A 288,358-nucleotide genomic window follows, 5' to 3' on the forward strand; every position below is an offset into this window, starting at 1 on the left:
GTTTTCAATTTCAACATATTTAAGCAATGTGCTGCCTTGTCATTTTACCATATCATGATAGTATGATAATTATTGTCTGTTTAGAGTCTTATCAGGTTCAGATAGACAATATTGGGAAAGTTCAGCATTTGGAAGAAGATTCAGCCTAGTATAATTTTAAAAAATTAATCACAATCCTTATTTTGGATTAGAGGATTGAAGTAGAGGAATGAATCTTAAGACAGAAAGTTAATATCCATATCATTGATTTTTCTGAAAAACTACTTATATAATTGAAAATATAAAAATGGAATTTAATTGAATGTGATGAATTATTTACCTTCATAAAAATGCTTTTTTTGTTTTTTCGTTGCAAGGAGAAGTACAGATCTGTATTCAGTCTTCAATTGCCATCTCCTCAGTAGATTTTCTTTTTTGTTTTGATTTATAAAAGTATTCAGAGGTGCTCTGTTAACTTTTTTCTTTTTTTTTCTTCCAGTTTTATTGAGATATAATTGACTACAGCACTAAGTTTAAGGTGTACAGTATATTCATTTAACTGACTTACATTATGAAATGTATGCCACAGTAAGTTTAGTGAACATCCATAATCTCATGTAAATACAAAATAAAAGGAAAAAAATTTCCTTGTGATGAGAACTCTTAAAATTTGCTCTCTTAACTACTTTCATATAAACCGCACAGCGGTGTTAACCACAGACATCATGTTGTACACTACATCCCCCGTACTTACTTGTCTTATCACTGGAAGACCCCCTCCATCCAATTCTTCCCCCCACCCTTCACCTCTGTTAAGCCCAAATATGATCTCTTTTTCTGCGAGTTTGTTTGTTTGATTTGAAGTATAATTGACCTACAACACTGTGTTAGTTCCTGCTGCACGACATAGTAATTTGATGTTTCTGTACATTGCAAAATGATCACCACAATAAGTCTAGTTACCATCTGTCACCATACAGAGATATTACATTATTATTGATTATATTCCTATTAACTTTTTTTCTTAAACTTTACTTGCAAACTCTTATAATTTGCTATTCAACATTATTATTGCCTCTTCACCAAGGGCAAAAACGGAAAACAAAACATACATATTTATGTATATATGTGTGTAGATAGATAAATAACACCTAAATATACATAATACTACCTAAATATATATAAATATACATACTTTACATCTATACAAAAGAGTAACAGTGTTAAGAAATGATCATTGGAGTCAGACTGCTAATATTAGGTTTTTGGTTCCCTTACTTACTAGATTCTTAAGGCCTAGGGCAAATTAGATAACTTGCTTCCTTTAATTTCCTCACATATTAAATGGCAAAATTATTAGCACCAACTTCTCATTATTGTTCTCAGAACTGAATGTTAATATATATGAGATAATAAATAAAGAGCTCAGTAAATGATAGCTGTTATAATTCATAAATAGGTGACTAGAAGTAGACCTTTACTCTTGAATTGCAATTCAATTAATCCAAAAAGCAGCTGTGTAGAAATTCTTGTTTCTTATGTATTTTAATATTGAGGAAAAAATGAGTAGATGTTTCAATATAATATCCTGTTGTCACTATATATTCTTAAATATTAATCCTCCCAGGGAATTCATAATAGTGATTATAAGAAAATAGATAATCATTAATTTTCAGAACTTAGTCATAATATATATCATTATTGCTGAAAACTAACCTCCTGTTTATTATTGTCACTAAACTCGTACATTTAAAGTGTTCATTCTAATTGGGAGCTCCAGATCTCTGAACTTCATCACTCGTAAATGCAGAAAACTGTCTCTTACACTGAGTGAGATCCTTGAAGCCAAGAAGAGCGTATGCATAGTGACCTTCTTACAGATTACCTGACACACAAAAGGTGGTCAGTTAATATTTGCTAAATGAACTAATGAATAGCTAATTAATTAAGGCACTGTATGCATATTGAATTACCAAGATTTTTATATATGTTACAAATGAAGGGATGCTGGGCAAACTTCCAAATATTAGTTGGACCTCTGTTATGAACCTATTTTCTAAGACAAGTGCATTCTGCTTAACCATCTAAATGCATTGATCCAAATGTTTCTTTATGCTTCTTCTCAAGAATCAGATGGCATAATTAGAGTACAGATTTTACCGCATTTGACATTGATTCTCCATGGTAACTATTTCTAGAATCCTATCACCTTCCATAAGGGCAATGTCAAACAGGAGAGTTTCTGATTAACAGTAGCTCTTGGCTATAATTATTCTAGTATAACATATTATAATTACTGGTCTTTAGTGTGCTGTATATGTGTATGTGTGTGTAACAGGTATGGTGAGGTACAAAGGGATCAGATCTGTGATTATATAAACTTGTTAACTAATGGATTAAAAAACATTGCATTACTACCTCTAAGGGGGTTTTTAAGAATAATGATTTCTAATATGCAATATTAATGTCTAATATTGTTTGGAGTATGACATTTTACTAAATTAACATTACCCAATTATGGATTTATTGTAAGTCTATTTTCTAAGCATATCAAGGTGTTTCTGTTGTTGACATTTGTTGGTTTCCTAGGAATCAATAAATTTGCTAAGTCTTTGAAACACAAGGGAGGCAAGTAAAACCAGAAGTTTCTTGTGAATATTAATTTGGGGACATGTATTTGATTTTTATCTTTGCATATAAGTAATACTTATCTGGTCATATAGAAGACAAGATACAGATTTTTTTTTTCCTGAAACTAGCTAACAGTGCAAATAGATTCCACAAATATGTTTTAGAGAGTTTGTTTTGATTTAATAAGAACCTAGTATTTCTATATAAATATAGCCACAACTATTTAATCCTTTTTCCTGGGGTATGTGTCCAAAGGAATTTTAGCAGGAGAGGGGGAAAAAAAAAAAAATATATATATATATATATAACTGGAATCAGTAACCATGGACACTCTTCTGGATCACATTCTTACATAGTACAGTTTCTTCTCGTTCATCAATCAGAGTTACTCTCCTCTTCTTCCCAGTGTCACAAGGGCACCATCAATCAAAAAAGGATACTTTGGGGCTTCCCTGGTGGCTCAGTGGTTGGGAGTCCGCCTGCCGATTCAGGGGACACCGGTTCGTGCCCCAGTCTGGGAAGATCCCCCATGCCGCGGAGCGGCTGGGCCCGTGAGCCATGGCTGCTGGGCCTGTGCGTCCGGAGCCTGTGCTCTGCAACGGGAGAGGCCGCAACAGTGAGAGGCCCACGTACCACAAAAAGAAAAAAAAAAAAAAAAAAAAAGCATACTTTGTTGAACAGGTGAGTGTCATAAATGACTACTCACTTGAGAAAACTGTTTACCCCATTAGAGACACAAAAGTTCCCACTGAATTTTCCACTAACACCAGGGTTAAAAGAGCAAGACTTCTGATATATCTAAGAGGAGTGAAAATGTTTTATGTCACAAGATTTTGAGACTCATTGACTGTTAGGGTTATGACTTTAGGGTCATACTCTGAGGCCCATTGAGGTCAACACCAAAGATGGTAAGCAGAACCAATTTTTGGTAATTTGGATTTATTTCTTTATTTCTCCGGCATCCCTAACTCCTGATAAATTATGAAACTTCTATTGCAATTTAGGTAAGACATACTTTGAAAGAACTCTTGGGAAACAACATTATTTCTGAATATAAATATACTGTTTGGCGTTACACAATGAAAAATGAAGGAATAGCCAGGAACTTCCCTAATGCTGGCTGCTCTTTGTATAAATGTTAAAGTTCTGACCTGACAGTGATTTACTACATGCATGGGCTTCACCTTCTTTGGTTCCACTGGGTCTTTGGATGTTTTCCTGAGGAAAACGTTTAAATCAAACTTTGTCAAAGCTGATTTTGCCCCATATTCCTATGTTGCTGAAGTTCCAGATCATGGTTTTTTCATCCAGTGAAGCTTCACATTAATAGACAATGCTTTGTTTTATTTTATTTGGGGATTGACAGATCTTCTAATTCTGTGATATTTTTGTGATATTCTGTTTCTGTAGGACTTTTATTATCTATCACTTGCTTTCTTCTTTCATTTTATCACTTGTCCTCCAAGAAACCTGTTCTTTTCCAAGGTATTTTCCTCTCTTCATAAAATACCACCTTCCCAGATTCTCTGGTCCCACTCACTTTGAAGTCCTTTTCTTTGGGTTGTTCTGTAGACATTGATCTGGTTTGTCATATCTCAGACTAGTTGTTGGAAGCTGACACACAGCTTGAGACTGTCTCTTTCTGAGAGTGATTATGTGTGTGTGTTGCTTCTGCTAGGATTCCCCTGTCCTATCCTCTTCTCTGCAAAGTTTCTCAGACTGCTTGTTTGTTAGAAACTCTGAACCCACCTCTGCTGATTTCAGGTGTTTCCTTTACGTATGTATACACTGACATTCTCCAGTTATATGTGTAAATTGAACTTTAGTGTTTTCTCTCTCCTAATTATGCTATAAACATAAGTGTTTCCATTCTGTATTATATGTTTTTTTGGAATGGAGGCAGTCAGTATAATCTCATGGGAAAGTGGGAATTGAAAGGGATCTATTTTTTCTTTTTTTTCCAATGGGAGAAAATACTTCCAATCGATGCAACTGACACAGGATTAATTCCCAAAATATACAAACAGCTCATACAACTCAATGTGAAAAAAAAAACAAAAAACAAATAGCACAATCAAAAAGTGGGCAGAAGACCTAGATAGATATAAAGATGGCCAACAGGCACATGAAAAGATGCTCAACGTAGCTAATTATATGAAAGGGATGTATTAAATTATTACCTTTAGGCCCAAGAATGGTAGTCCAGTTAATCAACTTCATAAATTATTCACCTTTTATTCTATAACCCTCATCTCCTTCACTGCCAAAATATACAAGTCTGAGGCTAAAGAATGGATACCTGTGTGGATTCAGACCTCTTGAAACTTGACTTCTTTGTGAAATAAGCTTATTAGTTGTGTTTATTGCATTAACTCTGGCTCCATCTCTCTATCAGTGGTCCTCAAATTTGATGATGTATCAAAATCAACTCAGAAGATATTTTTAAATGATTTCCAGGAACACAGTACTAGAGACCTAATTCCATAGGTCTTGAGGGGAGAACATAATTTACTTATTTAATAATTACTATGAGCTCCTTTTGATGTAAATATTTCATAGACCATATGTTGAGCACTGGAACAAGGAAATCAGTTTTGATACGTTTATCAGAAATGCTGCGAATCATATGGGTGGCTGGGGGAGTGTAACATTCTGGGCATTGGGAAGGGGATTTGAAGTTAGAGTATCTTAGTACTTTAGAGGCTTAGTGATAAGACCAGTGGAGGTGGACTTGAGTGTGTGAGGAAGACAAAACTAGGAGATGAGATCAGAAAGGTAGCCCGGCAGGTAAAAATTAATAGGGCCTTGGAGGCTATGTAAATTACCTCTGATTTTATCATAAATGATTTGGAAAATTACTGGAAAATGTGGAACATAAGGTTGACATGGTATGACTTTAGGGATATCAGTCTGTTGTATGGAAAGAAGACTCTAAACGTATCAGGGTAGAAAGTGCATGAATATTAGAATGCTATTACATTAAACACAATGAAACATTATAGTAGCATTGATAAGCATTTGTGGTGTTGAGAAGTGGTTGGATTCTGGAAATATTTTGAATATATAGGAAAATGTTTTTGTTGATCGATTAGATATGGGTTGTGATGGTAAAAAGAAGAGTTTAGAAATAAATCTAGGAATTTTGATAGAGCAATTAGAACTATGATGTTATTTATTGAAATATGGAAAATCTGAGATGAATCACATTTGGGTATGGATGGTTAAGAGTTTGGTTTGTGATATACTGTCTTGGAGATTCTTAAAGGCAATCAAGTGGAGATGTCATATGAACAGTTGAATATAGAAATCTGTAGAAGTGGGTCAGGGTTAAAGATATAAATTTCAGAATTATCAGTTATCATATTAGTTTAGATAAGCCTTCCTAGAGTATATTTAGAGAACAGAAGACCAACTTCTCTGGCATTTACAGATCACCATATGGAAGAAATGGGCCAAAGAGACTGAGAATGTCTGAATAGAACCAAGAGAGAATCACATACAGCTGAAGACAGAATGTCATATGTATCAATTGCATCAAATTCTGCTTAGATGTCAACTAAAATGAGAACTGAGAATGAACCAATTGATTTTGCAGCATGGACATCATCATTAATATTGACAAGAGCAGTAGTAGAGACAAAAGCCCTTAAATGCAATTGTTTCAAGAGTGGATGTAAAGAAGAAGAAAATGTAAATAGAGAATAAATTAGAAATTTGATTGTTTTAATTAGTTAACACATGTTTTAAGACCTATAGAAGCACATCAATTAGGACATAAATTTTAAAAGACTACATTGAGAAAAGGACATTCTTTCTTTTTTTTTTCCTTGAGATTGATGTTAAAGAAAAAGTTCTTATCTAGGAGAAAGTAGATTAAATTGTGAATAGAAATGAGATATAATAACAAAATCATCATCTCCTATCTCTGCATGTATTGGCTTCTTCAATAGTGAGTCAAATGTGAGGCAAGCAATTTGTGTTTTAAATAGTTACAGGGAATGCCTCTTGCAAGAGAAGTTTTTGATAGACATCTCAGAAATATTCCATGAACCATAGATTTTTACTGATACATACTCCCTCTCTTTTTATGTATTCTATTATTTAAAGACAGAGAAGATAAATCCTCTTATCACAGCAGCATTGCCAGAGTAACAATGATAAAATCCTTCTATTATGTGACCCTTCTCAAAAAGCAATTTGTATTTCTCACACCCTGCCAAGCTGGTTCTTGGGAATTTTTAAGTAGTGTCTTTAAGCACACAATTTTTATTTTTTAGGGTAAAAATAGGAGACTTTACTATAATTTATTGAATGTGAATTGTTCAGCATTTCAAGAGAAAATAATCCTTAATACCAGGTTAAACTGACTTCAAAGTTTCCAGGACACCAAGTTGTTTTAATAGTAGCAGGCATGGTCAGCTCCATGGAACATAATTCTCTTTCTGCTGCTCTTAACCTATCTGTGGCCAGGTATAATGGGAAGATTACTGAAGTGTGTTTCAGGAGGTATTGGCAATAAAATCCTGCTGTGCAGGCATGGTTTGCTTTGATCAGGTAATGGGAACTGTTCCTTAATAAGACCTTGAACAGTTTGAAACGACTATTCTTTCCTTCATTGAATTGTCCTGGGACACTTGTGGCAAATACATTGACCGTAAGTATAAGGGTTTATCGCTGGATCTCAATTCTATTCCATTGATCTATGTCTATTCTTATGGCAGTACAAACCTATTTTCATTACTGTAAGTCTGTAGTAAGTTTTTGAGATTAGAAAACAGGAGCCCTGCAACTTTGTTCTTCTTTTTCAAGATTGTTTCAGCTGTTCTGGGTTCCTTGCATTTTTATATGAAGTTAGGGATAGCTTGCCATATCCTTCAATAAATAAGCAAACAAAAAAAAAAACAAAGAGAAAATTCTGGTATTTTGATAGGAATTGGTTGGATTTGAAGATAAATTGGCAATTATTGCCATTTAAAAATTCTATTTTCTAATCCATGAACACAGGGTGTCTCTTCATTTATATAAATCTTATTTAGTTTATTCCAACAATGCTTGTAATTTTCAGTATGAAAGTCTTGCTCTTTTTTTGTTAAATGTATTCCTAGGTATTTTATTGCTTTAGCTTCTATACAAATGAGATAATTTTCTTAATTCATTTTTGAATTGTTTATTTCTAGTGCATAGAAATATGATTATTTTGTATATTTATCTTGTATCCTACCATGTTGTTACACTCATGTAACAACAATAGTTTGTTTTAGTAGTCCTTATTCTGTACATATATGATCATTTCATCTTCAAATAGAGTGTTATAATTCTTACTTTTCCATATAAATGACACATTTATTTTTATTGCCTAATTGTTTTGGCTAGAACCTCCAATAGAATGTTGAATAGTAAGGGCAAGAATGGACATTCTTGTTTTGTTCCTGACTGTAGGGGAAACCCATTCAGTCTTTTTCCATTAAGTATAATGTTAACTGTAGGTTTTTCACAGGTGCATGTTATCCAGTTGAGAAAATTCCCTTATAGTCTTAGCTTGGTGAGTTTTCTTTTTGTTTTTTTGTTTTTTGGTTTTGTTTTTTTTAATAATCAAAACAAGTATTTGTCCTGGTTTTTATTGAATAGCCTTTTTTTCCAAGTACAGATTGTCCCAATTAACTTTATTTTCTCTTTACAGATTTGTATCCTATTTAGTGTCTACAGAACTTTACCTCATTTGCCTTTAGGTTCCCTCTTCCCTTTGATATTCTTTCACATTCTTATTTCCCAAACTTGACAAATTCTTACTCCTCCTTGTTAACAAATCTGTCCCCTGTGGCGATTGCATTGTAGTTCCTGAGAATGTTACTTAAGCCTCTTAACCCAAACCACCGCTTCCCACTGAAATAGCTTTCCTTTCTCTGTAATGATAAAAGTAAGACATTTTCTTTATAAACATTACAGTATGCTGAACACTTACTAATTACTATGTGCCAAGTGTTGAACTAAGTACCTTATAGTTTTTAGTCTGATTTTAATCCTCACAGTATGAGGTCAGTGCCATGATGAGCTCCACTGCACAAAGAAAGAGAGGTTAAGCAAAATGTCAAGGTCACGACACTAAGAAGGAGCAGAGCCAGGATTTGAATCCAGATCTCTGTTTCCAAACCCTGGCACAAACAAAAAATAATTTAAAAAACAAAATAAAACAAACAACAACAACAAATACAAAGTCTAGCTCAAGCTGCTGTGTCAAACTATAGTATCCTTCCCAGTCTTGCCCCAGTTAGAATCACTGATAACATTGGTTTTTTCCTTCCAAAGTTTTTCCCCAGCTTTATTGTTATATAATTGATATATACATTGTATTAGGTTAAGATGTACAACATAGTGATTTTATAAATGTGTAGATTGAAAGATGATTACCACAATAAGGTTACTTAACACTTCCATCACCTCACAGTTACAAATTTTTTCTTTTTTATGGTGGGAACTTCTTAAATTTACTCTCTTAGCAGCTTTCAGATATGCTATATAGTATTGTTAACTACAGTCAGCATGCTGTACTTTACATCCCCAGAATTTATTTTTATCATGAAACCTGTTTTGTTTTGTCAAATTACTTTCATTGTGTGGATTCAAGTTACTGTCAGTGGCCTGTCATTTCAGCGTGAAGTACTTCTTTTAGGGCAGTTCCATTAGTAATGAATTCTCTCAGTTTTTATCTACGAGTATCTTAATTTATCCACTTCTGGAGGAGAGTTTAGCTGGATATAGAATTCTTGGTTGATAGTCTTTCCCTTTCAATACTATAAAGATGGTTCTCACTGTCTTCTCACCTCCAAATTTCATAATATTCCTATTGAGGATGAGTTCTACATGGGACATTTTTATTCTCTTGCTGCTTTCACATCTTTCTCTTTGTCTTTGACATTTGTCATTTGACTATGATGTGTCTAGATGTGGATAACTAAATTTACCCTTTTTCAAGTTTTTTGAACTTCTTTAATGTGTCAATTGACATTTTTCATCAAATTTGGGAAGTTTTTGACCATTATGTCTTCAAATATTTTCTTTCTGCCTCTTTTTATTTTTCTCTGGGACTCTTACTGTGCATATGTTGGTATGCTTCATGCTGTCCCACAGGCCTATGAGCCTCTGTTCATTTTTTTCTTTATTAATTTTCTTCTGCCTCCGTTGTATAATTTTGAGCTATTTGTATGTTTGCTGATTTTTTCTTCTGTCAGATGAAATCTACTGTTGAACCACTCTAGTGAATATATCATTTGGTTATTGCATTTTTGACCACAGAATTTTATATCGTTAACTTTTATAATTTCTTTCTTTTTAATGGTATTGCCTGTATTGTGAGACATTGTTGGCATACCTTCTTTAGACATGGTTTTCTTTAGTTCTTTGGACATGTTTATAAAATTAAATGAAGTTTGTATCTACTAAGTTAAAAATATGAGCCTCCTCAAGGAAAATTTTATCTTTTTCCACCCTATGTGTATGTGGCATACTTTCCAATTTCTTTTAATGTCTCATAATTTTTTTGTTGAACACTGGACATTTTAGCTAACATATTATAACAACTCTGGCACCAGATTCCTCAAGTGTCCACCCAACCTCTAAAGTTTGTTGTTACTGTGTTTTTTATCTTTTTCTCTCCATTGTTTCAAATGCTTATTTGTTTATCAACTCTCCTAAACTAATTCTATAGGTTCTGTATTTCCTGCAGTGTGTGGACACTGAGTTTTTTATTAGCTAGTTTTTGTTGTTGTTGCTGCTGCTGCTGTTAAGTTCTTGTCTTTATTTTTAAGCCTGGCTTTCTGTGGGGCACCCCTCTGTCGGTATAATTTAGTGTTCAGCCAATGATTAGTCAGAAGATTTCTTTAATTATCTTGCTTATGGTCTCTCTATCCTTTGCAAAGGGATCTGTATGAGAAGAATACCTTCAAACTTCAAAACAGTTTACAAGACAGCCTTAACTTTCACTGACTGCTGGCACAGTGTCTCAAGATCAGACTTCTCCTTTCTCGTGTTTTTCCCGGGCATATACACAGCCTTGCACATATACTGAAACTTTTAGATTCCCACATGTATGTTGCACCTTTCCAAGTTCCCTTATCTAGTTCTTCCATATTTCCTTTTAAATTCCTGACCAAACTACCCCAACTGAATTCACAACTGTAGGCAGCTGAGATGTTGCCAGCAATTTAATTTTGTTTCAGTAATGCTCTGGAAATTGGCTCACCCTACCTTGCTGATCTGAGGTCTGTGTCAAGTGAAATGGATGTCACTCTCAAAGAATATAGATTTTCTAAGAGTCTGAAAGTTTGGACAAAATATTGACTGTACTCTGGGAATGGTGCTTTTAATGGAAACCCAGAAGAGGGCAGTCATCTTCTTAGGCTAAAAGACTGATGGCTTTTCTCTGTTACAACACCATCGAGTGAGAGACGGGGTGGGTGGGAATAACTGAAGTTATAATGTCATAGACCTCACTGTCTCACCAAGACTAAGCATTTTCTCTTGGATAAATTTAGTTTATTTTTAGTTCATTCTGTGGCACTAGTTAGTTTCCAGAGTTCTGAAAAGGTTAATTTTAGATATTTTGTTTACATTTGTGTTAGTTTTGAGGGAGAACAACTTTATAAGTATACTTCCTTTGTAATTCTGGAAGTCAACTGCAGCTCTGCTCCTTTAATGCCACAGACTACTTCAGCCAACTTCCAGCCTCTTATTAACTATCTCCGTACCCTAACAGAGTCTAGATGACACAGGCCAGGCTTTCATTTTGGTACTCTTGAAGCCCTTTTGCCTCAGTTGAAATCAAGGTGATTATCATGCAGTCTCCTGATGGGTAGATCAACAGATTTCCTTAAAGGGATTTATTTTCTCAATCACTTCAATCTCATTTCTTTCATACCAGTATTGATCAGGATGAACATGTTTATGCTGTGGCAACATCTTGAAATTTAATGTAATAGTGATTTTTTTTTTTTTTAATTTACACTGTTAGTTCATTTTAGGTTGATGCAGTGTTCCTTTCTATATAGAGACTCAGGGACCAGTGTAACGGAGACTCCCCCATGATGTAGCTGTGCTATCTGGTACTTGCATCATCCTCATGTGCTAGGAGAAGTACATGGAGTTCTCATCACTGCTTTCCCATGCTTCATCCCAGAAGTGCTTCCTGCCAATTTCTCTCACAGCAAATTGGATAGAATTAGTCACATGGGTTTACCTAGCTCCAAGGGGATTGAGGTTTTTCTTGCCCTCCTTATGACTAGGAAAAAAGAAAAAAAGAAGAAGAAGAACCTACAATCTACTACACTACTCTTTAAGCTGGATGCTGCTTAAGTGTTGCAAAAATCAGGTTCAAGCCATTTCCTCTTAGAGTACTCTGTGGGTAGTCTAGCACTTTACTTTTGAATTGGGGCATACTTGGTATGTATTACTTTATTGTCTACTGGAACCTCAGCTGGAACTAAAGAAGGAAAATGTCATTTTCCATTCTTGCCACACAAAGTAGAATTTTTTATAGTTAGGATATTTTCTTAGATGCCTTTTCACAAATTGTCTCCACAACTGCCAGCAAGAATTGGCACTCTACCCAGTCCTGGTCCAGGAATGAGAGCAGCACTATTTCTTTTCATCTTTTCTTCCAACTGGCTCAGAGAACAAGAAGTTGCACTGATTCTTTCTGACAGTCTGTCTGGCAATATCCACCTAAACAAGAAATGGTTTTCAAACATTATTAACAATAACTTTTGCATTGCTTTTCTAAAATTAATGTCTAGCTTTAGATCAGCTATTCTGTCCAACATAGAAAATTTACGTCATAAAGACTGTCCTAGCTGCACAAGATTGCTTAGTCACACTATACATGGGGCCTGTATCATCTATCACTCAAAAACGTAATAAACAGAGAGGTCTTGTGTTTCTACTACAATCAGCCCTCTCTATTCACGGGTTCTTTATCCACTCATTCAACCAACCACAGTCCTAAGTTGGTTGATTCATGGATGTGGAACCCACAGATACAGACGGCTGACTGTACTACACCACTGAATATAAGGGACTGAATATCAGCAGATTTTGGTATCCATGCAGGTCCTGGAGCCAATCCCACTGGGATAATGAAGGATGACTGTATATTGCTAAGGAGTGAGTTAAGATCTCAGACTTTAACAAGTCTGTGAAACATACATGCTTACTATTCTCATGCAATTTTTAATCTATTAAAAATAAATATTAGAAAATAATTATACAGTCACCACATTCATTCAGTAATGCAATACATATTTATTTAATATATTGAACATTTATTAGATGCTAGGTACTGAAATTCCAAAAGCAAATGGGGCATTATCTCTGTCCTTCAGGTTTAAAGGTTATGAAAATTTAATTGATTTATTCACTTCCCTTCATCATAACAAACAAAAGTATATCAGGATTTAATTGTGCTACCTAAAATTTCTAACGTAAGTCTGTATTGCTTCTGCTGAGGTCTGGTAATTGTGCTTCAATGTTAATTTCCCTTGTATAGTCTAGAGGGGACAGAACTTCTGAAATGGGAGAGTAAAGAACTTGATAGATCTTCTTCCCAACCATACAACCATTTAACTAGAGGAAATTATAAAAATATCATGGAACATTTCTAAAAATATTCCTTAGGGCATATAGAAAATGGAGAAGCATTCGTTCAATAAAGTTTACTGAATCTTGTTAAGAACAGAGAGAGTCTGGCATTTGAGCTCTCACCCACTGTCTTCCTCCCCTCCCAGTTTGGTATTATGGATACTCTAGTTTGGATGAGTTATGGCCAAGAGTATCAAGTTGGACTTAACAAGATGGGTAAACACAGAGTTTATCACTGTGTTCCACAGTGAGTTCTACACCCAGATATATCATAGCCAAAATGTTGAAGGCAAACATAAAGAGAAAATCTTGAAAGTAGCGAGAAAAAACCACTTCACTTCCAAGGAGCCCTAATAAGATCAGCAGCTGAATTACCATCAGGAAAACAAAACCAAAAACAATAACAACAACAACAAAAGTAGCTATAAGGCAGTGGGATGATGTATTCAAAGTATTAAAAGTTAAATAAAAAGACTGTCAGTCAAAACTTTTTTCCCTGAATAGCCTGTATTTTCCAGATTATTTTAATATACACAATAATAAAATCACATATTCTAAGATGCTATCCTAATGCCAAATGAAATCTACATTTCCCAACTAAATGCTCTCCACACTCTAGCAGAGCAAAAGAAGACAATGTGGTAAAATAGTAAGAACACAGTATTTGCACGTAAAGAACACTACATTTAAATCTAATTTCTGCATTTCATAGCTCTCTTGTAATGTGTAAGAATTATAGTCTCAATATGTCTAAAATAGGAATGATGATACATACATAACAAGGCCATGATAAGAATTAATTATTGTGACACATATGTGGTGCTTAGTACAGGGCAGGTACTCAATAAATGTTTGCTCTAGTAAAGAAAATTACTATTCTTAATATATGATGGACATTTCACTAGCAGTGTTGCACTAGTTCACCTTATTTATTTTGCCTAGAAGCACTGGATGGATAGTGATATCACTCTATTTTAAGGTGGATAAATGGTAGCACGAGTATGTAACAGAACTCGTCCAATACCTTATATTTATAGCACATTTTATTTTAAGACTCATACTTCTAAGTTCTGAGTTCGATGCCTTTTGGTTGCTGTTTTCACTGCAGTTTTCCTAATGCCTAAAACCACGACTAGAAGGTGGCTTATAGCAATAAGTATTTCTTGGGCGAATGAAAGCCAATCTTAATCTCATTTCAGACATAACATTGAGTCATGCTGAAATAAGGGAACTGTGAAAAACCTTAATATTCAATAAAACATAGATTTTGTATTATTATTATTTTTTAACATCTTTATTGGAGTATAATTGCTTTACAATGTTGTGTTACTTTCTGCTTTATAAAAAAGTGAATCAGTTATACATATACATATGTCCCCATATCTCTTACTTCTTGCATCTCCCTCCCTCCCACCCTCTCTATCCCACCCCTCTACGTGGTCACAAAGCACCGAGCTGATCTCCCTGTGCTATGCGGCTGATTCCCACTAGCTATCTATTTTACGTTTGGTAGTGTATATATGTTCATGGCACTCTCTCACTTTGTCCCAGCTTACCCTTCCCCCTCCCCGTATCCTCAAGTCCATTCTCTAGTAGGTCTGCATCTTTATTCCCGTCTTGCCCCTAGGTTCTTCATGACCATTTTTTTTAGATTCCATATACATGTGTGAGCATATGGTATTTGTTTTTCTCTTTTTGACTTACTTCACTCTCAATGACAGTCTCTAGGTCCATCCACCTCACTAAAAATAACTCGGTTTTGTTCCTTTTTATGGCTGAGTAATATTCCATTGTATATATGTGCCACATCTTCTTTATCCATTTCATCTGTTGATGGACACTTAGGTTGCTTCCATATCCTGGCTATTGTAAATAGAGTTACATTGAACATTTTGGTACATGACTCTTTTTAAATTATGGTTTTCTCAGGGTATATGCCCAGTAGTGGGATTGCTGGGTCATATGGTAGTTCTATTTTTAGTTTTTTAAGGAACGTCCATACTGTTCTCCATAGTGGCTGTATCAATTTACATTCCCACCAACAGTGCAACAAGGTTCCCTTTTCTCCACACCCTCTCCAGCATTTATCGTTTGTAGATTTTTTGATGATGGCCATTCTGACAGGTGTGAGATGATACCTCATTGTAGTTTTGATTTGCATTTCTCTAATGATTAATGATGTTGAGCATTCTTTCATGTGTTTGTTGGCAATCTGTATATCTTCTTTTGAGAAATGTCTATTTAGGTCTTCTGCACATTTTTGGACTGCGTTGTTTGTATTTTTGATATTGAGCTGCATGAGAGGCTTGTAAATTTTGGAGATTAATCCTTTGTCAGTAGCTTCACTTGCAGATGTTTACCCCCGTTCTGAGGGTTGACTTTTGATCTTGTTTATGGTTTCCTTTGCTGTGCAAAAGCTTTTAAGTTTCATTAGGTCCCACTTGTTTATTTTGTTTTTATTTCCATTTCTCTAGGAGGTGGGTCAAAAAAGGTTTGCTGTGATTTATGTCATAGAGTGTTCTGCCTATGTTTCCTCTAAGAGTTTGATAGTGTCTGGCCTTACATTTAGGTCTTTAATCCATTTTGAGTTTATTTTTGTGTGTGGTGTTAGGGAGTGTTCTAATTTCATTCTTTTACATGTAGCGGTCAAGTTTTCCCATCACCACTTAATGAACAGGCTGTCTTTTCTCCATTGTATATTCTTGCCTCCTTTATCAAAGATAAGCTGACCATATGTGTGTGGGTTTATTTCTGGGCTTTCTATCCTGTTCCATTGATCTATATTTCTGTTTCTGTGCCAGTACCATACTGCCTTGATTACTGTAGCTTTGTGGTAGAGTCTGAAATCAGGGAGCCTGATTCCTCCAGCTCCGTATTTCTTTCTCAAGATTGCTTTGGCTATTTGTTTCCATACAAATTGTGAAATTTTTTGTTCGAGTTATGTGAAAAATGCCACTGGTAGTTTGATGGGGATTTCATTGAATGTGTAGATTGCTTTGGGTAGTAAAGTCATTTTCACTATATTGATTCTTCCACTCGAAGAACGTGGTATATCGCTCCATCTATTTATATCATCTTTAATTTCTTTCATCAGTGTCTTAATTTTCTGCATACAGGTCTTTTGTCTCCTTAGGTAGATTTATTCCTAGATATTTTATTCTTTTTGTTGCAGTGGTAAATGGGAGTGTTTTCTTAATTTCACTTTCAGATTTTTCATCATTATTGTATAGGAATGCAAGAGATTTCTGTGCATTAATTTTGTATCCTATTACTTTACTGAATTCATTGTTTAGCTGTACTTCTTTTCTGGTAGCATCTTTGGATTCTCTATGTGTAGTATCATGTCACCTGCAAACAGTGACAGCTTTACTTCTTCTTTTCCAATTTGGATTCCTTTTATTTCTTTTTCTTCTCTGATTGGTGTGGCTAAAACTTCCAAAACTATGTTGAATAATAGTGGCAAGAGTGGGCAACCTTGTCTTGTTCCTGATCTTAGTGGAAATGGTTTCAGTTTTTCACCGTTGAGGACGATGTTGGCTGTGCTTTTGTCATATATGGCCTTTATTATGTTGATGGATGTTCCCTCTGCCTACTTTCTGGAGGGTTTCTATCATAAATGGGTGTTGAATTTTGTCAAAAGCTTTCTCTGCATCTATTGAGATGATCATATGGTTTTTCACCTCAATTTGTTAATATGGTGTATCACGTTGATTGATTTGCATATATTGAAGAATCCTTGCATTCCTGGGATAGACAACACCTGATCAAAATGTATGATCCTTTTAATGTGCTGTTGGGTTCTCTTCACTAGTATTTTGTTGAGGATTTTTGCATCTATGTTCATCAGTGATATTGGTCTGTAGTTTTCTTTCTTTGTGACATCTCTGTCTGGTTTTTGTATCACGGTGAAGGTGGCCTAGTAGAATGAGTTTGGGAGTGTTCCTCCCTCTGCTATATTTTGGAAGAGTTTGAGAAGGATAGGTGTTAGCTCTTCTCTAAATGTTTGATAGAATTGACCTGTGAAGCCATGTGGTCCTGGGCTTTTGTTTGTTGGAAGATTTTTAATCATAGTTTCAATTTCAGTGCTTGTGATTGGTCTGTTCATATTTTGTATTTCTTCCTGGTTCACTCTCGTAAGGTTGTGCATTTCTAAGAATTTGTCTATTTCTTCCAGGTTGTCCATTTTATTGGCATATAGTTGCTTGTAGTAATCTCTTATGATCCATTGTATTTCTGCAGTGTCAGTTGTTACTTCTCCTTTTTCATTTCTAATTCTATTGATTTGAGTCTCCTCCCTTTTTTTCTTGATAAGTCTGGCTACTGGTTTATCAATTTTATCTCCTCAAAGAACCAGCTTTTAGTTTTATTGATCTTCACTATCATTTCCTTCATTTCTTTTTCATTTATTTCTGATCTGATCTTTATGATTTCTTTCCTTCTGCTAACTTTGGGGTTTCTTTGTTCTTCTTTCTCTAATTGCTTTAGGTGTAAGGTTAGGTTGTTTATTTGAGATGTTTCTTGTTTCTTAACGTAGGATTGTATTGCTATAAACTTCCCTCTTAGAACTGCTTTTGCTGCATCCCATAGGTTTTGGGTCGTCATGTTTTCATTGTCATTTGTTTCTAGGTATTTTTTGATTTCCTCTTTAATTTCTTCAGTGATCTCTTGGTTATTAATTAGTGTGTTGTTTAGCCTCCATGTGTTTGTATTTCTTACAGATTTTTTCCTGTAATTGATATCTAGTCTCATAGCACTGTGGTCGGAAACGATACTTGATATGATTTCAATTTTCTTAAATTTGCCAAGGCTAGATTTGTGACCCAATATATGATCTATCCTGGAGAATGTTCCATGAGCACTTGAGAAAAATGTGTATTCTGTTGTTTTTGGATGGAATGTCCTATAAATATCAATTAAGTCCATCTTGTTTATTGTATCATTTAAAGCTTGTGTTTCCTTATTTATTTTCATTTTGGATGATCTGTCCATTGGTGAAAGTGGGGTGTTGAAGTCCCCTACTATGATTGTGTTACTGTAGATTTCCCCTTTTATGAATGTTAGTATTTGCCTTATATATTGAGGTGCTCCTATGTTGGGTGCATATATATTTACAATTGTTATATCTTCTTCTTGGGTTGATCCCTTGATCATTATGTAGTGTCTTTCTTTGTCTCTTGTAATAGTCTTTGTTTTAAAGTCTATTTTGCCTGATATGAGAATTGCTACTCCAGCTTCCTTTTGATTTCCATTTTCATGGAATATCTTTTTCCATCCCCTCACTTTCAGTCTGTATGTGTCCCTAGGTCTGAAGTGGGTCTCTTGTAGACAGCATATATACGGGTCTTGTTTTTGTATCCATTCAGCCAATCTATATCTTTTGGTTGGAGCATTTAATCCATTTACATTTAAGGTAATTATCCATATGTATGTTCCTATTACCATTTTCTTAATTGTTTTGGGTTTGTTATTGTAGGTCTTTTCCTTCTCTCCTGTTTCCTGCCTAGAGAAATTCCTTTAGCGTATGTTTTAGAGCTGGTTTGGTGGTGATGATTTCTCTTAGCTTTTGTTTGTCTGTAAAGGTTTTAATTTCTCTGTCAAATCTCAATGAGATCCTTGCTGGGTAGAGTAATCTTGGTTCTAGAATTTTCTCCTTCGTCACCTTAAAAATGTCCTGCCACTCCCTTCTGGCTTGGAGAGTTTCTGCCGAAAGATAACCTGTTAACCTTATGGGGATTCCCTTATGTGGTATTCGTTGTTTTTCCTTGCTGCTTTTAATATTTGTTCTTTGTATTTAACTTTTGATAGTTTGATTAATATGTGTCCTGCCGTGTTTCTCCTTGGATTTATCCTGTATGGGACTCTCTGTGCTTCCTGGGCTTGACTGACTATTTCCTTTCCCATATTAGGGAAGTTTTCAACTATAATCTCTTCAAATATTTTCTTAGTCCCTTTCTTTTCCTCTTCTTCTTCTGGGACCCCTATAGTTCGAATGTTGGTGCATTTAATGTTGTCCCAGATGTCTCTGAGACTGTCCTCTATTCTTTTCATTCTTTTTTCTTTATTCTGATCTGCAGTAGTTATTTCCACTATTCTATCTTCCAGGTCACTTATCCGTTCTTCCTCAGTTATTCTGCTATTGATCTCTTCTAGAGAATTTTTAATTTCGTTTATTGTGTTGTTCATCACTGTTCGTTTGCTCTTTAGTTCTTCTAGGTCCTTGTTAAACGTTTCTTGTATTTTCTCCATTCTATTTTCAAGATTTTGGATCATCTTTTTTTTTTTTTTTGCTTTATAACAAATTTAATCAGTTATACATATACATATCCCCTCCCTTTTGCATCTCCCTCCCACCCTCCCTATCCCACCTCTCCAGGCGGTCACAAAGCACCGAGCTGATCTCCCTGTGCTATGCGGCTGCTTCCCACTAGCTATCTACCTTACGTTTGGTTGTGTATATATGTTGATGCCGCTCTTTCGCTTTGTCACAGCTTATCATTCCCCCTCCCCATATCCTCAAGCCCATTCTCTAGTAGGTCTGTGTCTTTATTCCTGTCTTACCCCTAGGTTCTTCATGACATTTTTTTTTAAATTCCATATATATGTGTTAGCATACGGTATTTGTCTTTCTCTTTCTGACTTACTTCACTCTGTATGACAGACTCTAGGTCTATCCACCTCATTACAAATAGCTCAGTTTCATTTCTTTTTATGGCTGAGTAATATTCCATTGTATATATGTGCCACATCTTCTTTATCCATTCATCCGATGATGGACACTTAGGTTGTTTCCAGCTCCGGGCTATTGTAAATAGGGCTGTTATGAACATTTTGGTACATGTCTCTTTTTGAATTATGGTTTTCTCAGGGTATATGCCCAGTAGTGGGATTGCTGGGTCATATGGTAGTTCTATTTGTAGTTTTTTAAGGAACCTCCATACTGTTCTCCATAGTGGCTGTACCAATTCACATTCCCACCAGCAGTGCAAGAGTGTTCCCTTTTCTCCACACCCTCTCCAGCATTTATTGTTTCTAGATTTCTTGATGATGGCCATTCTGACTGGTGTGAGATGATATCTCATTGTAGTTTTGATTTGCATTTCTCTAATGAGTAAAGATGTTGAGCATCCTTTCATGTGTTTCTTGGCAGTCTGTGTATCTTCTGTGGAGAAATGTCTACTTAGGTCTTCTGCCCATTTTTGGATTGGGTTGTTTGTTTTTTTGTTATTGAGCTGCATGAGCTGCTTATAAGTTTTGGAGATTAATCCTTTGTCAGTTGCTTCTTTTGCAAATATTTTCTCCCATTCTGAGGGTTGTCTTTTGGTCTTGTTTATGGTTTCCTTTGCTGTGCAAAAGCTTTGAAGTTTCATTAGGTCCCATGTGTTTATTTATGTCTTTATTTCCATTTCTCTAGGAGGTGGGTCAAAAAGGATCTTGCTGTGAGTTATGTCGTAGAGTGTTCTGCCTATGTTTTCCTCTAGGAGTTTGATAGTGTCTGGCCTTACATTTAGGTCTTTAATCCATTTTGAGCTTATTTTTGTGTATGATGGTAGGGAGTGATCTAATCTCATACTTTTACATGTCCCTGTCCAGTTTTCCCAGCACCACTTATTGAAGAGACTGTCCTTTCTCCACTGTACATTCCTGCCTCCTTTATCAAAGATAAGGTGACCATATGTCCGTGGGTTTATCTCTGGGCTTTCTATCCTGTTCCATTCATCTATCTTTCTGTTTTTGTGCCAGTACCATACTGTCTTGATTACTGTAGCTTTGTAGTATAGTCTGAAGTCAGGGAGCCTGATTCCTCCAGCTCCATTTTTCGTTCTCAAGATTGCTTTGGCTATTCGGGGTCTTTTGTGTTTCCATACAAATTGTGAAATTTTTTGTTCTAGTTCTGTGAAAAATGCCATTGGTAGTTTGACAGGGATTGCATTGAATCTGTAGATTGCTTTGGGTAGTAGAGTCATTTTCACAATGTTGATTCTTCCAATCCAAGAACATGGTACATCTCTCCATCTATTTGTATCATCTTTAATTTCTTTCATCAGTGTCTTATAATTTTCTGCATACAGGTCTTTTGTCTCCTTAGGTAGGTTTATTCCTAGATATTTTATTCTTTTTGTTGCAATGGTAAATGGGAGTGTTTCCTTGATTTCACTTTCAGATTTTTCATCATTAGTATATAGGAATGTCAGAGATTTCTGTGCATTAATTTTGTATCCTGCAACTTTACCAAATTCATTGATTAGCTCTACTAGTTTTCTGGTAGCATCTTTAGGATTCTCTATGTATAGTATCATGTCATCTGCAAACAGTGACAGCTTTACTTCTTCTTTTCCGATTTGGATTCCTTTTATTTCCTTTTCTTCTCTGATTGCTGTGGCTAAAACTTCCAAAACTATGTTGAATAAGAGTGGTGAGAGTGGGCAACCTTGTCTTGTTCCTGATCTTAGTGGAAATGGTTTCAGTTTTTCACCGTTGAGGACGATGCTGGCTGTGGGTTTGTCATATATGGCCTTTATGATGTTGAGGAAAGTTCCCTCTATGCCTACTTTCTGCAGGGTTTTTATCATAAATGGGTGTTGAATTTTGTCGAAAGCTTTCTCTGCATCTATTGAGATGATCATATGGTTTTTCTCCTTCAATTTGTTAATATGGTGTATCACGTTGATTGATTTGCGTATATTGAAGAATCCTTGCATTCCTGGAATAAACTCCACTTGATCATGGTGTATGATCCTTTTAATGTGCTGTTGGATTCTGTTTGCTAGTATTTTGTTGAGGATTTTTGCATCTATGTTCATCAGTGATATTGGTCTGTAGTTTTCTTTCTTTGTGACATCCTTGTCTGGTTTTGGTATCAAGGTGATGGTGGCCTCGTAGAATGAGTTTGGGAGTGTTCCTCCCTCTGCTATATTTTGGAAGAGTTTGAGAAGGATAGGTGTTAGCTCTTCTCTAAATGCTTGATAGAATTCGCCTGTGAAGCCATCTGGTCCTGGGCTTTTGTTTGATGGAAGATTTTTAATCACAGTTTCAATTTCAGTGCTTGTGATTAGTCTGTTCGTATTTTCTGTTTCTTCCTGATTCCGTCTTGGCAGGTTGTGCCTTTCTAAGAATTTGTCCATTTCTTCCAGGTTGTCCATTTTATTGGCATAGAGTTGCTTATAGTAATCTCTCATGATCTTTTGTATTTCTGCAGTGTCAGTTGTTACTTCTCCTTTTTCATTTCTAATTCTATTGATTTGAGTCTTCTCCCTTTTTTTCTTGATGAGTCTGGCTAATGGTTTATCAATTTTGTTTATCTTCTCAAAGAACCAGCTTTTAGTTTTATTGATCTTTGCTATCGTTTCCTTCATTTCTTTTTCATTTATTTCTGATCTAATTTTTATGATTTCTTTCCTTCTGCTAACTTTGGGATGTTTTTGTTCTTCTTTCTCTAATTGCTTTAGGTGCAAGGTTAGGTTGTTTATTCGAGATGTTTCCTGTTTCTTAAGGTGGGATTGTATTGCCATAAACTTCCCTCTTAGAACTGCTTTTGCTGCATCCCATAGGTTTTGGGTCGTCGTGTCTCCATTGTCATTTGTTTCTAGGTATTTTTTAATTTCCTCTTTGATTTCTTCAGTGATCACTTCGTTATTAAGTAGTGTATTGTTTAGCCTCCATGTGTTTGTATTTTTTACAGCTCTTTTCCTGTAATTGATATCTAGTCTCATAGCATTGTGGTCGGAAAAGATACTTGATGCAATTTCAGTTTTCTTAAATTTACCAAGGCTTGATTTGTGACCCAAGATATGGTCTATCCTGGAGAATGTTCCATGAGCACTTGAGAAAAATGTGTATTCTGTTGTTTTTGGATGGAATGTCCTATAAATATCAATTAAGTCCATCTTGTTTAATGTATCATTTAAAGCTTGTGTTTCCTTATTTATTTTCATTTTGGATGATCTGTCCATTGGTGAAAGTGGGTTGTTAAAGTCCCCTACTGTGATTGTGTTACTGTCGATTTCTCCTTTTATGGCTATTAATATTTGCCTTATGTATTGAGGTGCTCCTATGTTGGGTGCATAAATATTTACAATTGTTATATTTTCTTCTTGGATTGATCCCTTGATCATTATGTAGTGTCCTTGGTCTCTTCTAGTAGTCTTTATTTTAAAGTCTATTTTGTCTGATATGAGAATTGCTACTCCAGCTTTCTTTTGGTTTCCATTTGCATGGAATATCTTTTTCCATCCCCTTACTTTCAGTCTGTATGTGTCTCTAGGTCTGAAGTGGGTCTCTTGTAGACAGCATATATATGGGTCTTGTTTTTGTATCCATTCAGCCAATCTGTGTCTTTTGGTGGGAGCATTTAGTCCATTTACATTTAAGGTAATTATCGATATGTATGTTCCTATTCCCATTTTCTTAATTTTTTGGGGTTCGTTATTGTAGGTCTTTTCCTTCTGTTGTGTTTCTTGCCTAGAGAAATTCCTTTAGCATTTGTTGTAAAGCTGGTTTGGTGGTGCTGAACTCTCTCAGCTTTTGCTTGTCTGTAAAGGTTTTAATTTCTCCATCAAATCTGAATGAGATCCTTGCTGGGTAGAGTAATCTTGGTTGCAGGTTTTTCTCCTTCATCACTTTAATTATGTCCTGCCACTCCCTTCTGGCTTGTAGAGTTTCTGCTGAGAGATCAGCTGTTATCCTGATGGGGATTCCCTTGTGTGTTATTTGTTGTTTTTGCCTTGCTGCTTTTAATATGATTTCTTTGTGTTTAATTTTTGACAGTTTGATTAATATGTGTCTTGGCGTATTTCTCCTTGGATTTATTCTGTATGGGACTCTCTGTGCCTCCTGGACTTGGTTAACTATTTCCTTTCCCATATTAGGGAAGTTTTCAACTATAATCTCTTCAAATATTTTCTCAGTCCCTTTCTTTTTGTCTTCTTCTTCTGGAACCCCTATAATTCGAATGTTGGTGCGTTTAATGTTGTCCCAGAGGTCTCTGAGACTGTCCTCTGTTCTTTTCATTCTTTTTTCTTTATTTTGCTGTGCAGCAGTTATTTCCACTATTTTATCTTCCACCTCACTTATCCGTTCTTCTGCCTCAGTTATTCTGCTATTGATCCCATCTAGAGTATTTTTTATTTCATTTATTGTGTTTTTAATCGATCCTTGATTCATCTTTAGTTCTTCTAGGTCCTTGTTAACTGTTTCTTGCATTTTGTCTATTCTATTTCCAAGATTTTGGATCTTGGAAATAGAATCTTGGATCATCTTTACCATCATTATTCTGAATTCTTTTTCAGGTAGACTGCCTATTACCTCTTCATTTGTTAGGTCTGGTGGGTTTTTATCTTGCTCCTTCTCCTGCTGTGTGTTTTTCTGTCTTCTCATTTTGCTTATGTTACTGTGTTTGGGGTCTCCTTTTTGCAGGCTGCAGGTTTGTAGTTCCTGTTGTTTTTGGTGTCTGTCCCCAGTGGCTAAGGTTGGTTTAGTGGGTTGTGTAGGCTTCCTGGTGGAAGGGACTAGTGCCTGTGTTCTGGTGGGTGAGGCTGGATCTTGTCTTTCTGGTGGGCAGGTCCACGTCTGGTGGTGTGTTTTGGGGTGTCTGTGGACTTTTTATGATTTTAGGCCACCTCTCTTCTAATGGGTGGCGTTGTGTCCCTGTCTTGCTAGTTGTTTGGCATAGGGTGTCCAGCACTGTAGCTTGCTGGTCGTTGAGTGAAGCTGGGTGCTGGTGTTGAGATGGAGATCTCTGGGAGATTTTCGCCATTTGATATTATGTGGAGCTGGGAGGCCTCTTGTGGACCAGTGTCCTGAAGTTGGCTCTCCCACCTCAGAGGCACAGCACTGACTCCTGGCTCCTCAATTTGGGATGATTTGTTGTCTATTCATGTATTCCACAGATGCAGGGTACATCAAGTTGATTGTGGAGCTTTAATCCGCTGCTTCTAAGGCTGCTGGGAGAGGTTTCCCTTTCTCTTCTTTGTTCTCACAGCTCCTGGGTCTCAGCTTTGGATTTGGCCCCGCCTCTGCGTGTAGGTCACCGGAGGGCATCTGTTCTTCGCTCAGACAGGACAGGGTTAAAGGAGCAGCCTGTTCAGGGACTCTGGCTCACTCAGGCCGGGCGGGAGGGAGGGGCACGGAGTGCGGGGCGAGCCTGCAGCGGCAGAGGTCGGTGTGACGTTGTACCAGCCCGAGGCGCGCCGTGGATTCTCCCAGGGAAGCCGCCCCTGGATCCCGGGACCCCGGCAGTGGCGGGCTGCACAGGCTCCCGGAAAGGCGGTGTGGACAGTGACCTGCGCTCGCACACAGGCTTCTTGGCGGCGGCAGCAGCAGCCCCAGCGTCCCACACCTGTTTCTGGGCTCCGCGCTTTCAGCCGCGACTCGCGCCCGTCTTTGCAGCCCCCTTTAAGCAGCGCTCTTAATCCCCTCTCCTCGCGCACCAGGAAACCAAGAGGGAAGAAATAGTCTCTTGCCTCTTCGGCAGCTCCAGAGTTTTCCCGGACTCCCTCCTGGCTAGCTGTGGCACATTAGCCCCCTTCAGGCTAAGTTCTCGCCGCCAGCCCCAGTCCTCTCCCTGCGCTCTGACCGAAGCCCGAGCCTCAGCTTCCAGCGCTGCCCGCCCCGGCGGGCGAGCAGACAAGCCTCTCGGGCTGGTGAGTGCCGCTCGGCACCGCTCCTCTGTGCGGGAATCTCTCCGCTTTGCCCTACCCAGGTATGTGGGGAGTTTCTTGCCTTTTGGGAGGTCTGGGGTCTTCTGCCAGCGTTCAGTAGGTGTTCTGTAGGAGTTATTCCACGTGTAGCTGTATTTCTGGTGTATCCGTGGGGAGGAAGGTGATCTCCGCGTCTTACTCTTCCGCCATCTTACCCGGAACTCTGAATCATCTTTACTATCATTATTCTCAATTCTTTTTTAGGTAGACTGTATATTTCCTCTTCATTTGTTAGGTCTGGTGGGTTTTTGCCTTGCTTCTTCATCTGCTGTGTCTTTCTCTATCTTCTCATTTTGCTTAACGTACTGTGTTTGGGGTCTCCTTTTCGTATGCTGCAGGTTCGTAGTTCCCGTGTTTTGGTGTCTGTCCCCAGTGGCTAAGGTTGGTTCAGTGGGTTGTGTAGGCTTCCTGTGGAGGGGACTAGTGCCTGTGTTCTGGTGGATGAGGCTGGATCTTATCTTTCTGTTGGGCAGGTCCACGTCTGATGGTGTGTTTTGGGGTGTGTGTGGCCTTATTATGATTTTAGGCAGCCTCTGTGCTAATGCATGGGGTTGTGTTTCTGTCTTGCTAGTTGTTTGGCATAGGGTGTCCAGCACTGTAGCCTGCTGGTCGTTGAGTGCAGCTGGGTCTTGGTGCTGAGATGCAGATCTCTGTGAGATTTTCACCATTTGATATTACCTGGAGCTGGGAGGTCTCTTGTGGACCAGTGTCCTGAACTTGGCTCTCCTACCTCAGTGGCACAGCCCTGACGCCTGGTTGGAGCACTAAGAGCCTGTCTTCCACACAGAAAAAGAGAAAAAGGGGAAAAAAAAAAAATATATATATATATATATATATCGTTACTCCCAAAGGCCACCTCCTCAAGTTGGGATGATTCGTAATCTATTCAGGTATTCCACAGATGCAGGGTACATCAAGTTGATTGTGGAGATTTAATCTCCCTGCTCCTGAGGCTGCTGGGAGAAATTTCTCTTTCTCGTCTTTGTTTGCTCAGCTCCAGGGGTTCAGCTTTGGATTTGGACCCGCCTCTGTATGTAGGTCGCCTGAGGGCATCTGTTCTTTGCTCAGACAGGATGGGGTTAAAGGAGCAGCTGATTCGGGGGCTCTGGCTCATTCAGTCCAGGAGAGGGAGGGGTACGGATGCAGGGCGAGCCGGCGGTGGCAGAGGCCGTCGTGACGTTGCACCAGCTTGAGGCGTGCCGTTCGTTCTCCCCGGGGAAGTTGTCCCTGGATCACGGGACCCTGGCAGTGGCGGGCTGCACAGGTTCCCGGGAGGGATGGTGTGGATAGTGATTTGTGCTTGCTCACAGGCTTCTTGGTGGCGGCAGCAGCAGCCTTAGCGTCCCATTCCCGTCTCTGGGTTCCGCGCTGATAGCCGCGGCTTGCTCCCGTCTCTGAATCTGCTTTAAGTGGTGCTGTTAATCCCCTCTCCTTGAGCACCAGGAAACAAAGAGGCAAGAAAGTCTCTTGTCCCTTCGACAGCTCCAGACTTTTTCCCGGACTCCCTTCCATATAGCTGTGGTGCACTAGCACCCTTCAGGGTTTGTTCACGCAGCCAACCCCAGTCCTCTCCCTACACTCCGACCGAAGCCCGAGCCTCAGCTCCCAGCCCTGCCTGTCCCGGCGGGTGAGCAGACAAGCCTCTCGGGATGCTGCTGGTGGGCACCAATCCTCTGTGCAGGAATCTCTCCACTTTGCCCTCCGCACCCCTGTTGCTGCGCTCTCCCCCGCGGCTCCGAAGCTCCCCTCCTCCGCCACCCGCAGTCTCCGCCCGCGAAGAGGCTTCTAGTGTGTGGAAACCTTTCCTCCTTCACAGCTGCCTCCCACTGGTGCAGGTCCCATCCCTATCCTTTTGTCTCTGTTTTTTCTTTTTTCTTTTTCCCTACCCAGGTACGTGGGGAGTTTCTTGCCTTTTGGGAGGTCTGAGGTTTTCTGCCAGCGTTCAGTGGGTGTTCTGTAGGAATTGTTGCACATGTAGATGTATTTCTGATGTATTTGTGGGGAGGAAGGTGATCTCCGCATCTTACTCTTCCACCATCTTGAAGCTCCTGTTGACTTTGTGTTATTTAAATTAACAGAAAATCTTAGGAGGCTCATGTATTCTTTTAAAATTTTGTCATAATATTCCAAAGTCAATATTCCAAAAAGTTAGTCTTCCTACAGTCAAGGTGAAAACAAAATCTAGCTATTCTGGATTTTTACCTGGTTTCTCCCAAACAGTAGTTTACTAGATTTCTGACCATCATAAATTTAGCCATATAAACTCCCAAAATAATGTCGCAAAACTCAACATATGGACAATATGTGATACCCACCATATGAAAATGTGAGATGTAGGGTATATTATATGTAAACAATCATTATTTAATTAAAATTGGACATTTCCCAGTGACTCACATCAGTGTCATTCATTTGTCCCTGTTCCTGCTCCCACAGATGATCAGGAAGTTCAGGAGATCACATATTAGTCAATAAAATTCTTCAGATCGTAAATCTAATTTTGTCTGATTCACAAAGTTTCAACAATCGGGATTTTGACAAAGGCTTGATTGCCAGTTCTTGACTACAGTAAAAGGAGATGATGATTTAAAGTATTTCTTTATTCTGTTATCTTAGGTAGGTCTTAAAATCTGGAGATAAAAGCAAATTTGTTTTAAAATTTGACACAAAAAATGGAATCACTGGAATCCTTCTATATCATGACTCGGCAGTAGAATATAAATCAATGTAAGTCATCTAATTAGGCTTAAGTTTTTGCTGTGACTACGAGCTGCTCATAAAATATCCACTTCCTCTTATTACTGGGCACCTGGAAATACATTTCTTTGACTGTGGTACAGTTGGATGAGACCATGTGACTGTGTTTTTGCTAATAAAATAGAATTACATGTGGCATTTCCAGACCAGGACATTATGAAGCAAGTGGCCACTCTGCATTTTCTTCTTCGGCTGGTGGCATGCAGGAAACACGAGAGTCATGGGGATACCAGAGTCGGGAATGTCCTTTTAGCACCTGGTAGCAGCAAGCTGACCCCCAGTCATATATGTTAATATTCATGGATAAATGGTCAAGCATGAAAATTCTAGTATGTTTGAGCCATTACATATTTTGGGATCTATTTATGGCTGACATCCTTTCATCAGAAACCAAGTATATATTAGTAAGTATAGCAATAATTAATGCAAGCCACTTTAATAATTGAAGTTAAAGGGATTTTATTTATCCACAGATTCCTAGAGTTATTAGTTTAGGGTCTACTTTTAAGCTTTGCATCAACACCAGGGATAAAATAATAAATAATGCTTGGTACCACCTGGTAGAAAATCATATTTGACTCCCTGAATACTCCCTGAATAAGTATAACGTCCATGTTTATATTTGGAATGCACAATACATGGTAAGCTTTTATATTTTCAATCAACAGTAGAATATTTATTGTACTACTTATGTTGCAAAACTAAGTGTTACAAGTTATTTTTATTTCTGACTCTTAACTCACCAGTCTAGAAAATAAGTCTGGATTGAAATATACAGAACTGGATGGATGGCAGGAGGAAGAAAATCCAGAGTTCAACTTTGTGCTGTAGGAACAAAGAGTATTCTGTGTAGATATTTTTACTTGAAAACAAAACATAATATAATGTAGTGAAAATACCCTGTATTGAATGAAATAGGAAATACTTAGCAACAGTAGCTTTTAAACATTTCTGGTTTTAGTATAAATGGTGAAACCACTTTGAAAAACTGTTTTTCAATTTCTCATATATTTTAACATACACGTATTCTAACTCTACTTTTCTACTCCTAAATATATATCTAAAAAGAATGCTTAAGTTCATAAAGCATTTTGTACAGAACATTTATAACAGTTTTATTCTTCATACCCAAACCAATAAAAAGTCCACATATTTTTCAGCAGGGAAGTAAATGAATTGTGATATATCGGTATAGTGCAGTACTACATAGCAATCATGGTAAACAAACTTCTGATACAAGTGACAGTGCAAATATGTCCCAAAAATATATTGAGTGGAATAGGTAGAAACAAAGGAATGCAAATTTTGTGGATTCGTTAACATGTAGCCTGAGAACTGAACAAATTAATTTATATTAAATGAGTACGAACAAGATTACCTCTGTGAGGGGGACATTGACTAAGAAAAGGCATGAGGAAACTACCTAGGATGTATGGAAATGCTCATTATCTTGATTTAATTAGAGGTCACCTAAGCTTATGAATATAAACAAAGTAAAAACATTTAATTAAAAACCATAATTAAAATATTTTTGAATACATGGTAACACCTCTTCGATTGAAATACTTAAGTCTCAGATTCATTTTATCACTCATTTATTCTCTCAATAGACATTAAATATTTATTAAGGATTTACTATGTACCAACCAAACTCAATGATGGGAATTAAAAAATTTTTTTTTTATTTTTTTAAAAATTTATTGGAGTATAGTTGATTTATAATGTGTTATTTTCAGGTGTACAGCAAAGTGAATCTGTTGTATAAATACATATATCCACTCTTTTTTAGATTCTTTTCCCATACAAGACATTACAGAGTACTGAGTAGAGTTCCCCGTGCTATACAGTGTATTATCTATTTTATATATATATAGAGAGAGATAACTAATAACTGTATATGTCAGTCCCAATGGTGGGAATTTGAAGGGAGTAAGATATTAACTCTGCCTTTAAGAATCTCCCAGTCTAGTAAAGAAAATGAACACAAGAATCCATAATATATGATTAAATCCTTTCTGTGTCAACAGTTATTTAATTGCATGTTGTTTATGTATATGAAATATATGATTATTGTGGGAATGCAATGGAAAAAGCAAGGAAGCATACCTAAAAGATTGCATCTTCAGTCTTACATTAATGTAATTACCACTATGTAAAATGCCTCCCCACACCCAAAGCACAAATAAGAGAAAGCAATTTGGCTAAGCAATCATGTGCTTATTAGTTCGGTTCCCTTAGTCCTAACTGGTAGACTCAAAATTAACCCCATTTCATTCTAACTCTGGCCACCAGGAAAAGATGTGTTGCTATAGAATGGCAATTAATGAAATCCCTTTTTTAGACATATAATCCCAAATTCTTCATTGGAAAGACTAAAATGACATATAGGAAAAAAATCCCAAACCGAGTTAGAACCTGAAAATTTAAGAGAAACTTGCAAAGAAAGTATCTAAAAATTTGGCCTAACTTGTATACTGTGAGAAGATTTTCCTTCCTGGAAAAAAGAAGGAAGGTTTCTTTCTTGCCAATGTTTTCCTTCCTTCCAGTCTGGAACATAAGGCGCATCTTGAAATTGTCTTCTTCCCTTCCCACTACTAAAAGCACCCAGATAGTCTATTCGCCCCTTGTTAAAGTGTACTTCTCCCATAGATTTTGCTTTCATTTAGTGATTTTCAACTCCAATAGAAGTTCCCTCATACTGAGTTACAGTGAAAGCTGACTGGGTGCAAGCTGGGATCTTTCATGGGTCCTTTCTAGCCTACCTATGATTAATGTGTAATATTTTCAGTTTCTTTTTCAGAGAGTAGTTTTAATGCTATATTCTGAAATAAAATAAGAATATGTTGTTTATGCAAACTATAAGCTCCCTATCCTTAATTACAGCATCAGTAACTTCCATGAAAAGTCATTGAGCTTAGAGTTCCAGCAGAGTAAGGGTTAGGCTTTATTTTGAAATTTCTTACTTAAAAGTCCAAAGCATTAAATTGCATGGTTATAAACTCACAGCTCAAATAAAGTATCAAGTCATGCAAGGCGAATACTATTCCTGTAAAAAAGTCACATAAATAGGGAAGAGCTGAATCGAGTGGAAAGCCTGACAAATACATAAGTATGCTAACAAAAGCTATTTTCTTACCAAAGCCAGATTGGTGCCTCCTGTCCTTATAAAACAAATCATATTACCGCCTAGAAATCTCAAGCTTTGTAAAAACGTGTGGATGAAGAAAGAATGATCTAGGCAAATGCACATGATGTAACATATGCTGAATTTTACCTAGTGATAAAAATTGAAAAATGTAAAATCAAACAACAGTGGATTTGAAGGAGTCTTTAGAAACAGTGCCGAGTAGGTTCTGTTTGTATTACCATCACCAGATGAACCAAGAACACCAGATTCGGCACAAACCGCTGCTCATTCTCCCACCAGAAACATTCAGAGGCATACACATCTACAAATGGCCAGGAAACAGTCCATGTAAAGGAGTGCATGAGTGATGGAGCTTATACACAGCACCAAGAAAGGACTAATCTCTCAAGCTGTCTTTCAGAAGAGGATGTGATTAGCACATTACACTGGGGGTGGGGATGGGGAAGTGGATTACAATTACAACTCTAGTCACTAGATCCTGTCTTTAGGACCTTACTGTGGGAATAAAGCCCTCAGCCTCAGGTGTTTGTTTTACCTCTTTTTTTTTTTAATTGAAGTATAGTTGATTTACAATACTGTGTTAGTTTCTGGTGTACAGCAAAGTGATTCAGCCATATATATGTACCACATCTACTTTAACTGTTCATATGTTGATGGAAACTTAGATTGCTTCCATGTCTTGAATTTTACCTCTTTCTTAAAGAGAAAGCATTCAGTTTTCATCCACCATCCACATATGCAGACTCATCTCCTGGCTTTGGGTGGGAGGGTGGTGTCATTTAAAACTTTTTTTTTAAATAAATTTATTTATTTACTTATTTATTTATGGCTGAGTTGGGTCTTTGTTGCTGCACGTGGGCTTTCTCTAGTTGTGGCGAGCAGGGGCTTCTCTTCGTTGCCGTGCACAGGGTTCTCATTGCAGTGGCTTCTCTTGTTGTGGAGCACAGGCTCTAGGCGAGTGAGCTTCAGTAGTTGTGGCTTGCAGGCTCTAGAGCACAGGCTCAGTAGTTGTGGCGCACAGGCTTAGTTGATCCACGGCATGTGGGATCTTCCCGCACCAGGGCTCGAACCTGTGTTCCCTGCATTGGCAGGCATATTCTTAACCACTGCGCCACCAGGGAAGCCCCAAGGGTGGTGTCATTTTAATAAGTATGGGTGCATTCATGGGAGGATTTGCGCGAGGTATTGCAGGGGGGTTGTTTTTCCATTTGTTGTCTGCTTCTCTGGAACTGAAGAAAGTTGTTCCAATGAGTTTTCAATGTCTTTTTCTGAATACAAAAGAAAAAATAGGTAATATCTCACTGGAGTAGAATTGATTCTAGACATTTGAGGGCTTTCTTTCAAATTAAATACTTTGTTTATCCTGGGAAAGGTTCTATCACTTGGCAGCATGGAATAAAGTGATAGGCCCTGGGATGGAAGTGAGGTCTCCAGGAATTCTCTCAACTTTTCCAATCTTATCTAGACAAAGTGCTTCCTTTTATTTTAGCGGTCTCAGAGAAGGAATAGGTGGAAGTGCCCATTTGGCCTTTTTCAAATAAACATACAACATAATATAACTCATAAATATAGAAACCAAAATTTGTGTCCTTGCCGATAACCTTATCTTTGTTATCAAATGTTACCTTGTCAAATTAACATTAAAGCAAATTCTTTCACTTAGGTATCAAATCTCCTCCATTTATTTTTTTGTCTCAGGAGCCTTTCTATATTCTCTTCATTCAACTCTCCGCCAAAAGATTTAACTTCCAAAGAAAACATAAATTTATATTGCAGCAGTGAAATGCTGCTGTAAGGCAGGCTGTCATTTTGTCATGATAGGCCAAGGTCATTCTTATAATGTGTTAGTAAAACTGAACATCAAATAGTTACTTTTCTTATGTGCAGTCCAGTAGAAATTATAAACTCTTTCACTACAAGGATTACCTGTATTTCTTCAGTATTCCTTATGTGATGTTTAGTCTTTCATTATTTTAATATTTTCTCTTCACAGTTTTAGATGTTTTCGTCTGTGAAAGCAGGAGTTTCCTGATAAGCTACAGATTCATCCCTATTTATCTTCTCTTGTACTTTATAAATAGACAATATTTTAAAATAGTTTAAAATTAAACATGAACAGTAATCACTCTGACTTCTCAGGATGTATGTTCATATTCAAAATCTATTCTTTTTTTAAATCATGTAACTATTTCAAATAGAGAGGTTATTTTAATGGAAGTAGCCAGGTGTTTCATTGGTCCCATATACTGAATTTTGATATAACAGGACAATATAATTGGTGATAGTTCCAAATCAGTGTGCATAACTATCATACATTAAGTAGGGACAGTACCAGACTTATAGACTTGGTTAGATTTTTTTTTTTTAAGAAATTCCCCCATGGGTGAGAGAATCACTATATAACAGCTAATTTCTGATGAAACACCAATAAACACTCAAATCTATAACTTAAATCATTGATCTCATCAAAGCACTCATACCATTCCCAATTTAACTGTTGATTTTTGCACAAATTGATGTGTATATTATTTTGCTTTTTTCCCTGGATGAGTAGAAAATTTATTACTTCTAAATTTTTAAATTATAGCATTATATACTACAGTTCACCCTTAGAATCACTTGTCATTGACCCTGCCAATCTATAAGTAAATTTCTATCCATAAGTAAATTTCTCATTGCCATCCTTTTCCTGTTTATCCAGTACATAGTCAGTAGTCCATAATTATAAGAAGCACTCTTTTCCAAAAACCCATAGCTCTCTTTCCTTTATTCTTTCATTTTCCTAACTTAGCAACACATATCTGTTTTCTCTGTGTCTTTAGCCATGCAGTTGAGCACTGATGTGGATAATTCCACCACTCCAAAAATTGATAATGAGAGTCAAGAGTCACAAATGCACATGAAATCTAACGGGCACACAAAAGTGTCTGCCCATCCTACTAATAGTAATGTGACTCTCCCAGTTTCAAAGAAGATTGTTTTGCATTTTTTAATATCTAAATCTCATAGTCACCTTTACTTTCAGCCAATTCTAGCCTTACGACATAGAAGTCACCAGGTTTAGACTCCCAGATCTTTCTATCAATGATCCCAAGCTTTCCAAGAGCAATTCCATTCTAGTTAAAACATAAGCCCTTTCATTACTTGAGCACCTATTTTTACCATATCTCTCTTTCTACCCTGTGCATTTGGAGGCCAGCAGTTTGCTAGGCACCTTGAATTCAAAGACAAAACACAGTAATTGAGGGGCTGCTAGTTTCAGAATCATACTATAGGCTCTGCAACAGAACCTTACAGATTACTTATTAATCTTTATTCATTTTTAACAAAAACAAGAGACTTTAATCAGTAACATGGTTAGTGGAAAATGTTGACATATTTTTGGCTTAATGAGGAGCTACATAAAGAATATAACCATCAGTAAAACCAAGAGCTATCTTTTTAAAATTTTTACTTTATGTCCATCACTATGCTAAGTGTTTTAGAAGTATTATTAAATCTTTACTCCACTTTGAGTTGGTCACTGTCATTAAAATTAATCATCACACCACCATTTTATAATTGAAATAGTCGATGCTTAGAGGCAGTGTGCAATTTGCCTAGGCTTATTCAGGGCCTTCGAATCAGGAGTCCAAATTATTAACAATCATCCTCTTCCTTCCCTAGTTATAAAATTTGCAAAAACCACTTCAATCACATGGAGAGAGAAGTTTGCATTTTTTGTCATGTAGAAAAGACCTACATTCAGATTAGAAAGTATCTAACAATTACTTTTTTTTAATGTCAACAATTGCTATATTCTTAATACATCAAGTGAAAGTTAGTCTTAAATACTGCTTTACTATAAATAATCTACTGTCCTAAGACAAAAAATCCTAAATACAAATGTCTATGTTCAGTGTTTTCACATTGGATAGGTTTCATTTTAATCTGCTTCGTTTATCTGTTAAATACCTAGGGATCCATGTCTCAGTCAATACCCATATCTGTTCAAAATAAATTAACCTCCTTTAGGTAGATAGCCTGATAAAAATGATTTAAGTAGCTGAAACAATTTGGGTTCATTTCCCTTTCCTAGTTTGAGTCCTTAAAAATAGGTGCATTTTTTATTTTGAAATTGAATTACTGATACCTGTTGAGATGGCTGTAAATGAGCAAGTACTAAAGTCAGGAAAATACACTCTAACTATGTAGGTAGTCACTTTTTTTTTTTTTTTTTTACCTAATATTTGTTCCTTAAAGTATCCTAGTGATTTTTTGTCCTGTCTTTCCTTACTGTTTTACTACAAATAATTCACAATTTGTAAAGCCATGTTTCTAAATGAAATATTGCAAACTAAATCTTATTTAAAGTTGTCCACATTTTGTTTGATGTTTGGACTTGTCTTGAGCTCTCTTCAGAAGTGGAAAATATCTTACAGGTTATAAATTGAGATATCCTGGTTTAGTTAGTTGAAACTATGTTAGATGAACTGTTTCCTGGATTCACCTTCTAAATGAAGAAAATTTAATTGCTTAATGTAATGCAAATTACAAAATATTAATGGATACAGATTATTTTCTCTTTCACAGTAATTCAAAAATTTTTTTAATGGTAAAAATTTAGATGAGTAATATTGAAAGAAAGCTTGTCATGAGTTCAGATATAATTAAAGGGAAATAATTTCTGTCCAGTTATGACTTGCTAATAGATTTGCTCCCATGTGTCTTATTTCTGCTGTTTAACACTGGCTGTCAAGGAAAGAACTGTTAACTTGAAACAAAAGCACAAAAACATGCAGAAATTGTACACATGTACAAATTAAACCTAGGGAATAAATTGTATATTAAAGACTTAATATGTTAAAGATTAAATTAGCTTTGTGCAATGACTCACAAAATCTATTTTTATATAGATATAGATAATTTGTTTTAATTAAAATTTGCATTTAAGTTCATTTACTAATTTTTTTCCCAAGAAAGTAATTCTCCAGTGAACAGTTGAACTTTGAACGTATTGACTCATATGTCCCGAGCCCTTTCTTATTATAAAAAATAACTATAAATGAACATCATTGTGAACTATAATATTTATTTATTTATTTTTTGGCTGTGCTGTGTCTTCCTTGCTGCGCGTGGGCTTTCTCTAGTTGTGGCGAGCCGGGCTACTCTTTGATGAGGTGCGCAGGCTTCTGATTGTGGTGGCTTCTCTTATTGAAGAGCACAGGCTCTAGAGTGTGCGGGCTTCAGTAGTTGTGGCGCATGGGCTTAGTTGCCCCGCAGCCTGTGGGATCTTCCTGGACCAGGGATCGAACCCCTGTCCCCTGTGTTGGCAGGTGGATTCTTAACCACTGGACCACCAAGGAAGTCCCTATAATATTCTTTCCTACTTAAATCTTGAAGGTTATACTTTAGAACAAACACAAATCCCTGTAAAATCACACTAGGATAAATTAAATTAATAACACTAATAGTTTGTGTTTTAAAATTTAGCAATATTTTTGAATCTTTAAGCTATCTAAGGATATGAATGAATATAAACACACATTTATTATAAATAATGATCATAACTACATAAGGTTTAGAATTACATGCTTTCTACTGAATTGACTGCCATCACTCACTTGAATTTTGCAGTTGGTTGAGAAATTTTGTTTGAAATAAACTATTTTTGGAGCAAGAAATTTCATTTTCAAGGTAACTATATTTACCTTCCTTTACATGTTTTATAAGCAAGATGTGGGTTTCAGGTTTTTTTTTTTTTTGGAGGCCACATCTTTGGATGCTCATATCTATATATACATTTTTTTTCTTCTGTGTAGTCTTGTGAATGGGCAACATAGACAATAGTACCTCTGTGTCCATCCTAAAAGAGAGTTGTTGATTTATCAGTCCATTTAGTAGGTGATTGGGTTAATCTAAATCCTTAGGGATTCTTGAATGAGATTGTAAACTGGCTTTTGTAAGAAATGCAAGGTAAATAATTGAGCAAAACCCATTTTAGTTTAGAAATAAGTGTTATTGTGTTTATTAAATAATTATTTTTACCAAAAAATAAACCACATGAATCCCCCATACCCATTCCCTACTTACATGAGTTAGTCCTACTGATTTGCTTTCTAAAATCTATTGAATCTCTCCCTTCCTTTTATTCCCACTGTTATTGTCTTAGTTTATGATGCCATCACAAATGTCGCTGTCCATTGTATTTTGTACTGACTTCTTTCTCTAAATTAAAATCTTCTGTCCTCTATTCCACCTCTGTTTCATTCTCCATATCATCTTTGGAACAATCTTTTTAAAACACCATTCTTCATTCTTCCTGAGAGAAAAAAAAGAACAAAAATTTGCCCTGGCTTAAGTTCTTTCACAATTGACCTCCTGCTCCTCAATTTCCATACCTAACCTACAAAAGACCATACTCAATTATTTGATATTCCCCAAATATACCCCCACATGTTTTAATGATTTTTCATGTCTTTCTCCTTTTCCAGAAAAGCCCTTCCCCTGCATGCATATAACAAACACTATTTTAAACTCTTTTTATCTTACATTTCTCTGGAAACCTGTGACTGTTCCCCTATGGGAGTCTTTTCTGAGCTCCAGCAGCCTTTGAGCATACCTCTGCTGTGTTGACTATGATGTGAAAAGAGGATTTTTTGTCTCGTGTCTTCATCCCTGTATCTGCAACAAAGTACATGGAAGCTGGAGGGTAATAAGTTTTTTTTTTAATTAATTTTTATTTGAGTATAGTTGCTTTACAATGTTGTTTTAGTTTCTTGCTGTACAGCAAAGTGAATCAGTCATACATATACAAATATCCATTCTTTTTTAGAGTTCCTGGTAGGTTATAAGTATTGAAAAATATTTGCAGGATGAAAGATTTTAATGAAACTGTGTGTTTACGTATCTTTCTGCTTTATTAGTATGAGTTCATTGAGGATTGGTGCCAAATCTCATTCACCATTATCAATAATAAATTTAAAAATAAATGCTGTTCTGTTTTCTCCAATTTAAGTAATATATATTTATTTAAATTAGAAGTAAAAATATTCCATTTTCCCTATCCAGTTTTTCTCACCTTCCCTACCTTTCGCTTACTCATCATCAGAAATAATGTCTATTAGCAGTTGACATATCATTCTGATTTCTTTTCTGACTATTCAAATATTTAAATGCATACATAAACAATAAGACATTTGATTTATTTAAAAATGATTTTTATATATGTTTGTGCATATATACAGATGCATATACATGTATGTGTGATTCTGTATCTACACATCTGAAACTTGTCTTTTTATTATTATTATTATTGTATTTAATGATACTGGATACCTTTTTCCACTCTAGTTTATACAGATCTACCTCATATTTTTAGTGACTTCCTAGTATTAGATTATTTGGATATGCCATATTGCACTTGTCCTGATTGACAGTGAGGATCCAATAGCTTTTTCAATCATTTCTTTAAGATTGTTAGTGTTGGAGGTATATTTGAAAGTTATTTTTAAAAACACATTTCAGTGTTAGATAGTATCACTTGGCTTCCAAAATGAAAAATTAAATTATTATTCTTTCATATTTTCTCATATTTTTCTCTCTACCTTCTGTTTATCATGGTGTGTAGTATTTAATTTCATTTGTAGCCATAATCTCTCTGATAATTTAGTTAATTTTTTATTATTTGATATTTAGCCAACACTTCTTTATTCTTTTCTTTTAAAAAATTTACTTATAGGCTTAATTTCATCACTAAGTACATTAGATAAGAACATTCCATGAGTACATTCAAATTTGAAAGGATATCCCTATTATTAACAATCTTCTCCAGGCTTGTTACAATACTTATAGGTCATACTTTCATCCTCCAGAATTTATCAACATGGTTTAATTGTGTTGGACCTTTGAATAATGCTCAAGTCTGAGGTAGGCTGTTAGACAAGCTGGATGACTGAAAAATATGTCTTTATTCAGATGTGGAGTTCAAATTTCCTATTTTAAGATTTGACCTTTCAATATGAAGATACACTATTTCTTTCATTTCAGTGAAATTTATTTTCTTTAAATCTCCCCAACAACTTTTGATTTTAGTTTCATATATTGGATATTTTACTTTGGGAATTACTTTTATGGCCTTTGCCCTTCATTTATTTTATTTTTCCCTTAAATGCCTTAATATGTTTGTTTATATTATGTGAGTTTATTATGATATCTATAGTCTTTTTTCTGTATCAGATATTGAATTTTTAACAATTTCTAATGTGTTCCTGGGCAGTATTGCCAAATCAGCAATTCCAGAAAACTCTAAAAAATGGTAAACTTGGTACCAGATCTCTTGCTTTAGCTCAGGCTTTGTTGTTGTTGTTTTTTCTCTTCCCCGGACTGTAAGCAATATAGCTCCTAATTAAAGTATATCTGTGTAAAATCTCAATTTGATTGTCTTTCTTTTTTAAGAACTGCTTTGTGGTATACAGGAAGAGGGTAGAAACTTGCCATTCCAGAATTTCTGTTTCTTCATATGGCCACCCATATTCCAGTTGTTTAAAATACATTGTTTACGGGTTTTTTTGTGGGCTTTTTTTTAGGTTATGAAGAAATAGAAAGTATTTGATGAAAGCTTATTCCACGAAAATTATTTGGATGTTTTTATATGTTTCTTATCTTATTTTTCACGTGCTTATGTTTAACCATATAGAATATATTTCATGTGTGTGGATTTGTGTATAGGAAAATCCAGAGAATAAAATTTCTAAGATTGCTTAATTAGCCAACGTGTGAACTTCTATGGTGTTTTTTAAATAAATTTTATCTTTCAACTAGAAAAGCATATTAAGCACATATAATTCATTCCGTCCCTATTTTTTCAATAGTTATACATGTACTTTGTTCTCCTTATCTTACTATATAGGTTTAAAGAATGATTTTTAAAAGTACATTCTATGAAGCCCATAGACAAGAAGGTGATGAGGCTTTAGATTCATGCTGTTGTTAAATCCATAGCAGTCTTATGTATTTGTGATTCACCTATTACATTTCTGCAAACAATTTAATTTAACAAAAGTGTTAAGCTACTGATTGTTCTTTTTGTTTGTTTGTTTGTTTGTTTTTGTTTTGTGGTGCGTGGGCCTCTCACTGTTGTGGCCTCTCCTGTTGCGGAGCACAGACTCTGGATGCACAGGCTCAGCGGTCATGGCTCACGGGCCCAGCCGCTCTGCGGCATGTGGGATCCTCCTGGACCGGGGCATGAACCCGTGTCCCCTGCATCGGCAGGCAGACTCTCAAGCACTGTGCCACCAGGGAAGCCCCTGAATTGTTCATTTTTCATAAATAAAAAAGGATCTAAACAGTAGGTTCACAGCAAGCATTCTCTTTTCCATCTGTTTAATTAGCGTAACTGTCAGGTGTTTCTATGTATTTTTAAAAATCTTATTCTTGTTTTCTTACAATAATTTTAATATACAATTATTTTTATTTTGGTTCATGAGCTCTTTTAAATGACCTGAACTCAGTTTAAGAAAAAAAGAGAGTACTAAATATTTTTATTACATGTTTATTTATATTAAGTTTGAATCAAACACATATAAAATAAACAATTAAGGGTATACAACTGTCTTCCATTCTGAACATATCCCCTTCATGTTTTCCAAATTCAAATTCCAGATCCCTCCTGCTGTTCAGTTAAAATTTTTTTCTAATATTTTCTGCTTGGCAAACTATATTTTCTGTACTGATTATTAATGGAAAACTTATATTAGTTATAGTTTAGCTATTTGGCTGTGATTAAGTGAAACTAGTACAATCTCACTCAGTAACTACTTTCATATTATCAGATGTGGCTCTTAAAATATGTGGAAACAACTTAGTACATAGTGTTATACATAGCTTGAGTTGGTCAAACAACCATTATGAGGATAAGTTTAGTGACTTAATTTCAATATTTCAACTCTGAAATGTGTTAGCTTTCAGCAGTAGATACAGTCTGATATTGGTACATTTTTTGACCTAGGTTTTTTGTGGGCTCATTTTGGTGGAATGTTTTCAACATTATGATTTTCTTCACTTATCCTCTGTAATTTTAGAGAAATAAATTGCCTCAGTAGGTTTTACGAGATAGTTTCAGTCTCTGCATTATTTGAAAGACTTAATGGTTCACAGAAAATCTGAGATATGTTTTATGTCTCTGAATTTAAAATATCTACTTCATTGGAAATGAAGCCAGAGAGAAACTGAGATCTTATTATATTAGTGACAACACTAACTGTGATAGTATAATTTAGATTCATTAATGTATTCAGTTATTCAAGACATGTTTATCAAGAGCCTACCATTTTGCCAGGCATTTGAGACAGAGCAGTGAACAAGTGGATGATCACACATATCCTGCTATAATGGAGATTGTATTTTAGAAAGTGAATACAAACTCTGTGTGTGTGTGTGGACACACTGTGTACTTGTACTGGGTAGATGAGAGAATAATAAGTGCTATAGGAAGAAAAATGAAGTAGGGAAGTGAAGAGTGTGTATTTGCAGAGGGGAGATCATTTTTAAAATAGGTTGTTTAGGGAGAGCTCACTGAAAAATCTGTGGTGAAATAGAAATGAACAACAAGAGTGAGTGAACAATGAAGATACATGGTAGAAATTCCAGCCAAAGTGAAGAGTCAGTTCAAAGACAATTATGTTGCAATGCATTGGGGAAATGACTTGGAAGTCACTAAAATGTAACTGAGAAAGTAAAGAAATAAATAATAGGTTAATTCAAAGAGGTAACGAGGGACCACGTTTTGTGAATCTTGAAAAAAGAGCAGTGACATAATATGACTCATGGTTTGAAAGGATAATTTTGTTGCTATGGTATAAATGGACTGATAAAGACAAGAACAGAATTAAGGAGATGAGTTAGAAGATTATCATAATAATCCAGGTAAGAATGATAATGATTAGATCAGCTCTGTTGTGACAGTGTTATTGAGAAGTCCTTGGATTCTATATATGTTAAAGTTAGAGCCAAAAGAATTTTCTGAGAGATTAGATATGAGATTGCTGAGAAAGCAAGGGATCAAAGATGATTACAAGAATATTTTGACAAGAGTAACTGAGATCTGTAAGAACTTCAAGAGAAGAAGGTTTCTAGGTCTCATTTGTTAATTTTTGCTTTTATTTATTTAACTTTAAATTTAAAAGCTTTTGCACAGAAAAGGAAACCATTGATAAAACAGACAATTAATTTAATGGGAGAAAATATTTGTAAATAATATGACTGATAAGGGGTTAATATACAAAATATATAAACAATTCATACAACTCAATATCAAAAAAAAAAGAACCCAATTACAAGGGCAGAAGATCTGAATAGACATTTTTCCAAAGAAGATATACAGATGGCCAACAGGTATATGAAAAATTGCTCAACATTACCAATCATCAGAGAAATGCAAATCAAAACAATAATGAGATATTGCCTCACACCTGTCAAAATGGCTATCATCAAAATGTCTACAAAAACAAATAGCAGCAAGAATATGGAGAAAAGGGAACCCTGGTACACTATTGGTGGGACTGTAAATTGGTGTATTTATTATGGAAAACAGTATGGAGGTTCCTCAAAAAACTAAAAATAGAGCTACCATATGATCCAGCAATTCCACTGCTGGGTATATACCCAAAGAAAGCAAAAACACTAATTCAAAACATACATGCACCCACATTTTCATAGCAACATTATCTATAATAGCCAAGATATGAGAGCAACCTAAGTGCACATCAACAGATGAATGAATAAAGAAGATGTGAGATATATATATGGAATATTACTCAGCCATAAAAAATGAAATTTTGCCATTTGCAACAACATGGATGGACCTGGAGGGTATTATGCTAAGTGAAGTAAGTCAGACAGAGAAAGACACATACTGTGTGTCATCACATAAAAAAAAACTTATTTATACATGCATCATCATGGAAGTGTCAAAAATATTTTAAAAGTGAAAGGAGACAGACACAAAAGATTACATACTACACTTGACCTTTGAACAATGCAGGGGGTTAGGGATGTTGACCCGTTGACCCTCTACATAATTGAAAATCCATGTATAGCTTTACATTTACCCTCTGTATCTACAGTTCTGCATCCACGAATTCAACCAACTGCAGATTTCGTGGTAGTGTAGTACATATTTATTGGAATAAAATCTGTGTATAAGTGGACCTGTTCAATTCCATTCCATGTTGTTCAAAGGTCAAATGAATGTGGCCCCATTTTTTTGAAATTCTAGAAAAGGCAAAACTATTGTAAAAGAAAGCAGGTTAGTGGTTTCATGAAGCAAGGAGGTGGACCAAGGGAGAAGCCTACAAAAAGGCATGAGGTCAGTATTTGGGGCAGTGGAAGTAATCTCTATCTTGATTGTGGTTGTGGCTACATGACGGTATATATTTGAAAAGACACCATCAGTGGATTTTTAATGTTTATAAACTATTTCTCATATGAATTACCCTTGGTCAAAATTGCTTTACACTGTATATTTAAAATGGATGAAATTTATTATATGGAAAGTAATCATCACTATAACTGATTAAAATTAAAATAAAAGGTAGTAAAGGATATAATGAGCAAGCTTATGGCAATTTGCGTAAAATTGATAAAATCCATAAAAAACACAATTTCCAAAATTAACTCAGGAGGAAGTAGAAAAATCTAAATAATCTAATACCTCTTAAGAAAACTGAATCCAACAGAAAGAACTCCAATCTTAGATACTTCACAAGTGGGTTTGCACAAATTACTAAGATAGAAATATCGCTAACCTCACACAAATTCAGAAAGAACAAAGAGGAATATTTGCCAGCTCATTTTATGAGACTGGCATAGTCTTGATACCAAGACTTGACAAAATCTACAGAGAAATAGAAAAATTACAGGATAATTACTAAATAGACAATCCCATGAATTGAATCAAAAGTCACAAACAAGCGATTAGCCATTCAGAATTTGGCTCACTCAACAAACCTTTAAATATGCTCCATTATAAACTGAGTCAGATATTCTGAGAAAGAGTTGATCAATAGAGGATATTAAGCCTCAGGATTCCAGGTTCATATAATTCAACAAGTATTCATTGTGTTCTCATTTGAAGGAATTGTGCTGGGATATGCAGAGAGAATAAGATCCATTTTTTGTCTTCAAAGCGTTTACACTCTAGTGTGGAGAAAATTCACAAATATAATTCCCATAAGATGTGGTTTTTGTAGTTACCACAATTAAAGCATAATCATGGTTCCAGAGGATCGCTAAAAAGGGAGGAGGTGATTACCTCCAGATTTCCCCTCAAGGGGGAATCTCATGAAATAAAGAGGGTTTATAACAGCTGAGAAAGGAAGAGGAGTGTTGAAAGTGTTGCACTTCCCTTGACTTTGCTGACCTAAATCCTTTGCTGTCTATTTCAGTGTCAACATCCCTTCCCTGGTGCATTTTGCCATCATAAGAAAATGTGATTAGTAAGAAAAGCAGCCTGCAATCAAGTGGGGAAAAAAATACTAAAATTAGAGTTGGGATGTAAACCCAAGTCTTTTATTACCATTGGAAAATCGTATTATATTGTACATGACTTAAAATGTCATAGCAATCCAAATCACACAAAATAAACTCTGGACTATTCATTTTACCTAGAAACATTTTTTTCCAATTTAATATTCAGTGGAAAAAGACAAACAAGGAGACAAACACTGAAACCTAATTCGTTGACCTAAAATTCCCCAATTTTTTTCAAGAATAATGCAACATGGGAATAGTTACCTATCTGAATAATTTATTAATATAATACTGAACATATTCAGTGCTGACAAAACTGTTTCCATTTCAAACAATGATTAAAAGTACAGCTCACCTCTCAGCATCTCAGCTGAGTGCACGTGTCAGTTTTTAAAGTCACCAAATTTAGAGCATGATTGCTTGTTTGGGTTAAACAATTCCCCGATATAAAATTATGTTTAGTGTAGTAACATCGTCTGCATTATTATGATATGTCAGGGGCTTGACAAACTAATTTATGGATTTGAAGATTGAAGAGTTTACTGTAGACAATCTTTTATAACCACATCTCATTAGAGGTGAGGAAATTGAGTAACAGGAAAATTAAATTACTTTCTCAGAGATGTAGAAATAGTAATATAACCAGGCTTTTATATTCCAATATGGTGTCTTTTCACCACACCTCAGGTTTAGATGTGTACACAGGCCAGTATTGTTCTCTCTGTTTTATCATAAACCTTTCTGGTTACAGAGCATCTCTAGCAGGTAAACTGACTAGGATGGCCTGGGGGAAGTTCTGTGTTCTATAGTGCTCCCAGAATCTCCAGGCCATGTCTGTCCTGTTCCATCTCTAGACTGGAAGAGAATTATTCCAGAATATTTCTTTATCCCTTTTAAAAGGAAAAAGCAGTCTCAGAGGTCACCAGACCAAGTTGGATTGAAATATTTTATGCCTATTTATTTAAAAGAAACACAATCATAGTTTGTACTTTCTCAAGAATACATGCGTAATTTTATACATGACTCGTTGGTGTAGAGAATGCTAACATGTAATGGTCTTGCTTTTGTGAGGTAAAATAAAATTTTGGACTTTCAAGGAGTAACCAATACTTGGCCTATCAAATGCATGGAAATGTTATTACACTATTCTGTCCCTAGCACTGACGTATATCTTGATCACTGTGGGAACAGATGAAATAATATATGTTACCTGGACTCTTTAGTGTTTTAGGAAACAGGAACTTCTTTCGTTCAGGGGATGAGGATTAATTGCGAGGCTGTGAAAATTCTGTGGCTTAACCGAGATGTGAAATATAACATATTTATATTAGGGATTAAATAATAGATGTGATGGCCTAACAATATCTTTAGTTTCTCTCATCTCTCATCATCTCCTCTGAAATAGTATCAATTCCTTTTTACTCTCTTGACTTCTTTGATGTATGCTTCAGCTTCTGTCAAGGTCTGCTTTTCTACCTGTCCCTATAATTTGCTCTACCTTTGCTGCATTCTCTATGTGAATTTTACACTTAAAACCCTTGGGACACTGAGGCTGGTTAGAGTATCACCACATATTTGGGGAGCTTTACTTTGCTAGAAACCTTAGTAAAACAAAGATATTATTTCCCTAATGTGTCTTTGGCTGTCTTTAGATAGTATGCTGTTTTTTTGTTTCCAATCCCATGTGGCAAAGATAACGACAAAATTATGACAAAATAAAAATAATTATGGTGAAAGTAATGATAATAGCTAAATTTTATTAAATGCTTACTATATGACAGCCACATTTCCAAGCACTTTGCATGTATTTGTCCATACCATCTGATGACAAATCTGTGGATTTGGAACCATTATTATGCCCAGTTTATGAATTAAACTGTATGAGTTTAAGTAATTTATACAAGATGACATAAATACTAAGGAATTACTTTTGATTTATTGTTTTGCTTTTAGACAGGAAGTTTGAACACACTATGTATTTGGTGTTCTCCTAGATTCTCAAGTACATAAGACAAATTAAATCACTGAAAATTAAGTGATATTTAGATGTACTTTATTAGAAGTAGGATGGTACTCTACTGCTTATATTTACTTTCCTAAATTGTTTAGCATCTATGACCACACAGCTGTTGAGAACTTCTAATAGAGAAAAACAGGAATAAAATTTGGAGATATAATGTCTATCCATTGCTTTATTTCCTTGGTATCTCTTCTCTTTTCTATATGCAACAGCACTACTTGTGCAGAATAATCTATCTACCATCCAGTGTGGTCTTGTTACACTGAAAGTTGCATAGCCACAGTAATCACCTTGTGATCCAGTCCTTGACAATCACATCGTTTCACTGTTTTCAATACTACAATACAAAAGGCAAACTTACAGTGTAAAGAATAATTTGTTCATTCATTCAATCATTCACTTAGGCAATGTCTCATGCAGCAATGAAGAACAGCAAAATGCCTACACAGATGTCCTCTAAAAGAGACTGTTATTTAAAAAGACAAATAATATACACCAGTCAGCCAACTAATAATACATGGGAAACCAAGAAAATGCATATACACCTTTATTAGTTCTCCACTTAGTGATTTGTGAAGCATGAGTACAAAATAATGCAAAGTATAATACCCCTTTCTGATCCTCAATGAAGCATTTCAAGTATCTTTTCCCCTCAAGTTATTGTTTTACCACAAGGAATAATCTTATTTAATTAGTGTTCATTTACAGTCTAAAAGTCAGTAACCATCCATAGAACTGGGATTAAAAGAATCCCTAGATTCATTTCCAGAGTACATGATCAAAGAATACTAAGATGGGAATTTGATAATTCCCCTTCCTGGCAAATGAAACTTTATCACGTGTGGCTCATCCACCACAGGCTCGTATCCTTGAGCCCTTGACAGATTAAATGTTTATTGTCTATAATTGATTAGGTCTGCTTTGAAAATTTAAATCATCTTCTAATTTGATTTTAGAAATACTGGGTTTTGTTATATTTTTCTGAATTTCAGGCTATGACATATCTAGTTCCCAGTAGTATTTTTCCATACCATAGAATGGAAGGGAATTTATTAAGCTTGGTCCTTTGAATTAGAATAAATTGTATCTTTCCCATTTTTATTATGTTAACCATTTTATAGCAATAAGGAAATGGATCTTGTTGTAAAATCATACTCACAGATCTATCAGATCAGAAATCAATTAATTCTAATTGATAATCTTGATCTCAAACTTGCTGTAGTGTATGGTATATTTTTTGCAAGTATTCTTCCCTCTCATGAAAATCTAGACATAAACCAATGATTACTAAAATCAGTGGCTTTATTTTTCAAATGAAATGATAAAAAATATGCAGCCTTCATTTACACAGAGCTTTGCATAAATCAAGCACTCACTGATGTGTTTGCTTTGAAATGAGTTTCACATTTACTCCTATGCCAAAGGGTTTGTCATAAACCCATTTTTATTCATGTAGATTTAGGCCACCTCTCTGCTTTCCTGGCATCAATACCAATCAATACTGCCAACTCTTGATTGTCTATGTTAATGAAGTGTAATATTAATGCAAATAATCCAAAACAGTGTCAAAATATCAAGAAGAATGCTTTGGAAACCTGTTCCCACAATATTTCTCTCATGGATACTACTTCATACAGGTGATAATATAAATTAAGCTATTGGGTTGGCCAAAAAAGTTTGTTCCATAACATCTTATGGAGAAACCCGAGCGAACTTTTTGGCCAAAGCAATACATTCCTTTGACATAGATCAATAAGGTGTAATATTAGACTAGAAATATTCTGTATAAATGACATCCACCATGAAATTAAAGTGTTTGCACATATACTTTAAAAAATAAAGCATTAAATTGTGCCATTTCTATATGATAAACCTTGGCATAAAACATAAACTTTTTTGAAACGTGTGCCACAAAAGAAAAAAGAAACTATTTAGAGCCGAACTGCTTGACATTTTCTTTTTTCTCCCAGAAGCACTAAACAGGATTTTTTTCTTTTTTTCCATGTTTTTTTTTTTTAACATCTTTACTGGGGTATAATTGCTTTACAATGGTGTGTTAGTTTCTGCTTTATAACAAAGTGAATCAGTTATACATATACATATGTTCCCATATCTCTTCACTTTTGTGTCTCCCTCCCTCCCACCCACCCTATCCCACCCCTCTAGGTGGTCACAAACCACCTAGCTGATCTCTCTGTGCTATGTAGCTGCTTCCCACTAGCTATCTATTTTACGTTTGGTAGTGTATATATGTCCATGCCACTCTCTCAATTTGTCCCAGCTTACCCTTCCCCCTCCCCATATCCTCAAGTCCATGCTCGAGGAGGTCTGTGTCTTTCTTCCCCTCTTAACCCTAGGTTCTTCATGACCTTTTTTTTTTTCTTAGATTCCATATATATGTGTTAGCATATGGTATTTGTTTTTCTCTTTCTGACTTACTTCACTCTGTATGACAGAGTCTAGGTCCATCCACCTCACTACAAATAACTCAATTTCATTTCTTCTTATGGTTGAGTAAATATTCCATTGTATATATGTGCCACATCTTCTTTATGCATTCATCTGCTGATGGACACTTAGGTTGCTTCCATGTCCTGGCTATTGTAAATACAGCTGCAATGAACATTTTGGTATATGACTCTTTTTGAATTATGGTTTTCTCAGGGTATATGCCCAGTAGTGGGATTGCTGGGACATATGGTAGTTCTATTTTTAGTTTTTTAAGGAACCTCCATACCGTTCTCCATAGTGGCTGTATCAATTTACATTCCTACCAACAGTGCAAGAGTGTTCCCTTTTCTCCACACCCTCTCCAGCATTTATTGTTTCTAGATTTTTCATGATGACCATTCTGACTGGTGTGAGGTGATATCTCATTGTAGTTTTCATTTACATTTCTCTAATGATTAATGATGTTGACCATTCTTTCATGTGTTTGTTGGCAATCTGTAAATCTTCTTTGGAGAAATATCTGTGTAGGTCTTCTGCCCATTTTTGGATGGGGTTGTTTGTTTTTTTGTTATTGAGCTGCATGAGCTGCTTGTAAATTTTGGAAATTAATCCTTTGTCAGCTGCTTCATTTGCAAATATTTTCTCCCATTCTGAGGGTTGTCTTTTGGTCTTGTTTATGGTTTCCTTTGCTGTGCAAAAGCTTTTAAGTTTCATTAGGTCCCATTTGTTTATTTTTGTTTTTATTTCTATTTCTCTAGGAGGTGGGTCAAAAAGGATCTTGCTGTGATTTATGTCATAGAGTGTTCTGCCTATGTTTTCCTCTAAGAGTTTGATAGTGTCTGGCCTTGTATTTAGGTCTTTAATCCATTTTGAGTTTATTTTTGTGTATGGTGTTAGGGAGTGTTCTAATTTCATACTTTTACATGTAGCTGTCCAGTTTTCCCAGCACCACTTATTGAAGAGGCTGTCTTTTCTCCATTGTATATTCTTGCCTCCTTTATCAAAGATAAGGTGACCATTTGTGCCTGGGTTTATCACTGGGCTATCTATCCTGTTCCACTGATCTATATTTCTGCTTTTGTGCCAGTATCATAGTGTCTTGATTGCTGTAGCTTTGTAGTATAGTCTGAAGTCAGGGAGCCTGATTCCTCCAACTCCATTTTTCGTTCTCAAGATTGCTTTGGCTATTTGGGGTCTTTTGTGTTTCCATACAAATTGTGAAATTTTTTGTTCTAGTTCTGTGAAAAATGCCAGTGGTAGTTTGATAGGGATTGCATTGAATCTGTAGATTGCTTTGGGTAGTAGAGTCATTTTCACAGTGTTCGTTCTTCCAATCAAAGAACATGGTATATCTCTCCATCTATTTGTATCAACTTTACTTTCTTTCATCAGTCTCATAATTTTCAGCATACAGGTCTTTTGTCTCCTTAGGTAGGTTTATTCCTAGATATTTCATTCTTTTTGTTGCAGTGGTAAATGGGAGTGGTTCCTTAATATCACTTTCAGATTTTTCATCATTAGTGTATAAGAATGCCAGAGATGTCTGTGCATTAATTTTGTGTCCTGCAACTTTACCAAATTCATTGATTAGCTCTAGTAGTTTTCTGGTAGCATCTTTAGGATTCTCTATGTATAGTATCATGTCATCTGCAAACAGTGACAGCTTTACTTCTGCTTTTCTGATTTGGATTCCATTTATTTCTTTTTCTTCTCTGATTGCTGTGGCTAAAACTTCCAAAACTATGTTGAATATGAGTGGTAGGAGTGGGCAACCTTGTCTTGCTCCTGATCTTAGTGGAAATGGTTTCAGTTTTTCACCATTGAGGACGATGCTGGTTGTGGGTTTGTCTTTTGAGGCCTGTATTATGTTGAGGAAAGTTCTCTCTATGCCTGCTTTCTGGATGGTTTTTATCATAAATGGGTGTTGAATTTTGTCAAAAGCTTTCTCTGCATCTATTGAGATGATCTTATGGTTTTTCTGCTTCAGTTTGTTAATATGGTGTGTCACGTTGATTGATTTGCGTATATTGAAGAATCCTTGCATTCCTTGGATAAACCCCACTTGATCATGGTGTATGGTCCTTTTAATGTGCTGTTGGATTCTGTTTGCTAGTATTTTGTTGAGGATTTTTGCATCTATGTTCACCAGTGATATTGGCCTGTAGTTTTCTTTCTCTGTGACAACTTTGTCTGGTTTTGGTATCATGGTGATGGTTGCCTCGTAGAAGGAGTTTGGGAGTGTTCCTCCCTCTGCTATAATTTGGAGGAGTTTGAGAAGCATAGGTGTTAGCTCTTCTCTAAATGTTTGATAGAATTTGCTGGGGAAGCCATCTGGTTCTGGGCTTTTGTTTGTTGGAAGATTTTTAATCACAGTTTCAATTTCAGTGCTTGTGATTGGTCTGTTCATATCTTCTATTTATTCCTGGTTCAGTCTCGGCAGGTTGTGCATTTCTAAGAATTTGTCCATTTCTTCCAGGTTGTTCATTTTATTGGCATAGGGTTGCTTGTAGTAATCTCTCATGATCCTTTGTATTTCTGCAGTGTCAGTTGTTACTTCTCCTTTTTCATTTCTAATTCTATTGATTTGACTCTTCTTCCTTTTTTTCTTGATGAGTCTCACTAAGGGTTTATCAATTTTGTTTATCTTCTCAAAGAACCAGCTTTTAGTTTTATTGATCTTTGCTATTGTTTTCTTCATTTCTTTTTCATTTATTTCTGATCTGATCTTTATGATTTCTTTCCTTCTGCTAACTTTGGGGTTTTTTTGTTCTTCTTTCTCTAATTGCTTTAGGTGCAAGGTTAGGTTGTTTATATGAGATGTTTCCTGTTTCTTAAGGTAGGATTGTATTGCTATATACTTCCCTCTTAGAAGCGCTTTTGTTGCATCCCATAGGTTTTGGGTCATAGTGTCTCCATTGTCATTTGTTTCTAAGTATTTTTAGATTTCCTCTTTGATTTCTTCAGTGATCACTTTGTTATTAAGTAGTGCATTGTTTAGCCTCCATGTGTTTGTATTTTTTACAGATCTTTTCTTGTAATTGCTATCTAGTCTCATAGCGTTGTGGTTAGAAAAGATACTTGATATGATTTCAATTTTCTTAAATTTACCAAGGCTAGATTTGTGACCCAAGATATAATCTATCCTGGAGAATGTTCCATGAGCACTTGAGAAAAATGTGTATTCTGTTGTTTTTGGATGGAATGTCCTATAAATATCAATTACGTCCATCTTGTTTATCATTTAAAGCTTGTGTTTCCTTATTTATTTTCATTTTGGATGATCTGTCCATTGGTGAAAGTGCGGTGTGGAAGTCCCCTACTATGATTGTGTTACTGTTGATTTCCCCTTTTATGGCTGTTAGTATTTACCTTCTGTATTGAGGTGCTCCTATGTTGGGTGCAAATATATTTACAATTGTTATGTCTTCTTCTTGGCTTGATCCCTTGGTCATTATGTAGTGTCCTTCTTTGTCTCTTGTAATAGTCTTTATTTTAAAGTATTTTGTCTGATATGAGAATTGCTACTCCAGCTCTCTTCTGATTTCCTATTGCATGGAATATCTTTTTCCATCCCCTCACTTTCAGTCTGTATGTGTCCCTAAGTCTGAAGTGGGTGTCTTGTAGACAGCATATATACAGGTCTTCTTTTTGTATCCATTCAGCCAGTCTGTGTTTTTGGGTGGGAGCATTAAATCCATTTACATTTAAGGTAATTATCGATATGTATGTTCCTATTCCCATTTTCTTAATTGTTTTAGGTTTGTTATTGTAGGTCTTTTCCTTCTCTTGTGTTTCTTGCCTAGAGAAGTTCCTTTAGCATTTGTTGTAAAGCTGGTTTGGTGGTGCTGAACTCTCTCAGCTTTTGCTTGTCTGTAAAGGTTTAAATTTCTCCATCAAATCTGAATGAGATCCTTGCTGGGTAGAGTAATCTTGGTTGTAGGTTTTTCTCCTTCATCACTTTAAATATGTCCTGCCACTCCCTTCTGGCTTGCAGAGTTTCTGCTGAAAGATCAGCTGTTAACCTTATGGGGATTCCCTTTTGTGTTATTTGTTGTTTTTCCCTTACTGCTTTTGATATGTTTTCTTTGTATTTAATTTTTGATAGTTTGATTAATATGTGTCTTGGTGTTTTTCTCCTTGGATTTATCCTGTATGGGACTTTCTATGCTTCCTGGACTTGATTAACTCTTTCCTTTCCCCTATTAGGGAAGTTATCAACTATAACCTCTTCAAATATTTTCTCAGTCCCTTTCTTTTTCTCTTCTTCTAGGACCCCTATAATTCGAATGTTGTTGCATTTAATGTTGTCCCAGATGTCTCTGAGACTGTCCTCAGTTCTTTTCATTCTTTTTCTTTATTCTGCTCTGCAGTAGTTATTTCCACTATTTTATCTTCCACCTCACTTATCCATTCTTCTGCCTCAGTTATTCTGCTATTGATCCCTCTAGAATATTTTTAATTTCATTTATTGTGTTTTTCATCACTGCTTGTTTCCTCTTTAATTCTTCTAGGTCCTTGTTAAATGTTTCTTGCATTTTGTCTATTCTATTTCCAAGATTTTGGATCATCTTTACTATCATTATTCTGAATTCTTTTTCAGGTAGACTGCCTATTTCCTCCTCATTTGTTAGGTCTGGTGGGTTTTTACCTTGATCCTTCATCTGCTGTGTTTTTCTGTCTTTCATTTTGCTTATATTACTGTGTTTGGGGTCTCCTTTTTGCAAGCTGCAGGTTCGTAGTTCCTGTTGTTTTTGGTATCTGTCCCCAGTGGCTAAGGTTGGTTCAGTGGGTTGTGTAGGTTTCCTCTTGCAGGGGACTAGTGCCTGTGTTCTGGTGGATGAGGCTGGATCTTATCTTTCTGGTGGGCAGGTCCACGTCTGGTGGTGTGTTTTGGGGTGTATGTGGCCTTTTTATGATTTCAGGTAGCCTCTCTGCTAATGGATGGGGCTGTGTTTATGTCTTGCTAGTTGTTTGGCATATGGTGTCCAGCACTGTAGCCTGCGGGTCGTTGAGTGCTGTTCGGTCTTGGTGTTCAGATGGAGATCTCTGGGAGATTTTTGCTGTTTGATATTACGTGGAACTGGGAGGTCTCTTGTGGACCAGTGTCCTGAAGTTGGCTCTCCCACCTCATTGGCACAGCCCTGACTCCTGTCTGGAGCACCAAGAGCCAGTCCTCCACACGGCTCAGAATAAAAGGGAGAAAAAATAGAAAGAAGGAAAGAAAGAGGATAAAATAAAATAAATTAAGATTAAATAAAATAAAGTTATTAAAATAAAAAATAATTATTAAGAAAAAAAAATTTTTTAAGTAAAAAAAAAAAAGAACAAAAAACCGGACAGACAGAACCCTAGGACAGGTGGTGAAAGCAAAGCTATACAGACAAAATTTCATACAGAAGCATACACATACACACTCACAAAAAGAGGAAAAGGGGAAAAAATAATATATCGTTACTCCCGACGTCCACCTCCTCGATTTGGGATGATTCGTTGTCTATTCAGGTATTCCACGGATACAGGGTACATCAGGTTGATTGTGGAGCTTAATCCACTGCTTCTGAGGCTACTGGGAGAAATTTCCCTTTCTCTTCTTTGTTTGCTCAGCTCCCGGGGTTCATCTTTGGATTTGGCCCCGCCACTGCATGTAGGTCGCCTGAGGGCGTCTTTTCTTCTCTCAGACAGGCCGGGGTTAAAGAGGCAACTGATTCGGGGGCTCTGGCTCACTCAGGCCGGGGGGAGGGAGGGGTACGGATGCGGGGTGAGCCTGTTGTGGTGGAGGCTGGCGTGACATTGCACCATCCTGATGCGCGCCGTGCGTTCTCCCCGGGGAAGTTGTCCTTGGGTAATGAGACCCTGGCAGTGGCGGGCTGCACAGACTCCCCAGAAAGGGGGCGTGGACAGTGACCTGCGCTCTCACACAGGCTTCTTGGTGGCTGCAGCAGTAGCCTTAGCGTCTCATGCCCGTCTCTGGGGTCCACGCTCATATCCGCGGCTCTCGCCCGTCTCTGGAGCTCCTTTAAGCGGCACTCTTAATCCCCTCTCCTCACGCACCAGGAAACAAAGAGGCAGGAAAAAGTCTCTTGTCTCTTCTGCAGCTCCAGACTTTTCCCCGGACTCCTTCCCAGCTAGCTGTGGTGCACTAAACCCTTCAGGCTCTGTTCACGCCGCCAGTTCTCTCATGGCCTCCAAATGAAGCCCGAGCCTCAGCTCCCAGCCCCGCCCTCCCCGGAGGGTGAGCAGACAAGCCTCTCGGGCTGGGGAGTGCTGGTCGGCACCGATCCTTTATGCGGGAATCTCGCCAGTTTGCCCTCTGCACCCCTGTTGCTGCGCTCTCCTCCGTGGCTCAGAAGCTTACCCCCTCCGCCACCCGCAGTGGGCCTTCCTAGTGTGTGGAAAACTTTTCTCCTTCACAGCTCCCTCCCACTGGTGCAGGTCCCGTCCCTATTCTTTTTTCTTTTTTCTTTTGCCCTACCCAGGTACGTGGGGAGTTTCTTGCCTTTTGGGAGGTCTGAGGTCTTCTGCCAGCGTTCAGTAGGTGTTCTGTAGGAGCTGTTCCACATGTAGATGTATTTCTGATGTATTTGTGGGCTGGAAGGTGATCTCCGTGTCTTACTCTTCCACCATCTTCTCAAATCTGAAACAGGATTTTTTTTTTACTTTTTCTTTTTCTTTTTCTTTTTTTGTTTTACGCGGGCCTCTCACTGTTGTGGCCTCTCCTGTTGCGGAGCACAGGCTCTGGACGCGCAGGCCCAGCGGCCATGGCTCACGGGCCCAGCCGCTCCACGGCATGTGGGATCTTCCCGGACCGGGGCACGAACCCGTGTCCCCTGCATCGGCAGGCAGACTCTCAACCACTGCGCCACCATGGAAGCCCCCTAAACAGGGTTTTTTAATGTGATATTAAAAATATGGCCCAAACATTTTAGAATTGACTTTTTAAGTAGGTCTGTTATCTCTGGGATCATCTAGGGCTCAAGAAAAGCCATATTCTAAGCATTTACTCATATGAACTGTCTTCCCCTAACAATCCAGATTTCATTAAATACCAACATAAGACACATAATTCCCTGCTACAAGAGTACTATTTTTATTTTATTAAAACTGACATTCTCAAGAAATGAAACTGAGTTATCTGTAGTGAGGTGGATGGACCTAGAATCTGTCATAGAGAGTGAAGTAAGTTAGAGAAAAACAAATACCGTATGCTAACACATATATATTGAATCTAAAAAAAAGAAAAAAGAAAAAAATGGTCCTGAAAAACCTAGGGGCAAGACGGGAATAAAGACACAGACCTACTAGAGAATGGACTTGAGGACACGGGGAGGGGGAAGGGTAAGCTGTGACAAAGTGAGAGAGTGACATGGACATGTATACACTACCAAACGTAAAATAGATAACTAGTGGAAAGCAGCCACATAGCACAGGGAGATCAGCTCGGTGCTTTGTGACCACCTAGAGGGGTGGGATAGGGAGGGTGGGAGGGAGGGAGATGCAAGAGGGAAGAGATATGGGAACATAAGTATATGTATAATTGATTCACTTTGTTATAAAGCAGAAACTAACACACCATTGTAAAGCAATTTTACTCCAATAAAGATGTCAAAAAAAATACAAATGAATGTATATATCAAAACAGAAACAGACTCACACACACACAAAAAACCTGACATTCTCGACAGGTCTACAAGTAGTGATGAATACAGAAGTGATGGTACATGTGAGTGCCCCTGATTGTATTTCTACCATGTTGATGAAATGGAATGCTCTCTTCACTCATTGGCCACCTACACATAAATAATTGGAATCTACCCCTCAGATATAGGTTGGCTCCTCTGTCCTGTCTCAAATGTTTGAGACTAATGGGCCTGAGAGTTCGTCAAAATTATCAGGTTAATTCAGTACTGAGGGTAGGTGGTGAGCTGGTTATCCTTCCCTAGTTAGCACCTCTCTCTAATGTGATACATACCTGTTGAACTGCAGAGTCTATATCACTCTTTGAAATACTATACAAATTAATCATGCTGTTATGCATTTTATTTTGTACTGAGAAGGGATATAAAATATCAAGCTATTTAAAAATTAATTTTCCTGAAAATGATATTGTATATAATGGAATTAGTCTTTCTTCGCATATAATTAACCTTCTACAGGTAACTCAGAGTCATGAGCTTTTGTGAATTTAGATGATTCAAAATTATACTACAATCCATTTACTAGGGTGTAAATTAGTATCATCATAATGAACAGCTTAAGAATACCTACACTTTTTGACCCAATTAATCTTCAGATAGTGATCCTTAAGGGGAAAAATACATAAAAAATGACCTATCTATAAGAATGTTCAATACATTAATGTTTAAAATCACAAAATTTTAGAGAGAAAAAAACTAATGTTCAACCAAAAAGGTGGGCTAAATAAATTATCGTTCAAGGGAATATGTTTAACAATAAAAAGAATGAAATTAAATTTTGTTATGAATTTGGATATCTGAAATATATTTTGATAATATTTGATAGCGAGTTTTCAAAAGTAATTTTGGAAACAGTATATATATATTGTAGACTGGTTCTATATAAAATATGAATTTGTACAGAAAATGGTCAGGAATGATAAATAATGTAATGTGTGATCATTTCTAGATGACATATTTCCTTTTAGTTATCTAACGTTTGTGTAATTCATATTTATGATTTGTTCACAGTGGAATCACCCCCACAACTGCATTTAACTAAAACACATTTACTATACTTCATTTATCCTCCCGAGATGGGCTGCTTTCCATTTTTGCAATGTGCCTGTCACAGTGCATATCTTACCAATGTTGACTCGCTAAATCTACCACCACTGACAGCCGTTTATCACTGGAGTACTAGTTATATGAAGTAACACATATTCTGAGACTTAAGGAGTGAGATGTAATTGTTCAAGTAAAGGACAATAAAGGTATTGTGAACAAGGGGATACTATGTGTCAGGCCAATCAGGTGGTAAGGAGCATGGCTGTTTCAGTAGTGGAAAGAAAATTATACAAATGTAGCATATAAAATAAGTTGTGGGGGAGTCCTTACAAAGTGGCAGATTGTACAAAACCACAGAGATGAAGTTAATGAATTGTGAATTTACTCCAAAGGGAACCTGAAACCTCTAAAGGGTTTTTTAAAAGGGAGGCCAGGGCTTCCCTGGTGGTGCAGTGGTTGAGAGTCCACCTGCCGATGCAGGCGACACGGGTTTGTGCCCCGGTCTGGGAAGATCCCACATGCCGCGGATCGGCTGGGCCCGTGAACCATGGCCGCTGAGCCTGCGCGTCCGGAGCCTGTGCTCCGCACCGGGAGAGGCCACAACACTGACAGGCCCGCATAACGCAAAAAAATAAATAAATAAATAAAAATAAAAGGGAGGCCAAAAGCAAGATGCATTAATTGAATATATTTTTGCTCCCTTCTCTGTAAAGAATGAATTGGGAAGTCAAGACATTATACACAGTAGGAGACATTTCCTGTGGTATAAACAGGAGATGATGCTGAAGCAGAGAAATTGGTAGTAGGAGTGATTTGGATATATGACTAGATTTTACACACACACACACACACACACACACACACATATGGGGGGGGACGAGGGAGAGAACAGTAAAATTATAGCTATTTTTATTATAATATTTTAATAATATTCAAAAGTTTAACTCATCAAAATCATATATTCAATCAAAAGCTTAGTTCAAATAAATGCCAAAAAACTGTGTTAGGATCCTTGAATTCACAATTTTGAGTTAGGAGTGAAGACAGAGTTTACTGTATAATTCATTCATTAATCATTAATCATTAGAGAAAGACAAATCAAAACTACAATGAGATATTATCTCACACCAGTCGGAATGGCCATCACCAAAAAATCTAGAAACAATAAATGCTGGAGAGGGTGTGGAGGAAAGGGAACACTCTTGCACTGTTGGTGGGAATGTAAATTGATACAGCCACTATGGAAAACAGTATGGAGGTTCCTTAGAAAACTAAAAATAGAACTGTCTTACAACCCAGCAATCCCACTACTGGGCATATACCCTAAGAAAACCTAATTCAAAAAGAGTCATGTACCAAAATGTTCATTGCAGCTCTATTTACAAGAGCCAGGATATGGAAGCAACCTAAGTGTCCATCAACAGATGAATGCATAAAGAAGACATGGCAAATATATACAATGGACTATTAGTCAGCCATAAAAATAAACAAAACTGAGTTATTTGTAGTGAGGTGGATGGACCTAGAGTCTGTCATACAGAGTGAAGGAAGTCAGAAAGAGATAGACAAATACCGTATGCTAACACATATATATATATTGAATCTTCAAAGCAAGGTCAAACTCTGGAGAACTTGAGGTTTTACTGAAATATGTTAGCTTTAACAAATTTAAACATTTGTGTTCATGCAGACCACATTTTCTGAATGAAGGCATTTAAAATAAATTAATTTTAAAAATAACTGAAAAATGCATATTTGAAACAAAAATGCAGCTCTAACCTCAAATGAAAAAACGTAATGGAAATTAAGTATTAAGAATGAATAGTAATTAAAGCATTATCTATCTAAATATCTAAGAAGTAAAGTTGTATTTAGAAGGAAATATGTAGTTTTCCTTTGTGATACAAGAAACTATAAAATATTCAGCTGAGGCCAAAATAAGGTATTAATTAAAGGAAAAATAGAATAAAGTAAAGACAGTCAAAAGAAGGAAGTATCAAAGATGGGATCTCTAGTTAATGAAACTGAGAGCAGAAGTAGTCAACAAAGCCAAAAGTTGGTTCTCTGAAATGCATGATACCGTGACCGTGTATTTCTTTTTCTTTTTTTCTTTCCTCATTTTATTTTATTTTATTTTTTTTTTTTTTACAAATTTAATCAGTTATACATATACATATGTTCCCATATCCCCTTCCTTTTGCGTCTCCCTCCCACCCTCCCTATCCCACCCCTCCAGGCGGTCACAAAGCACCGAGCTGATCTCCCTGTGCTATGCGGCTGCTTCCCACTAGCTATCTACCTTACGTTTGGTAGTGTATATATGTCCATGCCACTCTCTCACTTTGTCACAGCTTACCCTTCCCCCTCCCCATATCCTCAAGTCCATTCTCTAGTAGGTCTGTGTCTTTATTCCTGTCTTACCCCTATGTTCTTCATGACATTTTTTTTTCTTAAATTCCATATATATGTGTCAGCATACAGTATTTGTCTTTCTCTTTCTGACTTACTTCACTCTGTATGACAGACTAGGTCCATCCACCTCATTACAAATAGATCAATTTCATTTCTTTTTATGGCTGAGTAATATTCCATTGTATATATGTGCCACATCTTCTTTACCCATTCATCCGATGATGGACACTTAGGTTGTTTCCAGCTCTGGGCTATTGTAAATAGGGCTGCTATGAACATTTTGGTACATGTCTCTTTTTGAATTATGGTTTTCTCAGGGTATATGCCCAGTAGTGGGATTGCTGGGTCATATGGTAGTTCTATTTGTAGTTTTTTAAGGAACCTCCATACCGTTCTCCATAGTGGCTGTACCAATTCACATTCCCACCAGCAGTGCAAGAGTGTTCCCTTTTCTCCACACCCTCTCCAGCATTTATTGTTTCTAGATTTTTTGATGATGGCCATTCTGACTGGTGTGAGATGATATCTCATTGTAGTTTTGATTTGCATTTCTCTAGTGAGTAAAGATGTTGAGCATCCTTTCATGTGTTTGTTGACAGTCTGTATATCTTCTGTGGAGAAATGTCTATTTAGGTCTTCTGCCCATTTTTGGATTGGGTTGTGTGTTTTTTGGATATTGAGCTGCATGAGCTGCTTATAAATTTTGGAGATTAATCCTTTGTCAGTTGCTTCTTTTGCAAATATTTTCTCCCATTCTGAGGGTTGTCTTTTGGTCTTGTTTATGGTTTCCTTTGCTGTGCAAAAGCTTTGAAGTTTCATTAGGTCCCATGTGTTTATTTTTGTCTTTATTTCCATTTCTCTAGGAGGTGGGTCAAAAAGGATCTTGCTGTGAGTTATGTCATAGAGTGTTCTGCCTATGTTTTCCTCTAGGAGTTTGATAGTGTCTGGCCTTACATTTAGGTCTTTAATCCATTTTGAGTTTATTTTTGTGTATGGTGGTAGGGAGTGATCTAATCTCATACTTTTACATGTCCCTGTCCAGTTTTCCCAGCACCACTTATTGAAGAGACTGTCCTTTCTCCACTGTACATTCCTGCCTCCTTTATCAAAGATAAGTTGACCATATGTCCGTGGGTTTATCTCTGGGCTTTCTATCCTGTTCCATTCATCTATCTTTCTGTTTTTGTGCCAGTACCATACTGTCTTGATTACTGTAGCTTTGTAGTATAGTCTGAAGTCAGGGAGCCTGATTCCTCCAGCTCCATTTTTCGTTCTCAAGATTGCTTTGGCTATTCGGGGTCTTTTGTGTTTCCATACAAATTGTGAAATTTTTTGTTCTAGTTCTGTGAAAAATGCCATTGGTAGTTTGACAGGGATTGCATTGAATCTGTAGATTGCTTTGGGTAGTAGTCATTTTCACAATGTTGATTCTTCCAAGAACATGGTACATCTCTCCATCTATTTGTATCATCTTTAATTTCTTTCATCAGTGTCTTATAATTTTCTGCATACAGGTCTTTTGTCTCCTTAGGTAGGTTTATTCCTAGATATTTTATTCTTTTTGTTGCAATGGTAAATGGGAGTGTTTCCTTGATTTCACTTTCAGATTTTTCATCATTAGTATATAGGAATGCCAGAGATTTCAGTGCATTAATTTTGTATCCTGCAACTTTACCAAATTCATTGATTAGCTCTAGTAGTTTTCTGGTAGCATCTTTAGGATTCTCTATGTATAGTATCATGTCATCTGCAAACAGTGACAGCTTTACTTCTTCTTTTCCGATTTGGATTCCTTTTATTTCCTTTTCTTCTCTGATTGCTGTGGCTAAAACTTCCAAAACTATGTTGAATAAGAGTGGTGAGAGTGGGCAACCTTGTCTTGTTCCTGATCTTAGTGGAAATGGTTTCAGTTTTTCACCATTGAGGACGATGCTGGCTGTGGGTTTGTCATATATGGCCTTTATTATGTTGAGGAAAGTTCCCTCTATGCCTACTTTCTGCAGGGTTTTTATCATAAATGGGTGTTGAATTTTCTCAAAAGCTTTCTCTGCATCTATTGAGATGATCATATGGTTTTTCTCCTTCAGTTTGTTAATATGGTGTATCACGTTGTTTGATTTGCGTATATTGAAGAATCCTTGCATTCCTGGAATAAACCCCACTTGATCATGGTGTATGACCCTTTTAATGTGCTGTTGGATTCTGTTTGCTAGTATTTTGTTGAGGATTTTTGCATCTATGTTCATCAGTGATATTGGCCTGTAGTTTTCTTTCTTTGTGACATCCTTGTCTGGTTTTGGTATCAAGGTGATGGTGGCCTCGTAGAATGAGTTTGGGAGTGTTCCTCCCTCTGCTATATTTTGGAAGAGTTTAAGAAGGATAGGTGTTAGCTCTTCTCTAAATGTTTGATAGAATTCGCCTGTGAAGCCATCTGGTCCTGGGCTTTTGTTTGTTGGAAGATTTTTAATCATAGTTTCAATTTCAGTGCTTGTGATTGGTCTATTCATATTTTCTATTTCTTCCTGATTCCGTCTTGGCAGGTTGTGCCTTTCTAAGAATTTGTCCATTTCATCCAGGTTGTCCATTTTATTGGCATAGAGTTGCTTATAGTAATCTCTCATGATCTTTTGTATTTCTGCAGTGTCAGTTGTTACTTCTCCTTTTTCATTTCTAATTCTATTGATTTGAGTCTTCTCCCTTTTTTTCTTGATGAGTCTGGCTAATGGTTTATCAATTTTGTTTATCTTCTCAAAGAACCAGCTTTTAGTTTTATTGATCTTTGCTATCGTTTCCTTCATTTCTTTTTCAGTTATTTCTGATCTGATTTTTATATTTTCTTTCCTTCTGCTAACTTTGGGATGTTTTTGTTCTTCTTTCTCTAATTGCTTTAGGTGCAAGGTTAGGTTGTTTATTCGAGATGTTTCCTGTTTCTTAAGGTGGGATTGTATTGCCATAAACTTCCCTCTTAGAACTGCTTTTGCTGCATCCCATAGGTTTTGGGTCGTCGTGTCTCCATTGTCATTTGTTTCTAGGTATTTTTTAATTTCCTCTTTGATTTCTTCAGTGATCACTTCGTTATTAAGTAGTGTATTGTTTAGCCTCCATGTGTTTGTATTTTTTACAGCTCTTTTCCTGTAATTGATATCTAGTCTCATAGCATTGTGGTCGGAAAAGATACTTGATGCAATTTCAATTTTCTTAAATTTACCAAGGCTTGATTTGTGACCCAACATATGATCTATCCTGGAGAATGTTCCATGAGCACTTGAGAAAAATGTGTATCCTGTTGTTTTTGGATGGAATGTCCTATAAATATCAATTAAGTCCATCTTGTTTAATGTATCATTTAAAGCTTGTGTTTCCTTATTTATTTTCATTTTGGATGATCTGTCCATTGGTGAAAGTGGGTTGTTAAAGTCCCCTACTGTGATTGTGTTACTGTCGATTTCTCCTTTTATGGCTATTAATATTTGCCTTATGTATTGAGGTGCTCCTATGTTGGGTGCATAAATATTTACAATTGTTATATTTTCTTCTTGGATTGATCCCTTGATCATTATGTAGTGTCCTTGGTCTCTTCTAGTAGTCTTTATTTTAAAGTCTATTTTGTCTGATATGAGAATTGCTACTCCAGCTTTCTTTTGGTTTCCATTTGCATGGAATATCTTTTTCCATCCCCTTACTTTCAGTCTGTATGTGTCTCTAGGTCTGAAGTGGGTCTCTTGTAGACAGCATATATATGGGTCTTGTTTTTGTATCCATTCAGCCAATCTGTGTCTTTTGGTGGGAGCATTTAGTCCATTTACATTTAAGGTAATTATCGATATGTATGTTCCTATTCCCATTTTCTTAATTTTTTGGGGTTCGTTATTGTAGGTCTTTTCCTTCTGTTGTGTTTCTTGCCTAGAGAAATTCCTTTAGCATTTGTTGTAAAGCTGGTTTGGTGGTGCTGAACTCTCTCAGCTTTTGCTTGTCTGTAAAGGTTTTAATTTCTCCATCAAATCTGAATGAGATCCTTGCTGGGTAGAGTAATCTTGGTTGCAGGTTTTTCTCCTTCATCACTTTAATTATGTCCTGCCACTCCCTTCTGGCTTTTAGAGTTTCTGCTGAAACATCAGCTGTTATCCTGATGGGGGTTCCCTTGTGTGTTATTTGTTGTTTTTGCCTTGCTGCTTTTAATATGATTTCTTTGTGTTTAATTTTTGACAGTTTGATTAATATGTGTCTTGGCGTATTTCTCCTTGGATTTATTCTGTATGGGACTCTCTGTGCCTCCTGGACTTGGTTAACTATTTCCTTTCCCATATTAGGGAAGTTTTCAACTATAATCTCTTCAAATATTTTCTCAGTCCCTTTCTTTTTGTCTTCTTCTTCTGGAACCCCTATAATTCGAATGTTGGTGCGTTTAATGTTGTCCCAGAGGTCTCTGAGACTGTCCTCTGTTCTTTTCATTCTTTTTTCTTTATTTTGCTGTGCAGCAGTTATTTCCACTATTTTATCTTCCACCTCACTTATCCGTTCTTCTGCCTCAGTTATTCTGCTATTGATCCCATCTAGAGTATTTTTTATTTCATTTATTGTGTTTTTAATCGATGCTTGATTCATCTTTAGTTCTTCTAGGTCCTTGTTAACTGTTTCTTGCATTTTGTCTATTCTATTTCCAAGATTTTGGATCTTGGAAATAGAATCTTGGATCATCTTTACCATCATTATTCTGAATTCTTTTTCAGGTAGACTGCCTATTACCTCTTCATTTGTTAGGTCTGGTGGGTTTTTATCTTGCTCCTTCTCCTGCTGTGTGTTTTTCTGTCTTCTCATTTTGCTTATGTTACTGTGTTTGGGGTCTCCTTTTTGCAGGCTGCAGGTTCGTAGTTCCCGTTGTTTTTGGTGTCTGTCCCCAGTGGCTAAGGTTGGTTTAGTGGGTTGTGTAGGCTTCCTGGTGGAAGGGACTAGTGCCTGTGTTCTGGTGGGTGAGGCTGGATCTTGTCTTTCTGGTGGGCAGGTCCACGTCTGGTGGTGTGTTTTGGGGTGTCTGTGGACTTTTTATGATTTTAGGCCACCTCTCTTCTAATGGGTGGCGTTGTGTCCCTTTCTTGCTAGTTGTTTGGCATAGGGTGTCCAGCACTGTATCTTGCTGGTTGTTGAGTGAAGCTGGGTGCTGGTGTTGAGATGGAGATCTCTGGGAGATTTTCGCCATTTGATATTATGTGGAGCTGGGAGGCCTCTTGTGGACCAGTGTCCTGAAGTTGGCTCTCCCACCTCAGAGGCACAGCACTGACTCCTGGCTCCTCAATTTGGGATGATTTGTTGTCTATTCATGTATTCCACAGATGCAGGGTACATCAAGTTGATTGTGGAGCTTTAATCCGCTGCTTCTAAGGCTGCTGGGAGAGGTTTCCCTTTCTCTTCTTTGTTCTCACAGCTCCTGGGTCTCAGCTTTGGATTTGGCCCCGCCTCTGCATGTAGGTCACCGGAGGGCGTCTGTTCTTCGCTCAGACAGGACAGGGTTAAAGGAGCAGCCTGTTCAGGGATTCTGGCTCACTCAGGCCGGGCGGGAGGGAGGGGCACGGAGTGCGGGGCGAGCCTGCAGCGGCAGAGGTCGGTGTGACGTTGCACCAGCCCGAGGCGCGCCGTGCATTCTCCCAGGGAAGCCGCCCCTGGATCCCGGGACCCCGGCAGTGGCGGGCTGCACAGGCTCCCGGAAAGGCGGTGTGGACAGTGACCTGCGCTCGCACACAGGCTTCTTGGCGGCGGCAGCAGCAGCCCCAGCGTCCCACACCTGTTTCTGGGCTCCGCGCTTTCAGCCGCGACTCGCGCCCGTCTTTGCAGCCCCCTTTAAGCAGCGCTCTTAATCCCCTCTCCTCGCGCACCAGGAAACCAAGAGGGAAGAAATAGTCTCTTGCCTCTTCGGCAGCTCCAGAGTTTTCCCGGACTCCCTCCCGGCTAGCTGTGGCACATTAGCCCCCTTCAGGCTGAGTTTTCGCCGCCAGCCCCAGTCCTCTCCCTGCGCTCTGACCGAAGCCCGAGCCTCAACTCCAGCGCCGCCCGCCCCGGCGGGGGAGCAGACAAGCCTCTCGGGCTGGTGAGTGCCGCTCGGCACCGCTCCTCTGTGCGGGAATCTCTCCGCTTTGCCCTACCCAGGTATGTGGGGAGTTCCTTGCCTTTTGGGAGGTCTGGGGTCTTCTGCCAGCGTTCAGTAGGTGTTCTGTAGGAGTTGTTCCACGTGTAGCTGTATTTCTGGTGTATCCGTGGGGAGGAAGGTGATCTCCGCGTCTTACTCTTCCGCCATCTTACCCGGAAGTCTGACCGTGTATTTCTTTTTATTTTATTATTTATTTATTTATTTATTTGCGGTATGCGGGCCTCTCACTGTTGTGGCCTCTCCCGTTTCGGAGCACAGGCTCCGGATGCACAGGCTCAGCGGCCATGGCTCACGGGCCCGGCCGCTCTGCGGCATGTGGGATCCTCCCGGACCGGGGCACGAACCCGTGTCCCCTGCATCGGCAGGCGGACTCCCAACCACTCCGCCACCAGGGAAGCCCTGACCGTGTATTTCTTAAGTCTCACTGAAATCAAAAGAGAAAGCAAAGATAAACAATAATATAAAAGAAAAAAGGAGACATACCCACACAGCTGATAAAAAATATATATATTATGAAGAAATTTAGGCCAATAAATTTGAACTTTTCAAAAAAAAATAAGTACTTTGAAAAATAAAACCTCCTGAAAATGACTCAAGGAGATAATAAAAACATGAGTTGCTCTATAGCCATGAAGAAAAATTATGAGTTAAAAGTGTTCCTATAACTAAAATACTACTTTCAACAGTTTCAGAGACAAATTCAATCAAATGCTTGTGGCACAGATATATTTTACACAAAATTTAACCAGTAAAAAAAGAAAAGGCAACAACTTTAAAAAAAGAGAGCATTTATAATAAATCTACACATATGTAACACTTAATGTTGAAATAATAAAGCCTTTTCCTTTCCCTATAGTCAATACTATTTCAAAAATGTCCATGATCCAACATTTCAATGCAGGGTTGTCACTAGAAGAGACATAAAAAAAGGTATAAAGTTTGAAAAGGAAAAACAAATGTGCCATGGTTTTCAAATAATAGGATTATGTATGTAGAAAGTCCAAAACAAATTATCAGTTTATTTTCTCTTTTTCAATTTTCATATATTCTATTGTTTTTCTCGCCAGGACTTCCAGTAAAATGTTGACTAGAAATACCAGTAGTAGCTATTGCTGTCTTGTTAGTCTCATAAGGAAAGCTTTCAACATTCTGTCTTTAAGTACAGTGTTTGTACTTAAGATCTCTTTTATCAAATAATATGGTTTCTTTCTATTTCATTTTTTTTTAAGTACAGTAGTTTTTTTTTTTTTTTTAGTTTATAATGAGTGGGTATTGACTTTCAGCAAATGATTTTTCCTGCACCTATTTAAAAGCTTGTATGATTTTCATCTTTATACTGTTAACATTGTTCATTATTTGTCTTTGTTTTTTATTTTAAAACTGTTTTTCATTACATAGTAAAGTTGAACATATAATTTAGTAATAACACTTGAAATATATCTTGGAAAAATGATTGTATACCTGTCTCTGGAGACATGAACAGAAATGTTTACTGCAGTATTGTTCATAATTGCTCCCCCCAAATTGCGAAACAGTTTATCATCTGTCAAAAGCACAATGGAAAAACACAATTTTATTGTACAATGAAGCACTAAAATGTATGAACTTCAGCTATATATGTAGAAATGGAGATATTGTAAAAACATTAAGCAAAACAAGCAAATCACTGAAGAATACATATACTGTGATTCCATTTTTATAAGTTTTAACAGTAGTGAGGTTAACTAGGTAGTCAAATTATGAAGAGAGTCAATAGAATTAGGAAAATAATTGTGCCATACCTTGGGAGATAGGGTAGGGAATGCTTTGGAGGCAGGACACAGAGGAGTCATCACATGTACTGGTAATGTGCTATTTCTTAAGCTGGGTATATGAGCGTTAATTTTATTATAAATCTTTGAACTGTTCCTATACATTACATAAATACTTTTATAAACTAATGATAAATATCATAATAAAATACTTTAAAATAATAAATATATAGCTGACTAAACCATAGTGAAATTTTACTTCCATTAGAAAAGGTGGGGGGAAACAGATCTTCTCTGAAATAATTCACTCTTTTTCTTTGACATTCTATTACAGATTTTCAGTATATGTTACTTGTTTTTAACTTGCTTTTCCTGGTCTTCCCCACTGATTTTAGGCTCTTTGATAGCAAGATCCCATCTGTTGTTCAATCGAGTATACTATGCCTATTGTATATTGCCTGGCAAACAGTATTTGCTCACTTTATATTTGTAACTCAGTGAATGGGCTAATGCATAAAAAATAGTGAAAAGCAAATGGCGAAGTTACCAGATATCAACTTGCTCTCCTTATATTGAGCCTTACAGTGCATTATTTAGGGGTGCTTAATTTTCCTCTATCTAAGGATGTTTATGATATAAACGAATTGTAAGATTTGTGGCTACTGCATCCTGTAGCCACAAAATGAACAAGAACAAAAATCAAAAATATTATAGGGATAAACTAGAAACTATAGCTTACTTAGTTTGTTGACTTTTGCAGCTGCATTTCATAGTTCTCTTTGAGTTATAGCCTAATTTAAAGGAGACATTAGGAGATCTTCAAGATGGTGAAGGAGTAAGACATGGAGATCACCTTTGTCCCCACAAAAACATAGGAAATACATCTGCACTGCATGTGGAGCGGCTCCTGCGGAATGCCTGCTGAGTGCTGGTGGAGGACCTTGGACTTCCCAGAGGGCAGGAGGCTCCCCACGTGCCTGGGTGCGGTGGGGGAGAAAAGAAAGGGCAGAGACTGGGGAGTAGGGACGGGACCTGCACCTCTAGGAGGGAGCTGTGAAGGAGGAAGTTTCCACACACTAGGAAGCCCCTTCACTGGTAGAGGTGGGGAGTGACGGGGGCAAGCTTCGGAGCCATGTAGGAGAGTGCTGCAATAGGGGTGCAGAGGACAAAGTGGAGAGATTCCCACACAGAGGATCGGTGCCAACTAGGACTCACCAGCCTGGGAGGCTTGTCTGCTAACCCACTGGGGCGGGTGGGGGTGGGAAGCTGAGGCTCTGGCTTCGGAGGTAGGATCCCAGGGGTTGGCTGCATGAACAGAGCCTGAAGCGGGCTAGTGCATCACAGCTAGCCGTGGGGGAGTCCAGGAAAAAGTCTGGACCTGCCTAAGAGGCAACAGACCATTGTTTGGGGGTGCGTGAGGAGAGGGGATTCAGAGCATCGCCTAAACGAGCTCCAGAGACAGGCGCGAGCTGCGGCTATCAGCGCAGACAACAGAGATGGGCATGAAATGCTAAGGCTGCTACTGCAGCCCCCAAGAAGCCTGTGTGAAAGCACAGGTTACTATCCACACCTCCCCTGCAGGGAGCCTGTGCAGCCCGCCACCGCCAGGGTCCCGTGATCCATGGACAGCTTCCCCAGGAGAACATATGGCGTGCCTCAGGCTGTTGCAATGTCATGCTGGTCTCTGTTGCTGCAGGCTTGCCCCACACTACGCCCCCCCCCCCCGGCCAGAGTGAGCCTGAGCCCCCTAATCACCTGCTGCTTTAACCCCGTCCTGTCTGAGCAAAGAACAGACATCCTCAGGCGACCTACACTCAGAGTGTAAGTGTAAGTGTAAGTGTAAGCTGGGATGAAGTGAGAGAGTGGCATTGACATATATACACTACCAAGTATAAAATAGATAGCTAGTGGGAAGCAGCAGCATAGCACAGGGAGATCAGCTCGGTGCTCTGTGACCACCTAGAGGGGCAGGATAGGGAGGGTGGGAGGGAGACACAAGAGGGAGGGGACATGGGGATATTTTATACGTATAGCTGATTCACTTTGTTATACAGCAGAAATTAACACAACATTGTAAAGCAATTATACTCCAATAAAGATGTTTAAAAAAAATAGGTCTGACTCTGTGGGGAAGAGTTTAAATAAAGCCTGAGAGAGCTGTTTTTATAAAAAGCACTTTAAGACTTCAGATACCAACAGAGCTGTTAGAGAGACCAAGAGAAGGATGAAGGGAATTCAGTAACAACCCAGCATCTTGAAGGGTTTTCAATTCCTGGCTCACCTAAGCAAATATTTTCCCCCAGTTGCCTTGGAGGTATCTAACAACAAAAAAAATGATGAAAGACGGTAAGAGGACAAGAGCAAACTTTGCCTGGAGGCTTGTATGGTATCATCATAGAGCCTCCCAGAAGAAATAGCTAATGGGGTAGAGGTCAGATGTATCTGGTTACAACCCCAGATCTTGCATAAGTACAGATGGGAGTTAGTAACTTTGAACATTGACAGTTATATGAGCTCTTTGTATCTCCAGATTGCTGTGGCTTAAGGAAGTTCGTGTTGCACTTTGTTTATAACCATATTCATATTCAAATATTGTAAATTCAGGCTATAGTCATTTAAATTGTGGAATAATGGGTTATGGTTAAACTTTAAGTATATTTTTTCTCTGTAAATGATGCAGCTTGGTAATGCAATTCAAATGTTCTTGGTTGTCAGAATTTAAGGAAATTTTCCTCGTCACTCAGTGTTTTATTTTATACATTTTGAAAATTCTAGAGTATTTCAAGCATACAAAAAAGGACAGAAAATATTTTTTTCTAAAACCTATGCACGCACGGATATAATTTTGCAAATTTTTATGTATTTATATATTTACTTCAGCTCTATTTTTTAAAATAATAACAAATAGGGATCCAGTTAAAACAATCTTTTTCTCCATCATTTCTCCCCATAAGTACCTACTATGTTAAAATTAGTAAACTTCTTTGTGGTCTGTATTTTTTATGCTATCCATATTCCAGTGCTTCCACAAATGATATACGGTTTTGCCAGATACATTTAAATTTTTTACCTAGCAGATACATACATTGATCTTCCTGCTTTTTAATCTGAAGGCAGTTTCTGTCTGTGGAAAAGCACTCAGTTCATCCATAGCAGGCCAGAAATGCTGAAGAGTTAATATCCCTGGACAACCCTAAACAAATGAGAGATTGATGGAAAACAGGAGGTTAATGCATCCAGCTCTGATTTCATGGTCATTATTGTTCCAAAGGAGAGTAATAAGTGAATTGATTTAAAGAAAAATATTAAGTAAATAATGTACTGGAAGATCACACTTACGGCAAAACTCACGAAGGTGGTTTGTGTGCAAAATCTATGAGTCTAAGGAGTGTGAGGTATGGAGGGGAAACATGTCTCAAGGATCCAAAGGTCTGAATTACTCTGCGTTCCATCTTTAATCACTGTCTCTCATTTTCTTATTGATGCATCCATTATACAAACATGTCTTCATTCTGAGTTATACTCCATAGCATCTCTGGGAGGTCCTAGAGGAAATGAGCAAAAGCTGGCTACAGTAGTAATGTATTCATTTAACACACCTTGCATTGGTTTTCTTCCCTTTCTTCTTTTCTCATTTCTCCACTTTCTCTTCTTGTGCTTATCTTACAAACAAAATATTTACCCCAAGATCTTTGTCTGATGGTCTGCCTTTGGGGTACCTCAGACTTAAGACACGTGGTCTAAATTGCTCTGTATATACATATTTCCTTTTCACTTCTAGCCATTCTTTCATCTCAGGCACATAAACAGCAGCCACGGAGTCCACTGATATTCTGAAACAGGTGATGCCAATTTATAACTCTGTGCTTTGCCTAATCTCACTTATAGTCTCTGTAGCCTTCCTATACAACACGCATCTCAGTGCACATGGCTGGCTCTAACCCACATGCCTATTTCCTTGCTGATGTTACTACCTCTTGCCTGAAATGCCCTTTATCACTGCCTTTGAAGTCTGGCTCCTCCTTCAAGATTCTACTCGAAACTTTACCCTTTCCCTTGACACAATAAAGTTGAATTACTAGCTCCTCAAAATATTCAGAACTCTTTGCCAATTTAGGACGTATCACAGTGTTTTGCTCAATATACTGTCATTCTTAGTGACACATCTGTGCTTCTCAGTCAATTGTAAATTCCTTGATAGCATGAGCTTGGTGCTACTGTGTTGTACAGTTTTTTTTTAATACGTTATATCAGCATCAGTTTAATAAAACCATAATACCTAACAAGATTAAATGACTATTATAAAGACTTTAAAAATATTTTATAAGCTAGATTTAACTTACTAAATAGACTTAATAAATACATTGTAATTAAAGTTTTTAATCTAATTTTGTCACTTAATTCTGAAAAAGTGCTAAAATGTAAATCATATTGTCTGCACAGCAGGTATGGTAGATTGAAAAATTGTTTGTAATTATTCATCTTTACCAATATTTACACTGTTGTTTTTGCTTCATGATGTAGAGACCATTCTCTCTCATCCCTAGATTGTAGGTTTAGCTATGTTATGTGCTTTGGACAAAGATATGTCTATGGAAATGACAGTAAAACAATTACACATTAAGGCCATAAGGGGACTGGCATGATTTTGTTTTGTTTGTGTGTATGCCTCTAACATTTCCGTGCAACAGCTTCCCTTGGGTAATGGCTATCCCTTCAACATCAACCCCAGAATGACACAAATGGAGAAGACCAAAGCCATCTAGAAGTGTATTCTGGAGAAGGGAAATCTCAGCTGAGAGCAGAATGTCATACTTTTCCTCCAATAGAAATTCTAATAGTAGGTTCTGTCATGCAAAAAATGTGACCCTAAAAACAAGGCATGATAAAATAATAAGTTCATTGCTAATGTCACTTTTCATAATTTTATTATTTTTACCAACTTTGCTTGGTTAATTAAATTATCTGTGGGTTCAACTAAGTGCCACCCAGGTTGTATTTTCACATAGAAACTCCAAAAAGATGAATGGTTAGTTTTAATGATTCCACCTTATAATTAAAATCAACAACTACAACAATATTAAAAAATCTCAAGATATTAGAAGAGAGAGGTATCAATTATTTTCCACCACCTCACAGTTATAGGTTTATCACATAACCAGCTGTATTCTACTCAAATAATTGAGACATGCCTCTGGCACTGGAAAACTAATTACACTCTCTTTTTACACTTAATAAGTCCCATAAATCATAATGTTTAATTTTGCAGCCCAATATTTCATCTCATACAAGGTAAAAAAATGTAGCTTTCCTTGGCAGGAAAATAACAGAACAATTATTAGTAAATGAAAAGTCACTAGTCTATAAATTCACATTATTAGATTATTTGTTTTGGTCACTTGAAGCTCATGTTTATAAACCTTGCATCTTTCTTCGCAGGTACACTTCTTTATTAAAACTAAAATGTAACCATGATTCAAAAGTGGAGCCATAGCAATGCTTAAGATAGTTACACCCATTTCAAACCAAACAATTCTTCTCAAGTTGGTCTCTGTAGGTTCATTCCTGCATTTCACAATAAGACAACAGAAGGCCTTTGAAATGTGATTATGAGAGAATGACAGCCAAGCTTTTGAAACTCTCTATGAAGGAAGCTGAGTATATAGTTTGCTGCTACTTGGTTTTCATTCAGTTTGAAAGATACACAATCATATCTTTATGATTATTTGGGAGTTTCAGAATATTTCCAGTAGATATCTAGGAATATGTTAATTTCTGTGCCTTCTATTATTATCCACATTCACTCCTTCAGAAAATATTTATAAGTGTCCCAAATAAAAAATGTTATTGCTGAAAGATACACTGTTTAGGATCATAGTGTCTAAGGGTTAGAGAACACACATGGTTTATATTATAAGCCTTTTCTTTTTTCCTCTATTCCAGTGCTTAGCAAACTACACATCCTGAAGACCAAATCTAGGCTGTCACCTTTTGTGGTAAACTTGATGGGAACACAATTTCTGTTGATTTGTGAATGGTCTCTGGCTGCTTTCATGCTACAGTGGCTGAGGTGAGTAGTTTCAAAAGAGACTGAGTGCCTTGAAAGGTCTCAAAGATTTCCTGTCTGGCCCTTCACAGAACACGTGTACTGAATCCTGCTCTGTTCAATACCGTTTAATACGCATGCTTACTGTATAGTGGAATTGTGCACAGTTTAATGTGTAAAATGAGAAAATTGGATTTTTAGAGAACTTAAGTGGTTGCTTAACATCGTGTAGTTAACTAGAGGCAATTCTTATACTCAACTGATATTGCATTGTTCTGAATTCAGTGTGTTTCCTCTACCACAAGAATATGAGACCTGCTAGTTAAGCTGTGAAAACTAGACATCATTTAAAAATAGGGCACTTATTTAAAAATATTCATTAGCCACTTCATAAAATTGAGATTTTCATTTGTATGTAGGCTATTGTATTATTTCATATAATGAAGCATATTTTAGGGATTGGATCACTTTGGCTACATGATCATCCTCATCGTGTTTTTAGCTGAAAGAGGCAGCCAGAGGACATCTCATTCAATAACCTACTGTCCAAGTTTCTTGACTACCATCCTCTCTATCTTGACCACAGTTATTATCAGGAGCCAGACAATCTACTGTTATCATGGATGCTCACTTGTAAAATGACAAAATTATAGATTTCTCTCTGAGCTCTTATATTTTTCAACTACTCTAGCTTTATTCCCCCAAAAAACTGATCTTCATGTATCAAAAATGCATATTTCTTTTGATTTAGAAATTTACTTCAAGGCATTTATACAGTAAGTTATTCTTGCACTTTATACAAACATATTTTATTTCGTAATGGGGAAAAATCTGCCAATTACCTAAATACCAATAGAAAAGATAAATATATCTTGGTATGTCCAGCTATTAAAAATAATGAATTAACTTTTTATAAAGTTATATCTATAGCACATATTATGAATGAAAAGAGCAAGATGCACAAATGGGAGTAGATTTTTCTGCTCAGTCCCCCTCTCTTCAGTGTGATTGTCTGCTTGTCATCCTCTGTTTAGCTTCATTGCATTGCTATGGGCCAGGTGCCTGAGACAGAAACCTAGTCTCCTTTGCACCACCGTATCCCTTGTCTGTTATTGGTCAGTTGTACATATTATCTACAAACTAACGCTCCAGCTCCTCCCTTCTACCTCATTCCAGCTGTCACAGCTGTAGGTCAAACTCTTATTTCTCTTTGCTGAACTTCTGAACTCCTGCAACAAACTCCTGACCCCTGTTTGAGGAAGCAGTATTTCTTCAAGTCTTTGCAATTAGTTCTCCCCATCACCTTCAAGCATTATTTTTAAAGAGACACAGGAGTACATCAATCTTGTTTTTCAGAACTTTGAATGACCCTATTGCTCTTGTGATGAAGCCTAACCTCCAGTCATAGAATATCTTTTCTTTCATGACCTGGCAACAGCTGCCCTCTTCTGTAGGGGTCAGAAATCTCTTATGCATGCAGGAACCAAGAAGGAGATGTCAGTTAACAAAGTCAACCTTGTGGAGTGTGTGTCCAGTTTCATCTGGACAGCTGTTCCTCAGCTTTGGGCAAGCATTCCCATCTGAGGGTGTGTGTCCAGTCTCTGCCTTTATTACTACCACTAACTCCCATTATTAAATATGAAAGACCAGCTCTAATATCACGTTCCATTCATAGTTACTTCTGACCAACCCTTCCTCCATCTCCCACCCAAGTTCAAATTAAATGCTTTCTTATCTGTGTCCAGGACACTCCATCTATATTCTCATGATGGTCTTTATCACCATATATTTTAGTTATCATTTGACATGTCTGTCTTTCTTCCTAAAATGTGATCTCCATGAAGGTAGGGAGTATACCATTTATCTTGTATAATTCTCAAAGCTGAGGTGCTGCATATATGAGAAATGAATTGACATTTGATGCATCAAAAAGTAAGACTACAAATAAAATGCTTCATGGACTGAAAAGCAAAGTATGGTTATATGTCGTAACACCAAGGAGGATGATAAATGCTTCATTGAAGGAATGATTTTTCAAATGAATCTTGAAGAGCAAATAGGAATTTCCAGATAGGAGATGAAGTTGTGAAGGATGAGGGGGAGAGTGAGAGAAGGGATTCTGTACTCAGGAGACAAGCATTTGCAGTCTCTCACAGACTGTGGCCTGGGCTGGGAATGGAAGGCTGTCAACAACTAACAGTGAATCTCATGGGATGAGGAGAGGTGGGAACTAGCTGGGTTCTAGGACTGTTGACTGAGTTCAAAGTGATATACATATTCCAGATGTCATTGTAAAGTTTCGAGATTTCATCTTACTGGTGTGAGATGTCAGAGACATTTTTAAAGTGGAATATTTCCAGGATTTATGTTATATCTGTTACTTAGGAAAATATATAGTTCTTTCAGCTACATAGAGACCAGCTTGGCTGGAGAAACAACTTGAGAAGGTTGCTGAAAATATATAATGTACAAAGGATGAGGTATTGAGTTGAGGCATGAGAGATGGGAGAGCCACAGATGGTGGATATGCAGAACTTGCAGTTTGTGAATTATGCCTTCTTGCCAAAGCAGAACCCTTTGGCTAGAATGCTCACTGTTTACCCAAAATGCTCCCTTCCTATGTATTCTCTAACATACTTTGGGAGGAAGAGCTCTTTGATAAAACCTATGCCTCTGACCCTCAGTCGGTATAAGAGACCCTTAGTCCTCATGTTCTCCTAGCCCTTCTCCCACACTCTAGAAGCACATGCACTCACAGGATGTCTCTCTGTTAATCTTTTGTTTTATACTAACTAGGCTGTGAGCATAAGCATCTTGAGGAAAGTGCCTGTGAGTTGTCTTGTAGTATACCTTTTTAACCAAGCATGGTAGGCTGCAACAGAAGATTGTTGAATTAATAAATAAAAGAAAGACTGATGAATTGTGGAAAATATGAGATACCAGATAGTTAATATAACTGGACTTATTACCTTCTTTTAAATCTTCCTAGCTTTGACTGCGTTTCTACACTTGCCTCAATAATTTGAGATAATGCTTTCCTTAATGACTAAGTGTGCAAAATGGATTGTTAATTTTTATTTAATAAAACACATATTGTGCTTTAAGTGCTACATCATCAAAAACCTGTTATAGATTCAGCTATGAAAATTTAATTAAATTTTCCCTCATAAAAGCTGTCTAAAAATTACTCTATACAATGTAGCTGTGCTATAAGAGAACTTATACTGAAATACTGCTAAAGATTTCAATTAAAGTATAACAGAGAACAAATGAAAATTTAAGAAGATAATTCATTCTTTTATTATTGAATTAAAATTAGGAAGAAATTACATTCTGCAAACAAGTAGATACATCTTATGCCACATATTTCAGCTTATATTATTTAATCCTTTAAAATATAAAACTATCAAATAATATTTATATCATTGTTCTTATCTGAAATTGGTTAACTTTGTGAATTTCATCTATTTAAAGAGAACCAGTTGTGTCAATTTTGTATAAATTCTTGGCTTGCATTAGCATCTATTCTCTGCAGGTCTCTTACAGTAACAGAAGTGAAATGAGCACCATTTCTTATATCTCTGTTTCATATATCCCTCAGTGCTACATAGCTAAAGACCATTAAGGTCAATTTAATAATATCTATGCTCTCCTAATAATTAAAGAAAATTACTAGAGAACATTTAAAACTAGAGTAAAGTGTAGACAATGAAATAAAAAGTCAACCTCTCTTTTGGAGGGAGGATAAATTGTTAGCGCTTTAGAAAACGTGGCAGTATATAACAAAAGATTTAAAGATTCTCCCTGGTGAGGGGTTGAAATGAATAGGCAGAACACAGAGTAATTTTAGGGCAGTGAAAGTACTTTTTATGATATTATACTGCTGGATATGTGTCACTATACATTTGTCCAAGCCCATAGAATGTACAACACCAACGGTGAAACCTAAGGTTAACTATGGACTTTGGGCGATTATGATGTGTCAATGTAGATTTATTCTTGGTAAGAAATGCACCATTCTAGTGAGCAATGTGGATACTGGGGAAGGCCTTACATGTGTGGGAGCAAGGAGTACATGGGAAAACTCTGTTCCTCTCTCAATTTTGTTATAAACATTAAACTGTTCTAAAAAATACTGTCTTAAAAATTATTGATGGAATTACATTTTATCAAGCCAGAGGTTAGAACATGTGTTTGTTTTCCCATCTACCCAGAATAACATTAAAGTAACTGTAACTTAGAGCTGTGTGGCAATAATGAAAAGACAAAAACAAAAAACAAGAAAAGCATTTGTCCCCCGTGGAGGAGGGGTTAAGAGTCTTTGAAAGAGAGGGAGCATATTATACCATTTTAACATGTAAACCAAAACTTTAAGTCAAAGTTTACACAGAAGATGATTTCCAAGAAGATAAGGACTGTTTCACTCAGTCTCTTGATTCCATTAGGACATCTTGTTGGCTTCAAAACAAGAACATTGCAGGATCCAGTCACTTCCACTGCTCCAGTGCAGCAGCCCTGATCTGAATCACCACACTTATCTGGATGAATGCAGAAAGTAGGTCTCCCCACTTTCCTGTTAAACCGTAGAGTCAACTCATCATAGCTTCAGTGTGATCCTTTTAAAACCAGATCATGATTCTTCTGTGTCCATAACCCATGAATCCCTGTTTCTCTCAAACTGGAAGCTATATTCTTTGAGTGACCTCTGAGGTCCTAACTGATCAACACAGACCCATCTTTCTGACCTATTCTCCTACTACTCTCCTCCTTGCTTCAGCCCCCTGGACACCAGCCTTTGGTCACACTTCAAACATTCTAGGGATGCTCTGACTCCTGTTGCTTGTATTGGCTTATAATGCTTTCTCGATAGATGTTCAAAAGTCTGACTCCCTCACTTTCTTCATCTCTACACAAACATTACCTTCCCGATGGGGCCTACTCTGCTGGATTTGATAGAGATATTTTATCTTTCTTTAACCTCCTCAGGCACCATTACTCTGCTTAACTTCTTTTCTTTACTATTTCATTATCTTAATTGTGAATATACTAAATAATGCATTTGTTTTTATTTATTTATTTTTTTGGCCTGTCTCTCCTCAATGTATTGTAACCTCCATAGTGGTAAGAATATTAGTCTGCTTTATTCAATAGTGAGTATCCCAGAATATAGAACATAGTAGGTGTGCTATAAAAAATTGTCAAGTGGACTAGTGGATAAAGGGTAAATTGAGTCTTTAGATTAAAACAAAAAAATGTTGAGCAGAATGGATCAAAGACAAAGGAAAAGAGAGATCCATGGATCCTAGTGAAATTAAATAAATCTAAGGATAAACAGAAAGGTTTAAAAAAGTTCTTAAAGTGAAAAGTTCTACATATAAAATAACATAAATTTTTGGCCCAGATTCCTCTTCAACATGATGGGCTTTGAGGAGGCAATCAATTTATGCTCTCAAAGTTCTGAGTCAAAATGCTTTTTTTTTTTTTTTTGGCGGTACGCAGGCCTCTCCCTGTTGTGGCCTCTCCCGTTGTGGAGCACAGGCTCCGGACGCGCAGGCTCAGCGGCCATGGCTCACAGGCCCAGCCGCTCCGCGGCATGTGGGATCCTCCCAGACCGGGGCACGAACCCGTGTCCCCTGCATCGGCAGGCGGACTCTCAACCACTGCACCACCAGGGAAGCCCCTCAAAATGCTTTTAAATCTAGATTTCTATACTTAGCCAGCTAGCAGTCATGTATGATTGTAGGATAAAGATATTTTTAAGTTTCTTAGGCCTAGCTAAGTTTTTCCCTCACAAAACCTTTCTGAAATGGATATTACACAAATGTATACACTATTAAAATGAAACTGAAATACAAGAATGATCAATAATTGTGATTCAGAAAATAGCAAGTCACAGCTAGAATACAATTAAAAGAAAACCAATGATGAGAGCAGGGCAGCGGACCTACAAAACAATTAGTTCAAGTTAGCATGAAAAAGAGGATAACTCCCAAGATTTTATGACAGAGTCTGAAGAACCTTAATATTATAACAAAAATATATGTAAACTTTGTCAATGAAAAAAATGGAAAGCCTTTGAAAAATCTCTGAGGAAGAAAACATATCATATAGAAAATATTGAAAATATGGAGTGAAATCATGACATGATTTTGAACTATTGCAGGAGTTTGAAAAAAGCATATGCATGTTTCCTCTTCATGCCTTTTAGGTTTCACAGATAGAGTTATATGAAATTCTTAGCTAATTTTATTGATATAATCACATTACTCTGTTCAGTAGAAAGATGTGTTTAAATTATCACAATATTGGGAATTCTATTTATACTGATTTTATGTAATTATCATTTATACAAGCACACTAAATGTACTTACAGATGAGATATAGGACATTTTCTAAATAAGACACTATGAAACTGATATATCTGACTTAAACCTGAGTGGTGGATAGGGAGGTATCATCTTATATAGAGATGATCGTTTCTTCCTCCTTTTTAATAGGGTGGAGTCAATGTATTTGTTTAAAGATAATGATTCAAGATGGGCATGTTTAAATGTATATTTGAAGGGAACTATTAGAACTGAAAAATAAAATAACATAAAATGGGAAATGGAGGAGCAGATTGATTAGGTGATATAAACTCACTGACAGGTCTCTTATAATCTAGGGTTAATAGAATGTATCTAACTTTTATAAATTGAGGACATGGATCACAAATATAAAATGTAAAGTTATGATAATTAGTAGAATAACTAAAAATGTTTAATAGTTAACGTGAAATATATGTATAGCATTTGAAAAATACATTAATATCAAATATGTTCACTTATAGTTTATAGGATTTCAGATGATTTCTTTGATTTTTAAAAATTTATGTATTTCTATGTTTTTGCAATTTATAGCCCCATAAAAATGACAAAATTATTAACTTTAAATGTGTTCATTCTTATAAAAAAAAATGCTTTTAGTTCTCAAAACTATATAGGATTTTCTAAGAAATGATGATAGCAAACTGTATAATCTGCTAACACTTGTCTAGCCTGATCTCTAGTGGTGGTATAAAAAAGAATAAAAAAGTCATGTGCTGGGGAAAAACATTTATCAATAATAATTATAATTTAATGTCTCAAGTATGAAAACAATGTTACATACACATTTTATAGATACTAAAAAGAAGAATAATCTAATGGTGAAAAGCAGTTATAGTGACCAGGGGTAAGCAAGAGAGCCTTCACAAAATATGTGAGAATTCACTTGTGTTTTAAAGGAAGAAAGAATTTCATTATTTGAAGAAGGGAAGAAGAATATTCAAATGGCATACCATATAAATAGATGTTTAAAAGCATAATTCACAGCATGAGGAGATGGGTATCAGTTAATTAGTAGGTTACTAAGCTAATATTTTTATATTGAAAATAAAGTATTATTCATTTGAATTCAGGTTTAATTTCCTGCTGGGGTAGAAATCTAGGTAATATGCCCTAGTCAAAAAAAAAAAAAAAAAGAAACATGAGGACTGCAGTTGGTTACCACTGTATACCTAAATGAGTAGAATGCTTGATAAAATAGTATACACATTAGCCAAATTAAAAAAAAAATCTGTCTTTACCAACTGTTGATGTAGAGGAACTAGGCTCTCATACACTGCTGGTGAAAGTATAAAACAATACAACCACTTTAGAAAATAGACTTTAAAGTTAGACAATGTTCTTAAACATATTTTCCTGAAAATTCATGCAATCACTCTTCCCTAATAATCATGATTATGGAATTGCTGTATGTTCTGTTCTTTATACTGTTATATTTCAATCATACACAAATCGTTTATGCTTCTACATGTTAAATTTTATACATAAATGATTGCACATTCCACAGCATATTTTGTGTAAAGATCTGCTACATACAGCAATGTTCATTTAAAAAGCCTCAATAGGGGGCTTCCTTGGTGGCACAGTAGTTGAGAGTCCTCCTGCTGATGCAGGGGACACGGGTTCCTGCCCCGGTCCGGGAAGATCCCACAAGCCGTGGAGCAGCTAGGCCCAAAGCTTCAATAATCTGAAAATATTAGTTGAATAATGCACTTTGTCAAGGCTCCAAACCATTAAAATATCCCATTCTCTGGCTAAATGTGAATCATGAATAACCTCAAGTTTGAAAATAACAATTATTGAGTGATCTTAACATCAGTTAGCCTTTGCTCTAGTGAGTTAAGGATTACATGGCAGAATGACTTCTTAAGTCTCAAAAGAATGGAAAGGGCTCTGTCCTCAATGTACCAGAAAACCCATTCTAGAGAGACAAATATTAGCATCCAATCTAGCTGTGCCAACATCTGTTTGCCTGTCCTCTGGGGAAGAATAAATGTTAAAGAAAAGATGGCAGTTAATAGAAACACTGCTAAGAAAATTGTGCAAGATAAATAGCAGCATTAAGAGAAATTCTCTTTTGCTGAGAGTTGCAATTGTTTTATAGATGGATATTATTTACTGATTTAAACTTATCTCCACTGTTTAAAAATATTATATAAATTTACCACATTTTCTTCCTGATTTTATGATACATACCAACTTGTGAAATTTTTGCTTAACCCAAACTCTATTTTAGTGACAATGTATATACCATTAGGGTTTTGTTTGTTTGTTTGTTTGTTTTTGCGGTACGCGGACCTCTCACTGTTGTGGCCTCTCCCGTTGCGGAGCACAGGCTCCGGACGCGCAGGCTCAGTGGCCATGGCTCACGGGCCTAGCTGCTCCACGGCATGTGGGATCTTCCCAGACCGGGGCACGAACCCATGTCCCCTGCATCGGCAGGCAGACTCTCAACCACTGTGCCACCAGGCAAGCGCCCATTAGGTATTTTTAAAAGCAACATTATTCACAAGTAAGATAAATTGTGTATTCTAAATAATAGATTTCTTATTGATAAACAAACATTATTTTTAGGAAATATTTAAATAAGCAAAAATAATAGATCACAAATTATATTCATTCCAAATAATGCTGAATCTGAGTTAGTGTTATTAGTTTCAAGTAATCTGAATTTTTTCAATACATATAATCATGTATGAACAATGCACATGATTAACTGTATAAAAGGACTTGGTAAGGAGAAAAAGAGTTTGCTTCTATAGATGAGTGATCATGGATTTTATTCTTGAATTTACCATTAACCCACAGAGTAATTTTTATCTCCTTCCTTTACATCTGCAGGTTTCTGATAATCTTACATTTCTTGTCTTTAAGGTCAGCTGTTATGATTTAGTCTTTATATATACTAAATCTCAATGTAATATTTAATACATATTTAGAAAAAGCTTTAATAAAAACTAGCTTATCACTAAATCAGTTAAATCACATAATCAACCTAAAACTTGTCTTAATGCCAAGGACCGTTGAAGCTTGCTGCCTTAAACTGTATCTTGCAATTTGAAATGCAAGAGATATAAGAACAATTCTTATCAGTTATATAAGCATCATTGTGTCACTGTATCCAGGTTGGCCCATTTATAGTTTTCAATATTTAAGACAATGCACTATCCATGGGCACTCTGTAATGCTAATTCAAGGGCCTGCATTCATTTTGTTGGCTATACCTCTAGTTTACTATTTTTTAGAAGTATGGTTAAGACTAATATAAAGCAAGCTCTGCAAATTTTAATTTTTCTGTGATTTCCTGGGCCATTACTGTGATCTATGTATCGATAGAATCATGGACCAAGTCTCTCTGATCAATGGCAAAGACCATAGCTGTTACATAATAAAATGCAGTTCATAGCTTTCTTACAGCATATTTATTTTAAATTAATATTCAGTAGCTTCTGAATCCTTGGCACCCAGGAAAAGTGAATGCAAAAGTCAGTTGCAAGTAAATGCCATTATGTCCTTATTGGCATATTCACATTCACTACTGCAAAAAAAAGATGATGAGAAATATCCCAGGTTCTAACTATTCACAGCCAGATGTGATGCAGATAAACAGCCTGGATTTTATCCTGAGAAATAAGTTAGTTAGTTTGTGCAAATAAAGTATAGCTTCTAACCATAAGTAGGGAACAAACTGTCCTAAGAAAGAAAATGTGAATGTATAATCATTCTTGTTTAGTCTAGCAATACCTCACTAACTCACACCTCCTGAAGGGAATCCTAATCAATAGTGGTGAAAAAAAATTATAATATGAATTGTAAGTACATTAGTGTGATCCTGATACTCATCTTTTATTGACAGTATCTGAATAAATAAAATAAATTTAATTAACATTAAATGCTATATATGCATATATGTATGTATATATATGTTTTATATATAGCACATATATATTTTCTCAGCAGATTTTCCCACACGTGCACTAAAAAGTCCTACATGAACACAGTTATAAATTATGAGAAATTTTTAATGAATAAGAATTCATGAAATCTCCCCTCTATAAAATGTCAAACTAGAAAGATATTAAGTGGTTGAAATATAGTGTTCTAAAACCTCTATGCATCTCATTTGAGAAAGAGTGGAATTTTACAAAGTAAAATATGTGATTGTTGGTAATTGTTTAGCCTTGAGACTCTTATCCTCCAACTCCCTCACATATGAGAATAATAATATTAACTTTTTGTTAAGATTGTGACATTTGAGGGATAATATGATTTAAGTGTTTAGCATATATCTGGCAAATAGAAGACACTGGACATTGTATAGAAAATATTATTACTTTTGCTAATATAATACTAATCATTACTATAAGTAGTGGTAGCAGCAGTATACTCGTAGTTACATTTTCTTAGATTTGCAACATTATACTAGTCCGACTCGCATTTTGATGTTTGACCACTGACTTCTTTTAAGTCTCTCCTTTCCCTTCCCTTTGGCACCACAGGTAGGGATGCTGATAAGAAAGTCCTTGCACGTGCGTGTCTCCTCCTTTAGCACTGATAGGACATTTCTATCTCCCGTGCACATGAACGTGTTCCCAGTCCAACCTCCTTGACACTGTAAAGGCCCAACTCATTCCCTCTGTTTTGCCCAAATGGGCCCAAACCTGCTTGTACGTGACCAGCTCTCCCCAGGCATTCCTTGTATGAGTTATAAACTTTCAAATTCTTTTGCTGTGTGGAGTGTCACCAACCTTGACAACTGAGAAGTTTCAGGTGTTGGTCCATTCTACTTTGATGAAGTGACCAAAACAATGACTGGCAACTCAGGAGGATGCTCTAAGCTGTGACCACCACTCCTTTGAGATCTTTCTCCTCTGGGTCTTAGCTTACTCTGCACATAGTGCATGGGATGGCCCAGCTGCTTGTTGGTGATCTTGCATTTTGAGGTGTGCTCCTTTTGTCGAGTCCTCTTGAGCTTCTTTTAAAATTGTTCTGACTTAAATCAGAAGTTTTGATATTTGGAGCTTAAGGATGAGCACAGGATTGGGCTGTCCTTCAGGTATCCCTGGGTCACGCATCTCAGCCCAGACCTATCTGTGTGACACTGAGTGGACCGTGTGTCTGTGACTGATGCTAGGCTCAGGGAAAAGACTCTTACTCTGTAATCGTTTGCCTGTGTGTCTCAGCCAGGTATTGGCCTCCATTCTACAGAGTGCTCAGGAAAAAGACTGTTATACCCTGTGCAATATGTGAGCCCATCAGGTTAGTCAAGAAAAAGAAAGTAAAAAAAAAAACCAAGGACAGTGAACAAACTCTTTCCAGGCACCCAGGTATGACACTAAATTAATGACATGCTCCTGCCAGGAGATTCACTGGACACTCTCACGGGAACAAACAAATGCTCACTGTTGCACTTACAGAGAAGGGGTGGGCTATTGCCCTACACATGGTTCAGGCACCTGCCATCTTGGTAAAATTCTTAGGCATCATGTGATCCATTGAAGGTTGCTTCCTCCCTAATGTAGCTAAAAGTCATCTCCTAACATTGTCAGCACAACCTCTGTCAAGTAGGCCCCACACCTGCTAGGTCACTTTGACTTCTGGAGGCAACATATTTACATCTTTACATTTACATATACTTCTAAGGCCTATTTATGAGGTCGCGCAGAAATCGTCCCGCTTTGAACAGGGCCCTTATAATAGAAGGCCCAAGAGTCAATACTGATGGCCATACTGCAGGCCCATCTTTTAGTACCTTCTGGAGATTCTTCTATGGAGAAAGCTGTTGCAACTAACTGTGCTCCTATGCTTCTTAGATTCTCTGGACAACTTTTGGTGGCTGCACATTGCTTCTCATGCGAAAGTCTGCTTGCTTAGGTCCTGGACTCATGATATTAGAGCAACAACTGCTAATTAACACATTGGACCCTCTTAGAAACTGAGGTTCTCACAGGACTTGAACCTGTGGCACTCTTCAGTCTGCTGTTCTCTATGTCGTGGGTTATGGTAGCAGCCCCCCACAAACTCAGCATAGCCACAGAGGCTTCCTTGCTGAAATGGAGATTGCACTTACAGGATAAAGCCAAACCTGGGCTCTCTGGCATATTCTACCAGCAGGATGAAATGATCTCTCCTGTGCTCCATCCCTTAATAAGTATCACAGTGCTCAAGGAGGTCATCTCTCTCCTAGACTACTTGGCCACCTGGGGAGCCTCTTGGGGTCAACTGAGTGAACAGTACATAGGTTCATATACTGCAAGGGCAGAAATAACAATCACACATGACAGAGCTCACTAGAGGACTGCTGCTTTTCATCCCTGAACCAGAACATCCTTGATAAGGAGGGGACCCAAGATTAAGCACAATAAACCAAACTCCAGACAGTCGTACTGGCATTGGAGGATGCACTAGCCAACAACTGACCCAAACTACCCATCTTTAAGACTCCTGGGCCATTGTTAATGGTCTGGTCATTTTGTCTGGCCAGCAGCACGGCAACAAAAATAATTCTGAATTCAAGGCTTCCCCCTTCAGGGTTAAGGGAATTTCTTAATTTGGGGAATTCCTTGACTCTCAGGTTGAGGAGATTCAAGTTAAGATCATACTTGTCTTTGCCCACACCAAGGCTCAATTTAATGCTAAGACTGATACAGCATTATGTAAATTCTTGGTTCAAGGTTTTATACTGCATGGATAATTGGTTTTATTGCCTTTTTGAACTCATTTATTACTTTGCCTCAGATTTCTCCCCTTATTTTGACCTGCACTTTCTGCATCTGCAACTAAATAAATTCTCTTGAGCTCCTGCCCCTAAACAAACCACACTGATCTTGTTCCCACATATACCGTATTCTTGCCAATTACACTGTTCTGCTACTGCCATGTGGGACACTGGTGCTGCCCTTGGAATCCACAATGTTATGCAATATGATTTTTCTGAAAATGGATGCCACTCAAGAACTGTCCAAAAATATATGCAAATATATGATTTACATTGCTACCACCCTCAAAGTCCTAAATAAGGGGCAATACTTTCTGGCAGCTTTGGTTGCTGATAGTAGCCTAGCATTGGTCTATTAGCCAACTAAACCTTGGAATTAAAATACTAAAATTAAGTTTGCTGTTGATTGGGTACATAGAATCTTGATTCACTAACCTTCTTGCTGCTTGTGAATAAACAATGCAGGCAAAGTTACTCAGATGTCCTAACAAATGAGGCAACAGGTTAAAGTCAATAATGTCACTTGGATGTTTGAACAAATGCCCTGAGCACTCGCAGACAACTCCTGGCTCTCCTCAACTATCTCGGATGAGTGAATGCATATGCTCTTCCAGAGCTTCTCATTTCCATTATAGATGGTTGCATATGGTTCCAAAATTTATACTTAAATTCAGCTTCAATTAAGAGATCTCTTTTGATGGCACATTTCAGTTATCAATCAAACATCAGGGGTGAAGACTATGACTCCAGTTTTGATGTTTGACTGCTGACTTCTTTGCATGCCTCACTCTCAGTTTCTCCTTTGGCCCCATATCTGGACAGACATAATAAAGGCCAAGCACAAGCACCTCCTTATTTGGTGCAGACTGGAAATTTAAACCTCCCCCACTTGGGAATTTTCTATAGTCTCACCTCCTCGCCACTATTAAGACCCAATCTATAACCTCTGTTTTGCCTAAGCCATCCAAATCTGATAGCCCCTCCCTAGGTCTGTCCACAAGTCCCTCATGTGAGAAGTAAACTTCATTTCACAGTATCTTGATGTGTGGAGTGTCATCAATCTTTATATCTGAACCAAATTTCAAATGATGTCCATCCTGATTCTTTGAGTGACTATAAAATACAGGTCCATTGAGGCTGAGAAAAACCTTACCAGCTAATGGAAACACCATTCTAGTTCAGTAATTTCCAAAGAGGATGTCATAGAGCATAAAGTTTTAAAATATTTTTCAGGATAGATGAGTTGTCAAGTCAAATATTTTTAGGAAACACAGAGGTAAATGAATTACATATAGTCCATAAATGCAGGTCTTCCAGATCCTTTAATATTCTAATGTTACTTATATATTGGGAAGAAAAGTATATACAATGCAAGATTTCACAAATACATTTGTTCATTAAATTGGGACCAATGTTCAACTAAGACCTTCTACTATCACCATAAGGTATTTATGGTGACATCTATTTTAATTGCTAGTGGCCATGCTATATCAAACATGTTTTATGTATGTATGTGTGTATTTACACATCTATATATGTACTATATACATTCATATCATATATAATGTCATACATATATAATACACATGTATATATGTACAATGCATTTGTTACATATGTATGTAATGTATTTAATATATGGCTATATATATTACTCTTCCATGCAATTATATTTAATAGAGCATGGGTTAAACTAAATTTTCACCAAACATATTTTAAGAAACACTGTTTTGATGATTATCCATCCTATGTATTAGTATTTTCCTCGAACAGCAAAGACACTAGTTTTTAGAAAACTAGTTTTAGAGAATTGTATTTACTTTGAACTGAAATTATCCATTTGACAACTTCTAGACACTTTCACTTTTTATTTAAAGTTGCATAATCAATGTCTTTTTTATAACAGCCTGTTTAATGTCTATAGCTAGGACTTTACACCAGCCTAAGGGACACATAATCCTAGGTAGTTACAGTGTCCCAGATGATGATGAACAGTCTCTTTTTAATGAATTAAAACACTCCACTACATTAAAGATCTTGAGAGATTTCAAAACATACAACTGTCCTCAGAAACTCATATCCTATAAGCTCCTTTTTCCTTCTCTATAAATCCCATATAGTGCCTTGTCCAAAAACACATTAAAATGTAGAAACACTTCAGATTTCTAAATAATGTTTGCTATATATCCTTTCTATGTCACAACTCCATTGTTTTATCTTAATTTTCATCTGAGTGAGTACCAGGGCCCCAGTAGCGATAGGTGTCTCTTGTGCATGTTACTTGGTAATTTGACAATCTGAAAGTTCAGTGCACCAAAATGGTAATTATTCAAACAATACAAAACTTCATTTTTGTATTTTTATTTCAAAAGTACAAAATTTTTATGGCTTAAGATTATATTTTTATTTTTAGAGAGATATATATATATGGTTCACATTGGCACTTAGACATTAGAAAGTTCACAGATGTTAGTACCTTTGTTGTCACACTTTATATTTACATAATTTAATATTTTAGAGGTACAAAAGAGATTGAAGAAAATTATCACCCAATGTAAGTGTCATTCTAATTTAGCACTATCAAGAGATTATCCCAAATAAACTCGTTTTCTATTAACAGGCAAAAAATGGCTTCCTTGTTAGAATTTATCAATTGAAATATCAATTTCTAATTGTGCTTTCATATCTTTTTCATTTACCTTTTACATCAAGCATTAATCTATCAACTGTCCTCATTACATTTTACCCTTTTAATTTTTCTCATCACCCAGATTTTAAAATTCTGTGTACAAGTTTCTCCCCCCTAAAATCAACTAGAAGCTGCAAGGATGATCTTCCCTTCCATCTTCAGTTTGTATGCTTGCCTGACCTCCCTAAAGAGTAGACTTGTATTTTTACAAGCATTCCTTGTTTTAAATTGATTTATTTGTTCCCTGCAATCTTGCTTCTAATTTCAACACTTTCTCAAAATCATTGTACTGAACCTCCTCTGTCAACTCAGCACCACTGCCCCCTTCAGTTTTCTCCTTTGTATTTCAGGGAAAAACCTGAAACTGCACTTCCCAGAAATTTCACCCTTAGATTCAGCCAGTAAGAGATATTTCATCAATACTGGAAAGTGGAAGAGAAATAAATCAAAATTCTGTGATGGCAAATTCAGAGAGATAGTTTAGAACATCAGAAGCAACTTCCCTTGACTTTGGACACTTCCTGAGAAACACCCATTGTAGTCAGGCATTGAAACCACATTTAACCGTAAATAGAGAGCTTGGAACATAAGCAGCAGCTTCTATAGAATTCTGAACGTTTTCCTAATGCCGTATATATACAGCTGGATACATTGACTGCAGAAACTTCAGATATTTACACTTTGATATTTCCTCAAAGCAGTCTTCTGTCCCTTTCTCTTCCTGTCCTTCTATAATTTGTACAAACTCTAATTTTTTATATTAAATCATTCTCTAATTAAAATGATTATCTTTGTTTGTATGTGCTCTAACTGAAAAAGTTATCAGTCATCTCCTAATTGTGAAATAAAATTGACTTCCCAGGCTGATTCTTTTTGTTTCCAAGTCTTCCCAGAATTTAATATCATTGACAAAATCATCGTTAAGAAGCTGCTTTTCCCCCTACCCTTTTCATTCCTCTCCCATATACTACCTACCTCTCTTTTAAGCCTACTTTCTGACATGTTAATTTCTCAAGGCTAAGGTCAGTGAAATATTGTTCTCTGTATTCCATATGTGTAGGGTTCCTCAAAACAATGCTGTGTTTTTTGTTTTCTTTTTTTGATGTTGGGGGTAGGAGTTTATTAATTTAATTTATTTATTTTTGCTGTGTTGTGTCTTCGTTTCTGTGCGAGGGCTTTCTCTAGTTGTGGCAAGCAGGGGCCACTCTTCATCGCGGTGCGCAGGCGCCTCTCACTATGGCGGCCTCTTGTTGCAGAGCACAGGCTCCAGATGCGCAGGCTCAGTAGTTGTGGCTCACGGGCCTAGTTGCTCCGTGGCATGTTGGATCTTCCCAGACCAAGGCTAGAACCCGTGTCCCCTGCATTAGCAGGCAGATTCTCAACCACTGCACCACCAGGGAAGTCCAATGCTGTGTTTTTTACTTCTCTCCATTTTCTTTAACATGAAGTCTGGTTCTACTAGCAATTTATGTTGCCCTATCTTTTTAAATGTCTCTATTGGATGATTTTATACATGGTTTAGTGAAAAAACATGGATTTTAGGCAGAAATTCATGTAGAGTCTGCTGATAACTCTCAGGATTGTATGACCTTAAATAAATTGCCCCATATTTTCATTGAAAAAATACTGAAAATAATGCTACTCACTTTATAATCATGTATGATTAAATAAAAATAATATATGTTACATTACTAGTGAATTGTTTAGCATGGAGAGTTTTTAATGAAATGTGTTTCTTATATTTAACAGCATTAACTTTCTTGTTAGTTTTAATAGATATTTATATTTGAATGAAGAAAGAACAAAATACTTTTCTGACAAATCCCGTTTTATAAATATCTTTCCTTTCTCATAGTTGAATTTTTTAAAGTCTTTCCACACCTATTGATTTACCACCTGTAGAAGGATGTAACACCCATAAGTAGTGATGGCTCTGTTGCTCTACCCTTGAAGTTAAGGTTGAAAAGGCATTTGTAATATACTTTAATTAGCTGGTTATGGCTTGTTGTGAAATTTCCAAAAATATAATACCAATGATTGGGATGTCATATTTTTCACCCCAACAATGTGTAAATTTAGCACAAGTCATAAAAAGCATTTGATGCTTCTTTTCTGGATCTCACAAATCATAGTAAATTTTCTATTAAAATCAGAGAATTTCTACATTGGACTTGGTACTTTGTTAATTAGTAATACTTTTTTGAAATCTACATTATGGATATGAAGCATTATTTTGACCAATATAATTAGATTTATTCTTCATAAAGTTTCAAATCTCAAAAATGATGACAGAGGAGTGAGTACCCATCAATCCAGTTTAGATTAAAGTATATCCCAATTCTAATCATCTATATTGGGCATAACACGGAAAAGTTCTTTTTGAACTTTAAAAGCAATTTTATGATTTTATTGACACATTTACTTTATTATTTTATAGCAAGCTCATTTCAAAAGTTAAAAGCATTCAAATAATGTTATTCTTAAGGTGAACGATGTTGCAACAATAAACTTCCTATAATTAATACCTTTATCACTTATGCAATGGTCTATTAAATTTAAAAGCTAATATTATAATGAACTGAGATAATGACACAGCAGACGCATAAATGAAACCTGAGATGAATAACTGATGAAATTAGGGTAAATTGCTAGTGAGTCAACATTTGTTGGATAATTTTTTTAGTGTACACCTGTGCTAGCAGGATTTCAAAATGAAGATTAATTAAGTCTGTTTGGAAGTCTTATGCCTGTTTGTTAACCAAATATTGTCCAATAAAAGGATTGTTTTATAGGAAAAGGGGGTCCGTAAAAGTCTGACCTAGTCAATGGTATGATGTGGCAGACACTCAGGTCTCAACAAATATTCCATCTTCCCCCCTCTATGCCCCAGCCTCCCTTCCATTTAAAGTGAGACCATGTGACTAGTTTTGTCCGTAGATGGAGAGCAGAAATCATATGCATCTCTTCTGGTTTGAGGCACTTAAAAACATGTAAGCATCCTCCTCCATTCTGTTCTCTTACTACAGTAAACAAGGAATCTTCGAGCTTAGATGACAACATAAAAAGTTGAAGGGAGCCTGGATCTTGAATGACTGGATAGAGGAGTGTCTCTGTGGACTCACATTGGAATCTGAGGACATACGGAATTAATTTTTATTGTTTCAGTTCACTGATGTAGAGATTTGCATTTTGTGGCAATTAGCGTCCATATTTTTTCTGAATACAGATAATTACAATTAAGTAAAAATATATGACTAAAATTCAGGCCATACTCAGGAAAATTAAGGAAACTTTTGTTACTGAGTCTATGCTCTTAAGAAGTTGAAACCAGTTGGAAGCAAAAATAATCATAATATGAACATTTGGTAGCATTTGTTAGTTAGATACAGAGTATGCTGCTTGTTTTACAGCTAACTCTAGTGTGTTTCTTTGTTTGTTAAGAGATAACAAATGGAAAATTCTCTCAACTCAGAGTCCTCATAGAAACAAGGAAATACAGACTCTCAGGAATCCATTGAGCATTAAATGTTGTTTTCAATATTCCTGGAAAACAAAGGAACAGGACAGCATATATGAGGTAGCATCTCACATGATCATAGCAGCAGCATCAACTTTGTTTGAACTGTAGGATTTTTTTTTTAACTGAAAAGTTTTAGGTTTTTGGGGTTTTTTTTAAGCATCTTTATTGGAGTGTAATGCTTTACAATGGTGTGTTAATTTCTGCTTTATAACAAAGTGAATCAGCTATACATATACATATATCTCCATATCTCCTCCTTCTTGCATTTCCCTCCCACCCTCCCTATACCACCCCTCTAGGTGGTCACAAAGCACCGAGCTGATCTCCCTGTGCAGGATTTTAATGACAAAAAAAGTACACAATGTAGTTTGATCTAGGGTAGTACATATTTATTACGTTAGTAGTAAAAAAAATGTAGAGTGTGAATAGATTCCCCTGAAGTTGTGCAATGTGATGGCCCTGACTACTGATCCTCTATTTTTAAATCTAGTAAGTTCCTATGCAGTAGTGCTACTGAAGAAAATCTATCTACTTGGTAAAAAACTAATGACTTAATTGGTCCAATTCTCTCATCAAAACAGTATTAGTGTCCTCTGAGCTTATTAACTTCCTGTCTTTCTTTATTATCTGTGTGAATACATCCTCAGTGATAACTTCAACTTCTGTGCTAATGACTTTGTAGCCTGCATTTCAATCTAGATCTGTCTGTAGAATTCTAGACTCATTTTTCTAACTGCTATCTGAATATTTCCATTAGACTCAACTATTGGACAAAAAACCCAAACTCAATTATATCTACATTGTCAACATACAGTTCTCACAAATGGCGTAGTTTATTAGTTGACATTGATTCATTGTCAATGGAATATTTCCAGTAGAATTCTCATGTACCTCTTAGATATCTAGTCAGAGTTTTCTTTTTTGTCATTCTTTAACATATAGAATTTTGTTCTAGTGTTTCTAGGCTTCTAGCAAGCCTCAGCAAAGGGTTTATATGTGAGATCTAAATTCCAAGGGTGAATTCTCCAAAAACGTATCACTGTAATAGTGATTAAAATTTCCATTTGACTACCAAAAAAAAAAAAAATACAAGACTTTTGGCTTGGAAAGAGAGACAGGATTTAAATTAGCAATCAACTTAAGCAGTATAATCCTTCTAAGTATGGCCACTGTTCCAGTAAATATCTGTTTTTAAATTATAAAATAATAAGTTTATGATGATATATAAAAACCTTATTTATTCTATGAATAAAATGATGCACAGGGGCTTCCCTGGTGGTGCAGTGGTTGAGAGTCCGCCTGCCGATGCAGGGGACACGGGTTCACGCCCCGGTCTGGGAAGATCCCACATGCCGTGGAGCGGCTGGGCCCGTGAGCCATGGCCACTGAGCCTGTGCGTCCGGAGCCTGTGCTCCGCAATGGGAGAGGCCACAACAGTGAGAGGCCCGCGTACCGCAAAAAAAAAAGAAAAAAAAAAAAAAAATGATGCACAATAAAGCTAGTGGTTTTCATGAAATGGAACTAAAGAATGAAAAACAAATCCTTTTGAAGTTTATAACATTAAGAGATTTGTCTTAGATTTTCTTTGAATTTTTATAATATAGATAATTATAGAACATATAAGAACTTTATTAAATTCTAATTTTTTGTGTTAAAATTACAATGCTTGTTTATATTACAGTTATATATATATTCTAGAAAGCTTAATAATAAGCAGTTACATAAATTTAACCCTCTTTAGGAAAGAAATATATAAGTATTTTTTTTCACTGTTACAGTCCCAGCACCAAGAAAAGCATCTGCCATTTAGTTTAAGTGTTTGATAAATAATTTGTAAATGTGTGAATGAAAAATAACTTATCACTGTAATAAGTTTAGCCCTTGTTTTAAATGAAAATTATACTTCAAATAGAAAAATATAAACTCCTATAATAGTGAGGACTTAATGTGCATACCTTTCTGAAATTAAAATAGTCATCTCTTATATTGCTTTCTGTGAAGAAAATGAAAACAAAACCAACACTATTACTTATTTCATTCACCAAGTTAGAAAAATCAAGTACTAAAACACAAGGAGGAGATCATTTGAAGGCTGCCGTTCCATCAGAGGAAAAGGTTCATCTTCCAGCATACTCATTTATTCTTGGCTTACTCAGCTTGCTCTTTGGTGACAGATATTTGTAGGTAGACTCATGCAACATTCATTGCAACCCCTTCACCAGTAACTTCCTTTACCAAAAGCTGGAAAGGGAATACTCCCAACTTCAGTCTCCCTGCATCTGGGTTGGCCATACCACATCGTTGGGGCTAAATAAATGAAAATATTCATGTATCCTTTTTCTTGTTCCTTGGGACATGAAAAAAAAAATATATATATATATATGTATATGGCACAAACTGCACATGCTGAGAGGGATGCAGTGGAAAGGTAGAAGTAGTCTTATTTTTATGACTTTCTTTAACAGCTACATTATCCTTAGGATTCCTGCCTTCAGAATTATTATTATATGACAAAAATAAAATATATACCTATGTAATCACTTTTTGACAGATTTTCTATAACTTGCAACTTAATGCAACTCTAAATTATTCACTTTTATACATGAAATATATCAGTAATCAGTTTTTAATATTTACTTATATCAGAATAAATTTACAATATACTGATATTGCAAAATATGTACTGCATTGTACAAAATATCTTTGTGTCAGTGTGTTATGAAATATCCATTTACTCCTTAATCTGATGGTAGAGACCTAAGTTTAGAAAATATTTGAACAAAGATGGCAGTCTTAACCCACATAGGTGTCTCTCTCTCTCAATTTTCTTTTTTTTTCAGTCTTATTGAGGTATAATTGACAAATAAAATTGTAATATATTTAAACTGTATAAGGTTGATGATTTGATATACATTGTAAAAGTATTTCCAATCAAGTAATTCACCCATCACCTCTCATAATTACCATTTTAAAATTTTTGGTGAGAACACTTAAGTTATATTCTCTTAGTAAATTTCAATTTTACAGTATAATATTATGAACTGTAGTTGCCATGTTATACATAATATCCTCAGACCTTATTCATCTTATAATCAAAAGTTTATGCATTTTTACCAATATCCCCCTACAACTCAGCAAAACTTCACAACCACTACTCAACTCTCTGTTTCTGTAATTTTTAAAAAATATTCTATATATAAATTTACCATACAGAATTTGTCTGTGTCTGGCTTTTTTTTTTTTTTTTCATTTAACATAATACCCTCCAGATTCATCCATGTTCTTGTACATGTCATGCATTCCTTTTTTTAAGGTTGAATAATATTCCAGTGTGTTTTTATATCACATTTTCTTTACACATTTCTATAAATTGATATGTATGTTGCCTCCATACCTTGGCTATTGTGAATAATGCAACAATGTGCATACGAGTACAGTATCTCTTTAAGGCAATAATTTTGTCTTCTTGGGATATATATCCAGAAGCAGGATTGCTAGATCATATGGTAATTCTATTTTTACTTTTTTGAGGAACCTCGATACAGTTTTCCATAATGATTGTATCATATTATATTGCCACCAACGGGGCATAAGAGTTCCCTGTTCCCCAAATCCTTTCTAGAGGTTATCTTTTGTCTTTTTTTTTTCTTTTTACATATTAGTGTATATATGTCAATCCCAATCTCCCAGTTCATCACACCACCACCACCCCCCTCACCACTTTCCCCCCTTGGTGTCCATATGTTTGTTCTCTACATCTGTGTCTCAATTTCTGCCCTGCAAACCAGTTCATCTGTACCATTTTTCTAGGTTCCACATATATGCGTTAATATACGATATTTGTTTTTCTCTTTCTGACTTACTTCACTCTGTATGACAGTCTCTAGATCCATCCACATCTCTACAAATGACCCAATTTCGTTCCTTTTTATGGCTGAGTAATATTCCATTGTATATATGTACCACTTCTTCTTTATCCATTCGTCCATCCATGGGCACTGAGGTTGCTTCCATGACCTGGCTGTTGAAAATAGTGCTGCAATGAATGTTGGGGTTCATGTGTCTTTTTGAATTATGTTTTTTTTTTTCTGGGTATACACCCAGTAGTGGGATTGCTGGGTCATATGGTAATTCTATTTTTAGTTTCTTAAGGAACCTCCATACTGTTCTCCATAGTGTCTGTATCAATTTACATTCCCACCAACAGTGCAAGAGGGTTCCCTTTTCTCCACACCCTCTCCAGCATTTGTTGTTTGTAGATTTTCTGATGATGCCCATTCTAATTGGTGTGAGGTGATACCTCATTGTAGTTTTGATTTGCATACTTCTAATAATTAATGATGTTGAATACCTTTTAATGTGCTTCTTGGACATCTGTATGTCTTCTTTGGAGAAATGTCTATTTAGGTCTTCTGCCCATTTTTGGATTGGGTTTTTGTTTTATTAATATTGAGCTACATGAGCTGTTTATATATTTTGGAGATTTATCCTTTGTCCGTTGATTCATTTGCAAATATTTCCTCCCATTCTGAGGGTTGTCTTTTCATCTTGTTTATGGTTTCCTTTGCTGTGCAAAAGCTTTTAAGTTTCATTAGGTCCCATTTGTTTATTTTTGTTTTTATTTCCATTACTCTAGGAGGTGGATCAAAAAAAGATCTTGCTGTGATTTATGTCATAGAGTGTTCTTCCTATGTTTTCCTCTAAGAGTTTTATACCGTCCAGTCTTACATTTAGGTCTCTAATCCATTTTGAGTTTATTTTTGTGTATGGTGTTAGGGAGTGTTCTAATTTCATTCTTTACATGTAGCTGTCCAGTTTTCCCAGCACCACTTATTGAAGACACTGTCTTTTCTCCATTGTATATCCTTGCCTCCTTTGTCATAGATTAGTTGACCATATGTGCATGGGTTTATCTCTGTGCTTTCTATCTTGTTCCATTGATCTATGTTTCTGTTTTTGTGCCAGTACCATATTGTCTTGATTACTGTAGCTTTGTAGTATAGTCTGAAGTAAGGGAGTCTGATTCCTCCGCTCCATTACTCTTTCCCAAGATTGCTTTGGCTATTCGAGGTCTTTTGTGTTTCCATACAGATTGTGAAATTTTTTGTCCTAGTTCTGTGAAAAATGCCATTGGTAGTTTGATAGGGATTGCACTGAATCTGTAGATTGCTTTGGGTAGTATAGTCATTTTCAAAATGTTGATTCTTCCCATCCAAGAACATGGTAATCTCTCCATCTGTTTGTATCATCTTTAATTTCTTTCATCAGTGTCTTATAATTTTCTGCATACAGGTCTTTTGTCTCCTTAGGTAGGTTTTTTCCTAGGTATTTTATTCTTTTTGTTGCAGTGGGAAATGAGAGTGTTTCCTTAATTTCTCTTTCAGATTTTTCATCATTAGTGTATAGGAATGCAAGCGATTTCTGTGCATGAATATTGTATCCTGCTACTTTACCAAATTCATTGATTAGCTCTAGTAGTTTTCTGGTGGCATTTTTAGGATTCTCTATGTATAGTATGTCATCTGCAGTCACAGTTTTACTTCTTCTTTTCTGACTTGCATTCCTTTTATTTCTTTTTCTCCTCTGATTGCCATGGCTAGGACTTCCAAAACTATGTTGAAGAATAGTGGTGTGAGTGGACATCCTTGTCTTGTTCCTGATCTTAGAGGAAATGCTTTCAGTTTTTCACCATTGAGAATGATGTTTGCTGTGGGTTTGTCACATATTACCTTTATTATGTTGAGGGAAGTTCCCGATAGGCCCACATTCTGGAGGATTTTTATCATAAATGGGTTTTGTCAATTGGATTTTGTCAAAAGCTTTTACTGCATCTATTGAGATGATCATATGGTTTTTCTTCTTCAATTTGTGAATATGGTTTATCACACGGATTGATTTGTGTATATTGAAGAATCCTTTCATCCCTGGGATAAATCCCACTTGATCATGGTATATGACGCTTTTAATGTGTTGTTGGATACTGTTTGCTAGTATTTTGTTGAGGGTTTTTAAATCTGTATTCATGAGTGATATTGGTCTGTAATTTTCTTTTTTTTTTGTAGTATCTTTGTCTGGTTTTGGTATCAGGGTGGTGGTGGCCTCATAGAATGAGTTTGGGAATGTTCCTTCCTCTGTAATTTTTTGGAAGAGTTTGAGAAGGATGGGCATTAGCTCTTCTCTAAATGTTTGATAGAATTCACTAGATTCTGGTGAATTCAGATGAAGCCATCTGGTCCTGGAGTTTTGTTTCTTGGAAGATTTTTAATTACAGTTTCAATATCATTAGTTGTGATTGGTCTGTTCCTATTTTCTATTTCTTCCTGGTTTAGTCTTAGAAGCTTATACCTTTCTAAGAATTTGTCCATTTCTTCCAGGTTGTCCATTTTATTGGCATAGAGTTGCTTGTAGTAGTCTCTTAGCATGCTTTGTATTTCTGCGGGGTCTGTTGTAACTTCTCCTTTTTCATTTCTAATTTTATTGATTTGAGTCCTCTCCCTCTTTTTCTTGATGAGTCTGGCTAATGGTTTATGAATTTTGTTTATCTTCTCAGAGAATGAGCTTTTAGTTTTATTGATCTTTGCAATTGTTTTTTTGTTTGTTTGTTTCTGTTTCATTTATTTCTGCTCTGATCTTTATGATTTCTTTCCTTCTATTAACTTTGGGTTTTGTTGGTTCTTCTTTCTCTAGTTCCTTTAGGGTGTAAGGTTAGATTGTTGTTGAAATGTTTGTTGTTTCTCGAGGTAGCATAGTATTGCTATAAAGTTCCCTCTTAGAACTGCTTTTGTTGCATCCCATAGGTTTTGGATCATCATGTTTTCATTGTCATTTGTCTCTAGGTATTTTTTGATTTCCTCTTTGATTTCATCAGTGATCACTTGGTTATTTAATAATGTGTTGTTTAGCCTCCATGTGTTTCTGGTTTTTACATTTTTTCCCCTCTTAATTTCTAATCTCATAATGTTGTGGTCAGAAAAGATGCTTGATATGGTTTCAATTTTCTTAAATTTACTGAGGCTTGGTTTGTGTCCCAAGATGTGATCTATCCTGGAGGATGTTCCATGTGCACTTGACAAGAAAGTGTAATCTGCTGTTTTTGGATGGAATGTCCTATAAATATCATTAAATCTCTCTGGTCTACTGTGTCATTTAAAGCTTGTGTGTCCTTATTAATTTTCTGTTTGGATGATCTGTCCATTGGTGTAAGTGAGGAGTTAAAGTCCCACACTATTATTATGTCACTGTCGATTTCCTCTTTTATAGCTGTTAGCAGTTGCCTTATGTATTGAGGTGCTCCTATGTTGGGTGCATATATATTTATATATATATAAATATATATGCATATATATTTATATATTTTTGCATATGTATTTATTTATATATGCATATATAAGAATTATATCCTCTTCTTGGAATGATCCCTTGATCATTATATAGTGTCCTTCCTTGTCTTATAACATTCTTTATTTTAAAGTCTATTTTATCTGCTATGAGTATTGCTGCTTCAGCTTTCTTTTGATTTCCATTTGCATGGAATATTTTTTTCCATCCCCTCCCTTTCAGTCTGTATGTGTCCCTAGGTCTGAAGTGGGTCTCTTGTAGACAGCATATATGTGGGTCATATTTTTGGATCCATTCAGCCAGTCTTTGTCTTTTGCCTAGAGCATTTAATCCATTCACGTTTAACGTAATTATTGATATGCTTGTTCCTATTACCATTTTCTTAATTGTTTTGGATTTGTTATTGTAGGTCCTTTTCTTCTCTTGTGTTTCCCACTTAGAGAAGTTCCTTTAGCATTTGTTGTAGAGCTGGTTTGGTGGTGCTGAATTCTCTTAGCTTTTGCTTGTCTGTAAAGATTTTTTTTTTTTTGCGGTACGCAGGCCTCTCACTTTTGTGGCCTCTCCCATTGCAGAGCACAGGCTCCGGATGTGCAGGCTCAGCCACCATGGCTCACGGGCCTAGCTGCTCCACGGCATGTGGGATCTTCCCGGACCGGGGTACGAACCCATGTCCCCTGCATCAGCAGGCAGACTCTCAACCACTGCGCCACCAGGGAAGCCCTGTAAGGATTTTGATTTCTCCATTGAATCTGAATGAGATCCTTGCCGGGTAGAGTAATCTTGGTTGTAGCTTCCTCCCTTTCATCACTTTAAGTAGGTCATGCCACTCCCTTCTGGCTTGTAGAGTTTCTGCTGAGAAATCAGCTGTTAACCTTATGGGACTTCCCTTTTATGTTATTTGTTGTTTTGCCCTTGCTGTTTTCAATAATTTTTCTTTGTCTTTAATTTTTGCCAGTTTGATTACTATGGGTCTTGGCATGTTTCTCCTTGGGTTTATCCTGTATGGGACTCTCTACACTTCCTGGATTTGGGTTGCTATTTCCTTTCCCATGTTAGGGAAGTTTTCTACTATAATCTCTTCAAATAGTTTCTTGGTTCCTTTCTCTCTCTCTTCTCCTTTTGGGACCCCTATAATGTGAATGTTTTTGTGTTTAATGTTGTCTCAGAGGTCTCTTAGGCTGTCTTCATTTTTTTTTCTTTCTTTTTTCTTTATTCTTTTCCACAGCAGTGAATTCCACCATTTTGTCTTCCAGGTCACTTATCCGTTCTTCTGCCTAAGTTATTCTGCTATTGATTCCTTCTAATGTATTTTTCATTTCAGTTATTGTATTGTTCATCTCTTTGTTTGTCCTTTAATTCCTCTACCTCTTTGTTAATCATTTCTTGCATCTTCTCGATGTTTGCCTCCATTCTTTTTCTGAGTTTCTGGATCATCTTCACTATCATTATTCTGAATTCTTTTTCTGGAAGGTTGCCTACGTGCACTTCATTTAGTTGTTTTTTGGGGGTTTTATCTTGTTCCTTCCTCTGGTACATAGCCGTCTGCCTTTTCATCTTGTCTATTTTTCTGTGAATTTGTTTTTTGTTCCACAGGCTGCAGGATTGTAGTTCTTCTAGCTTCTGCTGTCTGCCTCTGGTGGATGAGACTATCTAAGAGGCTCATGCAAGTTTCCTGATGGGAGGGGCTGGTCGTGGGTAGAGCTGGCTGTTGGTCTTGTGGGCAGAGCTCAATAAAAGTTTAATCCACTTGTCTGCTAATGGGTGTGGCTGGGTTCCATCCCTGTTGGTTGTTTGGCCTGAGGTGACCCAACACTGGAGCCTACCCAGGCTCTTTGGTGGGGCTAATGGCAGTCTCTGGGAGGGCTCATGCCAAGGCTACTTCCCAGAACTTCTGCTGCCAGTGTCCTTGTCCTCACCTTGAGAAACAGTCAACCCCCGCCTCTGCAGGAGTCCTTCCAACACTAGCAAGTAGGTCTGGTTCAGTCTCCTATGGGGTCACTGCTCCTTCCTCTGGGTCCTGATGCACACACTGCTTTGTGTGTGCCCTCCAAGAGTGGAGTCTCTGTTTCCCCCAGTCCTGTCAAAGTCCTGCAGTCAAGTCCCACTAGCCTTCAAAGTCTGATTCTCTAGGAATTCCTCCTCCCATTGATGGACCCCCAGGTTGGAAAGCCTGACGTGGGGCTCAGAAACTTCACTCCAGTGGGTGGACTTCTGTGGTATAAGTGTTCTCCAGTTTGTGAGAAAAAACTGTGAGAAAAAATTCCATAACCCAGCAGTTATGGAATTTGATTTTATTGTGATTGCGCCCCTCCTACCATCTCATTGTGGCTTCTCTTTTGTCTTTGGATGTGGTGTATCTTTTTTGGTGAGTTCCAGTGTCTTCCTGTCAATGATTGTTCAGCAGTTAGTTGTGATTCTGGTGCTCTTGCGAGAGGGAGGGAGTGAGAGCATGTTCCTCTACTCTGCCATCTTGAACCAATCTCCCCTTTTGTCTTTTTGATAATAAACATCCTAACAGGTGTGGGGTAATATCTTCTCATGGTTTTTAATTACATTTCCTTGATGATTAGTGATGCTGAACATCTTTTCAAGTAGTTGTTGATCATTTGTGTGTCTTCTTTGGAAAAATGTCTCTTTGGGTCCTTTACATATATTTAACTTTGTTTTTGTTTTTGTTTTTGTTTTCTATTGAGCCATATGAATTCCTTGTATGTTTTGTATATTAAGTCTTTATCAGATATATGATTTGCAAATATTTTCTCCCATTCCACAGGCTACTTTTCATTTTATTCATGTTTTCCTTTGCTGTGTAGAAACTTGGTAGTGTTACATAGTCTCATTTGTTTTTTTGCTTTTGTTGCCTTTGCTTTTAAGTCAAACCCCCCAAAAATTATTGTCAAGGAGTTTACCCCCTGTGTTTTCTTCTAGGAGTTTTATGGTTTCAGGTCTTACATTCAATTCTTTAATCCATTTTGAGTTGATATTTTTGTATGGTGTAAGATACAGTTTCAGGGATACAGTTGCAGTTTTCTACATGTGGATATCCAGTTTTCCCAACACTATTTATTGAAAAAACTAGCCTTTGCCAATGGATTTTCTTAGCTTATTTGTTATAAATTATTTGACCATGTATGCACTGATTTATTTCTTAGCTCTCTATTCTGTTCCATTGGCATATGGGTCTGTTTTTAGGCCGCTACCTTACTGTTTTGATTACCATCACTTTAAAGTATAGTTTGAAACCAGTAAGTTTCTACTTTTGTTTGGAACATATTTCCCTGGTTCTTCATTTTCCTTTCTTCTCTGTGTTGGTTTCCTCTCATTAGATAATTCAGCTCCCATCTTCCAGTCTTGACAAACTGCTCTCCTGTAGTCAATCAGCCTGGCCTGAGTTCCTGGTTGCCTCTCAAATCTTTGTGACAGTACAAGCCACTGTCTTTGTTCTTAGTGGCTCTGAATACTTGAGGATGTGCCAAGACTCATCAGTGTCCCAGCTGGGAGGATTGTATTCAGCCCCTAGATGTAGGCTGATTAGAAGCCAGACCTCAGGCAGCAGCTAGGAAAGTATGCATTCAGTCACCTTTCAGGTAGAATCTGAGGGATGGGCATCTTTTCTCCCTCTGCACTGTACCCAGGTGTCTAGCCATAGGCCGTGCACTTGTTCCCATTAAAAAGTTGCTTCATTGTTTGTCATAGTCCTGTGGTACTTGTGAATGCAAGCTCCAGTGGCTTTCAGAGCTAGGTGATTTGGACTCCATCCTTCACATGGTAGGTAGCCTTAAACTCAGGGTGTTCAGTGTGTGGTCCAAACCCTTTGCTCCTCAGAAAGAAGCTGGAAGTTGAGTGGTCTCTCCCAATTGCATGCTACTGTGACAAGGGTGGGGTTTATGGCAAGAGTATGTCTCAGCCTTTATTACCCAGTTCAATGTGGGTCTTTTCAAAGTCACCCAATGTGCAGGAATCACTTAACTAGTTTCTGGATTTCTTTCAGAGGATATTGTTCCATGTGTAGCTGTGTATTTGCAGTCGCCACCTTGGTCTGGAGTCCTCTCTTTCAATTTTCTACTTAAAAAATAATATTCATGAAATAGCATCCTACACTGTATAATATTGCAAGAAAGAGATTAATCTTACTATATACAACCTTGATGCTTTTTAACAGACAGTAGTGCACTTATGAATGCAGTGAGAAAAAATGATAACATGTTACTCTGTACAATATATGAGCAGACACCTTTTTGTGAGTAAATGGGTGTCTTGTTTATTCTCATCTACTTTGAGATAAATCCTGAGCCTGTGATCTGTTGCTGGAGCTGACAGAAAGAGGATATCCATTTATTCATTTGTCCTACTAGAACCAGCACTTGCTTTACAAATACAGAAAATTTACAAAGGAAACATGCCAACCCATCAACATCAGTTATCTCAGAAACAAATATTTGCTCTTTGTATGTTTCAAAAAAGAAACCCAAAATTTTGATTTTAAAAATGTTAGTGATTTCCCCACGTAGCCATAGTCTGCCAAGGCAGATGTGAAGAAAAACTAGTTTTTTCCCTTTGTTTCAGATTACTCTTTGTATAACACAAAAAAATCAGATTCTTTAAACTGTCCCCCTTGAGAAACATACATCCATATAAAGCATATTCCTTCTTAATTTTTCTGGGTCTAAGAACTAGATAAGGATCCTGAGCCTTGGACCCAATTGTCACCTACCAATGGTATAGCAAGGAAACTTTCTGCATAAGAATGATCAAACAGAAAGTACTTACTAGACCTAGATCAACATCAAGCAGGCCTTAATTTTGGAAACAGTTCAACTGAAGACAAATCAAAGCCCTCCATATTCCACTCAATATTCCCCAAACTGTCATATCATAAAAGGTTTTTTCTTGCTGCCTGCAGATAAACTATCTATCTATCCAGCCACTATCATTTAAAATAATTTATTCATTATTTGTATATTGATTTATCCATTCATTCTTCACTTTTCTAATGTTGATTGAGTGCCTAATAAAGATTATACATCTACCTGTGTGTAAGAAAGACAGATATGAGTAGATCTGCCTGATCCCTACCTCCTGAAGTGTGTAGCCTGGAGGAAAATGGAACTTTTTTTGTTATCCTTGTGGCATTGCCTTCCAGCAACCGCCTTTTCATACTTTCCTTTCCTCATGATATCCTCTTCAAAGGTTGAGTGAGTTGGCAGCCCAATTGATGGATGCTCTGAAAGTGCTACCATGTTAGTCTGCTAAACTTCCCTTACTCAACAGGCTTTTTGGGGCTCTGTTTGGAACTCTTAAACCATTTTCTTTGCATTGCCCTTACCCTAGCCATTGTCCTAACCTCTGCTTTTGGGGTTATCAGTACAATTGCCCCTGCCCTCTAGGACAAAATGGCTAAGGTAAATAAAGTTTAAGGAATTTTCTCACTGTTTTGAGCAAGTTGCTGCTTCAGCAAATTGATTTTTTTTATTAGTTTCTGCTATATAACAAAGTGAATCAGTCATACATATACATCTGTTCCCACATCCCTTCCCTCATGCGTCTCCCTCCCTCCCACCCTCCCCATCCCACCCCTCCAGGTGGTCACAAAGCACCGAGCTGATCTCCCTGTGCTATGCGGCTGCTTCCCACCATCTACCTACCTTACGTTTGGTAGTGTATATATGTCCATGCCTCTCTTTCGCTTTGTCACAGCTTACCCTTCCCACTCCCCATATCCTCAAGTCCATTCTCAAGTAGGTCTGTGTCTTTATTCCTGTTTTACTCCTAGGTTCTTCATGACATTTTTTTTTTAAATTCCGTATATATGTGTTAGCATACGGTATGTGTCTTTCTCTTTCTGACTTACTTCACTCTGTATGACAGACTCTAGGTCTATCCACCTCATTACAAATAGCGCAGTTTCATTTCTTTTTATGGCTGAGTAATATTCCATTGTATATATGTGCCACATCTTCTTTATCCATTCATCAGATGATGGACACTTAGGTTGTTTCCATCACCGGGCTATTGTGAATAGAGCTGCAATGAACATTTTGGTACATGTCTCTTTTTGAATTATGGTTTTCTCAGGGTATATGCCTAGTAGTGGGATTGCTGGGTCATATGGTAGTTCTATTTTTAGTTTTTTAAGGAACCTCCATACTGTTCTCCATAGTGGCTGTACCAATTCACATTCCCACCAGCAGTGCAAGAGTGTTCCTTTTTCTCCACACCCTCTCCAGCATTTATTGTTTCTAGATTTCTTGATGATGGCCATTCTGACTGGTGTGAGATGATATCTCATTGTAGTTTTGATTTGCATTTCTCTAATGATTAATGATGTTGAGCATTCTTTCATGTGTTTGTTGGCAGTCTGTATATCTTCTTTGGAGAAATGCCTATTTAAGTCTTCTGCCCATTTTTGGATTGGGTTGTTTGTTTTTTTGCTATTGAGCTGCATGAGCTGTTTATAAATTTTGGAGATTAATCCTTTGTCAGTTGCTTCATTTGCAAGTATTTTCTCCCATTCTGAGGGTTGTCTTTTGGTCTTGTTTATGGTTTCCTTTGCTGTGCAAAAGCTTTGAAGTTTCATTAGGTCCCATTTGTTTATCTTTGTTTTTATTTCCATTTCTCTAGGAGGTGGGTCCAAAAGGATCTTGCTGTGATTTATGTCATAGAGTGTTCTGCCTATGTTTTCCTCTAAGAGTTTGATAGTGTCTGGCCTTACATTTAGGTCTTTAATCCATTTTGAGCTTATTTTTGTGTATGGTGTTAGGGAATGATCTAATCTCATACTTTTACATGTCCCTGTCCAGTTTTCCCAGCACCACTTATTGAAGAGGCTGTCCTTTCTCCTCTGTACATTCCTGCCTCCTTTATCAAAGATAAGTTGACCATATGTGTGTGGGTTTATCTCTGGGCTTTCTATCCTGTTCCATTGATCTATCTTTCTGTTTTTGTGCCAGTACCACACCGTCTTGATTACTGTAGCTTTGTAGTATAGTCTGAAGTCAGGGAGCCTGATTCCTCTAGCTCCGTTTTTCATTCTCAAGATTGCTTTGGCTATTCGGGGTCTTTTGTTTTTCCAAACAAATTTTGAAATTTTTTGTTCTAGTTCTGTGAAAAATGCCAGTGGTAGTTTGATAGGGATTGCATTGAATCTGTAGATTGCTTTGCGTAGTAGAGTCATTTTCACAATATTGATTCTTCCAATCCAGGAGCATGGCATATCTCTCCATATATTTGTATCATCTTTAATTTCTTTCATCAGTGTCTTATAATTTTCTGCATACAGGTCTTTTGTCTCCTTAGGTAGGTTTATTCCTAGATATTTTATTCTTTTTGTTGCAATGGTAAATGGGAGTGTTTTCTTGGAGAAAAACCATATGATCATCTCAATAGATGCAGAGAAAGCTTTCGACAAAATTCAACACCCATTTATGATAAAAACCCTGCAGAAAGTAGGCATAGAGGGAACTTTCCTCAACATAGTAAAGGCCATATATGACAAACCCACAGCCAACATTGTCCTCAATGGTGAAAAACTGAAACCATTTCCACTAAGATCAGGAGCAAGACAAGACTGCTCACTCTCACCACTCTTATTCAACCTAGTTTTGGAAGTTTTAGCCACAGCAATCAGAGAAGAAAAGGAAATAAAAGGAATCCAAATTGGAAAAGAAGAAGTAAAGCTGTCACTGTTTGCAGATGACATGATACTATACATAGAGAATCCTAAAGATGCTACCAGAAAACTACTAGAGCTAATCAATGAATTTGGTAAAGTAGCAGGATACAAAATTAATGCACAGAAATCTCTGGCATTCCTGTACACTAATGAGCAAATTGATTTTTGACAAATTGACTGTTTAAACCTTGGTTTTCAGGGGGCTTACTTTTTAGAGAATCGATTTAGAGCCCTACCAAATTCTTAGCTTTCTGGGGCTAATGATAGTCATTGAGATAGAGTGCAATGCCATAGCTAAAGCCCCCAATTTTCTTTGCCCCTAGATAACCCATTAGTAATATGAATTCTGAACCCACAGAAAATTAGGGAGCACATAAGATGGCCAGTGGACAGTGGACCAGTAAAACCCCATAGGTTTACTAGTATTCTCTTCTTGCTATGATTTGATGGACTAAAATTTATAAACTCAGTAATGTTAAAAGGCAATTGGATCCCCATATAGTTCTCTTAGACAATATCCTTCACCATAAGAATACTTTTTCTCCTTCCTGTTACCCTCTGCCTTGGATGTCTTGGGTTTTGTGAGGTTAACCAGAGGAAGATGGATATATCAGGCTGTTCCATCTCACTAGTCTAACAACAGATTACTCAAAAGTTGTCAGAAGATTTTCCAAAGATGCTAGAAAACATGTGATAGATTTCACCCTAAAGGAGAGATGAGTATTACATTATGTCTCCAAGCTAATTAGATAGTTGTGAGTAATAATAATAATAATATGATGATGATAGTGGTGGTGGTGATGATGGTGTTGCCAGATGTTCAACAGACTGGTAAGGTATAAGATTTGATTTCATTTCATCCTAATATCAAGGCTTCTGTGCTCCACTACCACAGCATTATGTCCCTAGTCCCTTCAGCTATAGAAATCAGTTTCTAATTTTTTTTATCTTGGAAACTATAATAATAGCCTGTTATTTTACCAGCAAAAGTAAGTTTATTTGGTAATAGTAGAGGAATTGAAATTTGGGAAATGCATGCTACTGAGCACGAAAGGCAAATCCAGAGAACAATGAAGGGGAATGTGTTTTTAGAGGGAAAAGGGACGACTTGGGCGGGACTGTGATAACCAAAGAATCCGTTGGAGGAAACTGGGAGAATTCAAAGTATGGAGGCTTCTCATTGGTTGGGCTGATACAGTCTCTGGTTGGCTGGGGTCTGTTATTGACTAAGCTGTCATTGGACAGAGAGAGGTTTTCCTTCTTCATCCTGTATAGTAGAGTAGAGGCACCTTTCTGTTAGAGATGTAGGTGTATGTCTCTTCCTGTTTGAAATAATTGAGGATGCATGACAGGGCACAAGAGCTCCTTCTACAGAACTTCCCAAGTCCAATTTTAGCTGAGGTTCCTTTAATTCCACAATATAATATCCAGATAGTTGTAGATTCAGTTCTGTACCACTATTCCTGAGTAAAAATCTGAATTTCTTAACACAGGAACAGAAAAGAATGAAATCATGACGTGTAATTATGCCCTCAACGATCATGCCCTTAAAGATATTGCCCTCAAAGATCTTGCTCTGGAAGCCATTCCCTCATCAAACGATGAGGGCTCCCTGTTTTACTTGTGTTTCTCTTTCCCCATTACATTAATTTCTAGAACATTCTGAATACAAGCGATCTCTGGAGAACTTATTAATAATATACATTCAGAGAGAAAAAAACATAAATTAGACACTTGATAGGACTTTGAAGAATCTATATTCATGTAAAGCTACAAGTTACTTTGATGATCAACAAATGTTGAAAATCCTTGCGCCGTAGATTTCTACATTCTGATGCCCTCTGAGCCAACTGGATCCCAATGTTGCCTCACCCAAGTGTAGAACTCTTCTTTAATTCCAAATAAAGTTATAAGTAACATAGAGACAACAACCATTCTGTTGTTTCATCTTAGAACATTTTACAGACTGAATTTTCCTGAAAAACATTATCACAGAAGGAAAACAACACAAAACAAAAGAGATGGAGATCATAATAAGTTGTTACAAAGCACAGGTTTTGGTTCACAGAGTGCCTCTCCCTCTGTCTCAGGGCTCTGAGTCCCTTCACAATTTCCCATTCTGTTTGAACTTTTATGTTACAAGAAGGCAACCTCAAATAGCTGCTCAGATATTCTCTTACTGACCACAGGATCTGGTTCTCTGAACACCTGACTCTGTACTCAATGCCTAAAGTGAGTCAGGGCTTTATTCAGACCTTCAATTTTAGTCTTACCTTTTTGTTAAAGGGACAGGTTTTTTGTGTGTGTTTTATTTTCTTTATGAGAAATGTTCAAAATGACATCTTGAAATGGTCTCAGACATGAGGAGAGACACCTTCTCCTTTGAAATAGTTGGTCCTTTAGAAAGAGAAACAGAAATATTTAAAATAAATTGTCCAAAAATATGCATCAGATCTGCTATTTGAGTTATCCATTAATGCTTTTTAAAAAGACTTATCAGATAAAATAAATTTAGAAAATACAGAAGAAAAAATTAAAAAATCAAATTATCAATACTTATCAATTTAAAATTGATAAGACTATTTCTAGGTTTTTAAAAAAACCTAGAAATAATACAATAAAATGAGAATTTTAGATAGCTACCCAAGAGCTTTATAATTCATAAGCCTTTAGAGAATATTATAGCAAAATTCTCATTCAATAGAAGAATACAAAATTAGAACACCAAAAAAGGTAGTATGTTGAAGACATATGATTATTATAATAAAAGTTTAAATACAGACTCAAAAGAAGTTCCTGCTAAATGGAAATATACTATGTTCTTTTTTTTTCTTTTTTTTGCGGTACGCGGGCCTCTCACTGTTGTGGCCTCTCCCATTGTGGAGCTCAGGCTCTGGACGCGCAGTCTCAGCGGCCACGGCTCACGGGCCCAGCCGCTCTGCGGCATGTGGGATCTTCCCGGACCGGGGCACGAACCCATGTCCCCTGCATCGGCAGGCGGACTCTCAACCACTGTGCCACCAGGGAAGCCCTATACTATGTTCTTATATGGAAAAATTACTAAATGTAAACTTAATTCAAGTGTATCTACAAAATTGCAAAAATCCAAACCCCATTTGAAGTTTATAAATTATTAAAAATATTATCTGGAATAATTTTAGAAAGTGAAAGTAGCTATAAACAATAAAAAAAGTAATAAGAAAAAATTGCCTCATGAAAATGTAAAATGTAATATCATTTTAACTTAATAATGCTTCTTATTCAGGAATAGTTCAAGTAACCAATCAATTACATATAAGAATTTTTCATCTGACAAACATTGCATTTGGAAACAAAGGAAATATGCTAATTTTGATATCATGAAAAGTAAAGTCATGTTTTAAGCCCTATGAATATATAAGCCCATACAACTCACAAAGACAAAGCATAGCAGCAGCAGCAGCAGCTACTACTACAACAAAATAAGAAGTAAAAGAAGAAATATAGATTACAAATGTAAAATTAGTTTACAATTTGCATAGTAGACAAAAATTAATATATAAAATCATTAAAAATATCAATTAGGACAACCATACTGATACATGAGCAGAGGTTATAAGCAAGCAATTTATGAAAGTTTTCAAACTAGAAATTAAAATTAGGAATTAAATTTTTTAATTAAAAAAATATATATATAATATGTGGCTTTATGGTGATGTGAAGGAAAAACTCACTCTCATAAGCACACTCTTCAGCTAATTACATTAGGCAACCAGGAAAATAAAAATAATATAGAACCAAACAATCCAATTGGACATTTATATCAAATATTAAACACATTCTATCTCTTGGTTACTATTATATAATTTAGGATTCCGTTAGCAGCTTAAATATGGTATAGTTTTCATGGACCTCACCATCCCTCTTGGGAGACTGGTAGATATAACTAAATATGCTTAATGAATAAATCAGCATGCGGGACAAAAGTCACAATTGATGACATGAAACACATTGTAGATGTAATTCCTGCTCTCCATCTGATTCAACAAAGAGTATTTGATGACTCTGAACTTAAATTAAAAACTCTTTTTAATGAACTTACAGTAGGTAATGTGTGCTGTAAAACTTAAACTCATTTGTATAAAGAGTAATTTTTGATCTCACAGGATATTCATTCCTATTAAATGACATAAGGTATAAATAATATCCAATAGAATACTTTACAATGCAGCTATGACAATTAGAGCATTATATCTCTGTATTAAGGTTTGGCAAATCAAATAATATTATTGTCATTTGTGTTTTTCCCGCTGTTATTCTTCGTTTACAAGAGAGGAAAATGCATCTTTCTGAGTTTTAGTACTCCCTAAGTTTACATATCTAATAATGCACAAAGCCAGAATTGTAGTTCATTATTCTAAATGCCAGCCCAGTCTGATAGTCTAGTACCATTTTCACTCCAATAACCTAAATAATCAAATAAATATAGAAAATTTAATATTACTATAGATTTTAAATTTATCTTGGTAATATGACATTGGTTAAATACACATTAGGCTCTTAAGCTAAAGGAAAACAGTTTCTCAGTTATTTTATTCTAATTCTTAAAGAAAACAAAAAACAAAAACAATAAAAAGAAGGATTTTTATACCTTTTGCTTCATTCTGCTTTTTTTTTTTTATCTTTTGGCCACGCCCCATGGCATGTGGGACCTTAGTTCCCTGACCAGGGATCTGACCCACGCCCACTGCATTGGCAGCACAGAGTCTTAACAACTGGACTGCCAGGGAAATGCCTGCTTTATTATGCTTTTGTTAGCATGTAGTCTTTGTTTAATTGCAATTCTCATCTACCTCTTTCTCAATGAAGTGATACAGCTTTCATCATTGTTATGATTTTAGAGACCCACCCCTCAGATATTTGTACATTCATATAAATGGAAGACAGCCTTTTCAATAACATAAATGTAAATAACACTACAGACACATAGGAATATAGATCTGTTAATCATTAATCAAAAACCAACTTGTCTGGCCGATGACATTTTCATTATAAGGTACTTAGTAATATCTAACAAGAACACAGAAATAATGTATAAGAAAGAAGCATGAAAGTATATTATTTCATAGGTATTCATTCATTCAGTATATGTATTGAACTCTTAAACGCTTGTCAGGCACTAAGCTTTAGAATGAGACAGAATGAAATATACCAAAACCATGCATTAAGAATCTCACAGATGCAAATATTAGAGCTCTAATTCTGCCAAACTGTATTAAAATAACAAAATAAGCACTTATTTCATACAACTCATAAAAGAAAATTAGGAACAGCTAAATCTTGGTTTATTTATTTATTTTTTAACATCTTTATTGGAGTATAATTGCTTTACAATGGTGTGTTAGTTTCTGCTTTATAACAAAGTGAATCAGCTATACATATACATATATCCCCATATCTCTTCCCTCTTGCATCTCCCTTCCTCCCACCCTCCCTATCCCGCCCCTCTAGGCGGTCACAAAGCACCGAGCTGATCTCCCTGTGCTATGTGGCCACTTCCCACTAGCTATCTATTTTATATTTGGTAGTGTATATATGTCCGTGCCACGCTCTCACTTTGTCCCAGCATACCCTTCCCCCTCCCCATGTCCTCAAGTCTGTTCTCTAGTAGGTCTGTGTCTTTATTCCCGCCCTGCCCCTAGGTTCTTCATGACCTTTTTTTTTTTTTAAGATTCCATATATATGTGTTAGCATATGGTATTTGTTTTTCTCTTTCTGACTTACTTCACTCTGTATGACAGACTCTAAGTACATCCACCTCACTACAAATAACTCAAATTCGTTTCTTTTTATGGCTGAGTAATATTCCATTGTATATATATGCCACATCTGCTTTATCCACTCAGCTGTCAATGGACACTTAGGTTACTTCCATGACCTGGCTAATTTAAATAGTGCTGCAATGAACATTGAGGTGCATGTGTCTTTTTGAATTATGGTTTTCTCTGGGGATATGCCCAGTAGTGGGATTGCTGGGTCGTATGGTAGTTCTATTTTAGTGTTTTAAGGAACCTCCATACTGTTCTCCATAGTGGCTGTATCAATTTACATTCGACGAACAGTGCAACAGGGTTCCCTTTTCTCCACACCCTCTCCAGCACTTATTGTTTGTAGATTTTTGATGATGGCCATTCTGACTGGTATGAGGTGATACCTCATTGTAGTTTTGACTTGCATTTCTCTAATGATTAATGATGTTGAGCATCCTTTCATGTGTTTGTTGGCAATCTGTATGTCTTTGGAGAAATGTCTATTTAGGTCTTCTGCCCATTTTTGCATTGGGTTGTGTGTTTTTTGGATATTGAGCTGCATGAGCTGCTTGTAAATTTTGGAGATTAATCCTTCATCACTTGCTTTGTTTGCAAATATTTTCTCCCATTCTGAGGGTTGTCTGTTTGTCTTGTTTATGGTTTCCTTTGCTGTGCAAAAGCTTTTAAGTTTCATTAGGTCCCATTTGTGTTTTTTTGTTTTGTTTTTATTTCCATTTCTCTAAGAGGTGGGTAACAAAGGATCTTGCTGTGTTTTATGTCATAGAGTGTTCTGCCTATGTTGTCCTCTAAGCGTTTTATAGTGTCTGGCCTTACATTTAGGTCTTTAATCTGTTTTGAGTTTATTTTTGTGTATGGGGTTAAGATGTGTTCTAATTTCATTCTTTTACATGTAGCTGTCCAGTTTTCTCAGCACCACTTATTGAAGAAGCTGTCTGTTCTCCACTGTATATTCTTGCCTCTTTATCAAAGATAAGGTGACCATATGTGCGTGGGTTTATCTCTGGGCTTTCTATCCTGTTCCATTGATCTATCTTTCTGTTTTTGCGCCAGTACCATACTGTCTTGATTACTATAGCTTCCTAGTATAGTCTGAAGTCAGGGAGCCTGATTCCTCCAGCTCTGTTTTTCTTTCTCAAGATTGCTTTGGCTATTCGGGGTCTTTTGTGTTTTGATACAAATTGTGAAGTTTTTTGTTCTAGATCTGTGAAAAATGCCTTTGGCAGTTTGATAGGGATTGCATTTAATATGTAGTTTGCTTTGGGTAGCATACTCATTTTCATGATATTGATTCTTCCAATCCAAGAACATGGTATATCTCTCCATCTGTTTATATCATCTTTAATTTCTTTAATCAGTGTCTTATTGTATTCTGCGTACAGGTCTTTTGTCCCCTTAGGTATGTTTTTTATGTTATTTTAATTTTATTTATTTTTTTATACAGCAGGTTCTTATTAGTTATCCATTTTATACATATCCTTAGGTAGGTTTATTCCTAGGTATATTATTCTTTTTGTTGCAATGGTAAATGGGAGTGTTTCCTTAATTTCTCAAACAGATTTTTCATCATTAGTGTATAGGAATGCAAGAGATTTCTGTTCATTAAATTTGTATCCTGCTGCTTAACCAAATTCATTGATAGCTCTAGTAGTGTTCTTGTAGCATTTTTAAGAATTCTCTATATATAGTATAATGTCATCTGCAAACAGTGACAACTTTACTTCTTCGTTTCCAGGTTGGATTCCTTTTATTTTTTTTCCCCTCTGATTGCTGTGGCTAGAACTTCCAACACTGTGTTGAATAATAGTGGTAAGAGTGGGCATCCTTGTCTTGTTCCTGATTTTAGAGGAAAAAGTTTCAGTTTTTCATCATTGAGAATGATGTTGGCTGTGGGTTTGTCATATATGGTCTTTATTATGTTGAGGTAAGTTCCCTCTATGCCTACTTTCTGGAGGGTTTTTATCGTAAATGGGTGTTGAATTTTGTCAAAAGCTTTTACTGCATCTAGTGACATGATCATGTGGTTTTTCTCCTTCAGTTTGTTAATATGGTGTATCACACTGATTGATTTGCATATATTGAAGACTGCTTGCATTCCTGAGATAAACCCCACTTGATCATGGTGTATGATCCTTTCAATGTGCTGTTGGATTCTGTTTGCTAGTATTTTGTTGAGGATTTTTGCATCGGTGTTCAGCAGTGATATTGGTCTGTAGGTTTCTTATTTTGTGACATCTTTGTCTGGTTTTGGTATCAAGATGATGGTGGCCTTGTAGAATGAGCATGGGGATATTCCTCCCTCTGCTATATTTTAGAAGAGTTTGAGAAGGATAGGTGTTAGCTCTTCTCTAAATGTTTGATAGAATTCACCTGTTAAGCCTTCTAGTCCTAGGCTTTTGTTTGTTGGACGATTTTTAATCAGTTTCAATTTCAGTACTTGTGGTTGGTCTGTTGTTATTTTCTATTTCTTCTTGCTTCAGTCTTGGAAGGTTGTGCTTTGTGCTTTTCTAAGAATTTGTCCATTTCTTCCAGGTTGTCCATTTTATTGGCATAGAGTTGCTTGTAGTAATCCCTCATGATTCTTTGTATTTTTGTGGTTCCAGTTGTTATTTCTCGTGTTTCATTTCTAATGCTGTTGATTTGAGTCTTCTCTCTTTTTTTCTTGATGAATCTGCCTAATGGCTTATCAATTTAGTTTATCTTCTCAAAGAACCAGCTTTTAGTTTTATTGATCTTAGCTATTGTTTCCTTCATTTCTTTTTCATTTATTTCTTAGATGATCTTTATGATTTCTTTCCTTCTGCTAACTTTGGGGGTTTTTTGTTCTTCTTTCTCTAATTGCTTTAGGTGTAAGATTAGGCTGTTTATTTGAGATTTTTCTTGCTTCTTGAGGTAAGATTGTATTGCTATAAACTTCCCTCTTAGAACTGCTTTTGCTGCATCCCATAGGTTTTGGGTTGTAGTGTTTTCATTGTCATTTGTTACTAGGTATTTTTTAAATTTTCTCATTGAGTTCTTCAGTGATCTCTTGGGTATTTAGTAGTGTATTCTTTAATCTCCATGTGTTTGTCTCTTTTACAGTTTCTTCCCTGTAACTGATATCTAGTCTCATAGCATTGTGTTTGGTAAAGATACTTGATACGATTTCAGTTTTCTTAAATTTACCAAGGATTGATTTGTGACCCAAGATATGATCTATCCTGGAGAATGTTCCATGAGCACTTGAGAAGAAAATGTATTCTCTTGTTTTTGGATGGAATGTCCTATAAATATCAATTAAGTCCACCTTTTTTAATGTGTCATTTAAACCTTTTGTTTCCTTATTTATTTTCATTTTGGATTGTCTGTCCATTGGTGAATGTGGGGTGTTAAAGTCCCCTACTACGATTGTGTTACTGTCAATTTCCCCTTTTATGGCTGTTAGCATTTGCCTTATGTATTGAGGAGCTCCTATATTGGGTGCATAAATATTTACAATTGTTATATCTTCTTCTTGGATTGGTCCCTTGATCATTATGTAGTGTCCTTGTCTCTTGTAATAGTCTTCATTTTAAAGTCTATGTTGTCTGATATGAGAATTGGTATTCCAGCTTTCTTTTGATTTCCATTTGCATGGAATGTCTTTTTCCATCCCCTCACTTTCAGTCTGTATGTGTCCCTAGGTCTGAGATAGGTCTCTTGTAGACAGCATATATGCGGGTTTTGTTTTTGTATGCATTCAGCCAGTCTGTGTGTTCTGGTTGGAGCATTTAATCCATTTACATTTCAGGTAATTATCGATATGTATGTTCCTATTACCATTTTCTTAATTGTTTTGGGTTTGTTATTGTAGGTCTTTTCTTTCTCTTGTGTTTCCTGCCTGGAGAAGTTCCTTTAGCATTTGTTTTAGAGCTGGTTTGGTGGTGCTGAATTCTCTTAGCTTTTGCTTGTCTGTAAAGGTTTTAATTTCTCTGTTGAATCTGAATGAGATCCTTGCTGGGTGGAGTAATCTTGGTTGTAGTTTTTTCCCTTTCATCTCTTAAATATGTCCTGCCACTCCCTCTGGCTTGCAGAGTTTCTGCTGAAAGATCAAGTATTAAACTTATGTGGATTCCTTTGTATGGTATTTGTCCCTTGCTGCTCTTAATAGTTTTTTATTTGTATTTAATATTTGATAGTTTGATTAATATGTGTCTTGGTGTGTTTCTCCTTGGAGTTATCCTGTTTGGGACTCTCTGCATTTCCTGGAGTTGATTGACCATTTCCTTTCCCATGTTAGGGAAGTTTTCAAGTATCATCTCTTCAAATGTATTCTCAGACTCTTTTTTTCCTCTTCTTCTTCTGGGACCCCTATAACTTGAATGTTGGTGCATTTAATGTTGTCCCAGAGGTCTCTAAGACTGTCCTCAATTCTTTTCATTCTTTTTTCTTTATTCTGCTCTGCAGTAGTTATTTCCACTATTTTATCTTCCAGGTCAGTTATCGTTCTTTTGCCTCAGTTATTCATCTGTTGATTCCTTCTAGAGAATTTTTAATTTCAATTATTGTGTTGTTCATCATCGTTTCTTTGCTCTTTAGTTCTCCTCGGTCCTGGTTAAACATTTCTTGTATTTTCTCCATTCTATTTTCAAGATTTTGGATCATCTTTACTATCATGACTCTGAATTCTTTTTCAGGTAGACTGCCTATTTTCCTTCATTTGTTTGGTCTGTTGGGTTTTTACTTTGCTGCTTCATCTGCTGTGTATTTCTCTGTCTTCTCATTTTGGTTAACTTACTGTGTTTGGGGTCTCCTTTTTGCAGGCTGCAGGTTCGTAGTCCCCATTGTTTTTGGTGTCTTCCCCCTGTTGTAAGGTTGGTTCAGTGCTTTGTGTAGGCTTCCTAGTGGAAGGGACTGGTGCCTGAGCCTGGATCTTGTCTTTCTGGTGGGCAGGGCTGCATATGGTGGTGTGTTTTTGGCTGTTTGTGAACTTAGGATGATTTTTGGCAGCCTCTCTGCTAATGGGTAGGGTTGTGTTCCTTTCTTGCTAGGCGTTTGGCATGGGGAGTCCAGCTCTGGAGATTGCTGGTTGTTGGGTGGTACTGGGTCTTAGTGTTGAGAGATGGAGATCTCTGGGAGAGCTCTCGCTGATTGATATCACATGGGCCCGGGAGGTCTCTGGTGGAGCAATGTCCTGAACTTGGCTCTCCCATCTCAGAGACTCTGGCCTGACACCAGACCAGAGCACCAAGACTGTCAGCCACATGGCTACCTTGAGTCACGTGTACTGTGTCCAGATGGTCTCAACACCACAGTGCTCTCTCAGGGCTGCCTCCTTGAAGTACCTCCAACTGTGGAAGCTGTGCAAAATGCACATACCAATGATGAAGGAGGCTCCTACCTGTTCTTAAGTTTGAAATCCTCACTGACATATTTCTTCATGAAATTTAATTGTAAAATCTGATTGTGCAATTCTGCCTTTTAAATTTTCAATTTATATTTTCTATTTATATAATTTTGTAATTTGTATTTATTTTTATAATTATATATGTATATAATTATATAAATATAATTATATACATTTATACATTTATATAAATATAATTATATAAATTAATTATAATTATATAAATTTATGTTTTATAATATATTTATATAATTTTATTTATATTTATATAATTAGATATATTTATATATAAATTATATATTTTATATATATTTATATAATATAATAATATATTATTCCCACATTTTGGCCAATATTGTAACTACCTTCAGCAACCAGTTAGATTCCATTTATTTCTATTTATTTACGAGTTTTGTAAAAATATCTGCTCAAATTAGCTAATCTGATAGTTGTATTTATATAAAATGTATGTTCTTTTTCAAAAAGTATATGTAGAAAATACTGCTTAGGAAGCTACTGTTTTATGTATTTCATAGAGTATCACATTTCAAATTAGGATTGATTTTTTTGGATTTTATTTATGCAATTGCATGAAAAGTCTGTTCCAATAATTTCCCTATTTTAGAGGTAATAATGAGGTCAGTATTACTTGTTCTATATGATTTAATATTGTCAGTAATATTTCTAAATATTCTGTATCAGGTCACTAAGTGACCTGATACTAAGTTACATTCCAAATACTTTTATTTGGAATGTAACTATGTGTGTATATAATATATATTTGTGTGTGTTTAATTAAAATAGAGATAGAATAGATATATAGATATATTTTAAAATGATGTAGGTTATTTTCTACAGGAGAATGGGAGGGAATTTTGGTAGTTGTTCAGCCAACCACTTTGGATTAGATTAAAGAATGATTTAAGTGTAACATCTCCCTTTTTAGTAACTCCTACACTCCTTTATGAATAAAAGAAAAAGCTCCACTACTGTAATCAAAGAATCCATAGTCTCCAGTGCAGTCATAGAATAGACACTCTTAGAACTGGGTCAGTGAAAGTGTTCACTTTGGGGAAAATAAAACAGAGAAAAAGATCCCCTTTTTGACTGAAAGTCAAGATACTACATATATTAGTTTTTGTTTTGTTTTGTTTTTTTGCTGAAGAGCAAATGGCAAAAAAGTTTAATGGATTAAAATAACATACATAGAATATCTTACAGTTAATGTGGGCCAGAAATTTGGCCATGACTTAGCTGGGTCCTCTGCGTAGGATCTCACAAAGCTATAAGCATTCTGTCACCCAGGACTGGGTTCCCATCAGGGGCTTGGCTGGAGAAACATCTGCTTCTAAAGTTTCTTAGGTTGTTGGAGAATTAATTTCCTTGCAGTTGTAGGATTCGTGACAGCTTGCTTCTTCAAAACTAACAATGACAAAAGAGATTCTAGCAAGATGAGTGCTGTACTCTTATGTAATCCCATACACATAATTAAGTATATCCCATCACCTTTGCTGTATTCCACTTGTTGGCAACAAATCACAAGCCCTGTCTACACTCAAAAGAACTGGATTACACAAATGTGTGAACACCAGGAGATGGGGAATACAGGAGCCACCCTAAGATCTATCTGCCACACTGTAATTACTACATTTGTGGTTAAACAATCGTGAGAAAAAACTCTGATTTCATCAGTGATGTCCCCAATAGTCAGATAATTTTGTAAGAGTCCTGGTAATCATTCAAAACTTAAAGGTTTTTGAGCCCTGAAATAGCCTGGCTCATTGTTATGAGATTTCTCCATTAATTTGCTCAATATACCCGAGAAACTTTAGGTAGGTGGTCTCCTGAGTGAGAGAGTAAACCTGCAACAAGGGCCAAAAGAGTCAGTCTTAAATAACACTTCTAGGAATTACTACGGTTAATAAGTCAGTAAACAGAAAACTATCTGGAAGAAAAGTGAGAGGAAAATAATCTGTCCAGATGAAAGACAATCACTCTAAGCATCTCTAAGGGAGCAAATCAAGCAGTTTTGCTTCAGTTTTTCTTAGGAAGAAGGTAGGTACTGGAGGGGTGTCACAGTTATAGTCCATCATGAAATCCACAAATACTGAAGGAGCACCAAAGCTGATGACTTCTAGTTTGTTTCCGTCTAAGAATATCCATTCTAAAGGACCAGATCCCTGTGCCATGTACAATATGTAGCCAGAATGTAAAACACTTGTAACAGGAAGAGAGCCACAGTTTATTAGAGATTTTTCTCTTCACCATGTTCTGACATTTAAAAAAAAAATCACTTCACTGCCTATGGGAACCAAGTGGATGAAAGATCTGAGAAAATATCTTCTACTTTTGCCTTGCTTATTTTACAAAGACTCTGGAGTCTAGCAGGTGAAACCCCATGTAAGGAAGTGTAAAAGAAAAACCTTGGAAACAATCTTTCCCTGGGCTGGGAGGCAAGCTTGTCTAAGGCAAATCAAGCTGTGGCTCATGGCCCAGGCACACTTTAACATTGAGTGGCTGGAATCAGCAATATCTTTCAGCCCTGAAGCTGTATTCTTAGCAACATGATATAAGAAGGAGGAAGACTTTGAATACACACTATAAAGGGACATAATCAGTTTGGGAGACAAATTGAGATCATGAGTCTTCTCAAGAATAAGCTTTGCTATTATAAACTCAGATTCATTTATTGCTATTTATTATGTTCATGAATTTGTGCTTATATAATCCCGTGTTTTAAAAATGTCTCAGCTTTAATTTTGAATACTGAAAAGATTGAAAGATAACAACCCTATGCACAAAATATCTTAAGCTTTTCGGTAATGACTAAGATTGTAAAGCAGTTCTGAGAACAAAAATTTCGAGAAATGATGCTATAAAGAACCAATTTAGATGAGAGAAATTTAAAATTTATAATTGATAGAATTTATACCACAAATTTAGATCATAAAAACATGTGCTTTATAGTTTATAATTTATATAAATTTATATAATTTATAGAAATTTATTGATCAGTTCTAAGTACATTATAATATCCTTTATGATATTCTTTTGATCCATGAGTTATTTAGGTTTCATTTCAAATATATTTTAATTAAATATTTTTTTAAAATTTATAACTATGGTTATGAAATTTATCATATAAAGATACATTAATGTATCCTATTGTATATTTCTCCATGGATATGGGATGTTGGACATAAAAAGAGATTCTTCCAGTTCACACCAGTATCTAAGCTCACTGTATGTTTAATAAAGATGTGTTGTCTTTAAAGAACATTTTAAGTACAATTATTTCAAATTTTTGATACTTGTTTTATGTGTTCAATTAAAAAATGATTCACACATGCTTGAAAAGATCATATATATTATATTATAGTCAGTGTTCTATATATGCCAATTAGACCAGATGTGTTATTTGTGCTTTGCAAATATTCTTACACCCAACCTATTCTTTTGGCTTTTTGTCTGCTTAAACTGTGTTCTCTGAGGAGTTGTGTATATAATTCTGTCAACTTAAACTTTACATTTTATAAGCGTGTGGTTTTTCTACCTCTAAAACTTTTCTTAACAATGATGGGCTTCCCTGGTGACGCAGTGGTTGGGAGTCTGCCTGCCGATGCAGGGGATGCAGGTTCGTGCCCCGGTTTGGGAGGATCCCACATGCCGCGGAGCGGCTGGGCCCGTGAGCCATGGCCGCTGGGCCTGCACGTCCGGAGCCTGTGCTCCGCAATGGGAGAGGCCACAGCAGTGAGAGGCCCGCATACCGCAAAAAAAAAAAAAAAAAAAAAAAAAAAGAATTATAATTATATACTACTACTATAAATGCTCTAATTTTAGGGGGTTTAATATTTGGTATGTATATTCTTTTTAGTTTTTCTTTGTCTTTCAACTCTGCTATGTCCTTAATTTTTCCAAGATTTCTGTTCTGAGCTGTGGATGGGTATATGAAATTTCCTACTTGATCTACACTTGACTGTCTAAAAGCACATGTAACTGAGCATGTCATAAACCAAGTACCTGATCTTACCTCCAGAACCTTACTGCTCCTTCTTTTTAATGACAAGTTTAACTTTCTAGTTTCTCAGAAGACATCTATAATTTATTTCTCTCATAGTATACATTCTATTTTCAGAATATACTATTGGTTCCACCTTCAAAATAGGTCTAACCACTTCTCACTATATTACTACTCCAAACTACCATTTGCTTGCCTCTGATTTTTTTAACTTATTTATTAAGCACATCTTAATAAATGTGCTTAATCACTGAATTTCACATCACTGAAATGTAATATACCTACAAAAACCCTGCACAGATCTTGAGTTCATATGTTTTCACCTGAAACAACTAATCAGATCACAAATATTTCATTACCTGCATCCAAAGTTCCCCCTTGCCCTCTCTCAGTCACTAATTACTCAAAATTAACAATTACTCAGTCTATCACAATAGATTAATTTCACCTGCTTATAGAATTTATAAAATTGAAATATACATTATTTTCTCATTGAAATCTCAGTGGTTGCTCAACATAAGGTTTGTGAGATTCATATGTTGTTGTGTAGAGCATTAGTTTGTTTTCATTGTTCCATATCACTTATATGTGGAATCTAGAAAAATGGTACAGATGAACTTATTTGCAAAGCAGAAATAGTCACAGATGTAGAAAACAAACTTATGGTTACCAAGGGGGGAAGTGGGGGTGTGTGAGATGAATTTGGAGATTGGGGTTGACATATATACACTACTATATATGAAATAGATAACTAATGAGAACCTACTGTATAGCACAGGGAACCCTACTCGGTGCTCTGTGGTGATCTAAATGGGAAGGAAATCTTAAAAAGAGCGGATACATGTATATGTATAACTGATTCACTTTGCTGTACAGCAGAAAGTAACACAACATTGTAAAGCAACTATACTCCAATTTAAAAAGATATTCAAATATATAGATATACCACAATTAATTGTTTTACTGTTTATGGACACTGGGTTGCTTCTAGTTTGAGTCAAATAAAGCTGCTATGAGCATTGTTAACCATGAATTTGGGGACACATATGCATGCATTTTTTGTTGGGTATATTCCCATGAGTGAAATTGCTCAGGGATAAAGTTAATTTGTAGATTAGGACCCACAAAATGGAGGCTGTGCCAGTAGCCCAGCCTACATCACACATTTCAACTTAAGTCAGCCTGCACTTATCCGAAACACCTGCCAAGGAAACCTAACATACACCAATCACAATCCTCCAACTCAGCTTTAGCTTATCTTACTTTAGAAAATAGGACGTGCTGGCATTATAAGGAAATCCTGACCTTCTTGCCAATTCTGCCCTGCTTCTGTGTTGCCTCTTCTAATGCTCTATAAAACTGGGTCTTGCCCCAAATCCCTTGGAAAGAGTGCTGTACTGCTTGTGATCCCAATCCATGGATTGTTTTCCCTTGAATGAAGAACATCAAACTCATAACTAAATTTTTGGTAACAAGATGGGACCCACAGGAAGTTGCTGAAGCTTCCAGGGACCGCTCCTAGACACAGGGGTAGGTACCTGCAGATTCCTTTTGGTTCACTGCTTCTTGAGCAGCACTCTGGGACCTTGGGTAAGGTTTTCTCAGATTACACTGTGCTTGTTTTGTCATCTGAGCTCTTCAAGTTTATTTATCATAATACTTCCAGGTAGAAAATTGAGGTGTGAAATACTCCAGATTTTTTAGAGTGAGACTTAGTGGGCCACAGCAGTTGGGTTTGCAGCTGACCTTATCTACAACATAAGCTCCTTTGGGAGATTCTAACAGGTCTCAGGAATTGTGCACAGGCAGCCAGAAAGAGTAAGTCTGATTGAATTAGGGAAGATTATTTCAAAAATAAAATAATGAGTGTCCCTCAATCTAAAGAAAGTAAGATGGCAGCAGTTAGGGAACTCACAAAGCCTTGAGGTAAATTCACCGCATAAACCGCTGGAGGATTTGGGGGAAATAAGACAAGAAATTCAGACTTTGGGGAATATTGACATACCAAAAGCTAGGTAAGCATAAGATGGACTTTTTTTTTTTTTTTTTTTTTCGGTACGCGGGCCTCTCACTGTTGTGGCCTCTCCTGTTGCAGCGCACAGGCTCTGGACGCACAGGCCCAGTGGCCATGGCTCACGGGCCCAGCCGCTCCGCGGCATGTGGGATCCTCCCGGACTGGGGCACGAACCCGCGTCCCCTGCATCAGCAGGTGGACTCTCAACCACTGCGCCACCAGGGAAGCCCTAAGATGGACTTTTAAAAGCCATTAGGTCTGTCACTATAAAGAAATCTTGTGAAAGGAGTAATAGATCTATTGCTAATGGGAGTCTCAGAAGCCAAAGCCACAAAACTGGTGTGCATGCCTTGAGCATTTAAAAGCTGTTAGAGCACCTGCCACCTAACTAAAACTTCTGAGCTAGGATAAGTTAGTTAGATTGACACCAGGTCACCAAACAACCTCAAGAAAACTTCTGTGCAATGAGGTACACTGTAAAACACCACAAAATCCACATATCTTAGGTGTTAATCTGTTTTCATGAGACCCAAGGCTTAGCTAAAGAAATGGGATCCTCACGTTTCAAAGAATTAAGTGCACCACTCCTGCTTATTTTATGTCTATGAATTGTGGTCCTAGAAGCTGTAGATAGCTACAAAATGTCAAAAGCTCACTAAGACAACGTAGAATTACAATAACCATTATGGGGAAAGTTCTAGTTATACAAGATTGTTTATTTAAAAGTACACTTGAAAGCAGGGTTTCCCTATATTACCTTCTGTTTGTCTTGCTTTGTGTCTTGAGAATTGGGCTTGGCTTTCTCCCTACCTGGGGTGTGCAGCTTCTTGTGTATACAAGTAATTCAGTCATCAGGTTGAGGGCCCCAATATATGGCCAGATAGAAATGTGGGTTGCACTCCATTTACAGCTAAAGCTCTACGCACTGCTGCCAGCTCTCAGGGAAATAGACTTAAGTTCTTTTTCCTGACTGTCTTTCGAAGCAGCTGTGGATCTTGGGTGCATAGTATCTTTGGGGGTTGTTCAGTACTGCCAGGGATGTTTACTGTTTGTTACTCTCAGGAATATAGAAACTAACCCAAATGTTTCTCAAGTTCATGTGATTTGGGATAATTTTCAAGAAAAAAATCTAGTTTGTTTGTTGATTTAACTAAAATAAGCATGTCTTTAGAGTTATCAATATTAAATATAATGTAGGTATGCAATTTTATTCTACCTAGGTTAACTAAAAGTTAAACTCATGTTACCTCTATTACTGAATTTGTCAGCAAGAAAGATAACTTAAAATGATTACTGTTTAATGGCTCATGAAATTTTCATGAGTAATCTAAACATAATTGTTAAGAAAAATTAAATAAATGTAATATAAAAATTTATAAATAAGCCTTCCGACAATTATGCTTTAAGTAAATTGTTTACTTTAAGCATAGTTTATAAAAAATCTTTTTGGTAACTTGAAACCTTAAACTTATACTGAGATAAGTTACATAATGGATATTCAGTGACTATCTAGATCATTTCCAAATAAGATAAAATACTGAAACATTAATTACTAAACATAGGTTTATCTACTTTTGGCTTCCTTTTATAGAGGAACTAAATACATTTAGGTTTATTAAACATGCTTTTTGCGACATTAAACAATTTACTCCAAGAAAGAACATACTTCTAAAAATTATAAAATATATTTATAAATTTGCCAATTCAGAGAATACTAGTATAACAGACAGTCCATAATTGCTTACTTCCTAGATTTCATTAGGAATTAAACTATTTGTGGGTTAAGAATTCTAATCAAAATATGTAATTAAAAGTACTTAAAAATAATAATAGTTAAAGGAAACAACTGTGCATGAAAAGTAGAATGACCACTTGTTCCAGAATGAGAAAGAAAAAAAAAAGCATAGGACAAAACCTGAATGGATATGAAAAGTTGTAGAAATTTTGTGGAAAAGGAATTTGAGAAAGGAATTTTATGTGTGGTCAAGCTGGCTAAGATTTCTTTTTTTTTAATGAGTGTTAATATCAAAAGTACTTTGATGTAAAATTAGAATTTGGTTTTCTCTCTGTTAAAAAGACAAGGTGGTTTTGGATTATTGGTCTGTTCTTGATAAGAGATTGTGAAAAGTTTATTTGACCTTTTGGGCAATCTACCTGTAAAGCAAAAATTTGGGGTCTTAACAAAGCAGTGACTGACTCTTTAGTTAGCAATGAAACATCACTAAGGTTATAAGTGGTATAAAAATTTAGAGCTATAATCCACATAGATTTGAATCTAAAACTTATTGAACTGCTAATAGCCTAAGTACATATGATCTTACTTAAAGTGGCATACCAGGGGAAGTAAAATATATATCTCAGTTATAAATCCTGCCTGTGGAAGAAGTAATTCAAAAACAGAATATAATAAGAGAAAGTAATATCTAATTTGACTGATGTCAATGGATCTGAAAAGAGTTTTGCTCTCAAGATGAATGGACTGTTCTCTCAGAATCCTGATTTTAAAAAATAATCTCTAAAAGAGGCAAAAAACCTCACATTCCCTGATGAGACATACATCCATACATAAGTACATGCATTCATACACATGTATATATAAAATATTAGAGATATGAGAAAATATAAGAAGTGAGAAAAGTATGAAAAAAAATATGTAGTATACATACACACCCACACACACACAACCTTGGATTCCAAATGTATAATGGTAGAATGAATAAAATTAGACAATGAAATCAGACACTTTCTGGATTGGACCAACTATGACTTGGCAATTTACTTGATGTGCAAGAACCAATTCTTGAAAATACTTTCTCATTCTTGATGAATTGCTTTGTTTGTCAAAAATTAATTGATCATATATATGATCATATATTAATTAATCAATAATAATTAATAATAATAAAATAAATAGTAAAATAAATAATAATAATATAATTAATGAATCATAATTAATTGATCATATATATATACATGATCATATATATATATGTCGAATTCTGGAGTCCATGATGTCCTATCAATATATTTATTTATTCTAACATGAATACCACACTCTCTTGACCTCTGCAGCTCTTTTACAGCCTTGAAATCAGGTAGTGTGCATCTCCAATCTTATTTTTTTTCTGAGTAATGTATTTTCTACCTGTTTTCTTTTTGATTTCTTCTGTTCATTCTTGCTGGGGATTAATTTTGTTAATATTTAACAATCAATTTTGAATTTGTTAATTTTATTATTTTTTTGCTTTTTCTTTCATTGATTTCTCTCCTTTTTTTCCCCACTTAATATGTCCTTTCTCCTGCTTATTTTGGGTTTAATTTCTGTTTCACTTTCCAGTATCTTAAGATCGAAACTTAGATTTAACTTAGGTTAGAATTATATTACATCTGGATTGGAAAAACTCTATGCTTACTTCCAGTAGCACCTGGATATCTGTCTTTGGCTTGGTCAAGAAAAGTTCTATGGATTAACTAACCAACTAATAAATTATAATATGCTGAGTAAAGTCCACAACTTTTCTGTTGACATCCCTGGTCAGTTTATTTGATGAGGACTTTCCCTCTGTCTAACTGGTTTGTCAACCTGGCTTGACTACATGACCAGAGAGACATTAAAAAAACATATATTTCTCATCTTCTCTCTGGGAAAGTCTACATTGAGCTCTTCCCAAATCAATATTCATCAGAACAAATTTTGGCAGTTTAATATTGAGATAAAATGCCCTTAACGAATAGTAATGAATAATAAGATTTTTAAGGGCACAGCATGTTGCTGTATCTCATATGATCAATAGAGATACACATCCTCCCCCTCCTTGTAATTTTTATTTTGTAAGTTTTGGTTCTCTTCATTTTTATTGAGAAGAGATCTTTATAATGTCTTTCATACACCCCATGCTTTAAAAAAAATCTGGGTTTGACCATCCTAGCAGTATTTTTGAAATTTGTATTTTCCAATAGATTTCTTATCTCAAGATAATCTACAGGATTTAAATATGCTAAGATTTGATTCTAAACATTTTTTCAAGAGTAAGAAATTCTATGAATAAATTTAATTATTGTCTCTTAAATTTTATTATAAACTAACCTCCTGTCTTATAAAGTATATCAATTTCAAAACTGGTCTGGGATACATTTATACCAGAAAACTATTATATTAATAGTAAAATGTGTGTGAATTAATTAGGTTACAAAAATTGTACAAATTAAAAATATTTTAAATATTCTTATCACAGTGATGAAGGTACTCTAAGCTTTCAATAAACTATACTTTTATTCTGTTTTTTTGGTAGATCTGTGGGCTAAAAGGAGTTGATGAAGACAGGCTTCCACTATATTTCAGCTTTAAACCTTTGAGATTTGCTCTTCCCTCTGAGTCTCAAGACCAGGTAAGACAATGAGCAACCCTTCATTCTAATCTCAAAGGAGAAATAGTTGCTATTTCTAGTGTCGACTTCATGTACAGTCCTTTGAAGTCTTTACAGGCACCCTTCCAAGGACCTGGCCTTCAGATCAAAAGATTAAAGGGAAAAAATATAAAAGCAAAGAAGCCCCCTTTTCCCCTAGATTTTGTGGAAATGGTATTTCCTGTTTGAGGCCAAAATGCATCTTCTTTTTTTAGATCTTTTTTGTTGTTATTATGTTTGTACAAACTGATTTAAGAACTATTTATGTATGGCTTTCGTTTTGCCAGAGACATGCTTTATACTAGGGATACCATAGTACATAAGCATGATTGTTAATTTTACTCTTCAAGGGTATGGGGATTACTGTATGAGAAATTATATGTAGTCATGTTTAAACACATAGTCTTGTGATAAAATAGAAGCAGATTTGAGTCTCAAGTTTATCTTGGATTTATTAACTTATTACCTGTCTAATGCTTAAAGTGTTAAGCACTTACATATTGGAGCATCAGTTTTCTCTATTTTAAAAGGAGATAATAATACTTCTATTAAAAGATTACATTGGCAGTTTGGTAATGTAATGTAGAAAAGTTCAAGAAAGTGTAGAATGCTTGGCACATAAGTGATCAGTAAGAGGATGAACTTTAAATACATTGTTCTTCTTCATTACCACTGTCATTGTCACCATCACCATTAGTGTCTCAATTTTATAGTATATGTAATTCATCTGTAATAGTTACTTTAGAATTGGGGCTTAGTATTAGATGTGAGATATATGTTACTAGTATTGTAACAGTTTGGTTACCTTAGCAGAAAATAATACATTGAAATACTGATTGTTCACCTTTCAATGTTATAGCAAGATATATATCTGATGAGATCAACTAAATATTTTCTACAGAAAAATATAAAAGATGTAGTCAAATAATACAAAAGTGATTATGATTACTTTTGTTTTTTGTCTTTACATTTGGTCTATGGTAACTTTTAAGACTTTCATCTCTCTTCTTTTTTTGTGTCTCACCTTAGGTTATTTTCCTACTTGTTAATAGGTTAAAGCTGAGGGATACTGAGAGAATAAATTAAATGAATATCAAGATCTCTGATCTGAAAAGTCCTAAGTCAGAAGGTCACATATGTGCTATTAGCACATATTAACACATGCTTTTATCTTCAGCACTTAAATAGCATTGCCCTCAGGTAAATTACAATCTATTTATAGGAAATACAGCAGAATGAATTGTACAAGCTGTTAGCTGTTGAAGGAAGTGACTTTGTCTTTCTTTTCCACTGTTGTATATTTAAACTTCACATTCTTGATCACACACTTGTTAGCACTATTTGGAGCTTATATGTAAAGTCAGGCTTCCATCATTCCTGCCTGCTTTCCTTAAACCATTTTAATATTTTTAAAAAGTAATACATTGCACATGTATTTCAGAACTATTATGTTTTTTATTGTGGCGTACTTTGTATACTGTGAAATGCTCAAGTATTAAGAATATCATTTAATTAAATTTGATGACTAAATATCAAGACACAGAACACTTTCACAACCCTACAGAGTTCCCATGTGTCCCTTTGCAGTCAAGCCAGACAAGAGCACTACCAGGAAGAAATCCTTGAATTAATTCCTATCACCATAGTTTAGCTTTGTCTCTTCCATAATTCCATATAAATGGAATCATACAGTGTGTACTCTCTTTTACTCTCAGCCTCATTTGCTTTCAATAATATTTGTGAGATTACTGATATTGTTATAGTATCAGTAGCTCAGTCTTTCTAGTTCTGAGTAGCATTCTCCTGTATTAATATAGCATAATCTGTATAGCCATTTTCCTTATGGTAGAAACCTAGATTGTTTCCAGTATTCTGGCTTTTATGAATAAACCTATAATGAGCATTCTTTAAAAAGCTTTTTGTATACATAGGTTTTCATTCTCTTGGATAAACAGCTAAGAGTAGAATTGTTTAGCTTTTTAAGAAACTAGAGAATAGTTCCAGTATAGAGGTAGCATTTTGTGTTCCCACCACCCTTATGGGAGAGTTCTTGCTCCATGTCCTTTATATATGGCGTTGTCAATTGTTCTAATTTATCTATTTTGGTGTGTATCTAGCGGATCTCATCCTGAATTAATTTGCCTTTTTATGATGACTGTGAGGTTGAGTTTGGACTACTGAGGTTGAGTTTAAATCTTACACATCCTTATGGATTTTTTCTACTGTTTTATTTATTATTGAAAAGTGTCTGCTAATGTCTTCAATTATGATTAGGAGATTTGTGTCTAGTTCCCTTTAGTTTTAGCAAGTTTTCTCCTGTATTTGAGAACTTGGTTCATACACATTTTGAATTACATTTTCTTGATTAACTCACCATTCCTTTATTGGAAAATGACCTTTTTTTAAAAATCTCTGGTAACACACTTTATCTTGGTCTTTATTTTGTGTATTAGTGAGTCATAGTAGCTTTATGTTGCTCAGTGTTTGTATGGCAATTTTTTTCCCATCCTTTACTTTCAGCTTATTTATGTCTTTATATTTAGGTTTCCATCTGTTAAACATATAGTTCATCTTGATTTTTATGTATTGTGAACTCTTTATCTTTTAGTTGGGGTCTTTGATTCATTTAACTGTTGATATGTTTGGATTTTAAGTCTTGGTATTTGATTTCTATACTTTCCATATTCTCTTGTTTCTTTTTTTTTTTTTTTTTTTTTTTTTTTTTGCGGTATGCGGGCCTCTCACTGCTGTGGCCTCTCCCGTTGCGGAGCACAGGCTCCGGATGCGCAGGCCCAGCGGCCACGGCTCACGGGCCCAGCCGCTCCGCGGCATATGGGATCCTCCCAGACCGGGGCACGAACCCGTATCCCCTGCATCGGCAGGCGGACTCTCAACCACTGCGCCACCAGGGAGGCCCCTCTTGTTTCTTCTGTTTCTAATTTCCTGTCTTATTTGTTGGTAAATCACTTATGTTATAGCATTTCTTTTCATATTCTCTACTAAATTTTAAACTACACTTTCTTGTCTTATCTTTTATTGGTTTCTTTTGGTAGTACAAAATGAATTCACCATCTATATCCAAACCTACTCTCTTAATTCACAAAATATTTAAGAACTTCATGATAATGTACTTTCAATTTATAGGATTCATGAGAGTGTATGTACCACCCTCCTGCCCTTTATGTTTTTATTTTTATGTATTTTTGTTTTAGAAAAGCTATAAAAATGGTATATTATTATTTGTACTTTAAACAGTGTATAGTCTCTCAGGAGACTAATGTCATCCTTTCGATTTCAGCACTCTGATGGACTCAAAAATACCATTTTGTACATTATCTTCTTTGCTCTTACCAGTAGGTTAGAAACAACAATCTCTTGTAACTTTCTACAAGTGGAATTTCTTAAAGAGAATATTTAATGACTGGCCTTTATTTTAAGGATATATCTGTGTATATATATATATATATATATATATATATATATATATATATATATGTATGTGTGTGTATATATATATGTATATGTGTATATATATACATATATATATATGTATATATATATTGCACCCATATGCTGGATGAGGCACTGTGCTAAGGATAAAGATACAAAAGTAAGATACTACCCAAAGCAATCTACAGATTCAATGCAATCCCTATTAAGGTACCAATGGCATTTTTCACAGAACTAGAACAAAAATTTTCACAATTTGTATGGAAACACAAAAGACCCTGAATAGCCAAAACAGTCTTGAGAAAGAAAAACAGAGCTGGAGGAATCAGGTTCCCAGACTTCAGACTATACTACAAAGCTGCAGTAATCAAGATAATATGGTACTGGCACAAAAACAGAAATATAGATCAATGGAACAGGATAGAAAGCCCGGAGATAAACCCACACATATATGGTCACCTTATCTTTGATAAAGGAGGCAAGAATGTACAATGGAGAAGAGAGCCTCTTCAATAAGTGGTGCTGGGAAAACTGGACAGCTACATGTAAAGAATGAAATTAATTGGTGTTTGTATATCTAGAGTGACACAATTTGATTTCTATTCGTAGTTCACTTAGATTAAACAATGGACAAAATGTTACCTGCCTTATCTATATTTTGCAGGGAAAAATTATGATTAAGATGCAAAAACGTGCTTTGTTTAAATGAAGTTAAAATGAGACATTCACAATTATTAAGATTCGTAATGATAAGGATCCTTCATTTCGTATACTTATAGGATTTAATTCAGAACCTGTAGGAGATACTGCTATCTGTCCACTAAAACTGTTCCCCCATTTTTATGAAGCACACAGCTAGACAACACTTTTCTGCCTCTTTTGCAATTAGATATGGCTCTCTGCCTGAATTTCAAATAATGGAATGAGAGTGGAAGAGATGAGTGCCCTGAGCCTTGCCACAATGAAGCTTCCCATGTTTGGGCTTTCATACTTTTTTCTTCTTGGATGGCTAGATACAGAAAATGACAAGGCTCTTGAGAATGATGTAGCCACAAAGTGAATGAACTCTTGGTGCCTGAATGGGGAAAGTTTGTCAATGACAAATCAGATCTCTGCTCAAGTCCTAGGAAAATGAAATTTTAGGACTATTTGTATTCAAAGCATAGCCATTTATAATTGATCGGGCCCTATTATCCTTGAAATGAGGTCCTACCTATGTGACAGGATGGGAGGCATTACTTTTATACCATTACAGATGTCAGAGAAATTATGATCAGAAGATGATTATATGAAATGTTATCTAAATGATAATTATCTGAGTTTCAAAGTTGAACCATCTATGGTTAACAGTTGATAAAACTCTGCATAAGTAGGCAAATTATGCAAGTATCTTTAAGAAAAAGAAACAGTAAGTTTCTTGTGTATAGTTGCTGTTTTATTATAGTTCTTTGCTAAGAATATTAATATTCTCACTAAATTACCTCTTTCTTCTAACTGGGCTTGATTCTGTCAAAGCTGATGAGGGTTAATATGAATAGATAATAAAGTAAATGATTCCTTGAATGATTATATACTCAGGCTTCTCTTCATTGCCAGTTTTCTAAAAGTAGTCATAGTTTTTCCCATTTGTTTTAAGTAGTTAAAACTGACATAATAGAAAACTTCTCCAAAGACATAAAAGATGACTTGAATGCAGTATTATATATTAGAGGTAGATGGGAAAACTCCTTGAAAATACCTGAGCAGCATGGAATGATGTCAACATTAACAACAGCTTGGACTATATGAATCATGTCTGTGTTACTGTAAAAATGTGAGCATATGGCAAATTCTCTGTGCTTCTGTCTCTGTCCCTCTGTGTGTCTCTCTGTCTTTCTTGTCTCCTTCTCACATGCATACACTTAATAGCCATTGATGTCACTAGGGCACTTTTCTGCCAATTTCAGTTTTTTTTTTTAATTTTTATATAAACGGACATTTCCCTAACATCTCTGATTATGGCAAAGATGATTTGTTGTATTGAGTTAAAAAAAATTCTTTAGGTCTCTTTAACTTCTTGCTTCACATATTGGCCTGCAATGCTTTACACTTACAAAAAAATACTCAATATAATTGTTCTCAGATATAGTCCACACGATGTAGAAATGACAATTTTTCCATCTCCATCACACGTTATTCATTAATTAACTGCAGAGCCACCATTATCAGTCTGCTTGATGAATATTCTCTCCTACTCCCCACCCCCCCCGAATTTCCCTGTGACTGAATAAGCCTTTTAGTGCATAGTGAGGACCTTTATTATAATAAAACCATAAAAATTAAATGAACATAGATAGTTACCAACAGAAAAATCGCATACCAAATGGGGCTAAATAATGTTTTTCTTTAGGTAAATATTTACTTTTTCTTTGAATTTAATTTATTACTATTTTACCTGAAAAATTTGGTATAATTTGTAGTTGAAAATAATACATTCTCCCCTAATACCAGGAAGACCACCACATCTTTAATAATATCTTCAATATTATTTTTCAAGGACGGCCCTGAGACACTCCTAAAGTTTTTGTTCATTTACCATCATTTAGAATATCTAAATTCTATTTTCATAAAAGTTGTGCATTTTAACATTCAAATTCATATATTTAAACATTCAAATTACAATTGTTTATTCAACAATGTGGAATGAGATTGGGTTAACAAACATTTTGTCGTATCCATCATGGTACAGGCCTGTTCAAAACTACTGAGACATATACAGCAGTACTTTGTGCTCTACAGTAAAGGGGTTTACAAACTCTACACATTTGAGAGAGATTTTAGGAAAGATTCCTGGGAGCACGTGACATCTGTGTCTACAGATAAGTTAAATAAATAGCTGTTTTACCCCCAAATTGTCTCATCTGAAGCTTACAAAATATTCTGCATGTCTGAAATACCCATGAGATTTAGAGCCAGCAGTTAACACATAAAGGGAACTTTAAAATATAATTCACGTGTCAAGGCAAGATACCTGAATTTTAAAATCTAGATCATCTTTCTGTCTTCTCCTAACATAGTAGAGAATTCTGATTGAGTTCTACCTCTTCAGCTCTAACCAAGTGCAGATTAAGAAACAGTTCTCTAAGGAGCATGTCTCTAAGTGTTATCCAAGAGTTCATTAAGATAGCTTTCATTATTTTGCTCAGCGATTTTTACAGAGCGAGTAGAGAGACTGGATATAAATTTTTCTGCAAGATAAGTGTCAGGAAAAAAATAAGTTAATATCTTCTGGTGAGCAAAGTTTTTTTTCTTTCCACTGAAAATTGAGAGTTATATAATTCATTACATTTCTCTCTCAGTGTATGATACTCGAAAATGTCAGCCTGTGATCAAAAAATAAAGTTTTTTCCTCTCCCTTTACTATATTACTTTTGTCCTTACTTTGTTCTCAAAAAATTATTTCTTGGTCTTCTCTCATCATGGTTTTATTAGAATCTTCCAGAAATTCATATTTTAGTAAGGATCATAGAAATAAATATAAATAATAACATGCATTTATAGATATAAATGTACATATGTATATAATTGTTTATATTTAGTTAAAAATATATGATCTATTTCCTACTTTTACAAAGCAATTTACATGTTTTCTCCTTACTTTATACATTTTTAAATAAACCTACATCTTTGGTTCAAAGCCTTAACAGTTACTAAAGAAAATTCAGGTGAAGAATAGTGAGACTAAAGTTTGAGTGCAGGAAAAAAAAAAGAATGGAAAAGAGCTTTTAAAAAATTGATTCATCCCTATCCCCACCTAATCCCTAGAAGAAAGGAAACACATCATAGTAGTATTTGAGAATAGCACTGCCCTCTCTTAGTTCTGTGACATTAGAAACTTTGCAACTACACTGTGAGAAGATGCAAACTGCTCAGACTTTTGCCATCTTCCATAAAAGGTTAACTGTATCATTTTGAGAAATGTTAACAAAATAACATCCATTTTGCTTACTTTCTGCTTTTGGGAAAAGGTCAGCTTTCCTAGAAATACTATTTCTTATTTAGCACTCAATTTCTTTCTGTTTAATGATACTATTAAAAGCATTTCAATTTAATTAGAAAAAAGGATGATTAGAAATATAATAGAAGCCTAAAATGAAGCAAACACCATCTCTCTCTCTCTCTCTCTGTCTCTATCTCAAACACACACAGACACAAACACATTATTTTGGACATAATATGTTACTTTTCAAATGTGAGAACATTACAAAAATTTGCATTGATGTGGGAGTTGGGCAATAAAACATATCATACTGTCAATTCATAATTAATAAGAGGTAGTAAGAATTTTTACATCCCTTTCACGGAGAGATGAGCTACCAAGGCAAAATTTAGAATGTTTGGACTAATATAGGTAATTCAGATTCTGGCTATTTCCATGCTTTACCACGTTGTAGCTAAGTGTACCTAAGAAACATTTCCAAAGGTCAGAAGATGAAGAGTAAAATAAGATTATCTATTCTTATTTATATAATTTATGATACATAGTTATGTGTGCTTGTAAGATTATTTATGTTTAATGGTTATATGGATCCTGGAATTCTCTAAGTCGTGTGCTTTTAAGGTCTTAGAAAGGAATTTTATCCACGTTAGAGACTAATTTTGTGTTTCAATATTTTTGCAGCAAATTATTGATAAGAGGAATTCTGTTGATAAATATTTAAAAGTATAGCTAATGTTTTTGAAAGTAATTTTTGTTTTGTTTTCTTATATTCGGAAAATTTTGCTGGAGTTAGGAGAGAGCTTTATGTGTTTTCCTTCATTTTTTAAATGTGGGCCATTCAGAGCTGAACCCCTTAGAGATTTATGAGGATGTCAAAATAGCCCCCTCAGAGTGAAATTCTACTGCTGCTCCTACATTTTACAGAGCATGCTAGTACTGATCCTCTAAACACTGTACATTTAACTCAGAGGTCCTCAGCTGATATGGTGGAGAGGGACAGAGAAAAGAAATACCAGAATCAATTTGGTACCCATTCTTTAAAATCTTTTTCCAGAGCCCCACACATGCTAATTCTGAATTTCCGGGTATATGGATCTATAATGAGGATGAATTAAGATGTGAGAGCTTATTGTCATGGTCTACAGTAAGGACTGACAAATTTTCTATCAAGGCTCACATAGTAAATATTCTAATCTGCGAGGAACCTATGGTCTCTGTTGCAAATCCTCATCTCTGCTAATATTATAGCACAAACACATTAGTAAGCAGCCCTTAAATGAATGAGCAGTGTGACCATGGTTGTTGGAATGATGTCCTATTTATCTTTCCTATCTCCAGCTGGCAGTATCTGATAACTGGTATGGGTTTAATCGAAATGGTGTGGATTGACAAAACCACAATGAGATATTACCTCACACCTGTCAGATGGCTATTATCAAAAAGTCTACAAATAACAAATGTTGTCAGGGATGTGGAGAAAAGGGAACCCTTGCACATTCTTGGTGGGAATGTAAATTGGTGCAGCCATTATTGAAAGTAGTATGGAGATTCCTCAAAAAACTAAAAATAGAACTACCATATGATCCAGCAATTCCACTCCTGGGTATATATATAAAGAAAACAAAAACAGTAATTCAAAAAGGTTCATGAATCCCATGTGTATAGCAGCATTATTTACAATAGCCAAGATATTGAGGCAACCTAAGTGTCCTCCAACCTATAAATTATGCACTCATCTACTTATCATTAATGTTATTTTAAATTTGGCAATGTTCATGTCTGTTCTGTAATGTACTCATTCTGCATTTGAGTCCTCTTCAATACTTAGCAATCTATTTCCAGCTTTTAAAAAAATTCAGTGATAACTTTTACAGTTAATGCATTTATCACATGCCATTTAAAATGTGAATTATATAATGCTGTACATATTAAATAAATATCCATTTAATCAGTTACTAATTTTATACCTATACCAAAAACTATGGCTTTATGGAATTGACTTAGAAAATAAACATGCCCCATTAACAGCCCCATAGTCTTACAACAATACATGGAATAACAACAATGGAAGAGTTACAGTGAAGTATTTTTTGGCAGCTGTATAGTAACCAGCTCAGTGATGTGTACCTATTTATTATCTTTAGGACTTCTGCTTCATGGCTGCCATACAGAGGATGGTATCGACCCCATCCTTTACCCAGAATTAACTTGGAGGTTGAGATGAATGCTGTAGCACATGTACCAAGAGCTTATGAAGAGATTTTTTTTTGATTTACAGTGTTTGAAGTGTACAGCAAAATGATTTAGTTATCCATATTATACATATATATTTTTTCTAGATACTTTTCCATTATAGTTATCACATGATATTGGATATAGTTATATAGTTCCCTGAGCTATGCAGTAGCTCCTTGTTGGGTATCTATTTTATATATAGTAATAAGTATCTATTCATCCCAAACTCCTAATTTATTCTTCCCCCCTACCTTTCAGTTTTGGTAAGCATAAATTTATTTTCTATGTCTGTGAGTCTGTTTATTTTGTAAATAAGTTCATTTGTATCATTTTTTTCTTTAGAGTCCACATCTAAGTGATATCATATATCATATCATGCATATCATGCATATTCTTATGCATATATTGAGGTTTTCTGATAGAGTAGGGAAGGCATCCAAGCTAGTGCAAAAAGGAGCAAGTGGCATGTGTGTGCGAGTGTGTGTGTGTGTGTGAGAGAGAGAGAGAGAGATAGAGGTTGAGGCCAAGGTCAGGTTTGCCTGGTGCACTGGTCAGGTTTGCCTGGTCTGACCTTCCTTGTTGGTGTCAAGGGAGTGCACATCTGGAATTTGTTTCCAGCTTGCCCAGATATGTGGCAAAGGAGGATGGTGGGACTTGAAAGTTGTCAATAGTCAAATATCAAAAATTAAGCGAGACTCTCTTTCAAACTTGATGGTTAAATTTGACCTTGTTTGAGTACATGAGACTTGCAGCTGAGACCAGTAAGGGAGGTTAAAGTTCTATTGCATGCCTTGTGCAAGTGTTGAGTATTCTACACTTTGTGATGTGAAATATGTGCCTTGGTCACTATCATTGATGATTTGAACAATGAAGAGGATATAGAGCATCTTGTTGATGCCTTGTATTATTATTGCTTTAGAATGTGCAGAGTTGGGTTTGACCTTGATATATATGTGTGTGTGTGTGTTTAGGGCAGATACAGTTAGCCCTAAATTAACATTAACAAGAAATTAACAGAGTGCTTTACCTCAAAGGAGCAACTTAAAGAAGTTTTATAGGTGGACCAGATTGCACACCATTGTCAATGGCCCGAGAGTCTGCAAAAATATGCTGATGGGGTCTGTTGATGGGCAGTGAATCCTCTAGTGCTAAGGTGACTGCCTGAAATCCAGTCAATTTTGCTAACTCTTGGGTCATTGGATTAAATCTATAAAAGTAGGTTGGTAGGGTGAGCAAATAGGGAACAAAGCAGCACAACTCCAAGTACATGCTTGCAAACAGGCAGCAACAGAGCAAAAACACAAGATAGTCAATAGGCAGCAGCTCAAAGTACAAGCATGCCAACCGACAGGAGCCATATGGCCAGCCAAAGCAAGAGAAGAAAGACCACTAGTGGTGGTCATCTTCTAAGACACCCTGCTTGCTGTGCAAACAGCTTTGCAGTTGCCTATTGAGGGTAGGATCAACCCTTTCCCACCCAAAATTGGTTCAGATGCTAAGAAGGATAATACTACACATTCACCAAGAGCGAATGAAGAGATTCATTGCTCATATATTGAGCTTTGTGAGTAGAGGAGGGCAGAAACACAAGTATTGTGAAAAAATGTCTTAGAAAGGAGGAGTGGCTTTATTTTTTATTGTTTTTAGAGGCTGGGACTAGCATAGGGTTACGGCATACAGGCTGGCTTTTCTGTGGTTTGAACTTCCCAACTGGTATCAAGGTAGGGGATAATCCAGGCTTCCTATAGCTCACCCAGATATCATAAAAGAAGAAAAGGAGCATAGTAGGGCTTGAGAGATATCTTGGTCAAACATCAAAAAAGGAGTCAGATTCCATTTAATTCCCTACTCTTTAAAAATGGTTCACACAGCTACATACTGGAAACAGTTCAATATCATTCTAATATATGCATGGAAATAACAACCTTACCAATAACTAACAGTCTTAATTATGGCTGCAAAATCTCTTTTGCCACGTAAGATAGTAATAATCACAAGTGCAATATGTCATCACATTCATAGTCCCAATTTTAATTTAATCATAATATGCATTAAACTATAGGCAACTATAGTTGCAAATGGCACAAAGGCATAGCAGCATGACATTGAATAATTAGCCAATTCAATCAGAAAAATAATCAAGTTTGAAGTTCATATAAGTTGACTAGGAAGTTGTATCAATATTATCAAACATACCAAGGATCTTAATGACTAAGGTGACTTTCTCAGAAGTTTATGTTGTTGTTGTTGTTGTTGTTTGGTAATAATACTAAAAGGTTTGGAGTTGATAATTTCTATGACCGTTTTTAGAGCTTTGTGTCCTTCATTTCATTCCAAGTATTTCCCTATAGGTTATGGCGTTGACTAACTTGACTCCCTTGTATTTGACTCTAACCACCTGTGCAAATTTAAGATTCTGTTCTTTTTTTTCTGAAAGTGTCTGATATATTAAATATTTCAATCTAAAAGAAATATTTTTGAAAATTCTTTGACAATCTTCTCATTAACAGTTGAGATATATGTTTACCTCTCTTAATTCTGGGCCTCTGTGACTGCATAACCAATAGAATATTGCAGAATTGATACTGTTTCAATTTCTGAGTATCTTCCATTTCTGTTATGTAGGTCTGTTAATGCTTGGAGCTATTAGCCACAACCTTAAAAACTGACCCCCATGCATCCCCATGGTGACCTATCCATATTCCTGATAACAGGTTTATGGCTAAAATAAGTGTTTGCTGTTCTTTTAATCCACCATATGTTGGGTTTGTTAGGAAACAATTGATAACTGAAACAGAGTTTGGTACTTACAATAAGTATGCTACCATAACAAAATTCTATAACATTTGCTTCAGGCCATTTGTTTTGTTCCTAATTTTGGGTGATTAAGAATAAAGCTGTATAGTAGGCAGGATTCTAAAATGCCTTTCCCCACCCCAGTTTTTCCACTCTAATCCCGAGGATTATGCATATGATGATATTTCATGGCCAGGATTATGTAAGATTACATGATAAGAGGAAATTTGCAGATGTAATTAAGGTTACTAATCGGTTGACCTTGAGTTAAGTAAATCAGAGATTATCTGCTTGGGCCAAATATAATCACATGATCCTTTTAAAGCAGAGGTATTTTTCCATCTAGTAACAGAAGATAAAGTCAGAGACATTTAAAGAAGAATCTGACACACGTGAAATGGAAAGAACCACGTGCAAAGACCAAAGAGTAGACTCTAGGAGCTGAATGAAGTGCCTGGATAATATCCAGCAAGGAAATTTGGAGGGGGGGTGGTGTGTCTCTGTCCTATAGCTGCACAGAACTGAAATCTATCAACAACCTGAGTGAAATTGATAGTATAGTCTTTTCCATATACTCCATAAAGTAAAGTAACCTGGCCAAGACCTTGACCTCAACCTTGAGAAATATTGAGAGAACCCAGTCATGCTTACCCATACTTCTGATCTATAGAGCTATAATAATTGGAAGATGTTTAAAACTACTCCATTTTTGGTAATTTGTTGCACAGCGATAGAAAACTAACACAAGCTTCATGTACATTCTTGGGCATGCCTTTTTTGTAAACATATGTCTTCTTTTCTCTTGGGTAAATACCTGGTAGTGGAATTGCCAGGATATTGGGTAGAACTATGTCTTACTTCATTAGACAGTACCTGTGCAAATGTTTCCCAAAGTGATTGTATCATTTTATATTTCCTACATAAATGTGAAAATAAGAGCTGCATTTTTCACCTCCTTGATAAAACTTTAAAGTTTGTCTTTTAAGTTTAAGTCATTTTGGCTGTTAAAGCAAAATTATCTTATTCTGACTTTAATTTGAATTTCCCCAATGACTAATTATGTTAAACATATTTGCATGTGTTTATTGGCTATTCATTCTTTTGTAAATATATGTTCAAAATATTTTGCCCATTTTCAGTTGAGTTGTGTATCTTTATAACCATTTGGTAGGTATATTTTCATACCCCTTTTATTTCAAATGGCTCCAAATCTACAAGGTCATATTTTTAATCAAAATCATGCTTGGTGCATAAGATGTTATCATTTAACATCTTTAAGTGATCAGTATTATTTCAATTTGTTATTTTCATGTTTCTAATTAAATGTAACCTTTTCAAAATAGAAAATTATTACTGAGATAATATTCTCTGAATCTCATTAAACTCAAATTAGCTTGCAAAAAACTCACAATTTTAAGATCACAGTAATATATCAATAAAGCAATACAGTATAATTTCAATTTTCCTTGTGGTCAGACTCCCTGTTTTCATACAAAGTATTAAATAATGAGGACTAAGAAATTTTTTGCTTCATTCTTATCCTTCCCACGATAATTCACCTCAAACCATACTAGTTATTCGATTTATGTTCTCCATCCCCCCCAAAAGTTCTAACTTCCAATATGAAAGGGACTAAAGATGATCATTTGAGAAACACTTAATCGATGTTAACATCCTACATGTCAGGTTCATGGGCATATATTCAGAACTGCTGGGTTACAGATTTAAACTCCGACTATATCTCCTGAAAACATTTCAGTCTGCATTGGATAGTCTATGTTAACTTGCCTTGACCATTTTGGATAGGAGAAGCTAGAGAACTATGCTTCAGACTAATGTACCCTTGCCTAAGATATCCTAAATACCTTGCCCTGCATGCAATTGTTTTCATTGCAGTTGATTTGTAAGATTAATCTATTGTTGTTGTTCTTCGTTTCTTTTTTGTCTTTCTCTCTTTTTCTGCCTTGTTTTAATTGAGCATTTTATATAAATGATTCTTTTTCCTACCCTAAATTGGCATATCAATTATATATTTAAATTAGTGCATTTTGGCTTGTCTAAATCTGTGTTCTAGTGGAGCAGCTAAATCTAATTTGTGTATGTGTATGTGTAATCAGTCCATCTGCTCTGCTATTTGTTTCAAGCATCCACAGCATGTCGCATATTGACTAGCTTCCCTTGTCCCTTTAATTCTTTCATTCCTTCACCTTTTGACCTAGAGTATAGGAATTCTGATTGTGTTTGCTTCTTTATTTGTATGTTTGTTTGCTTGCTTTTTTTTATACTTCATGGTTTGAACTCTAGCCTCCTTTTCTCTGCTTACCAGGAGCCTATCAATTTGGAAATTTCCTGTGCAGTAAATTTACCTCTCTTTCAAATTACCTGTTTGTTTTAGATCTTTGGTGGTAGATATACACCTTTGCTGACATCATCTTAGAATCTAAAGCAGCCATCTCTGAGTTCCCTGATCCCAGGTTCCTGACACAGCGGAGCATGTGTGCACCCCATCCACTTATGGACAAGCACATACAATGACACTTTTACACAGTTTTACATAACAGTCTTGATGGAACTGATTTTAAAAGAAAGACAATTTTTAACAAAGGTATATTTAGAGTTTCTTCTAGCATCAGAGCATAATGATGGACAAACATAAATGTCTGAAGAAATAGGTTCAGAAGAACAGCATGAAGAAAATTATGGTATATTTTGAAAAAAAAAAAATTTTTCATGAGATGCGAAAGTGCTAGCTATATTTAACCAAAAGAAAGGTAGGGAAAATACCAGTTACAAAAATTCAAGGGATCGATGCATTGCAGTCTTGTCAGAACAGATGTACCTTCCTCTATGTTGGGTGAGATCACAAACATAGGTATTAGGAGGGATATGAAGGAAATTTGAAGAACGTTGCATGCTTATTTTTTCCCCAAGGGGAAGAAGAAACTTCTTTTTTTAAAATCTCAGCTGATGGATGTGCAGTTCATTTTTGCCTGCTTTGACTTCAGTAGATTTGTGGATAACTTATGTAACTTCAGTGAACGGATGGGCAGTTCATATTACTTAGATCAAAGATAGAGGGCTTCCCTGGTGGCGCAGCAGTTGAGAGTCCGCCTGCCGATGCAGGGCACACGGGTTCGTGCCCCGGTCCGGGAAGATCCCACATGCCGTGGGGCGGCTGGGCCCGTGAGCCATGGCCGCTGAGCCTGCGCGTCCGGAGCCTATGCGTCCAGAGCCTGTGCTCCGCGAGGGGAGAGGCCACAACAGTGAGAGGCCCGCGTACCACAAAAAAAAAAAAAAAAAAAAAAAAAAAAGATAGAATACATGAAAGTGGACATTGACCTTGCCTTGAGTAGTCACTCAGCCATACTTTTCTGCCCTTAGAGGTTGCTTATGATGACAAAATGGAAATCCTAGTAACCCTATGGAACTGATTGTTCTGGAAAAACAGACAGTACTATGATTCATCCCAACTCAGGGTGTAAAGTGGAAGACCTTGATTGGTTGCAAGTTAACACATACATATAACCCCAGAAGACATGTATAGAGCCAAAGGGTTTGAATAACTTTTTACTATTCTATCACAAGTATTGAAAAAAGCTCCTAATCCATGTTGAAAAGTGCCTTGGCATGGTGTTACAAACTTTACTCCTCACACGACCCAGCTTCATGGGATCTTTTGCATGTTTCATCCCCAGACATCACTGGAGAAATCAATGACCTGTCAGTAATCAGAGTCAATAGAGATATTTAATGAGAGTTCATGGACCAAAAATAGACAGAGAAGACACAGATGTATAAAGCTGGAGGCTCATTTATTATATATACTCTTTTAGGATTGATAACTTAGCAGACCCGACCCAGCAAATCTGAGTTAGCCCATGAGAGTAAATGTTAACTATCAATGGGCTCTGAAGTCTGGCTCATTTTAGCTAGGCCAGTTTCCAGATTAAGAAGCTTCCATTGCTGTGCAGATATTCTGTGGCAGATTGATGTTAATGACCCCAATTTTTCACTCCTCCCTATATAGATACCCTTTGCCAGACAACTTTATAGAATCCTGATTCTCTAACATTGTAGGCAACCATATAACTCTCTTTGCTCAAAGTAATAGTTGTACATGTGATACCCTAAGAAGCTTGGAAGCTTTTTCACATGTCCATTTCCTGTTCTTGATCTTTTCCATCTCTAACAGAAGATGATGTTATGTATAAACTAGGCCACTAGAAGAAGAGAGACACATGGCCCAATTACCTCTTTTTTCCCAGATGACAACCAACCAAGTACCAGACATGTGAATAATATTAAAAATGGCTAGAAAAGTTACCCAGCCAAACCTAGATCAACTGTCTACCTATAGCTTTATGAGAAAAACAAAACCATATCATTTTAAGCTGATTTCTTAGGCAACATTACATGCAGAGTATAATCTGTGTGGGTTACCTCTCAATCACAATGTTGACCACTGTTTGTGCAGGCTGTCTACACCTAATCTAACGGGTGAGACATTGAGAAATGTGGGTATTGTAGTGCTTTGTAGAACTCCTCTGCTTTTAAGGGTTTCCCTAGAAAGTTTCATTTACATCTCACTTCTATGGCATACCCCTCTATTCATAGTCCTCAATTTGACTGCATTTGATTGTGTGTGTGTGTGTGTGTGTGTGTGTGTGAGTGAGAGAGAGAGAGAATAAATGTAATTAATGAAGCTTATAGAAAATTAGGATAACATAAAAAAATTCTAGGACAATAAACCTTAGATTCACCTATAGTCTCACCACCCAGAGAAAACTTACCATCATTCTGTTGTTTTATATTTCCTTTATTAATGAACAGCTGAAGCTAGATAAATAAATGGAAGGTTTTCTTTTACTAATCTTTGTTTAAAATGTTTATTAATTCAAGAAAGTTGTATTAGCAGCTACCACGTATTAGACATTGTTGTAGATACTCAATTCAAATGAGACTGTATATATGTATAGTTTTATAACACGATTTTGTTTACCATCATTTCATAAACGGTTTTCATTTTTAAACATTTAAAAACATTTTATGCATGTATTATTTTCAAGTTTGCATCATTTATATATGTATGCTTTAATTAACCAAATATTTCTTTGTGGATCATTTATTTATATTTTAATTAATTTGTATTATATATAATATATTTGTGTATATATCAATTTATATAATATATATTTATATATTATATTCAATTTATGTAAATAATGAACAAAAATATACCTCTATAGTAGGCTATTATTTGTCATGATTTTGTAGGTCAGAAGTACCTCGCTTCTTGTGGACCTGACCAGATTGGTCATTGTCATTGTTGAACATCAGGGACATGAGATAATTCAGTGGGTTTACTCAAAACAACCAGGATTGACTCAAAGCTGAAATAAGTGGAAAACATTCAGGGTCAATGTAATAGAATCAAGAAAGGTCTTTGAGTCCAAAGAATTTCAAAGATCCAAGTCTGAACATTAGAACACAAAGGGAGTAAGGTTGGGGTTAAAATGAAGAACATCTTACTAAAGATTCCATTCAGATACATAGTGCCCTTTTCTATCTCTTTATTGATCAGAATCATGTATCAAGCATGTGTATACTCACCAAGGAAACACCTACCCATATGCTAGAGTTCTCCTTTCTCCCTATGAAATCTCAATAAAATTCAACTAGGATGTTTTTCATTTCTATCTTGGTGAGCATCCAGCTGATTAGAGTTAATCTAAAGTTGTGATGACTGATTATAGCATTAACAATCCAATAGGGACTCCTGGATATATTACTTGAACTAAAAGAGTTAATGTTTATTTATGGAGTTTCCTGGCTAAGGAAAGCAGATACAAGATAAATCAATCCTCAAATACCTACTGACACTTAAGACTAGTTTTCCTATTTGGATGCAGAATATTTTGATTGAAATTATAGTCAATTCAATCACAAAATATCTGTCAGCTGTTTTATGTGTCTGCTCATTCATGTAACCATTTCCCTGTGGCATTTACAACAAACAGAGTTCTTGAGCATTTGGGTCCTTATAATCACCGAGAAGATGGCAATTGGATTTTAGTAATTAGTGGTTAACAAAACTATTACAAACAATTTAAGATATACTTTGTTTATTTGTTTGTGTTACAATTTTTCTTTCCTTCTGTACTTTCATTTAAAAGGGATTGAAGGGAAAGCTAATGGCATATTTCTGATAGTTTCCCTCTATTGGCATTACAAATCCTGCTTTCAATCTGACAGTAATCCTCCTTAGCATGAATGATTCAAGGAACTGCTTGGAACTGTAATAAATTGAAGCAAGAATTTAAACTATAACACTAGCCTAAAATCTTTGTTTTTCTAAATGAGTAAGGACATTTTAAAGGATGAAAGTTAATGTGCTGAAGTTTGAGGCAAAACATAAGGGGTAAGGATAGCCCATAACATTTTGAGAAAGGACAGGGTCAGCCATGTGAATTAAGGTAGAGATTTATGATGAAACATTAAACTTGGCAAGCAAATAGACTACCTGGAATCTATGATGGTCAAAGGCAGCACTACTAGGGACTGATTCAAGACTGAAGGTCTTAGTAACTGAATTATTGAATCTAAATAAATTCTGAAAATACCAACGCGTCATACTGTGAAATTACTTTTCTAAAGTTATTGGAGGCAAGTTTTTCTCTGCTCTGTTAAAATTTAAACATAGCTTTCAGAAAAAGAAAATGAAGAATATATCCCAAGCTTAATCTTACCTAAGAAACATCTGGAAATCATAATTCTAGGTGGTTAAGGGCCATGGAAAAAACAAATAATTTACATTATAATCTTACAAAATATTGCAGACTAGTAAAAGACTAATAAACTGTACTTGATTATATTCAGTTGAAAATGTTTGTGAATTAGCCAACAATAAAATTATTAAAATGGAATGAATAGTGGAATATTCAATATTCAAATAATAAGTTAGAGAGTAGAGAAATAAAGTGATTCATAAATGTGTTTCAAGTGTGAAGACACAGAAAGTGAGCTGTTGCACTCAAGAGTACCAGCACCCTACATATACAGTGGAAGACAGGGCAAGTGATTAATCTCAAGCACCTTGGACCAGCAAGATGCCACAGCCAGTATAATTTTATTGAAGTTAAATTTGAGACCCTGAGACTAATTTCCAAACTAGGCCTCTTCAATAATCTCAAAATCTCCCTGACATCATGTTTGTTATATTACCGTGATAGGTAATTTTAAATGTCACCATGGTTGGGCTAAGGGATGCCCCAATAGCACATAAAACATTATTTCTGGGTGTGTGTGTGAGGATGTTTCCAGAAGAGGTGAGGATCTGAATCTATAGACGGAGTAAAGAAGATCACCCTCATCTATGTGGGTGGATATTATCCAATTCATTGAGGGCCTGAATACAAAAGGTAGAGGAAGGGTGAATTCACTTTCTCTTTGAGCAGGGACATCCATCTTCTCCTGCCCATAGGTTTCAGCTCTCCTTGTTCTCAGGCCTTTGGATTTGGATTGGGGCTTACACTATTGACTTGTCTGGTTCTCAGGTCTTCAGAATTAGCCTGGAACTACATAAACAGCTACTTGGGTTCCACTTTGCAGACAGCAGATCATTGAACTTATCCTCCATAATTGTGTGAGCCAATCCCTGTGATAAATCTCTCGCTACATGTATATATATATATAGCCTATTGGTTCCGTTCTCTGGAGGACCCTAATATAATCATTTATAATTTGTGCATTATACAATGCACAGTCATCACTCTAAGTGACAATTTCTTCAGCCCCTGTCTTCTCTTTTAATCATAACCTCATGAATGAAAACTTAACATTATCGGTAGCCCCCACCAAATTCTAAACGCAACCAGTTAGATGACCTTGGGATTTGCCATCATTGAGCAAACATACTGAAATCTTTTACTTGTTTGTAATTACATTTTATTGACCACAAAGCACTCATGTCTTCAATGTTTTTGGCCTCACATTTGCTTCACTAAAATTTAAAGCTACCTTTCAAAACGAGTACTACCTCTCTCAGCTCTGTTAGAAACTGAAGAACGATATTTATCACTTGTCTATCTTATGAGTTCAAGAGAAGCCTCCGGTTAACCCTAGGATTCTCACGAATCTCCCTCGATAAACCTTCACACTATTTCTACTGGGAAATTTTTACAGTCATTTTATTGAATTTTGTGAACTGTATATTAAAGATAATAACACATTTTTCATCCCTCATTTGCAAAAATTTTCAAGTTTTGTTGAATTTTTCTGCATAATTTTGCTTGTTTTAAAACTATTAGCATATCATTTAAAATATTTAGGTCATAACATCTGTTTCTTTATCTTTTTTTATGAATTTTAAGGCTTAAAATCCTTCCCCATAGATAAATTTTTTTCTACTTTCTACTAAATATCTGCAACAATACCTCTCACCATGACTTGTGTGCCTCTTTTTACATCATTTAAGGATTTCCCTACATCAAGCAAAGTACTTTAAATACAGTATGCTTAATAAAATTCTTTGGTATTGAATTAAATCAGCTTGCTATTTAAGGTAACTGGAAATGAAGAATAACATGCAACTGTCTTTATCAATAGTATATACAAATTGCTCTTATATTAAATTTGGCTCATGCTGGTACTCTTTCAGCATATAGATTAAATATAACACTAAAAATTAAATAAAACAGAATATTAAAGGTACTTTCCAATATATTAAAAGCTTTAATGGTAAGCATAATTGTGTATAAGAATCTTATAATTTCTTACATTTTCTAATAAAAGTTATAAAGTAGAACATCCCCCCAAACAATATAAAGAGAAAAAAGTAGAATGACTTAATGTTAGAAAATTATATAATTCATTGCAAATTAACAAATTACTAAGGACATTACTTTCAACTAGAATCTTTTTACTTATGGATGAATAAATATTTATAAAATATTACTTAAAACATATATAGTAACACAGTGGAAAAATCACTTCATTCTCTTAGTTAAAAATGGCAATACCTACATATTATGAATGTAGAACTAAGAAATAGACCACATTTCCAAAAGTTTAATTACCGGGTTAATAGTGGGCTATAAATCCTAACATTGGCAAACTTGTCTTATTTTTGTATATTTCTCTTTAGAGCACATCCCTGGTTTCCTATACATTCTATTTTTATTTAAATATAAATTTATGAGATTGATAAAAACCATATATTGAAACTGACTGCTCTTATATGATGAAATAATAACATTTGTCACATGGCGTTATATATTTATATCTGCACTGAAGAAACGTTACCTGACTCTCATGAGTAATATTTGGTTATTTTCAGTGAGCAGAAAAAAATTGCCTTATCAATGTGCATACTAAAAAGACTATTTCCGAGCTTTTTCTTTTTTCTTTTTTTTTTTTTGCGGTATGCGGGCCTCTCACTGTTGTGGCCTCTCCCGTTGCGGAGCACAGGCTCCGGACGCACAGGCCCAATGACCATGGCTCACGGGCCCAGCCGCTCCACGGCATGTGGGATCTTCCTGGACTGAGGCACGAACCCATGTCCCCTGCATCGTCAGGCGGACTCCCAACCACTGCGCCACCAGGGAAGCCCCCAGAGCTTTTTCTTCATAGGCTATAAATGTGTCAATAAATTGCAATATAGTAAGTCAGTATGCAACTGAAACCCTTAACTAGCTCAGCATATGAAAAAATGAAATTTAACATACATTATTTGTATTGAATTTTCTCAGGAAATAAGTCTCTGTGAATTTAGGGATCACCATGTAAGCGATCCACAGAGATAATAATTTTAATAATCTAGAACTCCACGCCTCTGAGGTTATTTTTTCCCACCATTCCTCATCTCATTTTTACCAATATGTCCTAGGCTTTCCCATTACTAACATTCAACTTGACCTTTCTATATTAAATTCCCAACATCGTGTTTTCCAAATATCACTGCATATGTTTCCAGATCACTTTCTCTAATTTCCCAAATCCATCAGTACCTCAAACCTTTACGAACATTGAACCATGGATCCAACCATTTTTCACTGTCTTTCAACCAATCATATCTTCACTTCTCTCCTTCCTCAGCTGAAATTTCATGATCATTATCAACGCTGGCATTCACACTAATGCAAGCCCCTTGTCCCTCAATCACTTAATTTTAGGGTCTTAAAAAATACAACTCATAGTTAATGCAGCTCTCCATTTATATTCTGTCTGCATGAGTGCCACTGAAAGTGTCTGGAATGTAACACTTACACCACAGACTCGCAACATTGCTGACTGGTTTCACTTTAAATTCACAATTTACAAACCACAAGTGGGCCCATTCTATATTTCCCTTGTCTATGTACTTTCCCACTCTCCTGCTAAAATATTATATTCTTTCTCCTATCTCTTTAAGCCTCCCAAATCCACCTACACTCTCCTCCTTCTCAGATGATAGCCTTCCTTATTTTCTCTTCTACAAGTAAAGAAAATGTAATCAGAAGGGAACACCTTCAGATTTCCACTACTACATCCACTTACTACCTTCACCTATGCCTACCTACTACCTTCTCTTTTGTCACTATGGATACTCAGTGCCTTTGGCTAGGGACAATCCCTTATCTTATTCAACAGAATCTATGTCCCCTGACAACTCAAGGATATTGCTATAGCAATTCTCCTCTGTCTCTTTCATGTATTACTTTTTCCTTCTCCAATAAAATATTCCCCAAAGTATTAATATATAATTCTAACCCATTAAAAAAAGAAAAAAGAAAACCCTATCTTGATCCCTCATCTCTCTAGAGCCACCACCACTTTTCTCAGCAAAACTCCTTAAAAGTTATATTTGTTAACCAGTGTCAAATATTTCTCCTCTTATTCTCTCACACTCATTTTAATTAGACTTTTGCTTTTATTGTTCTACTAAAATTGCTCCTGTCAACTTACCAATGACTTCAAATTGCAAAATCCAATGACTTTTTATTAGCCCTCATATAATTTGAACTATAAATAGCATTTGTTAGGGCCAACCACGCTTTTTTTTTTTTTCTTTTTTTTCTTTTTTTTTTGCGGTACGTGGGCCTCTCACTGTTGTGGCCTCTCCCGTTGCGGAGCACAGGCTCCGGATGTGCAGGCTCAGCGGCCATGGCTCACGGGCCCAGCCGCTCCGCGGCATGTGGGATCTTCCCCGACCGGGGCACGAACCCGTGTCCCCTTCATCGGCAGGCGGACTCTCAACCACTGCGCCACCAGGGAAGCCCTGGGCCAACCACTCTTTTATCCCTTGACCTGCATGCTAAATCTGTGCTTCTAGGTCAAGATGTTGTTTAATTTTCAACTAACTCTCTGGTTTCCTATGTCTCTCTTATTTTTGAATGATGGAATGTCCCAGAAGTCAGTCTTCTGAGCTGTTCTTTTTTTTATTGCTTTGATTATTGAACCTCAAATTTATCCACTTATATCTGTCTAGACTCATAAATCCAATTGTCATCAACATTTTCCTTGCATAATTAATATAAATGTAAACTTAACTAGTTAAAAAATAAACACCAGATATTTTCCTCCAAATCTACTCCTTTCACATGCTCCACCATTATGGTATAAAGTAACATAATTTTTCCAGTTGTTAAGGCCGAAGACCTAGAGTCAACATTGAAATCTCCTTTTTAACATATCTCATATTTGATCCCTCAGTGAATCTTGTTTTTCCTACCTTCAAATTATATCCAGAATGTGGCAGACTAATACCAGGCTGAACCAAGCAATTACCAAGTATTGATTGCTTAATTGTCATAGATTATTTACTGGACCCACCTGCTTCTATTTGACTTCTCTATTAATCCAGACTTTAAAATGCAACCAAAGAGATATGATAATTTTTCATCACTTAAATGTAATGATTAAAGAAAATGTCAATTGTATAATTCAGAGTCCAATTAGGAGACAGAAACCACATAGTAGTTTAAACAGAATAATTTAATACAAAGAATATTTAATGTCAGAGTAATAAAGATATAAAAAGATATAAAAAGCAGCCACTATGCCTAGGTCTGAGATAAACCACCCAATGAAGATTGACACCCCTGAAGTACAGACCTTGTTGGACAGGACATGGCTATGGCTCACTGGATAGTGGAGAATTGTTGAGGTTGAAATGTAGGTGAGGGAAGGATGAAATGCCATTATAAACTGAAATTCCTCAAAATTTCCCTTGAAGACAGTGATTAAGTGGGCAGATCTCTGTTGTGATATTTCCTGTCTCATAATGACCAGCTAGTGTTGAAGCAACTGTTCAGCACTGTTTGATGGTGTCAACCTGAGGTTCTTTGTTTAACTCTGTTCATTGAATTGACCATTAATTTCAGTAAATTATTTTATGAATTAACTCATTTGATTAAAAATATAAATTATCAGTGTATTGTTTTGAAGACTCTGTCTAAACCTTGCCTGTTATTTCTATTGGTTTTCATGAGTTTGTGATAGCTTGTTTATTCCTGGAGGAAAAAATCAACAAGCAAATCATGTAACTGGTAAAAACCTAAGCAGGAGAAAAAAAGCAGTAAATCGATAAAAATAAATATATGTGTATGATTACATGGAATATATATATGCATTTTCATATACATGTGCATATACATTATAAATAAGTGTATATAGAAGATGTACATAAGTATAGAAAATTTTTTTTTTCTTTTGCGGTATGTGGGCCTCTCACTGCTGTGGCCTCTCCCATTGCGGAGCACAGGCTCCGGACGCACAGGCTCAGCAGCCATGGCTCATGGGCCCAGACGCTCCACAGCATGTGGGATCTTCCTGGACTGGGGCACGAACCCGCGTCCCCTGCATCGGCAGGCGGACCCCCAACCACTGCGCCACCAGGGAAACCTTAGAATATTTTTATGTAGAAGTCTACTTTTATAATTTGATACTTTAAAAATAGAATTTAAAAAACTGGTAATATGGGCTTCCCTGGTGGCGCAGTTGTTGAGAGTCCGCCTGCCAATGCAGGGGACGCGGGTTCATGCCCCAGTCCGGGAGGATCCCACATGCCGTGGAGCGGCTGGGCCCGTGAGCCATGGCCGCTGAGCCTGCACGTCTGGAGCCTGTGCTCCGCAGCGGGAGAGGCCACAAGAGTGAGAGGCCCGCATACCGCAAAAAAAAAAAAAAACTGGTAATATAACATCAGAATAACAATTTAGCACATATTTTCATGTTAACTTTTACATTTAGTTCCTACCAAGGAAAATACTATGTACAAATGCATAATACACAGAAGGAAACAAGGTCACAAAATACGGCATCTGAGTGTAGTAATAGATTCAGACTAGTAAGGCTGTATGATTCATTTTATTTACATGGTTAGAAAAGAAAAGTGTTTCTTGTAAAGCTATTTGCAAAATAACCATTTATAATACACAAGTATCCAATTTTAAATGCCAAATCCATTTTATAAACTGTGAATCTATGCATTTATGAATAAAGATATTACTGAAGTTATCAACCATGAAAATAAGCCCTCCCAAAATAAACAAGTTTGTGTATTTTCAAGGTGATTGTCAGCATGTTATCTAATCCTTGAAACAAAACGTATTCAGAAAAATATATACATATGTATGATACACCTTTATTTATATAGTATATTATATATTAATTCATATTTTAGATAAAGGTTCTGTCAATATGTTATATTTCTATGCATATTTATATAATGTAGATTTAAAACTATACTACATTTTTTAGAGTGGGTAAGATATATAAAATTTTTAATATTGTTATTAGTCTATTGAAATCAAGAGCCTAAAATCTAGTTCAAAAACAGTCATATTTATACAAGATTATTAAATTTAATGAATATATGTGAAAAACAAAAAGTGCTACTCCAAAAATATGCAATAAAGTACATATTAAAATATTTTAAAACAGAATTCTAAAAATATCTAGGGACAAATGATACATTCTAAAGGCTTGAGTATTATAGATTTTTATCACCTCCATATTCCATTGTATATATGGACCACATCTTCTTTATCCATTCATCTGCCAGTGGACATTTAGGTTGCTTCCATGTGTTGGCTATTATAAATAGTGCTGCAGTGGACATTGGGGTGCAGGTATCTTTTCAAATTATGGTTTGTCCAGATGTATGCCCAGGAGTGGACTTGCTGGATCATATGATAATCCACAGCTAACATCATATTCAACAGTGAAAAGCTGAAAGCATTACCTCAGGATCAGGAACAAGACAAGGATGTCCATTCTCACCACTTTTATTAAACATAGTTTTAGAAGTCCTAGCCATGGCAATCAGAGGAGAAAAAGAAATACAATATATCCAGATTGGAAAAGAAGAAGTAAAACTGTCAGTGTTTACAGATGATATGATATGATACTATACATAGAAAATCCTAAAGATGCTATCAGAAAACTACTAGAGCACATCAATGAATTCAGTAAACTTTCAGGATAGAAAATTAATCCACAGAAATCTCTTGCATTCTTATACACTAACAATAAAAGATCAGAAATGGAAATTAAAGAAAGTGTCATTTACTATCACATCAAAAAGAATAAAATACCTAGGAATAAATTTACCTAAGGAGACAAAAGACCCGTACTACAAAAATGTAGGATGCTTTTTTTTTTTTTACATCTTTATTGGAGTATAATTGCTTTACAATGGTGTGTTAGTTTCTGCTTTATAACAAAGTGAATCAGTTATACATATACATGTGTTCCCATATCAAAAAAAAAAAAAGTACAAAGACAGTTCAATGGGGGAATTGTTTTTTCAACAAATGGTACTGGAGTAGCTGAACAAACACGTGCAAAAAAATAAATCTTGGGCTTCCCTGGTGGCACAGTGGTTGAGAGTCTGCCTGCCAATGCAGGGGACACGGGTTCGTGCCCCAGTCTGGGAGGATCCCACATGCCGTGGAGCGCCTGGACCCGTGGGCCATGGCCACTGAGCCTGCACGTCTGGAGCCTGTGCTCTGCAACGGGAGAGGCCACAGCAGTGAGAGGCCTGCGTACAGCAAAAAAAAAAAATCTTGACACATACTTGGCAGTGCACACAAACTAACTTCAAATGGATTATGGATCTAAATGTGAGAGTAAAGCCATAAACTTCTGAGAGAAAATATTGGAAAAAAACTTAGTGACCTTGTGTTTGGCAAAACTTTCCTAAATTTAATGCAAAAAACTTGGAATGTCAATAAATAGAACTTAATAAAAACCATTTATACCTGAAAAAAAGAAATGTAAGTTGCTGATGAAAGAAACGGAAGATGACACAAACAGATGGAAAGATTTATCGTGTTCTTGAATTGGAAGAATCAATATTGTCAAAATGACTACATATACCCAAGGGAATCTACAGATTCATTGCAATTCCTATCAAATTACCAATGGCATTTTTCACAGAACTAGAATAACAACAAAAAAAAAATTAATTTGTTTGGAAACACAAAAGACCCTGAATAGCCAAAGCAATGTTGAGAAAGTAAAACAGAGCTGAAGGAATCAGGCTCCCTGACTACATACTATACTATAAAGCTACAGCAGTCAAAACAGTATGCTACTGGCACAAAGACAGACTCATGGATCAATGGAACAGGTTAGGAAGCCCAGAAATAAGCCCATGCACCTATGACCAATTAATCTACAACAAAGGAGGCAAAAATATACAATGAGGAAAAGACAGTCTCTTCAATAAGTGATACTAAGAAAACTTTTACAGCCACATATAAAAGAATGAACAGTCTCTAACACCATACACAAAGATAAACTGAAAATGGATTAAAGACCTGAATGTAAGACCAGATAATATAAAGCTCTTAGAGGAAAACATAGGCAGAACACTCTTTGACATAAATCACAGCAAGATCTTTTCTGATCCACCTCCTAGAATAATGAAAATAAAAACAAAAATAAACAAATGGGACCTAATTAAACTTAAGAGCTTTTGTACTGAAAAGGAAACCATAAATAAAATGAAAAGACAACCCACAGAATGAGAGAATCGACTTGCAAATGATGCAACCAACAAGGGATAAATCTCCAAAATATACAAACAGGTCATGCATCTCAATATCAAAAAAATAAACAACCTAGTCAAAAAATGGGCAGAAGATCTAAATAGATATTCCTCCAAATAAGGTATACAGATGGCCAAAAAGCACATGAAAAGATGCTCAACATCACTAATTATTAGAAAAATGAAGATCAAAACTATTGTACAGGGCTTCCCTGGTGGCGCAGTGGTTGAGAGTCCACCTGCCGATGCAGGGGACATGGGTTCGTGCCCAGGTCCGGGAAGATCCCACATGCCGCGGAGCAGCTGGGCCCGTGAGCCATGGCCACTGAGCCTGTGCATCCGGAGCCTGTGCTCCGCAATGGGAGAGGCCACAAGAGTGAGAGGCCTGCGTACCACAAAAAACAAAACAAAACAAAACAAAAAACTATTGTACAATGAGGTATCACTTAACACCACTCAGAAAGGCCATCATCATAAAGTCTGCAAACAATAAATGCTGTAGAGGGTGTGGAGAAAAGGAAACCCTCTTGCACTGTTGGTGGGAATGTAAATTGGTGCAGCCACTATGGCGAACAGTATGGAGGTTCCTTAAAAAAAATAGAGCTACAATAAAACTTATTTTGAATTAAATGTGAAACTCCTAATTGATGTCTGCAGAATTAGGAGAAGTTTGCAAAATCACTCTACCCTTAGAAACATTAGCCCAGAATTTTCTTTAACAAAGAAAAAATTAAGTATCAAAGTAGTTTATCACCTCCTCCTACCCTATCTTTCTGTGAGAAATCCCTTCTCTTTACTAATTTACTGTGATTTAAAAACAAGAACAAAAATATCATTTAAAGGATTGCTTATTGAATCTTCAATTTAACTTGTAGATTAACCATTGCAATTTACCTTGAAAATTAAAAATAGTTCTAAAATTATTTAAAGATAAAATATGATGGAGACAGGCTTTTTGTAGCATACCAAGCTTCATAAAAAAATAAAAAAGTGTGACATCTCTTATGATAAGGCACAAATTATAAATAACAAATCATAAAGTACTAATGTTAATGACAGAAAAGTGTTTGCTATTATCCTTTTTCATTATTATGCATAAAAGGGCACAAATGATCTTTGACTTTTCAGAATATGCTCCCTAGCTCATTTCAAAAACAGGAAATCTACATATTTTTTTTTCTTTTTGTTGATATTTCTTGAAGAAGAGAACAAGATACAGTAGAAATTAAGGCAGACTATTCTGCTAACTTAAAAATAATTCAAAACTGTAGACATTTTACTCCTATTATGTTTGAGATATTCTTTGAGGGCTGATAATAGATTCAACAATATATGAAATGGTCTTGGAATTTGTGGTATAACAGTCAATGCACACATTTATACATTGAGTTAATCCCTAATGTGAGCAAAGTATATTTACCCAAGTATTTATCTAGACAGAACTACAGTTCCATAAAAATTAAAATAGTTATTTATTTATAAATAAATAATAACTATTTTTATAAAAATAAACTATTTTTATAAAAATAGTTATTTATTTATAATTTATAAATAAATTATGTATTTATAACACATAATTTACATGTGTATTAAGTTTTGCTATGCTTATTGCCCCCAAACGTACAGTGTTTCAAAGACTTTTTTTTCTTATCTAAAAATATTTTGTGGATTAGCTTTGAAATGAAATTGAAACACATTTTAATTGTCATGATTACCCATTGTACTAATAACAGTTAAATTGATGTATTTTTTCAATTACATGTAATAGAGTAAATATATTTCTCTCTGAAATGGCATATGTTTATTTCCAAGTATAATTTTGAGGAGAAAATCCCCTTAGAATCCAGAGATGAAATTGTTAATATTATTTATTATATCCTTAGGGTCATATATACATAGGGCAGAAGAGAACTAATTATGAGAGACAAAGGCTTTTCCCTCTAAACCTGACCCTATAATGAAGCATCTAATATCTTTCCAAAAGTATCCAGCCCTAGAGATTCTGTATGAACTGTTTTTCTTATAAGATTTGAAGGAATGACTGACTGTTTTAGACAGGGAGGAGAAGAAACTTGGGACTAAATTTTGTGTACTTTAAAATCCACTTTAGCTGATAAGGTAGCAGAATTCTGATGAGATGCAAAAGTTTTGCTATATATAGGTAGGAAAAAACTGAAGTTGTAATCGGACATGAAATCAGGTACATAATTAAAAGTGAGCAGAGAAAAAATACACTACTTTAAAGAAAAAAACAATTTAGCCTGTAACATGTAGGATAAATCAAGAGAATTTGGATTCCTGCAGTATACAGCCAATTAATCTCAATATATCCAATTAAGATTTTAGCTTCTTATCTTGAAGCAATGAAGTATTGCATACATTTTGATAGAAAAACTAGAATCCAGCCCCAGCATCCAAAATTAAAATACATGAACTACTTTTTATGCCCCAGTTTCTCATCTACAAAATGAGGATAAAAGTATTATCTATTTACATTTTTGTATGCATTTAAATAAAATACCAAATACAGTGTATTGTAATGTAATATAATTTCTTGCACATAAGTTCAATGAATGCTATTATTATGTATAGTTATTACCTTTGTGTAATTAAGCTCTGATGTATTTCTGCAAATGCTGCTAAATAAATGCTTTTTAAATGAGTGTAAATAGATCTCCCCATTGGTATTACTCTCTTTTACATCCTTCCATTAAAATTGGCATATATTAGAATTATTAATTTTTAGAAAGCAATGTAAACAGGGAAATAATAGATTTACAATGCGTGTATTAATGCGTAAAATTTTTTGTTCTCCTAAACCTATGATCTAATTAAAGTTTTCATATTTAGATTTACTAGATGTTTAATTTAATTTGTTGATTTATTTTAAGATTTTCTTTCTCCTGTAACAGTATATATGCCTACGTAACATCATGACTCCATGTCACCAAATGATGGTTAACAGCTGAACTTCTCCATCAGGTACAAGTCAGACATAAAAACTAAGGTTAGAACTTAAGATTAATTTCACACAATATCAACCATAACTCCTCAGAGTCTGCCACCTATTTCAAGGTATTTAACCATTTCTGACAATGCCAGGTTTTAATTTTCTATGTAGAAAAATGCAAAAAAAGTATATGTAAGATATCTTTAATAGTGTATACTTGATATGGCACTGAAACCAAAGATGTGTAACCCCAAAGTTGCAACTTAAACAGAAATTAAATTTACAATGAAAATACAAGGCCTAATAATTGCATTTTTAGAACTCTGGCTCAAGTACAACTCAAGAAACATATACTAAAAAATACTGTATGTGTTATTTTAGAAGCTAGAAATAAAGATATGAATAAGATATTTCCTCAGTTCTCAAGAATCTAGTGGAAGAGACTGGCATTTAGATAAATAAAATACATGGTACACATTCTGGACAGAGTAGCACGTAGAAGGAGTTGGTCCATTCTGATCAAAGCTGTCATCACAGAAGAGATGAAGATAAAATGGGGTTTGAATGTATGAAAAGGTTGGAGTGGCCATATGATTACTGTTCAAAGTAATGCTTTTTTTAAAATATAAGAAACACTAAAATAATTACAAGTATTTTAATTTTCAAAGTTTTATTTACATACCAATGAATTGATTCTATTAGGAAAATAATCATTTTCAAAAACTATTTCCAACATAAAAATTGGTTGTAAAATAAAACAAATATTAGTAACTTAGTAATATTAATTTTCTGAATATTAAAAATCATATAAATAGAATGAATATTCTTCATATATAATCATGCATGTGTTTTCAGTTTCTTAGTCATATTTGTTTCTAAAATCTTCTCAGAATTGTGTATTGACATTATCAGGAAAAAAAATTAACTTTCCTTTCTATATATATATAGTCTTCTAATTTTAGTGTTTCCATAACCTTATCCACAATGTTTTTCAAAATTTCTTTGTATGGTTAATACATTTAAAATTATTGATAGTTTCAATTAACTTTTTTTTGTGGAACATTATCATTTTGAGAAAATACTTTCTCTCTTTTTCTGTCAGATTTTCAGGTACTGATAGATTCAGAACAAATTCTCCTACATGGAGGAATTCTCAATTCCAATTTTTGTATTGAAGTGTATAAATATTTTAGCCTAAATAATTAAACGATTACTAAGTTTTGCCTCTATGTTGAGCATTTCTCTGTTTTTAAAATCTTTAAATTTTTTTATTGAAGTGTAATTGATTTACAATGTTGTGTTAGGTTCAGGTTTACAGTAAAGCAATTCAGCTATGCAAATATATGTATATATATATATTATTTTTTCAGAAACTTTTCTATTATAGGTTATTACAAGATACTGAGTATAGGTCCTTGTGCTATACATTAGGTCCTTGTTGGTTATCTTTTTTATATATAGCAGTGTGTTTATGTCAATCCCATACTCCTAATTTATCCCTCTCCTCCTTTCCCCTTTGGTAACCATAAGTTTGTTTTCTGTGTCTGTGAGCATTTCTTTTGATGATACATATTTGTTGTAAGTCAAAACTCATCACATAAGTTATATCTATTTATAATTATTTTAGTTGTATACCAAAATTAGATGTTACAAAGTATAGGTTCTCTCAATTTCATTCCATTTCAATACAGAATATAAATTTTCAACTACAAATAGAAACTTCATTAAAACACTCTTCCCAAGTTCAAGTTTAGGTGTTAAAATTAAATGTTTTCTGTATCTGAACTGTCATATTTTACTTGTTTTCAGTTTCCAATTTGCTATTATAGGGATACATTTTAATGATCTCCTATTTGCCAGCTTTGTTTACAATAATGGTAATTTACTAAAACCTTCTAGGTCTGAAAAAAATTTTTCCATCTATCCATTCAATACTTTGAGAAATTTGCAATTGATTGTGAACAAGATTCACCAAACATATAGAGAACACAATTACATCAAAAGTTGAATACTCTTTTATGTAACGTTGCTGGATGTAGGAGGGGAAAAAGACAGTTAATTTCAAATTTTACTCTAATTATGACCATGCAATATTTGATTCATTTGTAATAAACTAAAATATATTTGATTTTTATATGAAATTGAAATTTAACTGTGCATCCCGTATATTTTTCATCCACCCAAATCGCAGGACACTTTGATTTATACAGTAATCCTTTAGAGGCTCGGACATTTTTCAAATCCGTTTGAAGACAAATAGAAAAAAGAGATAGTACATATTGCTATGTGATTTGTTTCTTAAAATACTTTTAATATCAGCTTAACCATAGAAATTTTGTACAGCCATCCCACATTTTATTGCACTTCACTTTATTGCACTTCCCAGATACTGTGTTTTTTATAAATTGAAAGTTGTGGCAATGCTGTTTCAAGCAAGTCTTACCAGTGCTATTTCTTTTCAACAGCATTTGCTCACTTCCTGTCTCTCTGTCATGTTTTGGTAATTCTTGCAGTATTTCAAAATTTTTATTATTATTATATTCACTATGGTGATCTGTGATCAGTGATCTTTGATGTTACTATTGTAATTAATTTGGGGTGTCATGAACCACGCCCATGTAAAATAGTGAAGTTAATAAATGTGTGTGTTCTGACTGCTCCACTGATCGGCTGTCCCCCCATCTCTCTCCCTGTCCAGGGCCTCTCATTCCCCGAGACACAACAGTATTGAAATTAGGCCAATTAATAACCCCACAAGTGTCTCTGAGTGCGCAAGTGAAAGGAAGTGTTGCACATTTCTCACTTTAAATCAAAAGCTAGAAATGATTCAGCTTAGTAAGGAAGGCATGTCCAAAGCTGAGAGAGGCCACAAACTGTGCTCTTGCCCCACAGTTAGCCAAGTTGTGAATGCAAATGAAAAGTTCTTGAAGAAAATTTAAAGTACTAATTCAGTGAACACAGGAATGATAAGAAAGCAAAACAACCTTATGGCTGATGTGGAGAATGTTTCAGTGGTCTGGATAGAAGATTAAACCAAACACAACATTCCCTTAAGCCAAAGCCTAGTCCAGAGCAATTAACTCCCTTCAATTCTGTGAAGGCTGAGAGAGGTGAGGAAGCTGCAGAAGAAATGTTTGAAGCTAGTAGAGGCTGGTTCATGAGGTTTAAGGGAAGAAACCGTCTCCAGAACATAAAAGTGCAAGGTGAAGCAGCAAGTGCTGATGTAGAAGCTACAGCAAGTTATCCAGAAGATCTAGCTAAGATAATTAATGAAGGTGGCTACACTAAACAACAGATTTTCAAAGTAGATAAAGCAGCCTTATATTGGAAGAAGATGCCATCTAGGACTTTCATATCTAGAAAGAAGAAGACAATGCCTGGCTTCAAAGCTTCAAAGGACAGGCTGACTCTCGTTAGGGGCTAATGCAGCTGGTGACTTTAAGTTGAAGGCAGTGCTCCCTTACTATCCTAGGGCCCTTAAGAATGATGCTGAATCTACTCTGCCTGTGCTCTATAAGTGGAACAACAAAGCCTGGATGATAGCACATCTGTTTACAACACGGCGTACTAAATATTTTAAGCCCACTGTTGAGACCTACTGTTCAGAAGAAAAGATTCCTTTCAAAAGATGACTGCTCACTGTCAGTGTACCTGGTCACTAAAAAGCTCTGATGGAGATGTACAAAGAAAGTAATGTTGTTTTCATGCCTGCTAACACAACATCCATTCTGCAGTACATGGATCAAAGAGTAATTCTGACTTTCAAGTCCTATTATTTAAGAAATATATTAGATAAGGCTATGGCTGCCATGGATAATGATTTCACTGATGGATCTGGGTAAAGTCAGTTGAAAATATTCTGGAAAGGATTTATCGTTTTAGATGCCATTAAGAATATTTGTGATTCATGGATGACTTTGAGGGGTCCAAGACTTCAGTGGAGGAAGTAACTGTAGATGTGGTGGAAATAGCAAAAGAACTAGAATCGGAAGTGGAGCCTAAAGACGTGACTGAATTGCTGCAATCTAACGGAAAAAAAACTTTAAGGATGGAGAAGTTGCTCCTTATGAAGGAGCAAAGAGAGTGGTTTCTTGAGATGGAATCTATTCCTGGTGAAGATGCTGTAAAGATTGTTGATACTACGACAAAGGACTTATAATATTACATAAACTTAGTTGATAAAGCAGCAGCAGGGTTTGAGAAGACGGACTCCAATTTGAAAGAAATTCTACCCTGGGTAAAACGCTATCAAACAGCACAGCATGCTACAGAGAAATTGTTTGTGAAAGGAAGAGCTAGCTGCTGTGACAAACTGCATTGTCGTCTTATGTTAAGAAATGGCCACGGCCACCCAGCCTTCAGCCACCACCATCCTGATCAGACAGCAGCCATCAACATAACCCTCTACCAGTAAAAAGCTGATGATGTATTGAAGGCTCAGATGATGGTTAGCATTTTTAAGCAATAAAGTATATTTTAATTAAGGTTTGTGCATTTTTTTAGACATAACACTACTGTACATTTAATAGGCTACAGTATGGTGTAAGCAAGGTTTTCTAGGCACTGGGGGAAAAAATTGTGTAACTCACTTTATTGCGATTTTTAATTTACTGCAGTGTTCTGGAACTGAACCACAATCTCTCTGAGGTATGCCTTTATGTAAGGTTCAAATTTCAGCATATATTAATATATTTTTCTTGATATATAAACATACTCATTTATTTATGTATTATCTATGGCTGTATTCACTCTACAACAGCAGAGCTGAGTGTTGTCACTGAGACCAAATGGTCTTCAAAGCTCTCTCTACAGGAAAAGTCAGCTGACCTTGCTTTTTTAAGTGTGTGTATATGTGAAATTTGACAACTACAGTTTCTATTTCATGTAGTGGAATATTTCTTCTTGTTTTGATTCATTCCTGCTTCTTAATTATGATCTTTATTTACCACAACATTGATTTCTACTAAGTCTTATATGTATATTAGTACTGCAAATTATTTTCTTGAAGAGGAACATTTAACTGAATTTGAACTAGCCATTAAAATAGACATATCTTTGAAAGGAAAAAATAAACCTGCAAACCCTCCAGTTATATCCATGTTTTGAATTTTAAAAAAATAAATTAACTGATACTCTTTGTGAGTTTCTAATTATGATGACATAAAAGTAGAGTCATTAGATTTTTTGTGAAATTCTGCTTTCAATGGAACTGGAACACAAAATAGGGGCAGAACTTCTTAGTATGCTTATTATGATCAACCATGAAATAAAAAATGAGTATAATCAGTTTAAAACTCATATTTTTTGAAAAGTCCTATCTGAGAGAGTGATATAGTAATGTACCACTGGATGTATATATGTTTGTCATCAGTTCAGCTACTTTGTCAAATAAAAAGAAATCCAGATAAGCTGAGACTTCATACAGAAAGACTAGTGAATAGGATGAACGGTCCTATCTCAGGAACTGCAAGTGTCTAAAAATCAAACTGAAAAATGCTTTTTTCATAGATCAAAAATAAGGGAAATTGAGCAAACAAGAGAGAGTAAGCTGAATGCATAATCAGCATGATTTGACAGGAAATGTGTCTCGCTATGGTAAGTGGGTTCTGGGGATAAGCTCATAAGAGGGTGCTCTCCTTACTTGAGCACTTGCTCAGGCTTGGGGGTGACCTAAAGTTCAGGGACCTGGGGACATGAGAGAAATCTAACTTAACTTTGGTCAATTGTGAATACCTGGTCAATATGAAAATCGATTAATCTCTTTTTAAATAAATGCTAATAGTTCATGAACAGATTTGTGATTTATGCTTTTCATCATGACAAGATACAAGATACTGCACCAGTGGTTGATGATGAATTTTGACAGACGTTTTGAGAAAATTATGTATTCATCATTAATTTTCTTTTTTTTAAGATTATGGCTTATTTTAATTTTTTAAAAATATTTAATGTATATATAATTCTTTTTTAGTTGAAGTATAGTTGATTTAATATATATATTCTTTTTCATATTCTTTTCCCTTATAAATTATTAAAAATATTGATTATAATTTCCTGTACTATGCAATAGGTCCTTGTTGGTTACCCATTTTATATATAATAGTGTGTATATGTTAATCTGAAACTGCTAATTTCTCCACCCCCCTCAACTTTCCCCTTTGGTAACCATAAGTTTGTTTTCTATGTCTGTGGGTCTATTTCTATTTTGTAAATGAGTTCATTTATATCATTCTTTTTTTTATATTCCACATATAAGTGATATCGTAGGACATCTGTCTTTCTCTAGCTTAACTTCATATGATAATCTCTAGGTCCATCCATGTTGCTACAAATGGCATTACTTCATTCTTTTTATGGCTGAGTAATATTCTATTGTATAAATATACCACATCTGTATCCATTCATCTGTCAATGGACATTTAGGTTGCTTCTAGATCATCAATTTTCTTTAGAAATAGATATTAATAAATGTTGGAAAGGAAAAAGATTAAAACCATTCATACATAGTCAGCATAATTAGTTATGTAGAAAGGCTAAAAGAAAGTACTTACACACTATGCATTAAGCTTTTCTTTTTATAAAGAAGTCTCAAAGTTTATCCTTTAGCCAAAGACCAACTCTAGATATTTAGGCTCTAGATCCGTGGTAAAAAAATGAAGCTATAAGGCAAGTACTTATGTAATTCTAAGTGTCATATATACATATTCACTGTAGAACTCAATATTGCAAAGATATTAATTCTCTCCAATTTGATCTATTGATTCAGGCATTCCCAATCAAAAGCTAGAAGTTATTTTTATAGATATTGACAAGCTAATTCAAAATTATATGAAAAAGCAAAGTACTAACAAGAATAAGCAAGAGGTTCTGAATATAAAGCATAGATATTGACTTCAAGATTATCTTAATGTTACAGTAAAAAAAGACTATGGTATTGGCAAAGGATGAAAATATTAATAAAATAGAATTAAAAGCTCAAAAATAGATCTACACAAATATAGACAACTCATTTTTGACAATGGTTTAAGTTCAGTTCCATGAAGAAAGAATTGTCTTTTCAGTAAATTTTTGGGAAAAGCTGGATGTCCATATGGAAAAGATATGAACCTCAACATATGCCTCATAATTTATATGAAATTTGTGTATAAATTTATTTTTGTTTTGAGATATAAATCCAAGGTTTAGCATTCTCTGCAAATGTATATTGTGTGGTCAACCTGGCTTTGAGATTTTAAAACAAGTTTTTGAAGTAAAAACTAGAAGACGTAGGATAAAAGGACATATAAATAAAAAATTGAATACACTAATAACAGAATTACCTCTCTTTTAAAGCTGCCCTGTTGAAAAAATAGAGCAATAAGTGTATGGTAATAATGTTAATACATTCCTAAGTAACAGAGAAGCTTTTTTTGTTCCCTTTTTAAGCAGCATGCTTGCATATCAATGAAGAAATTTGGACTTTATATTTGCATTAGTACCAACTATTTCCCTATAAGATCTCTGACATTTTGGCTTTAGTATATTAGTAAGAGAAAAGTTTGAAAAGGAGCAACACTTTAGGTATATTAATTACAGGACTCATTTAGAAAACATTTATATACAAAAACACGTGATTTTTTTGAAATTTAATGTGTTTATTCTCCACTTAAAAACAATACACAAATGAGCTATGCCATGTATATTTTGGAGTTCAATAACTCGTTAACAATGAACTCAAATTATAATCATCCAGTAGATGTGAACTGGGAACCTACTATGTGTCAGCAGCTTGCAAAGCATGTATGAGATGAAAAAAACGAATAAACCACTTCTAACATTGTACAGTGAGCTTCACTACAATCTGAAATATGGGTTTACATAGAGGTAAAGGTAACGTGTAGGGTTTTGGGTTTTTTTAACATCTTTTTTGGAGTAAAATTGCTTTACAATGTTCTGTTAGTTTCTGCAGTATAACAAAGTGAATCAGCTATATGTATACATATATCCCCATATTCCCTCCCTCGTGCATCTCCCTCCAACCCTCCCTATCCCACCCCTCTGAGTCTTCACAAAGCACGGAGCTGATCTCCCTGTGCTATGCAGCAGCTTCCAAATAACTATCTATTTTACATTTGGTACTGTATATATGTCCATGCCACTCTCTCACTTTGTCCCAGCTTACCCTTCCCCCTCCCTGTGTCCTCAAGCTCATTCTATATGTCTGTATCTTTATTCCTGTCCTGCCCCTGGGTTCATCAGAACTTTTTTTTTTTAGAATCAATATATATGTGTTAGCATATGGTATTGTTTTTCATTTTCTGACTTACTTCAGTCTCTATGACAGACTCAGGGTCCATCCACCTCACTACAAATAACTCAGTATCGTTTCTTTTCAAGGCTGAGTAATATTCCATTGTATATATGTGCCACATCTTCTTTATCCATTCATCTGTTGACGGACACTTAGGCTGCTTCCATTTCCTGGCCTTTGTAAATAGAGCTGCAGTGAACATTGTGGTGCATGACTCTTTTTGAATTATGGTTTTCTCAGGGTATATGCCAAGTAGTGGGATTGCTGGGTCGTATGGTAGTTCTCTTTTTAGTTTTTTAAGGAACCTCCATACTGTTCTCCATAGTGGCTGTATCAATATACATTCCAACCAACACTGCAAGAGGATTCCCTTTTCTCCACACCCACTCCAGCGCTTATTGTTTATAGATTTTTTGATGATGGCCATTCTGACTGGTATGAGGGGATACCTCATTGTAGTTTTGATTTACATTTCTCTAATGATTAATGATGTTGAACATCCTTTCATGTGTTTGTTGGCAATCTGGATATCTTCTTTGGAGAAATGTCTGTTTAGATCTGCCCATCTTTGGATTGGGTTGTCTGTTTTATTGATATTGAGCAGCATGAGCTGCCTGTATATTTTGGAGATTAATCCTTTGTCAGTTGCTTCATTTGCAAATATATTCCCCTATTCTGAGGGCTCTCTTTTTGTCTTGTTTATGGTTTCCTTTGCTGTGCAAAAGTTTTAAGTTTCATTAGGTCCCATTTTTTAATTTTTGTTTTTTATTTCCATTTCTCTAGTAGGTGGATCAAAAAGGATCTTGCTGTGATTCATGTCATAGAGTGTTCTGCCTATGTTTTCCTCTAAGAGTTTGATAGTGTCTGGCCTTACATTTAGGTCTTTAATCCATTTTGAGTTTGTGAAAAATGGTACAGATGAACCAGTTTGCAAGGCAGAAATAGAGATACAGATGTAGAGAACAAATGTATGGACACCAAGGGGGGAAAGCCAGGGGTGGTGGTGGTGGGATGAAATGAGAGATTGGGATTGACCTATATACACTAATATGTATAAAATAGGTTACTAATAAGAACTGTATTAAAAAATAAATTAAATTTAATTTAAAAAAATAAATGCACTTTCATGAAAAAAATGGATTGTGCATCCATCATGTACCATCCCTTATGTATTAAAAAATAAATAAAATTAAATTTTAAAAAATAAATGCACTTTCATGAAAAAAAAATGGATTGTGCACCCATTATGTACCAAGGACTGTGTTAGCTCTTAGGAAAACACAGATGAAAATATAAGAATCTATAAAGAATGTACAAGGTAGTTGAATTCATGAACTGCCTGTAATTCATTTTGTTGAATTTTCTAAAGCAAAAACATACATCAGATAGCACCCAGATCAAGAAACATTACCCCAAACCCAGAAGCTCCTTTCTATTTCTAATAAATATTTCAGTATCTTCCTATTTAAGCCTCTTGGGAATAGTACTATTGTGGGTTCACTTGTGCACTTTTTTTACACATACGTATGCTTTTCTGTTGATTATATACCTACTCATAGAGTTACTGGTCCATAGGTATGTTTGTGTTCAACATTCATAGATACTAAGAAATGACAATACCAAGCAGATAATCTAATTTACATTCCTACTAGCAGTGTATTAGTAATTCAGTTCAACACCTTGGCAACACATGGTAACTTCATTTTATTTATTTTCCACTCCATTTTTTGTCAGGTTTATGGAAGTATAATCACCAACAGTAACATCCACTGAGTTTTGACAAATGTATACAGTCATATGATCACCACCATAATCAAGATAAAGATTCTATCCATCACATCAAAACATTCCTTCAAGCCCCTGGAAGTTAATCCCATCTCCCTCTCCCAACAACTTATGACTAATCTATCAATACTTTCTATCCCTATTGTCTACTTTTCCAGAATGTCAGATATAGTAAATCTTAGAGTATACAACCTTTTGAGTAGAGTTTTATCCACATAGCATTGTGCTTCTGGGATTCATCCTGAATATGTCAGTAGTGCATTCCTATATATAATGTGTGCTATTCCACTTTATGGATATACCATGTTATGGTTATCCATTCCCCAATTAATGCAGATTTCAGCTGTTTATACATTTGAGCAATTATAAATTAAGCTCTACAAATATTCATATACAGATTTGTGTGGACATATATTTATATATTTTTTGTTCTCTGGAGTAAATGTTTAAGTGCTGGATTGCTGATTCATAAAGCAAGTACATGGTTAACTTTATAAGAAACTGCCAAACTGTTTCCCAAAATAGCTATATTATTATTTTTTTATTTACACCAGTGATAATTGGCAGTTCAGTTGCTCTGCATTCTTGCTAAAACATGGTGTTGCTTGTTATTTTAATATTACATATTCTATTCTATGTGTAGTAGTATCTCATTGTTTTAATTGGATTTCTCTAAAGACAAAAGATGTTGAGCAACATTTAATATGTTTATTTGCATCTATGTACATTCTTTGGTGAAATGTCTCTTCAGATCTTTTGTCCAACTTTTGTTAGTTTATATTTATTGTTCCACTTTAAGAGTTATTTAAATATTCTAGATACAAGTCCATTGTCAGACATGTGATTTACAAATATTGTTACCAGTTTCTGGCTTATCTTTAATCTATTAACAGTGAGTTTCACAAACCAAAGTTTTAAAATTTTAGTAATGCCCAATTTATCTTCACAAAACCTCAGGTCACATATATTTTCTTTCATGTGTTCTTTAAGATGTTTTATAATTTTATATTTTACATTTAGGTCTATGATTCATTTTGAGTTCATTTTGTGTAAACTGTGAGGTATGTGTCATGGGTCATTATTTTGGCATGTGGAAATCCAATTGTTTCAGTACCATCTGTTGAAAAGACAGTTATTTCTTCAGTGCACTGCCTTTGAATCTTTATAAAAAATCAGTTGACATTTGTAGGCGAGTTTATTTCTTGCCTCTCTATTCTGTTCTGTTGATCGAAGTGTCTCCCCTTTTGTGAATACCATACCTCCTTGATTACTGTAGCTTTAGTGCAAGTCTTGAAATCAGGTAGTATAAGCTCTCAGACATTATATTTTCTTTCTCAATTATCTTGGCTATTCTAGTTGCTTTTCTTTTTCATATAACTTTTAAAATCAAATGATTAATATCACACACACACACACACACACACACACAAACTTGCTGTTATTTTGATTGAGATTGTATTGAATCCATAAATCAAAGAGCAGAGAATTGACATCTTAGTATTTAATCCATGAACACTGTTTATATCTTCTTTGACTTTTTATTAATGTTTGTAGTTTTTAACATACAGATACTGCATATTTTTATTTTACAACATGAAATGTTTTGTATAAAGAAATTATATTCATTTCAGAATGCTATTGCAAATGATATATATATATATTTTTTAATTTTGAAAGTCCGTGCTTCATAGCTTTTTGTTAACATATGTGGTACTTTTAATTTCTGGTCACAAGTTTGCTCCAGCCTCCCCTTCATATTTTTCTGGGTCGCTTAAAAGTTTTTTATGGATTGAGTAGATAATATCCTTTTCTTTAAGGCTAGTTTTGCCCATTACTTAAGATGTGACTTTTTTTAATTACCAGGTATTCTTAATTACCAGGTATTCTTAAGTTCTATCCACTCTGGATGGTCAGAACTTGGTCTGCTCTCAGCTCTGGGTAAACTGTTATGTATTATTTTAAACATTTCAGTAATATTTCATTACCTCTTAGGCATTCTTTGCCCAGTTTTGTGATACACATGTAATAAAAATATACATATAATCTCCTTGCCAAACTCTGGTTTTGGTCTGTTTAGAATGGGAATGTTGTGCTGTACGTGGGTGGGGGGCCCACCTTGCACCTTGGTCCAGAAAGTACCTCCAAGCAGACAGCCCACCTTACTTGTTTCCCATTTTAGAATCTGCATTGCCTGCTGTCCAATATCTTAAAATGGATGAATTTTATTTTTTCATATAATTTGTCCAATTTTCTAGTTGTTTATAAGTCTTCTACAAATTCTTTAATAGTTCCTGGAATAAGAATGCCCTCTCTCTCTTCTTAGTAACTATTTTTACAGTATCTTTAAATATACATGCTGAAAATTATGTGTAGTTAAGGATAGTTTTCTTCCTTTCAAATAATTTTATTTCCTTACAGAGTCATCTAGTTATCATTTTTACATATTTTCCCTCCTAAGAAAACCAACATATAATATTACTAACCCACCATAACTTCTATTTTTTTCACATACTCAGTTGTTATTACTTTCTCTGATTATCTTAGCTCTGTATTTGCTTTCTCTAGCCTAAGAATAAGTTCCCTTTTTTGAGTCAGAGACATACCATTTCAAGTAGTTTCTCAATGTTTCTAAGAATCAACATCACTACCTTACTTCTACTGTGATACACATTTCATTTTAGAAAGCATCATATTAGAAATGGAAAATTTGTTCTATGTAGTGTGCCAGTACCAATTGATTGTTCATAACTGTGTTGACTGCCTTATTGAAAAAAGATTTCTGAGGCAGTAGAAACCAAGGGACAGAGTGCCATAATGTTCTGGCAATATCTGTCATAACTGTGCCTGTAAGAGTGCTTTTATATTTGCTAGTCCTATATTAAGTGGTATATACCTTTTGGATATATACCTTTGGACAACTCATACATCTCTTGATATCATACTGTTTCTTAGAACTGAACTTTTCAATATAGTAGCCACTAGCCACATGTGGCTACTTAAGTTTAAATGATTTAACATTAAATAAAATTAAAAATTCAGTTGCTGAGTTTCACAAACCACATTTCAAGTGCTCAATAGCCACATGTAACTAGTAGCTACCTTATTGGTCAACACAGATATATACACTATTTCTATTGTGACAAAAAGTTTTATCACCTGGTAAAGCCTTTAAAGAATTCATTTATACATAAGTTTTCTTGATATGTAATTGGCTCCTTAGTTTAAAACACAGTGTTGAAACATAAATTTCTTGAGGGTATATAATGTATGTCTGATTCCCTCTTTACAATGATCTTTATTTTATTCTCCCCTACCAAGTGACAGGATTTTTGATAGACTCCTCTACCTTCGTATATATTGACTAAATATGCGCAAATTCATCAGATGTTTCTGAATAGGAAATTGCTAGCAGTATTTCATGTTAAAATGATGACAATACCCTCATTAGCTTAAATACTGTGTGCTGTGCCATCATCTGCAGAAGAAACTGCCTTTGTGTAGGGGTTTAGTTTTTCAAACAACATGATTGGTAATTTCTTCCATTATATATGAATATCATTCGGACAATGAACTTCATTAAAGAGCTTCAGGCTATAATAAAAACCTATCTGACAAAGAAAGTTTGAAAAGAGCTTTATGAATTAATAATATGGTCAATGAAATAATATACTACACCACAGAATTGCAATTGGTAAGTTGAACTTTATCTACATATTTTATTTAGAAAAATAATGTTAAATATTTAGATTTTAATGTATTCCTTTTTGATTTGATAAATGTTTCACAGCTACTCCTTATTTTAGCTTCTGGAAAATTATGAGCCAGAGAATAATATTGTGTATAAATTCTAATATTTCCCTCTCCTGGTTGCTTCATACTGATAGTATGTGAAAAATTCATTTTTAGCTTACCAAGATTCAATTTAAATAAATTATCTTGAGGATTTTCAATATCGCTGTTTTATACCTAAGAGATGAAAAAAAAAAAAAAAAGAGAAAGAGAGAAAGAAAAAAAAATCCTATAAGAGTAATACCTGCTTTCCCAGTCAAGGATTCTTTTTCTGTTTTGTTTGACTTAATCACTCTGGAGCTTGTAATTTATCAATTCATCTACACTGAAATATTTATTGAGTATTTGCCCTGCCAATTTTCTACTTAGATTTATTGTGTTGTCATAAGGTTAATTTATTTTCTAAATTTTATCAAAATGTATTGATGAAGCAGATACTGTATAATTCTTACTTACCTTCTCAACTTACCCTTTAAATCAACAGAATAATGTGTGTATTGCACTGTAACATATAGAAATGATAGGAGAAATTTTTTACTCTACCTTAAGAAAAAACTAGAAAAATATTGTTTTAATTGGAAAGAATCTGGTCATAAGTGAATTCTGTTTTCAAAATAAGAATACTTTGAGAATTGAGCTTTCAGTCAAGATTTGTGATACAGTTTGGTGCTCCCCACACCCACAGAATGCTGTCTCCTAACAAAGTCAGCCAGGTAGTAAATTACTACAGAAAGGAGTGTGAATTATTTGGGCCTTAAAACACTTCAGAGTGGCCTTTAGTCATTGTTTTGGCCAATTCCCAAACTTTTCCTGATATCTGGAAGTAGCTTATCATTCTTTATTTTTTCCCCTAGAATAGACATCTATTATGCTTGTTTGCTATACACCTAACCTTCTCCTGCTCTGCTTTCTATCACACATAACATTTCTTTCCAGTCTCCAGTGCACTCAGATTGCTGGATAGGCTAATAGAAGGCATTTGCAACTATAAGAGGGCAAGGGGAGAGAAAAAACCTAAGTCCTCTCTTACCTGTCTCTACTCACTGTGGCATATCAGGCCATAGCCAGTCACTCATACCATGGCCCCAATCCTCATCATATGGCCTTGCTTTTGTGTTCTAGCAACTTCTGCTGTTCCTCCAGCTCTAAAGATGATAGGCACTTATTGCTGTTGCAAAACTCTGGGTTCCCTTTTAATTCCTTCTATCACATAAAACATCATTTGTATTCAATTTCCTTACAATAAAATACTTTGAATAGTTTCTGCCTTCTTTCCTAAGCCATTCATGATTCAATTTTTCAATACATATATTGAATATATTCAATATATAATTAATTTGAATACAGGAAATGAGATTTTCATTTTTGTCAGCAATTACATAGCATTTATATAACAATATTACCCAAATAAAGTTATTTTCAAAGCATTTAAGTCATATATATATTTTTGATCACTTTATTTCTGTGTAACTAAATATAATATACTCCATGAATATTCATGTTTCATTTGTATAATATACATGTGAGTATATATATTATAGATCAAAAAAGTATGTATTCTTTTTAACTTGAATCATGATTTTTTTTTTTTTGTAAATACTACTTCATAATATTTACTTCTCTGTTTTATGTTAACTAGCTTAGAAGTTACACTCTGGATTGACTGCCTAGCTCACGAAAAGGAGACGTTTTGCAATTATAATATTGCCAAATTTACTAGATTTCCAGTTCTTACACTAGCACTGAGGAAAAGAAGAGAAGAAGCACATCTATTAATAACATCTTTGTTCAACTCCTGGCTAGCCCCAGTGATAGTGCAAAATTAACATGTTTTCTTGTAAAAGTATGGGATTTATTTTCAGACACAATTTAAAATGATTAACATAGAAAGTTTAAATGTTGTTTGTTTAAAACTGGTAAAAGCACTTGAGACGGTTTCATGAAAAGGATACTAAGATATCTTATTGTTAGGTTGTTTTATTTTGGATGAGAAACTGGACTAAGAAGAAGGAAGAGTAGTGATAAAAGTCCAGGTTTTCAGGTTGAAAAATAGCAATAGATGTGTTGCAACTGATGGATTTGATGTCTAATTATAAATGTGTAGAACATTATGTGTTATATATTGGTTTAAAGAAATTTCTGAGCAAAATATGTGTTGTCTTTCATAAGAAATGTATGCTTAATAGGTATTAAGTAATGTACATACTTTTGGCCATCAAGGTTTACTGTGGAATGATCTCTTTTTGCTGACCTTATAAAACCTGTGGAATATTAACAGCAAGTGGGAGTGATTTTAGTATGGCTGGAAAAAGATTTTGCATGCTTCTATTTGGGAGAATGTCTTTTTTTTTCCCTCTAAAATTGAGACATATGAATATCTTTTATTTCAGAGGTCTAGTTTATATAATCTAGTCAATTATATCAACACTCTGAAATAGATAAAAACTGGGATATTTTGAGGGCTGTAAGCATAAATTTGTTTATAAAGGATATATAAAGGCATATGTAAGATATATGGAGGAACTTTTAAGATAAAGCCAGTTTCTTTTAAAATAAGTCCTTAAAATATACCATCTCTTGAAATGTACAAACCTCCCTATTTTATTTGATCTAGTACTATGATTTCACTGTTAAGAATTTTTCAGGCAAAGGAATGTCTGTATGCAATGATGCCGCATATATAAGTGCTCTTAGTAACTGTCAAGTAAATTTGGAAAAGGATGCCTAAATATGCCCTGCTTTAGGGATTGGGAGTGAGTTAATAAAACAGTAGTATTTTTCACCAGGGACTGTATGTCAGCAAAATATAATATGTGTTTTTTTCTAGACTTTCCTAAAGGCAGCCCTGAGACAAGGATTTTTGTGTAAGCAATCCATTAACAGAAGTAAAGAGAGCAGAGATGCCTATATTTAACCAGAAGCTTCTCATTCTCTTTTGTAGTGGATATCCATAGTTTAGGCCTGTTCTGTATGTTCACTTTCCTTTGGGTTATTAGGACCTGATATTCATCTGGAAAAGTATCCTAAGTTCTCTTCTCAGAACATCCTTTTCTGTTAGATTAGATTTCTACCACAGTTCGTAAAATTAGAGCACTTGAAACAAACCCAACTAACCTGATTTCTCCAGGCCATGTAATTTCTTCATAGATAGGCAACCAAGAAGAAGAAATGGAGGGGCAGAGAAGCGGTTGATATTTTACCACAAAAAAATTGAAACTAACTGGCACAGCTAGGTTCTCTCTCTTTAGTGAGAGAACAGAAATAGAAAACAAAAGCAAAAAAGAAAAAAAAAAACAGCAACAACACAGGGCTTTGATGAAATCATTTGGGCCATAAGTCATGGCAAACCTGATGTTAGCACACAAATATTCTTTCTTTTAAGGTCATATATAACAGATTATGTTGTTTATACTTACTTTAAAGCATTGAAAGATTTTAACTGGTAAAGGTTTCTTAAAATTTTGCATTCTATTTTTCCCCTAAAGCATGGATATTTAATTTAACTAGATATGGTGTAAGTCCATTTTTTTAGTTAGGGTTTACATTTTATAGAGGATCTTCACAAAAATAAGTGCTTTTCTGATTATGTGTCCATTAATTTTCAAAGATAAGTAAATAACTTTTATTTTTATACATTGATATTACAGACTACAGTTTATCTTCTGAGTTACAGAGATAAATAAAATTGAAATATTTACTTTGTATTTTATTAGTTTTCTACAGGAATGATGATCACTTAAAAGGATTATGATTAGATTGAAAGCCCAATATAAGGAATCATTATGAGGTAATTCTTTGCCTAGATAATTAAGCTCTGGCATGTTAAAATGCAATATGTTGACAAAAATTTCTTTTATATATAGTTCACAATTAAAATATATGAAAAATAAAGACAATGGGTTTATATCAAGAGAGATTTGGGCCTGGGTATATGATACAGATTTTCAATATGTATAGTTTAAAAAAATGTATTTAAAATGTAAATTAAAGTGCAGAATCAAGGAAAAGACATGTTGACTATAAAAGTTTTTCATTAGAAAAATTAAAGTTCTAACAATGAAAAAATAATGATCCTTGGGATAATTTATAATCAAAATAATGAGAACCAAAAAATACTCAGACAACATTTTTCTGAAATCAAAAGTGTGTCTATCACTGCTCCTATACACAAAGATGTAGATGCCTGAATATATCCTCAAAATAATAGAATGGAGAGATAAGGTAAAAAGAGGGTATATATAAAATACAGCAAATAGATATTATTCTAATAGTGAGATGCACAAAGTAGAATGGTTCATCTTAGAAATATGGGACTTTGGTGTTCTAATCTAGTGTAGAATCTTCTATTTGCAAGTTAAATACATCTCAAGTCTGCTGAAGGAATAAAATCAGTTTTTGTATACCAAACTGATTTTGATGACTAATGACTCAATAATAAGGAGCTCAAATGATTTCACTGAGGCTCTTTCTCTTTTATTTGATATATCTGGACTGCTTTACTCTGAACTGTTTTATTCTCACTTGTTCCTAACTGAGCAATTTTTTCCCCCCAAATTCAAGGGACATTGTACCAAATGTCCCAGCTGTATACAATTCCAGCTAGCATTTACAGTTGGGGGAGTGGGAAGAAAAGAATTTTTCTTTCTAGAAATATAGATAAATCCCAGTGAAAAATCAGAAGGCTGTGTTTGGTCCTCCCTGAGTCAGGTACCGTCCCCAGGACCAGTCATTATACCAGACATAGGAAGTAATATAAACAGCAAGGCTGGAGTCAAGATTCCGAGTGGAGTTGGTTAGGGGTAGGTGGACTGACGCTTGATAGAAAAGGCAGAATCAATTGGAAAAGGGAAAGACATTTTTCCCAAGAAAAAGCAAAGTGCTAGAAATAGTATGAGGGGGAGAATGTAGAGCATACAGAAAAAAGAAAGTTCGCTATACTTCTCAAATTGGCCAAGATACTCTTACAGTATGAACTGGTTTAGAACAAAGAAATGAGAACTTGTGAAAATGAATCTTAGAGTTCAACAAGGTGAAACTGTGAAGCCTAACTGTAGCATGCTTTGAAGTCTGCAAACACACAAAAAATATTCTGTGGGAGAAACAAACATTCCAGGGCTGATGTAATTTTCAACCTCCTCAACATCCGTTCTCAAACTCTTTTGGGGAGAAAAAAAAAAGTGTTTTAAGTTCACCAAATCCTAAAATGCCAGAAACAGATACCTAGAAAGATTAAAAAGAAAACAGAGAACTATTTTATAAAATGTGTTACCATCCTATTTTTAACTGAATTCATTGCTATTTCTAGCGGTAATATTACTTAGAGAAAGAGATGAAATTTGAGTTAAAATTAAGTATTTATAAGTAAATTAACACTTAAAGAAGCTGTAATTTTTTAAAAATTTCATAAATATGGGCATCTTATACATCTAGTGGCTTTTGAAGGATGGAGGTGGAAAGAAAGATCCCTATAATGTGCAGACTGAATGTGATTGGTTTATCAAGGAATTATAAAAGTAAGAAAATTGAAAAATGGAAATTAAGATCAGAGATATCTATTGAGTTTTATTTTGCATTATATGTATTTTTTCCTGTGGTAAATGTCATCATATACCCAGAACTGTTGTATGCCAGAGTTTATTTCTATTTTAATTCCCCCCGCCAAATTTTAAGAACTTCTAGAAATCTTCAAAGGCAATCCAAGATATTTATGGTTGAAGGGCATAAAGCTTAGAAGATGAAATATAATTGTTAAAAATCTATTTAATATCACTCCTGCATACTAATCAAACTATAGTATGCTATGCAGACTTGGAAACTTTTTAAGAAATGGCAGGTTTAATTTTAAAAAGTCAGAAATATTTTTCTTTATTAATGATATTATTTACTACCATCTTCACCTCTAGCAAAAGATTGCTTCTACGACTCACCACATAATCAATCCTATGTCAAATCCCATGTTTGTCATTTTCTTACCTAAGCCTGAAGGAAATCTGGAACACAATTTTATAAATACGGTACCCTCACCCTCTTTTCAAATAGTAGGAAGAACAGAGATCACACGGAGCATTGGGAAATGAATTTGTGATCTGATGGTCAGTGTTCAAAATTTCAGAATCAGGGAAATACACCAAAACCATTCATTTGGTATTTTTAAAATATAATAGATTTTGTCTAAATTTCTATATCTATTTCTCCATCTCCTACTCAATAGCCCATATATTCAATTCTCTCTTTTGTACTCATAAATCAGCTGAAGTTAGTCTCACAAAATCACCATTGATCTACATGTCAGTAATTGCAACACACTATACTTATTGTAATCAAATTCTCAGGATTTGTGTACAAAACAGCATACTCTGTCCTTGAAACTCTCTCATATCTTGACTTCAGGGTCTTCATTCTCTTCTAGCTTCCCTTCTGTGCTTTCCACTTCTAAGTCTCTTTTAACAGCTTATCCTCATGTGCCCACTCCTCCAGTATTCCTATTCCTGAAGACTTTGTCCTAACCCCCTCAGCCTTACACACTCTGTGTATTTTTCTCTGAACTGCCTTATCTATTCTCAACTCTATGCCTTGCTCTCCTGAACTTGAAATTTTGCATTAATTTGTGACTGGATGATTCTACTTACATATATCAATGATACCTCAAACGCTAAATTCCTATAATGGGAAGCTATATCTTCTACCCAAAGCTAACACTTTTCACAGTTTTTTATCTCAGGAAATAAAATTATTATTCAACAGTTTTTTTATCTGAAAACACAAATGAACAAGCAAGCTAGTATTCATCCATGGCTTTCTCATCGCAGTCACTCATGCACACCCAGGTGATTTCAAGGTCCTGATCTCATGAAACTACAGGAAAAAAAAAAATACTGAGAACAAACAAGGGCCCTGAGTATTCAGGAGAAGATACCTTGTCTTCTATTTCTAAGGCTCCAGGTATATTAAAAATATAAACAACTTGAACAAGGTTTCAAAATATTGTGATTTATTATAAATGCCTATATGTAATAGAGTAACACCATATAATTTACATCTGTGTTACCGATTACACTTGTTATTTTATCTTAATTTTTAGTTCATAATATATCACTTCATCTATAATAGTACAAAACATGGTGCTTAGGAATCCAGTCTCAAGTCAAACTACCTGAGCTCAAAACCTTGTTTCTCTGTCTACTTAGTAGTCTGGGGTAACTACATATTTTACCTCTCTGAGAATGTTTTCTCGTCTATATAAAATGGATGTAATCATGGTACTTGTCTTATGGTTTATTTCAAAAAGCATATAGATGAATTCTTTAGAAGTTGGCACATTCTGTAAATATTAGTTACATTATTTAATGTGTTGTTATCATAATACTTCGCTGATGGATTTCTTGTGTCATAAATTCAATTATGTAGAGATAGAGCTTTTATCTTTTTAAAAGTTTCAAGCCTGTATTTTGTCCAAAAATAGAGTACTTTAACTCATTATATAATGATAAATTCAATAACATCAGGATTTTCTTAGTCGATTTAAAATTTTCTTAGTCAGTAAACTCAGTCTATTTTGAATTCCTATTACCCAGTTTTTGACTTAAGGAGGTCTCTAAATTCCAGGTGCTTGGGTGACATTGTGGCATTGTGGGCACATGGCTAGATAAGATCATGCTCAACTATGGCTATCCCTCCACACTGGTATTTGCGTTCCTAATTGGTCCTTTAATTTATAGTCTACCATACTCCATTGTATCTGCTTTCACTATGATAATATTTTTCCAATTGTTCAAGTATAGTTGAGTTATAATGTGAGTTACAGGTATATAATATAGTGATTTACAATTTTACAGGTTATATTTCATTTATAGTTATTAGAAGATATTTACTATATTCCCATGTTGTACAGTATATCCTCGTAGCTTACTTTATACCTAATAGTTTGTATCTCTTACTCCCCTACCCCTATATTGCCTCTTCTCTCTCCTCACTAGTAACCACTAATTGGTTTTCTATATCTCTGAGTCTGCTCCTTTGTTGTTATATTCACTAGTTTGTTGTATTTTTTAGATTCCGCATATAAGTGATATCATACAGTATTTGTCTTTCTCTGTCTGATATTTCACTTAGCATAATGCCCTCCAAGTCCATCCATGCTGCTGCATATGGCAAAATTTCATTCTTTTTTATGGCTGAGTAGTATTCCACTGTGTGTTTGTGTATGTGTCCACCCGTGTGTGGGTATCATCTTCTTTATCCATTCATATGATGATATTTTCTAATTCTCTCTTATGAATTTACATCCTTGGAGTATATAATGTTAGTTCTAACTCCTTTGCCAATCTGAGTCTGCAGGAAAAAATAATAGTGTTGTCTTTGACCCTCTTTGCCTCTGATACCATCAGTGTATCATTCCTTGTTCTGATGAATGAAAGCTGGACTGGCTCAAACAATAATTATAGTAAGGTTCCATCTCCCATGTATCCACATGAGATTGAGGTGTAGGTCTACTGTGGACGCCACTTCTTTGAGAGTCCTATCACTATTCCCAGAGAAGCTAATTCTCAGGGGGAGAGAAAATTCATTCCTCTCTTCTAAAATTCTGATACCATGAAGTCTGTTGTTCCTCTGCTTTTGATTTTTATTTCCCCATTAGCCCAGAAGAATATGCTATTCCTTAGCTAAAAGGAAGGAAATCAGGACAAATGACTTAATTTTTCTCTTTAATATATTTACTCTATAGTTAAGAAATTATTTTTTAAACTAAGTCTAATATTTGATGCTTTTTTTTTTTTCTGATTCTTTTTTGGTTACTGACTTTTGGGGCAAAGAAGCCTTCATGCCAAATGGCCCAAAAAAGAAAAAAAAAATCACCAGATGAAAGGAATGTAGCTAGAGAAAAATGCATATATTGTTTATTACTTCATATTGCCATCGCATTACACTCTTTGCCACATCAAATAACATTCTGTGTTAATTCTTTCTTAATAAGTTTAGAATTTATTGTTGTTTTAAAGGCCATCATCCTATTACTACAGTTCTCTACATAAAATCCTAGTAAGCTATTTTAGACAACCCTTATTTTAGGGATACATTTAAATTTTTTAGACTGAGATGTAATTGACATATGACATTATATTTCAGGTTACAATACAATGATTTGATACTTGTATAGAGGGTTATATTCTTAATTCAGAGTAAATCTCTCATACTGTAGCTAAAATCTAGTTGGTTTAATTTTAAATTCCATCTCATTCAAATTCTTTTTCAAGGTATCCATTTTTTTTTTCTTTTTCACTAGTATTACTCATTTATTAAATGAGTCTTTGAACTCATATTAACAAGAGTCTAGAAATTAGAGGGAATTTTGTTGAAATATTTGTCAACATTAAATTTGCACAACCCACCCCCAATAAACATAACACATTTTTCCTTTTTATCTAGGGCTTGACTCTTTTTTTTATTGTTTTCACACAACAATACATCACAACAGTAATATATTTCCTTCCTTTTCTTTTGTGCTATTTAATACATATAAACTTAAGAGATCTATATTGAGAATTGTATTTTCTTTTTGCAGCTGGGAGAGCATAGAAGAAAAAATATTCTGATCATTGTTAGTCTCCAAAGCATTCAGAGTAAGAGTCATATTTGCTCTCAGCTGTAGTGTTTTGGGAATTCTCCACAAACTGCTTGTCTTTCCTAAGTGCCTCAGTGAGAATTTACTTCAGATTTAATATCTGAATTTATCCTCCCTATATGCCCATGCTTTCTATATGATTAGTGAAGTGCTACTGTGGAGAGGCTCCTGGGATTTCTAAGGGAAAAAGCCTTCAGATAATGTGAAAATAACAAAGGTATTTGTTTGTTAAGTTTGAGAAAGACTGTCATGGTCCATTACACCATCCAGAATGTTCAAAGACTTGGGTGTCCTCCCAATTTCCTGCCTTCAGACGTCATCTCCCAGGGTGATAGGAACCTATTTTCCTACTTTCAATTGAATTTTCTCTGAAATAAGTGGTGAGTATTAAGTACAGAAGTCAGTAGTTTCTTGAAGAAATGTAATTGCCATACATGCATTTTAGGAGTCAGTGGATGATAAATATTAGAAGAGCTGCCAAAAAATAGTAATACTTATTCCCAAAGTTTTACTAGTACTCTCTCAGGGGTACTGAACTGATGATATAAAGTGATAAGTCAGCATTCTCCCCAATATTGGAGTAGTTGGGGCTTCTCCCCGAATAGCAGCTAAGCTTTTTCCCTCAGCGGCTTCACTTTGCCTTTAGTGCTTTCTCTACTCCCAGGACTCTTGCAGAACTGTTTTTAAAGTCAAAATGTTTTATTTCTGAATTGCTAACCCCTGGAGAGCATTGTCACATCAAGAACAAAACTCTTACGTTCATTAAGGAGAAAGGAACTTGTCAGCTGAAACAGTGGACAGAAAAACCTTAGCTTCCTGTGAAGAATAAGTGCATACCCCTAGTTGGTTCTTTGATATTGAACTCATGAATGCCTAAATGCTCAGGGATTAAAGGATGTAATGTAGTCAGATAGTTCCTCCCAAGTCTGGTTTTAATGATGAATCTCAACTCTTAGTTGTCAAATCCATTGTATGCCATTCATGGAACTCCTACATTTCAGTTTCATCCAAGCATAATTAAATACATTCCTCACGTACCTGAGGTGCAGAAATAGACTGGTTGTAGGGGAGGGAAACTTCTTACCCCAAAATGTCTCTTTGACATGAGGATTATTTTGAGCTGAAAACAATCAAGGTCCTAAAGATTTAGGAAGAAACTTACACCTTCCATCTAATTGCATAAGAAACTTTCAGAATGAGGGTCTATTCCTGGAATGGAGCCGTCACCAGAGATATCCGCAAAGAATATTAGCTAGATGTAGTGGGGGAAGGGGCCTAGAGATCAGAGTCCATTCTGTGTCCCATTGACTCTGCATGGCTCAGCAAACATTTATTTACCTAAATTTCTTTTTCTATCTCCATGCCAATTGCCTTCCTCCCCTTTGAAGTCCCAAACCACCACCCCCAATATCTTCTTTTGTCTTTAGCTGACAATGGTTTTTAAGGTGAGGGTTTCCACCATTTGGGCAAGTTACGCAGTTTTCCTGGGTCTATCCCACATATACATGTTATTAAAATTTGGTTTGATTTTCTCCTCTTAATGTGTCTCATGTCAATTTAATTCTAGGCAGAATAAAAGGGTAGAAAAAAATTTCTTCCTCACTAACACTAACTTCACTCATTTTCCCTAATCTATAGAATTAACCAGAGTGGAAGCGCTTTTTCTAAATTAGCATCTCTTCTACTTATACATAAATAAGAATATAAAATTCAAGCTTAATATGCATAATTGCAGTTCACTTACAGATTTTATGTTAAATAAATATTGCTTTTATTTTTTAAATGTAATTTAGTTATTTTTTATATAACAGGTTCTTATTAGTTATCTATTTTCTACATATTAGTGTATATATGTCAATTCCAATCTCCTAAATTGAGAGAGAATTGTGAATATATATATATATATCAGCTCTGTTTTCTGATTATCTGATAACATTTATTTTTCATTTACATCCATATTATTTTAACATATTTAATAACAGTTTTTTAAAATGAACTAATCTCTTAAGTTATTAGAAAGTTTTTTAGTTCCAGGAAGAAGGAGTTCTTGCAATATTTTTTCAGAATTTTATCAGCATACAGAAAGCTGTGCTCCATGGTGACTGCTCTTGACCACAGTCGTAGGGCGATCAAAGCAGACTTACCCTGGCTTGCCTCCCTCAGTCAATTTTGTTTCACATTTTAAAGGTAATGGGAGTTCCTAGGCAGTTTGCTCAGTGCAGATAGTGACAAGGGTGGAGAGGGACATGAAAGAGATGACCTGGGAAGAAAATATGAGGTATTTTCTGAACTATGCAGGTTTTTGGAAAACTGAGACTAAATCCAAAGCATAACGATATAATTTGTGAAATAGGCTTGCTGACAACATGGAGTATCAATTATCTGAGGTTTAAAGTCAGCGATACAAATTGGACTGCAGTATATATGGTTTGTAAAGTCGTCGGTTTTTTTTAATGTTTATTTCTTGTGGTAAAAGTCACATAATATAAAATATACTATTTTAACCATATTTAACTGTACACTCAGTGGCACTAAGTACATTCACATTGTTGTGCAACTCATGGTGAGCTGGTGACATCATCCATCTCCCAAATTTTTCACCTTCCTAAACTGAAACTCTGTCCCCTTTAAACACTAAATCCCCATTCCCCCTCCCCACCCCCCCAACCCCCCCGGCCCCTGGCATCTACCAATGTACTTTTAAACTCTATGAATTTATGAACTCTATGAACTATTCTAGGTTCATGGACTCTATGAACTATTCTAGGTACCTCGTATAAATAGAATCAAACAGTATTTGTCTGCACCTAATGTATATTGGAATGCATCTTTAAGGTTAACTTAATATATGTCCTGCAAACAGACTGTACCTTCTTTTTTTCTTTTCCTGTGCTATACAGCAGGCACTCATCAGCCATCTACTTCGTACATAGTAGTGTACATACGTCAATCCGAATCTCCAATCCATCCCACCCCACCTCCCACCTTGGTGTCCATACATTTGTTGTCTACATCTGTGTCTCTACATCTGCTTTGCAGATAGGTTCACCTGTACCATTTTTCTAAATTCCACATATATGCACTAAAGGATTGATAATGTTTCTCAGCAGTTAACTGTACTAACTACAACTTGATAATATTAAATTCTTTAAGAGGAAATTAGGAACCATATGATTAATTAAATAACTGCTTTTAAAGAATAGTTTATTTCAATTTGGCATATTGACTTTAAAATAGGTAGGTCATATTTTAAAACCTACTTTTTAAGAAATAATATATTTTATTTTAAAAAATATAGTTGAAAACAGTTCAATTATCACAGCTCATTTTAAAGATATAGAGGGCTTCCCTGGTGGCGCAGTGGTTGAGAGTCCGCCTGCCGATGCAGGGGACACGGGTTCGTGCCCCGGTCTGGGAGGATCCCACATGCTGCGGAGCGGCTGGGCCCGTGAGCCATGGCTGTTGAGCCTGCGCGTCCGGAGCCTGTGCTCCGCAACGGGAGAGGCCACAACAGTGAGAGGCCCGCATACCGCAAAAATAAAATAAAATAAAATAAAGATATAGAAATGCTATCTCAATAGTTAGAGGAAATAACAACAATGCCCATTATTTCTTTTGCAAAATAGTTTCTGTTAGTTCATTTATTTGTTTTAAATAGCATTTTTAAAATTTGATTTCCAAACAGAGGTAATTGTAAAGAATAGAAGAGATTTCACAATAGTTCAGGTAATAAGGAAAAAATAAGTGCCATTATTTCTTTTATCAAAAGCCCTGTACATTATTTCTTATTAGTCCAATTTTTAAATTTCACAATGCCTCCCTCATTCACGAAGTCATAATTGACTTAAGATGTCTAGTTAGTGTAAGATCAGGGTTAGTTATAGTTACATGCAAACATGGCAATATTCTATATAATTACTATCAGTACAGTGTATCATTATTTGATTCATAAAGCAGATATAAAAAATTCATGAACAAGTCTTTGACATATTATTAGTTTTCTCATTCCCTTTCTGTTCCCTTTCTTCTGCCCATCCCCACCCCATCCTCAGGCAACTACTGATCCACATTTAGTCACCATATATGAGTTTACATTTCCATATAAATAGAATCATAAAATATGTATCTTTTTTTTTTACTGGTTTTGATCACTCAGCATAATTATTTTGAGATTAAGCTATGTCTGTACATGTATCATTATTTCTATTCTTAATGCTGAGTACTATTCCATTATATACATATACCACAGCATGCTTATCAAGAGCATATTTATCTGTCAATGGACATACAGATTGTTTCCAGTTCTTGCCTATTATAAATAAAACTGCTGTGCACATTTACGTATAAGCCTTTGAATGGACATATGATTACATGCCTTCATTTCCACTAGAAATGGAATGGATTAATAAATGGTAGGGATGTGTTTAATTATGGATTTTGGAGTGGGTATACTGATATTTCATTGTGGTTTTAATTTGCATTTCTCTAAATGACTAATGATATTAAGCATCTTGCCATGTATGCACTTGCCATCCATATATCTTTACCTATTTTATTAGATTGTTCATTTTGTTACTATATTTTGAGAGTTCTTTATACATCCTTGATACATAAGTACTTTATCATAAATATGATTTGCAAATATTTCTCCAATCTGTGGCTTGACTTTTTATTTTCTTACATTTTCTTTCAAAGAGCAGAAGCTACTAACTTTGATGAACTTCAATTTATCAGTTGTGTTTTATGGATTGTGCTTTTGATATCAAATCTAAGAAATATTTGCCTAACTCCAAGCTCACAAAATTGTATCCTATGTTTTCTCACAGACATTTTAAACTTTAAAATTTTATATTTAGGTGTATTGCCCACTTTGAGTCTTTTTGTGTATATAATGTGATGTCTGGATTGAAATTTATTTTTTTTGCAATATTCTATTGTTCCAGCAGTGTTTGTTGAAAAGACTATTCATTTTTCTACATACATTTTGAAGATTTGTTATTGAATGCGTAAATGCTTAGGATCATTTTGTCTATTTACTGAATTAACCCCTTAAATATTATGAGATAACTTTTATCCCTGGCAATGTTCTTTGATCTGAAATTTACCTTGATATTAATATAGCTACTCAGTTCTCTTGTGACTACAGTTAACATGGCATATTTTCCATATTTTTACATGTGACCTAATTTAGTTTTTCTACTTGAAGCGGCTTTCTTGTAGGCAGTATATAGTCAGTTCTTGCTTTTTTATCCAATCTGACAATCTCTGCCTTTTAATTGGGACACTTAGATCATTTACCTTTAACATGGTGTTTGATACGATTAGGATTAATTCTACCAGTTTACTATTTGCTTTCTATCTGTCCTGTAAGTTCTCTGTTCCCATTTTACTTCACTTCTTATTTCTTTTTTGTTGAGTATTCTTATGATTCAATTTTACCACCTTTGTTGGCTTATTAGCTAATAACTTTAAAAAAATTGTGTGGTTGCTTTAGGGTTTACAGAATACAACTTACCTCAGTTTAACCTTAAGTGATAGTAAACCATTCCACATATAAAAATATTATAACAGTATATTTCCCTTTCTCTCCTCATAACCTTTGTGTTGTTGTGGCCATACACTTTATTTCTACATATATAGTTTTTATTTTTTTGAAATAATTATATGTTAAAGACATTTAAATTATAATAAAAACAATTATATATTTACCATGTCTTGTGCTATTTGTTTTCTTGCTCATATCCATACAATCATCTGGTGTCATTTTCAACTACGTGAGAACTTTTTCAATATTTCTTTTAATGGTAATGAATTTTTTCAATTTTTTTATACCTGAAATAGTCTTCATTTTGCCTTCATTCAAAAAATAAATTTTTATTGTGTATAGAATACTAAATTGACATATATTTTTTTCTTTAACTATTTTAAAGATGTTGCTCCATTTTCTTTACATTTCTATTTTTTCTAGCAGGAAACCTACTCCCATCTTTATCTTTGTTCTTCTGTACATTCTGTGCCATTTTTTCTCTGGCTGCCTTTAAGATTGTCTCTCTATTACTGGTTTTGAGCAATTTGATTTTGATGTCTTTTCGTGTAGTATCATTCATATGTCTTATGTTTAGAGGTTTTCTTCTCTCTCTCATCTATATTTTCTCAAAGAATTCAGTTACTTGTATATTTTGCAACTTAAAATTTTACTACAGTTAACTGGATTTTTCTTTTTTCTATTTCCCTGAGGGGAGGGTCTTCCTTCTGTCGTTGTTTCATTTCTGATTATTTTTCTTGCTAGGTACTCGAGATCCCAAATATTTTCTTCTTCAATGTCTAATCTGCTGTTTCCCATCATTTTATTTGTCATCCCAAACATTGTATTTTTCATCTGTAGAAGTTTGATTAATGTCTTTTTTAATATATAATTTACTATATTAACATAATAATAATTAATATAATATATATAATATATTTAATAATATATATTCTCCACTTAATATGTTTGATCTTTCTTCATTCTAGCAGTTTGAAAACTGGAATACAGTTGTAACATCTGTTCTAATGACATAACAGAACTAGTTTGATATTTGTAAAACCTGTGCTACTACAGAGTTGGTTTCGATGGATAGATCTTTTCTCATTATGGGCCATATTCTTCTCATTCATTATAAATCTGGTAAATGTCTTACTGGATTTCAGACATGGTGAATTTCACCTTGTTGAGTGTTAGATATTTTTTTACCCATAAATATTCTTGAGCTCTGTTCTATAAGGCACTTAAGTTACTTAGAAAAAGTTTGATCTTTTCAAGTCTTGTTTTTAAAATTTGTTAGGTGTGAACGAAGTAATGCCTTTTTTAGGGCTAATAATTTCCCACTATTAAAACAATTAATCAGTTAATTCCAATAATCTTTAAAAGTGACCCCTATAATAGAAAAGTAATTTACAGAGTGAACTAATATTCTAGCCAGAACTTTACTTAATTTTACATTGACATACACATCTATGGTGATCAGTTTTATGTCAACTTGACTGGGCTAAGAAATGCTCAAGTAATTGGTAAACATTCTTTCCGGGTATGTCTGTGCGGGTTTTTCTGGAAGAGTTGAGCATTTGACCAGTAGACTGAGTCTTTACCCACATTAATGAAGGTGGGCATTATCAAATCCCTTAAGGGTCTGAATAGAACAAAAAGGCAGAAGAAATGAGAAGCTGTTCTCTACTTGAGTTTTTCTCTTGCCCTCGGACATCTGCACTCCTCATTCTTAAGTCTTCTGGACTCAGATTGGGACTTTCACCATCAGCTCCCCAGATTCTCAAGCCTTCAACTCAGACTGAGTTATACCACTAGCTTACCTGGTCTTCCAGCTTACAGACAGGAGATCATGGAACTTCCTGGCCTCCATAATTATGTGAGCCAATTTCTATAATTAATTTATATATATATATATGTGTGTGTGTGTGTGTGTGTGTGTGTGTATGTATGTATATATACACACACACATACATATATATATATATATGTGTGTGTGTGTGTGTGTGTATATATAGGTTCTGTAACCCTGGAGAACCTAGACTAATACAACATCTAGATCATGCTGTGCTTTTGAAGGATTAATAATTCAGGAAAAATCCTTAAGGGTTGAAGTAACTGATCATGATGCTGAGAGATTCAGTGTGATAAAAATTCTAGGGAAGTTATTGACCAGGAAGCTAAAAAGTAAAGAAATTTGGTGTGATGTGAACTAAAAATAAAATATACTGGCAAAAAAAAATTGAGCAGGACAACACACATGCAGACACTCAGAAAAATATTTTAGATTTTGAACCTACTGAATCATCTGCCTTTGTTTCAAATATTCATGAATGTTACAAAGGAAAAAGAGATCAAAATACAAGGTATTTTTACAAATCCTATGGAATTCATCTTCAGAGAAAAAAATAATGTGTCACTTTTTGAAGACTGTAGCAGGATTTAACTAAAGGCACACATTCTCAGGAACTCTTTAGTTTGAGAGCTCTCCTCAGAGTGCCAATATTGGCCACTCCTTTATATGACTATTATGTGGCCCCAGATCTACATTATGTGCAAGACTGAAGTTAACTGAAATGACCTAAGGAAATAACAGAAAGCTTTAATACAATCCATACTAAAATGATTACGTCTAACATATTGTCCCTGCTGATGGGATAAGGTTTTTAAATAATTATTTTTATATTTATTATTAAAACATTATTTAGATTAAAATAAATTAATTTGTCATCATCATGAATTCTCAAAAGATTGATATTTAAGAAATCATCTTACTGCATATATAAAAGCAAACAACTACTTTAAAAAATAAAAACTAGAAATTCTCTAGAAATAATACTATGTATACCACTTTAAAAAAAATTGTTGTTTCTTTAGAGATTTCAATATATATTTTAACTTATTGCAGTGACCTAAAATTCATATTATTCCAACTCCTATATACTATAAAAACCTTTCAAGTATAACTTCTATTTCTTCTCTTTCATATGCTCTACTATTTTTATCATGCATATTCTCTCAAACTCTACAATATAGAGTTACTATTTTTACTTAGGCAATAAATTATCTTTAGAATAATGAAAAGGAATTGGGCTTTTTATCCTTTCTTGTTCTCTTGATTTCTTTATTCAGATTCAATTTCCATTTGTTTCCATATTCCATTTGCCTTAAGAATTCCTTTAACATTTATTTTAGTGCAAACCTATTGGCAATGAACTCTTGCAGCATTTAATGTCTGAAATGTCTTCATTTTATTGTTATTTTTGAGGTATATACTCAATGGATATAGAATTCTAGGTTGACTTTTTTCTTTCAGTTCTTTTAAGATTTTACATCATTGGCTCGACTTGTGTATTTGCTGATAAACAGGTTATTGTGATGTTTGATTTTGTTTACTTCTAGATGATGTCCCCTTTTGGCTGTGGCTAAATTCAAGATATTTTTTAATCTTTAGTTTTTAGCAGTTTAACTATCATTATTCTTGGTGTGTTTAATTTCCATATTAATCCTTCATGGGGCCTCTCTGAATTTATTGGATATATAATTTGTTTACTTTCAATAATGTTGAAAATTCTCAGTCATCTCTTCAAATTTTTTTCTGCCCCATTCTGTGTTTTCTCCTTCGGGATTTCAACAAAATGTATTTAAGTCTATTTTATTTTATCACTCACTTTTTTAGAATTTCTGGGGTTTTTTGTTTGTTTGCTTTGTTTTGTTTTGCTTTTTTCCTTTGAGTTTCACTTTCAATAAACTGGATTGACCTATTATAAAATTTACTGATTTTTTTTCTTCTGTTCTGACTAGTTTTTTAATGAATTTGTAGATGTAATTCCTCATCTCTACCATCATATTTTCATCGATTTCTAGCATTTGCTTTGGACCTATTTATTTTTTCAATTTCTGTGAGCATTCCCTGTTTCCCCATGCATGTTGTCTGTTATTTCCATTAGCTCCTGTAACATTTTAATAATTATTATTTTAAAGTATTGGCATGTGAGTCCCAACAGCTGGGTTATCTCCAATTCTGTTGATTTCTTTATCTGTTGACAATATTTGTTTTGACTTGCTTTTAAATGAGTCTTCTAATTTCTAAAGGAATGCAAAGCCTCAGGTATAAAAAAATAGTAAGTCACAGATTATCATTTATGCCCAGAGTTTTCATTTTCATCATTATTATTTTTGTTTCATTGTTGTTATTGTTGTCATGCTGCCAGTGTGGGTGAGGGCAAGGGTTGAGTGACTATATTTAATCCTTGACGTGGGTTTGTCTTTGCTGTGGTCATTGTAATATTCAGTGAGCCATCATTAAAATTCGCCCAGCAGTACGCTGCTGTTATCTTGTACCCATTGTGGGGCCTGAAGCTTTGGAGGGTATATGTCATTACTCTTCTTGCACCCTTAGCTTTTAGCAATCTCTGTACACCTGTGTCACAGAGAGGATCTCTTCACGTTCTTGCTACTCCCCTAGCCATAGAACACCATGGATTATAACCAGGCACAAAATTCATGTTGGAGGCAGAAGGATAACTCGTGGCACTCAGTGTCAAATTCAGACGGGAGGGCATTCCCAGCACTTCCTAACTCTCATGCCTGTGGGAGCTAACCTATGCCTTTTATCTATATTAGGATTTTGTAAGAAATAATTTCTTGCCCCTCCTCTATCCTCAGTGGTAACAAGCCTCTGCTTTGTAGCACTGCAAGTGCCCTACCCCACACAGAGGGGCAAAAGATTTTACTTTTCTTTCATTAGGAGCCCTGTATCTTTGCCTGAGACCACTGGCTAAGGTTTTTCCACCCTCCACAGAAGTAGTCACCTCTGCATTCATTAGTTCAGGTTCCTTGGCCCCCAAATATTCCAGCCCTCTGATGGTACAGAAGTATTTTGCTTCCACACCTCCTCCCAGAAGCAACATTCCTTTGCCTGGACCAAGGCCAGAGGAAGAGAGAATGACATGTTTTCTTGAGTTTCTCTGAAGGCTGGTGTGTCTGCTCCTACCTGTTCCTCTGAACAGTGGACTTTTGCCTGGGTTCATGGTACCAGATACTTTTCTGTCCCTCCCTCAGCAACTTACAATTTTCAGTTCCTAGGAGAGAAGCAAATGTTCATGTAATTGTATATTTTGTGTCTTGATTTTTCTTATTTCAGTAATGATGAGTTGAATTGGATCATTGTTTTCAATTTAAGCCTCTTGCAATTCTGACATTTAGTTATTTTTCTTAAGTCCCAGTTTGGCATTTCAGCACTAAATCAAGTGCAGGTAGTTATGTGTTATGTGAATAAAGTGTTTTGATTGAGAATAAAAGTGCCAGTGTATTTAGGATATTAACCTTCTTACCACCATATGCCACTGATTCAAAATGTAAAATCCTGTCTAGACTTAATAAGAAATGGCTCTTCAAACTATTGTCCCCATTCAACAAAACACCATTCTTAAGACTTATCATCTTGTGCCTAGATTTTTATAATAATTACATCCTCCATCTTCCTAATTTCATGTTCTCTTTCTTAAAAACATTTCCTTAAATATTACTTTGACTGATTGGTCTGTTTTGAACAATGGTGGACTCCATTTTTCTCACATACTCATCAGGGTCAATCCTGCCTTTAGGTTCTTTCTTAGAATTTCTAACCCTTTCAAATACCAGTAAAGCTGAAAGGTTTCCAACAAATCTCTCTTATGTAGCAGCAATGCCTTATATCATTTCCCCATCCTTTTTGCTCAAGCTCATTTATGAATTCTGATATTAAAACACTCATGCACAATATTTTTTGACCTGAGTATAAAATATTTTAATCTGAAAATAATAATACTAACTTAGAAACACCTTCTTCTAGAGGAACTTAAATGTTTTACATAACTTGTTTTCACCCACAATCTAGCATGAGGAGAGTAACAGCATCATCATCATTATAACCCAATTCTCCTGCTTGTGCTAAAAACAATGGTAAATATTCATTGAGAAATTACTATATGCCAAACGCTATAATTCGTTTGATATACATCACACTGTAGGAAGTGAAAAACTAGGTACTATTATTATTCCTATTTTACAGATAAGAATATTGAGTCTTAGAGATATAAATTATTTGCCCAAATCGTACAGGAAATGTTGGAATTCTGAAATTCTCACCATGCTGGACATATGATGCTAGGAAAATCGATTCTTGCCAAATGTACTTAACAAGCCATCCTAAGTGTTAGAAGGCCTCTCAGGTGCTGGGCTCAACTTCAATACAGCTCTGAAATTGTGCTCAATGTGGGATAAATTTTTCTATATCATATGCTTCACCTTCTAATGCTTTATTTTAAATGACATATTGGGAATTCACATCAACTCAAACATTTCAGCAAATTAAATTTCTTTTTCATGATTCTAAATTTGTATTGAAGATTCAAATGTTAAATAATATCTTTAATTTTAATTAGATTAACAAAAAATAATTCTGATGTTTAGTTACAATAACAAAAGTAGCCATGCATTTTCTCCTCTCTCTCTCACTTTTCCTCTCTTGGCCTCTCTTTCTTTTTTATATTTCTAGGTTCTTTAGAATTCTATAAGTATGGAATATTTTTGGAGCTCAGCAAATGCATCAATCTGAGAATTAATTAAACCAGATACCCAGAGGAACTGCATCACTTAGGATGACATCTTTTGTTATTCCAATTTGGGGTTAAGATAGCTAACTGCAGCTTATTCTTGTATACAGGCACTAGAAGGGGGAAGGGTTCCACTGAGAACCTCTGATATGCAGTCAGGAATCTCAGCCACCTATATCCATGGGAACCCTGGGAGCCTGACAACACACAGATCCATTTGAAGAGAAGCTGTGAAGCTTATAGCTTTGCAAAAGATGCTTAAGGCCCTTCAGTGTTTCTCTATTTTCCCTCAAAAGGGAATTCTTTATTAGAATGTTTCGCTTGAGGAAAACAAATATCAAGATCTTCTTGTAAATATTTTTTTAAGAGCAAACCTTTGTTCCATGTTTAATTTATTTAGCTAATACTGTAGCTAACATTTCATGCCCAACATATGTTTTTTAATCTTCTAAAAGTAAATTATATGATTTATGGAGTACCAGTTGCCTCTTGGGTAGTTTAGAAAAAACTTAAAAAGAAATAACCCCCAGAAGAAGCTTCTTGATCTTGTGATAGTCTGTCATTAAATCAAGTTTCTATAGTATCTCATTAAATACAAATATAAACAGAGGTTAGACGATTTATTTGAAGTACTGAATTATTATTAGAAAAAAAAAACTGCTATCAGATAAGGAAGTCTAGGCAGCATTATTTGAATTAAATCCTATTCTTTTTTGTTTTATTTTCTTTAACATTTTACATATATGGGCTATATAACAATTCAATGTTGATTTACTAAATGGTGCTTTTGCATACTTTTATTAGTAGAAATAAGAATACAGTAATAATGATAAACGAAATTAGCTAATTTTATAATTTTTTCCTAACAAATCTGATTGATGATGGGGATTGTTTTTAGCTTTCTTTTACTCTACATTGGGAAGTCTTGGATGACCTTATCAGAAATTAGGGCTCTTGAAATTGTAAGTATATGCAAGGGTGTAAAATATCATCACTAAACTCTATAAAATATATTCTATTTCTATGCTGGCTTTGCATTTTTAATCTGGTTAAATATACATAATATAAAATGCACTTCTTTAACCATTTTTAAGTGTACAGTTCTGTAGCATTAAGTATATTCACATTGCTGTGCAACCATCACCACCATCCAGCTCCAAAACCTTTTTTATTCTCCAACTAAAACTCTGTCTCCGTTAAACACTAACTCCTAATTTTCCCCTTCCCCCAGCTCCTGGTAACCACCATTCTACTTTCGTTCTCTTTGAATTTGATTACGCTAAGTGACTCACGTAAGTGAAATGATACAATATTTGTCCTTTTGTGACTGGCTTATTTCACTTAGCATAATGTCATCAAATTCAATCCACATTGTAGCATATGTCAAATTTTTTTCTTTTTAAGGGAGCATAATATTCCATTGTATGCATATACCACATGGCACATTTTCTTTATTTATCTGTCAATAGACACTTGAGTTTCTTCAACCCTTTGACTGTGAACATGAGTACACAAACATCTGTACAAGTCCCCACTTTAATTTCTTTTCGATATGTTTGTAGTTTTAATACAAGGTGAATTGCACAACATTTTAAAAGTGTATTAAAATAAAACCACATTAGTAAAATATTAGAAAGTAGGTTATAGAACAAAGAGGAATTGAAACAAAAGTCAATAATCAGTGTAAGAATTTCAAGAGGAGGAAAGAAAGAATAGCAACATAGGATTAAAAAAGTGTTTAAAGCAGTATATAGATAATTTTCATATGTAGTTTTATATCTGTCAATGAGCTGGTATTTCTATTTCTTTATTATTCTAGTTTTCTAAAAGTATATGCAATTTGAAAATTTTATAATGTTGTCAAATAAACTGGAACGTGACTTTTACTTAGATATATTATCCTTGAGAGCAAACTGAGTGTTATTGAGGGCAATTATAACTTAGCATATAATAGCAGAGTCAGCCTACTAAACTTAGAAGAAAAAAATAGAGAGTTATTTTTGAGGCTCAGTTATATCATCCAATTAAATTGTCATTTAAAACTACTTGGCAATGAACAATAAGATAAATAATTAAAACAACAATAAATAACATTTACAATTGTATCAAAATGTGTAGTATAAGGGATAAATCTGAAAAAGATGGGAAACATCTGTACACTAAAAACTACAAAATATTGCTGAGAGAAACTAAAATGACTTAAATATATGGAGTTCACCGGTCATGAGACTCAAGATACCTAATATTCCAAAATCCATCTATAGCGATATCAGTCAAAATCCTAATTGTTTTTTAAAAGATATTAACAAGCTGATCCTAAAATTCACATAGAAATGCAAAGGACCTAGAATCTAGAATGCCAAATCACTTTCAAAAAGATCAAATTTAGGGCTTCCCTGGTGGCGCAGTGGTTGAGAGTCCGCCTGCCGATGCAGGGGACGCGGGTTCGTGCCCCGGTCTGGGAAGATCCCACATGCTGCGGAGCGGCTGGGCCCGTGAGCCATGGCCGCTGAGCCTGCGCATCCGGAGCCTGTGCTCCGCAACGGGAGAGGCCACAACAGTGAGAAGCCCGCGTACCGCAAAAAAAAAAAAAAAAAAAAAAAAAAAAAGATCAAATTTAGTGAACTCACACCACCTGGTTTTAAGACTTATTATAAAGTTATAGCAATCATAGTGTAGTACAGTGTAAAGTTAGAAAACAGACTAAAGGAGCAGAATAGATCAGAAATATATACACAGACACTGATTTTCAACAAAGATTCAAAGGCAATCCATGGCATAAGGATAATATTTTGGACAAATGATGCTGAAACAACTAGATATACATATGCAGATGAATGAGAGGATTACAGAAGGGGAACTAGGAAGCTTTTGAAGTGATGGACGTGTTCATTATCTTGTTCGAATGATTATTTAATGAGTTTATATATATTGCAATTTTCATCTTGTACACTTTTACATACATGCAGTGTTAATGGTATATGTTAATTATACATAAAGCTATAAAACGTCCTCAAGAAATACATTTAACATACATTTTGCTATACATAAGTGAAAATATATATAAAATACAACAAAATATGCAATTTATAAACTAAAAAACACGTATAAATATAGGCAAGAGATGTTACTAGGATTTATTTTCAGTGCATGCTGGACTTGTCTTACTATTGAGGGGCATTTGTATGTGTAGTAGCAGTAAAAAAGATGAAGATTTTTGTCTGGTATAGAAGAAAAGGATTTCTATCCAATGGGACAGATAACCTCCAAAGATCATGGCTTCTGGTCCTGTTGGTCACAAGACATATTTATAACTAACCCCCAAATCTTATTTCGACATTGGCTATAAACAGCTAATTCTTAAGCGTTCCTTGGAATGATTTTAACATGTTCCTGGGACCCTCATCATTTAGTGCAGGGGTTCCCAACGCCCCCCACCCCCTGCCACCCCGTACCGGTCTGTGGCCTGTTAGGAACTGGGCCGCACAGCAGGAGGTGAGCGGCAAGTGAATGAACGAAGCTTCATCTGTATTTACAGCCACTCCCCATCACTCGCATTACCGCCTGAGCTCTGCCTCCTGTCAGATCAGCGGAGGCATTAGGTTCTCATAGGAGCTCGAACCCTACTGTGAACTGCGCGTGCGAGGGATCTAGGTTGCGCACTCCTTATTAGAATCTAATGCCTGAGATCTGAGGTGGAGCTGAAGCGGTGATGCTAGCACTGGGGAGCAGCTGCAAATACAATCTCATCAGCAGAGAGGTTTGACTGCACAGAGACCATAATAAAGCAGTTGCTTGCAGACTCCTGTCAAAACCCTATCAGTGAGTGGCAAGTGAAAACAAGCTCAGGGCTCCCACTGATTCTGCACAATGATGAGTTGTATAATTATTTCATTATATGTTACAATGTAATAATAATAGAAATAAAATGCACAATAAATGTAATGTGCTTGAATCATCCCGAAATCATCCCCCCCACCCCCGGTCTGTGGAAAAGTTGTCTTCCACAGAACTGGTCCGTGGTGCCAGAAAGCTTGGGAGCCGCTGATTTAGTGCATGTAATACTATTTTTGTTATGTTCCTATTTTATATTTTTATCAGAGTCACAATTTTACCTCTTGGGAAATGATGCTTTAACAAATAAAATAATTAAATAATACCTGAAATTTGATAATAAAATAAATATTTTATTTTTTAATGTTTCAACTGTAGGGTGACTCCTAATATACATTTAAATTCAAATTTTATTAAAGATAGTAAGTGCACAAAGAATTACATTAATAATAAAACATGACTCTTGAAAAGTGTTAAAAGCTGGGCTGGAGCTAGCGTCCCATGCTTTACTCTTTTGGCGTAAAATGTCTAAGGAAGTTTTCTTTGAACGTTATTCGAATCTGTGGCATAGTAGATAGTATCTTATACTTTAGAAAAAAGTACATCATTTAAAAGCACTGCAATAAAAATGGCTAAACGTATGGAGTTTATTCATTCAAGCCAGTGTAGTATGGGTGGTTAAGAGTATAAGCTCTGAAATAAGACGTGTCAAATGTATAACACCTACAAATGTCTACAATTTATTCAATTCTGTATTTAAATTTGTATAGTTTATAATAATGTTATATACCAGATAAATAATGAAAATTAAATAAAAATGAATTGCTCTTTCTAGTAAGTAGGGGTAATTAGATAATTTAAAAACTATCCCAAGTAAAATAAGTACAAACAAAACACTGGATTTTGTATAAATATAAAATAGATATTTATATTTTATATATACTACATATATATGTGTATATATATATGTGTGTAATGTATATATGTGTGTACTATTTATATATAAGTGTATATACATATATGTGATATATGTATATACATATGCATGTATAATAATGTTTGTGTATCTATAACACCATTATGAAGCTGGTATCAAATTAAAGCATCCCTAGGACCCCAATACAAAGTCACAGAAACCCTTGGAGGTAAGCAACCCCCCTGCAATCTTTTGAGGAGATCTTGGGCTTCTGCTTTCTTGATTGCTTGGAGAACTGAGAACAGGATATTTGTAAGGTTTTTCCCCAAATGAACTGTTTAATACTGATGGGGTTAAGAGAACCTAGCAAATCTCCTAGTGGTTTCAAGGGACTCAAACATAAATTATAGAAATATGGCAATTTAAGACTAACTGATTTCCTCACAAACCATTTGCTAAATAAGGGTCTGCAAGGGAGCTGAAAACCTAGGCCAAATGTAGAGAAAAGGCAGAATGAAATCTCCTGCAATCTCCTGAGGTTCAGATAAGAAAACACCAGCCAGAAGGAGGAGACCTGCTTCAAGCACATAGCCGGTTTTTCACTCTACAAATTTGTCAGGTTTTCAGACTGAGGGGTGAGGTGTCTGGAGAGTTGGACTGAATATTTGAAGGGCAAAATTACATTTCTCACAGCTTTTAGGGCTGAAGAGAGATAAACCTATAAACTTTTAATTAAAACCCGGGAAAAATCACAAACTAGAAAAAGGTGTGAGTCGGAAGTTCATTAGTCTCCCTAAAACAGCAAGCAAACACAACAAAACTCAATGCCTAACTATTTTGAGATTATTAATTTCTCACTATCTCCAGGCCTCCTTGGCAGTTGATCAGGGGTCTTCAATGTACAAACTTCACCATACAACCTAACATGTCTAAACATAGAGGCAAGAAACTATTGCTGGTAAGTAAGAGGAAACATAAACAATGGAAGCAGACTCAAAAGTAGTAACTCAGAGGTTATATTTAGCAGACAAAGACTTTCAAATAACTATACTCAATATGTTCAATCAAACTATATAAAAATGGACAAACTGGGCCTCCCTGGTGGCGCAGTGGTTGAGAGTCCGCCTGCCGATGCAGGGGATACGGGTTCGTGCCCCGGTCTGGGAGGAACCCATATGCCGCGGAGCGGCTGGGCCCGTGAGCCATGGCCGCTGGGCCTGCGCGTCCGGAGCCTGTGCTCCGCAACGGGAGAGGCCACAACAGTGAGAGGCCCGCATACCGCAAAAAGAAAAAAAAAAAAAAAAAAAAAAAAAAAAAAAAGGACAAACTGAATATACTGATCAGTTCAAAGGAAAATTTAATTGTATAAAAATAGTCAAATAGATAATCTTGAAAAAGAGGTAAAGAACTGTGTCTGACCAGGATGAATGAACTATTAGGTTGTTCATCCTGGGATATTAGGTTTGACCTCCTTGTCTAAACAGCTAGAAAACTGGAGAGAAAATATATTTTCAAATATTGGACAGCTAGAAGGCCAGGGGTCTCCTAACTTCTCCCTAAAGACGTTTTCCAGATTTCAACACAGGAGAGAGAAACCAAACAGAGCAAGGCAATTTCATTGAATTGAAGAAATAGAGTTTGGAGTTTAGAAAGGCTAAGTTAGCTGGATTTTCAGGAAAGAGTACTAAAGAAGAAAGAGGTATACAGACAACAAGGCCAGAAATCTATAGGTTCCCCCTGAGAATTTTACTGAATTCTAAGGTATAATGCCTAGGGAGAAACATCGTATAGTTCCACGAAGTACTACTGGGAACCTGTAAACTGAACAGTTTGGGAGTTGTCCCCAGGGCTGAAAAAGTTTTGAGTACTAGTCAACAGTAAAAATAGGCTAGAACTAAGAACTACAAAATCCAAGAATATTTATTACCTAGGGTAATTTTGCACATGCTTAATGAACTTCAGATAATGAAATGTGTGGAGAAATTTTAATAGATATTTTAAAACAAAGTCCAGTTAAGCTCCCCATTAGAATATGTGGACCATATAAACATGAACTTTGTCTTATTTCTTTGCTGAGTCACCAATAACTTCAGTATTGCTCTGTCCATAGTAATCACTGAGAAATGGTTTGTTACATGAAGCACAAATAACTGTGCTGTTATTTTATATAATATATGTATTCAGTTCTGTCCAGTAATGTTATGGACTGTCTTTCCTAGTCTCCATTATCAAATTCCTTAAGGGATTTTCAACTTTCTAAAATAACCATCTCACAAAAATTAAGTGACTTACCCGGGTCACACAGATATTAATTAAAAACCAGGGTTCAAATTCATGTCTCCTGAAACTTTACCTAGAAATGTTTTACTATATTACACTTTCATACTGGATTACAATATGCGTACATTTATCAGTAAGCACAATCCGAACCATTGGTTCACCTAATAAACACACCCAAATCAAAATGGTACTTTTCAGCATATCAATGTGGTAATTCAGGAACCCATGAAAAGCCCCTTCAAAATTACGCATACAACTGCATGTGATGATGATTGTCTAAAACTCTTGCATTTTTCCATATATCCTATAGAAGTAAACATGTGATTTTCTTCTCAACTTGCCTGTATAAATTGTGTGTGTGTTCCATTACTGAGTTAGCAAAACTTGGTTACGTTTTACATGATAGGCACTTTTACTTTTTTACATAACAAGGAAGTTATTGTTGACAATTTCCTCTATTAAGACATCAACTGATTTTTTCTACTTGTTATTCATTAGGAAAACACATATGATATACTTAATTTTAAAACTTAAAAAATATGTAAATTTTGTTCAGCACATTATGACAAATATTATAGTCTGGTCTACCTTGATAAATGGAATTTTCATTTTTGCTAGCTAAATTAATTAAAATATTAAAAATCTATATACCATTTGTAAGTAAAAAAATTAAAATATTAAAAAATCTATATACCATTTGTAAGTAAAATTTGATTTGCTGAATTTAAACAAATTATATAATCAATGTTGAGAACCCACCATACATATTGCTACCAAAATGACTTTAAGAAACACACACACACCAATAAACTATGAGAAAAGGTTGAACACAGTTGACATAACAGCTATGTCTGACTAGTGTGGGGTGCTCCGTGTCCAAAGTGGTCATTTTAGTCAGTCATGTTCTCTTTCCACAATGATATCTTCTCCAGTTTACTGTCCAAATATCCTTCAAGATAGTCTTTTCCCTCTGCTCTTTCTTTTTCCTTTTATAAAATTATTGTCTACATTTAAGATTGCTATATTGTTCACCTGGCTTATTGCAATAAGCACCATTATCTTTTTTGCCTTTAATGTTTGATATAATAATTTATTATCTACACAACTACTAGAGTTAACTTCTTAAAATTTATGTTGTTGCACTGTACACATTTTTCAACCATCTTCCATCTCCTATAGATAGGAAGTCCAGACTTCTGGGTCAGGAAAATCAGGTGCATCAAATGTTACTTTTGCCTATTGTCCTACTGTATTCTCCATCTATTACACTTACTCTACCCTTCCTCTACAGTTTTCCTGGATTTCTTAGAATAGTTTATTTTATCCCTCAAGGTGTAGTTTTTAGCTAAGCATGAAAACTAGTGACCTGAGGTGCTTGTCTGTATTTCTCTTTTCTCCAGTACACTGAGAGTCATTCAAGATTAACAAGATGTGTTGTTTATTTATGCCCCAAAATACACTTAATGAACAGTCTACAGTGAGCACTCAGTGAAAGTTTTTTTGATAAAATAATTAATATAAGAATATATATGTTAAAAAAAAGTTGAGTATATGTGCATAACATACATGATGTAAACTTTTTACATACTTTTTAAAATAAAAAAGCAAATAGAGCAAACATTAAGCTGAATAGAATTACCAAAGTAAATCCTTTTATTTTCATCAATTTTTTAAAATAGATCTTTATTGGAGTATAATTACTTCACAATATTGTGTTAGTTTCTGTTGCACAACAAAGCAAATCAGCCATATGTATATACATGTCCCCGTATCCCCTCCCTCTTGAGGCTCCCTCCCATCCTCCCTATCCCACCCCTCTAGGTCATTGCAAAGCACTGAGCCGATATCCCTGTGCTATGCTGCTGCTTCCCAACAGCCAACAATTTTATATTCGGTAGTGTGTATAATGTCGATGCTACTCTCACTTCACCCCAGCTTTGCCCTCTCACCCCATGTCCTCAAGTCCATTCTCTATGTCTGCCTCTTTATTCCTGCCCTGCAACTAGGTTCATCAGTACCATTTTTTTTTTTAGATTCCATATATATGCGTTAGCATATGATATTTGTTTTTCTCTTTCTGACTTACTTCACTCTATATGACAGACTCTAGGTCCATCCAACTCACTACAAATAACTCAATTTTATTTCTTTTTATGGCTGGGTAATATTCCATTGTATATATGTGCCACATCTTTTTTATCCATTCATCTGTCAGTGGACATTTAGGTTGGTTCCATGTCCTGGCTCTTGTAAATAGTGCTGCAATGAACAATGTGGTACATGTCTCTTTTTGAATTATGGTTTTCTCAGGGTATATAAAACTCTTAGGGGAAAACATAGGAAAAACACTCTTTGACATAAACCACAGAAAGATCTTTTTTGACTTACCTCCTACAGTAATGGAAATAAAAACAAAAATAAACAAATGGGACTTAATGAAACTTAAAAGCTGTTGCACAGCAAAAGAAACCATAAAGAAGACAAAAAGACAACCCTCAGAATGGGAGAAAATATTTGCAAAGGAAGCAACAGACAAAGTATTAATTTCCAAAATATAAAAACAGCTCATGGAGCTCAATATCAAAAAAACGAACAATCCAGTTAAAAATGGGCAGAAGACCTAAATAGACATTTCACCAAGGAAGACCTACAGATGGCCAAGAGGCACATGAAAAGCTGCTCAACATTACTAATTATTAGAGAAATGCAAATGAAAACTACAATGAGGTATCACCTCACGCCAGTCAGAATGGACATTATCAAAAAATCTAGAAACAATAAATGCTGGAAAGGGTGTGGTGAAAAGGCAACCCTCCTGCACTCTTGGTGGGAATGTAAATTGATACAACCACTATGGAGAACAGTATGGAGGTTCCTTAAAAAGCTAAAAATAGAACTTCATCAATGTTTTAGTGAATTATTTTACAAGACATTGAACTGAAACAATAGTAATTTTTCATATCGTCTCACCAATTTACGAGGTCACCAAGTATAGAAAAGCCATGCAAATCATATTCTTAGGCAATATAGATTTTTCAAAGTTTTCACCAAATATTATTAAGTATTCTTAAATTCTTCACTCTACCAACATTCTCAACATAAAACATTCTCCTTAGAGCATCGTATCTTCAGAAAACGTACATGTTACCAATTATGCACATAATATGGACTGAAGAAAGCTCATTTTTTTTGTATCTTAACAAGTGATTCAGCAAAAGATTGATTATTCCAAGCAATTTCAAGGCTATAACCAGCCCTAATGTCCTTAAAATGAAGTAATTGGAAATTCAGGAACATTTAATTTGGAGATAAGACAATTTAATTTAGAACTTCCTGACTTCCGTGTCTTTAAATTTTCAATAGTTTCAATAGTGAATTTACAAACTTTGTTTTCTAATAGAGTATAATATTTTTAAAAGAAAAAAAGGGAAAGGAAATATCAAGATCAATTTAACAGGAGGGAATTTTGAGCTTGTGTTTCTCATTTTGCACAAATTCTCCAAGCTGGAAATTCCCTATCTTTCTACTTACAGGAGTATCACAAATGCTTAATTAAGATAAAATAACCCAAATACATAGTTGCCCTTTAGAAATATTCCATCTCATGTAAAATATTTTCAGACGATATATAAATATATACTTAATATATATACTTAAATATAAATATAAATACTTAAATTCTGCTCAATTGTCCGTAGATTTTTAATATTTAATAAGCATTTTAGAGAAATTTTTATTTGCAGAAAATTTTCAAGGATGGTTCAGGCAGTTCCCATAACCTGATCCAGTCTGAGAATGCACTGATGTAAGGGAGGACAGCCTCACTAAATCTGGTATTGGTTCTTTTTAAAACAGGATTTTCAGTAGGGGAGGTAGTTACAAAGCTTGGCTTGTTAATAGCAATGGGGCTGACAGCTCCCCAAAGTAATAGAGGCCAAATGGCAGCCCTTAACTGCCAGAAGCCACAGTGACACATTTATCATAGCAATGACAAGGTTGCAGGTGCTGCCATGGGCCTGCACCTGCAGAGAGTTCTGGAGATGGTTAATAGAACATGGTAGTCTGTTTCTAGGGCAAAACATGTGAAGCAAATGAAGATGCTGCTTAACATCTGCAAGTAGTAGAAAGCATAAATTTAGGAGCAGAAAGTTTAAAGCAATTGCCGTAATAATGTCACAATCCCTTTTTCAATTCCTTAGCCTGAGCCAATATTCAGATATGGAATTCATTGACTGAAAAGGTAGCCAGTTCCCAAGAGGAATGGCCCCACAACACTTCAGCAAGTATATCTCATAACGATTATTCCAGCTCTGCCCCAGAGAAATCTACAGCCATTTATTTTATTGAATTTATTGTTTGGACAGGGAAACACCAGGACATTTGAAGACTGTTGCACAATGGGTTTGAGTTGATATTGACCATTAGAGACATGAAACATCAATCCCACACCCTGTTAGAGTAGGAGCACACAGGGGCCAAGTAATAAATGGAGTTCCAGATAAACTTCACTGGTTCAATGACCTAACCACTTGTAATTTCCTTAGGCCCCAAATGAGTAATCCTCACATTGGGTCTTTGGCATGCTGAATAAAATCTGTCATAGTGAGGAGGCCAAATGGAAGCCTCTGAATCTATTCCTCTCACCAGCCAACATAGTAAATAAAAGTAATATTGCATCTCAGAGTGGAAGAAAATGAAGATGATGGGCATAAGTACCACCTTTAAAGATCTGAATGATGTAAGGATGATTGTCATCATATTTACATTTAGTGAACAAGCCTGACTTCTGCAGAAACCAGAAGGATCCAGGAGGGCAACTATTCAACCAATGACAATCCACATCAGAGTTATCCTACAGAACACGGTTTTGTTGCTCAAACAGATTAATAAGACCTCAGGTATATGATAGGTGGCCATTGATATGACAAATGTATTGCTTTCTAGTTAGAAGAGAGAATCAGAGTCAGTTTCCATTGTGTTGAAAGGACAACAGTATTTATTCATGGTTTTGAACTAGGGATCGCTTACCCGCTGTCTTAACATAGTCACAGAAGATCTAGACCACCTGAATATCCTGAGAAACATCGTAATATCACATTAATGTAATATAGCAATAACATCATGCTTATTGACTGGAATTAAGCTAGAGGTGCCTTAGTATTTTAGATGCCATGATGCCAGATAGTGGGTAATAAACCCTGCAGTTTCAGGGACTTGCTGAGTCAACAAAAATTTTAGAGATCCAGTGGTTTGGGGTGTAATAGAGCAACCCCTCCAAAGTAAAAAAAAAAAAAAAAAAAAGCATCCCTTAAGATTATAAATGTTGGATTGCACTTGATACATATATTTTTTTCAGTAGAGACTTAGAATAAAAATATCCGTGTTCGGGCTTCCCTGGTGGCGCAGTGGTTGAGAGTCCACCTGCCAATTCAGGGGACACGGGTTCGTGCCCCGGTCTGGGAGGATCCTGCATACCATGGAGTGGCTGGGCCCGTGAGCCGTGGCCGCTGAGCCTGTGCTCTGCAGCGGGAGAGGCCACAACGGTGAGAGGCCCGCGTACCACAAAAAAAAAAAAAAAAAAAAAAATCCATGTTCTTACACTTAGAGTGAATCATAATCTTATCTAACAAATAATATATGTGTGATCCACTAATTCATTTACTTGCTAATTCAGCTTTCCCAATTTGGATATGCAAATAAATAGATACAACAATAAAAGTATATCAAATATCCTTGATTTGATTAGGGATGTTATTTTTTGATATAGGTTAAGTTTTAATTAAAAATTAAATTTACCTAATCTGGATTTTGTTGGCCTGATTGTCATAGAAATTCACTGTGCAATTTGATAGAATCTCATTCTGTTTAGATCAGCAACGACCTAGGTATCATTTATCGCTTTTAAAATTGGTTTAGCCAATGGAACTGTTATTTCCAAGTGAAATATTTTCCAGTCATTACAGAAGATAGATCAAAGCAGATTTGCTCTTATTAAAGCAAGGGTAGAAATTATTTTTTCTCTGGGGACTTGGGAATCTGTGGGCAATCCTAAAGCTCCTCAGACACTGATCAATTTCAGTGAGCCCTTTTTTAATTTTTTAATTTAATTTAATGTAATTTTTTATACAGCAGGTTCTTATTATTCAACAATTTTATACACATCAGTGTATACATGTCAATCCCAGTCGCCCAATTCAGCACACCACCATCCCCAACCCCCCGCCGCTTTCCCCCTTTGGTGTCCATCCATTTGTTCTCTACATCTGTGTCTCAATTTCTGGCCTGCAATCCAGCCCTTTTTTGTCTCTCTTTTATTGCAATGATTCTAAGGGAATTAATTAAGTTTACCTTCTAAAATTTCTATTCCTGTTTCTTCAACTTTCATTTAAGATTTTACGGCCTCCAATGAGATTTATAACGTTTATTGCATTTCCACTTCTCTGCATTCTGTTCTCCTGTTTAATGAATTTTATTTAATTTATTTATTATTTATACAGCAGGCTATTAGCTATCTATTGTATACATATTAGTGTATATATGTCAATCCCAATCTCCCAATTCATCCCACCACTACCACCACCCCACTTTCCCCCTTGGTGTCCATACGTTTGGTCTCTACATCTGTGTCTCTATTTCTGCCCTGCAAACTGGTTCATCTGTACCATTTTTCTAGGTTCCACATATGTGTTAATATATGATATTTGTTTTTCTCTTTCTGACTTACTTCACTCTGTATGACAGTCTCCAGGTCCACCCACGTCTCTACAAATGACCCAATTTCATTCCTTTTTATGGCTGAGTAATATTCCATTGTATATATGTACCACATCTTCTTTATCCAGTCATCTGTCAATGGGCATTTAGGTTGCTTCCATGAACTGGCTATTGTAAATAGTGCTGCAATGAACATTGGGGTGCATGTGCCTTTTTAAATTATGGTTTTCTCTGGGTATATGCCAAGTAGTGGGATTGCTGGGTCATATGGTAATTCTACTTTTAGTTTTTTAAGGAACCTCCATACTGTTCTCCATAGTGGCTGTATCAATTTACATTCCCACCAACAGTGCAAGAGGGTTCCCTTTTCTCCACACCCTCTCCGGCATTTGTTCTTTGTAGATTTTCTGATGATGCCCATTCTAACTGGTGTGAGGTGATACCTCATTGTAGTTTTGATTTGCATTTCTCTACTAATTAGTGATGTTGCACAGCTTTTTATGTGCTTCTTGGCCATCTGTATGTCTTCTTGGGAGAAATGTCTATTTAGTTCGTCTGCCCATTTTTGGATTGGGTTGTTTGTTTCTTTAATGTTGAGGTGCATGAGCTGTTTATATATTTTGGAGATTGATCCTTTGTCCATTGATTCGTTTGCAAATATTTTCTCCTATTCTGAGGGTTGTCTTTTCATCTTGTTTATGGTTTCCTTAGCTGTGCAAAAGCTTTGAAGTTTCATTAGGTCCCATTTGTTTGTTTTTGGTTTTATTTCCATTACTCTAGGAGGTAGATCAAAAAAGATCTTGCTGTGATTTATGTCAAAGAGTGTTCTTCCTATATTTTCCTCTAAGAGTTTTATAGTGTCCGGTCTTACATTTAGGTCTCTAATCCATTTTGAGTTTATTTTTGTGTATGGTGTTAGGGAGTGTTCTAATTTCATTCTTTTACATGTAGCTGTCCAGTTTTCCCAGCATCACTTATTGAAGAGACTGTCTTTTCTCCATTGTATATCCTTGCCTCCTTTGTAATAAATTAGTTGACCACAGGTGCATGGGTTTATCTCTGGGCTTTCTATCTTGTTCCATTGATCTATGTTTCTCTTTCTGTGCAAGTACCATATTGTTTTTATTACTGTAGCTTTGTAGTATAGTCTGAAGCCAGGGAGTCTGATTCCTCCAGCTCCGTTTTTTTCCTTCAAGACTGCTTTGGCTATTCGGGGTCTTTTTTGTCTCCATACAAATTTTAAGATTTTTTGTTCTAGTTCCATAAAAAATGCCATTGGTAAATTGATAGGGATTGCATTGAATATGTAGATTGCTTTAGGTAGTATAATCATTTTCAAAATATTGATTCTTCCAATCCAGGAACATGGTATATCTCTCCATCAGTTGGTATCATCTTTAATTTCTTTGATCAGTGTCTTATAGTTTTCTGCATACAGGTCTTTTGTCTCCCTAAGTAAGTTTATTCCTAGGTATTTTATTCTTTTTGTTGCAATGGTAAATGGGAGTGTTTCCTTAATTTCTCTTTCAGATTTTTCATCATTAGTGTATAGGAATGCAAGAGATTTCTGTACATTAATTTTGTATCCTGCTACTTTACCAAATTCATTGATTAGCTCTAGTAATATTCTTGTGGCATTTCTAGGATTCTCTATGTATAGTATCATGTCATCTGCAAACAGTGAGAGTTTTACTTCTTCTTTTCCAATTTGTATTCCTTTTATTTCTTTTTCTTCTCTGATTGCCATGGATAAAACTTCCAAAACTATGTTGAATAATAGCAGTGAGAATGGATAACCTTGTCTTGTTCCTGATGTTAGTGGAAATGGTTTCATTTTTTCACCATTGAGAATGATGTTGGCTGTGGGTTTGTCATATATGGCCTTTATTATATTGAGGAAAGTTCCCTCTATGCCTGCTTTCTGGAGGGTTTTTATCATAAATGGATGTTGAATTTTGTTGAAACCTTTTTCTGCATCTGTTGAGATGATCATATGGTGTTTCTCCTTCAATTTGTTAACGTGATGTATCACATTGATTGATTTGCTTATATTGCAGAATCCTTGCATTCCTGGGATAAACTCCACTTGATCATGGTGTATGATCCTTTTAATGTGCTGTTGGATTCTGTTTGCTAGTATTTTCTTGAGGATTTTTGCATCTATGTTCATCAGTGATATTGGTCTGTAGTTTTCTTATTTTGTGACATCTTTGTCTGGTTTTGGTATCAGGGTGATGGTGGCCTTGTGGAATGAGTTTGGGAGTGTTCCTCCCTCTGCTATATTTTAGAAGAGTTTGAGAAGGATAGGTGTTAGCTCTTCTCTAAATGTTTGATAAAATTCACCTGTGAAGCCGTCTTGTCCTGGGCTTTTGTTTGTTGGGAGATTTTTAATCACAGTTTCAAATTCAGTGCTTGTGATTGGTCCATTGATATTTTCTGTTTCTTCCTGCTTCAGTCTTGGAAGGTTGTGCTTTTCTAAGAATTTGTCCATTTCTTCAAAGTTGTCCATTTTATTGGCATATATTGCCTCTAGTAATCTCTCATGATCCTTTGTATTTCTGCAGTGTCTGTTGTTACTTCTCCTTTTTTATTTCTAGTCCTCTTGATTTGAGTGTTCTCCCTTCTTTTCTTGATGACTCTGCCTAATGGTTTATCAATTTTGGTTATCTTCTCAAAGAACCAGCTTTTAGTTTTATTGATCTTGCTATTGCTTTCTTTGTTTCTATTTCACTTATTTCTGCTCTGATCTTTATGATTTCTTTCCTTCTGCTAACTTTGGGTTTTGTTTGTTCTTCTTTCTCTAGTTCCTTTAGGTGTAAGGTTAGATTGTTTATTTGAGATTTTTCTAGTTTCTTGAGGTAGCCTTGTATAGCTGTAAACTTCCCTCTTAGAACTGCTTTTACTGCATCCCATAGATTTTGGATCATCGTGTTTTCATTGTCATTTGTCTCTAGGTATTTTTTGATTTCCTCTTTGATTTCTTCAGTGATTTCTTGGTTATTTAGTAATGTAGTGTTTAGCTTCCATGTGTTTGTGTTTTTTACATTTTTTTCCCTGTAATTCATTTCTAATCTCAAAGAGTTGTGGTCAGAAAAGACACTTGATATGATTTCAGTTTTCTTAAATTTACTGAGGCTTGATTTGTGACCCAAGATGTGGTCTATCCTGGAGAATGTTCTGTGAGCACTTGAGAAGAAAGTGTATGCTGCTGTTTTTGGATGGAATGTCCTATAAATATCAATTAAATCTATCTGGTCTGTTGTGTCATTTAAAGCTTCTGTTTCCTTATTTATTTTCATTTTGGATGATGTGTCCATTGATGTAAGTGAGGTGTTAAAGTCCCCTACTATTATTGTGTTACTGTCCATTTCCTCTTTTAGAGCTGTTAGTAGTTGCCTTGTGTATTCAGGTGCTCCTATGTTGTGTGCATGTATATTTATAATTGTTATATCTTCTTCTTGGATTGATTCCTTAATTATTATGTAGTGTCCTTCCTTGTCTCTTGTAACATTCTTTATTTTAAACTCTATTTTATCTGATATGAGTATTGCTTCTCCAGCTTTCTTTTGATTTCCATTTTCATGGAATATCTTTTTCCATCCCCTCACTTTCAGTCTGTATGTGTCTCTAAGTCTGAAGTGGGTCTCTTGTAGACAGCATATATACAGATCTTGTTTTTCTATCCATTCAGCAAGCCTGTGTCTCTTGGTTGGAGCATTTAATCCATTCACGTTTAAGGTAATTATTGATATGTATGTTCCTATCACTATTTTCTTAATTGTTTTGGGTTTGTTTTTGTTGATCCTTTTCTTCTCTTGTGTTTCCCACTTACAGAAGTTCCTATGGCATTTGTTGTAGAGCTGATTTTGTGGTGCTGATTTCTCTCAGTTTTGCTTGTCTGTAAAGCTTTTGATTTGTCCATTGAATCTGAATGAGATCCTTGCTGGGTAGAGTAATCTTGGTTGTAAGTTCTTCCCTTTCATCACTTTAAGTATATCATGCCACTCCCTTCTGGCTTGTAGAGTTTCTGCTGAGAATTCAGCTGTTAACCTTATGGGAGTTCCCTTGTATGTTATTTGTCATGTTTCCCTTGCTGCTTTCAAGAATTTTTCTTTGTCTTTAATTTTTGCCAATTTGATTACTATGTGTCTCGGTGTGTTTCTCCTTGGGTTTATCCTGTATGGGACTCTCTGCACTTCCTGGACTTGGGTGGCTATTTCCTTTTCTATGTTGAAGAAGTTTTCAATTATAATCTCTTCAAATATTTTCTCTGGTCCTTTCTCTCTCTCTTCTCCTTTTGGGACCCCTATAATGTGAATGTTATTGCATTTAATGTTGTCCCAGAGGTCTCTTAGGCTGTCTTCATTTCTTTTCATTCTTTTTTTGTTTATTCTGTTCCGTGGCAGCAAATTCCACCTTTCTGTCTTCCAGGTCACTTATCCGTTCTTCTGCCTCAGTTATTCTGCTATTGATTCCTTATAGTGTAGTTTTCATTTCAGTTATTGTATTGTTCATCTCTGTTTGTTTGTTCTTTAATTCTTCTAGGTCTTTGTTAAACATTTCTTGCATCTTCTCGATCTTTGCCTCCATTCTTTTTCTGAGGTCCTGGATCATGTTCACTATCATTATTCTGAATTCTTTTTCTGGAAGATTGCTTATCTCCACTTCATTTAGTTGTTTTTCTAGGGTTTTATCTTGTTCCTCTCATCTGGTATGTAGCCCTCTGCCTTTTCATCTTGTCTATCTTTCTGTGAATATGGTTTTTGTTCCACAGGCTGCAGGATTGTCGTTCTTCTTGCTTCTGCTCTCTGCCCTCTTCGATCCCATTTTTTTAAAATGAAGAAACCATCTTCCTTAGAGCAACATAATGGATACTGACTGGCAGGACTAGGTATGGAGGCCAGATTCTTGCTTTTTAATTCTCATATTTACATTATATCAGACTTGACTGGCAGTAATGATTTCAATATGATAAAAGTTTGAGGGAAAATATTTCCAATATGTATCTCAAAATAATTAATTTTAAAATGTATTTATGTCTATAAATATCATTTCACACTCATGGTTTTAGTCTCTATAAATATTTCCCAATATAGTAATCAGCCCCATGCAAATTATTTCCATTATTATTTATTCCACTGAACTATAATTAATCCTTTACTTTTCTGTCACTATCTGCAGTAGAAACATAAAAAACATGAAAACTATTACTTCATGTTTTAACTAGCATAGAAATTAGAGCACAAATAAAAATTTGTTTAATCAATTAATTAATCTTATAGTTTCTGCCATTTCTTTTTATCTTGTGTATATTGAAGGGATATTGACAAGGAAACTAATCATTATTTCTTAGTTTTTTGTTCAATATTTGAAAATTTTAATAGAAATAATTTTTATTTTATAGAGTATCAATTTATATGGCAGTTAATCTGTCCTACTATTCCATCCATCCCGTGAGTCAAACTCCATTTTCAGACATAGTTTAAAAATACTACAATGACTTGTGTGCAAAATGCACTTCCTGTACAAATCCTGAGCAATGACAAGGGAAAGCTATTTTACATTCATACTGGCTTCTGGAAGAATAACACAAAAGCAGTGTATAAAAATGTAGCTAATAAGCAGCTTTATCCTAAATTTGATAGCCAAAAAAGAAAAGATGAAATCCTGTTACTGGTTTTACATTAAGATTTAGGCATGTGTTTTGTATTTGTGTTTGTATAAATATTATTTAATGCGCATGAATAAGACTAGATTAAATTAATGTGCTGGAGAATATTCAAACATAGGAGGGATACCTAAGAAGATGAATTATCAGTGGTCCAAAAATTAATGACATTAAATTATGAAAAATTCCAGATTGGTCACCAAAGGAAGACATGGCTAATATTGTCCTAATCATACCAGGCATCAGAGTATCCTCTTCTACAAGAAAGTTACTTTTCTTGTTCTCCCACAGCTTTCTTTGTCCATGATAATAGAATGTGTGAATTACCTTTGCAAATATATAAGTGCATTTAAAATTAAGTGTCCTTTACTTAGTAGTTCTTGCCAATAAATCAGTTCTATTTTTTCTCATAGCTATGTGTTTAGTGCTTTTTGGAAAGAAACACTTTTGCTGAAAATTCAAATGCATGCAAATTGTAGCATGGATAAAGAATAGTTTTATATAGAATTATGACCTAATCTGTTTCTTGGATTTGGAACAATGGAGTCTCATGGTCCTTAAAAAAATATTATTTTGAGCTAAGCAGCACTTTTATTTTTTTTCAGAATAGCTAGCATTCTAGCAATAAGTTTCAATATGCATAGCAAAACTATCCTTCTCATACCTTACCCCTACCGTCAACAACAAAAATCAACTGTGGAAATTTAAACATGTTTTCAAATATTAGTATTTAAAGCATAAACAACCATCCCTGGGATACCACCTCAGCCATCTTACCCTATTGCCTTCCACCTCACTTTCAATTCTACTTTAGCTATCAGGAAGCTGTACCTTGGCATCCCTTTGTAAAATGAAAGAATGATTGGCCCAGATGCCATCTAAGTCCACAGCCTGTAAATGTGTAACCCTCTCTTTGCATTTTTGAGATTTCTGGTGTTCATTTTTCTATGGGGATGATGCCTGCATCCTTGTATCCCAAGGTCTTCTTTATTTTCAAAATTCATCACACTGTGCAGTCAGTCCCTTTAGAGATGTTTGTGTGAAAACCACTGTGTGAGTTTTAGTCTAATTTATTTGTAATTTGGGGGATTAAGTAGAGGTACTGGTAACTGTTTGTTCAGCCTTCTTTGGATTTCACTTTGTTCCTTATGCCTTCTTTTCATTTACCTCCTTTCACTTTCCAGGTGCTTGGAATTTTCCCTCATTTTATGCATTTTATGTAAGAACTCTTTCCACTCCCTTGAAGCTTTGATATCAAGGGACACCAGGAATTTCATTGGGATTGGATTTTCGTTGGGAAATCCACTACTTTCAGATTTGTGTGTATAAACCCAATGAGGTGCTCAGCAAAACAGAGCTCTTCATGACATCAATATCTTTCCTCCTATTAATTGAGTGGGAGATGGAAAAGCAAACCAAGAAAACAATGGCAAAACTTTTTCTATCACAGGGGTACAGACTGTAATCTTGAGATGTTTCTCTAATACTTTACATCAGCAGTCCCCAACCTTCTTGACATCAGGGACTGGTTTCATGGAAGACAATTTTTCCATGTATGGTGGGGGGGGGAGATTGAGCGATGGTAGAGGCGGTAATGTGAGCGATTGGGGGCGGGGGAATGGTTCAGGTGGTAACACGAGCATTAGCAATGGGGAGCGAGCGGCAGATGAAGCTTTGTGTACTCACCCACTGCTCACCTCCTGCTGTGCGGGCTGGTTGTTAGCAGGCTGCTGAAGACCGGGGGTTGGGGACCCCTGCTCTACATGTTCTGAGAACTACAGTTCTACTTCAGCAGCTTAGAAGTTCTTGAGGATTCTCTTCTTTGTTTAAAATTTAATTCTGTATTGTCTTATACTGTGTCATATTTCATTAAGCCTTTTTATTTGTGCGACTACTGCTGTGTCCTCACATCACCCAATTCTATTTGTAAACTATAAGGATTTTGTTTTTTAAACTCCCTTCCTCTGACAACCTGATCTTCTTAGAACTTTAATAAACTTTAATAAACCCCTCTCTGTAAATATTAAATTCCCAATTTTTGTACCTCTTTATAGAATTCCTGGCAATTACTTTGAATGGCTTAATAAATATTCATTTAGTTACTTACATATCATATTTGAACAGTGTAGACATCACATTCACCAGTCTGTACTCAAAAATTCTCTTATAATCCTGACTTTCTTTTATAGTTCTAAATATTTTACCCTTGAAACTTCAGAATACCCATCAACACCCATGCTTTTTCTGCTGGTGTGATACCCAAAGTGTCCTTTTTCTCCTTTGTGGTCTAAATGACATATCAGATATATACAATACCTTTATTCATTCCACACATACATTTATGTTTCCCTTGACTATATTGTCAGCAGGGCACATGCTACTCATCTTCAGGATTTCCTCCTTGAGTATACAATGCTGTTTAAATTCTTAGAGGAGGGTTCTGAGATTTCACTGAGCATTCATTTTTCTGTTAATTAGAGATATAGTAGATGCTTGAACTATATTGCCTTATTTAAATTTCCCAGAAATATTAAAAGATATATAATATTATTTCTTTATCTATAGTGCCAGAATTAAGGTATAAGTGAGGTGTATTCATTTGTTAGTTCTGCCATAACAAAGTACCACAGACTTGGGGACTTAAAGAAGAGAATTTATTTTCCTCACAGTTCAAGAGGCTGGAAGTCTGAGATCAAAGTGTAAGCAGGGTTGCTTTCTTGAGTACTCAGTCTTTTGGTTTATAGGTGACCACCACCTTTGTGTCTTCACATGGTCTTTCCCTGTGTGCGTATCCATGTCCTAATCTCTTCTTATAAGGACTCCACTCACGTTGGATTAGGGTCCACCATAAGGACCTCATTTTACCTTTTTAAAGACTTTATTTCCAAATACAGTCACATTCTGAGCTGGTGGAGGTTAGGACTTCAGCATGTTAATTGCCTGGGGAGGTTGGGGAGGACGATTAAGCCCATAACAAGAGATCAAATTTCTTCAACAGACTGTCAAAGACAGAAAACGGTAGAGCCAGACTGAGTCACAATTCTTTGCAACAGTCCCTCTTGATAATCACTAAAGTACAGGTTAGGGAGTTTTCTCTTCATTAAGAGAAAAGTAAACTATCAATTATTTCTTAGCACATACGTACTGGGGATATTTCTGCCAATTATTTAATGACAGTTTCTGCCTTAGCATATGCAGTTTATACTTTTCGACATCAAAAAAGGCTAAAACAAAAGCACTGTATTTTGTTTGTTTGTTTGTTTTTAATATGCATTCCAAAATAGGACAATTCTTAAGATGACTTGCTCCATTGAATTCTGGCTCTGAAGTACTAATTCATGTAATTACGCAGATCTCAATCAGCTTGTCATTCAGCTAAAGCAATTTTTATTTTTACTATGACATGTCCATTTGTTTTTTACTAAATTTCAAAACTTCATATTTAGATTGAAAACTGCAGCAGGCTTTGTATACATTATAACCACTTATTTGCACTTTTTTTTTTCCAAATTTGTTGTCATATTGGGTGGTTTTTGGCCCAGTTTTCTAGTTTACCGTCATCTGACAACCACTGAATATTTCAGGAATTTATATATGGGCACTTTCAAGGACTTAAAAGGGTCTGAGATTTTACTTTACTTACGAGATAACATGTTACCTTGAGAGTTTCATAAGATACTGGCAAGAGACGTGAGATTCCTGGGTCAGAGACAAAGATTTTTATTTTTCACTGCACAGCAAGCAGCATGAGCCTCATGTTCATGGTGGCTCTTCATGTCTCCTCAGTCCCATAGTAGAGACTCGGACGAAAGTATGTAGGTACTGTGCACACAATAGATTTGTGTCACAGCTAAAGAACCTAATGCAGCTGACAGACATTTGATAATAGGCTTTGATAGCCCTGCCTGATCTTTACCCTGGAGAGAAATATGAGCCCTTTGGTCTGGAAAGTAACAGTTTCTATCATCCAGGTTTTCACTATTCAAAAGTTCTTGAAAGACAATATGAAATGGAAGTTGTCAGTGCCTCTGCTTGTAAGATGTGCATAAATGCAAGAAAACAATAGAGAATTGTGTCCCAATATGGAGAAGCTTAAATTAATAAAAGGTACCTTGTAACTGCTCATCAACAGTCATGCATCATCTTGTATTTGCCCACTCTGATTAAATTTGGTTCAAAAAAGTAAATAGCTTATTCTTCATTTAATGCTTCTTTTAGACCAGGTTTGAATGATTTGAAAACCAAGCCATTTCTGAAGTATTCAACCAAAAAAAGTAATATGTTACAACTTCAGTAATTGCTATAAAGAGGTTATTTTATTCATGCACACCCCTGTATAAAAAGCAAACAGGAGTTTCTCTGTATTTTAAAATTCATGTGTGTAGTTAATGCATCATTTAGTTCAGCTCTTCATCTGAAAGGTAACATTTGGGTAAGGTAATATGTGAATCATTTTTGATCTAATAGTCTTCTTACATTTAGTTAGAGCACAAAATCAAATCTCTATTTATTGAGGAAGTACATTCCTTATTTTGTCTATTTAATAATAAACTGTAGGGCCTCCCTGGTGGCGCAGTGGTTGAGAGTCCGCCTGCCGATGCAGGGGATACGGGTTCGTGCCCCGGTCTGGGAGGATCCCATGTGCCGCGGAGCGGCTGGGCCCGTGAGCCATGGCCTCTGGGCCTGCGCGTCCAGAGCCTGTGCTCCGCAACGGGAGAGGCCACAACAGTGAGAGGCCCGCATACCGCAAAAAAAAAAAAAAAAAAAAATAATAATAATAATAATAATAAACTGTAATTTTTAACTAATTAGATATTTGGGAAAGAAAGCTACTATTTTCCCTGTTTCTGTGCACCCGTACTCTAATTTCATATTGATTTCATAATGGGGTGTATGTATGCCATGCAATTAGATGCTTTCAACAGAATTGTTTTCTACTTAAAGCTTGTGAGGTCAGCAATGTAACTGCTTTAATTTGGTGGACCAAATGAGCCAACTAATTGGACAATGATGAATGATGCAATATCTCATTATTTGGTGAAATTATTTGAGGCTGAAAAAGTTGTAGCTTTTTGTTTTTGTTTTTTATCTATTTGTTTTGGGATCACCTATAAAGCTCTTTTATATTGATGGGAGAAATTTGTTAGTATTCACTGCTGGTCTGTAGTAACATTTGTGATTTTTTTAAGTTCTGAAAAAAATTTCTAGCTGTTTGTAATTAATAGCTTTCATTTCTTTATCAGCCTCCAATTCAACTAGAAATTAACATTGTGTGTTGACGGAACCATATGTCAATATGTTGCATGGACAACTGTATGTTTTTTTATTGTTTTTTTATTGTTTTATTTTATTAGTTTCTGCTTTATAACAAAGTGAATCAGTCATACATATACATCTGTTCCCACATCCCTTCCCTCATGCATCTCCCTCCCTCCCACCCTCCCCATCCCACCCCTCCAGGCGGTCACAAAGCACCGAGCTGATCTCCCTGTGCTCTGCGGCTGCTTCCCACTATCTATCTACCTTACGTTTGGTAGTGTATATATGTCCATGCCTCTCTTTCGCTTTGTCACAGCTTACCCTTCCCCCTCCCCATATCCTCAAGTCCATTCTCAAGTAGGTCTGTGTCTTTATTCCCGTTTTGCCCCTAGGTTCTTCATGACATTTTTTTTTTTTAAATTCCGTATATATGTGTTAGCATACGGTATTTGTCTTTCTCTTTCTGACTAACTTCACTCTGTATGACAGACTCTAGGTCTATCCACCTCATTACAAATAGCTCAGTTTCATTTCTTTTTATGGCTGAGTAATATTCCATTGTATATATGTGCCACATCTTCTTTATCCATTCATCCGATGATGGACACTTAGGTTGTTTCCAGCTCCGGGCTATTGTGAATAGAGCTGCAATGAACATTTTGGTACATGTCTCTTTTTGAATTATGGTTTTCTCAGGGTATATGCCCAGTAGTGGGATTGCTGGGTCATATGGTAGTTCTATTTGTAGTTTTTTAAGGAACCTCCATACTGTTCTCCATAGTGGCTGTACCAATTCACATTCCCACCAGCAGTGCAAGAGTGTTCCCTTTTCTCCACACCCTCTCCAGCATTTATTGTTTCTAGATTTCTTGATGATGGCCATTCTGACTGGTGTGAGATGATATCTCATTGTAGTTTTGATTTGCATTTCTCTAATGATTAAAGATGTTGAGCATTCTTTCATGTGTTTGTTGGCAGTCTGTATATCTTCTTTGGAGAAATGCCTATTTAAGTCTTCTGCCCATTTTTGGATTGGGTTGTTTGTTTTTTTGCTATTGAGCTGCATGAGCTGTTTATACTGTATGTTTTTTTAAATGTGAAGGTGGTTCATTCTGGATGCTACTTTGTTCTGAAGGTAACTGAACAATATTTCCTCCGGTCCTTGTTTTTTGTACAGCAATTTACAGATTGTGGAAAAATTTTATCACAAACATGTCCCCCTAAATGTATTACTCATTAATATAGGTTATTTGGCTTTCATAAATTTAAATATCATGCAGAGGAAAAAAATACTTTTAAATTGCCCAATTTCTTTGAAGGTTCAATTTATCTTTTAAATTATTGGGACTCAATCTGACACTATAACTTTGATCTAAAATTTGCTGGGTTACCCAGAAGCAGAAATGTTACAATGTTTATGTGTTTCACCACATAGATAGATAGATTTATTTATTTATTTATTTATTTATTTATTTATTTATTTTGCGGTACGCGGGCCTCTCCCGTTGCGGAGCACAGGCTCCGGACGTGCAGGCTCAGCGGCCATGGCTCACAGGCCCAGCCGCTCCACGGCATGTGGGATCTTCCCGGACTGGGGCACGAACCCGTGTCCCCTGCATCGGCAGTTGGACTCTCAACCCCTGTGCCCCTGCGCCACCAGGGAAGCCCTACCACATAGCTTTTTATCACTTTAATATGATAATGGGTCATTCTCCATTTAACCACTGCCAAAGCATGACATTTTTACAATCTCCATTACCTCTGCAGTACACTTAAATTTGATTTATAGTTAATGTTTTATGGCATGTTTGTCCTTAGGAGGCACTGAGCAATGAGATAAAGAATATTAATGTGATTAGCTTTCAGAATAAGTAAATAGCTTAGTTGTCATGGTCTGGCTATGCAATGCTGACAGCAACAACCAAAATATCAAGTCGCAAAGCAAGAGAAAACCATCATTTCGCTTATTCAGAAATGTAAAAAAATAGAGGCTAACACACAGAAACAGCTGGGAAAAGATGACTGAGTTATAAACAGCATTTTTTGAATTCTAATACCCTTTTCTTTCGTTGTCTCCCTGCTTTGTATTAATTTCCCTGTCTAATTACTTATTGGATTTTTATACTTACATTGAAAGTTGGCTGACTTAAAGGAGATCTATGTATTATTGTCTTACACTTGAATGAAATGGCCATGGCTTGGACTTTCTGTTTTTCCCAGTGGACTGTATATGAGCTCCATGTTTCCTGTAGTGAATTGTTAAGGGTTGTTTTTCATTCAGTAAACTTGACTAATAATCGTTGGTTTCAATTTAACTGATGCATATGCTTAGGTATCTAATAGTTACTTGTGAACAATATTTAGAACTACTAGAAGAATAGAGTCTTTGCTTTCGGAGTGTGCATTATGTTACAGGGAGTAACACATCTGGTCAAGGGTGAATGACAAACAAGAGTGAAAACATAAAGTGGGTTACAGTAAAATAAGGAACAATTTATCATTGGTTTCCAATTTAGCACTGATTTCAACATCTGCTGTTATTTTGATCTCATATTCTATGATGAAAAGACATACCGTATACCTGAATATCTTTTTGCTAATTTATTGTGAAGAGTCCCTGCTCCTTGAAAAATGTGATGTGGATTTAACAAGATCATAGATATAAATATAGGTATATGTAGGTATATATCTGTATTTCTACATATACACACACTACCACAGGTCTGTGACCACATGCTGATATTTAGATAGGTACGTAGATAGATAGATAGATATAGATCTATACCTTTATCTGTAGCTATCAAAATATATCTATATATAAATATAGAGAAACAGAGAAAGAGAGAGCCAGACAGATAGATAGAAAAGGAGAGATTGAGAGATAGACCTAGATATACAGAGATATGTAGACATAGATCTATGTGGATATAAATATATGCTTTAATTTTATTATATTGTATCTATGTGATTATATAATTAGTTTTCCAAATACGACTAACTCCATAAATATAGAAACATGTCTAATTTGCTCACTACTGCATCTAAGTACTTAGCATATTGCTTCCAATCTGTGAGCAGATGATGGACACCTGATACCTGGATGAATGAATGCATGAATAAATGTTCACATGTATGATCAATAATATATGAAATGGCTTTAGGAAAAAAACAAAAACAGAAACAGAGGACCTTTCAGTTCCTCTAAATGGAATCTTTCATTTAAAAAACCTATTTTAGAAATTAGAAATCAGTCTACATGAAGTTTTGTTTCTTTTAAGCAATGTGCATATGTGTGAATAACTGTATGCTAGTGTGTATGTATGTTTCTGTGTATGTATGTATATATATATGTGTGTGTGTACCCATTATATAGCCCTGAGGAAAATAATGTATATCTATGATCTATGCACACCACACACACACATACACATATATACATACATACATGTGTGTATATACATATAAACATTTTTCTTCAGTGAGACCATTTTAAATTTGAGATTCAAATATAAAAATACCAACAACCCTTATATTCTAAATCTGTATGAATGCCCCTCCTCCTGCCCCAATTCTACCTTTACATGTCCTAGACACTTAAATTTATATTTTTCTATTTATATATATGAAGTTATTGAAAGTGGCTTCAAATCATTTCTTGAAATTGAGTATGGCATGCATAAAAGGATTAAAGAATCAAGGTCTTCAATGCCCCCCCAAAACATGAAATCTACCCAATTATAGCACCTAAAGTTACTGAAAGAAACTAAAATTAGAGTTCCAGTAAACTTTGGATATAGGGAACTCAGAAGAGATTAAAAGGAGATGTTTTATCTATAAAGTCACACATTCTTGATATGTTAACCAAATACCCTAGGTCCAGTGGTCAACTTAATGCAATGAACCATAACATTAATTGGTGGAATGTATCCAAACATTGTCTATGACAACATCAAGGGAACATAATAAAGTTAGTAATAGCTGTTACCTCCAGTAATGTTTTCTACTCAATTCCCTAACATTTACCATTACACTGTAAAATTGTGTATCAATATATAGGCTCTCTGAGGGAAAACGCTATGTCCAGTAGTCGTTGTATACTCAGTGTTTAGTATGAAGTACATAATTAATCTCTGTTTAAATTAATTGAACCCAGGTTTCTTATCTTCCATCCCCAGAACCTCAGTTGTTCTCTTGCAAGGAGGGAAAGCTGAATACCCAAGTAATACTAAGAATTTAGAGAAGTAGTAGAAAAATGTATCAATAATTATTAAAAACAAATGTTAGCTGTACATTGTAAGTGCTAGATTATTTTTATTAAATAAATTAAAATAAAATAAACATGAGATTTAGCGTCTGCAGACATGGAAATAATTCTTGTCAAATCATTTTAAATTTCTGTGAGTTTTCTCATTATAAAAATAGAGTAATAATAATGTTTCCCCTGTGTAAATCTTAAAGTTATTATGAGAAATTACTTTGTAAATTATAATATCCTTGTTAAGTGTTAAGTTGGATTTGTCTTACGGTTTGCCTGACAATGTTATTTACTCCAGGACCATTTGCATTTTAAAAATAGGATATCTGTCGTGGGCACTGCTTAACTCAAAGCCACAAATCACTAGACACTTAGTGAAGGACATACATCTTTTTTTTGTATTTCCATATGGCCAATATTGCGGCCATAAAATGACATAATTAGTCATATTGTCACACTCTTGCTTGAAACCTGCTTAAAAATGATTCTACTTCCCCTAGGTGTAAGTCCTCTTGTAACTTCAAGGTGCTCTAAGGCAGTGAGTCTCAAGCATTTGGTTTACTAAATCACCAAGAGGGTGTGTTAAACCTCAGATTGCTGTCCTCTCCACCCTGCAGTTTTTGATTCCATAGCTCTGAATAGGATCCAAATACTCCCATTTCCAGCAGTTCCCAGGTGGATGCTGATGCTCATGGTCAGGGAATTACAAAATCACTGCTTTCAGGTCAGTATGATCACTTTGATAAACTAATAAGAGACAGTATTAATTGCCTGACAGTATTTTAAGAATTTTAATTATATTAGATCAGTGAACCTTCATAACAACTTTATGAAATAGGTGTGTGATTTTTCTACATTTAAATAACTTACCTAATTTTAGCTAGCTAGTAAATGCCAATGCTAAGAATGGAACTCAGCCAATCTGGCTCCAGAATCTATTCAGAGCACAGGACTCCATGTGCTTTATCATGACTTTGAGCTGCTTTTCATGCATCAGAAGAATTTATCTGAGTAAAACCCTCACTGAAGGTTTCTCCCATGTGCTATTTCTCTTCCCTCTGATATCTCTAGCTCAACTTTGCACCTGGTTTCAAATTTCCCCTGGAATGAATCACTTCAAAGTTTTTATTGACCCTTCACTGCCTGCCTAGGGCAATGGAGTTTAAGTCACATACTAAATCTGACTGTGATCAGAAAATTATTAATTCCCAAGCATGCTTCCAGCCTTTATTTCTGTCACATTCTGTTTCAGTGGTTTCAAGTAATATTTCTGACCTCATTTTCTGTCATTCAACTTGATGTCCTTATGCTTGTAATTTCAGGACTTTTTCTCCAAGATACCATGCTGGTTGAGGTACCTCTGCTTCCACTTTATCTAAGTGATGAACTGCCACTTTTCTCTATAGCTTTAAACCCTGTGTCATCTCATCTCTAAAGCTTAAGCCTTCTCTCTCAGGTAGTTATTTGTTACTGCTTCTCAATTCACACTGCAGATTCTAGAAGTCAAAGGCTAATGTCAGAGCAGTGTGGCAGAGAAGCATCAGAGAAAAGAGATTTGGTATCAAACTGCAAGAGTATAAAACAGACATGATAGTGGGTCTCCAGGTCCCCTTGCCTTGAATCCTTGCTACTTTTTCCTTTTTTAAAAAAAATTATCTTCCCCACCCCCTTTATTTTTGGAATCCCCCCTCACTGCTTCTGAACTTTGATGAACCATAAGGCTTGGCAGAAATAAATAGATAGATAAACATTTTTTAAAAGCTCTTGAAAGGGGTCTTCCCCGGTGGCGCAGTGGTTGAGAGTCCGCCTGCCGATTCAGGGGACACGGGTTCGTGCCCCGGTCTGGGAGGATCCCACTTGCTGTGGAGCGGCTGGGCCCGTGAGCCATGCCATGGCCTCTGAGCCTGCACATCTGGAGCCTGTGCTCCACAACGGGAGAGGCCCGCGTACTGCAAAAAAAAAAAAAAAAAAAAAAAAAAGCTCTTGAAAGGATTATTCTGTCAATTATCAGGATGGGACTGTGTCAGAGATACCAAGTAAGAGGCATGAAAAGCTGGAAAAATACACAAATCTGCAAACATGTCAACCACAAGTTTCTTAGCAGTTAAAGATGAAAACTGTTACCTGAGCTATATCACGACAATAAGTACCCCTCTCTCCTCCTCATCCTGTAAAAATCCAACCCTGCTTCTACTCAGAGAGCATTATTTTCTGAATACATGCATGAGTTATGGATCATTCATCTCTGCCACTGATGTAAATACTCCCGGTACATATACCTATAATCATTTAATAAAAGGAAATTTGAAACTACTAGTTATTATAGATGTATATTCCTGAAATAAACTTATGTAACATTTCTTGGGAAGAATTGAAAATGTGTTATTTAGTTTTCATCTCTTCCTTTCTATCTCTTTTAGTAGCAAAGGAAGCTTTCCAATAAGCAGCACCAATCCTTCCTGTCCTGCCCAAACATGCATGGATTCTTCTCCATTGCCACTGATTAGAAATTAATCACATGCTGATTCCTAAACCCATCACTGCACAGGCAAGCCCAGGGCCATGAAGAGGAGAACAGGATTGTCCAAACACAACTGGGAAGGAGGTAAATTTAAAAAGCAGGAGGAAGGATCATACTTGAGCCCATAACACTCATTCGCACTTCCCACTTTCTCCTGGACAGTCTCATCTCTCCCTGTGTCTTCAGTGACTGTGTATATGTACGCATTTGGATGATTTCAAAATCTACTTGTCTCATAATCACAACCCTTCTGGATTACAGATTTCAACTCCTGATTTGAACACCTTCATTTTTTTCCTGGAAACTAATTTTTTATTTTATTCATTTTATTTTTTATATTCTTTTATTGTCATGATTTTCAGTTGTACAACATAATGATTCAGCATTTGTATACACTGTGAAATGATCACAGTAAATCTAGTTACCATCCAACACATGCTTAATTGACAGTACAAACAAAGGCATTGAATTAACAAATATCAAACTTAGCATGTCCAAAACTGAACTTATATTTCTCTTTCAAATGTCATATCATCTACATGTTCTACCTCATCTGTATATCTAGATTCTGTGCCCTTCACAGATCTCTACTATCTTATTTCAGCCCTTTATCATTTCTTTTTTTATATATAAATTTATTTATTTTATTTACTTATCTTTGGCTGATTGGGTCTTCGTTGCTGCGCATGGGCTTTCTCTAGTTGGGGCAAGTGGGGGCTTCTCTTATTGTGGATCACGGGCTCTAGGTTCGCGGGCTTCAGTAGTTGTGGCACATGGGCTCGGTAGTTGTGGCTCGTGGGCTCTGGAGTGCAGGCTCAGTAGTGGCGCACGGGCTTAGTTACTCCGCGGCATGTGAGGTCTTCTTGGACCAGGGATCGAACCTGTGTCCCCTGCATTGGCAGGCAGATTCTTAACCACTGCACCACCAGGGAAGTCCCTCAGTCCTTTATCATTTCTGACGTGGTATTTTACAGTAATTCTCCAATCAGTTTCTCTGCTTATATTTAAATATAATTTTAATTTTATCCTACTTCTCATTTACTGTAGTTTCATGGCAACTCCCCCTCCCTCTATCCGTTTTAGACATAGTCTGTGTTCTGGTCATATTCATCTATTTAGGATTCCCTGAGTGTCTTGTGCCCTTTGACGAATTATGCCCATTATGCAATGTTCCCACTGCTTGGCCTACTTTACATTCACATTCTGCTGGCAAGATTTCTAATTACCCTTCAGGAGTCAGCATTAACATCACCTTTCTCTGAAATCTTTCTTAGTACCCTTGGCAATAATAGTGTTTCCTTCCTCTGTATTCTCAGAGTAGTCTGTACATATATCTACCATGGAAACTATCAAAACACATCATAGTGGCTTGCTTATGCACCCTCTCCCAGTTTGACAGCTCTGCTGTTCTCTGTGGTTCTGCCATGTGTGGACTATATACTGTTCAACTTTTTCTCCCCGGGGATAAGCAGAGAGCTTCAGACAGAGTAAGCTCTAAATTAATGACTGAAATGTTTTACGAATGCATGAACACATGCCTGCTTTCCTGCCCCTAATATATTCCAGTGTAGGCAAACAGTGAAGCTCTTGAAAATATTCACAAATTTTTTGAATAAGAAGGCTTTCCTATGCTATGTTATGGTCAAATATTCCTTCTCTGAAGCAATAGCCCACTTTACATGCATTATAAATGATCATCTTTCAGACAGAATTCTATCAATATCAACTTTATCTACATTGATTTTTCAGTTTTTCAGACTTTTATTTTAATCTATTTTCTAGAATAATATCCCAGATATATTTTATAACCTTTTGTTATATTAACAATTTCCATATCAAGTCGTGTTATTAAAATTACATTGTAAGAAATAAAATTTCACTGGAGAAAAAATAATTCCTTAGAGTTTGATGTACAAAACTATAGAACTATTTGCAAAGTTAGATTCCATCCCACTGCCAGGCAAAAAATAGTTCAGAGGGCACACAGGTGGCAACTGTTATCCTACCACAGATGTAACTGTGGATCTACTTAGACAAGACCCACTCTCCTGGGCACTAATGCCTGATTGTGCTTGAAACATCTGCTGTGGGAATTCTCTGATGATCCAGTGGTTAAAACTGGGCACTTTCACTGCCATAGCCCGGGTTCAATCCCTGGTCGGGGAACTAACATTCCACAAGCCACCCAGCCAACGCCAAAAAAAGAGAGGGAAACATCCAGCTATGGACTGTTGCTGCTGCTCCTGAATGGGCTGTTTTGACAGGCAGCACCACCTCCTATGGTCATTGTCCCTGCAGCTAGATAGCATTACATCCCCAGGTATCACTAACCTCATCCAGGAAGGTTCACCACTCCAGAGGTTAAAGAGAAGACTTCTAACTGCTTTGCAGAACACTGGTCCATCATACTAGGGACCATGTCTTCTTAGGCACCATCACAATGGCTAGCTGCCCTTGCTCTTTCTTTCTTCAATGCACCAAGATTCCTTCTGAAGACCAAGAGGTCTACCGAGAATCAGTACACCTGGTTCTAACTGCATGGTCCTGGGTATCTCAGTTTTTGGTGGGCACAGACATCAGTACTGTTGTTTGTTGCCAGCTTTCACTAGGCATTCCACTGCTGTTCAGGACCTTCCTAGATGCTAAGGAAATAATGTTCCCTGGAGGCATGGTTGTCCTGAAGTGAAGCTCTGCAGGGAAGCACTAAAAACCTAGCAACATTGGTCCAAACAGAGTTTTTATTTATTTATTCATATTTACTTCTATTTGTGGATGTGTTGGGTCTTTGTTTCTGCATGTGGGCTTTCTCTAGTTTAAGCGAGTGGGGGCTACTCTTCGTTGCAGTGCACGGACTTCTCATTGCGGTGGCTTCTCTTCTTGCGGAGCACGGGCTCTAGGCAAGCGGGCTTCATTAGTTGCGGCTCACCGGCTCAGTAGTTATAGCTCATGGGCTCTAGAGCACAGGCTCAGTAGTTGTGGTGCATGGGCTTAGTTGCTCCACAGCATGTGGGATCTTCCCAGACCAGGGCTCGAACCAGTGTCTCCTGCATTGGCAGGTGGATTCTTAATCACTGCGCCACCAGGGAAGCCCACAGAGTTTTATAGCATCACTTATGCCCCATCGTCACACAGTTCTATGAACAACTCAGTATCTTCTCCTGCTTTCCCCTCATTGCTTCTTCCTCCTGTAACCTGTACTCAGACACGAGTTCTTACAGGACTGAGTCAAGAAACACGTTTAATTCTTAAACTCCCTGCCATGTTAAGACGCACTCCATCTTCTATTGATCAGGACAGCATTTCCTAAATGTTGTCCTGTGATATACTATCCATCACATCAGTTAGTTGGGATATGGCATACTATAGCCTAATCATGGACATTCTTTATACAAACACACACACATGTGCTTGTAAAAACCTTTGTGAAATGCTGTGAGAGGAAATCAGAATGTCTTTGTTTCATCCATTACATTGCATAGTTATTTTTATCCCAGGATGCTCTGTGTGTGTGTGTGTGTGTACCTAAGCGTATTGATAGAGTCAATGTCTGTGGAAACACGGCACTAGGGCTTTTCTATGGAGCCTCATTGTCTTCTGGACAATTTTCTCTACTAACACTAATCTCTCATAGGAATATAAGCAATCTCTCCTGGAGAAAGACTAATGAGAATTCCAACCCACAAAGCCATTCACCAGTTATTGCCCAGACATGGTTAAAACTTAAGAATTTAAACAAACTGAGATTTTCTGTATGAAATTTTATACATATATACTCTCTCTATGCATACACACACATATATATGTATGCATATGTATATATGTATGTGTGTACATATGTGTCTATATGTATTTGTATGTATTAATCGCTATGCATATATTTATTTATATACACTAACACATATACTTATATACCCACACATGCAATGTATGTAAAAACACCCAAATAATGTCTGCTCTTTGGGGAAATACACAAAACAATAAAATTGATTTTTCTCTCTGCAGTTCACTATTGTTTTGATCCTAGATGAAGGATGGGGCAAAAATCCAAACAAACATGATTCTAATAGGATTTTTTTCCTCTTAAACTCACAGGGTTGACAGATTGCAATATCAATCCATTTAATATCTCAGCCTTTGGTGTGTTCTTTCTTTTTCTCTGCCAACTGGGTATCGCATCTTTGGTTAGGTTTTGCTTCCCATCATCGAGGAAGAAGAATGATCCCTTTGATTCCATGCCAGCCTGGAAGGCCTGGAGCGCAGCCTTTCTACAGATGTCCATTTATAAGATGCATCTGTCCCCACATCTTGCTCTGCCAGCTGGCCTTGAGTAAGCTAGCTGGCAGTATGCACAATCTCAGGCTTCTGGCCAGCAGGCTATATCCTTAGTGCACTGGCTTCTAAGCCTTATGGCTCATATCCCTGAGGATATGAGGGGACTAGAGGAACTTGGGAACGTTTTAGAAGTATTGGCTCCAGAGAAGTCACCTCACATTACAGGAATATCAAGAAATATTGCCAGTTTGACCTGAATGTTGGCATAGGCACTGGGAACTATTTTTAAAAAGCAATCCAGACCAATTGTTATAAGGTAGTTGTGCATGTATCACAGCTTAGTGCAGACGGAATCCTGCCATGACTTTGAGGAAAACATCAAATGAATGTGATATGGAAAGGAGGCAGAGACATAACAAGGTTCCAGTGTCAGGCAGACATAGACAGGTGGTGTTTCTCCAGAGATTTCAGGATAAGCATCACAGAATTGTTGGCTCAGCCTTCTTAAGTGTGAGCCCTGACTCATCTTCTGTTTTGCTGAAGAGCCAGAAACTACTGAACTGGAATAAAGTCCAAGGTTACCTTGACCATCACATTGGTGGAGGCAGTCTATAAACTACATCAGGCAGATGGACATTTATGTTACTACCTAGGCTTCCAAGTGGAATATGATCCTCTCCCTTTACCCTCTTATTTGCCAATGTTACCTAAAGATAGTATTCAAGAAAACTGTCTCTGTATTTCCTTGTCATATGCAGGTGATGATTCAATGAAGTCTAGTTGAATTTTATTCCCTCACTTGGTTGGGATATGTAAAGGACTACCTACTGCATGCCAGCTGGTGGCAGGAGAAGCTGAATGTAGAAGTTAAATCCCGAATTTCAAGATCTAAGTCCTGTTCACACTCTAAATTTTCTGACCCACTATCAAACATCACAGTAGTCTAATCTTAGTTTAGGATTAGCAAGTGTGCTTTTTTATTTGAAGCATTAATAAGCATGATATGCAAATAGCAAACATTTTAAGCCAAACCAAAGCTTGGGCACAGCAATATCTCTTTTTGACCCAGACATAGATGTCCTCTAATCCTCTGTCTTCTTTCATTGGGTGCACAGACTTCCCTAGGGCCACAAGGTGGCTTTCTGTTTTTTGTTTTTTTGTTTGTTTGTTTTTTCCTCCCAGTGGGGAAAAAAACACATTCACAGAAAGACAGACAAGATGAAAAGGCAGAGGGCTATATACCAGATGAAGGAACAAGATAAAACCCCAGGAAAACAACTAAATGGAGTTGAGATAGGCAACCTTCCAGAAAAAGAATTCAGAATAATGATAGTGAAGATGATACAGGACTTCGGAAAAAGAATGGAAGCAAAGATCAAGAAGATGCAAGAAATGTTTAACAAAGACCTAGAAGAATTAAAGAACAAACACCTAGAAGAATTAAAGAACAAACAAACAGAGATGAACAATACAATAACTGAAATGAAAACTACACTATAAGGAATCAATAGCAGAATAACTGAGGCAGAAGAACGGATAAGTGACCTGGAAGACAGAAAGGTGGAATTCACTGCCACAGAACAAAATAAAGAAAAAGGAATGAGAAGAAATGAAGACAGCCTAAGAGACCTCTGGGACAACATAACAACATTCGCATTGTAAGGGTCCCAGAAGGAGAAGAGAGAGAGAAAGGACCTGGGAAGATATTTGAAGACATTATAGTCAAAAACTTCCCTAACATGGGAAAGGAAGTAGCCACCAAAGTCCAGGAAGTGCAGGGAGTCTGAGGTAGGATAAACCCAAGGAGAAACATGCTGAGACACATATTAATCAAATTGACAAAAATTAAAGACAAAGAAAAATTATTGAAAGCGACAAGGGAAAAACGACAAATAACATACAAGCGAACTCCCATAAGGTTAACAGCTGATTTCTCAGCAAAAACTCTACAAGGCAGAAGGGAGTGGCATGATATATTTAAAGTGCTGAAAGGGAAGAACCTACAACCAAGATTACTCTGCCCGACAAGATTCTCATTCAGATTCAATGGAGAAATCAAAAGCTTTACAGACAAGCAAAAGCTAACAGAATTCAGTGCCACCAAACCAGCTCTACAACAAGTGCTAAAGGAACTTCTCTAAGTGGGAAACACAAAAGAAGAAAAGGACCTACAAAAATAAACCCATAACAATTAAAAAAATGGTCATAGGAACATACATATCGATAATTACCTTCAATGTGAATGGATTAAATGCTCCAACCAAAAGACACAGGCTTGCTGAATGGATACAAAAACAAGACCCATATATATATGCTGTCTACAAGAGACCCACTTCAGACCTAGGGACACATACAGACTGAGAGTGAGGGGATGGAAAAAGATATTCCATGCAAATGGAAATCAAAAAACAGCTAGAGTAGCAATACTCATATCAGATAAAATAGACTTTAAAATAAAGAATGTTACAAGAGACAAGGGAGGACACTACATAATGATCAAGGGATCAATCCAAGAAGAAGATATAATAATTAGAAATACATATGCACCCAACACAGGAGCACCTCAATACATAAGGCAACTGTTAACAGCCATAAAAGGAATTCGACAGTAACACAGTAATAGTGGGGGACTTTAACACCTCACTTACACCAATGGACATATCATCCAAACAGAAAATTAATAAGGAAACACAAGCTTTAAATGACACAGTAGACCAGATAGATTTAATTGATATTTATAGGACATTCCATCCAAAAACAGCAGATTACACTTTCTTCTCAAGTGCACATGGAATATTCTCCAGGATCGATCTCATCGTGGGTCAGAAATCAAGCCTCAGTAAATTTAAGAAAATTGAAATCATATCAAGCATCTTTTCTGACCTCATTGCTTTGAGGTTAGAAATCAGTTGCAGGGAAAAAAACATAAAAAACACAAACACATGGAGGCTAAATGATACATTACTAAATAACCAAGAGATCACTGAAGAAATCAAAGAGGAAATTAAAAGATACCTAGAGACAGGGCTTCCCTGGTGGCGCAGTGGTTGAGAGTCCGCCTGCCAATGCAGGGGACATGGGTTCATGCCCCGGTCTGGGAAGATCCCACATGCCGTGGAGCGGCTGGGCCCGTTAGCCATGGCCACTGAGCCTGCGTGTCCGGAGCCTGTGCTCCGCAACGGGAGAGACCACAAAAGTGAGAGGCCCGTGTACCGCAAAAAAAAAAAAAAAAAAATACCTAGAAGCAAATTACAATGAAAACACGACGATCCAAAACCTATGGGATGCAGCAAAAGCAGTTCTAAGAGGGAAGTTTATAGCAGTAAAAGCCTACCTCAAGAAACAAGAAGAATCTCCAATAAACAATCTAACCTTATGCCTAAAGGAACTAGAGAAAGAAGAACAAACAAAACCCGAAGTTAGTAGAAGGAAAGAAATCATAAAGATCAGAGCAGAAATAAGTGAAAAAAAAAAAAAGAAACAATGGGTTCTCTATACAAAGTGTCATGTCATCTGCAAACAGTGACAGTTTTACATCTTCCAATCCAATTTGGATAATTTTATTTCCTTTTCTTCTCTGATTGCTGTGGCTAGGACATACAATATTATATTAAATAGAAGTGGTGAGAGTGTAATCCTCATTTTTGTTCCTAAATTTAACAGGAAGGCTTTCAGCTTTTCACCATTGAGTATTCTGTTGGCTGTGGATTTGTCATAAATGACTTTTATTATGTTGACATATATTCCCTCTATACCTCTTTGGTGAGAATTTTTATCATGAATGGATATTTAATTTTATCAAATGCTTTTTCTGTGTCTATCGAGATGATCATGTGGTTTTTGTCTTTTCTTTTGTTAATGTGGCCTATCACATTGATTTGCCTATGTTGAACCATCCTTGCAACACTGGAATGAAGCTTCCTTGATCGTGATGTATGATCCTTTTTATGTATTGTTGGATTCCATTTGCTAATACTTTGTTGAGGATTTTTGCATCTATATTCATCAGAGATATTGGCCTATAATTTGCTTTTTATATGGTATCTTCATCTGGTTTTGATATCGAGGTGATGGTGACTTCATAGAAGGTATTTGCAAGTGTTCCTTCTTAAATCTTTTGGAATAATTTGAAAATAGGCATAAGCACAGGGAACTATATTCAATATTTTATAATAACCTATATTGAAAAATAATCTTAAAAAAGTGTGTATGTGTGTGTGTGTGTATATATATATACATATGTGTGTGTGTGTGTATATATATATATATATATATATACATGAAAAAAGTTTCTAGAGAGGGAATAGGAAGCCTAGAAAAAAGAGTTTTAGTATGTAATCTACTAGATAAATGTTCTTTCCACAGCCTTGGTATCTAGATATAACAACTTTGCCTAGCTAGGGTGTTTGCTCCTGAAAAATAAATACCACTGATGTTTGTACGGGATGGATATCAAGTGTCATCTCCCTTTTAGAGTGTGGCCCACTAATGATAGAAACAGATCTTGGGAGACTATTTCTTATTTTTATGCAACTGAAATAGAATCCAGGTCTATCATATATTGAAAGGCAGCATAGCTTTCCAGCTGGCTTCAAGGGAAATATGCAGAGTGACAGAAATGAAAATGTGTATATCCTGCTGTATTACAGGCTGCAACAGTGGCATATGTTTGCATAAGTGATACATCAGTCCCCACTTATCTCATGCAGATTCAGTAAACAACAGTGTCCATTGTGCTTAAAATACAAAGAGATAAGGTCTGGAAGACAAAGGTAAGGTGAGGAAAGTGACTAAAGAAGGCTAATGGGAAGGAGGTACTCTTCAGACAGGACTTATTTAAGCAAATTTATCCAGAAGGGAAATAATTTAGAGAAGAGCTCCGAAAGCACAATTCACTTCAGCACCTAGAGTGGCAGACCTCAAAACCTGGTGGTACAAAGATGAAGTTACAGTGGAGAAAGGGTGATATATCCTAATCTCCTCCTGGGTCCTGATAAGATGACTTCTCTATCAGGGAAAAGCCCTGGAGTGTGATCCAGCTGGAAACTGTAACCAGTACCATGAAAAATAGTCAGATTCCTTTTGAGGTCTCCCTGGATTCAGAGTTATGAGGATACAGGAAGATTTCCTAGGGATTTCAAAAGCAATGAAACATGGAAGAAGCACTAGACTTGACACAATAAAATATTAGTTCTAGGTAAAAAAAAAAGAAAAGAAACAATGGGGCTTTCTTAATTTTAGAAGATAGGTATTTAGTTACAATAAGCTATAGTGCAACAAAAAAGTATGATTCTGTAAATAAGGTATTCTTAATTGTTTTCTCTTGGCCTTCCCTTGTTATCCCACACCACAGAAAGTCAGGACAGATTGAGATCAGAAATTTTAGCCTTAAATAGTGGGCAATATGGAAAGCCTAGTCCTCTTAATTGGTCACCCTAAATATGACTGTATTTTACAGATTTTATTTTAGCATTTTTGCTTGAAAGAGACTACTATGGAAAAGTGATGCTATTACTTTTACAACAATTAAGAGATAATTATGAATACTTTCTGGAAGTTTAGAGCCTTCCTAGCCCCCTTTTACTACTCTGTTTTGTATAATTTCCCCATTCTTTTAAAGAAAGCTTAAATGGCATATAGCAGGTGATATAGTACATCACTGGAATTCCACCATCAGTCCTGGGATACTGAGCTGCTAGAAATGTTGCTTTGACAGGGTTAGCCAAATTATTTTGAAATTGTCCAATTGAAAGACCACTTTCCAGTATACAAACCCCCTAGAGAGCAGTCCATATCAACTGAGTGGCCACAGTATGGAGTAAAAGGGCTAAGCCCCCTGCACTGAGGAGGGACAGTTATGAACAAGATCAGGTGAGGTCTTTGTTAGACCTGCATCACAGTCCAGTACCTACCTTTGCCCTGTATCCTTTCTGTCCCTTCCTCATAGGCCTGAGGCATTCCTCAGCATACCTCCCGCCTGTGAATCTTCATCCTTTTCTCAGGGAACTGAGACATACAAGTGGTATCAGACAAGGTCTGGGTAAGCAAATTCTAAAATGGGATTTTGTGGATTTGTGTTGGATCACTTTCTAAATGAATGATAATGAGGACCATTTTATGGGTGAAACATGCAGTCCTGAAAGCCTCTATGCTATAACAATGAATTAAAAATAAATAAATAAATAAGGTAGTAGACTATGAAAGGATTCCAGTGCAAAGAATGCACTGACAGACTTTTTTAAAACTAAAATAAAAAGTAGTAATTTTAAATACAGTGGAATTTAGTGGCACTTACTGTGTAGATTTAATACATCAAAGATAGGCAACAAAAAACTGAAGGTGATTAGCTACCAACCAAAAGTAGTGTTTGAACCAGGGCCCTTGAAATACCATGAGGCAACATCAAGAAGAAACTTTCAGCATATTCCATCTTAGATCCTGAAATTTGGTATTAAATTTATTATTTATTTTTTCTAATTAGATCCATACAAGGGATATCACCAAGTTCACAATTTTAATTTTTTCCATTCAAAATTGTTTTGTAAAATAGCATAGACTTATTTGGAATTCCATATCCAAAAGTAAAATGGATGAATATTTTGTTACTTTATTATTAATGCAACTCAGTTTAATTGATGCCTAAAATGGTAAATCTTTACTTTTAAGTGTTTATTCATTCATGTTAATCATTAAATTAAAAGAACACTTTCAGAAACAAAATATTCTATTGCTCAGCGAAGTTGCTAATAGTTTTTCATTAAGTTTCAATTGTTTTATTACCCTCCCATCACTTTTATCACGAGATAGAATAATGTATTGAAAGCTCTTTTTGGGAAAACGAAGGAAAACTACTCAAATTGGGCTTCCCTGGTGGCGCAGTGGTTGAGAGTCCGCCTGCCGATGCAGGGGACACGGGTTCGTGCCCTGGTCCGGGAAGAACCCACATGCCGCGGAGTGGCTGGGCCTGTGAGCCATGGCCGCTGAGCCTGCGCGTCCGGAGCCTGTGTTCCGCAACGGGAGAGGCCACAACAGTGAGAGCCCCGTGTACCACAAAAAAAAAAAAAAAAAAAAAAAAACTACTCAAATGGATTTTAAAATGACATAGTTTCAATTTACTTCAGATTTCCATCGAAAAGTAAATTGATTTTGGTAAATGTGAACCTTTTAAGAAGTTTTTCAAAGTGGACAATTACTGCTTAACCTGCCAGAGGCAATTAGAATTAGCAAGCTGTGGCCTTATTTAATACCACATTCAGCCAAGGACTCAACAGTGTCTTAAACAACGCCCCTAACAAATCCTCATATTGATTCTATGGAAAAGGTATGGTTGTAATTCTAATTCTTAGCTTTGAACATGAGGTCAATTCTTTTCAAGGCATGTAAGGCAGTTGCTAATGGTGGAATAAAATAAAAATGAAGTAAAATTTTTGTATCCATATATAATATTTCATCTTAGTTCGTAATGCCAGGTTTATCTCATGTTCTTTCAACCTAGGTTTACTTTGTATGCAGATTAGTTAGGCCTAAGAAAAACTGAACCATTCTTTTGAATGAACCTAAACCTTTTTTCATTGTTGTTTTGTTTAGAAAAAAAAGTAATAATAATAAAGAGTGAAAAAAAAAGTAAAATATTAACCTTGGGCTGTAGGATCTATATTCCTATTCCTAATCCTACTGGATTATACCAGCTTCTTGTCCAAGTGGGACACGTCACAATATCACATTTCCTTAAATGTTTAGAGGAGAGATGAATATAATAAATGTCTAGTTAAGATTTGTTTGTTTTAAGATGTATTTTACAACACATTTTTGAATGGAAAATTTAAAATGGTGAACTCAGTGACATCCCTTGTATGGATCTACAAGGAGATGGATCTACAATTGTTTGGATCTACAATTCAGATCTGCATGGAGCTTTGCTTCTCTACTGCAAAATTCCTTAAGAAAATTTTACTATTTGTCAGCCATGCAGACCAGAAATAAATACTTTTTGCAACCTAATTTAGTCTTCCCTCTGTTAGCACTATGCATAATGACTGATAATTATTGCTGAAATATTTAAATATACAGATAACTTAAGGGCTATTGAAAAACAGGTATTATTTGAAAGGAAAATAAATATTCCATCTGCTTTCAAGGAATCGACAGCAGATTCCTTTCTAAAGTAGTGTATTTTGACCCCTAGCACAAGTTCTGAAACAATGGGTAAAAGGGGGAAAAAGGCCATGTTTCTGTTAATATAAGCAAGAGTTCAAGAGCTTGGTAAGATTCAAGAAGGAATGTTCTATCCATGAAGGTTTTGGAGTTCTTACCATATTGAAGTCCTTAATAATTTTAGCTTAGGATGAAGATATATGTGTAGTCTAAGGGGCTTGAACATCTGTGGAACAAGTTCCTTACAAGTACTTAAATCACCTCTCACAATATTAATTTTTTTAACCAGTCTGAAGTAACATATAAATCAGAGCTGGAGTTAGGGTAAGACAAAGATAGAACATGTTTATTATATGCATCACTTGTTTTAAATACACAATAAAATAGCTTATATTAACAGGCCTGTTGATTTGATTTCTGGAGAGGAAATTCTTGTGCTTTTATTGATTAAGTTTTATATATCCATCTGGATGTTGGGTAATAGTGTTCTTGTTCATTAATGAAGGTTTAATTTAATTACTCCAGGAAAGTCTAAATTCTGTTCTCCAAGTTTATTACCATTCTCAGTTACAGGCTCTGCACAGCTTCTGGAGTGACCTTTATACAACACAGAGCTAATCATGTCACTCCCTAGTTAAAAATCCTTCAAGAGCTCCCAGTTGCCTTCCAAATAAAGTGCAGATTCCATTGCTTGGCCACAAGGTAGTTCATGATCTAACTCTGATGCCTGCCCTTTACTAGCTTCACAACCACTAGGGGCATATTATGAAATCTACCATGCTGGTTCTGTCATTTGCACTAAGCATTTCTGTCTCTCCTGGACTATTCTTATCCCTACACTATCTTTGTTTCTACTCTGAAGTCTTGCCTTGACTCCCAAACTCATTTTGATTCTGGCTTTGAATATTTGAAATTTATCAACATCTCTCTTGCATTTTTCACTGTTCTCTATTTTGTTTTATATTTCCCTCTTGACTTTTTTCATTACTGACTACACCAGTATAACTCCTCAGCCTGGTTCTTGCCTTCAGACCCTACCCTTGACATTCACATAAAGGGAGCATTTTGATGCTATCTCTTTAGCCTCATCTTCCTGCTTCTACGTCAAGTTTCAAATGCACAGCAGAGCTTCCCAAATATAGAACAGATAAGTTATCAGGGATGTGAGAATCAGATTCAGGTAGCAAACCTGAAATTGTCAGTTAATGACTAACACTCATGATATTGGGATTGGAAATTGTTTGGTAGAGATTTCTACTGTTCAGTAGACACTTATGGCACCATTACCATTAGTAGAGTTCCATTAACCTTAACAAAGGAGGTTCCTTATTATGTCCTCTATCAAAGTTAGTATTCATGGATAAATCACTTAAGTGGGGAATTGGAGAATCCTGGACCCATGCAAGAAAAGTTGAGAGGATAGAATATATAAACATGACTGTAATTTATAGTAGCTTAGGTTGTATTGTAATAAAAGAAACAAAAAACCCTCAGTGACCTAAAATAATAAAGATTTCATCAAGCTACATATCTATTAAGATTTGGCCATGGTGTTGTTCCACATCTTCAATCTGGGACCTAAACTGAAGAGAGAAAATAGCAGCTCTTGAGAGTTGTACTGAGAGGTGAGACATGTCATTTCCCTTCATATTCCATAGCTAAGGCAATTCATGTTGTCAAGTCTTTTGTCCTTTCAGATAGAACTAAAATTCTCTCCAAGGGAAGGAAGTGAATAAGTATAAATGATAATACTATCTACCATGAAATTATAAAATAGAATTTTCAGGAAACAAACTAACCAAATACAACTCTTTTCATGAAGTTCAGAATGTGGTTTAATATTATTTCTTCATAATTTTGTTGGTTAAATATTTATGATTTTAAAGGAATTCAGAAAAAATGAAAGAAATCTTCTCATCCTGTTCTGGACCCACAGAGTGCAAACATTCCATATGATGCCAGGATTGTTGCTTAATGTTTGGTGTATTAGGGAAATTACTGATTGGCATTAGGCATAATGTATGCACATGACCTTGGGAAAGTATTGTGAGTTTATTTTCAGAGGGTATAAAAAAATGTTTCCCATTGATTTCCTATTAATATTTATCCAGATCACTAAGGATGAAATTTAATGTTATTTTATGAATAAACTGAGATTTAAGCACTGGTTATATAACACTTGCATAATGAATTCATTTTAGAGTATCTACTATAGGAATATGAGATTAATATATTTAACTGAAATTAAAATTATTTGAGAATAATAATAATATAAAGAAACATAATAAAGATAAAACTATTAACTAGAAATGATGTATTTCAAAAGATTTCAATAAAAATATCATTCCATGTTAAAATAAAACATAACTATTAATAAATTTAGTAATATGTTTTCAAAGGTTCAGGAAGCTAAAGCTAATTAGTAAAAGCTACAAACTATTTCTAACTCTACAATATATGTAATTACTAAATTATTAAAATAGGAATTTCTGCATATTCCTTGATTTCTCCATTTTCCTCATTTCCCATATCTATATCTATTTTTTTTCTCTTCTTGTTTTTGAGCCACCTAGAGAAGATATGTCAGATGTCCAGAAAGCCAAGACCTAAACATTATTTAGTCCTCTAGAATGCACATTTTTCCTGAACTTAATTTTGTTGAAGATATTTTTAAATGTTTGAAAATTTACTCAGTCCTGTGTACCTGAGTTCAGTATCTCAATCCCAGTTCTGTCCTTGAATGAATCTCTAAATGTCCCTGAGCCTCGATTTTCTAATTTAAAAAATAACTAAGATAATTAAAGCAAACCCAAATTATATCAGAATATTTTGAGAATTAATCTAGAATTATGATCCATTAAGTGCCAGACAAGTAAATAGGTCTTTATAAAGGGAAAGTTTAGCAGAAGACCTTCAATCTATCATCTTCTTTGGGATAGACTTTCTAGGAAGTAAAGGAAAAAAATATCCTGTTAAATGACCTATAAATATGCTAATGACAGATCCCTGGCAAACTCTCCTTATTTATGGAATGCCTTAGCAGCGTTTATCTAGTTTGTCTGGATTGCTTAGGGTAAATAAACGTGAATCTATGGCTTTGTGGCACATGATAAAATGTCAAGTAAGGTATATAACTTCAAGTTAGGTATATAACTTCATATAAAAATGGAGATTTTCATGATCAAAATAATACTCTTTTGATAAGCAATAACAACCTTAGAAATCTCATATTTTAATCTGAGCCAGAGCACATCCTAAATGCAAGGGAAGATATAGGGAGATGTATTTGGTAGTCCTAGACTACTTTCTGTTTTGTACGTGACTGTAAAATACTTGTCTTTGTATTAGTAAAGCTTGATCTTAATTTTATATCTGGTTCTTGTAAGATTTATTTCACAATCTAATTCTCCATGTTATATCAATATTTACAAAATATTCATTATTTTACTCCAAACTGGAACTACTGTAGATATTAAGTGAAAATAAAAGTGCTGAATTTTGTGCTCTAAAATGTAAAATTATATGATTGCCTGAATTACTTTTTCAATTCAAGTTTATATATAATTTTAGAACAAAAGGATAAATGTTGGAAAAACCAGGGGATAGTGACTCATCCATTTATAGCAAGAAGTCTGTGTCTTCTATCAATAAATAAGGAAAAACAATGAACAGAAATGTTCAGGTTGTTACATTGCTGATATAAGGTGGGCAAAGGACATAACACATAAGATTTTGTCATTTCATGTGTTTCTGTTCCTTTAAATATGTTTAAAAAGGGAAGAAAATGTTCTAAATTAAAATGTGAATGGCTTTATAAATGCTGGGTATTTTTGCAGAGTCATAGTTATATAAAAAATCTTTATTCATATTTACTGACAAGATTTTTAATAAGATGATTATAAAGCATATGCTATTGATATATAAAAGGTTATCTGAGAAGAACACTATTTAAATTTCTACTTTGCCAATAGAATAAATCGCTAACTATTCATACTGTTAATTTCAGGGAACTTGCTGCCATTATTAAAAAATATGTTCCTCTTAATGTTAATATTTTCAATTTCTCCAGAACATATATTAGTTGAACTATGAATGAAAGGATAATTAAGCAATTGCACACTCAAGAAAATAAGTAGTACAATTAGTTGTTCTTATATCAGCTAAGATCCAAACAACAAAATAACAGCTTAGGCCAGCATTTGACAATGGAATAAAATAATACACAATTTGTCTTATTATACTAATTAAGATTTGTAATTACTTAAGCTGCATATGTTACATTTTAAGGATACAAACATGCAGCTAGAGATATTACAAACTAGACACAGAAAAAATACTGAAAGGAAATATAAGAAAGTGTTCAAAATGCTTTTTTTAGTTTATTCATTATTTCATTTAACACAAAAAATGACTTAAAAAAGATTAAAACCATCTACTTTGAATATGTGCTAGCGCATACAAAGAAGAAATATACATTTGCTAGTACATTACAGGTGCAAAATAAGCAAGATCTTTATATAAGCAGTTTTAGAATATCCAGTGTTTTTTATCTGACATATCATTTGCTGGCCTCTGACATATTCTGCTACCCATTCATTGCCCATTTTATTAAAATTTCCCAAGGGCATATATTTAAATGGAGGAAACACTGACTTTTCCCTTCAAAGTAGGATCAAGGAACTAGTGGAAAAAAAGTTGGACAGGCTAACATAACATTGTAGATTAATAGCAATTTTCACTTAACCCAAGTATTCTTTTCCTGTAAACCCAAATCTTTATTTAAGGCAATTTGATATAGCCAACTATTTGTTAAACATAAACTGAGGTATATTAAAAATTTTAAGACTTTGAGAAAAAAATCGATTGGAAGAAGGTAGTGCCAAATTGGAAGTGGTTAGGAAGGCTCTACCTGTAGGAGCTCCAGAAGACACTTCTACAGAGAAAAGACAAGAAATTATTAATTGGCTATAACTTAAAGCCTGCTTGTCTGTCTGTTATTGGTTGACTTTAGATTTTGACTCTATTCTCTTGAGGCATTTACATGCTTAGATTTTGGTTTGCTTACAAAGGCTAACATGGCATTAGAGCCACCTCAGTCTAAAGGCCTTATTTAATAATTTAACACACTTCACCCCAAAGTCTAAGTCCAAAAGCCGAAAGGGTTCTCCAGAAGCTAGTTTTCTTCTGAAGGTGGCATTGCAAAGTACAGAGGAAAAGCTTTTAAAAGGGTCTATCTCATTGTTCTGTATTTTTCTCATTATAACTGCAGCTCTTCTCCTTATGCATGTCTCTCTCCTCAAACTCCTCTCACGTGCCAACATTCTCCTTCCTAACTTTTACAATCTCTCACCCTTTCATGAGCAGAGTAATCTCTCTCTCCCTCCTTACCATCCTGAAAAAGTTTGGCTTGCTGTTCTTAACTGGGGTTCTTTCTTACAATACAGATTGGAGTGGAACAAGTTATATAGAGCAAGGAGAGCTGGAGATGAAAATCCTTGTAATTTGTTTTATGCTTAAGAAAAATCATAGAAAATAATTCCCTAAGCTAAGTTACAATGATTTTATCTTGATTTCTGTAATTGATGATACTTTTTTCACTTTAGTTTAGTAGGAACCTGAGAGCTGAACTTAAGACCACTTTAATGTATAATAAGATGCTTGTTATTTCTCTTCTTTAAACCCTTGTTCTGTCATTGCTCTGGATTCATCATATTCAGTATTGTCTTATACAAACTGTTTCAAAATTAGTTTACAGTAAGTTGGAATAAAGATAAGCCAAATTAACAAAAGCACAAAGGAAAAAAGTGCTTTAAGTATATGGAATAAAGTAATATCTGACATTAAAGTATTTATAATACATTCCAAATGATTCAAGACTTAATATCACTCACAAAATACTTAGAAAAGTGATCCTTTATGTTAGTCACAGACCTCTAAAGAGTCTCATGGAAGCTCTAACATTCTCCCTTTAAAATGCATAATCAAAATTTGCACATAATTTTTAAAAATCCACAAATATGCATCTATAATTTCAATTTTGGCTTATAGATCAGCGATTAAGATCCTCAAAGGTGAACAAATAGACAAGTAAACATCTAATATTGGAGTGGCAAGAGATAATAACGTTGAAATGTGTCTTATTAAAAAGTACAGCGCTGGGCTTCCCTGGTGGCGCAGTGGTTGAGAGTTCACCTGCCGATGCAGGAGACACGGGTTCGTGCCCCGGTCCGGGAAGATCCCATATGCCGCGGAGCGGCTGGGCCCGTGAGCCATGGCCACTGAGCCTGTGTGTCCGGAGCCTGTGCTCCACAACGGGTGAGGCCACATCAGTGAGAGGCCCGCATACCGCAAAAAAAAAAAAAAAAAAAAAAAAAAAAATTGTACAGAGCTCTTCAATTCTAAACCCTTAATTAAAAGCTTTTACTTGAACACCCCCACCCACAAAAATGTACAGAGATGGCTCCATCTAGCACTGTATATTATTTAGATGCATCCATATACACAGTGAGATTAAAAGAGTGCAAGTATTAGTCTACTAAACAAAATCAATCAATCAGTCAATCATGGGCAATTTGCCCCCCTCCAATATAAACATTGTGCGTTTACCAGGCACCCTGTTTTAGATCATTTTTATTTTAATCTGTCAGAAATTCCAGATTTTTACTACTTATATTAAATAACTTCTAAGGGACACTTGTCATTAAATAATATCTAATATTAAGAAAAGGAAATGTATTTGATCTGCAATATGTAGTATTAATATAATCTGTATAATGTGTTATTTGAAATTTCCACTCTATTTTCCAAGGAATAAAGCATTGATACTAAATACATTCTCTGTGTAACAAAACAAGTAGTAACTATTTAGTTTCCCATTTATCAAATAAGGAGAATAAATAATGTCACTAAGTTGACTCTTAGTTCTTTCCCCCATATCATTCTTTATATTAGATGGGAGAGCATATTTTTCTACTCTCCCATAAAATTAATACATTGAAAAGGAAGTATGACATTTCATCCAGGGCTACTGATTTACACTACACTTATTTAATGGATTCTAATATATCTAGAAAAGAAAACTTAATGTATAGACATAACCAGACTAGAAGAACATCTTTTTTCTTCTATTCACTTTATTGTTTGAATTCAGTGATATAATATGGCTTCATCTACCTTTGAGAATACACTTAACAAATACAGAGGCAATTTAGCATTTTCCCAATTCACATCTAATGCAGTATTTAAGAAGATTTCATCTAATTGAACACATGTTGGAACAAATTTAATAAAAGTGTTCTTATAAATGCTTCAATGGCTAGATGGGAGACAAGGTAGGCAGGCAGTGAAGTGAACAACATTCTGGTTGGGCTCTCCAGGGTAAGAAGTCATTTGCAAAATGTTTTGACTGCTGAGATGTCAGCCATAATCAATCTTAGAGATAGAAGGAGGCCGGAAATGCGTGAGGTAATGTTCTAATGCATTGAAAGATGACTAGGCATAATAAAAAGTAATGGATCTCACTGCCTTGCCTTGAAAGAATTTAGAGAACATTTAGGTTCACAAATGGTAAGTTTCTACCTATTTGAGGAATATAGTCAATGTAGTTATGAAATACAGTGATCACGCTCCAGATCTGTGTGTTTCTACCCTACATCCCTTAGGTTTGGGAAAGAACACACTCTATATAGAAGCCCACTAAATAGGAACTGTCTTGATTCTTAGTAAAAATACAAAAATAATAGAACTATGTATGCAGGCTTCCCTATATGTCTTATAACAATAAAGTTGTGTTACTCCTTTAGTGCTTAATTCAAGTTTCTTGTTTAAGCAGATCCCTCCCTGGACGTTGTAAAAGAAGCATGTTCCCTTTTACAGATATATCAGGGCAAAGGCAATAGAATCTGCCTGCTTCACTAATATGGAAAGGGCAAAGGCCATTCAGAATATAAATAAGTATGTGAAACACTTACTTTTATTAAGTTCAAGTGTTTAAACCCCTACATCTGGACTTGAGTAAAGATGTTTCATGGAACAGACAGTAGTGATTTTAGAATATTACAAAGTTTTGTGTGTTTTTTTTGGTAAAGAAGTGTTAGTTTTAAATTTAACAATGCATTTTCTCAACCACTTTAAAGATTTTGTCTGCAAACATTTTAACCTAATTTACAGAGAAAGACCTAACATTCAGCATTAATTCAATTAATGCACATTGCACAACTACTTGGTGTAAGATACTGTACTGAGAATTGGGGATACCAAGTAACATCTAATCCTGGTCAATATGCAGATGAAAGCATAGCCATGTAGTAATCCTCAGCTCTCACCTGCAGTTTGAGGATGGTGAATCACATATTAATGATGGTCTACTATAGAATAGTGTTCATGGTTAGTCACTGGAACCCTCTAGGTAGTTTCCATTCAGTTATGCAGTTAGAAAAATACTCAAGGCTAGACAGGTGGGATATGGTGGTGGGTGGGAGTAGAGGAGAAAGAAGATAGTGGTTCATTATCTTTCCTCTCCTTCCTTTTCCTCTGAAACATCTCAATAACCATAGACTCAAGTCACTTTATCTACCCTACCCCTGTCTATAAAAGGACAGATGGAGCTATTATAAAGGAAAGATAACACTAAAGCATATATTAATAAAAGCTATTCTGAGAATTGCTGGAGGTCTTAATCATTCTCTCTTGTCCTAAGATATCATATGTTAAAGAAAATCACTAGTAAACATCTACATTTGAAAAGTTTGATGTTAATGCTCCCATTGTGTAATGGCAATGCCAGTTAAATAATAGTCTTTATATGACTCCCCATGACAAGTTACTAGACTTCTTTCTCAGAAGCAAACGTAAGAATTGGCTTACAATGATTTCCTTTCTTTTGATCCCATTAATTGTAGACATTCCTCAAAATTTGTGACACTCTTAGTTTCCTAAATGGATGCAAGTTTTTTCTTTTTCTATGTACATTTATATTCCTTTGGTCATTTCAGAGGTTTTTTTTTTTTTTTTTTTGGTGGGGGATGGTGGCAGAGATTGAGTTACAGAAGGAGGGCTTCTTTTGTTTGTCTCTTTTTGGGGAGTGGGGAGACACTATGTCTCCAAGTCCACATTATATAGAAATTACGAACTGTGAAACTTGAAGTATTCAGCTGAAATCTCTATCCAAGCAATCTCATCTGTAAAATGGGCTAGAAAACCAAAACTTGCAGAGTTAATTAATAACAATGATTGTGCCAGAACTTTGCAAACTAGGGTGTTACTCAAAATGAGACTTATCTTCCTTGTGTACTGACTTCATTGATTTCAGAGAAAAGTAGTTAAGAACTGTGAGCTTGCTGTTTAGTACATGCCTTTGTACAACAAATATAGAAAACAATTTGTGGTTCATCAACATACACCAGAAGGAACTGAATTCTGATGTCAAGACCTGACTTCAAAGTGTGTTTTGACAATTTACTAGTGTGTGTTTTTGACAATCTAATACACTTTAACTTTCAGTTTGTCCATTTATAAAACTAGGATAACAATAAACTTCATAAGTTCTTAAGACTAAGATAATGTAGAGTACCCCCATAGTATACTTTTGTTTCATGAGCATAACATACTCAGATGTTTAGACTAGCAGTCTGAGCACAGTATTTTTAACAATGACTCCAAAGCATCAGTGCTGTCATATGAAGAATTTAAATGTAGTACAATGGTATGACAACCAATTTTGCTTTTACTCTTGCCTTCAAAATTAATCAAACAAAAAAAAGCATCAGCCACATTAAATAGCAGGCGTATCACAGGAAACTCAATAATGGAATTCAAGTTTCTTAGAAAAAATTTTTATGTGTGTATTTCATAAGAAATTATACTCCTTCAAGTTTATACTTTAACTTTCCGATTTTCCATTTTAAGGTTTAGCAACATATCAATTCAAGTTGAATGTGATTGTTGACAACCGCATTTTTACAAATAGAATATTTCTACCCAAGAGAAAAGAGAGAAAAATTAGTTTTAGAATTTCATTATTGCTGTGGGACATAGAAATACATTTCTATGACTGTGGGATTCCATGATGAATCATTACAAGTGTTGATTGAAAATTAATATGTGAATATACTAAGCAGGATGTGCGGTTTTAGGAAGAAAAGTATTCACATATGACCTAAATATTTCACTTCAGGGTTACTTTTTCATCACTTCTAAGATATTAGAATACAAAAAGTAATAAAATACATTATGAAAAATCAAGGCAAAGAATTATTTCTTACCTTTAATAGTTTTATGTAGTGTTCACTATGAAAAATGAACATTAATGTACAAATTCCATTCATCCTTAAGATCAGTTATTTTGGTCTGAGCTCTCTGTTATTCCAGTTAAACAAAAGCTATATTTCTTTCCTCTTTCCTCTGACAATAAAATAAATGCACATTTGGGGCAATATTAACATTGTTTATGGAAAATTACACATGAATAACTAGTAAAATGGATTTTTAAAAGCACCATGTGGAAAACCAAATAATTTGCATTTTCCCTGAGGAATGTTTACTAATTTCTAATTAAAAAAATAAATTCTTGAAACTCTACCTTTATTCTTTCTTGCTCACTCTACACTCTTTGCCCATGTTGAAAATCCAGCTTGCTTGAAATTTTGGTCAACTTTTCTTCCATAATACTGCACCTTTCTAATTCTTCCCCTAATTCTGTAATTATGTATCACAATCTCTTTCACGAGTAGATTGTTTCCTACCATGTTTCTAAAGTATAAATATATCCAACCATTTATCATCATTCTCTTCTCACCTGTCTCTTGTAATTCTTTACCTACATATAGTTAATTTGAGAAGTACTATGTTTCTCGATTATAGAATTATTATGATTATAGATTTCTAGTTTAAATTCAGAAAATTTTCAAGAATTTTACCAGAATATATCCATTACTTTCCCTTATATTTAGTAAGCTCATTATTCTATAAAATCAATGCTTTGGTAGTCTTGGTAATTTGTTAATTTTTCCAGAAAAAGAACATTTTTTTTAAATTATTTATTTTTGACTGCGTTGGGTTGGGCTTTCTTTAGTTGCGGCAGTCGGGGGCTACACTTTGTTACGGTACACAGGCTTCTCATTGTGGTGGTTTCTCTTGTTGTGGAGCACAGGCCCTAGGCGCGTGGGCTCAGTAGTTGTGGCTCTCGGGCTCTAGAGCACAGGCTCAGTAGTTGTGGTGCATGGGCTTAGTTGCTCTGTGGCATGTGGGATCTTCCCGGGCCAGGGATCGAATCCATGTCCCCTGCATTGGCAGGCAGATTCTCATCCACTGTGCCAACCAGGGAAGTCCCAAGAACAACATTTAAAAAATTTTTTGTTCTGCTGCTCCTTAGGCATCCAGCTCATTATTTTGTTCTTTTATCGTAATTTCCTTCCTACTATTCTCTTCTAATGTTGCCTGTCTTCTAATATCATAAGTTGTATGCTTGGATTATTAATTTTCAGACTTTTTTCACTTCACTATATTTCTGTATATGTCCTAAACACTATGTCTCTCAAGATGTGTTATGAAGTATCAAACACTCTGATATTCTGATTCAATCTGATTGCACTGCAGGCAAATCTACAGGGTAGACATGGGGAATCCCCGTGCTTAAATACTCACTAGGCTATTCTGACATATAGTGAAGCTTACGAAATAATGCTAAAATACAGCAAAAATTAGATAAAAGTTTAACATTCATCAACGATTAACATTGTGACTATTCCTTAAGTTATTTAACATTGCTGAGATTTAGTAACTTTACCTGGAAAATAAGGTCTTTGGGTGAGTAAAAAGACCTTATAAAATAATAAGGAAGCCAGAGGTCAAGTCCTTTGATATAATCCAAATAGAAAACTTCTGGGGCGAAAAGAAGGAGTGCATCTGAGGGAAACACTGGTTCTGCTTTGGGTCTGATTATGTACTAATATTTTATTTACATATTTTTGCATGCCAATATTTGAAAACTCTTTCTCTAGTTAGGTCTTTGATTAATTCTATCTTGGCATTAGCGTCACAATATCTTATAGAGATTTCTAAAAGTTGCTGTCATGTGGATGGTACATTTTCAGAAGTGACATTGATTTTTGTGTCCATAGTTGTCATTCTGTATAATTGCTCTTCTTTTCTGAAATATTGTCTTTGTGGAGATAGTAAGTTAGTCAATAAAAATATTGCTATTAATAAACAGTAGGATTTACATTCAAGTAAAGGATGCATTAAAATTGTGAACCTACTTTTCCAGTAGAAACAACTCTGTATTCTAGAGAAAAGAGTTAAAATTATTTTAGGTCAAGGTTTGTGTTTATATTCACTGCTATTTTTAAACCACTGGAGGCTCCAGGAGGTTAAACATGCATTATGCTTTGTAGTTTGCTCAAATCAGTGGTGTCAAGGCACTAAAAAGAAAAACTTTATTAACAGTTAAAATTCTCTAAAGTTCTATTTTTGTTTCTGAAAATTAGGAAATAGGAGTCCAGGAAAAAAAGTAATTGATTTGAGAGAATATAGTCAGGGTAACGATCTATAGGAGAAAATTCTCAAATAATTACCTTATCATTTCTTGGCTTATACCTAAAATGTTAAGTATTTTGTATTTGAAAAGAAGACTCCTAATAAAAATGCATTTTATTTTCTGAAAACATGCCTAGAATATTCTGAATCTAACATAGAAATCTTAGGCAGCTGAAGGCAGGAATGTAGTGGGCTTTTACCAGATAGTCAGAAGTTGTCAAAAAGCTGGGTCCCTTTCATGGCAAAAACAAAGAAAGTATAGGGTCTTTTTTTTGGTTTGTAAAGTATCACTTTATATGAAAAGTATTAAATGTGGACCTTTTCTTCAGAAATATTTTCTCCTTTAAAACACATTTTTTCTAAGTCATAGACCTTTTTTTTTCCCCCTTAATCCTTACTTCATATATGTGATTGGTAGTATAACTGAACACACTCTGCCTTTATATTTTTGTGTAAATCAGGCAAAGCTTATTTCATATGCAGTATTTGAATTTAGATATTTTTATATATGTATATTTTACTTATACTATCCAATAATGTTATCTTAATTAAAAAAGCACATGTAATTCTGTGCTCCTGTAACCAATCCTTATTTGGCAAAAGATTTTATAGATAGATAGATAGATAGATAGATAGATAGATAGATAAATGTGTTCTTGGGGAAAACACTGTGTGCCAAATAATTCTATGATATAGTATATACAGTATATATATATTGTATATATATCACATAAAATATATACCAGTATATATATTGGTAGTCATATTTAAGAGATCATACAAAGACAAATAGTTGGATCACACTTATAACTTAAGGAAAGAGCAGTAAGAACTTAAGGAACAAGAGCTGTGTTCCTCTTCCATACACATGTGCATTTGCTTATAGTTTTAAAATAGTACTTTCTATATTATGTTGAGGATTATTAGTTAACACGTCTTCTCTCGTAGGTTGTATATAATACTATCACATACTCAAGGGTTTTGAATTTCATTTTATTTACGTATTTTTGTTAAAAACATTTATTAATTTAATGCTAATTTGTGACATATACATAATTTTGGTAAGCTCATTCTTAGATTTCAAGTGCCCAAGCCTAATATTATCTAACTCTGCATACTTGTTTAAAAATTTAACATTTTTAATTATTATGGCAAAATTTTCATTTATGTATTCTCAACTCTTCACAATTCTGTATGCAAATCAAACAACTGGAGTCAAATATAGGAGCTACTCTTTAATATTGGTTATTAATTCAAGATGCATTAGCTAAACTGAATTAGTTTATAAAAATACACAAGTCATTTATTATCATGTAAAGTTTAATTATTTAACCCTTTCACAAGATTGCTTTGTCTATTTCACACATACTCAACAGTTATGTTTTGATTGCACACTGTTGAGAGGCAATTCTTAATGTAGTGCTATAGTCCTTGTACAAACTTTTGTTCAGGACTACCTTTTCAAAGATGTGTGTGTGTGTGTGTTATGTGTGTGTGTGTGTGTGTGTGTTAAGCACACCTGCTGTATAGCTCCTGCTATTACATTGATTTGAAAGATAAAGTGGACTTCTATTAGAGGTAAAGATGTATCTATTAATCTTGTAGTTATCCTATCTCTGCATACCATTTTTACTGAATCACGAACCCTAAAGAAAAAATATGATAAAAGACTAAGTCCCTATTCAAGGCAAGATGGTTAGGGTCATCTTCTGCCTTACCTGCCTGAGTGGGTGTCTTCTGCCTGTCTCCTTTATACCTGGCTTTTTAATACCTTTCTTGGTAGGAGTGATTAGAGATAGGTTATATTCCGATATCTAGGAAATGAACAGAGAATATCTTCCATTGCATCTTCTGTTTGCTAAATCATAAGGACAAGGATTCTTTGGAACCTGGGATGTAAGAAATATGTGTCCTTGGAACAGATGAGTGAGGAATGAAATGGCAGACATAATTAATGTTCCTAATTGGTTTTCATCATCATGGCCCCAGACATACAGAAAAATAGCTTATGTATAAAGGTCTGGAGTGCCAAGAATATTTGAATTTAAGTGGTCACATAGATGATAGGTTAGGAGTTATGAAAAGAAATAGTGTTTACCTCTAGAACAATTACGCCTACACATGCACTTACATTGAACCTGAAATAAGATACCCCAAGGAGGTCAGAGTCTCAGTCTGTGTAAAAGTTGGTGACCAGGAATGCACAGAGGGGAGGGGTGCTATAGGGTCCCCAGAGACACTTAAATTTGCATATTGGTCCAAGTCAGAATTAAAATAGGAAAAAGGACATTTTTAAAACTCTATGTTATTTTTTGTCTGCAATTTCCTTCAGGTGTCCATATGGCTTTCTTCTGCTACTCTGTTTCATGTCACAAGAGGGAGGGAGACTGCTTCACTCTCAGCCTGTTATTTGACCAAAGGCTCATAACCAGGGCTCATTTATTAAAAGAACATGTCAAACAAATAATCTTGGGACAAGTTAAAACTATTCTATTTTTAGAAAAAATGCTTTTAATATATTTTAAAATTATGATCTGTTTGTCATTCTCTTTCCCAAAATAATAGTGAAACAACATAGAGCTGTTAAAGTATATTTTAAAAAATTTTCAGCTGATAGAGAGGCCGGTTTGCTGTTTCTCATACTTGCCAGGCACACCTTCTGACCTCAGTTTTGCACTTGCTGTTCACTCTCTCTGGAATGTTCTTTCCCAGTATATCTGCTTAGTTCATTCCCTCACATAAAATCCTTCAGATATTTTACTCCAAGTTGTCTTCAGTGAAGCCTTTCCTAACCACCCTATTTAAAATTACTAACCTTTTCTGATACACCCTATATTCATCACTGCTTTGTTTTTCTCCAATATTATACTCTAAAAATGTTATTTTGTTTATTTCTATCTCCCTCTAATAGATTTTAAATTTCAGAAATCAAAGATTTTTGTATTTTATGTTCAAGACTTTGTCCAGAATGTCTTAACACATATTATTAGATAATAGTCAAATAACTAATGAATAATTAAAGAAAGAATATTTTATATTAAAAGTCAAAATCCCAATCTTTGATTATAGCAATCTGTCTTGTCACCCCTTTCCTCTTTCTATTCTCATTGCTCTTTGATTCCTTAGAGACTTCATACCCCTAAGAACTTCAACTTTTCACATTTTCTCATCAGTATCCTCAGTTCCTTCCTATCAGTGCCCATTGGCTGTTCCAAGCCTGAAAATTCCAAGGCTATAAATGAGTTTAGAATTAGATTGCTAAGTGCTGATGGACCAAAAACCAAATCATATATGTAGGCAAATCATGACCCAGGAAGAGGTATAAACAAAGCGACAAGTTTGTCTATAAGACAGGAACCCAATCCCCCACCCCTCGCCCCACACACCCATATAGAGTTCAACTGTAGAAGGGTGAGAGTGAGGTGTGGAAATGGTGTCTGTTAGGAACATGATAGAATGTCTCAGGTGCATAAAATGAGCAGTATTTCCTACCCCATACGTTCTGTGTGCTCTTGGTGATGGATAGAGAATGATCCATTTAGTCCCTCACCTTTCACTGCCGAGGGCTCCATTCCTGGTCTTCTATTGAATAACTTATTCAAACAAATACTGGGATTTGAGATGTGATCAGAGCATGGTGGTGATTAAATTTTCCTCATGCAGAAGAGATTTCAGAGGACTATCTGAGGGAGGGTCAACAGAAAAATGAGGCATCTTCCCTGCTGTGAACAGCTTACACCTTTCTAGTTAAAATAAATTGTAGGAAACAACTGACAGTTTTACAGACCCCCCCACCAATTCTTAAATTGTGCATTTCTATCTAAAATTACATAGACTGTATAAATGTTAAAATATTTCCTTCTATTTTCCCTCACCACATTCCTTCTCATCCTGTGGAACTCAGTCACAAATAATTGAATTAATTATACTTCTTGGTAAATGACATTTTCATATCATTTATCTTATTTAAATAATAATGTGTTTTTATTTGACAACTATTCCTATAGTGCTTACAATATATGATGCACAATTCCAAGTGTTTCACAAATACTTTTTCATTAAATCCTTAAAATAATGCAGAAGGAAGATATTACTATATTCACATTTTTAGGAAGGAGCCCAATTTAGAGAGATTACTAAACTTTCTGAGAATGTATCAACATAACTACTTAGCATAAACACTAGGGTTTAAACTCGGGGATCGAGGTTCCTGAGTATAATTTTAAAAATACTGTGCTACACCTGAAGGATGATATTTTAAATGGCTGTATCACCTAATAACTAAGCTCTTACTAGAAACTTGTTATTTTATACATGACTTTATTTTTATTTCATCTCCTTATCTCTTCCCAGAAATAACCATTATGCAGAATTTTGTTTTTATTAAACTCTTTTCAAACAGATGCACATTCACACTTTGGTCTCAGACTTCCAGCCTCTGAAAGTTATGTTAGACATAATCTTTCCATTGTTTAAGCCACTTAGTTTGAAGTACTTTGCTATGGAGGCCTAGCAAATGAATACTGAGATATAGTAATAATAAATATCTGTTGCTTTTGTTTCAATGTCTTTATCTGTTTATCTTTATTGAAATGTCTATCTATTTATATATGTATCCACCCATCCATCCATCTATCCTATTTATCTGTCAAATTATAATGCCCTGATTACTCTATTATTAATTTTATAATGCTAAGTGAATCTAATGAACCATTATGTTCCACTATCAACTTTGCAGATTTTTAAATTATAGCCTATTAATTGTTTTTCTTAAATCATTTATTGTATAAATTAAACTGAACATAAGCTTTGGGAAGTCACATTATTCTGTTACTTTTAATATTCATTCTCTACTTTTAGACAAGCTCAATGTTTTTTCTGTTCTCACAAATCAAAACTGATGTTTAGATGCATTTTCTATTATATAGCCATTTAAAAAATCAATTTCTATAATTTGAGCTGGTGAATATGTAGTAAACTGTCATTTGATGATCATAGCATTTACAAATTAAGCAGAAGTTTTTGACATTTGGGAAAGCTGAAGATGATTATTTATGTAACTGGCTTGATTACATTTGACTGTTAGAAATACTTGAGAGAAGGAAAGGCAGAAAAAAGAAAGGTCTATCCAGGACTATTGATGTTAACTTCTAAAGTAAGTCATAGTTTTTTTCTTTTCTAAACCCCATCCACCATGATTTCATTCTTTTAGTCAACTGGTAAGTATGGTTTGTTACAAGGAAGCAAAAAAGTGGCTGTGAACACAGTGGATAGGGTCTGAATTTCTGGATCAAACAGGCTAGGACCAAGTCCTAGCTCCAGTGTTCATTTCTTTTGAGGCCTAGCGCAAGTTATTAACATTTCTACCCCTCAGTTTCTTCAAATGTAAAATGTGAGATAATGGTTAAACTACTGATTACCTCATATAATAACTATCACAAATATACATCTTAGTGTTTAGCATGTAGAAGAGTGCCTGGAACCAAGTAACTACCATATAAATACCATCTATTATCAGAAACATTCTGGAATTTGTAACACAGATTTGGTTCTTGGTTCTTTATGATTCTACTGTCTCTTCCCCCAAATCACCTCCAGGACTATGACAAATTAATGGGAAGCTCAGGCTCTTTGCTGAGGTCTTTAGAGAAGCCTTCAATTCTGGAACTACAGATTTGGACTAAATCTTAGTCACAGGTGGTTTCCTGGCATGCTTATAGTTATCTGTAATTACTGCCTCTATTTATTTATCAACATGGACTAAAACTTATTTTCCATGCTCATTATTTTTCTATATTAGTGTCACCAAGGCTGTCAAAGTTTTCTCTTAAGTGCTTGATATTATTGTTCTTTCACCCTCAAAACACATTCTTCTGGCTTCTATAATGCTATTTTATTGTGGGTTGTATTCTACTTATTTGGATGCTAATGTGTTTTTTTTGTCAACCACAGCTTAAATATTGGTGTGTCTTGGGATTCTATTTTAGAGTAAGTTCAGGATTAATCGATATACTCCCTTTGAGTTATTTAATGGACTTACCTGTTTATGACTTATCTACTTCCTAATTCATATCTCTCTCATGAGCACCAACCTAGAATCCAGTTGCTTAATGGATATATTTACAATCCACAGACTGCTCCAATTGAATTGTTCAAAACTGAACTCACAGAATTGCCCCACAGACTTAAATTTTTTCATGCAGTCCTATTCTGGCAAATGTAAAAAATATCATTCTAACTGAAAATGGCAGATTCCAAGACATGAAACTAGATTCTTCACATCATATTCATTTCTGCTACACACCTAGTTTTTTATACTGGAAGAAAACAATTTGGAGTTCTGTTTATTAAAAATACCTCTATAAACATTCCTTTATTTTTCCAAGCACTAATGACGATGAAGAAGTTAGGATCATATGTATTTCTCTAACTGCTTAGATTTATAGCTAAATTTAAAGACCTATGTAAACAACAAAACAACAACAACGACAAAAAACCTAGTTGGATCTAACTTTGGTAATAACTCAGTTTAATGGAATTAATCAGCTTTACTTCTAGATACTAGTATATAATAATTCAGATTTTTTTCCATCATGTCTGCATGAAATTATTCAATTAACCTATATGTGAGGACTGAAAGGAAGAAAGTATGTACATCAAAGAAAAAATTTGATGCTAAAAATATTTAATTTCTTGTTAATTTAAATAGAGCTTAAAAAAAAACTATTGATACATGTTTTAACAACTACATGATACAGCACACTATTATACACATTGTGGTTGCCAGTGTTTAAAATGCAGGGTCTTCATGGTATTATTGATTACACTGAAGCTCATTTAATATTTTTATTATATCATTGTGCGTTAAGGAGTTTTCAGTGACCATATCTCACTAGTTTACTCTTGAAATATCCAAACAATGTATTTCTAGGTATATTTTTATTCATGAAAATATTAGATGGATCCTGAATATCTCAATAAATAAGTTAAAGGGTTTTTAGTCTGCTATAAATAAAAAGCCCATTGTTATTATTCTCTGGATGTTACAACTATAGTGCTTATGCTATAATTGACATAAATTTTAAGGGAGAAACATAAAATTTACATATAGAATAATAGTGATTTGGTTTGAAATTCTAGGCATTATTTTTTTTTTCTGGACTTACCCGTGTTTATTGCTGGTCATGGAAAAAAAAGTCATGAATCACAAATAACAGAGTAATGTTTAGAGCACTGAAGTTAGTTCTTTAATTCTACCAAGTCAGAGGTGTGTATGATGACAGCATACATATTTGGTTTCTTCCCACGTTATGCATCTCGACCTGCTCCAAAAAGGTGTTCTTAATCTGTACGTCTGATTTACAGGATATGTGCTATGCACTTACCATCATCTTGGGGATATTCTTTTGCTTGTCTCCTGTGTTGAACTTGGGTTTCTACATTTTGTACTTATCAATCTTGTTTTCTTTGTTATTTCAATTGATACTAACTTCCATTTGCTTCGTAAGAGAGGCCATATGTGGGCAGTCAATTTTCCAGAACTTGAATATTTGATAATGTCTTTAACCCTGAGACTTGATGGGATATTTAAGTTTAGAGCTCTAGATTCTGGTTAGAAGACATGCTTCTGCAGAACTTGAAGGCATTGTTCCAATGACCCCTAGCTTCCAATGTTATCAATGAGAATTCCAAAGTTAAAATCATTCACAACTCCTTATATATATACTCTTTCCCTCTATTTTCCCTGAGAAAGTCCAACATACTTCTCTCTGAGGTTCTATTTAATCAATGCTTTGAGCACAAGGTAGGTCCTTTCTGTCTGGTAACTTTTTACTTTTAATATTGTTAAGTTGTCTTGAATTATTTCATTGCTAATTTCTTTGTGCCACCCCCCCCACACACACACTTTTATTTTTGAAACTACTGAGGTTTTGAGGAAGTAATTTGTGTAAGTAGGATTTATTCTCTATTCCTCCTGTGCTGCTTAGTTTTTTGCTTAAGTGGGTGTTTTAACTCAGTTATAGATCCATTCCACCATGCAGTTTCCAAAAGAATACTTTTGTATTATCCTCTCCTTTTCTTCTAGTGCTCCCAATTCAGAAATGTTTATGCCTTTTTTTTTTTTTTTGCGGTACGCGTGCCTCTCACTGTTGTGGACTCTCCCGTTACGGAGCACAGGCTCCGGACGCACAGGCTCAGCGGCCATGGCTCACGGGCCCAACTGCTCCGCGGCATGTGGGATCCTCCCGGACCTGGGCACGAACCTGTTTCCCCCTCATCGGCAAGCGGACTCTCAACCACTGCGCCACTAGGGAAGCCCCTATGCCTTTTTTTGTAGACATATAATCATTCTACTTTTAGTAAATTTTATATGTGTATGTTCACCTCAGCACTTTATCAGGAATAAGAAATATATTTTAAAACTTTAAAAAATGGAACTGCTGGCCTTGTATTTTTAGCTATTTCTTCACATTATATTTTTTAGTTTGGGATAGTTGCCACTCAGTTTTATTTACCACACAGGAAAGATTTAACATAAAATTTATGTTAAAGAAAAGATTATTCTTATTATAAATTAAGTACCCATTTTTTTTTTAGTATTTCATGACTTCATATTTGGCAAATAATTAAAGTGATAAAGAAGTACAAGTTATTTTTCCTTTAATATTTCCTAATGATACATTATATTTCCATTCAGATTTTCTTTTCTAAAACTTACATCATCAAAAATGTAGCAATATATGATGTAGTTATTTTGGGGGACAAAATCTTTTATCTGGATAGAAAAGCTATCAAATGTAAGAGCAAGATGAGCAAGAATATCTTCACAGAAAAAGTTCTTTCAAGACAGAAAGGCACAGATTTGATTACGTGGGGGGAAAAAGGATCTAGAGAGATAATGTGACTTGTCAAAACTCACTTAGCTAGGTGATTGCAAAGCTCCTATAATAAAAACCTCACAGAGCACAGGGAGATCAGCTCGGTGCTTTGTGACCGCCTGGAGGAGTGGGATGGGGAGGGTGGGAGGGAGGGAGATGCATGAGGGAAGGGATGTGGGAACAGAGGTATATGTATGACTGATTCACTTTGTTATAAAGCAGAAACTAATTAAAAAATTAAAAAAAAATAAATAAAATAAAATAAAAACCTATATAACCCTAGTGCCACATCATCATAGTTACATTTATTTTTTTTCTGAACTTTATACCCCTTACATTCAAGGAGAATTAGATGGGTAGTACATTCTATGGTCATATTATGAACACGTTTATTTTAGCTTGGTAGTCCTTAGCCCATTGTAACTGACTACTCAAAAATGAGGGGAAAAATAGCTAATATAGGATTAAAGTCAGTGTTATTGTTCTTCAACAATTCTGCATAATGACTTAATATAAATGCAGCTGACATAACACAACTTGAGGGAGGGGCAAAGTAAATGTTATCATGAAAGAAAAATATCAAAATTAGTATTTTTTAATTGAAATCAAGGGTTAAGTGATATATGTAAGTAACATATTCAGACACTTAAGTTTTTTTTTCAGTGAAGAGATCCATTATTCCTAAGGTATAACATAAATTGTGGATCAAAGGTCATACCTAGTTAAACAACCACATTAGGGCTCTTCATATTAAAAATAGAAAAGATATCTTATTTTCACATTGCGAATCATTTTGAAAACATGTTTTAAAATCATTTTTCTCATATAGACAAAATAAATCTGTAAGTAAAGTATGTTACTATAATTACCCTCTGCGGGTGGGGAAGGGAGGGATATAAGATTTAGGAAAACTAAGTAATTTAACTATTAACGTAACTCCAATCACCAGGCCCTGGACTAAATAACAAATGATATGATTTATTTTTCCTAGTCTTTATAACAGTCACTTTTGGAGTAATATTTTTAGGAATTATATAAAAAATAAAAATGGCATATGCATATGATAGAATAAAAATGTTATTTTTAACTATAAATTGAGTGCAGATATCCTTTCCTCCTTATATCCTAATTTTTTATGGGATTAGCATGACTATACATTGTTCTCACTTTAAAAAACAATACCTTATTAAAAAGGTTGCAGTTTGTTTCAGTAGGCTGTATCCCAAACATGAACACTGAATTAATCTACTCTAATGATTCTCCTATCTTTTGTTTCATGCATATTGGTGAAAAATTCTCTTGCTCTTGATTGCTGAAACTAAATCTAATATGATGCCATGATATCTTTTGTCTCTTTTGGGCCTCAAATGAAAATTTTCTAGGCTTGCAATATATTATTTCTAAAAAAAAGTTAGAGTATATAACTTTTATTAAAAATAATAGGCAAGTATATGAAAAGTCCTTGATGAAAAATTTGCTTCATTGAGTCATAATAGGCAAGGCTTTCACATTTCTAAAATCTGTTTGAGGAAAGCACCCTTTAATGGTGACTGAGAGAGTTGTAATTATAGGATAACTGTATCTCCCCGTGGACCTGAATGATTATCTAGTGCTTATACTGGTAAGCAGTACCAATGTACTGCTCTGTGTTGCCATCTGTGTTGACTTCCAATTTTATCTCTAACTGAGGGAGAGGTAAATAAGAGACTACATACATTTCAAAGTTGTTCATAGGTTGTCTACATGGTAACTTGTATTAATTTCGACTTACAGAGAACTGCTCCTCTTTCCAAGCATTCTTCCATTTGTTTATCTATGAAAATGTAGAAAATTAAAAACTTAAAAATATGAAAACTTAGAAATTCAAAACTTGGCTTTTCTCCAAACCTATCTGAAACATTAGTTGCTTTACCTCTAAATGAAGTTAATATTATTTACTTATATGTTTTGAAATCATTGTGAGTTTCAATATTTAACACAAATATGCTTTACAAGCCTTAAAGTGCTCTAAAACACAAACAATAATAGCAATAATAATGCAATTTTTAAGATGTGCCAATGATTTTCTTTAGGACTTTAAAAAATATCCTACAGGCCTAAAGAAAACCAGACTTTAAAATAAGTATAATAATAGCCTTTCATATGCAACAGAGACAGAAGCCCCAGAGTTTGTCCTAAAGTAATTGACTGCTGATTATAGAGTACAAGAAAATGCACCCTCACGAAATCACAACCAATTTGCAACTTTTCACTAAATCTAGTTATCTAAATTGTCTTTGGGGGGTTTCATAAATGTGCTCTTTTAAGATTATGTTGTTTGAAATTTGGAGATACAGTTAACAGTACGCCTTGAACACTAGAGAAAAAATTATGAAAAAACAAGAATAGAAAAGTCACAAAAGTATACCAAATATGCTATTTGACAGAGGTTATATACCATGGCATCTCCCTGTAGTTTATGATAACTATGCTGTCTTCTGCAGTCACCAACTTTTTGTCTTCTATAAATATTACCCCATCCTGGTTTCAGAACTTTTCCTTCAAGACTCTATAGTCTGTGTCATTCCTTTTTCTATGAAACAGTTGAGTAATAGTGCCATGGGATTAAAATGCCAGCTTTAATTTTATTCCTCTAAGAACAGTAATTTCTGAATATTTCAATAAATTTCTGTTGTAAAGATTTAAATATGTGATATTTTAATGAGGAAGAGAAAAGTCTCTGTACAATATATATTATATATATATTATACATTATATAATGTACAGTTAAACTGTGGATACAGAAGATGTTATACCATCTTAGGTGTACGTTGATGCTTAATTGGCCATATATTATTTTGGTAATCTTTCTGTATTGCAAATATTGGTCTAGGATGCATCCTAAGTAATTTATGAATTTCATATTTAAACATTTTCTTAGCCGTGATGCCTCTCTCTACCACCACTACCAAAGCAGAGACATACATACGTGGTTGCATCCAGGTAGTTTGTTAGGAAGTGATCCAAGGAAACATGAGTGAGGGATTGAGGACTGAGAAACGGAGGAGAGAAGGAACACTTTCACCAGGGGACCCTGAAGTGTTCCATTTAATTTAATCATGGTTGTGACGTGTTTCTTGTGGCAAGAGAAAAGCAGTCACAGAAAGGAATGGGAATGGTATGGATGCTGTTATACAATGTAAGCAAGGAATAACATGTTTGGTACCAAGATGATCTGTGGGGGTGGGTTTTGTTACTTACTTATCCAAATGGACATTAGATGGACAAGTATAGGAGTTATAAACTTAGAAGGGCAAGATGACAGTCCTGAGGATCTGTGTCTGCATCTGAGTCACAGCAGAAGTAAAGTCACACAGTCTTATGTAGTCTAGCATAGGTACTGACATAGGTGAAGGGAATTTATAATGAAGACAATCTAGAATAATGAAGGGAGACCACTGGTATTGATTGAGATGTCAAGACCAGATGTGGGGGTAGGAACCCTAATGAATCCTCAAGTCTTCCTTTTCTAAGTTTACCCAGAAAAAGAGAGCAGTGTGGATCCTGAAGGAGTTGTTCCCAGATCGGTGACTTTATTATATGTAGCAAGTGAATCCTAAATGGGAAATGGGTAGAATCTTGTAGAGGCTATAGTTTTCCACACAGATCCCACCTAAGGACAGAGGCATGTCTCCCAGCTAAAAAGATAGGTGTATGTGCTTCACAACTGACTCCTTATCCTAGAGTTGACCTTCACAGCCTCACCCAAAGTAAATCCTCTCCCCCAGGACAGCCCACACTCAACAACTGGTCACTTCTCTCATGCCCTCATAGGTCTTATTGCACAGAGCATTCTAAGTAAACTTCTTTCAGGAAAATCACTGTCTCAGAGACTGTTTCCCAGGAATACAAACTATGGCAAACTGCTTTCTTAAAAAATGCTTACAGTATATATTCACACTTAGTATATATTCATCTCGAAGTAAGAAATAACACTTTCTCCTGCATATATACTAAAAATGATGTATACCATCTTCATAATTAGACTCTAGTGATATCAATAAATAGTTGTAACCTCATGCAATAACTAAGGGCTTGAATGTGCCATACTGTTTCCTATATCTGCATCCTTATATATACTTTTATCTGTCTTCTTCCACCTACCCTTTACTTGTTTAGCTAATTTATACTTATCTATTAAATATCAGCTATGGTGTCACCTCTTTAGAAGTCTTTACCTAACTTTTAGCCTGACGTAGATATATTGTAGGTACTGAAAAATATTGTAAATACTCTGTAATAGTGTTTTAAACATTATAGTGTTAACAGATACATCTGTTACTCTAGTGTGATGTAAGTTCCTTAAGGCAAGAGACCAAGTCAGAGAGGGAGAAAAAGTAATGATATGCTTTCAGGCTCTGGAACTGAAATGTCTTTACTCTGTTGTGAGGAATAAGACTTAATAGTATAACTCTAAATTCACAAGAAATAAATCTATTCTTCTAGGACCTAGGTCAATGCCTCCCAAACAAATGATTATTTGTTGAACAAATAAATAAGTGAATTACTAAATGAATGATTGGCTGATTAAAGAAAGGAAAGACTAAAAATAATAAAAGGGTGAAGAAATAATATTTCCAATTATGGTCATATTTCCATAAGACATGCATTTATAAAAATATTTAATCTTCATATTAGATTTTTGAGTTAGCTATTATTATTGTCACTTACTAGCTGAGAAAAATTAGTTTCATGGATTTAAGTAATTTTCCATAAGTTATAGCTATTAAATGATACTTAAGGCCCTAATAGAATTATCGTTCAAATCTAGTTATTTTATAGATAAATAGATAGGTAGATAGATAGATAGAGAGATGTGTGTGTATTTTTTCTAAAAGGACAGTGAGTTTAGGGTTGTATGCAGAATGAGAGATGAATGTGATATGAATGTTGATCGTGGCAGAGGAAATAGAAAGAATGAGATAACTCCAAGTGGTATTTTGAAGGAAAACTCAGTCAGCAAGATCTATTGGCTAGTTAGCTATCAGGAGAAAAGGCTATGGACTAATCAATGCCAATAACACCTTTTTAGTCTGGGTGAATTGGAGAATGGTGGTTCAATTAACAGAACTTTAAGAATCAAGGTTTGGAGTTAGTGAGAGGGCAAATACAAAATTACTTGTAGAAGGCTGATTTTAAGGTCAATTCAGGACCTCTCAATGGAAATTCACAACAGGAGTTCTGGGGAGATGAGAAGAGAAATAACATTGATGTTATTAATATATTAATGTTAGAAGTTTAAAAATGCGTGTTTGGGAAGTTTAATTGACCATAAAATTTATAAGGGATTGTATTGGCTTCAAATCAAAGACAGTTAATGCAGTGAAAAAAAAGCAGGTTGGAGCCAGGGTTGTGACTACAGGTTCTTTTATTTTAAATAATAATAGAAAATACACATGTAGCACATCTGTACTAACTTCAAAAACTTATAATGTATGAATGAATTTGAGTGTAAATATTTTATAATCTAACAAAAGAATAAAATAAGTTGTTTTTGTCATCTGTTACCTTTTGGCATTTTCTAGAATCATGCTTCATCTGACCTGGATCAAAACCATTATTATGTTGGAAAGGCAACATATAAAGCATAACCAACTTTTCAAAGAAGAGAAATATACTATCCACAAAATAAATAAGGAAAACTTACATCTTTCTTTTCCCTTTCTGCTTCCTCATAAATCTACATTCTAATACTAATAAAAGATAGAATCTGGATATTCTGCTTTCCTTTTTGGAAAGATTACTTTGTTAAAGTTCACTTCAGCTTTGGAGTTCACTGTTATAGTAGATGGAACAATGCTATTTATACAGTTCATTTTGTTCACATGACACATGTATCCTCTACACACAAACTATACATAGGAATAGGCTAAAATATGTCAGCTGTTTAATGTGTATAGCCACATGGTAGGCTTTTAGAAGGGGAAAAAAAAAAAACTTCTTTCCCACAAAAATAACATAACTGTTCAAAAGTAAAGACTTTAAAAAGTTGCAGGAGGGCCTCCCTGGTGGCGCAGTGGTTGAGAGTCCGCCTGCCGATGCAGGGGATACGGGTTCGTGCCCCGGTCTGGGAGGATCCCATATGCCGCGGAGCGGCTGGGCCCGTGAGCCATGGCCGCTGGGCCTGCGCATCCGGAGCCTGTGCTCCGCAATGGGAGAGGCCACAACAGTGAGAGGCCCGCATACCGCAAAAAGAAAAAAAAAAAAAAAAGTTGCAGGAGTTGTTTTTCAGTAAGTAACAGCAGTTCCCTTCTATCACATAATGACCTGAAATTATATTAATCGATAAGGTTGATTCCAGATGGCTCCAAGAATTCCAAGGATGATCAACAGCAGAATCCAGTGATGACAATGAACTGGTGGTAGTCATACTCATGACCATCACAGGGCAACCCTCTCCACTCCTACTGAGCTTTACCAGTGGGGCCACGGTGCTTTCTTGGAATCATACCTGACTCTTCTGATTACATTTTTAGTTGTTTACATTTTAAGTCAGTGCACCACAGTTTTCTCTACATTCTTACAGATAGGCAGATTTATACTTTGAGATAGTATTGCTTATAGATGAAGAACACCGTTGTTGGTTTCAAACAGACCTGCGTCTTCTATTTATCAGTTTCAAAACCTTGGACTTCTATTATCTTTTTCAGCCAAAAATTTCCAGTTAATAAAATAGTAGTTACAAATTATCTGCCTTACAGGGTTGTGATGATTAATAGTAATTGTTCCTAGAAAGCATCTAGCTCATGGCTTGGCTCATAGCAGGGGACCAAAAAATGTTATTTTTTAATAGATCTTTATTGGAGTATAATTGCTTCACAATACTGTGTTAGTTTCTGTTGTACAAAAAAGGGAATCAGTCATATGCATACATATATCCCCATATCCCTTCCCTTTTGAGCTCCCTCCCACCAGCCCTAGCCCACCCCTCTAGGTCATCACAGAGCACCAAGCTGATCTCCCTATGCTATGTATTTCATTCAGATAAAAACTATACCTCTTAAAACTTAAAATTTATGGTAAAATACAAATGAAAATACAAAGGTTTTAAAAAATTTAGGCTTTCTTGATCTTTGAAAAATTAAGACATCTAATGGACCTAAAATGATATTGGTATATTGCCAGTTTGAAATAAGTTCTGTGGCTAACAGAGTATGTTGAAATAGTGAAAACATAATTTGCATGGAATATAAATCATATTTAAACACTCAAAAAGAATTTATTTCTTTAAGCTTTTAAAAAATCTAACTTCATTTACAGTGCTTCATTGCTTTGCATTGTTCATTATAATAATTTTACTGCACAAATGAATATTAAATGAAGATTCCTATTGAAAATACTCAATATTTCTCTGGAATAATGACTTATTAGGGTAAAATTTATATCTATAGCTGTGTGTTATTTTTACATTTACTTCATTGACAGAAAATATAACTATGTTGCTTTAATAGTATTTCAGATCCAAGACCTTTTTTTTTTCTTATGTGAACATCAGGCTTTCTTTGAAAAAATATTATCTCTAATAAATAAAATAAATTTTGCCTCTAAAATTTGTGTATATGTGACATAGGATTCTAAAAGGCAAAAATAATTTTGAGGGTTATTCATGGAATATCAGCATACAAATATCTTCTCATTTTTACTTCTTAACCATCTTGGAAAAAACAGAGTAATTGTAAAGATGTTAAAGGCATTGACTGTAATGGAAATAGTAGGTTACACGTTTAAGGAAGGACAAGACATATTAAGATTTTGCTAAGGGGAATTCCAGCACATTTGCCTAGTTCTTAGCTGCAAACACTCAGCCCTGGACTTTGTGTGGCAGATAATAGTTAAGAAAGCAGAGAGTAAATTAGAAAAAAATGCCTGAGTTTAAGATCAGCTAACAATCTGAGGGCCTAGTCAACTATGGTAGCAGAATGGCCCATCAAAGATGCCCATGCAGTAATCCCTGGAAGCTATGAATATGTTATGTTACATGTCAAAAGGGACTTTGCAGATTTACTTAAGGTTGTAGAACTTAAGCTAGAACAACCATCTCTATCTAGTAAGTTACAATAAAGCAAATTCAACATCCCCTTAAATTACACAATAAATATGTTTTTGAAAGTTCAGTTTACATTATGTCAAAATGTAGAAGATTTATCTTTTGCCTCCAAAAATTAGAGGCTGTTTTTGTTATTGTTGTTGTTGTTGTTGTTGTTTTAACCTAAATGACTTTCTGGCTGAACACTGGAAGATCACAGAGGATATAGAACAGCTCTTGATTACATAGCTACAATCTAGCAACATTGTCCTCACCCAGTTACAGTCACTAAGTATCTCCAATGATCATGATAACTAAAAACACCCCTCCCATTTTCCAAAACTTTTCTTGGAAATCACAGCTATCCTAAGTGAAAACCATACTAGTAAGTAATGAAAGAGATACACAGACAAAAATGTTACTTTGCTCTCTAGGATCTTACAGTTTAAGTAGTGGTTAAACAGAGATATCCATGATACATAATATGAAATAATTATTTTAAAAATCTTTGAGAAACATTCTCCAGTCAAAATAGTCTTCCCTTCATATGATAGCCCACATTACACTTTATACTAATAAATTGAATAATTTAAGATGAGCTGCTTTAACATTAAGAACAACTATTTTAAGATGCTCTGAAGTGGTCCACATTCTGACCTATTTGAGGAATTGCAATTCTTCTGTCTAAAGAGTCAAAACTGAGTGGATATTAGAGCTATTTTAATTTTTCCAGAATTTGTTAAAACAAATGAATTTGAATGTGTCAACTTCATTTAGTTATCCACCTCATCCCCTCTATCTTCATATCTTCAATTCTTTATATGTTCATTGTGTGGCCTCTGAAAGCATTTGAATTGCTACTTTTGCAATCCCAGATCATATAACAAATTTATAATATCATTATTTTGTTCCTTATAGTTTATTTTAGGGTTATTTTAAGTATTCAATGAGATTGTGCACGTAAGGAGCTTGTACAAGGCCTGAACACAGAGTGGTTGAGTAAGCATTGGCTATTTGTGTAGTATTAGCTATTATAATTAATGTTTCAGCACATATGCCTACTGTTATTCTTAAAACAAAGTGAACTTTTTATTGATCATGTTTGATTACTTGACAAATAAAAATTTGGTGTTATTTTAGGGTAGTCCCATATTGCTGGGATAACCCTGCTTCTCTTCTCCTTAGATAATTTTAATTTAATCATCCAGAGAGTTCTGAATTAACCAATTTTGGATATTTTTGAGATAATTTTAAGACATAATGCTGTTGAAGTTATCAGATTTCTATGGTGTTCCTTTATATGCATTAGCTTTCCTGCTGCATTTGTCCTCTTGGAAACACTGCCATGATGATGATTTGGTTTAATGTATTTCACCTTGTGGTATCAATATGTCCTTCTGATGGTATACTTACCTTTATTTAGTAAGCCAAGTAAGTACTGTTAGACACAAAAGTCAGCTTGAGTGTACTAAATAGAGCCATGTTACATCACTAGCAGGATTTATCAGAATCTGTTTTGGTGATTCCATATTTGATTACATCTAAAATATACCCAATTTTCAGGCCCTTGCTGTTGTGTTTGGCCTTCTTGCTTTTGCTGTCTTTATTATACTCTCATCCACTCTCAGAAAATGAACAAGTTTTTTTCTGGAACTCAGCCATCTTATTGACCCAAATATTCTTGACTCAGAAAATCTTTTTTTTTTTTTTTTTTGCTTTTTATGGGAGTGACTTTCATCCAAATTTTCTATTTAATATTCAAAAACTTCATGATGATCTTTGCAGATACCACATTCCCATAGATGTTTTTTCATCTTCTATAAGGAGTAAAGAGGAGGATTTACTTGCTTTGTAGTGTGTGGTTGTTTTCATTTTTTGTTTCCCCAGAGGTCATGATACTTTGTCAGACATGAGAAGTTGTGCACTGATTTCTGGTGGTCATATTTCTCCACTTTCCTTCTCCCTTGGCCAAAACTTTTCAATTCCTCTAGCTAGTTCAAGAGATTATCAGTGTGGGTTTTTAGGCCTCAGTTTTTTCAGACAGACACAGAATCTTTCCTCTTTGATGCCTTGTTAACAGCAAGCTGAATTTTTCTCTCCATTTCCCTTGCTATGACATCTAATTGCTCAAAAACGTTTGCATGCTATTTATTGTGCCTCAGGAGCACCACATGCTTGGTCAAATACTCAAATTACAGTAACTGGTCCTGATCAATTGTGTAGATCTGCTGAGGAGAATAGTCTTACACTCAGTAGCAAGCTGCAGATGTTGCTGGAGTCCTGGAGGTTATATAACGGGCTTGTCTTCCTTCATCTCGAATTCCTCCACCTGGGTTTTTGCCATCTCTTAGCAGGTTATTCCTGAAACAGCCATCTCAGCTGCTGCCTTCAATAAGCCCGCCCCTTTCGCGGGAGCCACACCTGGGCAGGACTCCGTCCCGCAGGCTTGCCTGATGAATTTCCCAGCTCGCCCTGCGCGGCCCCAGAGGGTCGGTTCCGTCCTGCCTACGCCTCGCAACACTGCAGGGCCCAGCGTCCCGCTTTGGCTGGTTTGTGGTTCAAAGAGACCACAAATAGGCTGTTTGGCTCCAAGAAACCAACAAAAAGCGGCGTTTTGTTTGATTTTGTTTTGTTTTGTTTTTCCTCGCCCTGTTTGGGAAGAAACATCATCAGCCTGAATTGGAATGGCGGAGAGAGGAGTCGAGCTGAGAGTCCTGAAATCCGGATTCCTGCTTACTAATTTAGGTAAGGCGACTTGTAATAAAACAGAAGTTTCACACATTATGACAGTGATGATTGCTAACCTTCTAATTTTTGTTTTTTGATCATTCATATGACTGGATTTTTTTTTTTTTTTTTTTTTTTTTACGCGGGCCTCTCACTGTTGCGGCCTCTCCCGTTGCGGAGCACAGGCTCCGGACGCGCAGGCTCAGTGGCCATGGCTCATGGGCGCAGGCGCTCTGCGGCATATGGGATCTTCCCGGACCGGGGCACAAACCCGTGTCCCCTGCATCGGCAGGCGGACTCTCAACCACTGCGCCACCAGGGAAGCCCTGACTGGATATTTTTTTTTAACATCAAATGTTTAAGAGTTTATATATATATATATATATATATATATATATATATATATATATATATATAAAATCTTGAAAAATTACTTGTACAACTGGAGCAAAATCATGGATTTCTGAAAATATCTATATATTGTTCAGTCCAACACAGTGCAGTTCCTGTGTTAAATTAAAATTGGTCATTTTTCATGGCTTGTGATAGTGACCTGGTTGGTTTCAATGTAAAAAACTCTGAAGACATCGCATACCCAAAAGTAAGGTAATGCTGAGTGACAGTTTGATTAATCTTTCTCATGGGGGAAGAGAAGAAAAGGAGTATTATTTTGGGCAGAAGTAATTAAGCCTCACTTAGTGTTCCTGTTCAATGTCTGTGGAAGAGTTTTAGTGATATTAGAAGAACAAGAGAAGAAGGGTGCTAGGTACAGACTAATGCCACCTCCAATTTTGTGATTGTTGTAGATGGAATAACATACAGCTTGAGCCTCAGATTCTGAAGGCTCTTCATATATGTATTGAACTTACTATTGGAATGAAACATACCTCAGTGACACAAATCTGGGAAGAATTTCATAGCATACACTTTGATTCTAGGATAGGTTTAAGTCTGATCCACAGCCAAACACCAGTTCTCTTATTTTGTGCATTTTCAAAATCAGCTCACTTTCTTTACTTATATTTTCCCTAACCCTGTCCATTGTGCTTTATTAATATATGTCTGTTTCCATGTTATTTGATAGATGCTATCTGCAGATGATAAATTTCTTTGAGGGAAGATCTATATAATTTCTCCTTTCTCCAATAGTAAGAGTTTATTAAGATGCTTCATGTTTTTAAAAAGCAATAAATAATCTTCAAGTTTATATTAAGTATTAAATAATATAAATATGCATTGTTATCCTGAGTGGCAATTTAATGCATATATTTTATCCATTAACACAAAAGGCAACAATTATAACTTCTGTACATCCTAAATGATTATGTAGCTTTGCCTTTTTTACATGTGGTTAGTTCTCCATTACATATAAATAGAATGAATCCACATTTTATTTTTCAATCTGGGAATCAAATTTTAAGACTAAAAGGAGGAGAAATTCCTACTGTTTTAGACATCTGGGAAGCTAGCATAACCCTACGTATAGAAAATGTCAGTATAGATATTTGTGATCAAGTACAGTATGCCCTCATTATATACACTAAGAATTTTCTATGACCATTTTATATAAAATAGCATTTCCCAAAGCTTCCCACTATTCTCCTTTATGCTTCATACTCCCTTTCTTTATAACTGTAGCTGACACGTATTGCAGTATCACTAACACTCAAAGTTCTGTTCTAAGTGTTTTACATATATTAATTTATTTAATATGCTCTATAATTGGGTTATTATTATCTGTGATTTACAAACTAGGAAACAGAAATACACAGAGACTTAGAAGTGAGTCCAGTGTCATGCATGTCATACAGCTAGTAAGTGAAGGAAGGGGGCCCCAGGTTTCAAAACCTGGCAGTTTGTCCAGAGTTTGTGACCTAAGCAACTGTACAGAACTGTCTCTTCTTTCATACAACTTACTGCCACTTTGCATATTGTATATTTTTGTGTGTGTATGTTTATCTACTTATCTTCTCTCTCTCCCCAAAACGATGTAGGCTCTTTAACAATATAGATTTTTCTTTTTCTTTTTCACACTGCTGACCCTCATTAACTAGAATGTCTGGCTCATAGTAGGCCTCAAATATTTATAGAAGCAGTCAGAGAATGAATGAACCATTACCAACTTTACATCTACATTATTTTCACACATATATGTTTTGACAGTATCATGTTTATGACTTCAGAGTCCTGAGCCCTCTCTAGTAGGTCCATATGAAGCAAAATATGAATCTGAAATAATCCCATAAATAACATGAAACTGAAGGTAAAGTCACATGGACATTCCAAAGTGACTATAAAGAGAGAGAATCCATTTAGGATAAAGCAGAAGGGAAATAAGCAGTACCAGAATAAAGCAAGAGAGCTTAAACATGAGTTTATGAGAAAAAGAGAGACCTCTGAGACTTCTGGCATGGTAGTCTTTTATGTGTATCGTGTGCACATTTTGGCATAAACAAAGGAATGAGTAGGGGTTCTGGAGTAAATCATAATTTTTATTTCATCTTAAGTTACATTTGTTTGTAAGATTTTAATGTATATAATATAATTACTGCACATGCAAAATTCATAAATAAATTGATATGGATTATAAAGGCAGAGTGTGTTTAAAATCTAGCAATTAGGTGACCAAATAAAGTAGCTTTGAGGGCATTGCAAGTATCACCTGAAAAAGAAGCTGCTTTAAAACTTGGCCATCCTCGGGTATTTCATCATTTCAGTAACCTTTCTCACAATGGCTTTCACAGATCTACACAAGTGAGGCCATAGTTTTGTGCAACATTTTTTTTCTATCCTGGATCTTGAAGCAGCAGAAATTCTGAGACCTATGTCTATGAACCCTGATCATACCACAGCAGCCTGACCATCATCTGTGGTATCTGGGCATTTGAGGTTAGAGGAGGGAGAGAGGTGGCCATAGAGCAAGAGGAAGAGGCAATGGGCAGCTGTTTTATCAGCACTGCCATCATGTGCAGCTTTAGAAATAGCCTAGCTCTCATATCCTCTCTCCTAATAACTTGCCAATATATTGTTGGTAGTCAGAAATGACTTTAAAAACAGGCCGCTCTCATAATTATAGAAAGAAAGCTAAAACTACATATTCTCTGAGAACTGTACTTCAGTGAGTGAGTTTTAATAAAAGTAAGAATGTCTCTCAAATCCCATTTTGTTTTAATGTTGCGTGGTTGGCCCCTGATGTTCATGGAGCCTGACATAGTATGTAATGGATCCTAGTGAGGGAGCAGGAAGGAAAGGAAGCATCAGAGAAGAACAATTTCCTTATATTGTAACATTGTGCCTAGTCTTAGCTGACTTTTGTGAGAGTAGATAGAAAGAATAGGTGAAGACTTTCATATCTGGTTGCGGCGAATCTTAGGTGAATTAATATTAATCTCTCTGCGCCTAAGTTACCTTCTTTGTAAAACAGGAATAATAACAGTACGTACCTCATAAGGTTGTTTTGAAGATTAAAAAGGTAGTGTATTTAAAGTGCCTATAATATAACCTGATACACATTTAAAAATGTCTGTTGGGCTTCCCTGGTGGCGCAGTGGTTGAGAGTCCGCCTGCCGATGCAGGGAACACGGGTTTGTGCCCCGGTCCGGGAAGATCCCACATGCCGTGGAGCGGCTGGGCCCGTGAGCCATGGCCACTGAGCCTGCGCGTCCGGAGCCTGTGCTCTGCAACGGGAGAGGCCACGACAATGAGAGGCCCGCGTACCGCAAAAAAAAAAAAAGGGGAAAAAAAATCTGTTATTTGTAGTAGTAGTAGGAGGAGGAGGAGGAGTATATTGTCCAAAATGAGAGCCAGCTTTGATACTATGGGACGGACACACTAGTATTTCTACATGTAAGTTAACACTTGATACCATGATGAATTAGAAAATTCTCAGAATAAGTTTTTATGTAGTGAATCTTATTTCTTTCATCAATGGCAGATTCTACATCATTAATTTGCCTAGATTTATTTATTTCTGATGACTTGAGAAAGAACACACTGTTATGATAGCAGTTGTCCTTTTAATTTTTTCTTATGATATTTCTGGAAAAAGTCTTCTTTTATATAAAGAATTTCCAAATATGAATTAATTGCAAAATTTTAGCTCTCCTTTTTGTGTCCTATGAGGCCAAGTTGCCAGATATTTAGTTGAAATTCATGCACCATTTACAATTTATTAAACATATTTGTTTCTAGAAAAATTGCAAGTATATATCTCTTTTTAAAACTTTTATGCTGGGCATGTTTTAACTCTATATGTGGTTATATAAGTTTATAACCCTTTTTGTGTCAGCTTTCATTTTTATTTATTTATTTTTTAAAGGAATTTTGCTTTTAAAAAAAAATTTATTTATTTATTTATTTATTTATTCATTTGTTTATGGCTGTGTTGGCTCTTCGTTTCTGTGTGAGGGCTTTCTCTAGTTGCGGCAAGTGGGGGCCACTCCTCATCGCGGTGTGCGGGCCTCTCACTATCGCAGCCTCTCGTTGCGGAGCACAGGCTCCAGACGCGCAGGCTCAGTATTTGTGGCTCACGGGGCTAGTTGCTGGGTCCTCCCAGACCAGGGCCCGAACCCGTGTCCCCTGCATTGGCAGGCAGATTCTCAACCACTGCGCCACCAGGGAAGCCCCGTCAGCTTTCATTTTTATGTCTTGTGGCACCAGTAACAGTTTCCTTATTCTTAATCTGCAAATTTAATCCACAGCACTGGGATAGAGTATTGGGTATTTGCTGCCTTAACAAAATAACATGTCCTCTACTATCCTTAAATTCTTGGAGTAAACATAGAAGAATGTGATGAAACATTCACATTCTCAGTTTTCTCTTTCTTGAGATGCAGTTGAAAAAAAATCATTATTATTATAATTTGAGTGTATTGTGCTTCCTCTGAGGTACACTCTGCTAGTGTGCAGAACTTGGCTATGTCCCAGTAGATGACTGGTTATCCCCTCAAATGTCCTAAATACCTCCTGCAAAGGACCAAGGGAACTCAGCAGTCTGTATTAGTTCATCAAGTTACAGAATATCTGTAAAAATGGCTTCTGATTCAAATATTACCCAGCATGGTCAATTATTGGACATAACTTTTCCTAAAATCATAATTCAAAAAAATCTCTTTAGATACATCTGGGTAAGATTAAACAAACTTCCATAAATCACTATAGGAATGATCTAACAAACCATTATACAACTGGTAAAAATAAGTATCTGCTTATTACCAGGTCAAAACTATATCTCCAAAATTTAGCTTTATTCTCTCACAAAAATATTTTCTGAATGTCAAAATCATCGTTACACTAAGTCCTCCCATCTTAGAATAATCATTATCCTTTCTACTGAGTTCTATCCTTATTTTACAATCTGCCAGAAATGGCTCTAATGAAAATGAAATGGAAATCATGTCTGCTAATATTGACCTTAACTGAATTTATTGGTCAACCAACAGAACATTTTTTTTTCATTTGTAGATGTAATGCACTACAGGAAAATCTCTATTTCCAAATAATGTGTATAATACCAATGTTAAATACATATTGTCATATTTTCTCATATATGTAAATGGGAAATGCTTTGATCATGAAATAACACCACTCTCTAGGCATCTCCTGGAAGAGTTTATTTTAAATGTTATAATTAATATTTTAAGGTTTTTAATGTAAAATTTTATTTAAATGAGTATAGACCATTATATTAACTATTGTAAACTGAGAGTAAAGTTTTTTTCTAGTTAACATCAAGTAAAATACAGAAGAAAACAATTACATAGAATATATTAAGTGCTTAAGGAAGTTTTTCTATTTAAAAAAAAACAACCTTAAGTTGTGATCTATACTGGGAGTCAAGTTCATGTTGTACATTTCTATATTTACTGGTTTTCTATTGCTGAGTGACAAATTACTACAAACTTAGTGGCTTAAAATAATATATATTTATTATCTCATATTTCTGTGTGTCAGGACTCCAAGCACAGCTTAGCTAAATCCTCTGATCAGTGTCTTAAAAGGCTGCAATCAGCATTTGAGGTGCAGGTCCTCTTCCAAGCTCACTGGTTTCATTTAAAAACAAACCCAGACGTAGGTAAAGAAACTGTACTCAAAAAGGGTATTACTGATCTCAGGATCTACAAGTGTCTCAAAAGCAAGCAGGAGAAGGCTTTTCTTTTATAGAGAAGGGAAAATAGGGCTTACAGGAACTTTGTGCGAGAGAGGTACAGGTGATGGCCAAAGCAGTATGCTTTAACAGGAAATGTTTCTCCCAGTGGTTGGTTCATTTTTGGAGTGAGCTGTCAAGGGGTGGGGGGGTGTTCTGCACCTTAGTGCTTCCTTAATCTTGGGGATGAGCCCAAGTTCCCAGGATTGCTAGAAAGTATAGAGAGACTGAAAGATGGCAAGTAAGAACTGAAGAAGGTAAAAAAAGTTTAAGATGATTTGTAATGAAAGTGGTATGTGGAAGCTAGTAGTATTTTGTGAACTTTATAAAGTCTCCTGCAAAATAGTGTTTGTGGACTAAGGAAATTGTTTAAGGATCTGGGACCAAACCTAAACATGTATATATGAAACATATAAGCATAAGAATAAAGTGCTGTAACTGATGTAATTTCACTAGAGCATGGAAACTGTAAACATAAAGAAAATAAATGAAGAACTTCGAAGGACCAGACATTTAACTTTGAATTCTAGACTTCAGCATTTGAGCTTTACAACGCACCAATCATTATAATGATTCAGACTCTGAATTAATCTTCTGTAAGAATACAATAATCCATTTAAAATCGTTCTCTTTAAAAATTGTACAGCGATAAATGAGTCACTGACTATGTAAGTTTTCCATGCTATAATCTAAGCTTCTTCATCTTTTCCCCACAAATATTTGTATATGAGCTAATTTTAGAAAAAATTACGAAGTGGTAAGGTACTGTCTTTGGACCAATCAGTGTCTGATTATCTTTCTTGCTTTTTAGCAAAACTTGGTAAAAGGTCATTAATTTTAATAAAAGTTAAGGTGGTCTGTTATCTATATTCTCAATACACATATAAATGGTAACATTTTATTGTATTATTTTTACAATATGACATTTAATGAACATGTGCAATCTAAGTTTTTAACACATTAAAATTGACAACATATCCTGCATATGTTTTATTAGATAATTTCAATGCACTGTTTTTTCAAGACAGTGAAACAAAAATAATTCTTATCTTGATGTTTGAAGCCAAAATGGAAAATTATTTTTTCCAGAATTTAAGAGGTTTTCTTAGTGCTAAAGAAAATTAGGGTTTCTTTGGTGTTGTCAATGAAAATTTTTCAGATGACAGAATTCATTGAAATTGTAGGTAACCATCTGAATCATGTATTTAATATGCATTTGAACGTTAAAGTTTTAACATTCTAAGTACCTTTAGAAACCAGAGGTATTGTCTTCATAAGTGGTATGATCTGGTAGGATTTACTTCTGAACCAAATGGTAGCAGTTTGGGAAGGAAATAATCCTATTCCAATTTGCTTCATATAGTCCTTTTCCTTAGGCTAGCATGTTTAATTCTGAAAAGATAAGAAACATTTCACAGCATGTATAAACACAAAAGATATTGTACCAGTTCATTTGGAATACTATTTCAATTTGCAGACTTTTAGAATGAAAAAAATGGATATAACTTTCTGCTGGGAAAACGAGATATAATCTTTAGAGTTCATCACAAATAAGAGGAAAACATACTTCCTTGCTGTCTAAGCTTATTGAACCCTGATTTTGTTCAATACTAATGTAGCAGTCTTCAGGAAAGATATTTTTTTCTTCACACCCCTGAGGGATAGGGATCGTTATTCGACCTACTTATGGCCAATGAAACCTAAAGGGAAATTTAATAGGAAAGTTTGGGGATAGCCTTTGCCAAACTCTAATAGAGACAGGTGCTAGATAATTCTTCACTGGCACCATTCCTTTTCCTTCATTTCTGCCTAGTTGCCTGGAGTTAAGACAGCTATCTTGTGATCATGAGTTGAAAATCCTAATGACTAAAAAAATCAACAGCTATTATGGTCGAGTCGAAATCTGGAAAGCCTAGTTTCTTGGTAGTATTATTAAGTGATGAAGTCAGAGAAAATCAACCTTCAGACCTCTTCATAAATAATATCTATATCAATTATGCCTCTTGATTAGGCTTCTATTGCTTGCAGTTGAATGTGTCTTACTGATGCAAAAGTTCAAGGAAAACTAGGAAGAAATCATAACAACAGGTTGAAAAATAGATAAAAGAGCTTTAACCATTTTATCTAATTGATCTAATGTCAATTAGATGTTGGCAAAGAAGGCAGAAGCATGGGTTCACAAAAGAGTACGTCAAAATAAGAAGTGTGGGAGATTGAGTGTATTAGATACAGTAGATCCAACCCTGAGTCAAACCTAAGTTTGTAAGAAACTATCCAATCATTCAAACATTATTGTTGTCTTTATAGTAGCCGAGAAATTATAAGAAACATAAATTTCATGTCTGAACATATATAATCCTGATTTCCTGTGACTGAAACTAACTTGGCTCATGGAATAATTTCGCTAGTTCATGGTAAACTCAGGCAGGTCTAGTTTATACTCACTCTCTCCTGTGTCCCTATTAAATAAGTCAGCATTCACATCTCTCTACAATTCATTTTCGTTCTACAAGGTGACATGTGGGTTGCCAGGAGGCCTACAACGTAGCATGGTGTGAGGGGTGATCTACATGCCTGTCCATGGTTCTGTTCTTTCTTTGTTAGACCCTGCTCAGATCTAAGTCATCTTTCAATGCATGGGCAGGTCTTCCTCTGTCCCTATAGGGTTAGCTACTTATAACCTCTGTTCCTAGGTAACATCTCGTGGTTCAGAAAACTCTAAATTATCTTCTTGTGAATTTTGAAAGCCCTTTTTTCTTCCACTCCTTTCAGCTACTTATGCACTCCTTTTTGAAGGCTGGGACTTTCATAGTTTTCCCTATACTTCTTAAGAAAATGGCTCTAACAATTGAAATATTATGTAACTTTTAAGATTTGTTCTACAACAATTTTCAGAATGTTTATTGTAGGATTCAAAAGAAAATGCATGTACTTTTTGATTATCCTTTTATTAAAGCTAGTGCTTATATATTTGCTGCTGCTTTATTTTGTTGACAAGGGAGGGAAAGCATAAATTGAAAAAACACATGGCTTAAAATCAACTAATTAGCCTGGTCCATGTACCATGTACCAGGCACTTTGTTAAGCTTAAAGGGAAATAAGATGCAGTATCTGACACTAAGGTCCTTACTGTCTATTGAGACACTCAAAAACATATAAATAACATAAAGTGGTAAGAAAGACATTTGTGATTTTGCTTTTAATATTCTTATTAAAGTGTTGTAGTAGAGTGTACTCATTAATTTGAGAAACTATTGTCTTGGCATGTAGTATCCACACTGATGATTATCAGTGGTTGGAGATTATCATAGGAATTGGAGAAAACCTAATCTACTGCCTCTGTTCCCTCTTTTCATATTTCTTTTGTTCCTTATTTCAAATTGTTGTTAATTAACACTTATCACCACATGTTAATGAAGGTTAATGGAGATCTTTAAAAGGAAAACTGACCCCATGGGAAAGCACATGGGTAGAAAAGTTAGAAAGAAGATACTGATGTTAAGAAGAAAAGTAGAATCAAATTAAAGTTAAATTTGAATAGAAGGTAAAGTTAAAACTAAGAAAAAAAAAGCAGCTGCAGAAATAAGAATGACTGAAAAAAAGAAAAACTTTGAACACTCGATTACTTAGGTATTTCAAAACAATATTCTTGAAGAGAAGTAGGTTATGGCTGGAAGACTAATTGCCACTGAGACTGGGATATGGATCCTGAGCAGTTATGGCTTTTCAGAAAAGAGATGTATTACCCCCAGTTTATTCACCTCTGAAAACCAAGCCCATGTGCCTGCCTCTCTGCAGTGTTCCGTCCACCCCTTTTCCATCTGGTTAGGTGTATCTTCTTTATATTCCCATAGTATCAGCCCTAACCCTAGACAAATGGAAGGGGTTCTGCTGTGGCTCCATGTGTTGAGAGGGCCCCTCTCTGGTTTTCCTCTGAAACAAGGGAGTCTGGGGTCAAAGGGACTTGCCCTGCCTTCTAGACCAGTCTCTGGGCAAACCATTAGAAACCTTGCCATAGAGGCTCCCAGCCTGTTTTTAAGGCTTGTGTAGCCCACTTTCCGCTGTGCCATTTTTATCAGAGAGTAGACCAGAGAGGGGCTAATGAGTGCAGCATCTATACCTGAGGAATGAGTAAGGAATAGTTACTTTCACAGATAGGAAGAGAGGCATTGAATTCTGTGTAATGAGCCTGATGTGGGAAAAGTAGGGAACCTGGAATCTGCTCTATACATACTACCATATTCCTATGCAAAATTGCAGAGGAGTTCAATAATTCTAAGTTTGAAATTGGTCTTGAAGCTCAGATTCCTTTAAGGCACTTTAAAGAATGATGCTAGCGAGGATGGGAGGAAGAGTTTGAAGCATCAAGGACAGACTAATCAGCAAGCAGAGAAATACGTTCCCCTCTTCTCTTCCAACTTCAGCTTAAAAACTGCAGCTTCTCTGAGGAATAGATCATAGTTTTTGGAAGGGAAAAAAGAAAATAAATTAATTTTGAAATTGTGCTGGACTATACACATTATTTTGGTATGAACTGTTGCTTTAGACATAACTTGAAAACGAATCTCCCTCCTTCCCCTACATTTTTCCTTTTCTTCTTCCATTTGACTGAACATTGCAATAAAAGGAACAGTGTCTTGGATGCAGGGATAGAAGCACATGTTGAGGATGGCAGAGTTATGCTACTAGCCTTGGAATCCCTTCCTACCTTTGGATTACTATTTATGGAAAAAATAAATATCTCCTTAATTTTTGGCCAGTGTTTTCTGTGATTTCTTTGCTGCAGCAACTTATTCTGTCCCCCAACTAATTACCTTCCAGCTGTCACAACATGACCATTCCAAGGGCATGGCTAAACATACTGAGATCTGAGGAAATGCCAGGCTGCATACACATTATGCAAAGTAGAGTTTTGTGATATGCAGTGAAGTTTGCACAAGTTTATAAACTAAATAATCCTTAACTGGCCTACTACAATGACATGTCCCTTCCTAGTTCAGGAATCCTTGCATTGTGACCTAGCAAATCTGTGGGAAAATAATTATTCTAATCTATTAAATGCAGGTATAATAGTTCAGATATACAAAAAAAGGAAACATTTTCTAAGATTTTCTAATAAGAAAATAACCTGCAGAGCACATACTGCACTGTTGTTGGGTAGTTTTACTCTTTTTGCATCATAGGTATGTTCAGTGGGGAGCCATCACTGATTAAATAAAAGAAAAACCAGTATTCTTTTGTCACCTCTCAGAAATCTTTATAATATTTTTATATTTTTCCTCTTTCCATCTAATGATAATTCTTAACTATTTCCTGGCGTAAAAGTTTATAAAATAATGTAGATTTTAGACTGAAAAGAGTTTTCTGGAAAATTCAAAATATCACAATATATTCTCCAGTACACTAAAAAACAATGTGAAGGACATGCAACTAATCTGCTTTAGATTAATTTTCTTTTTTCTTTGGGGAATCACTGTGATTAGTTCATTTTGGGTGGGAGTGATGCAATTATTATTATTTTATTATTATTATTATTATTTTACAAGAAAATTATACCATATAGGAACATGACTAGGGAAGTTCATTTTGGTAGCAATTTTTATGTTTTTTCTTCCACTCCTTCACATGTCAATACACAAAAAGAAATAACATTTTATGCAGTAGGTATTTCATCCAAAGTTAACCAACATATCATTAACAGAATTTTAATAACCCAAATTTCACTACAATTATAATTTAAATTAGTTACACTTATTTATTTTATGCATGAACAGATTAAAGAAAACTCTATTCCATAATTTAGACTGCTTTAAATAATTGCTATCAAACAGTTGCTTTCTTTGCAAAGAGGATATTTTGTCATGCTAACACATACATATTTATGTACATATTTGAATTAGAAAAAAATATTCATTTTCACATAAGAAAATTTCAAGTTAGATACCTTATCTTAATCTAAAAATCGTACTTTTTGTGGATTTTGTGTTTATATTTGTCAAAGCTCAAACACTCAAAGAACATAAAGAACTAACAAAACGTAAGAGAAACAAAGTGCCTCAAAGCTCCCCAAAATAATTCCTTTGTGGGTTTAAAATCATATCAAATTCAATGAGAGGTAAGCAGTGTATCTTCTCAGTTAAGACCATGTTTAGCAGTTCTGAGTCAATTTTTCTTAGCATCTAATTTTCTCATTCACATATTTTTCATATAAAAATGGAGCACAAATTGAAGCACGCCTCATTTATTTAGGATTTAATATCTATGACTAAAAACAAACATTTATAGTAAAATAATTTAAAAGAGACCAGAAACATTTAAAAAACATATTAGATTGTCACTTGTAATTGATCTATACAGATCTTAATATTAAATAATATCTATGTGACATTTGAAATATTTTTGTATTTGCAGACCCCTTATTTCACTTTCTACAATGCTCCTTTTTCCACCATTGATAGCAACAACATAACAGCAGCAGTGATCACAAGAGTAAGTGGTTCTTAAGGGACAAACATGTCACAGCCGGCTGTGACATCTCTTGATTATCTGCTGAGTGGCTGCTCCTTGGATTGTCTGTTGCTGATTATTAGCTATAGGTTGCTGATTATTAAATTAAACCACTTGTGCTGGTGGCTTATTCTCAGTATTTCCTCTTTCTCTATTCTCAATCTGTCTTAAAACTGACAGTCACGTAGGTTCTTCTCTCATCATTCTACTTAAATGCTCCTTACTAAATTGGGCAGTAAATTTGTTAATGTCATATGGAATGAGTCTCACTTGCGCTTCACCATGTGGGATTATTTACCATTCCCATCTTCTTAAAATTCTATATTCTGTTTCCCCTTACATGTATCTAAACATTTCTTCTTCTCCTTAGGCTTTTCTTGCTCCTGCTTCAGCTTCTCCCCTTCAGTCTACCCTCCTTCTTCCTAGTCCTTCTTATGCATTGGCCCCTCTTTATGCACTATTGCTTGCCCTTATATATAATTACTCCTTAGTATTTTATATTAGGTTATGTTCTTCTTACACCTCATTTCATCAGTTACCATGTTTTGCTGTTTACCTCTTTATTATTTTATTTCCAACATCATTCTTCATAAATGTATAAAGATCTTTGGAACAGTATGTCCAAATCTCTTATTATACATTTATACTTTGATTGACAGGCATTTTAAGCTGCAAGTATCTGAAATGGAATGTATCATCTTGCTCCATCCTTTTCTAAACCAGTGTTTTCTCCTTGTTACCCAAGATTGACACATCAGAGTCTCTATTAAGTTCTTTTGATTTTCTCACCCATCCAAACCAATTAATAATAAAGCTCAGCTGCCTTTACGCTCTATGTGTCTGAAGAAATATCACCTCCTCTCCACATCTCTTACTAAGGTCATGATTCAAGTCCCCACCGCTGTTTGTCTTGAGTTCTGTGTCATCCACCCAAATTGTCTTTCTGTTGTCAGTCACACCACTGTCAAATCTATCCTCCAAAGCCTGAGTGAATGGTTTTCAGATGCAAATGACACCAAATGGATGTCGTTTCCATCAACTACAGTTTAGATGTAAAAACTGTTCTTTTTTTCTTTTCTTTTTTTGCTTCTATTGTTTTCTTTTTTAATCACTCTTACCTTACACTGTTCACTTTGGCAAAATTGAGGAGCTTGGGATTTCTCATACTTACCATATTCTCAGTTTCCTCTTTTTTTCAATGATTTCTCTTTCAAAAGCCTCTTGACCTGGGTAAATATTATTCATAGTTTAATATGAAGCTCAGGAGTTATTTCCTCTGGAAAAATGTTTATGATCAGAAGCCTTGCCCCACCACCATAGAATGGATTATAATGGATTAAACAGCTCTCCTTCTACTCTTCAATAAAATCATGTAATCTGGGAATAAAGGTAGTTTTTATTCTCTTCCAGTTAATTTTCCATTTATTTATTTACCTTAACTTATTGCACTGCCTAGGTCCTCCAGTACAATGTTGAATAAAAGTGGCGAGGGTGAACATTCTTGCCTTTTTCCTTATCTTAAGGATAAGATATTTAGGCTTTCACCACTAAATATGATGTTAGCTCTAGCTTTTCCATATTTTGTATCATATATTTCATATTTTAATTTCTAGTTTATTGAGAATTTTTTCATAAATCAGTACTAGATTTCTTTAAATGTTTTATTTGCCCCTGAGATCTTTTTTTTTTTCACGACATTCTTGGGCACTGATTTTCCATGGTCATCTCTGAATAATGTCAGCCCCTTAGGCAGGACCAT

This window comes from Mesoplodon bidens, assembly GCF_964165515.1.
Source record: "Mesoplodon bidens genome assembly, chromosome: 6".
NCBI classification, from domain to species: domain Eukaryota; kingdom Metazoa; phylum Chordata; class Mammalia; order Artiodactyla; family Ziphiidae; genus Mesoplodon; species Mesoplodon bidens.